Here is a 288,358-nt window from a genome sequence, read left to right as displayed (position 1 = left end):
TACATTGGGTGTCTGGGATGGGGTTTATACATGCATCAGCTCTCTAGGATGTACTGTTCTTGAGATATTGCGCAAAAATTAAAATATGGCACCATCATATGACCCATATTAGCCAATAGAAGCTTTCACTCGTATCCTCACCCCACTGATATTCCCACAGTTTTGCAAGTTTCCATAACAACTCATTTTTTTTCATTGTTAAGGGGGTGGTCATTGGATTCAGTGTTAAGTGACCGAGGTGCTGTGTAAGTCACTGTTAAGAGGTCGGGGCACTGTTAAGGGGGCTGGGCATTGTGAAGGTCATTGTTAAGGTGGGGTTCACTGTTAAAGGGGTTGTCCGGGTTCAGAGCTGAACCCGGACATACCTCCATTTTCCCCCCAGCAGCCCCCCTGCCTTGAGAATCGGAGCAGTTCATGCTCTGATGCTCTCCTTTGCCCTGCACTAAATTGCGCAGCGCAAAGGCATTTTTTGGAGATCCGGAGACGTACTGGGGCTCTCCATGGGGCTGCCAAGAAGCCCGGTGACGACACCGGCACTCATGGGCAGGATTTAGCGCTGCCCTAGCCAGTAAAACGGCCATTCATTTCAATAGGAAGGCTTGGGTGTAATTACACCTGCTCACCACTGCAGATGCAACGGCTAGAAGGTAAACAGTGAAGAGGAGGCAGCGCTGACACCACATGCCTTCTCTTCAAACAGCTGATCGGAGGGGGCGCCGGGTGTCGGACCCCCGCCGATCTGATATTGATGACCTATCCTGAGGATAGGTCATCAATAAATATAACTTGGATAACCCCTTTAACAAAGAAAGGCACCAGCTTCAGGGGAACCCTTACCTTCCTCCCACAGTCACTCACCAAAGGTAGAAGTGCATAGGAGGTCCTCAAGCAGCTACTTCCAGATGTATTGAGGGATGAAGGACTGCTGCAAACTTAGCCTTCTCCTTCCATTTCTTCATACTTGATAGCAGCAGAGGATATACTTTGGGGCTCCTGTTTGTTATCAGTGCTAGCAGGAGGCAGCATCACTCTACAATGCTGCCACCTACTATCCACAGTAATTGTCTCTCCTCTATATCAGGAGAGGTAATTACAGTGTTCAGAGCCTGACAATTGCTTATCTCTGTTGCAGCTCTCATAGAGGAGTGATCAGCTATGGATAAGCAGACTACAGGTTCAGCAGCCTGTTTGGGTTTTAGTTCAGTCTTTACTGGTATATGCATGGTCAGCCGGGACATCAGTCTGAACCTCCAGATCTGTGGAGGCCATCCTCTGTTCTGGTGGAGACACCAGGGCTCGAGTTCACATTTGCCCTTTCTGTAATCCAGCGCTGCTTAGGATAGGTTATCAATGTTAGATGTTCGACTTCCAACATTATTATTAATTAGTTGTTAGAATTGCTTTGCTCCTGCCACTCAGTAACTGAGAAGATGGGACCAGCCTGGACCCTGTAGCAGCTTAGGGTCTATCTCTGTGGTATGTGCACCCATAATTTAAAGGGATTGCCCCACTTCAGCACATGGCATTTATCATGTAGAGAAAGTTAGTATAAGGCACTTACTGATGTATTGTGATTGTCCATATCTCCTCCTTTGCTGGCTTGATTCATTTTTCCATCACATTATACACTGCTTGTATTCAGGGGTTATGATGACCACCCTGCAGTCCATCAGCGTTAGCCATGCCTGCACGCTATAGAAAAAGACGCTGGTGTCTCTGGGACCAGAACCCTGGGAGTGCACATTGGCCGATGCTTTTTCCTATAGCGTGCAAGCATAGCTACTGTTTCTGGATTGCAAGGTGGTGATAACTATTCATACGAGCAGTGTATAATGTGATGAAAAAATTTATCAAGCCAGCAAAGGAATCAATATGGATAATCACAAAACATTAGTAAGTACCTTGTATTACGTTTAGTATTGTCTACATGATAAATGCCATTGGCTGAAGCGAGACATGCCCTTTAAAAAATAAATAGATCATAGTTTATGAGTCTAGAAAGCTTTTACCAAGATACTAGAGAAGCTGACATTTTGTTTGTAATGAAACAGTGCCACAATGTGCTTGAGAACCAGATGGATTACAGTATTTAACAAGCAAAACATTTTTCTCCGTTCACTACTACAGTATGTATCTTTATTCCAATTACAAATGCTGTATATAACTATATCATTTAAACAATATGCTAAGTAAGAAAAAAAATAATCCGAAAGCCTGTGATTCTCATTATACTCTGTTCAATAAATGGCCCATCCTTCCAACTTAATCTTTCTTTTATGTTTATAACTCAGCTGCTGTTCTACAAGTACATTAAAGTGTAGGGGAGTCGCAAGGATTTATTAATCAGGGAGACCAAGCACTGTTGGAAATGTCAGGCCTAATAGACTTGTCTCTATGCAATGATCAGTGCCAGAAACAAAAGGTATTGAGATAATTTGCATATACGGTAATTGAGGAGCTAGATCAGGCATCCTCAAACTGCGGCCCTCCAGCTGTTGTAAAACTACAACTCCCACAATGCCCTGCTGTAGGCTGATACCTGTAGGCTGTTCAGGCATGCTGGGAGTTGTAGTTTTGCAACAGCTGGAGGGCCGCAGTTTGAGGATGCCTGAGCTAAATATAAGAAGGTGAAGAACAAGGAAAAATGGATAACTAGAACAGACTGTGGTCACAATAAATATCTACCTACGTTACCACCCATTAATTAGAATATTATTATTTCATATTTTAACCCCTTAAGGACTCAGCCCTATTTCACCTTAAGGACTTGGCCATTTTTTGCAAATCTGACCAGTGTCACTTTAAGTGTTGATAACTTTAAAACGCTTTGACTTATCCAGGCCATTCTGAGATTGTTTATTCATCACATATTGTACTTCATGACACTGGTAAAATCAAGTCAAAAAATATATATATATATTTTTTTAAAATACCAAATTTACCAAAAATTTGCAAAAAATTGCAAATTTCCAAGTTTCAATGTCTCTACTTTTATAATACATAGTAATACCTCCAAAAATAGTTATTACTTTACATTCCCCATATGTCTACTTCATGTTTGTATCATTTTGGGAATGATATTTAATTTTTTGGGGATGTAACAAGGCTTAGAAGTTTAGGGACCAGTTCAGGTCTGAAGTCACTTTGCGAGTATATTATTGTAAAATATTATGTAAAATGACCCCATTCTAGAAACTACACCCCTCAAGGTACTCAAAACTAATTTTACAAACGTTGTTAACCCTTTAGGTGTTCCACAAGAATTAATGGAAAATAGAGATTCAATTTTAAAATTTCACTTTTTTGGGCAGATTTTCCATTTTAACCACCTGCCATCTGGGCCATTTGCCCCCTTCCTGACCAGGCCAAATTTTGCAAAACTGACATATCTTACTTTATGTGGTAATAACTTTGGAACGCCTTTATTTATCCAAGTCATTCAGAGATTGTTTTCTCGTGACACATTGTACTTCATGATAGTCATAAATTTGAGTCAAAATATTTCACCTTTTTTTAGGAAAAAATCCCAAATTTACCCAAAAATTTGAAAAATTCGCAATTTTCTAAATTTCAATTTCTCTGCTTTTAAAACAGAAAGTGATACCTCATAAAATATTTATTATTTAACATTCCCCATATGTCTACTTTATGTTGGCATCATTTTGGAAATGTCATTTCATTTTTTTAGGACGTTAGAAGGCTTAGAAGTTTAGAAGCAATTCTTCAAATTTTTAAGAAAATTGCCAAAACCCACTTTTTAAGGACCAGTTCAGGTCTGAAGTCACTTTGTGGGGCCTACATAGTGGATACCCCCATAAATGACCCCATTGTAGAAACTACATTCCTCAAGGTATTTCAAAACCGATTTTACAAACTTTGTTAACCCTTTAGGGGTTCCACAAGAATTAAAGGAAAATGGAGATACAATTTTTAAATTTCACTTTTTTGGCAGATTTTCCATTTTAATCAATTTTTTTCTTTAACACATCGATGGTTAACAGCCAAACAAAACTCAATATTTATTACCCAGATTCTGCGGTTTACAGAAACACCCCACATGTGGTCATAAACTGCTGTATGGGCACACGGCAGGGCGCAGAAGAAAAGGAACTCCACATGGTTTTTAGATGCCATGTCCCATTTGAAGCCCCCTGATGCACCCTTACAGTAGAAACTCCCAAGAAGTGACCCCATTTTGGAAACTAGGGGATAAGGTGCCAGTTTTATTAGTACTATTTTTGGGTACATATGATTTTTTGATCATTCATTATAACACTTTATGGGGCAAGGTGACCAAAGAATTGGTTGTTTTAGCACAGTTTCTATTTATTTATTTTTACAGCGTTCACCTGAGGGGTTCAGTCAAGTGACATTTTTATAGAGCAGATTGTTACGGACGTGGCGATACCTAATATGTATACTTTTTTTTTCATTTATTAAAGTTTTACACAATAATAGCATTTTTGAAACAAAAACATTATGTTTTAATGTGTCCATGTTCTGAGAGCTATAGTTTTTTTTATTTTTTGAGAGATTTTCTTATGTAGGGGCTCATTTTTTGCGGGATGAGGTGACGGTTTTATTGGTACTATTTTGTGGGACATACGCGTTTTTGATCACTTGGTATTGCACCTTTTTTGATGCAAGGTGACAAAAATTGCTTGTTTTGACACAGTTTTTTTTTTTTTTTTTTTTTACGGTGTTCACCCGAGGGGTTAGGTCATGTGATATTTTTATAGAGCTGGTTTTTACCGACGCGGAAATACATAATATGTATACTTTTTTTTTATTTGTTTCACTTTAACACAATAAAAGCATTTTTGAAACCCAAAAAATTATGTTTTAGTGTCTCCATGTTCTAAGAGCTATAGTTTTTTTATTTTTTTAAAGATTTTCTTATGTAGGGGCTCATTTTTTGCGGGATGAGGTGACTGTTTTATTGGTACCATTTTGTGGGACATACGCGTTTTTGATCACTTGGTGTTGCACCTTTTGTGATGCAAGGTGACAAAAATTGCTTGTTTTGACACAGTTTTTTTTTTTTTTTTTTACGGTGATCACCCGAGGGGTTAGGTCATGTGATATTTTTATAGAGCTGGTTTTTACGGACGCGGCAATACCAAATATGTCTATTTTATTTTATTTTTTCTATTTTTAACTTTTTTTTTTCATTCCTTACTTGGGGACTTTTTTTTTTTACATGTGAAACTTTTTTTTATTTTTTTATTTTCAACCTTTTTATTTTTTATTTTTTTTTATTTTACACTTTTCGTCCCCCATAAGGTCATACAAGACCTCTGGGGGACATTTACTTCACTTTTTATTTTTTCACTGTTGATTTCTCCTGTAACTGGGGCTGACATAGTAGCCCCAGTTACAGGACAAATACACCCCTAGAGAGGCTGTACAGTAGCAATCCAGTGCTGTACAGCCTCAGAGCAGGGCTGATTGAGGTCTCTGAGAGACCTGACACAGCCCCTGCACTCTCCGGTCCCGGCGGTCACATGACCGCCGGGCCGGAACAGGAAGCGCATAGGGCTTCCTTCTCTGCATACACAGCGCTCGGTGAGCGCTGTGTCTGCAGCGATCCAGAAGGCAGGGGCACCTGGGAACTGTCCCTGCCTTATCTCTGGGTTGCCCTGCTGTCACTGACAGCGGGCAACCCGATCAGCAGCTGCACGATTAGCGTGCAGCTGCTATTTCTGAAAGGACGTTTTAAAACGTGCTTTCAGAAATAGAGGTCCACCCATAGGACGTTTATATCCTATGGGCGGACGTAAAGCGGTTAATAATTTTTTTCCAGTTACAAAGCAAGGGTTAACAGCCAAAGCAAACTCAATATTTATGGCCCTGATTCTTTAGTTTACAGAAACACCCCATATATGGTAGTAAACCGCTGTACGGGCACACGGCAGGGCGCAGAAGGAAAGGAATGCCATACGGTTTTTGGAAGGCAGGTTTTGCTGGACTGTTTTTTTTGACACCATGTCCCATTTGAAGCCCCCCTGATGCACCCCTAGAGTAGAAACTCCATAAAAGTGACCCCATCTAAAAAACGACACCTCTCAAGGTATTAAAAACTGATTTTACAAACGTTGTTAACCCTTTAGGTGTTCCACAAGAATTAATGGAAAATAGAGATACAATTTCAAAATTCCACTTTTTTGGCAGATTTTCCATTTTAATAATTTTTTTCCAGTTACAAAGCAAGGGTTAACAGCCAAACCAAACTCAATATTTATGGCCCTGATTCTGTAGTTTACAGAAACACCCCATATGTGGTCGTAAACTGCTGTACGGGCACACGGCAGGGCGCAGAAGGAAAGGAATGCCATACGGTTTTTGGAAGGCAGATTCTGCTGGACTGTTTTTTTGGACACCATGTTCCATTTAAAGCCCCCCTGATGCACCCCTAGAGTAGAAACTCCAAAAAATTGACCCCATTTTAGAAACTATGGGATAGGGTGGCAGTTTTGTTGGTACTAGTTTAGGGTACATATGATTTTTGGTTGCTCTATATTACACTTTTTGTGAGGCAAGGTAAGAAGAAATAGCTGTTTTGGCACCGTTTTTATTTTTTGTTATTTACAACAATCATCTGACAGGTTAGATCATGTGATATTTTTATAGATTAGCTTGTCACGGATGCGGCAATACCTAATATGTATACTTTTTTTAAATTATGTACGTTTTACACAATGATTTCTTTTTTGAAACCCAAAAAATCATGTTTTAGTGTTTCCATAGTCTGAGATCCATAATTTTTTCAGTTTTTGGGCGATTACCTTGAGTAGGGTATGATTTTTGCGGGATGAGATGACGGTTTTATTGGCACTATTTTGGAGTGCGTGTGACTTTTTGATCACTTGCTATTACACTTTTTGTGATTTTACGGTATTCACCTGAGGGGTTAGGTCATGTGATATTCTTATAGAGCCGGTCGATACGGACGCGGTGATACCTAATATGTATACTTTTTTTTTATTTATGTAAGTTTTACACAATAATATCATTTTTTAAACAAAAAAAAAAGATGTTTTAGTGTCTCCATATTCTGAGCCATAGTTTTTTTATTTTTTGGGCGATTGTCTCAGGTAGGGGTTAATTTTTTGCGTGATGAGTTGACGGTTAGATTGGTACTATTTTGGTGGGCAAACGCCTTTTTGATCGCTTGCTGTTGTACTTTTTGTGATGTAAGGTGACAAAAAAAAATGTTTATTTAGCACAGTTTTTATTTTTTACGGTGTTCATCTGATGGGTTAGGTCATGTGATATGTTTATAGAGCTGGTCGATACGGACGCGGCGATACCTAATATGTATACTTTTTTTTTTTCCTAATTTTTTACCATTTTTTTTACTTTATTTGGGGAAAATGACGTTTTTGTTTATTTTTACTTGAAACTTTTAATTTTTGGATGCCCGCTGCGGACATCCTGTTGCGATTAATCCCCGCCGTGCCGCAATCGCGATTTAAACTTAGGACGTACCGGTACGTCCTGAGTCCTTAAGGGGTTAAATGCCTTATCTACTGCAAGGAATTATGGTATAGACCCAGCTGGGCTAATATATTAGTTATTTGTTCCACCATTTGTGAGCCATGTCTCATTTGATGGAGCTTGATAAAAAAAATGAGGACCATTTAGAACATGCATTGCCTGTGATGGTATCAGAAAAGACAAAGCATCTACCAGTAGTACATCAGGTCGTTCGTACACGGTAAGGTCGTTTAGCAACAGTAAGAAGATAGGAGTTGTGTATTTGATGACCTGTGGGTTGCAATATGTTGGAAAGACCAAAAGGGAGCTAGCAAGGCAAATAGGCAAAAATCTAGGGCAGTGATGGCTAATCTCCAGCTAAGCAAGTGTGCATCTTGGGAGTTGTAGTTTTACCACAGCTGTAGTGCCAGAGGTTAGCCATCACAGATCTAGGGAATGTCAGAAAAAATGTGGAAACACCAATTACGTGCCATGCATGAGTTCATCATGATGGCAATTTAAAAGTGCTCAAGTTCCAAGGAATTGAGCACATACACGAATCCTTCCAAGGAGGTTTCATTGACATTACATTGTTACGCAAAGAGGCTCAGTGGACCTTTAGACTGGGGATGAGAGGATATCTTTTGCATGTTTCATTGAATAATGGTGACATACCCGAAATAGCCATAGTTTTCAATACTGGTTTTCATCAAGTGCCTATGTTAGTGAAGCATTAAATGATATTGCTAGTCTTCTGATTAACATGAGAAGCAATCCAAATATCATCTTTTGGTAATTGTCGTGTTGTCCTACTAACACATGATTTATAACAGTTTTCAGTGTTGTCTTTTACATACCCTTTACATATTGCTCCTTTGTGTCCACACAGGTAAATCCACTAACCACTTGTTTTTTTTTGTTGCAATTGAGGGACACCGGACTGGTGACATTTGTCCCAGGTCAGATGTTGGAGTCCATATGAAGGTGACAATTGCAGGTCACTTATCGGTCTTTATTGCTATGCGGTACTGCAGTTATCTACAATGCATATCAGAAAGAGAGATATACAGTCAGGTCCATAAATATTGGGACATCAACACAATTCTAACATTTATGGCTGTATACACAACCACAATGGATTTGAAATAAAACTAACAAGATGTGCTTTAACGGCAGACTGTCAGTTAAATTTGAGGGTATTTACATCCAAATCAGGTGAACGGTGTAGGAATTACAACAGTTTGCATATGTGCCTCCCACTTGTTAAGGAACCAAAAGTAATGGGACAGATTAATAATCATAAATCACACTTTCACTTTTTAATACTTGGTTGCAAATCCTTTGCAGTCAATTACAGCCTGAAGTCTGGAACGCATAGACATCACCAGACGCTGGGTTTCATCCCTGGTGATGCTCTGCCAGGCCTCTACTGCAACTGTCTTCAGTTCCTGCTTGTTTTTGGGGCATTTTCCCTTCAGTTTTGTCTTCAGCAAGTTAAATGCATGCTCATTTGGATTCAGGTCAGGTGATTGACTTGGCCATTGCATAACATTCCACTTCTCTCCCTTAAAAAACTCTTTGGTTGCTTTTGCAGTATGCTTTGGGTCATTGTCCATCTGCACTGTGAAGCGCGTTCAATGAGTTCTGAAGCCTTTGGTTGAATATAAGCAGATAATATTGCCCGAAACACTTTAGAATTCATCCTGCTGCTTTTATCAGCAGTCACATCATCAATAATTACAAGAGAGCCCATTCCATTGGCAGCCATACATGCCCACGCCATGACACTACCACCACCATGCTTCACTGATGAGGTGGTATGCTTAGGATCATGAGCAGTTCCTTTCCTTCTCCATACTCTTCTCTTCCCATCACTCTGGTACAAGTTGATCTTGGACTCATCTGTCTATACGATGTTGTTCCAGAACTGTGAAGGCTTTTTTAGATGTTGTTTGGCAAACTCTAATCTGGCCTTCCTGTTTTTGAGGCTCACCAGTGGTTTACATCTTGTGGTGAACCCTCTGTATTCACTCTGGTGAAGTCTTCTCTTAAATGTTGACTTTGACACACATACACCTACCTCCTGGAGAGTGTTCTTGTTCTGGCCAACTGTTGTAAATGTTGTTTTCTTCACCAGGGAAAGAATTCTTCGGTCATCCTCCACAGTTGTTTTTCGTGGTTTTCTGGGTCTTTTGGTGTTGCTGAGCTCACCGATGCGTTCCTTCTTTTTAAGAATGTTCCAAACAGTTGTTTTGGCCACGCCTAATGTTTTTGCTATCTCTCTGATGGGTTTGTTTAGTTTTTTCAGCCTAATGATGGCTTGCTTCACTGACAGTGACAGCTCTTTGGATCTCATCTTGAGAGTTGACAGCAACAGATTCCAAATGAAAATAGCAGATTTGAAATGAAGACTGGACCTTTTATCTGCTCATTGTAATTGGGATAATGAGGGAATAACACACACCTGGCCATGGAACAGATGAGAAGCCAATTGTCCCAGTACTTTTGGTTCCTTAACAAGTGGGAGGCACATATGCAAACTGTTGTAATTCCTACACCGTTCACCTGATTTGGATGTAAATGCCCTCAAATTAAAGCTGACAGTCTGCAGTTAAAGCACATCTTGTTCGTTTCATTTCAAATCCATTGTGGTGGTGTATAGAGCCCAAAATTTTAGAATTGTGTCAATGTCCCAATATTTATGGACCTGACTGTACATTACTGAGCGGTGCTGTAAAGAATCCAGAGATACAAGTGTAATAAGCCGCTTTAGATTTCCCCAGGTACCTAGTGCATTTTTAGTGCTCCTTCAAGGGGTTGACGGCCCTCTTGATGGAGAGTTATAGCGGGAGGTGGGGCGTATCTAAGGAGGCACCTAATGCTCTGATTGGCATTAGCCAGCGATTATGCCCCTTCTGTTTAATACCCAACATTTGAGCAGCCGTTCAAGGCCATCATAGTGCGGGAGACTACAGCTGACTGCACAACATCAGTGGCAGTCAGTGTGATGTATCCCTTGCTCCCATCAGATAAATACTAATAGCCAGTGCTACACTATGCTATTCCATAACCCTACTCCTGATGAGTTATAAGGATACACGTTGAGCAGGACATTCTCCTTATCAGGAAGGATTCATTTGTTATCTGGCAGTGTTCTGTGTCCTATAAAGAGCCATAGTGAATCTCTTGGAGTTTTAGGGGGACACTGTGCACATGTACTCCTACTGATGTACACATAATGATTTATTTCCCCTGGTAAACAGTAGGTACAGCATTTAAGTTGTGTCCAGGGTGGAGCCATAGCAAGTCGGCAGGCTCCGGTTGGAGCTGTGCACGTACATTGCTGCTGGGGTATTTATAATGATGCATTTCCCCAGTGAGTTAGTACTGTATGTGCAGTATTTAAATTGCTCCATTACAGATAAAAAAAATTAAGCAAGAAAGGTGGTGAATAAGATATATATAATTTTCCTTCCACTTTGAAATTAGCTCCCTCTCAGCCTGGTTTGATATAAAGAGGTAGAGGCCCCAAATGTTTTATTATGGAATTTGAACTGTGACAGGGAACCTGTCACCACAAAATGAAGTGCAAACTGCAGGCAGGATGAGCACAAGTAGATTGATAGTTTTATGGAAAATGATTCAGCAAAAAGTGTAAATCATTAGTCTAAATCTTTACTAATTTTGAGCTTAATAGTCATGTAGGTGGTCTTATCAGTGATTGACAGTAAAGATGAGCGAACCAACAGCACGTGAGGGAGGAAGAAAAAGGATGCTCAGGATGGGAGGAAGTGTGGGGGGTAGGGTGGCAGCAGGTTGGGAGATGCCTGTGCAGAGCAATAAGATTACTTCTAGGTTGAGCTGTTAATGAGGGTGACTGAGTCTATGGGCCAGATTTATCATTACTCTGACAGCTCATTCCACTTTCACATATGGCTAAAGTCAGTTTTAGCCTAGTCAGATTTATGATCGGCCCTTTAAGACTGTAATAAATGTGGTTTGACGGTAGCAGTTTATCCGTCAGTAAGCAGCTTTACAAAAGTCGCATGTCTTTACGAAAAAGTCGCATGTTCTATTAAAAAGTCTCATAAGATAAGCATGGTCCTCACTGGAGGAAAATTGCGCATTTTTTGCGACTTTTTTGCGACTTTTTAAATAGTCCCAATAGTAAATCTGTCTAGAGATTCATTTACATAAGAAAACACGCCCACTTTCAGAAAACTGGCGAGCATAGTGCAGAGCAGGAAAAAGTCGCAAATTTGTGCGCAGTTTTAGCGATTGCGCAAAATCTTGCAACTTTTTCACTCCATTATTCTGACTTGAGCTAATGATAAATCTGGCCCTATGTATGCAGTGTCTGACAGAAAATGATCTTCTACAGTATAGAGAGGCACAAGCAAGCATCTCTTCTAGTGTTACAGGGAAAGTGTATGGACAGAAAATAAAGGAATAATTGCATAGAATACTAGGGGCTGTTTAGGGGAAGCAGTTTCAGTGCTTAATAATACAGCTGCTGCAGAACCTCAACCTAGCAGCCAGATACAAGAATTTTTTTTCTTCTATTTTTATCATATGAGCAGAGACATATAATTTTTTTCCAAAACCTCAAGTTTCTAGATAATGTTATTGCCAGCACAGCGCTCCAATAGTCTTCTGTTGCTGAGTAATTGCCCCTTTTATTCCAGTGCATTGTATCTGTTGTGGGGGGTTAGCTCTTCTCCAGGGGTCATTCACACAAGTATCTTCGCCAGACACTAAGTTTCAGGTCCAAACATCGCTTTATTTGGCACCTCAGCCAAACAAACATTATTACACAAAATAAACACCTGCCCGGCTGGGCTCTAACTAAACATAACATAACCTGACTCACCTAAAGCACCGTACACACAGTCACAACATGTGGCTTTCCCAGCCCAATGTCCATCAGTCTCCTGGCTGTACAGAGCACCGTTCACACACGGTCTAAAGTCCAGTGCCTTTATGGGGGAGTCTGGCCCAGTAGTCCTTCCGACTCTGGCCTTGTGACCACTTGCGCCCAAGCATCACGGCGTCCCCCAACAATCCGGCTAGCACCTAGCCCCATGGCCCCTCAGCCAGCCCAGCTGAGACCACTCTTCTAGAGCCTCCAGCAGGACTGTGTTTCACAAAAACTCTGTCTCCTTCCCCAAACTGGGAGCCACACCCAAGTCCAGCAACAGGATTAAATACCATCCCCAGACATGGACATATTCCAAAATCCCGGACTGGAGCATGGGGAACAGGTACCCACCCAACACATTGCCTGTTCCCAGTAAAAGCCCGCCCGGACTAGCTGGAGCCAGTTAAGCTAACTGCCTTGGTGTCCACCTATATCTAGGGCCTTTACTCCACCAAGGCCAGGCCCCTTGGTGACACACTCCTGGTGCAAACAACACCCCTTTTTCATGCTTCCCCAGGACTTTACTGCACCCATCACTATTCACATTGCCACACTGTCCAATGTTAATGCCATTGTTATACAAATGAACTTAGATGAAAATTACTCTGTAGACAGAAATTTTACCACCTACACTGAATTGTTATACATTGGTGTACACATACAGTAGGAGATTAATCACATTACAAGTTTTCAGCTGCTGCAGAATATCATAGTAGTTCTGCATTACAAAACCATCCTCCTACAAAAAAAACTATTCTTTTTTCTCACTTGAACAGAGACAATTTTTTTTTTTTTATTCAAAACCTCAAGTTTCTAGTATATATCATTATTGCGAAAACAGCACCCCGATAGTATTTTTCTGTGAATTAGTGTTATTAAATGCATTGCATTATAGACAGGGACAGGGAGACAAACACAATACCAGAGACATACCAGAGTACTATGTCTCAATAAATTGTTTGAGATGAGGAAATCACCATTGCATGCTTCTACTTAAATGCCCTACTTTCATGATATAATATCACTGTATTGTGAACTTTTCACGTTTTCCATAAAATTCACCCGAAAGCTAAATATCCCTAACTTTTTGTGAGTAGGGTATTTACATGTCTCATATGTATTAAAGTGTACCCTATGTGTACATATGTATGTGTAAAAGTGTGCCTCTCTATGTATAACAGTGTTTTCTTGCCATTGTTTACTTAATGCAGTAACCATCAAGTTTAGCTCGGCTACAGTACGTCGGTATGTGCATGTAGTTAATAGTGTACATGGGTGTTTTCAAATGTGTTGTTTTGTCCTTTGAGTAGACCAGGAAAAAAGAATGCCATGGTATGTCAACTATATCATCTTTCTGGCTTAGGGCTCTATGCACACGACCGTATGGATTTGCGGTCCGCAAAACATGAATCTACAAAAAATACAGATGACATCCGTGTGACATCGGTATTGCATTGTTTTTTTTTTTTGCGGATCCAATGCCTATCCTTGTCCGCAAAATGGACAAGAATAGGACATGTTCTATCTTTTTTGAAAAATGGACTTTCAGACATATGGAAACGGAATGTACACAGAGTAATTTCCGGGGCTTTTTTTGCTGACCTATTGAGGTGAATGGTTCTGCTTACAGGCCACACAAAAAATGGAAATATGTTCATGTGCATGAGCCCTTACCAGTAAATAGCTGACACCTGTTTGATGGATCTTCCTATTCTTTTTAACACAGATTCGATATTTGTGTTCAGACAAATGAGTGTTATGCAAACATAACCCTTTATGTTAGGATATACACCTACCACTGACTTCAATTATGCAAAAAAAAAAGGATGTTTTAAAGCGATTTTCCCTTGCATTGCATTGCAGTGAATGGGAGCTGCACAAGCAGTAGGGCAATGCAAGCTGTTTCTGTAAGCCCGGCCACCTGGAGTCAGTGCTTAGTACCATCTCGACAAAGAAATGACAAGATGGGATAATCCCATTAATATTTCCCACATATGTCACTCTTTTGCACACATTATACCCACTGAAAACAACTGGATATTTTATGTATGCTTTGGGCTTTTATTTTTTAACCCCTTCCATTTTTCACCATCCTGACAGATAATTTTTGCAAATCAGACATGTGTCACTTTATGCGGTAATAACTATGGAAAACGAGGGGTGTTCTATAAATTATCTACCTCAGCATGTTCTGTCAGTATTAGAGAGCTGAGCTTGTCTGTGCAGGTTGAGACATGTCTGAACATGCAACACACACAGTAGCAGTTCAGTCTGATGAAAGCATTGGAAGTGACAGTATAGCAAGTACAGTACAGTGCAGGTCTACTAAGAAAGCGAGGGATTTGGAAATTTGTTCCATGATTAAATTCCTTTCAAAGGAAGAAAAGAAGCCTAAAGAAATCCATGAATGATGATTGCTGTATAGTATATGGTGAAGATGCATCTTTCTAATTCCAAGTAAAAGTTTGGGCCAAGCAGTTGAAATAGGTTAGGGAATTAACTGAAGATAACCCTTGTTCGGGATGACCTGTCGCAGCATCTTCAGAGAAAATTTGCCGTGACGTAGAGACCATGATATTGGAAGATCATCGGGTCAAATTCAATGTTATAGCTCATGAATTAGGCATTTCAGTTGTCACAGTTTCCAGTATATTTAATGATGTTTTGATTATGTCAAAGGTTAGTTCCCATTGGGTGCCACAAATGCTGACGCCTGAGCAAAAAACTTGAAGCTAGCAATTTAGCCAAGAGAATTTAGACATGCTTAGAGAAAATCCAGGAGATTTATTTCGCAAATTATTATGGGTGATGGAACATGAGTCTACCAAAAACTCACTGAAAAAAGTGGCCTAAACGGGTGGAAATGCTACAAACCCAGACACTGTAGCGCGTCTATAACTGGGGGAGCAATTCCTCCGCATGCGGTCCACAGACAACAGCAATCCCCAGCAAAAAATGCGTACAATGGAGGATGCCGATGCGGACCGCATGCACCACAAGGACATCTTACACAAAATTATACATTGTGCAGATGAAAAAATATACAGTCAGGTCCATAAATATTGGGACACCAACATAATTTTAACATTTTTGGCTCTATACACCACCACAATGGATTTGAAATGAAACAAACAAGATGTGCTTTAACTGCAGACTGTCAGCTTTAATTTGAGGGTATTTACATCCAAATCAGGTGAACGGTGTAGGAATTACAACAGTTTGCATATGTGCCTCCCACTTGTTAAGGAACCAAAAGTAATGGGACAATTGGCTTCTCAGCTGTTCCATGGCCAGGTGTGTGTTATTCCCTCATTATTCCAATTACAATGAGCAGATAAAAGGTCCAGAGTTCATTTGAAGTGTTCCATTTGCATTTGGAATCTGTTGCTGTCAACTCTCAAGATGAGATCCAAAGAGCTGTCACTATCAGTGAAGCAAGCCATCATTAGGCTGAAAAAACACAACAAACCCATCAGAGAGATAGCAAAAACATTAGGCGTGGCCAAAACAACTGTTTGGAACATTCTTAAAAAGAAGGAACGCACCGGTGAGCTCAGCAACACCAAAAGACCCGGAAAACCATGGAAAACAACTGTGGTGGATGACCGAAGAATTCGTTCCCTGGTGAAGAAAACACCCTTCACAACAGTTGGCCAGATCAAGAACACTCTCCAGGAGGTAGGTGTATGTGTGTCAAAGTCAACAATCAAGAGAAGACTTCACCAGAGTGAATACAGAGGGTTCACCACAAGATGTAAACCATTGGTGAGCCTCAAAAACAGGAAGGCCAGATTAGAGTTTGCCAAACGACATCTAAAAAAGCCTTCACAGTTCTGGAACAACATCCTGTGGACAGATGAGACCAAGATCAACTTGTACCAGAGTGATGGGAAGAGAAGAGTATGGAGAAGGAAAGGAACTGCTCATGATCCTAAGCATACCACCTCATCAGTGAAGCATGGTGGTGGTAGTGTCATGGCGTGGGCATGTATGGCTGCCAATGAATATAGTTCTCTTGTATTTATTGATGATGTGACTGCTGACAAAAGCAGCAGGATGAATTCTGAAGTGTTTCGGGCAATATTATCTGCTCATATTCAGCCAAATGCTTCAGAACTCATTGGACGGCGCTTCACAGTGCTGATAGACAATGACCCAAAGCATACTGCGTCTGGTGATGTCTATGCGTTCCAGAGTTCAGGCTGTAATTGACTGCAAATGATTTGCAACCAAGTATTAAAAAGTGAAAGTTTAATTTATGATAATTATTCTGTCCCATTACTTTTGGTACCTTAACAAGTGGGAGGCACATATGCAAACTGTTGTAATTCCTACACTGTTCACCTGATTTGGATGTAAATACCCTCAAATTAAAGCTGACAGTTTGCAGTTAAAGCACATCTTGTTCGTTTCATTTCAAATCCATTGTGGTGGTGTATAGAGCCAAAAATGTTAAAATTGTGTTGATGTCCCAATATTTATGGACCTGAATGTATATACACACAAATCACTGCAGAAAATGCACCAAAATGATACGCAACTGACAATACTAGCTAATTCCTCAAGCCGATGTTAAAAGTTGAGAACTTTGCCAATATCTTCCAGTCAGGAACATATCGGAGCCCCTCATGCACCGAGTCACGGTGTCTCAGCACGCATGGGGTCCTACCACTAAAACGCCTGTGGTGTGTGAACAGGGTCTGAACAGTGCTAGAAATTAACTCACAGCCAAGCTCTCACATGCCTCCATAGTGGTATCACCAATGCATTGTGAGGTAAAATAAAGCTGTGAGCGGCACCCATAACAGACCATGTGACACAGAAGCTACCAGGTGCAAAAGAATGTTACCAACAAAATGAAGTGGCACATTCCATATACCACCCTGATCCTGAGACCAAAGAGGCTATACAATGGAAGCACAAGGGGTCACCAACTCCAAAGAAATTTTGTGTGCAGCAGTCCCCTGGAAAAATCATGGTAACCATTTTTTAGGATAGAACAGGCATTATATTCCTAGATTTCATGTCACACAAGACAAATACTGGAGACACCTACGCTTCATCAATAGAGATGTCGCGAACATAAAATTTTCCGTTCGCGAACGGGCGAACCGGGCGAACCACCATAGACTTCAATAGACAGGCGAATTTTAAAACCCACATGGACTCTTTCTGGCCACAATAGTGATGGAAAAGTTGTTTCAAGGGGACTAACACCTGGACTGTGGCATGCCGGAGGGGGATCCATGGCAAAACTCCCATGGAAAATTACGTAGTTGACGCAGAGTGTGGTAAGTTGAATTCGTAATGCGATTAATATAACCTGCATTAATCGCATTGCGAATTCAACTTAGAGCTAAGTTCCTAAAGGTTGTATTGCTAGAATTGACAAATATAACACTATATTCTCAATCTTCGTTATATTCTAGCTATACAACCATTAGGAACCCAGCTCTAAGTTGAATTCACAATGCGATTAATATAACCTGTATTAATCGCATTGCAAATTCAACTTAGAGCTGGGTACCTAATGGTTGTATTGCTAGAATATAACGAAGATTGAGAATATAGTGCTATATTCGTTATATTCGTCAATTCTAGCAATACAACCATTAGGAACCCAGCTCTAAGTTGAATTCGCAATGCGATTAATATAACCTGTATTAATCGCATTGAGACTACAACTTAGATCTGAGTTCCTAATGGTTGTATTGCTAGAATTGACGAATATAACGAATATAGCACTATATTCTCAATCTTCGTTATATTCTAGCAATACAACCATTAGGAACCCAGCTCTAAGTTGAATTTGCAATGCGATTAATATAACCTGTATTAATCGCATTGCGGTTACAACTTAGTCAAATTTGTGACACTGCAGCTTCAGAATGAATCTAAGATGGATGCTGTCCTTGCTTTTTGATAGGAGGTGGGAGGGTCTGGGAGGGAGGGTATGCTGATTGGCTGGAATGTGTCTGCTGACTGTGAGGTACAGGGTGAAAGTTTGCTCAATGATGATGTATAGGGGCGGATCGAACATCGCATATGTTCGTCCGCCGCGGCGAACGCGAGCAAGCTATGTTCGCCGGGAACTGTTCGCTGGCAAATAGTTCGGGACATCTCTATTCATCAATGGAGGCATTATGTAAGGCAATCAAAGAGAAACTCAGTGGGAATTTGTTGGCAGGTGTGCTTCACAATGATGCACCAGCTCACAAGTCTCGAAAATCACAAGCTGCTGTCAGGGAATGCAGTTTCATGGATCTTAACCAACCAGTCCAGACCTGGCTCCCAGTGATTACTCTGTATTTTGGAACCTGAGGCAATTTCTGTGTGGGCAATGATTTCCTGAGAATAATTGTGTTTTTATATTAAAGGAAACCTGTCACCTGGATTTAGTGTATAGAGCTGGGGACATGGGCTGCTAGATGGCCGCTAGCACATCCGCAATACCCAGTCCCCATAGCTGTCTGTGCTTTTATTGTGTTAAAAAACCTTTTTGATCAATATGCAAATGACCTGATATGAGTCCTGTATCCGGAGATGAGTCAAGCGGAAAGGAGCCCAGCACCGCCCCGAGTCCTCCGAATCTCCTCCTTGCTGGCTGACGTCACAGAGCTGGAGCGCCGAAATCTCGTGATGCGCGAGCTAGCGCACGCGTAGTTCGTTCCCTGTGCTGATGCCAGCACAGGGAATGAACATGATGCCGACATTGCGCATGCGCTAGCTCGCGCATCGCGAGATTTCGGCGCTCCAGCTCTGTGACGTCAGCCAGCAAGGAGGAGATTCGGAGGACGCGGGGCGGTGCTGGGCTCCTTTACGCTTGACTCCTCTCCGGATACAGGACTCATATCAGGTCATTTGCATATTGATCAAAAAGGTTTTTTAACACAATAAAAGCGAAGAGAGCTGTGGGGACTGGGTATTGCAGATGTGCTAGCGGCCATCTAGCAGCCCATGTCCCCAGCTCTATACACTAAATCCTGGTGACAGGTTCCCTTTAGGGTAGATAACTTATTGAACACCCCTCATACTTTCACTTATCCAGTCGATTGAGATTGCTTTTCTCACGACACAGCATAGATCATGTTAATGTTAAATTTGGGTTAATACCTTTTACTTTTATTTATAAAATAAAATTCCAAATTTTATGAAAATTTAGAAAAATTCCCAATTTTCAAAATGTTGATTTATCTGTTTTTAAGACAAATTAGTGACACCTCCTAACTAAGGATGAGAAAACCCAGAATTTTCGGGTTCATACCGAACATTGCGTTTTCCGAGCACACCAAACACGGACATTGACGCGAAAGCCTGTTTTCTTGTTCGGTGTTTGGATTTTAAATAAAGCATGTTGAAAGGCTGCAGCGCAGTCAATCAACAAGATTTTAAGCTGTGGGCAGTTGGAAGCCATCACAGTCATGTCTAGTATTGGCATGGCTGTGATTGGCCAGTGCAGCACGTGACCCTACATGCATAAATGTCGGATCACATGTTAGGCTTTTAATGTGGCTGTTTAGTCAGTGGGTGTCCTGTAGGCAATTTTGATCGGTGCAATGCACCTCCTTTGCACCAGTGACACACAAATGTCTGTTAATTCTAGTTATGCCATAAACCCATTTTTTGGGGGGATATACTGTACACCTCATTTGCATCCGTGACTCAGAAATACTTAGTTAATCTGTTTGTTAATTCTGTCGGTGACCTAAAGCCATTTTTTGGGAGGGAGATACATCCCTGGCCTGCAGAAACAAGTGGCAGAAAAAAATCAGGTGTGCGCTTGTGCAACACCATCAGTGGCAAGGTCCACATAACCACCCATATGTGGACAAGTAAGCATGGGCAGGGAATGGATGTTTCTTGGTGCCTCCTGTTGCCTCCTGTCCTACTCTGCTTCCTCCTCTACCGCCTCCTCATCCAGTCAGCGTAACACCTGCACCACCAACTTCAGCACAGCCAAGGGTAAACAACGGCAGGCTGAAACTTATATGTTTGGGAGAAAAAAACACACACTGTACAGGAGCTATGGACGGGCATAGAAGAAGAGACCAATGAATGGTTGGTGCCACTGAGCCTCAAGTCCTGCCTGGTGGTGTGCGATAGTTGACACACATCCCTTGCCTGGCGCACGTGCTGAATTTGGTGGTGCAGTAGGTTCCTTTAAAATTACCCCGAGATGTTAATTCTATGGGTAGCACTTTTGGCGTTACTACGCTGCTGCGTGCCTGTCTACGCTGCAGCATAACTTCTGCCTTCCTGTTCGCCTCCTGATACGCGACATACCCACAAGGTGGAACTCCACCTTGCACATGTTGGAAAGACTGTGTGAGCAGCAGCAGGTGATAGTGGAGTTTCACCTGGCAGCACAATTGGGTGAGTCACTCTGCAGAACAGCACAACTTAACCACCAATGTTATAGCTCATGAATTAGGCATTTCAGTTGTCACAGTTTCCAGCATATTTAATGATGTTTTGATTATGTCAAAGGTTAGTTCCCGTTGGGTGCCACAAATGCTGACGACTGAGCAAAAAACTTGAAGCTAGCAATTTAGCCAAGAGAATTTAGACATGCTTAGAGAAAATTCAGGAGATTTATTTTCGCAAATTATTATGGGTGATGGAACATGAGTCTACCAAAAACTCACTGAAAAAAGTGGCCTAAACGGGTGGAAATGCTCCAAACCCAGACACTGTAGCGCATCTATAACCGGGTCAGCAATTCCTCCGAATGCGGTCCGCAGACAACAGCAATCCCCAGCTCATGGGCATAAATGGAGCATGGCTGGGGGGATACAGAAGACACAGACAATACACCTCCCACTAAGGACAGTTTGTCGTTGCCTCTGGGCAGCCTGGCACACATGAGCAAGTGCATGCTGCAGTGCCTGCACAATGACCGCCGAGTTGCCCTCATTGTTACCAGTGCTGATTACTGGGTGGCCACACTGCAGGATCCCCGCTGCAATCACAACATGCTGTCCTTACTTCCATCACTGCAGCATGATCGGAAGATGCCTAAATACAAGCGCACTCTGGTAGACCTGCTACTGACAGTGTTCCCACCTGACAGCGGAGGGGCTCAGTGTAAGTGTGAGGCAGAGGAGGAGGAGGAAGTCACCAATGCAGCTTGAATACTGACGCAACCACAGGAGAGTTAGCATGGCCGAAATGTGGAAAAGCATAGTCGGCACACCACATTATCCAGCACCAGCATCAGATATGGACCGTTTTAGCAGGAGGCAGCGTTTCAGCAACATGGTGGAAGAGTAGGTGTGCACACAGAACTTCTCCGTAGCTTGTGCAGAGTAGAGAAGTATACCGGCCGCATCCAACCATTGTTATACTCCAGCGTAGTTTGTGCATTCTGTGTGCCATTTCCCAATGTTTTGGGGGCCTCCTTCAACTACACTTACACGTCCAAAGACTTCTCAACTTCCTATTCCACTTGGTCATCCACCTCCTGGTTCAAGATTATAATTTTAAATGTTTATGTATTTTATGTTATTTTAAGTCATTCCCCTAACCTTATTTTTTTGCAGGGCAATTGTTATGCTCTTACTCCCATTTTGATTCCCTTTGCAGCCCTCTAGCCCTTTCTATGACTATTTTATAGCCATTTTTCAGCCACAAAGTTCGGGTCCCCATTCACTTCAATGGGGTTTGGTATTCGGGGTCAAGTTCTGGTACCCGAACCAAACTAAAACAAAGTTTGTCTCAATCCATTGAACCCGAACATCCACGGGCTCGATCATCCCTACTCATAACATAATTATTACTTCACCATTTTCCGTATTTTTTGCCCCTTTTTGCGCCTTATGGGCCGAATACTAATGAGCACCAAAAATGATGCATTCAGCAGACAGAAAAGAACAAGTAAGTATGTGGCTGAAAGTAGATTACACGGTCATTAGATATCAATTTTTCAGAAGGGCAGTGGACTACAGGGACAAAATATTATGCATTCAGCGGACAGAAAAGAACAAGTAAGTATGTGGCTGGAGATAGATTACACGTTCATTGGATATCAATTTTACAGCAGGCCAGTGGACTACAGGCCCCAAAAATTATGCATTCAGTGTACATAAAAGAACAAATAGGTATGTCGCTGGAGGTAGATTACACGGTCATTGGATATCAATTTTACAGCAGATCAGTGGACTACAGGCCCCAAAAATTATGCATTCAGCGGACAGAAAAGAACAAGTAAGTATGTGGCTGGAGGTAGATTACACGGTCATTGGATATCAATTTTACAGCAGGCCAGTGGACTACAGGCCCCAAAAATTATGCATTCAACGTACGTAAAAGAACAAGTAAGTATGTGGCTGGAGGTAGATTACATGGTCATTGGATATCAATTTTACAGCAGGCCAGTGGACTACAGGCCCCAAAAATTATGCATTTGGGGGACAGAAAAGTACAAGTATGTATGTGGATGGAGGTAGATTACACGGTCATTGGATATCAATTTTACAGCAGGCCAGTGGACTACAGGCCCCAAAAATTATGCATTCAGTGGACAGAAAAGAACAAGTAAGTATGTGCAAAATTTTAGACAACTGGGGTTTCCTGCATATTTCTCTTGGACGTGTCGGCCAATTGGGGTGTCCCTTTTGTGTCTTATATCACCTAGATGTTCCCCTATATGTCTCCTTAGCTCTCTTATGGTTTTCCCCACATATTGCATTGGACATGTGCTGTACATGTACATACATAAACTAATCCTATGCTTTTGCAATTGGCATAATCTCGGATGTCATGATTTCTTTGCGTAGACACACTCATAAAACTTTTTGTGGCATGTATATATGGGTAGGCAATCCCAAATCTATACATGCCACACATTTTTCTTAGTAACCAAGTACCTTGTTTCTTTAAGGGTTGAAAATGGTTGTGCACGAGTCGGTCTCTGAGGAATCTACCACTTCTGAAGGTGATGGCCGGATGGTCTGGTATTGTGTCTCTAATATCTGGATACATTTTTAGAAGGTCCCAATATTTAGATAAGACACCCTGTATTTTTCTATGACAATCATTAAATGTGCCTATGATACTAGTATATTGATTTTTCTTTTGTTTCCCGTATGTAGACACAACATACTTCTGTGTTTCGAGTTGTGGATCTAGGAGCATAGCCCTGTCTCTTTTTAGGGCATTTTTAAAGGCATTATGGAACACTTTTGGAGGATAACCTCTTTGTGTAAATCTGCCCTGTAATTCTCTAGCATGACGTTGGAAGTCGTCCCCTCTTGTGCAATTTCTACTTATTCTTCCTCCACCCAGCCACGTACAACACCAAGGGTCCCCAAAAGGTGAATTGAATTGATTTTTCGAACGGGCAGATGGTTAAAAAAAACGGTCACTGAGTCTGTGCCGTGCAATTTACTTTCCCACCCGATATGAGTGGTATTTTCTGTAGTACTATTCTCATCAGTTTAATCCCTGTTACGTCCAATATCAGGGTGGGATTGCCTTCTGTGAAAAAAAATTTAGGCCGTATACCTTTGACTGCCTTCACAGTGACAGACCAAACTCTGAAACACCAAAATGAATTGATTTTAGGAACCGGGAGATGGAAAAAGCAGCTTGGTCGGTCCTCTTACTCAGTCCCAAGTTGGGGCACTGCACTTGCACGGAGCAATGTGCTGTGACACCCTATATGAGTGGTGTCTTAACTAGTACTATTCCTATCAGTTTAATCCCTGTTACGTCCCCTCCGGGGACGTGTGTCGAATTGATTAACCATTGTCGAATTAACGAACCATTACGACATCCTGGAATAATTTAGTTCTGAGCTTTGTACTTGCTTTGTATTGGAATTGATGGGGATTTTTTTAATTGTCTGCATTATTTCTAATAAACTATTAAGAGACTTTATTATGATTTTTTTATTTTATGTATTAAAAACCCACCCATACAACTTTAAAAAAAAAATATAAAAAAATGTATGTTTTTTCTATGATAAATTATCCAGCCGATTGCTTTTGGTCTGATCATAATGAAGCAACGGCCTTATCATCTGGGGTGTGGCAACATTGCCAACACACTCATAGAGGTGATGATCGCTTCATTGTGATATGCAAGCCCCTTCACCACAACAAGGTAACGATCACAAAGGGGAATTGACACTTGTATGTGCCTTTTTTTTTTTTTTTTTTTTTGCAGCCACAGTGCAACACCAGAGGCCAGAAAAATTAGGCATGTACACATGCCTGAAAAATAATGTTATTGTTGCAGCCGCTGTTGTAGCAGCGGCCGGAAAAATTGATGTTTTCAAGGCAGAAAGGTGACTAAAACATTGCGGCTTGGTGGCGGAGAATTCACGAAAGTCATCCGGTATGCAGACATTAAATACAGCAGCGTGGGGACCATTTTGAGGCCAAGGCATGTCATCAGGCCCTTTGTAAGTCAAACGTATCCCCCACTGTCAGTCCCTTCGGGATCCATGCCTCATTCATCTTAATGAAGGTGAGGTAATCAACACTTTTTTGACCGAGGCGACTTCTTTTGTCAGTGACAATGCCTCCTGCTGCACTGAAGGTCCTTTCTGACAGGACACTTGAAGCGGGGCAGGCCAGAAGTTCTATCGCAAACTGGGATAGATCAGGCCACAGGTCAAGCCTGCACACCCAGTAGTCAAGGGGTTCATCGCTCCTCAGAGTGTCGATATCTGCAGTTAAGGCGAGGTAGTCTGCTACCTGTCGGTCGAGTCGTTCTCTAAGGCTGGATCCCGAAGGGCTGTGGCGATATGTAGGACTGAAAAAGCTCTGCATGTCCTCCATCAACAACACATCTGTAAAGTATCCTGTCCTTGCCGCCGTGGTTGTGGTAGGAGGAGGATTACTTTCACCTCTTCCCCTGTTAGATTCCCGTTGTGCTGTGACATCCCCCTTATGTGCTGTGTAAAGCATATTTTTTAGTTTTGTTTTGAACTGCTGCATCCTTTCTGACTTTCGGTAAGTTGGTAACATTTCCGCCACTTTCTGCTTATACCGGGGGTCTAGTAGCGTGGCCACCCAGTACAGGTCGTTCTCCTTCATCCTTTTTATACGAGGGTCCCTTAACAGACATGACAGCATGAAAGACCCCATTTGCACAAGGTTGGATGCCGAGCTACTCATTTCCCGTTCCTCGTCCTCACTGATGTCATTGACGGTCTGTTCTTCACCCCAGCCACCTACAACACCACGGGTCCCAGATAGGTGACAACAACAAGCACCCTGGGATGCCTGCTGTGGTTGGTCTTCCTCCTCCTCAAAGCCACATTCCTCCTCTGACTCCTCTTCCTCACACTCCTCTTCCAGCGTTTCCGCAGGTCCAGCAAGCGATGATGACAAGGCTGTTTCTGGTGGTGATGGTGACCACAACTCTTCCTCTTCACACTCATCTACAGCCTGATCCAGCACTCTTCGCAGGGCACGCTCCAGGAAGAAAACAAATGGGATGAGGTCGCTGATGGTGCCTTCGGTGCGACTGACTAGGTATGAGCCTACAGGCATTGCGCATGAGCGTCCAGTAACGTGGCAAAAAAATTCCCAGCTCCGCAAAGGCTGTCCTAGCACCCCGGTCATACAAATACTCGTTGACGGCTTTTTCTTGTTGGAGCAGGCGGTCGAACATTAGGAGTGTTGAATTCCAACGTGTCGAGCTGTCGCAAATCAAGCGCCTCACTGGCATGTTGTTTCGGCGCTGAATGTCTGAAAAGTGCGCCATGGCCGTGTTAGAACGCCTGAAATGGCCACACACCTTCCTGGCCTGCTTGAGGACGTCCTGTAAGCCTGGGTACTTAGACACAAAGCGTTGTACGATGAGATTCAACACGTGTGCCATGTACGGCACATGTGACAACTTGCCCAAATTCAATGCCGCCAACAAATTGCTTCCATAGTCACACACCACTTTGCCAATCTCTAGTTGGTGCGGGGTCAGCCACTGATCCACCTGTACGTTCAGGGCGGACAGGAGTGCTGGTCCGGTGTGGCTCTCTGCTTTCAGGCAAGTCAACCCCAAGACAGCGTGACACTGTCATATCCGGGATGTGGAATAGCCCCTGGGGAGCTGGGGGGATTCAGTTGATGTGCAGCCAGACGCCGCAGCAGAAGAGGACTCAGCCGAGGAGGTTATGGAAGAGGATGGAGTAGGAGGAGTAGAGGAGGTGGCAGTAGGCCTGCCTGCAAGTCATGGCGGTGTCACCAACTCCGCTGCAGAGCCACGTATTCCATGCTTGTCAGCCGTCAGCAGGTTGACCCAATGCGCAGTGTAGGTGATATACCTGCCCTGACCGTGCTTTGAAGACCAGGTATCAGTGGTCAGATGGATCCTTGCCCCAACACTGTATGCCAGAGATGCCATGACTTCCTTTTCAATCACTGAGTAGAGGTTTGGGATTGCCTTTTTTGAAAAAAAAATTTGTCCGGGTACCTTCCACTGTGGTGTTTTTTGAAGGCCTCAGACTCCACCAGCTGGTATGGTAAAAGCTGGCGGGCTAAGAGTTCCGTCAAGCCAGCTGTCAGACGCCGGGCAAGGGGGTGACTCTGGGACATTGGCTTCCTACGCTCAAACATTTCCTTTACAGACACCTGACTGTGAGCAGATGAGATGGAACTGCTGAAGGTGAGAGGCGGAGTGGCGGGTGGTTGAGAGGGGGCAAGGAGGACAGCAGTGGTTGACGTGGCTGAAGATGCTGGACCAGGAGGAGGATGGTGCCTTTGAGCTTGTGTGCTGCTTCTACTCGTCATCATGTGTTGATCCCATAGACGTTTGTGATGTGCGATCATGTGCCTTCGCAAAGCAGTTGTACCTAGGTGGGTGTTGGATTTCCCACGACTCAGTTTCTTTTGGCACAGGTTGCAAATGGCATCGCTGTTGTCAGAGGCAGACACACAAAAAAAATGCCACACTGCTGAGCTTTGCAATGACGGCATTCTGGTGGTGGCAGCAGCATGTGTTGATTGGCGTGCTGTCTGGCTGACACCGGGTGCCGATACATGCTGTCTGACTGTGCCACTAGCTCCTTGCGATGACCTCCCCCTGCTTCCAACTCGTCTCCTCCTTCTATCTGTCTCCCCTTCTGAACTTTCCCCCTCTTCTTCTTCTCTTCGAGCAGGCACCCACGTGGCATCCACGGACACATCGTCATCATCAACCGCTTCACTTGTATCTGACACCTCAGCAAAGGAAGCAGCAGCGGGTACAACATCATCATCATCATCATCACACTGTACGTCCATGTGTGTAATGCTGCCTGACTGAGACATATCCCTGTTATCTACATCCCCTGGCAATAATGGTTGCGCATCACTAATTTCATCCAACTGATGTGTAAATAACTCCTCTGAGGGATCAAGCGAAGCGGCTTTGGTGGCTGTGGTGGTATTGGTGGTGGTGGCAGCGGGTGGGAGAGTGGTGACCAAAGCTGAGCTGGAGGAGGATGGTGCGTCAAGGTTCTTAGCGGAAGCTGTTGAAGATTGGGTGTCCTGTGTAAGCCAGTCAACTATTTTCTCAGAATTTTTTGGGTTCAGGGTACGTGGGCTCTGAACACTGGGCATTATTCCAGGGCCAGTGGAAATCACAGCACCACGAACATGACGGCCCCTGCGGCGTGGCCTGCCTCTGCCTGTCATTTTTTATTAGATAAGTGTTACTATGCGTGCAAGGTACTGTGCCACTCTATATAAGTGGTGGGCAGTGGGCACAGTACAGTCTGTGTGGGCCTGGCTGACACACACAGGCTTGTAAATGTGATTAGATCACAGTTACATTTTAAATATAATTTTTTTTTCTGAAATGTATTTGGGCGAATGACACCCTGTAACGGTATGAGTGCAGGCAGAACCAGCCACTAGCCAGTGGACACAATACAGTATGTGTGGGGGCCTGACACACACAGGCTTGCTGATGTGATTAGATCACAGTTAAATTTTAAATAGAATTTTTAAATTAAGACTCTTAAAAAAAAGATTATAGCACTATATTAACTAAATTGCTCTATGTTTTTATTTAGCGAATATTCGCTATTACTATATATTCTGGTTTTAGAATATGACGAATATTCTGAAAAACAAATATATAGCAATATAGCGAATATATTCGTTATTTAGAATATTCGTCAATTGTTTTCCATATGAAAACATAATTCTTTCCTGCTTAAGTTGCTTGTGGGCCAATGACTCATTGGCCCACAAGCAAGAAGCAGTGAGGAATCAGTTTTCAGATGTTAAAAATTCATGAATATTCGATATAGCGAATATATAGCACTATATTTGAAATATTCGCAAAAAAAAATCGTTATTCGAATATTCGCGCTCAACACTAGCCCTCACCCATAATGTTTTTGAGGGTCACCAGCAATCCATCAATCATACTTTTTCCGTATACGGTGTCCGCTGCGGACAGTTAAATTATCCACGCCACATCTGCTGTGTAAAGTGTGCGGATATAAAAATAAAATCTTTTAGAGGGTCAGCTCACTATCAGGCCCTCAGCGGAAATCTTTTAGAGGGTCAGCTCAACTGCAGACCCTCAGCGGAAATCTTTTAGAGGGTCACCTGACCAGCAGGCCCTCAGTGGAAATCTTTTAGAGGGTCAGCTCACCTGCAGGCCTTCGTATATCTGTGAGATACCTTTGCAGTAGACGCTGCGAACAGTGTCATTACCTGTGGTACCTCTCCTATATAACGTTTCCTCATCCTAAATACCTATAACATTCTCTGTAATTTTTTAGTTCTCGTTCCAATGATAGGGCCTCTTAAGAGTCCTGTATTGTTATTTATGGTCATTACCTCCCTGAGTCGGGAATGGGTAATTTGCGTGCCCCGTCTGCCTTTTTCGGAAGTGGTAGCAGTAGCCATTACTCAGGCTCCCTCTCCGGAAGCGAACCCTGATTCCCAGTTACCCGTCGTCATCATGGTAGGCGCATAAAAGAACATCGAAAGTTGATAAGGCAGACATCCAAATGGATAGTTGACATCACGGGGACGTACGATCACCCAGAAGTTATCTAGAGTAAACAAAGTGGCAGCAGGCCCTTGCACATAATGTTTGAGAGGGTCATCTCCCCAGCATGCCCTCACCTACATGTCCAGTCTCACTATCCAAGAGTCTGGCAAACACAATCCTCACCACTGGGGGTCACGCAAATACTTAGAATGGAGGAGTATCGTTGATTATTGGAATGAACCACACAAATCGTCTCGATCCACCCGCTCACAACGGCCATGCACCACCACCCACAGAATCGAGAAAGAGGTATCAATCTGTCAATCCTTTCCGTGTCCGGGCCGGGTGAGGTTTACCGTGCGTAGTAAAATTAAGCTGCAGGCTCCACTCATTGTGGTGCCCTTCCGTCAATTAGTTTAAGTTTCAGCTTTGAAACCATATAAACCCCCCCGTAACCCAAAGAGTTTGTTTTCCCAGAAAATGCTCAGCGGGTTATGGGAATAACGCTGTGGGATCGTCTTCGGACCTCCGACTGTCATTGTTGATTAATGAAAACATTTTTGGCAACAAATGCTTTGGCTGTGGTTTGTCTTGTGCCGGTCCCAAGAATTTCACCTCTAGCGGTACAATACGGATGCCACTGGCCATCCCTCTTAATCATGGCCCCAGTTCCAAAAATCAACACAATTTTTGGCTGAACTTGCACTTTATATACAAGTAAATATACAGGAAAGAATGTTTCCTAACAATTTTTACTCTACAATTGATTTTATCTTTTGTTTTGTGCATATTATAGTCATTCTATAAAAGTGGCATACTACTCGGACAACATCGCTCCCAGCAGCGACATGGGAGTTCAAGATGCATGCAGACATCCTCCTCATGCTGTTCCTGAACCGTTTCGGTGGTGTTTCCATCAATTTCAAAATTTTTCATAAGAACCACCTCCCCTCTTCAGAGCAGGTGGTGCCTGGCCTAATGCTCGGGTCCTCCCATTGACTTCCAATATACTTGGGTGCTCGGTAGAGCACCCGAGCATCCTGATGTATTCGGCCAGAGCACCCGAGCACTAAGGTGCTCGATCATCACTACTTACCATCCCTTCCAGAGAGCAGTATGTTTTGGCCACCCCAAACCTGGTCACTGAATTTCCTTTATGACATCAACAGGATTAAGTTTTCCAGTCTATATCTGAGTAGTTTAAGTCACCCATAATGACTACCTGATTATGATTTTCCACCTCATCTATTTCTTTTAATATCAGATTCTCTATAGACTCTATTATATTAGGTGGCTTATAACAATCCCCAATCAGTATTTTATTATTGTTTTTGACTCCATGTATTTTTACCCACATTGACTCCACATGTTCATGTCCCTCACTTATATCTTCCCAGAGTGTGGGCTTTAGACAGGACTTAACATAAAGGCAGACCCCACCCAGTCTTCAGATTTTACAATCCTTTCTAAACAGACTGCAACCCTGTAAGTTAATCGCCCAGTCATAGCTATCATTCAGCCATGCCTCAGTTATTGCCACTATGTCATAGTCCTCCTCAGACATTACTAATTCCAGTTCACAAATTTGTCAGGCTTCTGGCATTAGTAACGTACATACAATTAGCAGGTTTTTTTGATATTTAAACTACACCTCTCCATATGGACTGTTCTAGTCCCTCCCTCCATTACTTAGACCCTCCTAGACATAATTTCCCCCAAAAAAGCTGTGCCTTCCCCATTGAGGTGCAGCCAATCCTAAGGCAAGGCTGTAGCCGACAAGAGAAGTCTGTCCAGTTCTCCAGGAACCCAAACCCTTTCTTCCTAAACCAGTACTTGAACCACTTGTTTACCTTGCTAATCTCCCGCTGCCTTTTTAGTGTGGCTCGTGGTACAGGTAGCATTTCAGAAAATACTACCTTTAAAGTCCTTACTCTGAGCTTGCCACCTAAGTTCTGGAAATACTGTAATTTTTCAGGACCTTCCACCTACATCAAACTTAGTCATTGGTGCCATCACGACTGCAAGGCTTTTTTTTCCAGCCCCTCGCAGTAATTTATCAACCCAATCCATGATATGTTAAACTTAAGCACCAGGAATACAACACACTGTTCGCTGATCCTGATCTTAGCGATCACCTTATCTGTACCCCTAATAATTAAATCTTCCACTACCGCACCTGTCTGGCCTTCCCTACAATCCTAGTCTCCTCCTTGCCGGAGTTGGCATTCTCTTACTGTCAGGGCAAGTATCTTGCTGTAGCAATACTATCCCTGAGCTTGCAACATCCTAATCTGCCAAGTTGGCAATCTTGTTAGGATGTGTCAGATCAGGGCTAGCCTCCCTGGTGATTCCCATCTCAATACCTCACTTTCCTGCTCCTCCATACTACGTCTACCACCCTTCCACTCATCAACCCTAGCAAGTGTCTTCTCACTGGGGAGCAAACTCCTTTCCATGTTTTTAAGGCAAATCAGTGTTGCAATTGGCTCATTTGGATGCAGGATATGTGGTTCTAAACGTGCAATTTGCTCACATTTTGCACAGCAATACATACCCTCAAACAGTGGCGTACCTACCATATAGGCAGACCACGCAGCTGCTATGTGGAACGTGAGGAAGGGGGGCCCTCAGTGAAGGAGAGTCCCCGCCCCTGTCTATCTTCCTAACTGTCTCCAATCTGCTAGCCCTGCCTCCTTCCTGCTAGCTCCGCCTCCCACCTGTTAGCTCCATCACGCCTGATTGCCACAACCCCACCAGTAATGAAGTAAGTGACCACTTGTAGGTGAGGACAGTGCAGAGGTGTGTGTGTGGAGGGTCACTCAGCTTTCCCAGGCTATTCCTCTGCACGTATGCCATTCAGAACAGGAGGAAAGCTTAGTGCTATTATGTAATGTGACTTAGCTTTCCTGATGTCCTGCATGTCACAAGTGCAGAGGCATGAGAAGATATGAGGGTAGGTGGGAGTTGTGTTACTCAGCTTTCTCAGACTATTCTCATGTCTCTCCACATGTGCCATGCAGGACAGCAGAAAAGCTGGGTGCTATTACATCATGTAATGTCACTCAGATTTCCTGCTATCCTGCAAGGCATAAATGCAGATAATAAGAACATGGAAAGGCAGAGGGAGGGGGTCACCCAGCTTTCCCAGAGACTCCTGTCTCTGCACATGTGTCATGCAGGATAGCAAGTAATGTCACTATCTCCCAGCTGTCCTGTATGACACAGAGGATGGGGGAAGGGTGGCACTCACTTCCTCACACTTTTCTCATGTCTTTTCTCATGTGCATGTGCCATGCTGGACAGCAGGAAAGTTGGGTGGTGATGGAGTATAAGTAACTCCATTTTGTCTTATTCAGCAACGTGTTTCCATTCTGCCTTCCTCCCTCTGTAGATGTGGAGACCAGTTTAGAAAATCCATACACACATTTTGTTTAAACAGCCTTACTTCACAAGGTCATTCTCATGTTTATACCTGAATGATTAACTGTTGCTACTATGAGCCATCTATTTCTGTAAATGCAGAGCTCATGTGTATTCAGGCCATACGATAAGGCAAATGCTAACATATGATTGGATGTAATGGGAGGTCAATCCTCCCCTATATTAAGTGTTTGCAAGCAATGAATAAACAGAATGGATCAGAAAAAGACACATGTTTTTGGTCTCTATCTAATTCATTCTCCCGATACCGGATAGGGCTTAATTCAAGCTGATCACCGAAATCTTGTGGGACACATTTAGGCAAAGGGTCTATTTTGCCTTACAGCTTTGGCAGCTCGTCCGTGATCGAGAGGGTCATCTTCAGGTGCAAGAGACATCAATTGTCTTCTTCGGACCTGGAGGCACTGACCAAAATCTCGTAAGTTGAACCATCTATTTGTTGATTTCGGTAGATTGCTGCGTCCGGAACGCTGGCAATAGCTCAGGGAGCTAAGTTGATTATAAGAGGCTCAGGGAGTCCATATCATTAGATTTAAATAAAGTGCACTAAAGGAATACTGTTCAGGGAACAGAAGGTTACAAGCTTGGATTAACTCTTATATATATATATAGTATAAGTATTTTAGAAGTAATAAGATTATCTGTTTGCGTGAGATACTGACTGGGTGGTAAGTGTACGGTCACCTCCCACTGTTATTGTCAAATTGATGTATTTTGGGTTAACTACTGTTAATGTGTAAAACTGTTTGTGTTGTGGAGGACCGCAAGACGCCCCATTTTTTCGGCTAAGAGTAATCTGTTGACCCGGAAAATTTGAACGCAAGTGGCGGTCCGAAACAACAATAGTCGATAGGGGTCCAAAGAGTATAGAGAGACATTAAGATATGAATCAGCTGATCAGTTGACAGGATTTTTGTCGGCGCCTTCACGGTGCAGTACAGCCGGTCCTGACAGCGATTGTCTCACTTATTCTTTGAACTATAAATACTAACATGGGAGGAGAAGGGTCAAAAACCAAATTCCCTAAACCAGAACCAGGAGAAACTTGCAAAATCTATGTAGCCCGTGTTAGTCCAACAAACTATTACCTGATCAACCCGTGGGTAGATAATCTAGCAGGCTGGACTGAGGTAATGGATGCTGCAGATCCATTCCCCAGGGACGGTGATAATAGCATTTATCATATGGATATGGTCAAAGGACTATGTCTAGGTGATAAAACAGCCTGGCCGCATTTCGATGCGGATCCTTCCTGGGACATGGAGTACATGTCTAGGGGAGGAGAACAGTGACTGGAAATAGCCCCCCACTGGTATGATGCAGTTAATAGCAAGAAGAATAAGAATCTAAAAAGTCCCAAAAATGATAGGTCTCTACATGAAATAGAACAGGAGGTAGGCACAAAGAAGAGAAGTCAGAAATCCCCTCCACCTTATAATAAATCCACCCCCACGGCACCTCTGTACCCAGTTCTGACTCAGATTGAGGAAGATGCTGTAACAGCGGTTATACCATTAAAACTAGAAGAAAAATACCGACCCCCCCCCCACGCCAACATTTGGAAACATAATAGAGCGCAGTCTAATTACTGGCACACCGCATACCGGTTATATTACACGCAGTACAAATAGACTGAAAGATGAAACAGAAAAGGAAGAATCAAAAGAGGGAGTCCAAGTAATCGCTCCCTTTCTGACAGTAGGACAACATTTAGTAAAAAAGCCCATAGAAATAGAAGATCTCAACAAAATTATTAAATATTGTCCCAAACCTTCCATAGCCCCACTGGGGACTATTACATACCTAAAAAAGGCCTGTAGAGGGCGCAACTATACACAGGAAGATTTAAGGCTTATCCTGGATGGTATTATAGGCACACACACAACATGGGATTGGGACAAGGTTAAATCCATATCTATTATTGCACAACGCGGTGAAGCTCTAGATTATGTATGTAATACAGAAGAGGGGCAGAAAAGGATATTGGCGGAAATTGAGGACCATATGAATGAGGTATTCAAACAAAAATCTTCATTGCCTGTAGCAGTAGCCTGCAAACAGAAATCTGTTGAATCGGTCACTGAATTCTGGAAAAGATTTATTGATTGCTGGAAGACTGAGGCCGGGCTACCTGTGCGTGACAATGACAGTTTGATTATCTCCACATTTGTAAACAATTTATCAGATAAATTGATCCTAACTGTGAAACAAAATGTGTCCTCTTGGACTTCAGATACAACTGACGAGTTTGAGAAACATCTCTTTGAAAAAGAAGCAGCTGGATGCTTTGAGATAAGGAAAGCAACATCCCCCACACACGCATATACTAGTAGAGGCAGGGGGAGGAGGGGTGGGAATAACAGCAGAACCTACAATGGAAAACATGACTCATTGCCAAATAATTGTTGTTATAACTGTGGAAAGGAAGGACATTTGGCACGTCAATGCCGCACACCAAAGAGGGGTAGGGGGAGAGGTCAAGATTACAACACACAGAAACCTGACACTCAGTCACAAAACAACCAACCAAGTCAGATAAACCACAGACAAAGTTCACAGAGTCAGCCCAGATTCCCACTAGATTGGCACCAGCAAAACTCATACTGAGGATGCCCGGAGGGACAAGCCCCAACTTTCACACAGGTCACAACACAATGGAAGGACACACCAGTAATTCTATTTAGAGTAGGAGGAAGAAATGTGGAGTTTTTAATAGATAGTGGAGCTACTTCTAGTGTGTTAAACAACTCAATGCACAAAGGGCCTTTAAGGAAGTGTGCGCCCTCTATGGGAATAAATGGGGTACTGACGAGGACATACAGAACAGATTCCTTACCAGTAGAAACCATTGATAGGGAATACATTACAGATCACGCTTTTACTATCATACCTGAATGTCCTGTGAGTCTTCTGGGAAGAGACTTATTCATTAAGTTAGAATTGCAAATCACTGTTGAGAACAATGGCATCAGTGTATACTCTGATGCTTTGCCCATAATAATCCCCACACTTCTGATCCTTACAAACTTACAAGATCTCTCAGAATTAGAGGATATAGACCCATCATTATGGGCAAAGGGGGACTATGACACAGGATTCATTGACTGCACACCATACAAAGCAACCATCAAAGAGGGCAGTACACCTGTATATCAGAAACAATACCCACTGTCAAAAGAGAAACTTGATGGACTTAGGCCAATGATAGAAGAATTCCTACAAAAGGGAATCCTGGAAGAGGTGAATCCAGTGACAAAGGCAGATGGTACTACCCGCTTTGTACAGGATTTAAGGGCAATAAATAATATCATTGTGCCTATTGCTCCTATTGTCCCAGATGTCACCTCACTTCTTTCTGCAATTCCTGCAGACGCTGTCTATTTCAGTGTGATAGATCTGAAGAATGCTTTCTTTTCTATCCCAGTTGATAAGGCAGCCAGACTACTTTTTGCTTTTTCCTTTGATGGACGACAACTGACCTGGTGCAGAATGCCTCAGGGATATGCTGATTCACCTGTAGTGCACAGCATAGTCCTCCAAGCCACGTTAAAACCATGGTACCCTTCCCCCCCAAGGTTCTGTGCTGCTGCAATATGTCGATGATTTGTTACTGTGTAGCATGTCAGTGGAGGCCAGCATTCAGGATGGTTTATCACTGTTAAAATGGTTGTCAGGATGTGGTCACAAAGTGGCACTTAAGAAAATGCAATGGTGTAAAATGCAGGTTGAATACTTGGGCTTTGTCCTCACAAAAGGTGAAAGGAGAATCAGCGCAGAAAGAGTCTAGTCTATTGCGGGTTTGGTCACCCCGCACACCAGGAAAGAAATGTTATCCTTCCTTGGTATGATAAACTACTGTAGACAATGGATTCCTGATTGCTAATATTATGACAATGTTTTGAGGCAAGCCACTCTGGATGAAAATCCAGATTTGATTAAATGGTCTTCTGAAATGTACAATGCATTTGATTATCTGAAATGTTCACTCATGTCAAGTCCAGGGCTGGGCCTCCCTGACTATAATATGCCCTTCCACATGTTTGCACGCCAAAATTGTAAAACCATGAGGGGGTACTGACACAAGAACACGGAGGCAAGTTGCGTCCTTGTGCGTTTTTCTCAAAGGTTATGCCCACCTCTGTCCAAGGGATGCGTTCCCTTGCAGCCTGTGCAATGATGGTAGAATTAGCAACTACTTTCACCCTGGGACATTTAACCTTCTTGCACACTACACATGATGTTGTAGGTTTACTCAGAGGTGTACATACACAACACATGTCAGCGCAAAGATTATCTGGATATGAGATCCTGTTGCTCAGTAACCCTTCACTCCAGATTAAATATGCATCCAACATTACAGGACTAGCACTTAATTTGAATGCATTACTAGGGCTGAAAGGAACAGAAGACGCCCTTCCTGACACACATGATTGCTTACAGGTGCTCAATCATGAGACGTCACCTAGGGCTGACTTATCAACTGTTCCCATACCTGATGCACCAGAAGTCTTTGTTGATGGATCATGTTCTCGTCCCACTGACACTATATTCTGTGCAGCATATGCTATTGTTATGCTGCCAGATATAGTCTTAGAAGCAAGCCCAATTCCCATCCAGTCTGCACAGGCAGCTGAACTCATTGCACTCACAAGGGCTTGCATACTACACACCAATAAACCTGTCACTATTTACACAGACAGCAGATATGCTCATGGTGTAGTATGGGATCATGGAATGATTTGGCAGCGGAGAGGATTCACTGCAGCAGACGGTAAGAGAATCTCACATGCACAGCTAGTCACGGACCTCTTGGCTGCAATCAGATTGCCTTTGGATTTAGCCTTAGTACATTGCAGGGCACACACAAATGGAAAAGACAGAATTTCAAGAGGTAATGCATTTGCAGATAGTGTAGCTAGAGACACAGCCAAGAGTAATCCAAATAGAATGAATCATGACATTTGGGAAATGGCAGTCTTACACCCACCCTCACCTGATTTGACACACATGCTAACAGACCTACAAAGGTATGCCACTGAAACAGAGGAGAAGGATTGGTGCTATCCAATCTTGCAGAAAAATCCAAAGTCTGGATTGGTCTGCAAGGAGGGGAAGCCTTGCATACCTCAGCATAGTGCATCCATCTTCATTGCACACTTTCTGGGTAGGACACAACAGCATGCAAACTACCCATATGTTGTTGAGCCAAAGTTTTTACATCACTGATAGCAAACAGCTAGTCACAGACTACATACACAGATGTATTACGTGCTTGAGAAACAACCCTAACAACCCACTGAAAATACCTTACCAACACCTTGACTACCCCACTACACCATTCACCCACTTGCAGGTGGATTATACGCATATACCTAAAACAAAAGGGAAACAAGAGTATGCATTAGTGATAGTGGACATGTTCTCAAGGTGGCCAGAAGTCTTTCCTACAAAGGCAGAAGATGCTAAAACTACAGCCAAAATTCTGACTCAGCAAATAATCCCAAGGTGGGGCTGTCCTCTGGTTATTGAATCAGACCAGGGGCTGGCCTTCACCTCAAAACTTAACAAGGAGGTAGCTAGACTGTTACAGGTGGAATGGAAATTTCATATTCAGTACCACCCACAAAGCTCAGGCGTTGTGGAAAGAATGAACAGGACGGTTAAAGACAAACTCAGGAAGGCCACTGCTGGTACATTTGAAAAATGGAAACAAATCCTACCCATAATACTTGCAGAAATTAGAATGACGCCTAATAAGAAGTTAGGGATGTCACCATTTGAAATTCTGATGGGTAGGCCTTTCCCCACACCATGGGCAAGACGCCCCCTGGTAGTGCAGGAAGGGGACTTGGACCTGATCAGAGAGGAGTATGTTACTAATCTGATCAAAGTCCTCAGTAAAACTGAAGAAAAAGTTGCTTGTAAGTCTCCTTCTCTTTCACAGGAACCAACCCATCCATTCCGGGTAGGCGACCAGGTGATGATCAAGATCTTAAAGAAGGGAAAGGAACCAGGAAGCTTCACCTACGGACCACCCACCGAGGTAGTTGCGATCACCAGAACAGCAGTCCTCACTGAACAGTCGCCCACATGGATCCACGCCACAAGGATTAAGTTGGTGAAGAAAAGAGAGGTACTAACGGGGGCAGACAGCCCTGACCTCCAACGAGGCCCAGAGATACTAACGGAGGCAGACAGCCTTGACCTCGAAGAAGATACAGAAGGGGTACTAACGGAGGCAGACAGCCTTGACCCCCAACTAGATGACGCAGTCAGGAAATTCCTCGAGATGGCTGAGATGCAGTGCCTTAATAATTGCAATTTTGTGTCTCCTACTTACTGTCCCATGGCTGTGGGACAGACAGACATACCTGAAAACGTAATGCAGAGGGGAAAACAATCTGTGGAAGACAAAGGAGAACTTATGGCTGTACCTGGTCAAAACTCTGAACTTAACTGACTTTTGTCTCCGAACCACTTTATCGGCATCTAACATTTTGGAGACATGTCTGGTAGCAGTCCCCACCCCAGTAGCTGTATGGACGGGGCTCCTACGTTCTCAATGGAATGACACAGATTTGGAGGATCATGATGTTAAATATTGATATGTAAATCCTTATCATGCTTGTTATGACTGTCCTACATATGAGACTCTGCAAAGTAATATAATAGAAATAATTACAGGTCTTGTCACAGCAGCAGAAATATGTTATAACTTCACCTGTGATGAGACACTATTGCCTCCCTGCATACAAGCAAAAATGCAGAATAAGACTAAGCCAAATATTTGCGATAGAGATATAGATAGTTGTAAAAAGATAGTATCAGGAAAGAATATGCAATGTAATATTACTAAAACAGTACCATCCCTAGACAAACATGTACCTCTACCAGCAGGATGGGTATTGGCCTGTGGAAATACTAGTCACACATATATACCAGCCAATATTACAGAGGAACCCTGTACAATAGCTAGGTTGACATTAGCAATGATACCACTATTCCCAGCAATGCAGACACGACACACGAGAGACACTTCCCTACAGTTACCAGAAAATTGTGATTATAATGTGAATCTCCTCTCTAGATCAGAATATATGAGTTTAGGGATGTCTTTGATAGGAGTACCAGGGTTCTCCATATATAACCACAGGACAATATCAAAACTTGCCTGTTTTATGGTAAAACAGATAAATGCTACTAGTGCAATTCTGCAAGAAATGCTGCTGGATATACAATCATATAAAAAGGCTATCTTGCAGAATAGGGCAACTATTGACTATTTATTGCTCCAACATGGTATAGGATGCTCAGCGTTCGCAGGGATGTGTTGTTTCAATTTATCAGACCACTCCCGTGGAATAAAAGATAAAATAGGCCAACTAGAAGAAATGATTAAACATATAAAACAAGATGTTGACCAAGGTTGGTGGGACTGGCTTTTTGGCTGGATACCTGACTTTGGTCAAATAAGGTATGCTGTAGGAGTGGCACTCGCCGTGATCGCTGCAATAGTGTGTCTCTGATGTTGTCTACAGTGTGTGCCCTCCCTTCTTACCATATGTAAAAATGTGGCCGAAAGAGGGGTACACTCAACATTCCTCTATACTCCGGTAGAGGTAAAAGAGGTAAACACTACCTCAACAAGGCCTGAGGATTATACTCCTGAAGGGTATATGGAATATCTAAAGGCTTACAAGCAAACCAAGGGAGAACAGAGAAAGAACCATATAGTATAAGATATATAAGGTTCTAAAGAGGGGATTGATGGAGTATAAGTAACTCCATTTTGTCTTATTCAGCAATGTGTATTACGATTGCATCAGGCCAGTGCACTATTCTAAGATTTCCATTCTGCCTTCCTCCCTCTGTAGATTTGGAGACCAGTTTAAAAAAAGGCCCATACATACATTTTGTTTAAACAGCCTTACTTCACAAGGTCATTCTCATGTTTATACCTGAATGATTAACTGTTGCTACTATGAGCCATCTATTTCTGTAAATGCAGAGCTCATGTGTATTCAGGCCATACGATAAGGCAAATGCTAACATATGATTGGATGTAATGGGAGGTCAATCCTCCCCTATATTAAGTGTTTGCAAGCAATGAATAAACAGAATGGATCAGAAAAAGACACGTGTTTTTGGTCTCCATCTAATTCATTCTCCCGGTACCGGATAGGGCTTAATTCAAGCTGATCATCGAAATCTTGTGGGACACATTTAGGCAAAGGGTCTATTTTGCCTTACAGCTTGTATTACATCATGAAATGCCCCAGATTCTTGTCAATATATGCTGAACACCGCCAGAACCTACCAGATACCATTCACTATAATGGATCTGTTGGGTTCCAGTGTGAGTACTGCCATTTTGCTGAACAAAATACTGATGCACGAGGTGGGGCAGGGGAGAAGTTAGGGAGGGAAGTGAGAGGAGCCAGGGCGCATAGTGGGAGGGACTAGGAACGGGCATGGGTGTCCAATTTAAATTCTTGCTATGGGGCCCAATGATTTCTGTGTACGCCCCTGCCCTCAAATGGCCTGAAACATGTAGCCCAAAGAAAATGATATCACAACAAATTTCACCAGAGGCTTAAACGTGAAAAATAAATATGTATAAAATGTTAAAATCATAAAGGAAATGAAAAAGCATAGTTTGTGTACTAATGGTTAAATGGGCACACAATCTATGTTATCTAGGAATATACTGTAGTTCAGAAAAATACAATATAAAAAATCTAGACTTTGAACCTGCATTTATGGTAACAACTCTCATTCTGATTTCCCTTGCTTGAAATAAATGTCTAGAAATAGCCTGCTTCACCAATTCAAGGTTTTATGCAAGAAAACAGAGAATTGCAGGGCATTGTTTCATTTTGTTTTTAGGTTAAAGTGCAATTCAATATCATAAAAATCTGAAAGTGTGCAGGAAAGCAAACAAGTCTGTACTGCATGAAAGACATTACAATCACAATAGGCCAATAAGAAGGAAATAAAAGGGAAAATGTTAAATATTTATCATGAGGTTATTTGGCCCTTTGCACTCTTCACAGTCAATTAGTGATTAAGGCCATGTTCTAGATAGTAGAATTTTGCTGCTCAAGTACTGTACACTGTCTACTAAGCAGAAAAGTCCTATTACAAGTTAGAATGATGCCAATTCTTCAAATACCAGAAACGTAGAAGAATTCTGACCAATGTTTTTGAAGCAGACTTAGTTTAAATTTTAGAAGCATGACTTAGTCTTATTACTCCTGTCAATTAGACTTAACAGTTAATAGTTTAGAAGGGCATGAGGAATGAACATCCTCTCATACATCTCATTTAGTCAGCACCAAATTTTTTAGATATTATTGCAGGCTAATTGACAGAAAATCAATATGCATAAAATAATTTAATTTTATCGTGTCATCCTTAACTTCACAATGCTGTCCTAGATGATCTAGGACAGTGATGGCTAACCTTGGCACTCCAGCTGTGGTAAAACTACAACTCCCAAGATGCCCCGCTTGCTTGGCTGCTCTCAGAACTCTATAGAAATAAATGGAGCATGCTGGGGGTCGTAGTTTCACCACAGCTGGAGTGCCAAGGTTAGCCATCACTATTCTAGGAGATGTGCAAGCAAATCTCCCATGAAGTAACCAATCTGCTCTACGCACAAAATAAGGCCAGGTCATATCATGCTTTGTCCATTCTGTTGACATGACATTTTACCCATTAAAAGGGAGTCTGTCAGCACTTCTAAAAATGTTAAACTACTGACAGCACTACATAGGGGCTGTGGAGGGCAGTTTAAACATACCTTTTGTGAGGCTTTTCTCTTTAGGAATAGTGAGAATACAAGGTTTTCCGAAAAACTGTGACAAAAGTGCAATATGCAATAATACCTAGGCATAGATGTATGTAGGAGAGGGACCTTTAAGATCATATGTATGTCACATGACCAATCATATGTCCGGTCCTTGATACTCCAAAAGACTCCGGGGAGAAGAACCTGCAGCAGAAGCTAAGTAAAAAGTCTTTTTCACATTTGTGTTAAACAGATTCAGCAGGCTCTTCCTGGTCAGAACAGTCTGCCAGATCTGTCACTGCCATGCGTTGCCGGAATTCCATCTGGCCTAATTCACTATAATAGGCCCGGCAGATATCTGTCCGGAAAATATGTGAAGTATTGGCCAGACAAATGCAACTGCATATTTGCCGGGTTACGGTCGGATCTCCGGAGGTCCCTATTATAGTGAATACGGCAGCGCATGGCAGTGACAGATCGGGTAGTCTGTTCCCAGCTAGAACAGCCTGCCACAGCTTCTTAAACGCAGATGTGAAGCAAGTCTAAGTTGATGTGTATTTCAACATCTGCTCTGAATAGATGGGGTATAGGGGGAATGTACAACATCATTCCTACTGTATATGTATGTATGTATATATATATATTATGGTCATGGCTACGGATACTATCCCTGGCGTGACGGTGCCAAGGACGACCTATCCGTGCTGCTAACTAAGTAGGCCTGGATTGTGCCCATAGCCACGAACGTGGGTAGCCTATAAGGGGCCAATAAGGGGGGCTACTGGGCTGGCACATGATAAGGGGGGACTACTGGGCTGGCACATAATAAGGGGGGGACTACTGGGCTGGCACATGATAAGGGGGGACTATTGGGCTGGCACATGATAAGGGGGACTACTGGGCTGGCACATAAGGGGGGACTACTGGGCTGGCACATGATAAGGGGCGACTACTGGGCTGGCACATGATAAGGGGGGACTACTGGGCTGGCACATGATAAGGGGGACTACTGGGCTGGCACATGATAAGGGGGGCTACTGGCACATGATAAGGGGGGCTACTGGCACATGATAAGGGGGGCTACTGGCACATGATAAGGGGGGCTACTGGCACATAAGGGGGCTATTGGCACATAAGAGGGGCTATTGGAACATAAGGGGGGCTACTGGCACATGATATGGGGGGGCTACTGGCACATGATATGGGGGGGCTACTGGCACATGATATGGGGGGGCTACTGGCACATGATATGGGGGCACCCTGGCTACTGGCACATGATATGGGGGGGCTCTGGCTACTGGCACATGATGGTGGGGGGGCTCTTATTACTGGCACATGATTGGGGGCATCTATGGGGGCACATCTTACTGCAGATTATTGGGGGGAACTATAGGGGCATCTACTGAGGCTAAAAAGAAGGGGTATTTTATATGGGGGCTCTGTATAGGGGCATTTTATACTGGGACACATTATGGTGGGTACTATGGGAAAGGGGGGGAGCACTATGGGGGTCATCTACGGGGGCACTGAGAAGGGGTATTTTATATTGGCACATTATGGGAACATTAGCTCAACTGGGGGCATTACAAAGGGGTATGTTTTGCATATTATAAGGAGAATTATTTCTACTGAGGGGGCATTATGGTGGGCTTTATTACTCCCCCATGGTATGACCCCCTAGTAGCAGCACCATCCTCTCCCTGCTCTGCTATCCCTCTGCCCCTTCTCCAAATCCTTATTATGAAATCTTTCTCATTAGGATAAAACACAACATCAGCTCCGCCGAGCCCCCCAGCCAAAGTGTTGAAGTGGCGTCCGAGATCCCCAAGGGCCAAGTCAAGTAATTGTAAGTTTTTATGGGGGTTCTACAAAAGAGCTATAGTGGGGCAAAGTTCATATTCGTGTATACACACGTGTTTTAAAATGAATGCTTTCTCCTATTATAAACAAGTAAATAATGACGCAATGCTGTGGGGCTGGTGTGCAACTTTTTCCAGGGCTGGTTTTTATCCCCAGTCCGGCCCTGCCTGGTTCTAACTTTTTTAGAAAGTGATTGTCATGTACTTTATAAAAGTCTCAATTCTACAATAGTGATTCCTTAGCCTTGATGATCTACTGTTATGAGAATTTCAAGAGATATAGCCATTGCCAATCTCTGTTTGTAATCAATTTTTCAAAATCTGTTTTGGATAATCAATCTTTTCTAACCACCTCAAAAGTAAGAAGGTTTATATGCATAACTTTAGAAACCTGATTCAAAATCATTTCTTCCAATAGTGGAAACAATTTAATAAAAAAACTAAAATTGTCTCTGAGTGTAACAGGGTCCATAAGACAAACAATAAGTCCTGTGCCATGTGACATCTTGTATTCTAGCAGTTCTATGGGCCCGAATGCTCTCTAGGCCCCAGCAGATGAAAATTCTAGTAAACTGGGACAAGAAACCTTTGTCTCTGAACAAACAGATAAAATTATTCTGATCTAAAATGTTAAGAGTTTTCTTCTGTGCAGGGAGAAAGAAGAAAACCTTAAGAAGGAAATTCAATGGATTCTGAGCAACTCTTTTGACAACAGATGCCAATGTGAGAGGTTGGGTATAGTCCCCCAACTACCAAGAACTTAGAGCTATATTGGGAGGCTCTGATGAAAGCCAATAGTACAGTAAACATCTAACAATATAATTAAACAATATAACAACTTTAGTCTTTATCCAATGTCAGAGAGGTACAAAGTTAGCATTGTTTGGCCTGTCTTTTCACTACTTAAACAGTTATGGATTTATGTATGAATAAAGCCCCAATTTTAGGAACTTCAAGATGTTGGACACTTCTTTTGGTATAGTGTGGTTTGTTTACGAGCACCAAGGAGCTGCTTGGTGAGCTGGCTGTCAACAATTCTCAACTGCTGCAAACTGTCCTCTTAGGTGGACAAAAAAAAAATACTATCTTTGCTAGTGATGCATCTTAAAGGCTCTCAGATTCTTTAGCAGACTTTTTGAGTTGCAAAATGATATCACCAGGGGAGTGGCCCTTTCAGAACAAACCTTCAGTCTCCTTGTCTGGAGGATACCAGAAGTGGATCTTTAGCAAATAAGATAAACAAGGAGGTCCCATGTTTCTGTTAACTGAACCCCTAAACCCTAATAATTAGTAATAGATGCTATGTCAATAAAATGGGAATTCAATCTTTTATTTGCCTTTCCTGTCTCTCTAATGACTGCCAAACTCATCCAAATGGTGAGGAGGACAAATGATAGGCAATTCTAAAAGAGATTAGTGTGCAGGTTCCAGTATGTATCCTTCTATTTCCAGATCTTCTAACCCAGGATCCAGTATGTCATTCAGATATACACACCGTACATCTTACAACATGGATTTTGAAAGGAAGTTACAACCTAATGGCATATCAAAAAAGGTAATAGTATAGTATAAACATAGTTGCAAACCTTCCACTAATAATATTTATTTGAAGGTTGCAGGCTAAAGCCCTTAATGCTCTTTAAAATACTGAACTTTGAGAGAATAGTCTAGTTACCAAATTCTTTAAGGCAGCAGAAATAAATGAACCTACAATAACTAATCTCATTCTTCCTTGGAGCCTTAATTGGGTGCTTAAGGCTCTATCCAGCCAGCCATTAGAGCCATTGAGCATATACAGATGTGGTAGAGTTAACACTCATGCTTTATGAGATGTGTTATCTAAACTAAATGCATTAAGCAAACACCTTAAATTGCTTTTCAATGGCTTTTGTTTCAAAATAACATGTTGAGTTAAGAAATTTTAGCTAAGAGTTTGAGTGTTAACCCTGCTACATCTGTACCTGTAAAACATCTTATGTTAAAGTCTAATGTTGAGTGAATCAAAGTGAAACAAATTGAATTCAATCTGCATTTCAGAAAAAGTTCAATTCGCAAACAATTCAAATTTCCTCTTGCTTTGTTGTAACTGGGAACAAGATGTGACCCATAATGCTGTGTAGCCAGCCAATCAGCAGATAACCATTCACTGTGATGTCACAGACCTATAAAAGCCTCATCCAGAGTGGGCGTTGCCATTTCACTGTGAACTGAGCATAAGGAGAGACATGGCAAGTGAAGTGTTAGGGGCAGTGTTTTAGCAATCTTTTGTTGTAGAATATTGGATACCACAGGTGCGTTTTTTTGATCACAAAGTAATATGGACATCCCGGGATATAGATGGATGGGATATAAAGTTGATGCATGTTGCATTAGTTTGTTATTTTGGTTTCAGCCCAGCAATTTATGTATTTGAAGAGTTTGCCATAATGTCAAATGTACCAATACCACATGAGCAAGTGAGAGATACAAATGTTCCATGTCGGGTGTTCCACTCCACTGAGTTCCCAGGATCCCTCACTGAAATAATGGAGGGTATATAAGGTTTATTGGATTTAGATGCTGTCATTACCACTGAGGAAAGGGTGTGATCCCTGAAACGTGTCTAGTTTGAGACAGCAAAGTTCTTCCTCTTCTCCCAAGTCCCCCTGTTGAGTTCCTAAGGTGCTGATACCAACAGGTAGCCCCCTGGATCTCTATCGACTGGATTTGTGGACAATCGCATGGTCCAGACTCTAGGACCTAACACAGCATTAATCGAGCTGTTCCCTAACGAGCCGTGCGTATCACATGGTGTGCCGCCAGGTCACGTGGGACGCCGCGTATCAGACCTAGAGACCACACGGGACCCCGAGGTGAGTCCGGGCGGCGAAGCAAGGACTATTCCCCATCTCTGCCAAGTAAAAGAAGAGGGGTAATGTACTTTGCCCCATGGGGCTATATTTATCGATATACAATTGCTACGCTACTTATGGCAGTGCGGTCTAATTTATAGACCAACAGCAATATACATTCCCAGAGGACAACACATTGGGATCCAGATTATCTACTCAGGACTTAGTTCACAGCTTGCAAGAGCGGCCACTATATCACTTGTGTGGTACCACTATATTGCTTGCTTGGTGCCATCCAGGCGTTTTATGCCCACGAGGGCACATTTATACGATGTTTGTACCATATTATATTGTATTTTATTTCATGTACAGTATGTACTATTTTATGCTAGTAACTTTTTAGATTAAATGTGGTAATAGACATTTGTTCCTTGGTGGTCCTGGATATTTTGAGTGCCCTCCTATTATTTATACTTTTTGCACCATTTTCTCTGGATTCGGGTGGATCCGTGGAGTGAGCACCTGGCCTTTTGGGAGTGTTTGGGGTGAGCCGCTGTTCTCTATACTCCAAGAATATTGGATAAGGTCAGTGTAGGACAAGGAGAGTTTTCAGACCCTGCAAGGAGAGCATAAGGAGACTGCAGGGACAGTGCAGGATCAGTGTAGTCGCCCTGTGCATGTTGCCCATCTGCTGCACTATTCATTCTTAATCTGTTCTGTTATACATAGACTTACTGTGCATCAGATTCACTGTCAACAGGCGGCCTAATATCGAGGTGTGTTTACATATGTATTTCATTTGCTGCACCATTAATAATTAATCTATTCTGTTACACAAAGACTTACTGTGCATCAGATTAATTGTCAACAGGTCACTGATAACAGGAAGAACATCAGGCAACATCAGGGAAGGCAGATCCATGAACTTTGCATGGTGTACATCTTCAATCTGGTTATCTTATACCTAACTACAAGATGTCTTGAAAATGTCAAGAAAACTGTGCATGCACTTCAGCCACTCATATGCTGCAAAACACACCCTTAAGCTGCAAATGCAGAATAGTGTTCCTCTACATCGCCTCACATGCAACGTTTCTCCACAATGGAACTTTATGCTCTACAGTATGAGGAAACCCGTTTTAGACGCCGGTCTTAATAAGCCCTATATCTGGTGGTGGATCTGCTGGAGTTATAAAGAGGCGCATATGGTTTCTAAGGGGGACAATGATTGCTATGTCAGTCCCGATGCCTTACACAGGCGCTGCAGCCTGCCATCTACAAATCCTACGAGATCCAACCCCCAGGCTTGGTCTCCTAGGCAACTGTCAGAGTCTTAAACGTTAATACCCTTAGAATTCAATGCAGCACAATATAGCATGTATTGTACTGCATTTAAACAGGGATCAAACCCTGAAAAGTTGAATTAAAGTTTCAAGTAAAAGAAAAAAAAAGCCCTTTCACCTCATAAAACCATGTACAATAAAAAAAATCGAATATAAAAAACAGAAATATTAAGTATTGCCGCATCCGTAACGACCGGCTCTATAAAAATGTCACATAATCTACCTAATTAGATGAACGCCGTAAAAAAAAGGGCCAAAATAGGCATTTTTTGCCACCTTGCCTAACAAAAATCCAGGCAAGGTGGCAAAATTCTGGGAGTTTCAACTGTAGGAGGTGCATCAGTGGGTCTTTAAATGCGACATGGCAACTTAAACTTATACCAGTGAAATCTGACATCCAAAATCCATATAGCGCTCGTTCCCTTCTGCGCCCTGTCACGTGCCCTTACAGCAGTTTACGACCACATATGGAGTGTCTCTGTAAACTGTAGAATCAGGGTAATAAATATTGATTTTGGCTGTTAACCCTTGTTGTGTTACATAAAACATGTGTTACATATTTTTTTAATTATTATTTCACCTCCATCTTTCTTTAATTCTTATTCAACACCTAAAGGATTAACACAATTTGTAAAATCAATTTTGCATAATTTGAGAGGAACAGCTTCTAAAATTGTGTCATTTATGGGCGATTTCTACTATTAAAATCCCACAAAATGACTTCATAATTGAATTAGTCCTTAAAAAAAGTGGGTTTGGAAATTTTCTTTAAAAAAAATGTCTAAATTGTTTCTAAAATTCAAAGCCTTTAACTTTTAACACCTTCTAATTTACAAAATGATGCCACCATAAAGTAGACATGTGGGGAATGTTAAGTAATAACTATTTTATGAGGTATGAGGTCTTAAAAGCAAATAAATAAAAATTTCAAAATAATGAATTTTTCTAAATTTTCTGTAAACTTGAGATTTTTAAAGGTAAAAGAAAGTCACAAGAAAACTATCTCAGAATCGTTTGGATAAGTAAAAGCATTCCAGAGTTATTACCACAGAAAGTGAAACATATCAGATTTGCAAAATATAGCTTGGTCATTATGGTGAAAACTGGCTTGGTTATCCCTCCACATCCAGCTAAACCAGACCGAATAACAAACTGTCCGAAGTGTGGTTTGGGATACACTGACTTATTTCAATGTATTTGGACATGCCCGTATAGCAGGCGATTGTGGGAAGAGGTGCGGGATTTGGTCCGAAGGTTCTGGGGAAGGGAGTTTATATTGACCCCCCAATTGCATTTATTTCATTATGAGAATGGTGAGGTTGGCCGAGGAGGTCTACCCCGCTTATTTCATACTATATGTATGATAGTAAAACAAAGTATCCTACAAAAATGGCTTCAAGGAGATGCACCGGGGTTGCAGTTCATAATAGAACAATTAAATTTTTTTATTTCATATGGAAAGATTGAATACCCTAGATGCGAAAGAACGTCAAGCTAAGGGGTTGTTTCAAAAATGGAAACCTTTTATTATTCACTGTATGTCTGATGAAGAAATACAACAAATTATGAAACTGTTCACACTCACTGAGTGGTACTTAGATGATCAACTGAGGGGGACGTTGGGCCGCCTGTTACTCCAGTTTTCTAGCTCATCTTAGTTACATGAAAAGATTACTTGAATATGTTAATGTACTTCGGCTGCTTGTATTGGCTGAACTTTATTCCTGTATGCCTAATGCCCCTATGTAATTTGTTGAATTGCTCTTTTTGCACTCACTGTGCTGTTCTATGTTCAGAGGTATACACTCTGGATGTGATGTCTGTCTGTTGAAAAGTAATAAATAATTATAAAAAATAAAATAAAGAAAAAACTGGCTTGTTCTTGAAGGATTTAAGGATTTTAATTAGCAAATTCTTAAAATATTATGTGGTAAATGTTGCACAAAACCAGAGAACTCAAGGCTACTTTCCTTGAAAAATACTGCCATATTTCCCACAGATTGTGTATGGTAACAGCTAAGCTCTATTCAACTAAGTGAGGCTAAGCTGCAATACCAGTCACAACTCGTGGACCGGTGTGGGGCTGTTACTTTAAAAATAAACAAGTTACATATTTCTTATTTTGTCCAACCCCTAGAAATACAAGCAGTCAGAATCAAGTTTATCAGAAGGTCAAAGTAGCATTGACATTTCCTTTAAAATCTATCTGACATCTCCAAGCCATTTACCTCCCTGGAGTTAACAGCTGCCATCAAATCTACCCCCAAAGGAAAGAGCCCTGGCCCTGATGGCCTTCCGATATCATACTATTCTGCCTTTGGAGACCTATTAATTCCCTTTATGCTCCCCATCTGTAATGGTGCTTTAGCCGGCCAACCTCTTTCCTCAGACATGACAAAAGCTACGATTACAATAATCCCTAAAGAGGGTAAAGATCTCACGTCCTGCTCCAATTACCGCCCCATATCCTTACTCAACGTTGATCTCAAGCTTATAGCTAAAATGCTAGCCACAAGACTGCAAAGCCTCCTCCCTCTCTTGATAAATCCTGATCAAGTAGGGTTTGTTAAAGGTCGAGAGGGGAGGGATAACACCACTAAAATACTGAATGCCTTATTTTATGCTTCACATAAAGCTATCCCTCTGGTCATGATCGGCACGGATGCTGAAAAAGCATTTGATAGAATTGATTGGACATACATTAAACTGATCCTCTCGAAATTCCAGTTGCCTTTACAATACATAAATGCAGTGTTCTCTATGTATACAAGTTCTTCAGCATCCGTGTCGGTCAATGGACTCTTATCCTCTCACTTTACAATAAGAAATGGTACGAGGCAAGGCTGCCCGCTATCCCCCCTCATATTTGTCCTGGTTATGGAATCTCTCCTACAGATTCTTAGACAAGACAAGGAGATCAAAGGCTTGAGGGTCGGTTGTCAAGAATTTAAATTAGCTGCCTTCGCAGATGACTTATTGATCCTAACCACTAACCCCCATATTTCTATGCCCAGAATTCTGACAAAACTCTCCCTATTCGGCTCACTATCAAACTTTAAAGTAAACCCCTCGAAATCTCAAATTCTCCACATAGGTCTTTCTCCCTTGAGTCTTTCCTCCTTACGAACAAACTCCCCCTTCAATTGGCAGACCCAATTATTAACATATTTAGGTATCAAGATTTCTCCCAAATTGTCTGAACTATTTAATTTGAATTATAAACCTCTTCTAACATCTATTCAAACCCAAATAGACTCAATTGACTACCCATACCTTTCTTGGTTTGGTAGAAAAAACATCCTAATGTCCCTAATTATACCCAGACTCACTTACTTAATGCAAGTACTCCCTATAGAAATCCCTAAATCCTTTTTTGTTTCTCTAAATAAGCTCATTCGAAAATTTATTTGGAATGGTAAAAATTCCCGCATCTCATTTCTCACACTTACAAGGCCCAAAGCTAAAGGAGGTATCGGACTCCCAGACCCGGAGGCTTATATGAAAGCCATACAACTCTCTCGAGTGGTTGATTGGATCAGAGACCCACCCCATAAATCTTGGCCCATAATAGAGAATACTTTCCTGTCCTCCCCCATCAGAGCCCTCCTATTGGCCGATAAACTACCTTCCTCACTTAGTATCATCCCAAACCCTCTCATTCGCAATACATTAAAAGTATGGAAGGGTCTCTCACTTTGCTCCAAGAGTTTAAATCTGCCCTCCCCTCTTCTTCAGATAAGAGATGTTATTAATCTGGCTCCTAAAGACTTGAGAGATAGCTGTCCCCTGACTTTAAGATCTTTTGAAACTCCCATCTCCCAACTTCTAGACCCAAATGGGTGTATACTCTCTGACCCAGAAATCTGTAAAGTGCTGAACACACAGATCCATAACCCGGTCCTCATGCGCTTTATCAGAACCGAATCTCTTCTCCTAGCAAAAAAGACCCTCCCTTCCAATACTATACACTGGTTTGAAGAATTAATAAGCTGTAAGAAATATCCCTCTAAAACCATCTCCACAATATATAAAAATTTGATATCCCCCCCTACGACACTCAAACCTGTAGTGATTGGTTTGTGGGAGAGAGATCTCCAGCGAACCTTGACTCCTCTAGAAATTACTAAAGCCTTAATTACCCCTCATAAGATCTCCAGATGCGTTCGTATCCAGGAGAATAGTTACAAGGTCCTTATGAGATGGTACAGAACCCCCGATATAACATGCCTTTATATACCTAATGCTACTGATGTATGTTGGCGCTGCTCCAAAACCAAAGGCTCGTTCTTTCACATCTGGTGGTCATGTGAGCTAATTAATCCGTGGTGGCATAACATAATCAATCTAAGCAATCAGATTTGTCAGACTTCCTTCCCCTGCGCACCAGATTTAGCATTGTTATCCTTGGGTATGAAGGGAGTTAATACACCTAAGTCCTCACTCTTCTCACTTTTGATAGCCGCTGCTAGACTCTTATTACCGACCCACTGGTTGTCTGCTGAAGTCCCTAACTTGGAACACTGGATAAATAGAGTAGATCAGATCTACAGAATGGAAGAAATCTCTCATTGGGAATCTCACACTAGATACACCTTTCTCCAGATTTGGTCCCCTTGGAGAGGCTATAGGAACTTCTCTTAGACACCTCCCCCCATTTCAATGTTTCGGGGCCAGTACCTAAATTCTACTTCAAAGTCTCTCACGCATACATCATGTCAGTCTTATGTCAGTCTTATGTCAGTCTTACCTCAGTCTTACCTCAGTCTTACTTTAGTCAGATTTTAGTGCTATCTTAGTACCCTGTCACAAAGTTATACTAACTTATTGTTAGTGTTATTGTTCTTTTTTATCTGACACTTGCCTTTATGTGGCTATACAAGCCTCTCTTTACATTTATACTTGCAAAGTGTGTATATGACTGTTAACCATGAATACTGTATATGTATATCATTACACGCTAGATAACAGTCAATGCTCTTTATTATGACTTTGAATGTAAAAATTGAAAAAACAATAAAAATTGTCAATATAAAAAAAAAAAAAATCTATCTGACATCTACCATATTAATGAAATTCTGGCATCAGAAATATTTTCTAATGAAAAACACTGCCTGAGTTTGATTCACAAATATTTACAGTGCTGCTTGACGTTTATGATTTATTAGTATGCTAGAATATACTTTATTGCAGGAAAAGATGCAGTGGATATGTCGTGTATTTGTAACTTATACCCTGAATGCTGAGAAGATGTCTGCTTTGCTTGAAAATTCTTTAATCCTATTTCCTCACTGTCTGTAATTTCGGCAGAAAGTGGTTAATCCTATTGATGATTTAAGCTTAGCCTTATCTTGCATGAGGTATTCTTTGTATGAAATGTTCTGCTGAATACCCTGTCCTCTTCTTGAATCGGACAGCTAATTCAAGTTTAATAAGAACATAGCACAAGGACAGAGAGTAACAAATAACTGTGAAGGTGTAAAGTGTAACAGTGTTATCATTTTTGCTGCTTTTTTTTTTGCTAAACCATTCTCACACTTGAAGTATTATTTCTCAGATAGACTCTGATATTAATTCACCTGTATGCGGTAAGAACGGCATTTCCCCTTTGAACAAGATGATTAACAAAATGTAAGCCATGCTCTTGCAATATCTCATTCAGTTTTTTTTTAAAGAGTCAATTCTACCAGAGTCCAGAAATCTGACCTTGAAATGAAGTTGTGGTTTTCTTTATAAATGTGCAGTAGGATCATTTATTTCCAAGACACTCTGTTCTGCTCAAGAATAAGTCTAAAGCTGCTTAGAGCTCAATTTATTTGTAAACTAAAATGTTTAATATATTGCTGCATTAATTTTCCCATCCAGGAAGAAAATATATGGCCACCTATATCATAAAATTGCATGAACAGATTCAGGTCTGTGTCAGTGTCAATGTATGGCCATAAAAAATAAAAAAATAAAAAAAATATATATATATATATATTAGAATAAAAAATAAATTCACAATGAGTAAATAATAAAATAGATGTTTGTTTAAAGAGGACCTGTCTTCTCTCCTGACATGCCTGTTTTAATAGCTTCATGCATTCCTTGTTTAATAACAATTCTGGAGCATCTATTCTTATGACTCTATGTTGTATTTTTATTTATTATTTCTAGTAGAGGTTATGAATGAATTGCTCTTTCCAGTCAGTGCTGCCATTTTCAGACTGTGCAGGGACCCCCCTCCCCCATGCAACTGATTACCACCCCTCTGTGCCCTTACTGAGGCTGCTAGTAATTAATTAAAAACTTCTAGTAGAAATAAAAAAAGGAATGACACCACATAGAGCCATAAGAATAGATTCTCCAGAATTGTTACTACATGGGGAATGCATGAAGCTATTAAAACAGACATGTCAGAAGGGGTGAAAGGTATTCTTTAACCCCTTCAAAAGTTAAGGGAAAAATTCATGTAGAATAGGACATCTGACCTGCAGGCACCATATTTTAGATGAGGTTGAACTGAACAGATTCATATATAGCTTTGTGGGAAAAGATTCAGACACAGATTTACTGATGTGTCTGCACCTAGAATCTGTCTTAAAAAAATGGCATGATTTTGGTACAGTTTGGCGCATCTAGGTTTCTCCAATTTTTCAAATTGCTCAAAAGGGGGTGAGGCTTAGCAGGAATAGGCACAGCTTAGTGTTAGATAATTGTGGTGTACAATTTTGTCTCAAAGTAAGCCACTAGCTGGTAAAATAGACAAAAGTGTTAATCTCTGCATCACATTTATCATCCAGTCTGATTTACTGCAATAAATCTGCTGTTAGTCTAGACAGCCTGTTTACGTTCACATCCTCTATAGGCTTAGTAAACCTGCCTCTTAATTTTTATGTGCACAGCTAGCATACCATATAACATAGTTATAAGGGAAAATAATAGCATTCTTAATACAGAAGGCTTAGTAAATTAGGGATGGAGGGGTTAAAAAATAAAAAATAAATAATGAAACTCACCTCATCCACTTGTTCGCACAGCCCGGCTTGTCTTCTCTCTTCTTCTTTGAGGACCTGGGAGGAAAAGGACCTTTGGTGACATCACTGTACTCATCACATCGTCCGTCACATGGTCCATCACATGGATTAATTTTTTATTTATTTTTTTAACCGCTCCATCTCTAATTTACTTAGCATTCTGTATTAAGAATGCTATTATTTTCCCTTATAACCATGTTATAAGGGAAAATAATAAAGATCGGGTCCCCATCCCGATCGTCTCCTAGCAACCATGCGTGAAAATCGCACCGCATCTGCACTTGCTTGCAGATGCTTGCGATTTTCACGCAGCCCATTCACTTCTATGGGGTCTGTGTTGCGTGAAAAACGCACAATATAGAGCTTGCTGCGATTTTCACGCAACGCACAAGTGATGCATGAAAATCACTGCTCATGTGCACAGCCCCATTGGAGTGAATGGGTCCGGATTCAGTGCGGGTGCAATGCGTTCACCTCACGCATTGGACCCGTGCTGAATTCTCGCCCATGTAAAAGAGGCCTTATTGTAGCAGACTTTCTTGAGCTAACATTGTCATTTGTTGCAAATGGTTTTTATTGTAAGAGTAGGGAACTTTTTCATATGACTTTTTTACTACAAACAATAAATTAAAAGAACACTCCAAAATCATAATTCTTTTATAATTTTCTCAACCTACAATATACATCAGTCTATTACCTAAGCAATCCTAATTCACCATATACTAATTTGGGATAGAGGAAATGCAATGTAAGAGAGTCAATAGGAGAGGGGAAAAAGAAGGGGGAAAAGGAGTCAAATTTTTCCCTAAAGGAAACGTCACCAAAAATATTGTTTACCAGTTAAAACCAGATAGCAACACATATCCTTTTTTTTATAATTTTTTTTATATTTTATTATTATATATTTATTTGTTCTCTTTCCTGAATATGATTATGGGGGCTGCCATCTTGGCCGAGCTGTTGTTAACAGCATTTAGAAAGCTTTTAGAAAATTGCCTTATGGCAGCCACAGGGGCCTTAGACACAATGGCCTGGATTGAATTCCATAGGTGAATTTTTTAGGCATGCTCTGTGACATGTGAAGCAGTTTACGACCACATATGGGGTGTTTCTGTAAACTACAGTATATGAGCAATAAATATAGAGTTTTGCTTGGCTGTTAACCCTTGCTATGTAACTGGAAAAAAAATATTAAAATGGAAAATCTGCCAAAAAAGTGAAATTTTATCTCTATTTTCCATTAATTCTTGTGGAACACCTAAAGGGTTAACAAAGTTTGTAAAATCAGTTTTGAATACCTTGAGGGGTGTAGTATCTAAAATGGGGTCGCTTTTTTGGAGTTACTCCTCTAGGGGTGCATCAGGCGGGCTTCAAATGGGACATGATGTCAAAAAAACAGTCCAGCAAAAACCAGTCCAGCAAAAACCTGTCGCCACAAAATAAAGATTGAGGGGTGCAATATACCTGCTTCCAAGAAAAAACTGATTAAGGGGTGCGATATACCAGCTTCCACAAAATACTTATTTAGGGGGTGCGATATACCTGCTTCCACAAAATACTGATTAAGGAGTTTGATATACCTGCTTTCACAAAATACAGATTGAGGGTTATGATATACCTGCTTCCACAAAATACTAATTAAGGTATTTGATATACTTGTTTCCACAAAAAACTGATTGAGGGGTGTGATATACCTGCTTCTACAAAATAATGATTAAGGGATTCTATATACCTGCTTCCACAAAATACTGATTGAGGGGTGTGAAATTCCTGCTTCTACAAAATACTGATTGAGGGGTGCAATATACCTGCTTCCACAAAATACTAATTAAGGTATTTGATATACTTGTTTCCACAAAAAACTGATTGAGGGGTGTGATATACCTGCTTCTACAAAATAATGATTAAGGGGTTCGATATACCTGCTTCCAAAAAATACAGATTGAGGGGTGCGATATACCTGCTTCCACAAAATTCTGATTAAGGGGTTTGATATACCTGCTTCCACAAAATACTGATTGAGGGGTGCAATATTCCTGCTTCCACCAAATATTGATTAAGGCTTGAGATACACCGGCTTCCACAAAATACTGATTGAGGGGTGCGATATACCTGCTTCCACCAAATATTGATTGAGGCCTATGATACACTTAGTGTTGATCACGAATATTCAAATTTCAAATTTTTATCGCGAATATAGGTACTTTGAAAATTTGTGAATATTTCGAATATAGTGATATATATTCGTAATTTTGAATATTCAAATTTTTTTTTCATCAGTACACATGATCCCTCCCTGCTTCTAGCTTGTGGGCCAATGGGAAGGCTGCAGTATATTTGACTTTAGGAGTAGTGTTGTTTGCGAATTTATGTAATGCAAATTTTTATAGCGAATTTTTAAACTTACAACTATTAGACAAAGAAGATTATAGCACTATATTAGCAAAACTGCTCTATATTCATTTTTTTGAATATTCGCTATATTGCTATATATTCTTGTTTTAGAATATTATGAATATTCAAAAAAATTAAGTTATAGCAATATTGCTAATATTCAGAAAAAAAAGAATATAGAGCAATTTAGCTAATATAGTGCTATAATCTTTTTTTTTTAATAGTTGTAATTATTTTCCAATCTGAACTTCAGATGAGAAAAAAATTACAACTATTAGACAAAAGATTATAGCACTATATTAGCTAAATTGCTCTATATTCGGGTTTTTTCGAATATTCGCTATATTGCTATATATTCTTGTTTTAGAATATTACGAATATTCGAAAAAACGAAGTTATAGCAATATAGCGAATATTCAAAAAAATACTAATATAGAGCAATTTAGCTAATATAGTGCTATAATCTTTTTTTATAGTTGTAATTTGTTTCCAATCTGAACTTCAGATGAGAAAAAAATTACAACTATTAGACAAAGAAGATTATAGCACTATATTAGCTAAATTGCTCTATATTAGTTTTTTTAGAATATTCGCTATATTGCTATATATTCTTGTTTAAGAATATTACGAATATTCGAAAAAATGAAGTTATAGCAATATAGCGAAAATTCAAAAAAAAACATGAATATAGAGCAATTTAGCTAATATAGTGCTATAATCTTCTTTGTCTAATAGTTGTAAGTTGAAAAATTCGCAATAAAAATTTGCATTACGAAAATTCGCATATTACACGATCATTACCTTGCCGATTTTTCGAAGTAAAAAATTCGTAGAATATAACGAATATTCGATTTTGCGAATATTCGACGAATATTCTACAAAATATTCGCGAAATATCGCAAATTCGAATATGACCCCTGCCGCTCATCACTAGATACACTGTCTTCCACAAAAAACTGATTGAGGGGTGCGATATACCTGCTTGAACCAAATATTGATTCAGGGGTTCTATATACCTGTTTCCACAAAATACTGATTGAGGGGTGTGAAATACCTGCTTCTACAAAATACTGATTACAGGGTTCTAAATACGTACTTCCACAAAATACTGATTGAGGGGTGTTATATACCTGCTTCTCCAAAATACTGATTAAGGGGTTTGATATACCTGCTTCCACAAAATATAGATTTAGAGGTGCGATATACCTTGTTCCACCAAATACTGATTCAGGTGTTCTATATACCTGCTTCCACAAAATACTGATTAAGGGGTGCAATATACCTGCTTCTACAAAATACTGATTAAGGGGTTTGATATACCTGTTTCCACAAAATACTGATTGAAGTGTGCAATATTCCTGCTTCCACAAAATACCAATTAAGGGGTTTGACATACCTGCTTCCACAAAATAAAGATTGAGGTGTGCGATATACCTGCTTTCACAAAATACTGATTAAGGGGTTTGATATACCTGCTTCCACAAAATACAGACTGAGGGGTGCGATATACCTACTTCCACCAAATATTTATTCAGGTGTTTCTTATACCTCTTTCCACAAAATACTGATTGAGGGGTGCAAGATACCTGCTTCTACAAAATACTGATTAAGGTGTTCTATACCTGTTTCCACAAAAGTCTGATTGAGGGGTGCGATATTCCTGCTCCCTAAAAATATTAATTATGGGGTGCGATATACCAGCTTCCACAAAATACTAATTAAGGGGTTTAATATACCTATTTCCATAAAATATAGATTGAGGGGTTTGATATACCTGCTTCAGCAAAATACTGATTGAGGGGTGCAATATTCCTGCTTCCACCAAATATTGATTGAGGCCTGCGATACACCGGCTTCCACAAAATATTGATTGAGGGGTGCGATATACCTGCTTCCACAAAATACTGATTAAGGGATTCTATATAACTGCTTCCACCAAATATTGATTCAGGGGCTCTATATACCTGTCTCCACAAAATACTGATTGAGGGGTGCGATATACCTGTTTCCACAAAATACTGATTGAGGGGTGCAAAATACCTGCTTCTACAAAATACTGATTAACCGCCTCAGGACCGCCGTACGCAGGATTGCGTCCTGGCGGCGGCCCTGCTCTTCTGGGTGGACACATATACGCGTCCTCTCGCGAGACGCGAGATTTCCTGTGAACGCGCGCACGCAGGCGCGCGCGTTCACAGGATTGGAAGGTAAGCGAGTGGATCTCCAGCCTGCCAGCGGCAATCGTTCGCTGGCAGGCTGGAGATGCGATTTTTTTAACCCCTAACAGGTATATTAGATGCTGTTTTGATAACAGCATCTAATTTACCTGCTACCTGGTCCTCTGGTGGTCCCTTTTGTTTGGATCGACCACCAGAGGACACAGGCAGCTCTGTAAAGTTGCACCAATCACTACACTACACCCCCCCTGTCACTTATTAACCCCTAATTAACCCCTGATCACCCCTGATCACCCCATATAGACTCCCTGATCACCCCCCTGTCATTGATCACCCCCCCGTCATTGATCACCCCCTTGTAAGGCTCCATTCAGACGTCCGTATGATTTTTACGGATCCACTGATACATGGATCGGATCCGCAAAACACATACAAACGTCTGAATGGAGCCTTACAGGGGAGTGATCAATGACAGGGGTTGATCACCCCATATAGACTCCCTGATCACCCCCCTGTCATTGATCACCCCCCTGTCATTGATCACCCCCCTGTAAGGCTCCATTCAGATGTCCGTATGTTTTTTACAGATCCACGGATACATGGATCGGATCCGCAAAACACATACGGACATCTAAATGGAGCCTTACAGGGGGGTGATCAATGACAGGGGGGTGATCACCCCATATAGACTCCCTGATCACCCCCCTGTCATTGATCACCCCCCTGTCATTGATCACTCCCCTGTAAGGCTGCATTCAGATGTCCGTATGTTTTTTACGGATCCACGGATACATGGATCGGATCCGCAAAACACATACGGACATCTAAATGGAGCCTTACAGGGGGGTGATCAATGACAGGGGGGTGATCACCCCATATAGACTCGCTGATCATCCCCCTGTCATTGATCACCCCCCTGTCATTGATCACCCCCCTGTAGGGCTGCATTCAGATGTCCGTATGTTTTTTACGGATCCACGGATACATGGATCGAATCGGCAAAACACATACGGACATCTGAATGGAGCCTTACAGGGGGGTGATCAATAACAGGAGGGTGATCACCCCATATAGACTCCCTGATCGCCCCCCTGTCATTGATCACCCCCCTGTCATTGATCACCCCCCTGTAAGGCTCCATTCAGATGTCCGTATGATTTTTATGGATCCACGGATACATGGATCGGATCCGCAAAACACAAATACGGACATCTGAATGGAGCCTTATAGGGGGGTGATCAATGACAGGGGGGTGATCACCCCATATAGACTCCCTGATCACCCCCCTGTCATTGATCACCCCCCTGTCATTGATCACCCCCCTGTCAGGCTCCATTCAGACATTTTTTTGGCCCAAGTTAGCGGAAATTTTTTTTTTTTTCTTACAAAGTCTCATATTCCACTAACTTGTGTCAAAAAATAAAATCTCACATGAACTCACCATACCCCTCACGGAATCCAAATGCGTAAAAATTTTTAGACATTTATATTCCAGACTTCTCACGCTTTAGGGCCCCTAGAATGCCAGGGCAGTATAAATACCCCACATGTGACCCCATTTTGGAAAGAAGACACCCCAAGGTATTCCGTGAGGGGCATATTGAGTCCATGAAAGATTGAAATTTTTGTCCCAAGTTAGCGGAAAGGGAGACTTTGTGAGAAAAAAAAAAATCCATTTCCGCTAACTTGTGCCAAAAAAAAAAAAATTCTATGAACTCGCCATGCCCCTCATTGAATACCTTGGGGTGTCTTATTTCCAAAATGGGGTCACATGTGGGGTATTTATACTGCCCTGGCATTTTAGGGCCCTAATGCGTGAGAAGAAGTCTGGGATCCAAATGTCTAAAAATGCTCTCATAAAAGGATTGTGGGCCCCTTTGCGCATCTAGGCTGCAAAAAAGTGTCACACATCTGGTATTGCCGTACTCAGGAGAAGTTGGGCAATGTGTTTTGGGGTGTCATTTTACATATACCCATGCTGGGTGAGATAAATATCTTAGTCAAATGCCAACTTTGTATAAAAAATGGGTAAAGTTGTCTTTTGCCGAGATATTTCTCTCACCCAGCATGAGTATATGTAAAAAGACACCCCAAAACACATTGCCCAACTTCTCCTGAATACGGCGATACCACATGTGTGACACTTTTTTGCAGCCTAGGTGGGCAAAGGGGCCCACATTCCAAAGAGCACCTTTAGGATTTCACAGGTCATTTACCTACTTACCACACATTAGGGCCCCTAGAATGCCAGGGCAGTATAACTACCCCACAAGTAACCCCATTTTGGAAAGAAGACACCCCAAGGTATTCCGTGAGGGGCATGGCGAGTTCCTAGAATTTTTTATTTTTTGTCACAAGTTAGCGGAAAATGATGATTTTTTTTTTATTTTTTTTTCTTACAAAGTCTCATATTCCACTAACTTGTGACAAAAAATCAAAACTACCATGAACTCACTATGCCCATCACGAAATACCTGGGGTGTCTTCTTTGCAAAATGGGGTCACTTGTGGGGTAGTTATACTGCCCTGGCATTTTAGGGGCCCGAATGCGTGAGAAGTGGTTTGAAATCAAAATCTGTAAAAATTGGCCGGTGAAATCCGAAAGGTGTTCTTTGGAATGTGGGCCCCTTTGCCCACTTAGGCTGCAAAAAGTGTCACACATCTGGTATCACCGTACTCAGGAGAAGTTGGGCAATGTGTTTTGGGGTGTCTTTTTACATATACCCATGCTGGGTGAGAGAAATATCTTGGCAAAAGACAACTTTTCCCATTTTTTTATACAAAGTTGGCATTTGACCGAGATATTTATATCACCCAGCATGGGTATATGTAAAATGACACCCCAAAACACATTGCCCAACTTCTCCTGAGTACGGCGATACCACATGTGTGACACTTTTTTGCAGACTAGGTGGGCAAAGGGGCCCACATTCCAAAGAGCACCTTTCGGATTTCAACGGCCATTTTTTACAGATTTTGATTTCAAACCACTTCTCACGCATTCGGGCCCCTAAAATGCCAGGGCAGTATAACTACCCCACAAGTGACCCCATTTTGGAAAGAAGACACCCCCAGGTATTTCGTGATGGGCATAGTGAGTTCATGGAAGTTTTGATTTTTTGTCACAAGTTAGTGGAATATGAGACTTTGTAAGAAAAATAAAAAATAAAATAAAATAATCATTTTCCGCTAACTTGTGACAAAAAAAAAAAAATTCTAGGAACTCGCCATGCCCCTCACGGAATACCTTGGGGTGTCTTCTTTCCAAAATGGGGTCACTTATGGGGTAGTTATACTGCCCTGGCATTCTAGGGGCCCTAATGTGTGGCAAGTTTGAAATCAAAATGTTTAAAAAATGACCTGTGAAATCCTAAAGGTGCTCTTTGGAATGTGGGCCCCTTTGCCCACCTAAGCTGCAAAAGAGTGTCACACATGTGGTATTGCCGTATTCAAGAGAAGTTGGGCAATGTGTTTTGGGGTGTCATTTTACATATACCCATGCTGGGTGAGATAAATATCTTGGTCAAATGCCAACTTTGTATAAAAAAAATGTGAAAAGTTGTCTTTTGCCAAGATATTTCTCTCACCCAGCATGGGTATATGTAAAATGACACCCCAAAAAACATTGCCAAACTTCTCCTGAGTACGGCAATACTACATGTGTGACACTTTTTTGCAGCCTAGGTGGGCAAAGGGGCCCACATTCCAATCCTTTCGGATTTCACCGGCCATTCTTTACAGATTTTGATTTCAAACTACTTCGCACACATTTGGGCCCCTAAAATGCCAGGGCAGTATAACTACCCCACAAGTGACCCCATTTGGAAAGAAGACACCCCAAGGTATTTCGTGATGGGCATAGTGAGTTCATGGAAGTTTTTATTTTTTGTCACAAGTTAGTGGAATATGAGACTTTGTAAGAAAAAAAAATAAAAAATCATCATTTTCCGCTAACTTGTGACAAAAAATAAAAAGTTCTATGAACTCACTATGCCCATCAGCGAATACCTTAGGGTGTCTACTTTCCGAAATGGGGTCATTTGTGGGGTTTTTCTACTGTCTGGGCATTGTAGAACCTTAGGAAACATGACAGGTGCTCAGAAAGTCAGAGCTGCTTCAAAAAGCGGAAATTCACATTTTTGTACCATAGTTTGTAAACGCTATAACTTTTACCCAAACCATTTTTTTTTTACCCAAACATTTTTTTTTATCAAAGACATGGAGAACAAAAAATTTTGAGAAAAATTTATATATGGATGTCGTTTTTTTTGCAAAATTTTACAACTGAAAGTGAAAAATGTCATTTTTTTGCAAAAAAATAGTTAAATTTCGATTAATAACAAAAAAAGTAAAAATGTCAGCAGCAATGACATACCACCAAATGAAAGCTCTATTAGTGAGAAGAAAAGGAGGTAAAATTCATTTGGGTGGTAAGTTGCATGACCGAGCAATAAACAGTGAAAGTAGTGTAGTGCAGAAGTGTAAAAAGTGGCCTGGTCATTAAGGGTGTTTAAGCTAGGGGGGCTGAGGTGGTTAAGGGGTTCTATATACCTGCTTCCACAAAATACTGATTGAGTGGTAAGATATTCCTGCTTCCACAAGATACTGATTGAGGGGTGCGATATACCTGCTTCCACAAATTACTGATTAAGGGGTTTGATATACCTGTTTCCACAAAATATAGATTGAGGGGTGCGATATACCTTCTTCCACAAAATACTGATTAAGGGGTTTGATATTACTGCTTCCACAAAAAACTGATTGAGGGGTGCGATATACTTACTTCAAGAAATTTTTTATTTAGGCCTGCGTTACACCGGCTTCCACAAAATACTGAATGAGGGGTGCGATATACCTGCTTCTACAAAATACTGATTGAGGGATGCAATATACCTGCTTCCACAAAATACTGATTAAGGGGTTTGATATACCTGTTTCCACAAAATACTGATTGAGGGGTGCGATATACCTGCTTCTACAAAATATTGATTAAAAGGTTCTATATACCTGCTTCCACAAAAAAATTCTAATTGAGGGGTGCGATATACATGCTTCCACAAAATACTGATTAACCACCTCAGCCCCCATACCTTAAACACCCTTAATGACCAGGCCACTTTTTACACTTCTGCACTACACCACCGTTTATTGCTCGGTCATGCAACTTACCACCCAAATGAATTTTACCTCCTTTTCTTCTCACTAATAGAGCTTTCATTTGGTGGTATTTCATTGCTGCTGACATTTTTACTTTTTTTGTTATTAATCGAAATTTAACGATTTTTTTGCAAAAAAATGACATTTTTCACTTTTAGTTGTAAAATTTTGCAAAAAAAACGACATCCATATATAAATTTTTCTCAAAATTTATTGTTCTACATGTCTTTGATAAAAAAAAATGTTTGGGTTAAAAAAAAATGGTTTGGGTAAAAGTTATAGCGTTTACAAACTATGGTACAAAAATGTGAATTTCCGCTTTTGGAAGCAGCTCTGACTTTCTGAGCACCTGTCATGTTTCCTGAGGTTCTACAATGGCCAGACAGTACAAACACTCCACAAATGACCCCATTTCGGAAAGTAGACACTCTAAGGTATTCGCTGATGGGCATAGTGAGTTCATAGAACTTTTTATTTTTTGTCCAAAGTTAGCGGAAAATTATGATTTTTTATTTTTTTTTCTTACAAAGTCTCATATTCCACTAACTTGTGACAAAAAATAAAAACTTCCATGAAGTCACTATGCCCATCATGAAATACCTTGGGGTGTCTTCTTTCCAAAATGGGGTCACTTGTGGGGTAGTTATACTGCCCTGGCATTTTAGGGGCCCGAATGCGTGAGAAGTGGTTTGAAATCAAAATCTGTAAAAAATGGCCGGTGAAATCCGAAAGGTGCTCTTTGGTATGTGGACCCCTTTGCCCACCTAGGCTGCAAAAGTGTCACACATCTGGTATCACCGTACTCAGGAGAAGTTGGGCAATGTGTTTTGGGGTGTCTTTTTACATATACCCATGCTGGGTGAGAGAAATATCTTGGCAAAAGACAACTTTTCCCATTTTCTTATACAAAGTTGGCATTTGACCAAGATATTTATCTCACCCAGCATGGGTATATGTAAAAAGACACCCCAAAACACATTGCCCAACTTCTCCTGAGTACGGCGATACCAGATGTGTGACACTTTTTTGCAGCCTAGGTGGGCAAAGGGGCCCACATTCCAAAGAGCACATTTCGGATTTCACCGGCCAATTTTTACAGATTTTGATTTCAAACCACTTCTCACGCATTCGGGCCCCTAAAATGCCAGGGCAGTATAACTACCCCACAAGTGACCGCATTTTGGAAAGAAGACACCCCAAGGTATTTTGTGATGGGCATAGTGAGTTCATGGAAGTTTTTATTTTTTGTCACAAGTTAGTGGAATATGAGACTTTGTAAGGAAAAAAAAAAATCATCATTTTCCGCTAACTTGTGACAAAAAATAAAAAATTCTAGGAACTCTCTATGCCCCTCACGGAATACCTTGGGGTGTCTTCTTTCCAAAATGGGGTCACTTGTGGGGTAGTTATACTACCCTGGAATTCTAGGGGCCCTAATGTGTGGTAAGTAGTTTGAAATCAAAATGTGTAAAAAATGACCTGTGAAATCGTAAAGGTGCTCTTTGGAATGTGGGCCCCTTTGCCCACCTAGGCTGCAAAAAAGTGTCACACATGTGGTATTGCCGTACTCAGAAGAAGTTGGGCAATGTGTTTTGGGGTGTCATTTTACATATACCCATGCTGGGTGAGATAAATATCTTGGTCAAATGCCAACTTTGTTTAAAAAAATGGGAAAAGTTGTCTTTTGCCAAGATATTTCTCTCACCCAGCATGGGTATATGTAAAGTGACACCCCAAAAAACATTGCCCAACTTCTCCTGAGTACGGCAATACTACATGTGTGACACTTTTTTGCAGCCTAGGTGGGCAAAGGGGCCTACATTCCAAAGAGCACCTTTCGGATTTCACCGGCCATTTTTTACACATTTTGATTTCAAACTACTTCGCACACATTTGGGCCCCTAAAATGCCAGGGCAGTATAACTACCCCACAAGTGACCCCATTTTGGAAAGAAGACACCCCAAGGTATTTCATGATGGGCATAGTGACTTCATGGAAGTTTTTATTTTTTGTCACAAGTTAGTGGAATATGAGACTTTGTAAGAAAAAAAAAAAATCATCATTTTCCGCTAACTTGTGACACAAAATAAAAAGTTCTATGAACTCACTATGCCCATCAGCGAATACCTTAGGGTGTCTACTTTCTGAAATGGGGTCATTTGTGGGGTTTTTCTACTGTCTGGGCATTGTAGAACCTCAGGAAACATGACAGGTGCTCAGAAAGTCAGAGCTGCTTCAAAAAGCGGAAATTCACATTTTTGTACCATAGTTTGTAAACGCTATAACTTTTACCCAAACCATTTTTTTTTACCCAAACATTTTTTTTTAATCAAAGACATGTAGAACAATAAATTTAGAGAAAAATTTATATATGGATGTCGTTTTTTATGCAAAATTTTACAACTGAAAGTGAAAAATGTCATTTTTTTGCAAAAATTTTTTAAATTTCGCTTAATAACAAAAAAAGTTAAAATGTCAGCAGCAATGACATACCACCAAATGAAAGCTCTATTAGTAAGAAGAAAAGGAGGTAAAATTCATTTGGGTGGTAAGTTGCATGACCGAGCAATAAACGGTGAAAGTACTGTAGGTCAGAAGTGTAAAAAGTGGATTGGTCATTAAGGGTGTTTAAGCTAGGGGGGCTGAGGTGGTTAAGGGGTTCTATATACCTGCTTCCACAAAATACTGATTGAGTGGTATGATATTCCTGCTTCCACAAAATACTGATTGAGGGGGATATACCTGCTTCCACAAATTACTTATTAATGGGTTTGATATACCTGTTTCCACAAAATATAGATTGAGGGGTGCGATATACCTTCTTCCACAAAATACTGATTAAGGGGTTTGATATACCTGCTTCCACAAAAAACTGATTGAGGGGTGCGATATACTTACTTCAAGAAAATTTTTATTTAGGCCTGCGATACACCGGCTTCCACAAAATACTGAATGAGGGGTGCGATATACCTGCTTCTACAAAATACTGATTGAGGGATGCAATATACCTGCTTCCACAAAATACTGATTAAGGGGTTTGATATACCTGCTTCCACAAAAAACTGATTGAGAGGTGCGATATACTTACTTCAAGAAAATTTTTATTTAGGCCTGCGATACACCGGCTTCCACAAAATACTGAATGAGGGGTGCGATATACCTGCTTCTACAAAATACTGATTGAGGGATGCAATATACCTGCTTCCACAAAATACTGATTAAGGGGTTTGATATACCTGTTTCCACAAAATACTGATTGAGGGGTGCGATATACCTGCTTCTACAAAATATTGATTAAAAGGTTCTATATACCTGCTTCCACAAAAAAATACTAATTGAGGGGTGCGATATACATGCTTCTACAAAATACTGATTAACCACCTCAGCCCCCATAGCTTAAACACCCTCAATGACCAGGCCACTTTTTACACTTCTGCACTACACTACTTTCACCGTTTATTGCTCGGTCATGCAACTTACCACCCAAATGAAATTTACCTCCTTTTCTTCTCACTAATAGAGCTTTCATTTGGTGGTATTTCATTGCTGCTGACATTTTTACTTTTTTTGTTATTAATCTAAATTTAACGATGTTTTTGCAAAAAAATGACATTTTTCACTTTCAGTTGTAAAATTTTTGAAAAAAAACGACATCCATATATAAATTTTTCTTAAAATTTATTGTTCTACATGTCTTTGATAAAAAAAAATGTTTGGGTAAAAAAAAATGGTTTGGGTAAAAGTTATAGCGTTTACAAACTATGGTACAAAAATGTGAATTTCCGCTTTTGGAAGCAGCTCTGACTTTCTGAGCACCTGTCATGTTTCCTGAGGTTCTACAATGGCCAGACAGTACAAACACCCCACAAATGACCCCATTTCGGAAAGTAGACACTCTAAGGTATTCGCTGATGGGAATAGTGAGTTCATAGAACTTTTTATTTTTTGTCCCAAGTTAGCGGAAAATGATGATTTTTTCCACTAACTTGTGACAAAAAATAAAAACTTCCATGAACTCACTAGGCCCATCATGAAATACCTTGGGGTGTCTTCTTTCCAAAATGGGGTCACTTGTGGGGTAGTTATACTGCCCTGGCATTTTAGGGGCCCAAATGCGTGCAAAGTAGTTTGAAATCAAAATGTGTAAAAAATGGCCGGTGAAATCCGAAAGGTGCTCTTTGGAATCTGGGCCCCTTTGCCCACCTAGGCTGCAAAAAAAGTGTCACACCTGTGGTATTGCCGTACTCAGGAGAAGTTGGGCAATGTTTTTTGGGGTGTCATTTTACATATACCCATGCTGGGTGAGAGAAATATCTTGGCAAAAGACAACTTTTCCCATTTTTTTATACAAAGTTGGCATTTGACCAAGATATTTCTCTCACCCAGCATGGGTATATGTAAAATGACACCCCAAAACACATTGCCCAACTTCTCCTGAGTGCGGCGATACCAGATGTGTGACACTTTTTTGCAGCCTAGGTGGGCAAAGGGGCCCACATTCCAAAGAGCACCTTTCGGATTTCACCGTCCATTTTTTACAGATTTTGATTTCAAACTACTTCTCACGCATTCGGGCCCCTAAAATGCCAGGGCAGTATAACTACCCCACAAGTGACCCCATTTGGGAAAGAAGACACCCCCAGGTATTTCGTGATGGGCATAGTGAGTTCATTGAAGTTTTTATTTTTGAGTCTATATGGGGTGATCACCCCCCTGTCATTGATCACCCCCCTGTAAGGCTCCATTCAGACGTCCATATGTGTTTTGCGGATCCAATCCATGTATCCGTGGATCCGTAAAAAACATACGGACGTCTGAATGGAGCCTTACAGGGGGGTGATCAATGACAGGGGAGTGATCAGGGAGTCTATATAGGGTGATCACCCCCCTGTAAGGCTCCATTCAGACGTCTGTATGTGTTTTGCGGATCCGATCCATGTATCCGTAAAAAACATACGGACGTCTGAATGGAGTCTTACAGGGGGATGATCAATGACAGGGGGGTGATCAGGGAGTCTATATGGGGTGATCACCCCCTGTCATTGATCACCCCCCTGTAAGGCTCCATTCAGACGTCCGTATGTGTTTTTCGGATCCGATCCATGTATCCGTGGATCCGTAAAAAACATACGGACGTCTGAATGGAGCCTTACAAGGGGGTGATCAATGACAGGGGGGTGATTAATGACAGAGGGGTGATCGGGGAGTCTATATGGGGTGATAAGGGGTTAATAATTGACAGGGGGGGTGTAGTGTAGTGGTGTTTGGTGCTACTTATTACTGAGCTGCCTGAGTCCTCTGGTGGTCGATCCAAACAAAAGGGACCACCAGAGGACCAGGTAGCAGGTATATTAGACGCTGTTATCAAAACAGTGTCTAATATACCTGTTAGGGGTTAAAAAAATCTCATCTCCAGCCTGCCAGCGAACGATCGCCACTGGCAGGCTGGAGATCCACTCGCTTACCTTCCGATCCTGTGAACGCGCGCGCCTGTGTGTGCGCGTTCACAGGAAATCTCGCGTCTCGCGAGATGACGCATATATGCGTGACTGTGCGCAGAGCTGCCGCCTCCGGAACGCGATCCTGCGTTAGGCGGTCCGGAGGCGGTTAAGGGGTTTTATATACCTGCTTCCTCAAAATACTGATTGAGGGGTGCAATATACCTGCTTCCACAAAATACTGATTGATGGGTGCGATATACCTGCTTCTACAAAATTCTGATTAAGGGGTTTGATATACCTCTTTCCACACAATATAGATTCAGGGGTGCAATATACCCGCTTCCACAAAATATTGATTGAGAAGTGCGATATACCTACTTCAAGCAAATGTTGATGGAGGCCTGCGATACCCTGGCTTCCACAAAATACTGATTGAGGGTTGTAATATAACTGCCAACACCAAATATTGATTGAGGCCTGCGATACAACAGCTTCCACAAAATACTGATTGAGGTGTGTGATATATTTGCTTACACCAAATATTGATTCAGGGGTTCTATATACCTGTCTCCACAAAATACTGATTGAGGGGTGCGATATACCTGCTTCCACAAAATACTGAATAAGGGGTTTGATATACCTTCTTCTACAAAATATAGATTTAGGGGTGCAATATACATGATTCCACAAAATATAGATTTAGGGGTGCAATATACCTGCTTCCACCAAATATTGATACAGATGTACTATATACCTGTTTCCACAAAATACTGATTGAATGGTGCAATATACCTGCTTCTACAAAGTATTGATTAAGGGGTTCTATATACCTGCTTTCACAAAATACTGATTAATTGGTGCGATATACCTGCTTCTACAAAATACTGATTAAGGGGTTCTATATACCTGCTTTCACAAAATACTGATTAATTGGTGCAATATACCTGCTTCCACCAAATACTGATTTAGGGGTTTGTTATGCCTGTTTCCACAAAATATCGATTGAGGGGTGAAAAATTCCTGCTTCTACAAAATACTGATTGAGAAGTGCGATATACCTGCTTCAAGCAAATGTTGATTGAGGCCTGCAATACCCTGGCTTCCACAAAATGCTGATTGAGGGTTGCAATATAACTGCTTCCACCAAATATTGATTGAGGCCTACTATACACCAGCTTCCACAAAATACTGATTGAGGGTTGCGATATACCTGCTTCCACAAAATACTGATTAAGGGGTTTGATATACCTTCTTCTACAAAATATATATTATGGGGTGCGATATACCTGTTTCCACAAATTATAGATTTAAGGGTGCAATATACCTGCTTCAACCAAATATTGATTCAGATGTACTATATACCTGTTTCCACAAAATACTGATTGAGTGGTGCAATATATCTGCTTTCACAAAATACTGATTGAGTGGTGCGATATACCTGCTTCTATAAAATACTAATTAAGGGGTTCTATATACATGCTTCCACAAAATACAGATTGAGGGGTGCAATATATCTGCTTCCACAAAATACTGATTAAGGGCGCTAGAGTTCGACACATCGCGGATCGGGTTGACAGATTACTGGGAGGGGCTGGAGAAGATCCAGCGGTCATGGTCCATATCGGAACTAATGACAAAGTTAGAGGTAGGTGGAGAGTCCTTAAAGGATAACTGTCATGTATATTTTTTTGGGAGTATTGGATTGTGGTGATTAATATCACCTTGGTGGCCCTATTTCAACTTTTCACTGTGTATTCAATTACCCCTTAATTCCACATTTTTGTTCCCTGTACTGCCTACTTTTACCTGTGCTTAAAATAGGGTTGATAGGCATGGTCCGTCTATCTGTTGAAAGACGGAGCACGCAGTGTGCAGGCTGCGTGCAAGGTCATATTACTGACAGCAAGGGACTGTAAGTAAATGATTAAAGCCAGGTCCTCCCTAGCAGCTGATAACAGTGCCTGGGCTGTGTGCACTTCTCCCTGTCCCTGCGCTTGGCAGATGCTACTTCACTCAGCAGAGCTGGAGAATGCAGAGTTGAACCTGCGCACAACAGGGAAGGGAGATCTGCCATCTGCTCAGTGTATAAATGAAAGCAACATGTGGTAAGAGGACCCCTTTGTGCTACAGGAGATTAACCCTTTAGGGAGAGGGCTCTGGTTACTGACACTTTTGGGGGGCTATTGTTACTGGCTAGTGAGGGCAGGCAGGATTAGCCTCACGGTGAGGGCAGTGGCGGCCATCTTAACTGAATTGTGAAATTGCAGTTCTATGCAGACTGGTTGCTAAGGGCTGAATCTTATTAAATATGGGGTAAGTCTGTCTAATAGTAACAGATTCTGGAATATCATGTTATTAGTAACTACATATATGAAAATTGAAATTAGGGTCTAAATGTGACAGTTATCCTTTAAAAATGATTGCAGGGATTTAGGTCAAAAGCTTAAAACAAGGACCTCAAAGGTAGTATTTTCCAAAATACTGCCTGTACCACGGGCCACACAAGAAAGGCAGCAGGAGATTAGTGATATTAACAAGTGGCTCAAGAACTGGTGTAGGAAAGAGGGGTTTGGGTTCCTGAACAACTGGACTGACTTCTCTATTGGCTACAGGCTCTATCGGAGGGACGGGCTGCACCTTAATGGGGAAGGGGCAGCTGTGTTGTGGAGAAAGATGGCTAGAAGGTTGGAGGAGTGTTTAAACTAGGGACTGGGGGGAGGGAAATTACATTATAGGAGAGGAATATAATGCAGATAGAGACCAGGGGCAAGGTAGTGGGACTGGGGGAGGAATGGAAGGAGGGACTAGAACAGTTCAGAAGGAAAGGTGTAGGGTAAAAAAATATACATAAACCTCTTAAATGTATGTATACTAATGTCAGAAGCCTGACTAATAAAACTAAGGAACTGGAATTAGTGATGTGTGAGGAGGACTATGACATAGTGAGAATAACTGAGACATGGCTGGATGATAGCTATGACTGGGCAGTTAATGTACAAGGTTACAGTCTGTTTAGAAAGGATCGTCAAAACCGGAGATGGGAGTATGCCTTTATGTAAAGTCCTGTCTAAAGCCCACACTCCGGGACATGAACATGTGGAATCACTGTGGGTAGAGATACATGGAGCTAAAAACAATAATAAATTACTAATAGGAGTTTACTATAAACCACCTAATATACCAGAGTCCACAGAAAACCTACTACTAAACGAGATAGACAAGGCGGCAAATCATAATGAGTTGGTTATTATGGGGGACTTCAACTACCCAGATATAGACTGGGAAACTGAAACTTGTATATCTCATAAAGGAAACAGGTTCTTGGCAATAACCAAAGACAATTACCTCTCCCAACTGGTTCAGGACCCGACTAGAGGGACGGCCATACTGGACTTAGTATTAATCAATAGGCCTGACAGAACAACAGACGTGCAGGTTGGGGGACACCTGGGAAATAGTGACCATAAACTAATAACCATCCAATTATCATTCCAAAGAGCGTTTCTACAGGGAGGAACAAAAATACCAAACTTCAAAAAAGCTAAATTTAGCCAACTAAGAGAGGACATAGGCCTAACTAACTACGACAAAGTCCTAAAAAAAAAAAATACAGCCACAAAATGGGATATCTTTAAAAACATCCTAAAATCTCATTGTGAGAGGTACATACCGTATGGGAATAAAAGGTTAAGGAACAAAAAGAAACCAATGTGGATAAATAGAACTGTAAAGAAAGCAAAAAATGACAAAAAGAAAGCATATACTGTAAATCACTAAAACAGGAGGGTGGCACGGAAGCACTGAAAAAATATAAGGAAAAAATAGAATGTCACCGCCAGTCCTATGAGAAGGTCTGTTAGACGTTCTTCCCTACCTCTTGCATGACGTTCTTTGTTTTGGTTTCACTTGGTCATCTCCTTTCCTTCTCCCAGCTGTCACCTATTTACACTAATTGTCTCCCTTTATATTCCCTCCCATACTGCCTCACTTTGCGGTTTATACTTCTTCCTGGATGAGTTGTTCACTGCTGCAGGCTGCTACTGCTGATTCTCAGATAAGTCTTTTTCCTTTATTTGTGTTTCTTTGCTGGCTTGATTCTAGGTGACCCTGACTCCGTCCGTATTAAGTGCAGGGAGCCGGTGGTGGTGTCCCCTCACTATTATAGGGTTTTCAGGTGTCACTCATTATTAGGTACGTGGGCATGCATTCGTCTACCATAAAGACCTTTGCATGGGCATAGCAGTCAGGGAGAGCTCTAGGGGTTTTATAGTGCTCACCCATATCCTCCTTAGTTTGGGATCAAGCCAGTCGGATGTTTATTTATAAGTTCCAGCTTTCTGCAAAACCATCCGTGACATTATAAACTGCCATAACTGTCTTAAGCATGGATCAGGTTTCAGCCTTGATTGACCGTATGCAAGGTCTTTCGCTGGAGGTAGCAGATCTCTGTAAAACTGTGTCTCAGTTTCAGGTGACCGGTTCTGCTGGCGTTCATGGAGTTTGTTCCGAGCCTAAGATCTCGCTTCCGGATACGTTCTCCGGGGGTAGTGAGAATTTTGTTTGCTTTAGAGAGGTTGCAAACTAGTGATGAGCGGCAGGGGTCATATTTCACGAATATTCGTCGAATATTCGTTATATTCTACGATTTTTTTTACTCAAAAAATCGTCAAGGTAATGATCGTGTAATATGCGAATTTTCGTATTCGAATTTTCGAATTTTTATTGCAAATTTTTCTACTTTTAGACAAAGAATATTATAGCACTATATTCGCTTTATTGCTCTATATTCGTTTTTTTTTTCGAATATTCGCTTTATTGCTTTAACTTCGTTTTTTGAATATTCATAATATTCTAAAACAAGAATATATAGCAATATAGCGAATATTCGAAAAAAACGAATATAGAGCAATTTAGCTAATATAGTGCTATATTCTTCTTTGTCTAATATTTGTAATTTTTTTCTCATCTGAAGTTCAGATTGGAAAAAAAATTCCAACTATTAAAAAAAAGATAGCACTATATTAGCTAAATTGCACTATATTCTTTTTTTTTTTTTTCGAATATTCGCTATATTGCTATAACTTCATTTTTTCGAATATTCGGAATATTCTAAAACAAGAATATATAGCAATATAGCGAATATTCGAAAAAAACGAATATAGAGCAATTTAGCTAATATAGTGCTATAATCTTCTTTGTTTAATAGTTGTAATTTTTTTCCAATCTGAACTTCAGATGAGAAAAAAATTACAACTATAAAAAAAAAAGATTATAGCACTATATTAGCTAAACTTCTTGTTGAGGAAGGGTTGAGACTAGGGATGAGCGAACCCGAACTGTATAGTTCGGGTTCGTACCGAATTTTGGGGTGTCCGTGACACGGACCCGAACCCGAACATTTTCGTAAAAGTCCGGGTTCGGTGTTCGGCGCTTTCTTGGCGCTTTTTGAAAGGCTGCAAAGCAGCCAATCAACAAGCGTCATACTACTTGCCCCAAGAGGCCATCACAGCCTTGCCTACTATTGGCATGGCTGTGATTGGTCAGTGCAGCATGTGACCCAGCCTCTATATAAGCTTGGGTCACGTAGCGCTGCACGTCACTCTGCTGATTCAAGTATAGGGAGAGGTTGCTGCTGCGACGTTAGGGCGAGATTAGGCAGATTAACTCCTCCAAAAGACTTAATTCAGTGATCGATCTCCAGCTGTGGATCATTGAAGTGCTGATATTGAATTGCTCACTTTTTTAGGCTGCCCAGAGCGTTTTTATATCACTTTTTTCTGGGGTGATCGGCGGCCATTTTGTGGCTTGTGATGCGCCAGCACAAGCTACCACCAAGTGCATTTAACCATCAATAGTGTGGTTATTTTTTGCTATATCCTACATCAGCTGCAGGCTGAGCCTGTGTCACCCAAGTGCATTTAACCATCAACAGTGTGGTTATTTTTTGGCCATATACTACATCAGGTGCAGGCTGAGCCTGTGTCACCCAAGTGCATTTAACTATCAACAGTGTGGTTATTTTTTGCTATATCCTAGATCAGCTGCAGGCTGAGCCTGTGTCACCCAAGTGCATTTAACCATCAACAGTGTGGTTATTTTTTGGCCATATACTACATCAGGTGCAGGCTGAGCCTGTGTCACCCAAGTGCATTTAACCATCAACAGTGTGGTTATTTTTTGGCCATATACTACATCAGGTGCAGGCTGAGCCTGTGTCACCCAAGTGCATTTAACCATCAATAGTGTGGTTATTTTTTGGCCATATACTACATCAGGGGCAAGTTGAGCCTGTCACCCAGCGCCTAAAAAATAGCCCTGACATTTATATTCCTCCAAATCAGTACTGTTTTAGCTGGTCAAGTTATTTGTAGTGACCGTAAAAGCACAGTTTTTGTTCTGGGTTGAAAAACTATTCCCAAATTTGCCATTTTCAAAATTAGTAGTTTCTGCTATATCAGGCCTACTTTAAATCTATCCCAAAAAGGGTATATTAAATTCAAGGTGCTGATAGGGTCATTCTGAAAAACTTAACACACACGCTACAGTGCAGATACAAGTCTAATTCTGTGATTAAAGGTATACCTGTCACACAGCGCCTAAAAAATAGCTCTGACATTTATATTCCTCTAAGGCTACTTTCACACTAGCGTTCGGAGCGGGTCCGTCTGATGTTTCATCGGATCCGCTCCTATAATGCAGACGTTTGCATCCGTTCAGAACTGATCCGTCTGCATTATAACTTAGAAAAATTTCTAAGTGTGAAAGTAGCCTGAGCGGATCCGTTCAGACTTTACATTGAAAGTCAATGGGGGACGGATCCGCTTGAAGATTGAGCCATATAGTGTCATCTTCAAGCGGATCCGTCCCCATTGACTTCCATTATAAGTTTGGACGGATCCGCTCGCCTCCGCACGGCCAGGCGGACACCCGAACGCTGCAAGCAGCGTTCAGGTGTCCGCTCACTGAGCGGAGCGGAGGCTGAACGCTGGCAGGCGGATGCATTCTCAGTGGATCCGCCTCCACTGAGAATGCATTAGGGCCGGACGGCTGCGTTCAGGGCCGCTTGTGAACCCTTCAAACGGAGCTCACGAGCGGACACCTGAACGCAGGTGTGAAAGTAGCCTAAATCAGTACTGTTTTAGCTGGTCAAATTATTTGTAGTGACCGTAAAAGCACAGTTTTTGTTCTGGGTTGAAAAAGTATTCCCAAATTTGCCATTTTCAAAATTAGAAGTTTCTGCTATATCAGGCCTACTTTAAATCTATCCCAAAAAGGGTATATTAGATTCAAGTTGCTGATAGTGTCATTCTGAAAAACTTAACACACACGCTACAGTGCAGATACAAGTCTAATTCTGTGATTAAAGGTATACCTGTCACACAGCGCCTAAAAAATAGCCCTGACATTTATATTCCTCTAAATCAGTACTGTTTTAGCTGGTCAAATTATTTGTAGTGACCGTAAAAGCACAGTTTTTGTTCTGGGTTGAAAAACTATTCCCAAATTTGCCATTTTCTAAATTAGTAGTTTCTGCTATATCAGGCCTACTTTAAATCTATCCCAAAAAGGGTATATTAGATTCAAGGTGCTGATAGTGTCATTCTGAAAAACTTAACACACACGCTACAGTGCAGATACAAGTCTAATTCTGTGATTAAAGGTATACCTGTCACACAGCGCCTAAAAAATAGCCCTGACATTTATATTCCTCTAAATCAGTACTGTTTTAGCTGGTCAAATTATTTGTAGTGACCGTAAAAGCACAGTTTTTGTTATGGGTTGAAAAAGTATTCCCAAATTTGCCATTCTTAAAATTAGTAGTTTCTGCTATATCAGGCCTACTTTAAATCTATCCCAAAAAGGGTATATTAGATTCAAGGTGCTGATAGTGTCATTCTGAAAAACTTAACACACACGCTACAGTGCAGATACAAGTCTAATTCTGTGATTAAAGGTATACCTGTCACACAGCGCCTAAAAAATAGCCCTGACATTTATATCCCTCTAAATCAGTACTGTTTTAGCTGGTCAAATTATTTGTAGTGACCGTAAAAGCACAGTTTTTGTTCTGGGTTGAAAAACTATTCCCAAATTTGCCATTTTCAAAATTGTGGTGAACGGGAACAATGAGGAAAACATCTAGTAAGGGACGCGGATGCGGACGTAAACATGGTCGTGGTGGTGTTAGTGGACCCTCTGGTGCTGGGAGAGGACGTGGCCGTTCTGCCACAGCCACACGTCCTAGTGTACCAACTACCTCAGGTCCCAGTAGCCGCCAGAATTTACAGGGTAATTTGGTGGGGCCCAATGCCGTTCTAAGGATGGTAAGGCCTGAGCAGGTACAGGCATTAGTCAATTGGGTGGCCGACAGTGCATCCAGCATGTTTACATTATCTCCCACCCACTCTTCTGCAGAAAGCGCACAGATGGCGCATGAAAACCAAGCCCATCAGTCTGTCACATCACCCCCATGCATATCAGAGAAACTGTCTGAGCCTCAAGTTATGCAGCAGTCTCTTATGCTGTTTGAAGACTCTGCTGCCAGGGTTTCCCAAGGGCATCCACCTAGCCCTTCCCCAGGGGTGGAAGAGATAGAATGCACTAACGCACAACCACTTATGTTTCCTGATGATGAGGACATGGGAATACCACCTCAGCACGTCTCTGATGATGATGAAACACAGGTGCCAACTGCTGTGTCTTGCTGCAGTGTGCAGCTGAACAGGAGGTCAGGGATCAAGACTGGGTGGAAGACGATGCAGGGGACGATGAGGTCCTAGACCCCACATGGAATGAAGGTCGTGCCACTGACTTTCAGAGTTCGGAGGAAGAGGCAGTGGTGAGACCGAGCCAACAGCGTAGCAAAAGAGGGAGCAGTGGGCAAAATCAGAACACCCGCCGCCAAGAGACTCCGCCTGCTACTGACCGCCGCCATCTGGGACCGAGCACCCCAAAGGCAGCTTCAAGGAGTTCCCTGGCATGGCACTTCTTCAAACAATGTGCTGACGACAAGACCCGAGTGGTTTGCACGCTGTGCCATCAGAGCCTGAAGCGAGGCATTAACGTTCTGAACCTTAGCACAACCTGCATGACCAGGCACCTGCATGCAAAGCATGAACTGCAGTGGAGTAAACACCTTAAAAACAAGGAAGTCACTCAGGCTCCCCCTGCTACCTCTTCTGCTGCTGCCGCCTCGGCCTCTTCTGCTGCTGCAGCCTCGGCCTCTTCCTCCGCCTCTGGAGGAACGTTGGCACCTGCCGCCCAGCAAACATGGGATGTACCACCAACACCACCACCTGCGTCATCAAGCATCTCAACCATGTCACATGGCAGCGTTCAGCTCTCCATCTCACAAACATTTGAGAGAAAGCGTAAATTCCCACCTAGCCACCCTCGATCCCTGGCCCTGAATGCCAGCATTTCTAAACTACTGGCCTATGAAATGCTGTCATTTAGGCTGGTGGACACAGACAGCTTCAAACAGTTCATGTCGCTTGCTGTCCCACAGTATGTTGTTCCCAGCCGCCACTACTTCTCCAAGAGAGCCGTGCCTTCCCTGCACAACCAAGTGTCCGATAAAATCAAGTGTGCACTGCGCAATGCCATCTGTGGCAAGGTCCACCTAACCACAGATACGTGGACCAGTAAGCACGGCCAGGGACGCTATATCTCCCTAACTGCACACTGGGTAAATGTAGTGGCGGCTGGGCCCCAGGCGGAGAGCTGTTTGGCGCACGTCCTTCCGCCGCCAAGGATCGCAGGGCAACATTCTTTGCCTCCTGTCTCCTCCTCCTCCTACTCAGCTTCCTCCTCCTCTTCTTCCACCTGCTCATCCAGTCAGCCACACACCTTCACCACCAACTTTAGCACAGCCCGGGGTAAACGTCAGCTGTCCGTTCTGAACTCATATGTTTGGGGGACAGGCCCCACACCGCACAGGAGTTGTGGCGGGGTATAGAACAACAGACCGACGAGTGGTTGCTGCCGGTGAGCCTCAAGCCCGGCCTGGTGGTGTGCGATAATGGGCGACATCTCGTTGCAGCTCTGGGACTAGCCGGTTTGATGCACATCTCTTGCCTGGCGCATGTGCTGAATTTGGTGGTGCAGAAGTTCATTCGCAACTACCCCGACATGTCAGAGCTGCTGCATAAAGTGCGGGCCGTCTGTTCGCGCTTTTGGCGTTCACACCCTGCCGCTGCTCGCCTGTCTGCGCTACAGCGTAACTTCGGCCTTCCCTGTCACCGCCTCATATGCGACGTGCCCACCAGGTGGAACTCCACCTTGCACATGCTGGACAGACTGTGCGAGCAGCAGCAGGCCATAGTGGAGTTTCAGCTGCAGCACGCACGGGTCAGTCGCACTGCGGAACAGCAGCACTTCACCACCAATGACTGGGCCTCCATGCGAGACCTGTGTGCCCTGTTGCGCTGTTTCGAGTACTCCACCAACATGGCCAGTGGCGATGACACCATTATCAACGTTACAATACCACTTCTATGTCTCCTTGAGAAAACACTTAGGGCGATGATGGAAGAGGAGGTGGCCCAGGAGGAGGAGGAGGAAGAGGGGTCATTTTTAGCACTTTCAGGCCAGTCTCTTCGAAGTGACTCAGAGGGAGGTTTTTTGCAACAGCAGAGGCCAGGTACAAATGTGGCCAGACAGGGCCCACTACTGGAGGACGAGGAGGACGAGGATGAGGAGGAGGAGGAGGAGGATGAGGATGAAGCATGTTTACAGCGGAGTGGCACCCAAAGCAGCTCGGGCCCATCACTGGTGCGTGGCTGGGGGGAAACACAGGACGATGACGATACGCCTTCCACAGAGGACAGCTTGTCTTTACCTCTGGGCAGCCTGGCACACATGAGCGACTACATGCTGCAGTGCCTGCGCAACGACAGCAGAGTTGCCCACATTTTAACGTGTGCGGACTACTGGGTTGCCACTCTGCTGGATCCCCGGTACAAAGACAATGTGCCCACCTTACTTCCTACACTGGAGCGTGATAGGAAGATGCACGAGTACAAGCGCACGTTGGTAGACGCACTACTGAGAGCATTCCCAAATGTCACAGGGGAACCAGTGGAAGCCCAAGGCGAAGGCAGAGGAGGAGCAAGAGGTCACCAACACAGCTGTGTCACGGCCAGCTCCTCTGAGGGCAGGGTTAGCATGGCAGAGATGTGGAAAAGTTTTGTCACCACGCCACAGCTAACTGCACCACCACCTGATACGGAACCTGTTAGCAGGAGGCAACATTTCACTAACATGGTGGAACAGTACCTGTGCACACCCCTCCACGTACTGACTGATGGTTCGGCCCCATTCAACTTCTGGGTCTCCAAATTGTTCACGTGGCCGCAGCTAGCCTTTTATGCCTTGGAGGTGCTGGCCTGCCCGGTGGCCAGCGTTTTGTCTGAACGTGTATTCAGCACGGCAGGGGGCGTCATTACAGACAAACGTAGCCGCCTGTCTACAGCCAATGTGGACAAGCTGACGTTCATAAAAATGAACCAGGAATGGATCCCACAGGACCTGTCCATCCCTCGTGCAGATTAGACATTAACTACCTCCCCTTAACAATATATTATTGTACTCCAGGGCACTTCCTCATTCAATCCTATTTTTATTTTCATTTTACGTTTATATTGCGGGGCAACCGAAAGTTGAAAGAACCTCTCCTCTGTCTGGGTGCCGGGGCCTAAATATGTGACAGTGGCCTGTTCCAGTGGTGGGTGACGTGAAGCCTGATTCTCTGCTATAACATGAAGACTGATTCTGTGCTGACATGAAGCCAGATTCTCTGTTACGGGACCTCTCTCCTCTGCCTAGGTGCCTGGGCCTAAATATGTGACAGTGGCCTGTTCCAGTGGTGGGTGACGTGAAGCCTGATTCTCTGCTATGACATGAAGACTGATTCTCTGCTGACATGAAGCCTGAATCTCTGTTACGGGACCTTTCTCCTCTGTCTGGGTGTTAGGGCCTAAATGTGTGACAGTGGCCTCTTCTAGTGGTGGGTGACGTGAAGCCTGATTCTCTGCTATGACATGAAGACTGATTCTGTGCTGACATGAAGCCAGATTCTCTGTTACGGGACCTCTCTCCTCTCTCTGGGTGCCAGGGCCTAAATGTGTGACAGTGGCCTCTTCCAGTGGTGGGTGACGTGAAGCCTGATTCTCTGCTATGACATGAAGACTGATTCTTTGCTGACATGAAGCCAGATTCTCTGTTACGGGACCTCTCTCCTTTGTCTGGGTGCCGGGGCCTAAATATGTGACAGTGGCCTGTTCCAGTGGTGGGTGACGTGAAGCCTGATTCTCTGCTATGACATGAAGACTGATTCTGTGCTGACATGAAGCCAGATTCTCTGTTACGGGACCTCTCTCCTCTGTCTGGGTGCCAGGGCCTAAATGTGTGACAGTGGCCTCTTCCAGTGGTGGGTGACGTGAATCTTGATTCTCTGCTATGACATGAAGACTGATTCTGTGCTGACATGAAGCCAGATTCTCTGTTACAGGACCTCTCTCCTCTGTCTGGGTGCCAGGGCCTAAATGTGTGACAGTGGCCTGTTCCAGTGGTGGGTGACGTGAAGCCTGATTCTCTGCTATAACATGAAGACTGATTCTGTGCTGACATGAAGCCTGATTCTCTGTTACGGGACCTCTGCCTGGGTGCCTGGGCCTAAATATGTGACAGTGGCCTGTTCCAGTGGTGGGTGACGTGAAGCCTGATTCTCTGCTATAACATGAAGACTGATTCTCTGCTGACATGAAGCCAGATTCTCTGTTACGGGACCTCTCTCCTCTGCCTGGGTGCCTGGGCCTAAATATGTGACAGTGGCCTGTTCCAGTGGTGGGTGACGTGAAGCCTGATTCTCTGCTATAACATGAAGACTGATTCTCTGCTGACATGAAGCCAGATTCTCTGTTACGGGACCTCTCTCCTCTGCCTGGGTGCCTGGGCCTAAATATGTGACAGTGGCCTGTTCCAGTGGTGGGTGACGTGAAGCCTGATTCTCTGCTATGACATGAAGACTGATTCTCTGCTGACATGAAGCCTGAATCTCTGTTACGGGACCTTTCTCCTCTGTCTGGGTGTTAGGGCCTAAATGTGTGACAGTGGCCTCTTCTAGTGGTGGGTGACGTGAAGCCTGATTCTCTGCTATGACATGAAGACTGATTCTGTGCTGACATGAAGCCAGATTCTCTGTTACGGGACCTCTCTCCTCTGTCTGGGTGCCAGGGCCTAAATGTGTGACAGTGGCCTCTTCTAGTGGTGGGTGACGTGAAGCCTGATTCTCTGCTATGACATGAAGACTGATTCTGTGCTGACATGAAGCCAGATTCTCTGTTACGGGACCTCTCTCCTCTCTCTGGGTGTCAGGGCCTAAATGTGTGACAGTGGCCTCTTCCAGTGGTGGGTGACGTGAAGCCTGATTCTCTGCTATGACATGAAGACTGATTCTTTGCTGACATGAAGCCAGATTCTCTGTTACGGGACCTCTCTCCTTTGTCTGGGTGCCGGGGCCTAAATATGTGACAGTGGCCTGTTCCAGTGGTGGGTGACGTGAAGCCTGATTCTCTGCTATGACATGAAGACTGATTCTGTGCTGACATGAAGCCAGATTCTCTGTTACGGGACCTCTCTCCTCTGTCTGGGTGCCAGGGCCTAAATGTGTGACAGTGGCCTCTTCCAGTGGTGGGTGACGTGAATCTTGATTCTCTGCTATGACATGAAGACTGATTCTGTGCTGACATGAAGCCAGATTCTCTGTTACAGGACCTCTCTCCTCTGTCTGGGTGCCAGGGCCTAAATGTGTGACAGTGGCCTGTTCCAGTGGTGGGTGACGTGAAGCCTGATTCTCTGCTATAACATGAAGACTGATTCTGTGCTGACATGAAGCCTGATTCTCTGTTACGGGACCTCTCTCCTCTGCCTGGGTGCCTGGGCCTAAATATGTGACAGTGGCCTGTTCCAGTGGTGGGTGACGTGAAGCCTGATTCTCTGCTATAACATGAAGACTGATTCTCTGCTGACATGAAGCCAGATTCTCTGTTACGGGACCTCTCTCCTCTGCCTGGGTGCCTGGGCCTAAATATGTGACAGTGGCCTGTTCCAGTGGTGGGTGACGTGAAGCCTGATTCTCTGCTATGACATGAAGACTGATTCTCTGCTGACATGAAGCCAGATTCTCTGCTATGGCATGAAGAGACTGATTCTCTGCTGACATGAAGCCAGATTCTCTGCTATGGCATGAAGAGACTGATTCTCTGCTGACGTGAAGCCAGATTCTCTGCTATGGGACCTCTGTCCAATTGATATTGGTTCATTTTTTTTTATTTTTTTTTTATTCATTTCCCTATCCACATTTGTTTGCAGGGGATTTACCTACATGTTGCTGCCTTTTGCAGCCCTCTAGCTCTTTCCTGGGCTGTTTTACAACCTTTTTAGTGCCGAAAAGTTCGGGTCCCCATTGACTTCAATGGGGTTCGGGTTCGGGTTCGGGACGAAGTTCGGGTCGGGTTCGGATCCCGAACCCAAACATTTCCGGGAAGTTCGGCCGAACTTCTCGAACCCGAACATCCAGGTGTTCGCTCAACTCTAGTTGAGACGTATGCATATATATCCATGCATGCCTGCAAACACGTGCGGGCATGTATGGTATATATATGCATACATTAACCACAGCATCATGGGGTGATGTGTGCAGATGTGCCCAGCATCTGCGCACATCTGCCCATGGTGATCCCCAGGGGCTCATGGTGGCCCCTGTGGGAAATATGTGCTGTGCCCCCTTATAATGTAGGGGCTTGTGCCCCCTTATAATGTAGGGGCCTGTGCCCCCTTATAATGTAGGGGCCTGTGCCCCCTTATAATGTAGGGGCCTGTGCCCCCTTATAATGTAGGGGCTTGTGCCCCCTTATATAACCCCCCTTTAGATATTTATATATCTATGTCCCTTATGTTGGTGTACAATATCCCCCCCCCTCCATACACCTGAAACCAGATGCATCGGTGTGAATGTCCCCCAAGCATTCACACAGATGCAATCTGGTTGATTGCATCAGAATGACCGGACTAAGGTCCGGTCATCCTGATAACTACAAAGGACTCGGATTCCACAGAATCTGAGCCCTTTGATATAATTGTCGCCAGCGCTGCTGGAGACAATTATACATGATAGGAGAAGGGGAGAAGCCTCCCCTCCTTCTATTATGCGCATTCCGGCAGCGAAATTAACATCTCGCTGGCCGGAATGCAGAGTGCCACAGGCGGGAGATCAAAGGCTTCTCCCGCCTGCTGGTGTGCAGCGCGTCCCCGATGTACGGGCCGGCGCAGTGACGTCATATCACTGCGTCGGCCCAGGTGGCTGATGGGGACGCACGCGCGCGCCCCCTGGTGGGCGGCGCGGCGCGGGAGTGCGGACCACCGGGGATAAATATCCGGCGGCCCCGTGTCTTGGGAGTGAGGATCGGGGCCCCCACCTTGAAGGAGAGCGCATCCTGCGCTCAGGAAAAGGCGGCCGACTGGACCTCCCCCTGAAGGCCTGAAGGAGAACACATCCCAGCAGAGCGCTGTGCTCTGCGCTCAGGAGTCTCCCCAAAGAGCGCAGGCAGCTATCCGGGCTGCTCTGCGCTGGGACACAGGAACCCCGACCTCCCCCTGAGAGAGAGAGAGCTTCCGGACATAGAGAGGAATGCAGGCAGTCCACACTAGCTGCTCTGCATTCTCAACCAGACCAGAGGAGGGGAAGACCGAGCAGTCGATCTGCTCCAGAGGAAAGAGAATCGGGCAGTGTGCTGAGTCCTGCTGGATGGCTAAGTAGCACTGCCCCATTAACCCCTTCCGTGCCCTGTTCCCCTGTCCTGCCCAAAACTCTGTTCCTTCCCTGATCCCCTGCTAGCATTAACCCCTTCCTGTTCCCTGATTTACCCTGGTGGCCCTGATTAACCCCTGGTGGTTACCCTGGTTCCCTGCCTTGGTTGTCTGTTCACTGTAGAGCATGCCTCTGCTCTGCAAACAATCCTTTTACCCTGTGTTCCTTGGCCTGCAGGCATTAACCCCTGCAGTGCCACAAATTGTACCTAGTCAGGGTCAGGGAAGGGGACGAATGGAAGACGGCCTTCAATACCCCTGAGGGTCATTTCGAGAATTTGGTTATGCCCTTTGGTTTGATGAATGCTCCGGCCGTCTTCCAACATTTTGTGAACAGCATTTTTTATCATTTAATGGGGAAATTTGTACTGGTGTATCTAGATGACATTTTGATTTTTTCTCCTGATTTCATGACTCATCGAGACCACCTATGTCAGGTCTTGCTGATTCTGCGGGATAATAAATTGTAAGCTAAACTGGAAAAATGTGTGTTTGCGGTTCCGGAGATTCAACGTCTTGGTTTTCTTCTCTCCTCTTCTGGTTTTCGCATGGACCCTGAGAAGGTCAGCGCTGTGCTTGATTGGGAGCTTCCTGAGAATCAGAAGGCACTGATGCGGTTTTTGGGTTTTGGCAATTATTAGAGAAAGTTCATTTTGAATTATTCATCTGTTGTTAAGCCACTCACTGATATGACTAAAAAGGGGGTAGATTTTTCTTCGTGATCGGTAGATGCGCTTAAAGCCTTTTCTAGTATCAAAGAGAGTTTTGCTTCCCATTTTGGTACAACCTGATGTCTCTCTACCTTTTATTGTTGAGGTGGACGCTTCTGAGGTGGGTGTGGGTGCGGTCTTATCTCAGGATCCCTCTCCTGCCAAATGGCGTCCGTGTGCCTATTTCTCAAGGAAACTCTCCTCTGCAGAGAGAAATTACGATGTGGGAGATAGGGAGTTGTTGGCCATCAAATTAGCTTTTAAGGAATGGCGCCATTGGTTAGAGGGAGCCAGACACCCTATTGCCGTGTTTACAGACCATAAGAATCTGGCCTACTTGGAATCGGCCAAGCGTCTGAACCCGAGACAGGCCAGATGGTCTTTGTTCTTTTCTAGGTTTAATTTTGTTGTTACGTTCTGCCCTGGGGTTAAAAGTGTGAAGGCGGATGCCCTGTCATGTAGTTTTCCGGGAGGGGGGAACATTGAAGACCCGGGTCCCATTTTGGCTGAAGGGGTGGTCGTCTCTGCTCTTTATCCTGATTTGGAAGCAGAGGTTCAGGCAGCCCAGGCAGAGGCTCCTGATCTTTGTCCCCCTGGGAGGTTGTTTGTGCCTCTCGCTTTACGACACAAGGTTTTTAAGGAGCACCACGATACTGTCCTTGCTGGGCACCAGGGGAGTAGAGCCACAGTGGATCTCATTGCTCTGAGATTCTGGTTGAGGGTTTTGTGGCAGCCTGCGAGACCTACGCTCGTGCCAAGGTCCCTCATTCACGGCCATCGGGTTCTCTCCTCCCGTTACCCATTCCTTCCCGTCCTTGGACGCATCTGTCCATGGACTTCATTACAGACCTGCCTCGTTCCTCGGGGAAGTCTGTGATTCTGGTAGTAGTGGACCGTTTTAGCAAAATGGCGCATTTCATTCCCCTTCCTGGGTTAACCAATGCTAAGACGCTGGGGCAAGCGTTTGTTGATCACATTGTTAAATTGCATGGAATTCCTTCAGACATTGTTTCTGATAGGGGCACGCAATTTGTTTCCAGATTCTGGAAGGCCTTCTGTTCTCGCTTGGGGGTTCGGTTGTCGTTCTCTTCTGCTTTTCACCCGCAATCGAATGGTCAGACCGAACGCGTCAATCAGAATCTGGAGACATATCTGTGCTGTTTTGTGGCGGAGAATCAGGAGGATTGGTGTTCTTATTTGTCCCTTGCTGAGTTTGCTTTAAATAACCGTCACCAGGAGTCCTCTGATAAGTCACCATTTTTTGGTGCATATGGGTTTCATCCGAAGTTTGGGACATTCTCTGGAGAGGGGTCTTCTGGTTTACCTGATGAGGAGAGATTTTCCTCGTCTTTGTCATTTATTTGGCAAAAGATTCAGGGTAATCTGAAGAGGATGAGTGAGAGATATAAGTGTGTGGCGGATAAGAGACGTGTGCCTGGTCCGGACCTGAATGTGGGTGATCTGGTGTGGTTGTCTACAAAGAATATCAAACTGAAGGTTCCCTCCTGGAAGTTGAGTCCTAAGTTTATTGGGCCTTACAAGATCTTGTCCGTCATCAATCCATAATGTTTTTCACAGGTCCCTATTAAAACCTTATGTCCAACCCACTGTACCCTCCTCTTTGCCTCCTCCTCCAATTGTTGTTGATGGTAATCTTGAATTTCAGGTCTCTAGGATTGTGGATTCTCGCATTATCCGCGGTTCTATTCAGTACCTCGTTCATTGGGAGGGTTATGGTCCTGAGGAGAGGATGTGGGTCCCAGTGGCGGACATTAAAGCCACTCATCTCATCAGGGCTTTCCATAGGTCTCATCCTGAGAAGGTGGGGTCTGAGTGTCCGGAGTCCACCCATAGAGGGAGGGGTACTGTCACCGCCAGTCCTGTGAGAAGGTCTGTTAGACGTTCTTCCCTACCTCTTGCATGACGTTCTTTGTTTTGGTTTCACTTTGTCATCTGCTTTCCTTCTCCCAGCTGTCACCTATTTACACTAATTGTCTCCCTTTATATTCCCTCCCATACTGCCTCACTTTGCGGTTTATACTTCTTCCTGGATGAGTTGTTCACTGCTGCAGGCTGCTACTGCTGATTCCTCAGATAAGTCTTTTTCCTTTATTTGTGTTTCTTTGCTGGCTTGATTCTAGGTGACCCTGACTCCGTCCGTATTAAGTGCAGGGAGCCGGTGGTCGTGTCCCCTCACTATTATAGGGTTTTCAGGTGTCACTCATATTAGGTACGTGGACATGCATTCGTCTACCATAAAGACCTTTGCATGGGCATAGCAGTCAGGGAGAGCTCTAGGGGTTTTATAGGGCTCACCCATATGCTCCTTAGTTTGGGATCAAGCCAGTTGGATGTTTATTTAGAAGTTGCAGCTTTCTGCAACACCATCCGTGACATAGAACATGTAAAAAACTAATAAAAGCGGCCAAACTAGAGACCGAGAGATTAATTGCCAAAGAGAGTAAAACTTACCCTAAAATGTTCTTCAATTATATAAATGTTAAAAAGTATAAATCTGAAGGTGTCGGCCCTTTAAAGAGTAATGAGGGGGGAGTCGCAGAAAGCGACGAGGAGAAAGCAAAGCTGTTAAATATTTTTTTCTCCAATGTATTCACTGAGGAAAATAAACTGTCAGAGGAAATTCTGAATGTAAAAATAAATTCCCCATTAAAAGTGTCCTGTCTGACCCAGGAAGAAGTACAACAGCGACTTAAAAAGATTTAAATAGACAACTCGCCAGGACTGGACTGCATACACCCACGTATACTAAGGGAATTAAGTAATGTCATAGCCAGACCCTTATTTATGATATTTGCGGACTTTATACTGAGCATAGCAAATGTGGTGCCAATATTCAAAAAGGGTCCAAAAACAGAGCCTGGAAACTATAGGCCGGTTTAACATCTGGTGTGGGTAAACTGTTTGAAGGTTTTCTGAGAGATGCTATCTTAGAGCATCTCAACGGAAATAAACAAATAACGCCATATCAGCATGGATTTATGAGGGATCGGTCATGCCAAACTAATTTAATCAGTTTCTATGAGGAGGTAAGTTCTAGACTTGACAGCGGCAAATTAATGGATGTCGTATATCTGGACTTCTCTAAAGCATTTGACACTGTACCACATAAAAGGTTAGTATATAAAATAAAAATGCTCGGACTGGGAGAAAATGTCTGTTTGTGGGTTAGTAACTGGCTCAGTGATAGGAAACAGAGGATGGTTATTAATGGTACACACTCAGATTGGGTCACTGTCATTAGTGGGGTACCTCAGGGGTCAGTATTGGGCCCTATTCTCTTCAATATATTTAATAATGATCTTGTAGAAGGCTTGTATAGTAAAATTAAAATTTTCGCAGATGACACTAAACTGTGTAAAGTGATTAACACTGAAGAGAACCGTATACTACTACAGAGGGATCTGGATAGATTGGAGGCTTGGGCAGATAAGTGGCAGATGAGGTTTAACACTGACAAATGTGAGGTTATGCACATGGGAAGGAATAATTCAAGTCACCCGTACATACTAAATGGTAAAACACTCGGTAATACTGACATGGAAAAGGATCTAGGAATTTTAATAAACAGCAAACTAAGCTGCAAAAACCCGTGTCAGGCAGCTGCTGCCAAGGCCAATAAGATAATGGGTTGCATCTAAAGGGGCATAGATGCCTTGTGATAAAAAACATAGTCCTACCACTTTACAAATTGCTAGTCAGACCACACATGGAGTACTGTGTACAGTTCTGGGCTCCTGTAAACAAGGCAGACATAGCAGAGCTGGAGAGGGTCCAGAGGAGGGCAATTAAAGTAATAACACGAATGGAGCAACTACAGTACTCTGAAAGATTATCAAAATTAGGGTTATTCATTTCTATATATAAATATATCAGGGGTTAGTACAGAGATCTATCCCATCATCTATTTAATCCCAGGACTGTGACTGTGACGGGGGGACATCCTCTGCGTCTGGAGGAAAGAAGGTTTGTACATAAACATAGAAGAGGATTCTTTACGGTTAGAGCAGAGAGATTATGGAACTCTCTGCCTGAGGTGGTGGTGATGGTGAGTACAATAAAGGAATTAAAAAGGGGCCTGGATGTATTTCTGGAGTGTAATAATATTACAGGCTATAGCTACTAGAGAGGGGTCGTTGATCCAGGGAGTTATTCTAATTGCCTGATTGGAGTCGGGAAGGAATTTATTATTCCCCTAAAGTGGAGAAAATTGGCTTCTACCTCAGTTTTTTTTTGCCTTCCTCTGGATCAACTTGCAGGATGACAGGCCGAACTGGATGGACAAATGTCTTTTTTCGGCCTTATGTACTATGTTACTATATTACTATGTTACTAAGGGGTTTGATATACCTGCTTCCACAAAATGCTGATTGAGGGGTGCAATATACCTACTTCCACAAAATACAGATTAAGGGGTTTGATATACCTGCCTCCACAAAATACTGATTGAGGCGTGCGATATACCTGCTTCCGCAAAATACTGAATAAGGGGTTTGATATACCTGCTTCCACAAAATACTGATTGAGGGGTGCGATATACCTGCTTCCACCAAATATTGATTCAGGTGTTCTATATACTTGTTTCCACAAAATACTGAAAGAGGGGATTGATATACCGGCTTCCACCAAATATTGATTGAGGCCTGTGATACACCGGCTTCCACAAAATACAGATTGAGGGGTGCGATATACCTGTTTCTACAAAATTCTGATTAACGGGTTCTATATACCTGCTTCCAAAAATTACTGATTGAGGGGTGAGATATACCGGCTTCCACCAAATACTGGTTGAGGCCTGCAAAATGCCTCCTTCCACAAATACTGCTCTTCTCTAGGGACTTTGGAACACGGTCATTTTGAAAATGACAGGCAGAGGAAGAGGCAGGCCATTACGCAGGGGTGGTAGGGGTCGGGCAGGTGCACCAGGCAGGAGCCTAAGTGGGAAGTTGGAGAAGGTGCGTGCAATTACGTCAAAGGACGCACCAGAGTTGGTTGAGTGGCTCTCTCAGCCTTCTGTTTCTGCACCCTTCTCATCTTCTGTATCTGCACCCTCCTCACTCTCTGCTATGTGCACCCACAAAGACACCACCAACACTACCACCACCACCATAAGATAGATAAGAGGCCTTTATTGTCACTGTACAATACAATGTAATACAATGTACAATACAATGAAATGTTGTTTGGAGCAATCCTAGATGCCATGGACAGAGGAACAAAAACTGACATTTAAACTAAAGCATTACACTAGAAAAAAACAAAACATTGCACTAGAAAGCATTACTATTCACAGTTCACAGCATTTATATAGCAAGAGCAAAGTAGGAAGTGCTTATATATACACACTGATTCAGACACCACTGCAGACAAGAGATCATCATGGGTTCATGAATGCAGCAGTCACTTTCAGTCTGTGGTAGTTTCTATCCTAGGAAGGGGCAATAATCTCCGTGCATTTAGGAGACTGATTGTTTTGGGGTAAAAGCTGTTCTTCAGCCTAGTGGTGCGGGCATGTAGGGCTCTAAGACGCCTAACAGAGGGTAGGGGAATAAAAAGGAATTAAATGAAATGAAAAGGCTGTGGTCGGGGTGAGTTTGATCCCCGCAGATAATTTTTGCCCTGTTGCTGCAGCGAGCAGTGAAGATGTCATCCAGTGATGGTAACTGAGTACCAGTGATTCTGCCAGCCATTCTGATGATGCGCTTGAGGGTCTTCTTGTCCTCAGAAGAGCAGCCGGAGTACCACACTGTAATGCAGTATGTGATGACAGATTCTATGGTGCACCTGTAAAAATTGACTAGCAGCTGTTTTGGGAGTTGTGCTTTCTTCAGACTCCTCAAAAAATAAAGCCTCCGAAGGCCTTTTTTGGTAAATGGTGTCCATTTTGTTTCTTCTTCCTAAAATCCAGAATTAGCTCCTTTGTTTTCTTGGTATTGAGTATGAGGTTGTTGTTCTTACTCCATCTCTCTAGGTTCTCAACCTCTTTCCTATAGGCTGTTTCATCATTGTTGGAGATTAGGCCTATCACGTTCGTGTCATCTGCAAATTTTATAATGGTATTGGTATTGTGAATTGGTTTACAGTCATTTGTGAAGAGGGAGTAAAGGAGAGGGCTCAACACACAGCCTTGTGGTGCTCCAGTGTTTAGTGTTAAGGATGAAGAAAAGTGCTTGCCCATGCGTACGATTAGTGGTCTTTTTGTAAGAAAATCCAGTATCCAGTTGCACAGGTGTGAGCTGAGACCCAAGTTGTTCAGTTTCGTTGCCAACTTGTTGGGAGGGATGGTGTTAAAGGCCGAGCTGTAATCAATGAACAGCATCCGCACATAGCTGTCTCTCCGCTCCAGGTGTGACAGCGCAGTGTGAAGGGTAAGTGAGACAGCAACCTCAGTTGGTATTGGTCCATGGAGGTGCAGATCTTGCTCTTCATGTGCCTGAGGACAAGTTGTTCAAAGCACTTCATAGCAATAGGAGTGAGAGCCACCGGGCCATAGCCCCTCCACTCGAGTCAGAGGAATTATTTTCCTATCCATTCCCAGACCTTACCCATGCGCAGCTATTCTTGCCATCGGATGAGGAAGAGGAGGTAGCAATGGCCACCACGCAGCAATCTGACGACAGTACCCAGATCAGCCCAAGGAGGGTGGGTCTCCGCTGTTTCTGCCTACTCCGAGATCTCTAATGTCAGTGGTGGTAAAGGTGATAATGATGACGTGTCGATGGACCTCCCGTGGGTGCCCACAAGAGAGGAAGAGGAAGGGAGTTCAGAGGGAGAGACTGAGCAGCAAATAGGGAGGAGAAGGAGGAGGAGCAGGCATTATTCACAGTGTACAGGAGTCAAAAAGCAGACTGAAAATGTATCTGAAGCGAGCAATCCACCATGCATGGCCAGATCTTGCGCTCCCAGGATGCTGGCACATGGCTCCGCAGTGTGGGCTTTTTTTAACGTATCTGCTTCTGACAATTGTGTTGCTATCTGCAGCCGAGCTCAGTGGGAGCAATGCCGTCAGAACCCGCAAAGCCACACTCCCGGGTCTCCATGTCCTGCCTCTACACCTTCTCCTCCCATTTGTCCTCCATTCCACCTTCCACCGTGCCGTCATCGCGTTCATCTGGCACAAGGCAGGCTTTCATGGCCCAAATGTTTTCGAGTATAAAGTTGATGATGCCGGTTAACCCTCTTACACCAATAGCTGATCACTGGCTTATAGGAACTGCTAGGCCGCCAACTAGTGCCATAAATCTGGTGGACTCAGAGGCCTTTAGAAAATTTGTGGCCATTGGCACACAGCAATGGAAGCTCCCCGGAAGGAAATATTTCTCCCAGAAGGGCATCCCAGAGCTATATGGCCACGTTCAGCGGCAATTGAATATATCTCTGGCACACAGTGTCAGTGCCAAGATACATCTGACCACAAACACGTGGTCTAGCAAACATGGACAGGGAAGGTACATAACTTTTACTGCCCACTGGGTGAACCTTCTGATGGCCGTCAAGCATATAACCCGTGGCACACCCGTGTGTGTTTGGTGTTAACGCCACGGATTGCATGCAGGCCTGCCTCTTTTTCTCCTCCTCCTACTCCATCCTCCCTCTCCTTCTCGGCTGACTCCTCCTTTTCCGCTGCTACTATCTCTTCTGCTGCGCCCCCCAAGATCCCCAGAACCTATTTGACGTGCCAGGTGAGACGTTGCCATGCTGTGCTGCGGCTCTTGTGCCTGGAAGGTAGGAGCCACAATGGTCCTGCACTGCTTTCAGCTCTGCGGTCACAGGCTGATCAGTGGCTAACCCAGTTAAATTTGAAAGTTGGTAAAGTGGTGTGCGATTTCACACTAACACTAATAAGTAGGTAGACGTTCCTTGATACTAATAGATTCACAGCCTGATGAACGTTTAAAAATAAACAAAACAAACCTTTATTATAGTCCGTTTAAAAGGGGGCAAAAAGCCTATATGTAACAGTCTGTGACCATCAGACACCAGTGTCAAAAATGCACAGAGGACGGTCATAAATAAATCCTATGTGCACTTGAGAGACTGGACTAAAAGACTGGCTTGCTAGTTAGTAGTTGCTAATATGCAAGTCCAAATTTGGAGCACGGACTCTGTGTAGATGGACGCTAGTGTGCTACTAGCCGGTGATTGTATTACGTGTGTATATATACAGGTGCGGTTGTGCCACCTTGTTCATAGGTCGCGTGATGTTACACTTAGTTGGTCGCACTGTCTCTACGTAGATAAAGTCTCAAGGGACACATCTATACTATAATGTAGTGCAGTGATCAGACCAGCCACTGTGTGTAACTGCGGCCAGTGTGTACATCACAACCCTGCACCTGAAGCCAGTATATCGCGGCTATACACAATCACTCATAGCCAGTATATTTTGGCTCAAATCACACACCTAAAGCCAGTATATTTTGGCTCCATTCATGCATCACATACACACTCTACGGCTTCAGGGTAAAATATTGCATCAAGTGCACCCTGCCTAGAGAGCCGTGCTCCAATAGATAGCAGCAGCTCAAAGTGGTGTGCGACAACAGAGCCAATCTGCTGAGAGCACTGAAAGAGGGCAAAATGACACACGTGACATGCATGGCACACGTCCTGAACTTAGTCGTGCAGCCATTCGTTGCCAAATACCCTGGGGTCCAGGACGTCTTGCGGCAGGCCAGGAAAATCTCTGGCCATTTTAGAAGATGTTACACGGCCAAAGTTCGCCTTGCTGACGTTCAGCGGCGACACCACCTGCCCATCAGACGTCTGATTTGTGACAGCTCGACGCACTGGAACTCCACCTTGTATATGCTTCATAGGCTGCTCCAGCAGCAACGTGCCGTTAACGACTACCTGTACGAACTCTGCAGCAGGAAAGGTTCTGGGGTGCTTGATTTCTTTTCACCGCGCCAGTGGCTGCTCATGCGCGACGCATGCAGACCTCTGCGGCCATTTGATGAGATCATCAAACTGATCAGTCGCAGCTAGGGCAACATCAGTGACATCATACCTTACACCTTCTTTCTGGAGTGTGCATTGCGTCGTGTCATTGATCAAGCCGTCAAGGAGCAGGAGCTAGAAGATGAGTCGTAATGCTGAATAAATTCCCAGGGGGGGTTACTCCATCTGAGACAAGTCAACAGGAGTCTGAAGAGGAGTCAGAGGAGGATGGTGGCTGGGGGGAGAATTAGCAAGAAGAGCAGGCTTTGAGAGGGACTTTAAACTTTTCGGGGATCCCTGGTGTTGTCCGTGGCTGGGGGGAGGAGACCGAGGACGATATTCTCCTGGGCGATAAGCAGGAGTCAGGGCTCTCCACCATTTCCAATTTAGTGCAAATGGGGGCCTTCATGCTCCAGTGTTTGAAGAGGGACCGCCGTATAAAAAGCATAAAGGGCAAGGACCAGTACTGGGTGGCAATGTACTTAGACCCCTGGTACAAACACAAAATGGAGGACATGTTACCAGCATCACAGAGGGCTGTGAGAATGCAGCATTTCCAGTCCTTGCTGCAAGAAATGCTGCATTCTGCTGTTGCGGCGCTGGCAGAGAAATTTCCACCCACAGCGAAACAGGTGCGGGTGCCAATCCTACCGCGCCTACAAGTAGAGGGCGGTTTGAAGATGTGTTGGTCACTTCAGATATGAGATCATTCTTGCAGCCAACCCATCAAGAGCTGCCCTCCAGATTGAGACTCAGGGAACGCCTAGACCAACAGGTGTCCGACTACATCGGGTTAACGGCCGATGTGGACGCTCTGAGAAGCGAGGAACCCCTGGACTACTGGGTGTGCAGGCTTGACCTGTGGCCAGAGCTGGCATAATTTGCCATGGAACTCTTGGCTTGCCCCTCGTCGGGTGTCCTGTCTGAAAGGTCGTTCAGCGCAGTTGGGGGGATTGTGACTGATAAGCGAACTCGCCTAGCTCACGACAGTGTAGACTACGTCACATTTCTAAAAATAAATGCGGCATGGCTCTCTGAGAAATCCAACACCTGTGACGACCACGTGCAATTTAATTTCCTCATGCCAGCCCACATATCTGCCACCACCCAGAACAAAGAATGGTCCTTGTCTTATGTATATATAGTGGCATGAAAGGCCTTTTCTGTCAGGTGAATACCTAATTTTTGGGGCCTGTACTGGCCTACAGTAAATTTTTTATTCAGTGACCGTCTAATATTCTTCCAGCCACATAATCACTTGTTCTTTTCTGTCAGGTGAATGCATAATTTTTGGGGCTCATACTCCCGTGGCCTAAAATAAATTTTTACTAGGCTCCAGCAGGGCAAAGTTTTGAGAGTTTCCCTAAAAATGGCCCCTGATTAAAATACTTTTTTTGTGGCAATTTTTGCCATTGATCCTCCTCTGGTATGTCACTGTCCATGTTGTGGGACTATTTGTGCACTTCTAGTAAGTATTTGGTGGCTGCAATTTTGACCTGAATAATTTTTTATAATTTTTCAGGTTCGCGTGCCATTAAAGTGAATGGGGCCCGCCACAAAAGCGCGGTCCGCGAACATTTGATCGCGAATACGAGTTCGCGAAATTCTCAGCTGATGTTCGTCCATCACTAGTCATCATGTCACCGTCCGAGATTTTGCATGGTGTCTTCAATCAACATGGTCACGATGGCCTCTGTATGAGCAAATGGATAAGGTGAGTATTTTTTTTAACCTGATTAACCCCTGAAAGGCCTCAATTGCAGCATCAGATGCCACAATCATCAATGAATGCGGCATCTGAGGGGTTCAATGACAGGGGGCGGCCGTTTCCCGTCATTGAGCCCGCTACATACAAATACAGATGTAGTAGGGTAAGCACTCAAGCTCTTAACTCAAATTTCTTAACTCATCGCGTTATCTTGAGAAAAAAGCCATTGAAAAGCAATTGAAGGTGTCTGCTTAACACATTTAGTTTAGATAACACGTCTCATAAAGCATGAGTGTTAAATGCACTTCATGATGAAGTAATTGTCAGAAATCAAATTTCTTTATGAAATTCGGCGAAGCTGGCGAATCAAATTTTTCATAACTTCTCTAATCACTGCTGGCATTGTTCTGGAGACTGTCCTCGCATTTCAGCCATTCTTACATGGTGAGTAATGCGCTCCTGGTTTCTGAGTGGGGGATGGAGACAGAAAGAAGTGGCTCCTTGGGCATGTAGGCCTGAATGGCAACTTGTATGTTCACCTGCTTACACACTGACAGGCGTATCATTAATATTAAAGGGAGTCTTCACCTACCTGACCGGTTTCAAACAGGTGACATTGTTCAGTGGGGCACAAAGACATGACACAGATATTACCCATGTTTAGTTCTTCTGATGCTTCAAATCACCCAAAAAGTATTTTTTATCATATGCTAATGAGCCGTCGCAAGTGCCCAGGTGCGGAGAGTTTTCTGAAAGTGCACAAGTTCCTCCGCCTCACTCGCGCCTAACTCCGCCCCTCAGTAAGCTCAGGCCAGCCCTGTGGCTCTGTGACATCATATTTCCCTATAGGCTGTTCGCGCATCACTGCCGGGCCTGGACATGCGCAGTGATCTGCCCACTGTGGGCAGAGGGACAGGGATATGGAGTGCACATGCACCAGTTTAATACTGGCGTGAAATTGGCGCATGCGCACTGCATATCTCTGTGACTCTGACCACAGTCGGCATAACAGTGCGCATGCCCGGGCCCGGCAGTGATGCGCGAACAGCCTATAGGGAAATATGATGTCACAGAGCCACAGGGCTGGCCTGAGCTTACTGAGGGGAGGAGTTAGGTGCGAGTGAGGCGGGGGAACTTGGGCACTTTCAGAAAACTCTCTGCCCCTGGGCACTCTCTGCCCCCTTGCGACGGCTCATTAGCATATGATAAAAACTACTTTTTGGGCGATTTGAAGCATCAGAAGAACTAAACATGGGTAACATCTGTGTCATGTCTTTGTGCCCCACTGAACAATGTCACCTGTTTGAAACCGGTCAGGTAGGTGACAGACTCCCTTTAATATGTCTCATGATTATTGTATAGCCATTCTTTTAGACCCTCACTATCAAAAGCTTAATGGGGGATGTTTTCCTCCCTCCGAAAGGGAGGTTAAATTATGTTATTACCAGGAAACACTGTGTACACAGCCTGCCACAGCTTCTGGCAGGAAGACGCCTGAAGCCAGCATGTCTGAAAGGGAGGCCCCTCTCTGCCCCTGCAGAGTCACTGCCACTACTACTGCTACTACTGAAAGACATTCATTCTACTCCCTTGTACAGTATGTTCCATACTATGCTGTTTCTGCTGCCACTACTATTGAAAACAAATGCCTCTAATACCCTACCCTTTCCATATCCACACTGTACTGCTGCTGCTCCCAATTAAATGGGGAAAAAAAATTATGCTCGCTCAGAATGAGCCACTTTTTCTATTGACAATTAACACTTGGGTTTGTCATATGGGTAGTCATTCTGACCTTGTCAAGGGATACATTTTGGACGCTTGGTCCTCCAAAAAGCTGCTGGTATTTATTTTTTTATGTCACCGTGTGTATTTAACCACCATCTGCCCCCGATAAGGAATAATTTTTGGAAGCTTTGGAAGATAAAAAAGCAGAACACATGTGACGCATGTTTTTAAACACGCTGTTTGTTAGCACTGTCAAACATGCATTTAACCTTAGACATGTATGTTAGAGTCACAAAAACACGATTTACTATTGCTGTCATTGCATTCAAGAGCTTGATAAGGGCAGATAGAAAAAGCCAAAATTCATAAAAATGAATGAAAAGAAATAACGTGTCCTTGGAGGAAAAAGTGTGCTATATACCAATTTCCAGTGCAATTGGAGCCAGTTTGGTTTAGGTCCAATCAATTTGGTTCCAAACCAAACTTTTTAAAAAATTTGGAGAATAGGAACATAACAAAATCTCAAAAGGTTCGCACATCTCTAGATCAGATCCTTTAGAATGCATGGTCTATATTGCTAAATTCTACCCAGAGGGTTTCACAATTATTTATTGTACATCGCTTATACTACTCTCCCAAGACGCTCACTAAATTATACACTGGCATAGAGTTGTGTTGCGGGGCTGAGCAGGATGATATTTATCTGCTATGGTCTTGCCCTTTCATGTGCAGGTTTTGGGTAATAATGGTGGATTATATATCTCAGTTATTTAGTTTGAAGACTATGTATTGTTAAACAGTGGAATAATAAACAGGCCCCTTTAATTCTAACCTTGTCATCTACTATAAATGATATGCTTTTGCCTAAAGACAAAAATTGCATTAGTTTATGTCAATGTGGAAGGTTTAGGTCAATAAACATATGCTATTTGTGTACTGAGTGGGAGAGATCTAGAGATCTATGAAGTAGAAGGAGAGAGGTTTTTTTTTCTTGGGAAGGGGCTGTTTTGTAATGGGTGTAATGAAAGCTATTGTAAAAAAAAATCTTAAATGTAATGTCATTTTTTAATGGAATTTTTGATGAGGATTTATAAAGAAAAAAAATATTTCTTACACAAGACAAAAAAGACCAGATTTCCTAAAAAGCACAGAGAACCTCATTAAAGTTAAGTAGTCTCAGTCCACTTAATTTCAAGTAGAGTTTATCCATCTTTATCCGTCTCACTCTACTGTTGTGCCAGATGAAATCTAATGATACCATTTTTATTAAGATCACAATATGGGAGGCAAAAGCTACTTCAGGAAATTAATTTTATGATCTTATGCAAGTTGATGTAACTGTACATCTGAAGTAAATCTTCATAACTGAGATTTTCCATGTCCCTTACTGATCTGATGACAGGCTATCCTTTTTGTGGATTTTTGTATACAAAACTTAAATGACTATAAAAAAAAAATAGGAAACTGATCATTTGTAAAGATGCAAGGTTATGACTCTTGAGTTTATATTTCTTATAATACACAAGTATCTGTCTGGCCTTAGCGCCATCTGACTTGCATTGCATCTTGCTATTTAGATTGCCATTTAAAAGTGTATCTCTCTTCTCTAGGAATTCTCACAGATTTTGCCCTCTGGATATATTGTGTAAGCATATTTTAGTTTCCAGATGCATAGATCCAAACTGAATCTCATTTTTCATGTGGATGTTAAAACAATTAGACACTTTATAAAACATTTATTGGACATGAGTGACATATTGGAAAGGTATACAAATGTTACAGAGACATTCAAATCTTGCAAAAGTACTGCAATTTAGGGAATATCAAAGAAATTCAGCCCAGTTTATATATTTTTGCTAAATTATAACAAATTACATATATCATGCACTAAAGCTATTGGTTATGGGAAACATTAAAAAAGATGGTCAGCATTAGCTTTACAAATGAGGCAAACGCTTGTACACTTTCCACTCAGTCTTCAGTCCAATAATAAACTGCACCTTCTAAACCAATAGATTTGTCCATAATTAGAGATGAGCGAATTTCTCAAACATTTGATTCGGCTTGTTCAAAAAAAAATCTGAAAAAATACGGTTCGATCCGAATTTATTTGTGGCAAATTGCATTAAAAAACTGCAATTTCCTGGCTGCAGAGAGTCTTTATAGTGGTGCAGAACACTGTGCCTTGTAGTAACACGCATAGGGAGTCTGCTTTGGTAGTTAAACAATACTGTGAGTCAGTATGAGATGTAGATGACAGGTGGCGCTCTTAGAATCACTGCACACTTAACTTATTTGGGCAGTTACGGGGCCAAAACTGACCAAATAACTCAAGTGTGAGCTCAGCCTTACAGGTCAATGTTAGCGCCAGGTATAAAGAACCGTGCAGAGGCCAAAGATCCTACTATAGCATGAAAGAGCACACTCCTTTTACACAAATTCACTGAGTCCACAAATATTTCTACAGAACCTGTTCTATTAAACACTTATACAAGTAGACCACCCCCCAACAGAGTGGAGTGGGTATCAGCAGTACGTTTGTGTTGACGTCACTGATTATTTTGCCCTTCCTGTTATGTCGTCCCTTCCGTCAGAACAATAACCGACAAAAAACGAATCCTGTCTGTGGAGCATCCGCCTTCACTCGGTCAGCATTCGGTCAGTAATCCATCAGTATTGCTAAAGGCAAAAAAAAATAATAGGAGTGGATCCAAAACAGAGATGACAAAATATATTTGCATGTCATCTGTGTTTTGTACCCACTCCTGCTTTTGGCTACCAAATCATAAGCCAATTATGATGCAAAATAGGGACCATGTCATGCAGACATTACAGCTGTTGCATAGACAGGATCCGTTGTGCGTCTAATTTTTTCTTCCTTCTGAATGGTTAAATAAATTATGATATCAGCCAAGCGGAAAGGCAAAATAGTGGCCTAGTCATGAAGTGTGGTGGGTGGGACCAGCATTATAAGTCTACAGAGTGACCATATGACATAGTGGTGAGTCTGGAGGTGGCAGCAGCATCAGGAGGAGGCCACAGACTGGCACAATGACAGTGTAGAGGTGGCAGCAGCATGAGAAGAAAAAAAGAAAAGTGCGACAGCATAACAGTGGGATTTTATAGTGGTGGTGCCCGCGGTGTCAGGTAACAGTCCGTACATACCCCGTCACAGGAAATAAAATGTTCAAAATATACAGCGGCACTCTCTTTTCTTCATCAATTCAGTATTTATTCACCAATTATTAACGACGTTTCAACCAGTGTGGTCTTTCTCAAGCGTGAGAAAGACCACACTGGTCGAAACATCACTAAGAATTGATGAATAAATACTGAATTGATGAAGAAAAGAGAGTGCCGCGGTATATTTTGAACATTTTATTAGCAGCATGAGAAGGCCACAAAGCGGCACAATGACAAATTCTGGAGGGGGCTGCAGCATGAGGAGGAGGCCACAGAGTGGCACAATGACAGAGTGTGGAGGTGGCGGCAGCAGCATCAGGAGGAGGTCACAATGTGGCACAATTACTTTGTGGAGGTGGCAGCAGAAGCAGCAGAATGAGGACCCCACAGAGTGGCACAATGACAGAGCGTGGAGGTGGCGGCAGCAGCATCAGGAAAAGGCCACAGGGTGGCACAATGACAGAGTGTAGAGGTGGAAACAGTAGCATCAGGAGGTCACAGTGTGGCACAATGGCAGAGTGTTGAAGTGGCGGCGGCAGCAGCAGCATCAGGAGGAGGCCACAGAGTGCACAATAAAAGTGTGGAGGTGGCAGTAGCAGCATCAGGAGGCCACAGAGTGGTACAATGACAGAGTTTGGAGTTGGCGGCAGCAGCATCAGGGGGACACAGAGTGGCACAATGAAAGAGTGCGGAGGTGGCGGCAGCAACAGCATCAGGAAAAGGCCAAATGGTGGCACAATTACAGAGTGTGGAGGGGGCAGCAGCAGCAGCTGCATGAGAAGACCACCGAGTGGCACAATGACTGAATGTGGAGGTGGCAGCAGCAGCAGAATCTGGAGGAGGCCACAGGGTGGCACAATGACAGAGTGTGGAGGTGGTAGCCGCAGCATCAGGAGGTCACAGAGTGGCACAATGACAGAGTGTGGAGGTGGTGACAGCAGCATCAGGATGAGGCCACAGGGTGGCACAATGACAGTGTGGAGGTGGCAGCAGCAGCATGAGGGCACCACATAATGGCACAGTTACAAAGTATGGAGGTGGCAGCAGCAGCATCAGGAGGTCACACATTGGCACAATGACAGAGTGTGGAGGTTGCGGCAGCAGTATCATCAGTAGGAGGCCACAGGGTGGCACAATGACAGTGTGGAGGTGGTAGCAGCATGAGGAGACCACAGATTCGCACAAAGACAGATAGTGGATGTGGCAGCAGCAGCATGAGGAGACCACAGAGTGGTACAATGACAGAGTGTAAAGGTGGAAGCAGCAGCAGCATCAGGAGGAGGCCACAGGGTTGCACAATGACAGTTTGGAGGTGGCAGAAGCAGCATCAGGAGGAGGCCACGGGGTGGCACAATGACAGTGTGGAGGTGGCAGCAGCATAACAAGGCCACAGAGTAGCACAATGACAGAGTGTGGAGGTGGTGGCAGAAACATCAAGAGGAGTCCACAGGGTGGCACAATGACAGTATGGAGGTGGCAGCAGCAGCATCAGGAGGCCACAAAGTGGCACAATAACAGAGTGTGGAGCTGACGTCATCAGCAGCACCATGAGGAGGCCACAGGGTGGCCTAATGACAGTGTGCATGTGGCAACAGTAGAATGAGTAAACCACAGAGTGGCACAATGACAGAGTGTGGAGGTGACGGCAGCAGCATCAGAAGGATGCCACAGGGACGCACAATGACAGTATGGAGGTGGCAGCAGCAGAAGAATCTGAAGGATGCCACAGGGTGGCACAATGAAAGAGTGCGTAGGTGGCAGCAGTAGCATCAGGAGGCCACACAGTGGCACAATGGCAGAGCATGAAGATGGCGGCAGCAGCATCAGGAGGAGGCCACAGGGTGGCACAATGACAGTGTGGAGGTGGCAGCAGCATCAGGAGGAAACCACAGGGTGGCACAATGACAGAGGGTGGAGGTGGCAGCAGCATCAAAATGCCACAGAGTAGCTCAATGACAGAGTGTGGAGGTGGTGGCAGAAGCATCAGGAGAAGCCCACACAGTGGCACAATGACAGTGTGGAGGTGGCAGCATTAGGAGGCCACAGAGTGGCACAATAGCAAGGCCGAAAAAAAGACATTTATCCATCCAGTTTGGCCTGTCATCCTGCAAGTTGATCCAGAGGAAGGCAAAAAAAAAAACTGAGATAGAAGCCAATGGTAGAAGCCAATTTTCTCCACTTTAGGGGAATAAAAAAATTCCTTCCCGACTCCAATCAGGCAATCAGAATAACTCCCTTGATTAACGACCCCTCTCTAGTAGCTATAGCCTTTAATATTATTACACTCCAGAAATACATCCAGGCCCCTCTTATATTCCTTTATTGTACTCACCATCACCACCTCCTCAGGCAGAGAGTTCTATAGTCTCACTGCTCTTACCGTAAAGAATTCTCTTCTATGTTTGTGTATAAACCGTCTTTCCTCCAGACGCAGAGGATGTCCCCTCGTCACAGTCACAGTCCTGGGGATACATAGATGATGGGATAGATCTCTGCACTGACCCCTGATATATTTATACATATTAATTAGATCTCCCCTCAGTCGTCTTTTTTCTAAAGTGAATAACCCTAATTTTGATAATCTTTCAGGGTACTGTAGTTGCCCCATTCCAGTTATTACTTTAGTTGGCCTCCTCTGGACCCTCTCCAGCTCTGCTATGTCTGCCTTGTTCACAGGAGCCCAGAACTGTTCACAGTACTCCATGTGTGGTCTGACTAGCGATTTGTAAAGTGGTAGGACTATGTTCTCATCACGGGCATCTATGCCCCTTTTGATGCAACCCATTATCTTATTGGCCTTGGCAGCAGCTGTCTGACACGGGTTTTTGCAGCTTAGTTTGCTGTTTATTAAAATTCCTAGATCCTTTTCCATGTCAGTGTTACCGAGTGGTAACTTCATCTGCCACTTATCTGCCCAAGCCTCCAATCTATCCAGATCCCTCTGTAGTAGTATACTGTACTCTTCAGTGTTAATTTCTTTACACAGTTTAGTGTCATCTGTGAAAATTGATATTTTACTATGCAAGCCTTCTACAAGATCATTAATAAATATATTGAAGAGAATAGGGCCCAATACTGACCCCTGAGGTACTTCACTAGTGACAGTGACCCAATCTGAGTGTGTATCGTTAATAACCACCCTCTGTTTTCTATCACTCAGCCAGTTACTTACACACATCCAGACATTTTCTCCCAGTCCGAGCTTTCTCATTTTATATACGAACCTTTTATGAGGTACAGTGTCAAATGCTTTGGAGAAGTCCAGATATATGAAATCCATTGATTCGCCGCTGTCAAGTCTAGAACTTACCTCCTCATAGAAACTGATTAAATTAGTTTGGCATGACCGATCCCTCTTGAAGCCATGCTATATGGCGTTATTTGCTTATTTCCGTTGAGATGCACTAAGATAGCATCTCTTAGAAAACCTTCAAACAGTTTACCCACAACAGATGTTAAACTTACTGGCCTATAGTTTCCAGGCTCTGTTTTTGGACCCTTTTTGAATATTGGCACCACATTTGCTATGCACCAATCCTGTGGGACATTCCCTGTCAGTATAAAGTCTGCAAATATCAGAATTAAGGGTCTGGCTATGACACTACTTAATTCCCTTAGGTTACGGGGGTGTATGCCATCCAGTCCTGGCGAGTTGTAAATTTTAATCTTTTTAAGTCGCTGTTGTACTTCTTCCTGGGTCAGACAGGACACTTTTAATGGGGAATTTATTTTTACATTCAGCATTTGATCTGAATGCTGTGATTTTTCTCATTGGAGAAAAAAATATTTAACAGCTTTGCTTTCTCCTCGTCGCTCTCTGCGACTCCCCCCTCATTACTCTTAAAAGGGCCGACACCCTCAGATTTATACTTTTTAACATTTATATAATTAAAGATCATTTTAGGGTTAGTTTTGCTCTCTTTGGCAATTAATCTCTCGGTCTCTAGTTTGGCCGCTTTTATTAGTTTTTTTACATGTTCTATTTTTTTCCTTATAGTTTTTCAATGCTTCCGTGCTACCCTCTGTCATGGTCTTACCTTCTTGCTCTTCTCCTTCGTTTGACATGTGCTGGCGGCCATCTTGGTTTCTGGGTTTCTTGTAGCCTCCCACCCTGCGGCTCCTCCTTCCCACTGGGAGGAGCTGGATGCCCAGCTCATATATATAGGAGGTCTGTGGCTTCAGTTCCTTGCTTGGTCCTCCTGTGTTCACATGCTTCTAGACTGCTGCTGCTTCTGGTTCCTGATCCTGGTTTCGTCCGACTACCCTGCTGGTTCCTGATCCTGGTTTCGTCCGACTACCCTGCTGGTTCCTGATCCTGGCTTCGTCTGACTACCCTGCTGGTTCCTGATCCTGGCTTCGTCTGACTACCCTTCTGGTTCCTGACCTCTGGCTTCGCAAAGACTCTGCTTCGGTTTCGCCATCCGTTTGGACTTTTGCTTTACAGCTTTATTTTCAATAAAGCCTTCTTATTTTCACTTATCCCTTGTTGTACGTCTGGTTCATGGTTCCGTGACATTAGGACCAAGCCATGAATTCTGACGGTACAGGGCCATCCTCGCTACCCACGCTGGTTGCCAGACTTGATCAGCAGGATCACCTGTTGGGTCGGTTCGCTGTGGCGTTGCAAACCCTGCTTGAACGCACGGCTCATTTCGCTCCCGTTGCCGATGGGTCGGTTGTCGCTCCTGGGCCCGCTCCTACTGCCGCTCCGGTTGTTGCGCCAGAGTCTACCCCGACACCTGTTGTTGCACCTGCGGTGTTTCGGGGTATGATCGGTTCTGCCCCTCTTCCACAGCGCTTTGGGGGAGAGCCAACTCAGTGCCGAGGTTTCCTTAACCAGGTGGGCATTTATTTCGAGTTGCTGCCACATGCCTTTCCCACTGAGAGATCAAAGGTGGGCTTCTTGATCTCGCTGCTCTCGGACAAGGCCTTGGCCTGGGCCAGCCCTTTATGGGAGAACAACAATCCGGTGGTTGCCGAGTTTTCCGGTTTTGTTGCTTCTCTTCGGAAGGTATTCGATGTGCCGGCTCGTGCTGCCTCTGCTGTGAAGCTCCTTATGTCCATCAGACAGGGTTCACGATCCGTAGCTGAATACGCCATTGTGTTTCGTACCCTGGCAGCAGAGGTGGGCTGGAATAATGAGGCTCTGGTCGCTGCTTTCTCTCATGGTCTCTCGGATGCCTTGAAGGATGAGGTTGCAGCTAAGGACCTACCAGTGGAGCTCGAGTCTCTTATTTCTTTCCTGATTTTGATTGACACCAGACTCAGGGAGAGACCTTCCTTTAAGGAGAGCCTGCGGAGGTTTTCTAACAGATTGGCGCCTATGTTTGCTGTCCCACCCGTGCCTCCCTCTCCTCCCACGCCTCCTGGGGATGACTTGTCTGGGGGTGAACCCATGCAGCTGGGGTTTGCTCGCCTGTCCGAGGGGGAGAGGGTACTCCGGAGACGCGAGGGCCGATGCATGTACTGTGGTCTCGGTGGGCATTTTCGGTTGGCATGTCCGAACCGTCCGGGAAACGCTCGCACCTGAGATCCTGTCGGGGGCAGATCTTGGGTGGAGTCTCCTCGTCCCGGTTTCCCGTGTTGACAAACCACTGATCACTGTTGTCCTCTCCTGGGTCGGGGGCTCGGTGACGACCCAGGCGTTGGTGGACTCTGGTGCTGGTGGTTTGTTCATTGATAATGTGTTCGCTGCCGCCAATTCCATTCCTCTGCAGGCTCGAGGTTCCCCACTGGCTCTTGAGGCGATAGACGGCAGACCCCTTCTGCCGCCACACGTGACTCATGAGACCCTTCCAGTGGGGATAGCCATTGGTGCCGTTCACAGAGAGTCGGTCTGCCTCCAGGTTATTTCGTCTCCACACTACTCGGTGGTCTTGGGGTACCCCTGGCTCCGGAAGCATAATCCGACTTTCGATTGGAGATCGGCCGAGATCCTCTCGTGGTCACCGCAGTGTGGGGCTAGTTGCATCCATGGGTCTGTCAAGTTGCTGTGTACTTCCTCGGACTCTCTGTTGCCTCCTGAATACGAGGAGTACCGGGATGTATTCGATAAGGTGCGCGCGGTTGCCCTACCTCCGCACCGCCCATACGATTGTGCCATAGAGTTACAATCTGGTGCCGTTCCTCCTCGTGGCAAAGTCTATCCACTGTCGGTAGCGGAGAATGAGGCCATGGAGGAGTACGTGAGGGAGGCGCTTTCACGCGGACACATTCGCAAATCCTCGTCCCGGGCAGGGGCTGGATTTTTCTTTGTGAAAAAGAAGGGCGGTGAGTTGAGGCCTTGCATCGATTACAGGGGTCTCAATCGCATCACGATCAAGAACGCTTACCCGATACCCTTGATTTCCGAGCTGTTCGATCGCCTTAAAGGGGCCACGGTCTTTACCAAACTCGACCTGAGGGCGGCATATAACCTGGTAAGGATCAAGGCGGGCGATGAGTGGAAGACCGCGTTTAACACCAGGACCGGTCATTATGAATCCTTGGTTATGCCCTTTGGGTTGTGCAATGCGCCCGCAGTCTTTCAGGAATTCATCAACGATGTTTTCCGTGACCTGTTGCAGCATTGTGTGGTGGTCTATTTGGATGACATCTTGGTATATTCTGAATCCATGGAGGCCCACATTCTGGATGTCAGACGAGTGTTGCAACGGTTACGAGAGAACAAGCTGTTCGGTAAGCTTGAGAAATGCGAATTTCACCGATCCCAGGTAACCTTCTTAGGTTACATCATTTCCGCTGAGGGGTTCTCCATGGATCCTGAGAAGGTTTCGGCTGTCTTACAGTGGCCCCAGCCCAGTGGTCTTCGTTCCCTGCAGCGCTTTTTGGGCTTCGCCAATTATTATCGGAAGTTCATCAGGGACTTTTCCATGCTAGCCAAGCCTCTCACGGATCTGACCAGGAAGGGCAGTAATTCCCAGGTCTGGCCGCTCGAGTTGCCGAGCTTTTGAGGCTCTAAAGTCCGCCTTTGTGTCGGCTCCGATTCTGTCGCATCCCAACCCTGGGTTGCCCTTTGTCCTCGAGGTGGACGCGTCTGAGACGGGAGTAGGCGCCCTTCTGTCTCAGCGTAGAACACCAGAGGGTCCTCTGCTTCCTTGTGGGTTTTACTCCCGGAAACTGTCTTCCGCGGAGTGCAACTATCAGATTGGTGACAGGGAGTTATTGGCCATCGTGCAGGCCCTTAAAGAATGGAGGCACTTGCTCGAGGGTTCGGTGGTTCCGGTCCTCATCCTGACGGACCACAAGAATCTGACCTACCTTTCTGAGGCCAAGAGATTGACACCACGTCAGGCCAGATGGGCTCTGTTCTTGTCACGTTTTAATTACGTGGTCTCCTACCTACCCGGTTCCAAGAACATCAGGGCGGATGCCTTATCACGGCAGTACTCCGAGCTGTCCAGGGAGGAGTCGATTCCGACTTCGGTCATACCTCCGAATCAGATCTTGGCCGCCATTCGCACCAGCCTGACCTCTCCCCTGGGTGAGCAGATTTTGGCGGCTCAATCTGGTGCTCCCTCTGGGAGACCCAACGGCAGATGTTTTGTGCCTGAGGAGTTGCGCACTCGGTTGTTGCGAACCTACCATAACTCCAAGACCGCGGGGCATCCTGGAAAGAATCAGCTGTCCTGGGCTGTTTCACGTCTGTTCTGGTGGCCTTCCCTACGTTCCGACATCGCCGCATATGTAGCGGCATGCTCCGTTTGTGCCCAGAGTAAGTCCCCTCGGCACCTTCCGTTGGGCCTTCTGCAACCCATAGCCACCGGGGAGCGCCCATGGTTACACCTGGGGATGGATTTCATTGTGGACCTCCCTGCATCCCGAGGCCATACGGTCATTCTCATGATTGTGGATCGGTTTTCCAAAATGTGCCACTGTGTTCCTCTCAAAAAGTTACCCTCTGCACAAGAGTTGGCCACGATTTTTGCCAGGGAGGTCTTCCGGTTGCACGGTTTGCCCAAGGAGATTGTGTCGGATCGGGGGAGTCAGTTTGTGTCCAGGTTCTGGCGCGCCTTTTGCTCCCAGTTGGGGATTCATCTCTCCTTCTCCTCGGCCTACCACCCTCAGTCCAATGGGGCCGCAGAACGATCCAATCAGGCCTTGGAGCAATTCCTTCGTTGCTATGTCTCCGATCACCAAGACAATTGGGTTGACCTCCTGCCTTGGGCTGAGTTTGCCAGGAACACGGCGGTGAACTCTTCCTCTGGGACGTCTCCCTTCATGGCCAATTATGGGTTCCAACCTGCCGTGTTACCGGAGGTATTCTCTCCCCAGGATATTCCGGCTGTGGAGGATCACCTTTCCGTCCTACGTGCTTCTTGGGTACTGATCCAGAAGTCCCTTGAGGTCTCTGCGCAGCGCCAGAGACTCCAGGCTGATCGCAGACGAGCGCCTGCTCCTTCTTACCAGGTCGGAGACCGTGTATGGTTGTCCACCCGCAACCTCAACCTTCGAGTGCCCACTCCCAAGCTGGCGCCTCGCTTTGTTGGTCCCTTCCGAGTGCTTCGCAGGGTAAACCCGGTAGCCTATGCCCTTGCGCTTCCTCCTGGCATGCGGATCTCCAACGTGTTTCATGTCTCCCTGTTGAAGCCACTGGTGTGTAATCGTTTCACTTCCTCGGTTCCTCGGCCTCGTCCGGTCCTAGTGGGTAATCGTGAGGAGTATGAGGTGAGCAATATCCTGGACTCACGCCTGGTCCGCGGTCGGGTGCAGTTTTTGGTCCATTGGCGTGGTTATGGTCCAGAGGAGCGTTCCTGGGTTCCCTCCGCAGATGTCCATGCTCCTGCCTTGCTCCGAGCCTTCCACGCACGCTTCCCTCAGAAACCGTTCTTTACTCCGCGGAGGAGGGGCCCTTGAGGGGGAGGTACTGTCATGGTCTTACCTTCTTGCTGTTCTCCTTCGTTTGACATGTGCTGGCGGCCATCTTGGTTTCTGGGTTTCTTGTAGCCTCCCACCCTGCGGCTCCTCCTTCCCACTGGGAGGAGCTGGATGCCCAGCTCATATATATAGGAGGTCTGTGGCTTCAGTTCCTTGCTTGGTCCTCCTGTGTTCACATGCTTCTAGACTGCTGCTGCTTCTGGTTCCTGATCCTGGTTTCGTCCGACTACCCTGCTGGTTCCTGATCCTGGTTTCGTCCGACTACCCTGCTGGTTCCTGATCCTGGCTTCGTCTGACTACCCTGCTGGTTCCTGATCCTGGCTTCGTCTGACTACCCTTCTGGTTCCTGACCTCTGGCTTCGCAAAGACTCTGCTTCGGTTTCGCCATCCGTTTGGACTTTTGCTTTACAGCTTTATTTTCAATAAAGCCTTCTTATTTTCACTTATCCCTTGTTGTACGTCTGGTTCATGGTTCCGTGACACCCTCCTGTTTTAGTGATTTATATGCTTTTTTTATTGCTTTCTTTACAGTTCTATTTATCCACATTGGTTTCTTTTTGTTCCTTAACCTTTTATTCCCGTACGGTATGTACCTCTCACAATGAGATTTTAGGATGCTTTTAAAGAAATCCCATTTTGTGGCTGTATTTTTATTTTTGAGTAATTTGCCCCAGTTAGTTAGGCCTATGGCCTCCCTTAGTTGGCTAAATTTAGCTTTTTTGAAGTTTGGTATTTTTGTTCCTCCCTGTAGAAATGCCCTTTTAAATGATAATTAGAAGGTAATTACTTTATGGTCACTATTTCCCAGGTGTCCCCCAACCTGCACGTCTGTTGTTCTGTCAGGCCTATTGGTTAATACTAAGTCTAGTATGGCCGTCCCTCTAGTCGGGTCCTGAACCAGTTGGGAGAGGTAATTGTCTTTGGTTATTGCCAAGAACCTGTTTCCTTTATGAGATATATAAGTTTCAGTTTCCCAGTCTATATCTGGGTAGTTGAAGTCCCCCATAATAACCACCTCATTATGATTTGCCACCTTGTCTATCTCATTTAGGAGTAGATTTTCTGTGGACTCTGGAATATTAGGTGGTTTATAGTAAACTCCTATTAGTAATTTATTATTGTTTGGTGGCAGTAGCAGCATCAGGAGGAGGCCAAAGGGTGGCACAATGACAGTGTGGAGGTGGCAGCAACAGCAGCAGCATGAGGAGACCACAGAGTGGCACAATACGAGAGTGTGAAGGTGGCAGAAGCAGCAGCATCAGTAAAAGCCACAGGGTGGCACAATAACACAGTATGGAGGTGGCGGCAGCAGCATTAGGAGGAGGCCACAGGGTGGAACAATGACAGAGTGTGGCGGTGGAGGTGACAGCTGCATCATCATTAGGAGGCAACAGAGTGGCACAATAGCAGAGTGTGGAGGTGGCGGCAGCATCAGAAGGATGCCACAGGGTGTCAAAATGACAGCATGGAGGTGGCAGCAGCAGCAGAATCTGGAGGAGGCCACAGAGGGGCACAATGACAAAGTGCAGAGTTGGCAGCAGCAGTATCAGGAGGTCACAGAGTTGCACAATGACACAGTTTGGAGTTGACGTCAGCAGCATCAGGAGGAGGGCACAGGGTGGCACAATGACAGTTTGGAGGTGGCAGCAGCATAATGAGCAGAAAATGAGGAAGCCGCGGCACTCAGATGGATCAAATAGCAATTTATTTTATTTCACCTCTTGTGGCAACGTTTCGACCGAGTGGTCTTTATCAAGCTTGATAAAGACCACTCGGTCGAAACGTTGCCACAAGAGGTGAAATAAAAGTAATTGCTATTTGATCCATCTGAGTGCCGCCTACTTCCTCATTTTCTGCTACTTACTACGGGAATCCCCAGACCGGGATCCAACGCTGCAGGCACCACCACGAATTGGAATACTGGGACTCCAGTGAGTAGTGCTGACCTAATATATTTTTTGTAGCAGCATATTGAGACCAAAGGGTGGCACAATGACAGAGTGTTGAGCTGGCAGCAGCAGCATCAGGAGGATACCACAGGGTGGCACAATGACAGAGTGTGGAGGTGGTTGCAGAAGCATCTGGAGTAGGTCACAGGGTGGAACAATGACAGTGTGGAGGTTGCAGCATCAGGAGGCCACAGAGTGGCACAATGACAGAGTGTGGATTTGGCAGCAGCAGAATGAGGAGACCACAGAGTGGCAAAATGACAGCGTGTGGAGGTAACAGCAGCCGCATCAGAAGGTTACAGATTGGCAAGGTGACATAGTGTGGAGATGGTAAGAGCATCAGGAGACCACAGAGTGGCAAGGTGACATAGTTTTGAGGTGGCAGCAGCATCAGGAGACCACAGAGTGGCACAATGACAGAGCATGGAGGTGGTGGCAGCAGCATCAGGAGGAGGCCAAAGGGTGACACAATGACAGTGTGGAGGTGGCAGCACTAGCATCAGGAGGTCACAGATTGGAACAATAACAGAGTGTGGAGGTTGCAGCAGCAGCATCATCAGGAGGCCACAGAGTGGCACAATGACAGAGTGTGGAAGTGGCAGCAGCATCATCTGGAGGAGGCCACAGGGTTGCACAGTCACAGTGAACAGGTGGCAGCAGCATCATGAGGTCACTGAGTGGCACACTGACAGAGTAAGGAGTTGGTAGCAGCAGCATCAGGAGGAGGCCACAGGGTAACACAGTCACCGTGTGGAGGTGGCAACAGCAGCATAAGGAGGCCACAGAGTGGAACGATGACAGAGTGTGGAGGAGGCAGCAGCAGCATCAACAGGAGACCACAGGGTGGCACAATGACAGAGTGTGGAGGTGGCAGCAGCATCACCAGAAGTCCACAGAGTAGCACAATGACAGAGTGTGGAGGTGGCAGCAGCAACAGCATCAGGAGAGGGCCACAGGGTGTCACAATAACAGTGTGGAGGTAGCAGCAGCAGCATGAGGAGTCCGCAGAGTGACACAATGACCTAGTGAGGAGGTGGCAGCATCCGCATCACAGGGCCACAGAGTGGCAAGGTGACATAGTCTGGAGGTGGTAGCAGCATTGTCAGTAAGCCACAGAGTGAAACAGTGTGAAGGTGTAGTAGCAGCTGCATCTGGAGGAGGCCAAAGGGTTGCACAGTGACAGTGTGGAGGTGGCAGCAGCAGCATCACGAGGTCACAGAGTGGCACACTGACAGAGTGTAAAGGTGGCGGCAGATGCAACAGGAGGAGGCCACAGGGTGGCACAATGACAGTGTGTAGGTGGCAGCAGCAGCATCAGGAGGTCACAGAGTGGTACAATGACAAGGCGTGGATGTTGCAGAAGCAGCAGCATCAAGAGTAGGCCACAGGGTGGCACAATGACAGTGTGGAGGTGGCAGCAGCAGCATGAGGAGACTTCAGAGTGGCACAATGACCTAGTGCAGAGTTGGCAGCAGCAGCATCACAAGGCCTCAGAGTGACAAGGTGACATAGTTTGGAGGTGGTAGCAGCATCAGGAGACAACAGAGTGGCAAGGTGACATAGTGTGGAGGTGACAGAAACATCTGAAGACCACAGACTGACAAGGTGACATAGTGTGGAGGTGGCAGCAGCAACAGGAGACCACACAGTGGCAAAGCGACATAGTGTGGAGGTGGCAGCAGCATCAGGGGAACACATAGTGGCATTGTGACATAGTGTGGCGGTGACAGCAGCATCAGGAGACCACAGAGTGGCATTGTGACATAGTGTGGAGGTGGCAGCAACATCAAGTGACCGCAGAGTGACAAGGTGACATAGTGTGGAGGTAGCAGCAGCATCAGGAATCCACTGAGTGGCAAGGTGACATAATGTGGAGGTGGCAGCAGCTTCAGGAGACAACAGAGTGACCCGGTGACAGAGTAGGGAGGTGGGTGGCAATACCAGTACCAGCTGAAGTTGGTGGGTGAAAGAAGGAGCACATGGCATCTGATGTGTGGCATCAAGCGGGTGACAGCAACAGAATATTAGCTGACGCAGGTAGCCAGAAGAAACCGGTCTCTTTTGTCAAAGTGTTAGTGTGGCACCATGGATGATCTAGTCTGATGCATCAGGCATTGGTGCGTAGAAATCCTGGGTGATCCATGCCTGATTCATCTTGACAAAGGTCAGTCTCTCCACATTTTGGGTGGACAGGCAAGTTCCTCTTGGGATAACTATGGCCCCCGCTGCACTAAACACCCACTCTGTTGCCCACTACTGGCCGGGCAGGACAGCTTTTCCAGGGCAAACTCTGCCAGTTGCTGCCACAAATCCAGTTTGGCTGCCCAGTAGTTCAGCGGATCTTCAATGTGGGGTAGAAGGGTGCTGTCCATGTATGCCACCACCTGTTGGTTCAGGTCCTGCTCCAGGTCTAGCTGCTGCTGCTGGTGAGTAGTTCCTTCACTAGGCGGGTAAAGAAAGCTGCTCTTCAATGACTCTAGACTCAAGTTGCTGCTGATGGAGCTGGAATTGCTCCTGCCCCCCACCCTGCCACAGCAGCCATGGCAGAAGAACTTGACTGCAGAGGGCACCCTCGGTCAGACCTGCGAGAGGAGAGAATGATGGTGCAGATAGGCAGCGGCCAACTGACTACATAGTATGTCTCTATAGTAGTTAAGTTTGCCCTCCCTCTCAGCGAGTATAAAAAAGGCTCTCATTTAGGACCGGTAGCGAGGGTACAACAAGGTGGAGAGCCAGAAGTCATCCATCTGTCGAATGCTGACAATTTGGCTGTCACTACGCAAGCAAGTGAGCATGCAATGGGCCAATTGTGCAAGTGACTCAGAGAGACTCCCTGCCTCCATCTCCACTGCATAGTGCCATGTTTTGTCTGGGTCCTATGCCTGTGTAGAAAAAACACCCATTTCGCTACACTTTGCTTGTGCTCCAATGTACTCCTCCTCCTCCTCCTACGCCTCCAGTTCAGCCCCCACAGGGCTCATCTGGCGATGAGATCTAGGCGCCACGTCTCCAGTCCCCTGACCAGCCAGATTTTCCAGCACCTGTTTCAGGACATGAAGAAGTGGAATGACGTTGTTCATCCCGTAGCCCTGGCGACTGACTAATAACACGGCCTCCTCAAAGGGCCTGAGCAAACGGTAGGTGTCACACATGAGCTGCCCCTGGCTGACATCAAAGTTACACAGGGGAGTACCCCTGTCTGCTTGGATCATCAAGAAGTCGTTTATGACCTTTCTCTGTTTGTATAGTCGGTCCAACATATGGAGGGTGGAATTCCAACGGGTGGAAACGTCACATATCAGCCTATGTTGGGGGATGCTGTTCTGCCGCTGCAGCTCAAGGAGGGTGTGCTTTGTGGTGTACGAGTGGCTGAAGTGCATGCAAAGTTTCCTGGCCATTTTTAGGATGTCTTGCAGATGGGTGGAAGACTTCAGGAACCGCTTGACAACCAGATTGAACACATGTGCCATGCAGGGCGCATGGCTCAGCCCTCCTCGAAGCAGTGCCACGTTTTTTCCGTTGTCGTTCACCATGGTTCCAATTTTGAATTGTCAGGGATAAAGCCAGGATTCGATTTCTTGATGAAGGACACAGATAACTTCCTCCCCTGTGTGACTCAGTTCGCCCAGGAAAATGAGGTGCAGAATAGCTTGACACTGCCATGCCCTGCATATGTGGTATGCTGGAGAGGCACTGTGAATTTTCCCTACAATGGACGCTGAGGTCACAGGGGAGGATGAGGAGGCAGGGGCGGACATTTTTGCAGAACCAACAGCGTGAGAACGTAGAGGCTTACGCGGAGTCATCTGGCAAAGTTGCTGGTGTGGCTGTGTAGGAACCACATTCACCCAGCGGGCCGTAAAGGACATGTATTGTCCCTGACCTTAATTAAAGCGCCACACGTCGACGCTGCCGTGCACTTTGGCAGACACTGACAGGCTCAAGGACTGGATTAACTTCTGTTCTACATATGTGTGCAGGACTGGTACTTCCTTTTTGGCAAAGAAATGATGGCTTGGGACTCTCCACCTCGGCTCAGCACAAGCCATCGGTTCTCTGAAAGGTGCAGAGTCTACCACTTGGAAAGTGAGGGACTGCAGCACCAGCAACTTGGACAGGTGCACATTAAGCTTCTGTACCGTTGGATGAGTGCACGCATACTGTTGTCTCTCAGCAATCGCTTCGGTGATCAATTGCTGACGGAATGACTGATGAGGAGTAGTTGCTGGAGCAGAAGCATCAGGACCAGCAGATGATAAGGACAGAAGGCTTCCTTTGGCTGATGTGGTGGAGCCTTGACTGCCTGAAATTGGGTGCATGCCACTGGGTGATGCAGCGTTTGCTGCAGATGGCTGGACCACCACATCGGAGCCACGGTTCTCCCAGGCCACTTTATGGTGACGCTGCATATTATGAGAGGGTACCTGGAATCATCGTGGATGGAAGGTATGTGTCACCAAGGTTCCTGGCCTCGGTGAAGTAAGAGCCGGAATTTTTTGTGTCAGCAGCAGCTATTGCTAATTGACACCTTGAGAGTTAGCATGGCTGTCATAGCTGATCCGGGACGGCTCTTACTGGGAGTAGTCAAAGTGCTGGGTGGGTGACTACTCCCCATGTTCCAGGCCAGGTTTTCCAGGCATAAAAAAAAACTGCCAGCACTGCCAGCTGTGGTGGATTTGCCTCCCTCTAACAGTGGAGCTCAGGAGTCTGGGTGCTGTGAACTGAGGGCTGTGCTGGGATTTGGGGTTTGAGCCGGGCTGGAGGACTCAGGACTCAGCCTGTGGACTTGATGAGGCTGAACTGCTAACAGGATGTGAATTAACACCCAGGAGAAAAGGTGACTTTCTATTGTTTATGGACTTTCTTTGTGTATGAACAAACACCAAGCCACCTGCGTTTTGTGATACACCTTATCTGCATTTTCTTATACACCAATTTGTGCATAAACACCACTGTTTGATTCAAGAACTGTGTACTTTGCCTCTATACTGCATCCGCTAGTCCTAACTACCAGAGCGAATCTCCACAATTGGTGGAGGATACGGGCAAGTGCAGTGAGGCTGGCGTGAATGCAGATATATTTTTGGGCACAGCTGTATGTTGTACATTAAACCAGCTGTATTTCAACCCGTGCCCCACACCAAAATGGAGGCTGTTGTGAAGGCCCACATGGAGGCTAATTTGCAGCAGCGAGAGACCAACCTGCACCAACGGGAGGCTAATAAGCAGCTGCAAGAGACCAACCAGTTGCTGCAACAACACGTGATGGCTTTGCAGATAACAGGAGCCACCCCAAGCGTCCACGATGCCCGTAAATCAGTCCGTGCAACGATCCCTAAGATATCACCCGCGGATGACATTGAAACCTACCTGGTGATGTACGAGAAAGTAATCCACCAGAATATGCTATATCGGGTAAACCAGCTGCGGTGTGAACCTGTTGAACAGTTCGTGGTCCCCTGGTCCTATCGAAAAACTTGTGTTAGAGTTAGTCCACCCACTTGTTCTCGGGGGTCATCTGGGACTGCAGAAGACACAGGACCGGATACTACATTGGTTTTACTGGCCCAGTGTCTTTAGAGAGGTAGATGACTTTTGTTAGTTTTGCTCGACCTGCCAAACCACTAGCCCCCAACAACTGTTCCACAGTCCCTTGGTGACCCTCCCAATTATCGAGGTACCATTTAAGATAATCGCTATATATTTTGTAGTCCGCTAGAGGACACCAACACATCTTGGTCATCCTGGACTATGCCATTCAGTACCCGGAGCCGGTACCACTGCGACATACATCGGCCAAACTCATAGAAAAAGAGTTCATGGAGATTTTTTCCTGAGTGGGGATACCCAAAGAGGTTCTAACTGACCAGGGGACTCCTTTTATGTCCAAGGTCATGCGGGAACTCTGTAAGTTGCTGAATATCAAACAGATAAGGACATCCGTCTATCACCCGCAAACTGATGGCCTATCGAGGTACCATTTGAGAGAATTGCTTTGGATCTCGAAGGCCCAGTACTGAAATCCACTAGGGGGCACCAACCCATCTTGGTCATCCTGGACTACACCATTTGGTACCCGGAAGCGGTACCACTGTGACATACATCGGCCAAACTCATAGCAAAAGAGTTAATTGAGATGTTTTCCCGAGTAGGGAACCCAAAGAGGTTCTGACTGACCAGGGGACTCCTTTTATGTCCAAGGTCATGCCGGAGCTCTGTAAGTTGCTGAATATCAAACAGATATGGACATCAGTCTATCACCCGCAAACTAACAGCCTAGTAAAAAAGTTTAATCAAACGTTAAAAACTATGTTCAAATGATTAGTAGCTAAGGATGGAAAGGACTGGGACCTTCTTCTGCCCTATCTTATGTTTGCAGCGCGAGAAGTGCCCCAGGCCTCTACTAGGTTCTCGCCCTTCAAACTACTATATGGCAGACATCCACGTGGTCTGTTGGACATAGCCAAAGAGGCGTGGAAGCAACAACCCACTCCATATAAAAGTGTTGTTGAATACGTCACCCAGATGCAGGAATGTATGGAAACCGTGTTGCCGCTGGTAAAGGAACATATAGAGGCAGCTCAGCGAGCTCAAAGTCGGGTGTATAATCGGCAGGCTCGGGTCTGGATCTTTAACCCGGGAGATCGGGTTTTGGTTCTGGTACCGACAGTGGACAGTAAGTTACTGGCTATGTGGCAGGGACCCTACGAGGTACTCAAAAAGGTTGGAGAAGTAAACTACAAGCTACACCAGCCAGAGCGGCAGAAGCAGGAGCAGGTGTACCATGTGAATTTACTCAAACCGTGGAAGGATAGGGAGACCAGTACTGATGATAGCCCGTGGCCGAGTTTTCTAGGGGGAGAGGTTCCGGCCCCTCAGTCTTGTAAGGGAAGCGGTTGCCACAGTGAAGATTGCTGACAGCCTCTCCTCTAAACAGACTCAGGAGGCCAGGGAGTTCGTCAGCAGGAACACGGATGTGTTCTCAGACCTCCCTAGATGCACTTCCATAATCCAGCATGACATTGTCACTGAGCCTCAGGCCAAAATCTGGTTGAAACCATACTGGTTACCCGAGGCTCGACGACAGGCCATCTCAGAGGAAGTAGAATTAATGCTGCAACTAAACCTCATTGATTTGTCTAGAAGTGAGTGGGCCAGCCCTATAGTACTGATACCCAAACCGGATGGGAAGCGGCGGTTTTGTAAGATTTTCGAAAATTAAACAAGGTATCTAAGTTTGACACGTATCCCATGCCCCGGGTAGACGAGCTGATTGAGAGGTTAGGACAAGCCCCGTATTATTCTGTTTTGGACCTCACCAAAGGCTACTGGCAGGTAGCCAATAAACCTTGGACCCAACTTCCAAAAAGGTATTTTCAACTTAATGTTTCTTGTGGACAGCCACACAGAATCACCCACTCTCAGGTCCGGACCACTCATACGTCTCTTGTCAGCCATACGTTTATACTTCTTACTCATCTTTTTCAGATTATTTAGAATTTTCCACCAGATAGATGACAAAGAAGAGGAAAATCTTTCCTCTTCCGGTACACCAGAAGTCTCAGTACCAGAAAAAGTGCCAAATTGCGGGTGGGACCAATATGCCCCAAAGAATGGCGACTTATCAGTGGACTCTGGTCTATGGTTATTTATAGCAAACTTGGCCAAAGCCAAGAACGAAGACCACTCCTCCTGGTTCTCAGAGACAAAACATCTCAAATAAGTCTCCAGATTCGTGCGTTCTGTCTGTCCGTTCGACTGAGGATTAAAGGCCGAAGAGAAGGACAATTGTACCCCCAGATGAGTACAGAACGCCTTCCAGAATTTGGAAACAAACTGAGTCCCTCTATCAGACACCACATCAGAGGGAAAACCATGTAATTTCACGATGTTGTCGACAAACATCTGTGCAAGAGTTTTAGCATTGGGAAGACCTGGTAATGCTATAAAGTGCTTACTAAATCAATCAACAGCAAACAGAATCACAGTTTTCCCTGAAGAATTAGGTAAATTTGTGATAAAATCCATGGATAAATGAGTCCATGGTCTGGACGGGATGGGCAGTTGAAGCAAAGACCTGGAAGGCTGAGTATGTGTCACCTTAACACGTGCACAAGTACCACAGGCTCACATATAGTCCTCAACACACTTACGCAACCCCGGCCACCAGAATCTATGAGATATGAGATCAACAGTGGATCTGCTCCCCGGGTGTCCTGCGAGAACAGTACAGTGATGTTCCTCGAACACCTTCTGACGTAATTCAGATGGAACAAACAACTTCCCGGAGGAAAAGAATCCGGTACATCTCCTTGAGCCTCCAACACCTCTGCCTCCAGGTCGGGATATAGGGCGGATATAACTACCCCTTTGGACAATATCAGACCAGGATCTTCCGAATCACCTCCCCCAGGAAAGCTACGCAACAAAGAATCAGCCTAGACATTCTTAACCCCAGGGCGATAGTTGATAGTGAAATTAAATCTGGTAAAAAACAACGACCATCTGGCCTGTCTTGAGTTCAGTCGTTTAGCCGACTCCAAGTAAGCCAGATTTTTGTGATCAGTAATTACCGTACAGTAATAGGATGAATTGCTCCTTCCAACCAATGACACCATTCTTCAAAAGCCAACTTAATAGCCAGCAATTCCCTATTACCCACGTCATAATTTCTTTCAGCAGTCGAGAGTTTTTTAGAGAAAAATGCACATGGGCGCCATTTACTGGGTGAAGGACCCTGCGACAAGACCTTGGATGCGTCAACTTCCATAATGAACGGCTGTGACACATCCAGTTGCACTAGAATAGTTGCAGAAGCAAAACACTCCTTCACAGCTGAAAAGACTTGTAATGCTGCATCAGACCAAACTGAGAAATCAGCACCCTTCCTCGCCATGCATCAAATAGTTCAGGATGAATTTACGATAGTAGTGGGTGAACCCCAAAAACCGCATAAGCGCTTTCATATTTTCGGATCGATCCCAATCCAGCATAGCAGGGACTTTCTCGGGATCCATACGAAAACCTGAGGATGAGAGCAGGTAACCCAGGAATTGCACTTCCTGAACTGCAAATACACACTTTTCCATCTTAGCATATAACTTATTCTCTCTTAGGATCTGTAACACCTGTCGCACATGATCCTGAAGAGTCTCCATATCGGGAGAATTAATTAACATGTCTTCCAGATATACAACAACAAACCTCCCCACCAGATGATGAAAGATGTCATTGATAAAGTGTTGAAAACCCGCTGGAGCATTGGTTAACCCAAAAGGTATGACCTGATTCTCAAAATGGCCCTCAGGGGTATTAAATGCAGTCTTTCACTCATCCCCCTCCTTGATCCTTACCAGATTATAAGCCCCCTCAGATTCAATTTAGAGAACACCTTGGCACCGATAATCTGATTAAAGAAATCCAGGATTAAAGGAAGAGGGTAAGGCTCACAGACGGTAATGCAGTTGAGCTCACAAAAGTCCAGACATGGCCTCAGGGTACCATTCTTCTTTTTTACTAAGAAAAAGTCAGCAGCTACAGAGAATTTGGATGGTCTGATATGTCCATTCTCGGATATATATCCTCGCATAACCTTTCTTTCGGGTTCCGAAAGATTATACAACCGAGATTTGGGCAGTTTAGCTCCGAGAATAAGATTGACGAAACAATCACATTCCTGATGCGGAGGTAACTCCTGGTCCCCCATCTCAGAAAATACATCAGAAAATTTGGAAATGAACGAGGGTACAGCTTTAGTGGTGACCACAGAGAATGATGTATTAAGTCAGTTGTCTATGCAAAATTCACTCCAATCGAGAATCTGTTTCGCTTTCCAATCGATGGTAGGGTTATGTTTGCTTAACCACAGTAGACCTAACACCAACGGAGCAGGCAGACCCTCCAACACATAACATGAGATAGATTCCTGATGAAAATCACCCATTCTTAAATGGATGTCATTTACTACCTGTGACAGGCATTTTTGGGTCAGAGGTGATGAATCAATTGCAAAGACAGAAATACCGTATTTTTCGCCCTATAAGACGCACAGTTTTTCCCCCAAAAGTGGGAGGAAAATGGCAGTGCGTCTTATGGGGCGACGGCTGACATTTTTACACTGATAAACTGCCGACCACAAGCTGCACAGCGCGGCCGGCGTGTGTATCAGCGAGGAGGGAGGAGGGGCTGGGAGCCGACCTTTAGTTTTGGAATGGCAGCGGGGCCCAATGCAGTCACTGTATTCTTTTGCACCGGGCCCCGCTCACTGTACTAATGGTATCTACTGTAACTGCAGGCAGGCAATGGTTAACAATAGATATGTTGGATCCAGCAGCCTGTACTTACGATCATAGCAGGCAGGAGGCTGGGCGGGTGGGCAGGCACTGGCAGCGTAACTTCCTACGTCACGTGCCTGCTCCGCCCACTTTATGAATGAAGCCCGCCCAGCCCCCTCCTCCTGCCTCCAGCCTGCTATAATCGTAAGTACAGGCTGCTGGATCCAACATATCTATAGTTAACCATTGCCTGCCTGCAGTTACAGTAGATACCATTAGTACAGTGACCGGGGCCTGGTGCAGAATACAATGACTGCACTGGGCCCCCGCTGCCATTTAAAAACTAGTGTAGATGCCAGCCCCCACCCCCTGTATTGGGGGTCATTCACAGTGGCTGACACTGTTATGGGGTGATCTGTGGATGTCAAATAGCATAAGATGCTATTTAACTGTCATCCACAGATCCCCCCATAGCAGTGTCATGCCATCCACAGATGCCCCATAACAGTGCCACCCACAGACGCCCCATAACAGTGTCAGCCACAGACGCCCCATAACAGTGCCATCCACAGACCCCCATAACAGTGCCATCCACATACCCCCATAACAGTGCCATCCACAGACCCCCATAACAGTGCCATCCACAGACCCCCATAACAGTGTCATTCACAGGCTACCATTAGTTCAAAGCCCACCAAAAGAACACCTTTTGGTTCAAAATATATTTTTTCTTATTTTCCTCCTCAAAAACCTAGGTGCGTCTTATAGGGCGAAAAATATGGTACTTTTCTCTAGTGCACTAGTAGTCAAACCATGCATACGAACAAACTGTCCATCAATCAGGTTAACCCCTGCCCCACTGTCGATAAATACTTTGATTACCACAGTTTTGGAGTCTAACGCCACCTCAGCAGACAGGAGAAATCTGGTACTACCATTAAAAGACAAAAGTACGTTTTCTTGCTCCCCACCCACACCACCAATAGTAACATGGGGATTAAATGTATTTTTCTTGTTTTTACCTTGACGCTGCAAGAATGGACAACTATTCACAAAATGTATTTTCTTTCGACAACAAAACCAGATCCACTTCATATGACTAAAGCTCTTACCAGCAGTTCCAGGAGTAACTCCCCCTAGCTGCATAGGCTCATCACAAGGCGTAAACTCGAGAGTCTCTCCACCCAAAGTATCAGAGGGAGCCGCCATCTCATACGATAGTACCTCCTGAGAATGAGGGACCTTAGATCTCTCTCAGACGTCTATCTATACGTACAGCAAGTGACATGGCTGCCTCCAAAGACTCAGGATTCTCGTAAAAGGCCAATGGGTCTTTCAGCCTCTCAGATAATCCCTGACAGAATTGACTACGCAGAGCTGGATCATTCCACTCCGTATCCGTAACCCATCTCCTAAATTCAGAGCAGTAGATCTCCGCAGACCGCTTTTCCTGCTGCAAGCCACGCAACTTAGTCTCGGCCAAGGTAATCCGATCCGGGTCATCGTAAATCAAACCCAGAGCTCTGAAAAACTCTCCACCGACCGGAGGGACTGTGATCCAGTCGGCAAACAAAAAGCCCAAGCCTGGGAGTCTCCTTTAACCACCTCCGGACCGCCTAACGCAGGATCGCGTTCCGGAGGTGGCAGCGCTGCGCACAGTCACGCATATACGCGTCATCTCGCGAGACGCGAGACTTCCTGTGAACGCGCGCACACAGGCGCGCGCGCTCACAGGAACGGAAGGTAAGAGAGTTGATCTCCAGCCTGCCAGCGGCGATCGTTCGCTGGCAGGCTGGAGATGTGTTTTTTTTAACCCCTAACAGGTATATTAGACGCTGTTTTGATAACAGCGTCTAATATACCTGCTACCTGGTCCTCTGGTGGTCCCCTTTGTTTGGATCGACCACCAGAGGACACAGGTAGCTCAGTAAAGTAGCACCAAGCACCACTACACTACACTACACCCCCCCCCCCCCGTCACTTATTAACCCCTTATTAGCCCCTGATCACCCCATATAGACTCCCTGATCACCCCCCTGTCATTGATTACCCCCCTGTCATTGATCAACCCCCTGTAAAGCTCCATTCAGACGTCCGCATGATTTTTACGGATCCACTGATAGATGGATCGGATCCGCAAAACGCATCCGGACGTCTGAATGAAGCCTTACAGGGGCGTGATCAATGACTGTGGTGATCACCCCATATAGACTCCCTGATCACCCCCCTGTCATTGATCACCCCCCTGTCATTGATCACCCCTCTGTAAGGCTCCATTCAGATATTTTTTTGGCCCAAGTTAGCGGAATTTATTTTTTTTTTTCTTACAAAGTCTCATATTCCACTAACTTGTGTCAAAAAATAAAATCTCACATGAACTCACCATACCCCTCACGGAATCCAAATGCGTAAAATTTTTTAGACATTTATATTCCAGACTTCTTCTCACGCTTTAGGGCCCCTAGAATGCCAGGGCAGTATAAATACCCCACATGTGACCCCATTTCGGAAAGAAGAAACCCCCAGGTATTCCGTGAGGGGCATATTGAGTCCATGAAAGATTGAAATTTTTGTCCCAAGTTAGCGGAACGGGAGACTTTGTGAGAAAAAAATTAAAAATATCAATTTCCGCTAACTTGTGCCAAAAAAAAAAAATTTCTATGAACTCGCCATGCCCCTCATTGAATACCTTGGGGTGTCTTCTTTCCAAAATGGGGTCACATGTGGGGTATTTATACTGCCCTGGCATTCTAGGGGCCCCAAAGCGTGAGAAGAAGTCTGGTATCCAAATGTCTAAAAATGCCCTCCTAAAAGGAATTTGGGCACCTTTGCGCATCTAGGCTGCAAAAAAGTGTCACACATCTGGTATCGCCGTACTCAGGAGAAGTTGGGGAATGTGTTTTGGGGTGTCATTTTACATATACCCATGCTGGGTGAGAGAAATATCTTGGTCAAATGCCAACTTTGTATAAAAAAATGGGAAAAGTTGTCTTTTGCCAAGATATTTCTCTCACCCAGCATGGGTATATGTAAAATGACACCCCAAAACACATTCCCCAACTTCTCCTGAATACGGCGATACCACATGTGTGACACTTTTTTGCAGCCTAGGTGGGCAAAGGGGCCCATATTCCAAAGAGCACCTTTAGGATTTCACAGGTCATTTACCTACTTACCACACATTAGGGCCCCTGGAAAATGCCAGGGCAGTATAACTACCCCACAAGTGACCCCATTTTGGAAAGAAGACACCCCAAGGTATTCCGTGAGGGGCATGGCGAGTTCCTACAATTTTTTATTTTTTGTCACAAGTTAGTGGAAAATGCTTATTTTTTTTTTTTTTTTTCATACAAAGTCTCATATTCCACTAACTTGTGACAAAAAATAAAAACTTCCATGAACTCACTATGCCCATCAGCGAATACCTTGGGGTCTCTTCTTTCCAAAATGGGGTCACTTGTGGGGTAGTTATACTGCCCTGGCATTCTAGGGGCCCAAATGTGTGGTAAGGAGTTTGAAATCAAATTCTGTAAAAAATGACCTGTGAAATCCGAAAGGTGCACTTTTGAATATGGGCCCCTTTGCCCACCTCGGCTGCAAAAAAGTGTCACACATCTGGTATCTCCGTAATCGGGAGAAGTTGGGGAATGTGTTTTGGGGTGTCATTTTACATATACCCATGCTGGGTGAGAGAAATATCTTGGCAAAAGACAACTTTTCCCATTTTTTTATACAAAGTTGGCATTTGACCAAGATATTTATCTCACCCAGCATGGGTATATGTAAAAAGACACCCCAAAACACATTCCTCAACTTCTCCTGAATACAGAGATACCAGATGTGTGACACTTTTTTGCAGCCTAGGTGGGCAAAGGGGCCCACATTCCAAAGAGCACCTTTCGGATTTCACAGGTCATTTACCTACTTACCACACATTTGGGCCCCTAGAATGCCAGGGCAGTATAACTACCCCACAAGTGACCCCATTTTGGAAATAAGAGACCCCAAGGTATTCGCTGATGGGCATAGTGAGTTCATGGAAGTTTTTATTTTTTGTCACAAGTTTGTGGAATATGAGACTTTGTATGAAAAAAAAAAAAAAAAAAAAAAATCATCATTTTCCACTAACTTGTGACAAAAAATAAAAAATTCTAGGAACTCGCCATGCCCCTCACGGAATACCTTGGGGTGTCTTCTTTCCAAAATGGGGTCACTTGTTGGGTAGTTATACTGCCCTGGTATTCTAGGGGCCCAAATGTGTGTTAAGGAGTTTGAAATCAAATTCAGGAAAAAATGAGGAGTGAAATCCGAAAGGTGCTCTTTGGAATATGGGCCCCTTTGCCCACCTAGGCTGCAAAAAAGTGTCACACATCTGGTATCCCCGTACTCAGGAGAAGTTGAGGAATGTGTTTTGGGGTGTCTTTTTACATATACCCATGCTGGGTGAGATAAATATCTTGGTCAAATGACAACTTTGTATAAAAAAATGGGAAAAGTTGTCTTTTGCCAAGATATTTCTCTCACCCAGCATGGGTATATATAAAATGACACCACAAAACACATTCCCCACCTTCTCCTGAGTACGGAGATACCAGATGTGTGACACTTTTTTGCAGCCTAGGTGGGCAAAGGGGCCCATATTCCAAAGAGCACCTTTCGGATTTCACAGGTCATTTTTTACAGAATTTGATTTCAAACTCCTTACCACACATTTGGGCCCCTAGAATGCCAGGGCAGTATAACTACCCCACAAGTGACCCCATTTTGGAAAGAAGAGACCCCAAGGTATTCGCTGATGGGCATAGTGAGTTCATAGAACTTTTTATTTTTTGTCACAAGTTAGTGGAATATGAGACTTTGTAAGAAAAAAAAAAAAAAAAAATCATCATTTTCCGCTAACTTGTGACAAAAAATAAAAAGTTCTATGAACTCAGTATGCCCATCAGCGAATACCTTAGGGTGTGTACTTTCAGAAATGGGGTCATTTGTGGGGTGTTTGTACTGTCTGGGCATTGTAGAACCTCAGGAAACATGACAGGTGCTCAGAAAGTCAGAGCTGCTTCAAAAAGCGGAAATTCACATTTTTGTACCATAGTTTGTAAACGCTATAACTTTTACCCAAACCATTTTTTTTTTACCCAAACATTTTTTTTTTATCAAAGACATGTAGAACTATAAATTTAGAGCAAAATTTCTATATGGATGTCGTTTTTTTTTGCAAAATTTTACAACTGAAAGTGAAAAATGTCATTTTTTTGCAAAAAAATCGTTAAATTTCGATTAATAACAAAAAAAGTAAAAATGTCAGCAGCAATGAAATACCACCAAATGAAAGCTCTATTAGTGAGAAGAAAAGGAGGTAAAATTTATTTGGGTGGTAAGTTGCATGACCGAGCAATAAACGGTGAAAGTAGTGTAGGTCAGAAGTGTAAAAAGTGGCCTGGTCTTTCAGGGTGTTTAAGCACTGGGGGCTGAGGTGGTTAAGCAGCGACATGATGATACCCACTCTTTGACTCTCATCGCCAGAAGAGCGAGGACGCAGCTTAAAATATAATTTACATGAAACCCTAAACAGGGTGAAATTATCGCTGCTCCCGGAAAACCTGTCTGGGAGAGCAACCTTAGGTTCAGGGAAGGCCTGATTCCCACAATCGGAACCAGCTGCCAGAGGTCTCTGGATCTGTGCGGCGATGGTATTGCAGAGGTCAGCTACCTCCAAAGACAACCCCTGTAGTTGTCCGACCAGTGCAGGGATTGGATCTATTGCTGCACTGGAACAAACAAAATGGCGGTTTTGGTGGTGTATAATGTCACAACGAGGTGTGAGAGGGAACACCACACCAAACACAAGAGGTGGGGGGGAGGGAGGTATCTGGCCTAGAAGCTAGGGAGAGGAAAAGGTCACCACCTAATAAATCCTAACCCCAGTGGTAGGACCGTTCATTCACTGGAACCTAAACCCTGACTACCCTGTAATGCCCTGAGGTAGTGATAGGGCCCAAAGACTACCTGTTCCTTAAGCTGAAGGAACAGGGGTCTTGACTCAGACCAGATACCAGTAGGCAGGGGAAACAACACAAAACAAATACAAAGGAATGAGACACTTAACTCCTGAAGTAGAAGAAAGAGCAGGAACACCAGAGGAGACAACACACACCAGCTCTTCTACTAGCAAATTAAGCTATACACCGCAAGGAGTGAAGGGCATAGCCAGACTTAAATAGTAATGACCACTATGCTGCACCTGACTAGAGGTGTGGTCATTACCATCAACAACAAAGTGAAATTAAAAGTGACTGTCAGATGACATCACTTGCAGACAGCCTCTCCCACCTTCTAACACCTAGCCTGGGAGTAACCGTGACAGTACTAGTATAAGGTGTTACCATTTGGTCTGCATGGCGCCCCCGCCACTTTGCAAAGGCTAATGGACATTTTGGTGCAACCACATCGTCGGTACGCTTCAGCTTACCTGGACGCTATTGTCATCCACAGTGCCGACTGGGAAAGTCACCTGCCCAAAGTGCAGGCTGTAGTAGACTCCCTGAAAGCTGAACTAACCGCTAACGAGGAGACAAAATACCTGGGGTATGTCATTGGGCGCGGAGTGATCAAACCCCAAATAAACAAATTAGAGGCGATAAGAAATTGTCCCCAACCTGTCACCACTAAACAAGTAAAGTCATTCCTAGGAATGATAGGCTATTACATGAGATTTGTTCCCCACTTTGCCAAGATAGCCCCGCCATTGACAGAGCTCTTGAAGGGACGTAAATCAGTGTTAGTTCGCTGGGATGAGCTGGCAAAAGAGGCTTTTTCCCGTTTGAAGTCGGCCCTGTGTGGATCACCGGTTTTGGTGACGCCCAAATTCAATAGGGAGTTTGTAGTACAGACAGATGCCTCCGAAGTAGGCCTCGGTGCTGTACTCTCTCAGGAAGTCAATGGGTAGGAGCATCCCATTGTCTTTTTAAGCCGCAAGCTCACCCTAGCCAAAACCAGGTATAGTATAGTGAAGAGAGAGTGCCTGGATATCACGTGGGCACTCGAGTCTCTCCACTAATATTTTTGGGGGATAAAGTTCCGCCTGGTGACTGACCACTCCCCTCTCAAGTGGATGAGCCAGGCCAAGAGAGAAATGCCCGAGTCACCAGGTGGTTCCTGTCCTTACAGAACTTTAAGTTCTCCGTGGAACACAGGGCAGGCTGGTTGCTGTATGGCAGGTGTTCACCCCCTCAGGGTTGAACAAGGGGGTACAGTATGTTAGAAGGTACCTGGAATCATCGTGGATGGAAGGTATGTGTCAACGAGGTTCCTGGCCTCGGTGAAGTAAGAGCCAGTATTTAATGTGTCATCCGCAGCTATTGCTAATTGACACCTTGAGAGTTAGCATGGCTGTCATAGCTGATTCAGGACGGCTTTTACTGGAAGTAGTCAAAGTGCTGGGTGGGTGACTACTCCCCATGTTCCAGGCCGGGTTTTGCCAGGCATAAACAAAACAGCCAGCACTGCCAGGTGTGGTGGATTTGCCTCCTTTCGACAGTGGAGCTCAGGAGTCTGTGTCCTGTGAACTGAGGGCTGTGCTGGGATTTGCGGTTTGAGCCGGGCTGGATGACTCGGTCTGAGTCATCCAGCCCGGCTCAAACCGCAAATCCCAGTGGAGCGGTCTGCCTGTGGACTTGATGAGGCTGAACTGTTAACAGGATGTGAATTAACACCCAGGAGAAAAGGTGACTTTCTATTGTTTATGGACTTTCCTTTTGTGTGAACAAACACCAAGCCACCTGTGTTTTGTGATACACCTTATCTGCATTTTCTTATACACGAATTTGTGAATAAACATCGCTGTTTGATTCAAGAACTGTGTACCGTACTTTGCCTCTATACTGCATCCGCTAGTCCTAACTACCAGAGCGAATCCCCACAATATGTTGACGCAGGGCCATGGTGCCAACATTGGCACCCTGGCCGCGCTTCACCTTCTGCCCACAGAATCTACAAATGGCCATGTTCACCTCCCGCGGCTTAACAAAAAACTGCCTTATAGGGGATTTTACCCCCAACGCTGACTGACTGCTACCGCCATTGCTTCCGTGAACCCCTGCACCACTACTTTCTGGGCAGGTAGGCTACTGCAAAGCGGGTGGTCTACCCCGGGCACGTTTGGCTCCCAACCTACCACAGCTGCCACCCTGCTGACTCCTGGCCATACTAGCGACTTGCTGGCTCCAACGCTGCCTCACGGGCAAGCTGCCACCCTCTTCTCCCAATGATGATGAAGCCCCTTGTTCACCCGGCTCCCAAGTGCGATCAGCTACATAATCATCATCGAGTACTGTCTGCACGTCACTGATGTCCTCCACAATGGTCTCTGGGTCAGGAGCCTGACCGCTCCCAACACCAGCTCCCATGCAACTCTCCCCATCACTACTTGTCCGTGTACCGGAAGAAGCGGTGGATGTCTCCACATCTTGGCTGGCCAGTAGCTGCTGATTGTCCTCTAGTAGCTCGTCCTCACTGTATAGTGGAGCTGAGCCCACAGCATATCATACTTGTCTGGCCGAGGGAACAGAAAAGGACAGAGGCAGGTTGAGGACAGGTGAGGGCACAGGGTCTGCTCCCGGGCCATGCCAATTAAAGGTTGTTTATGACGAACCCACCGACTCTTGGCTGGGGGTGTCTGATGTCACTTGTGACAAATTGGATAACCGAGTCAACCATTCAAGAACCGCTGGGTTGCTAGTCAAGACAGGACTGCTAGATGACACCGGGAGTTCCCTTATTCTGCTGCGACCTGTGCCTGCGCCAGAAATATTTAGGCCTCTGCCACTCCCCTGTGCAGTGCATGGCACTTCTCTGTCTGACATACTGTTAGATCAGATAAATGAATAGAAAGGAAATTAAAATACCCCAAAAGAGTCTGTCATTTTCTCACTTCACCACACAATGGCTAATCAGCCTTTTTTCCCCTAGTAATACACACCAAAGAAGGTTTTAGAACATATAACTGCACCTCAGAATGGCAAATAACATATTTTTTTTGCCACTAATACATGCCAAAAAGGGCTTTAGAACATATAACTGCACCACTGAAGGGAAAGTAGGCCCTTACTTTTTTCCACTTATGCACGCCACAGAAAGCTTTAGAACATATAACTGCACCGCTGGACGGCGAATAGGCCCTTACTTTTTTCCACGTATACACCACAAAAGGCTTTAGAACATATAACTGCACCACTGAACGGCAAATAATATATATTTTTTTCCACTAATATACAAAGAGGGTTGTAATTTTCTCACTTCACCACACAACGGCAAATACTTTTTTTGGTGCAATTAATACACGCCAAAAAGGGCTGTAGAACATATAACTGCACCGCTGAATAGCAAATAATATATATTTGCACCCCAATAACAAGAACGGTCTGCTGGATTTACAGAGCTGTATAATGGCAATTTGGAGCCTCAATTAGCGCAGCAAGGTGTAATAGGATTGTTCCTATTACCCAGGCTGTAAACTCCTCTACTGGACCCTGTTCTACTTCAATACTGTGGAATGATTCCTCCCTATCCTTTCCCTGAACTTCTATACAGCAAAAAAAAAGTTTTAAAGTCTTTTCTACCACTGTCCCTAGTGCCTACTGACGTCTCTCCCTGCACTAAGTAATGTACATGGGAAAATGGCTATATCCAAGATGGCTGAGGCTATTTATAGGGCTGTGACATCACAGGACTGGCTGGATGCTGATTGGCTGCATGCATGGCATTGTGGGTGATATATTGTTCCCAGAGTTCCTTACTCCATGTCTTAACACGTGCAGCAGAAATTTTGGGAAAAAATGTTATTCGTTACCACGAAGCTTGAGGAAATTCGGATACGGTGTGAATCAAATTTTTCCTGAAATTCGGATAGAATTTCACTTCGGCAACTTCGATTCACTCATCTCTATCCATGATTATCAATACATGGTTGCTTGTTTACAAAATCACGCGCATCCAGGGGTTTGTGACCAGTGTTTTCTTTTTTTTTTCTCAAAGAAAACAGACATTTGTTCTTAATCCTGGAGAACCCTATGGGCTTCCAGAAATTATTTTGTTAAACACGTTTGCAAAGTCCAAAAGTAGTATACTCATGGATATCCCTCTATCCAAGATCCCTCTTTATTACTATTGTATATGTCGTTACAGTTTGAGAATGGAAATAGACAACTTGAAAAAGAACTTTTGGGCCAAATGTATAATTGTTTGATGCAAGACTGAAAAAATTAAAACGACACAAGACATAATATCTAAGAGATACGCCTTCTAAAATACGCAGAAAAATCAATGACCTTTTCTTCCATTTGAAAACTATGAGAACTGAGATGATTTGCAGTCTACAGTAAAGTCTACAAGGTTCAATGTACAAAATACATTACGAGATGAACTATATGGTTGTGGATTTGGACTATATTTAAATTGTAACATTACCTGCGACTGTTCTATAATACTTACAATCATGAAAAACTGCAATCTATAAAAAGTCTTTGATTGCCATCGTAAAATAGCACTCTCTAAAGTTACAGGTTGGTTTCTGGACTTGCCTTGACCTTCTCTAATCCAACATCACTTGATTCTTTAGTGTTACTTAACTTTGGGAACTTCACTGCTAAACCTGATTTATGCTGGAGGAATTGAAGTTAACATCATCTGTTTGCAGACTTTGAGTAAAATGAAATTCATCGGGAAAGCATGTGGCATCAAATGAAAAAGCAGATGTTACTGCTGAAACATACACAAGATTAATTTTCCTTGAGGACATTTAAACTTTTCTAGTGGACTGGGTAACTTAGAGGCAAATAAGCATTTGTTTGTTTCTTCGGTAACGTCAGTGAAGGTTGAATTAAAGTTCAAGTCTGATCTCGGAAACATCCATCTCTCTGCCCTTAAGAACTCTTATTTTCAACTACAGAGACTTTTTTTTTTATTGAGAGACATATTTCTTAGATTACATTCAGTGAAGAAAATATGCATCAACAGACTTAATCTGATGAAAATGTATCTATTTTGAACTCTTCTATCAATAGAATGTTCTTCCTCATTAAGGTACTTTTAAAGATACAGGCTAACTGCCAAAAGCAGAACCATATCCAAGCGAATTTTTTTTTTTTTCATAACATATTTTACTTTATGTTAGTGGCAAATTTGGGTTGCTATGTTTTGCGTTCTTGTATAAAAAAAATCAGAAATTGAAGAAAAATTTGGGAAAATTTGCAATTTTCAAGATTTGAAAATGTATCCTTTAAAGGGGAGGAAAGGTCATCAATATCTGATTGGCCGACACCCGCCAATCAGCTGTTTGAAGAGAAGGCGGCACTCCATGCAAACACTGCGTTGTCTCCTCTGGAGAGGTGGCATAGTGTATTTACAAGTATTCGCTCCAGTAAAGCAAATGGAGTACTTGTCATTACACTGCGCTGCCAAAACTTCTGAGACATCGGGCAGTGTGGAGCCAGCTCGCATGAAGTGCTGCCTCCTCTTCAAACAGCTGATTGACGGGGTGCTGGGTGTTGGATTCCCACCGATCAGATATTGATGACCTATCCTGATGATAAGTCATCAATATATATGGCCAGCACAACTCCTTTAAGACAAATCGTCATATGACACAAAAATTTCATCTTTTTCATATACTTAATGTTGGCATAATTTTTTAAACACACTATTATTATTATTTTTTTTGGGGGGGGCGAAGGGCTGGAGTTAGAGGGCTTATAAATTGAGCAGCAATTTTTCAATTTTTAAAAAAAAAAGTCAAATCCTAGGGACTGATTTAGTTTAGAAGTGGCTCTGACAGGTCTATATATTAGACCCCCGACACACAACATAAATCCTAGCATTTATGCAAATCAGCTAACAAACGAGTTAGTTGTCCTGAATATTGTGATGTTCAATAGGAGCTTAAAGGGATTTCCCGATAAAAATTATTTTTTAACAAGTTCCTGCAGCATTGCCCCTGAAAACGAAGAGTTATACTTACCTATTCCCTGCCACTCCTGTCCTCTACACTGCCTCCGCAATCCCATCTTCTGATCCTTGTGCTGTTTTCACCTGGCAGTGCTTGGGCATAGTCACATGCACCTCTCCAGCCGATGACTGGTTTCAGCAGTGATGTGGCCACAAGCAGCATGTCAATGCTGAAACTAATCATTGACTGGAGCGGTGTTTGTGACTATGCTCAGGCACTGCCAGGAGTGAACAGTGCAGAGACCAGAAGATGGAGGCAGTGGAGGAAGTGCGGAGGACCGGGGCGGTGTGAAACAGATAAGTATGGGGGCACTCTGCAGGAACTTGTTAAAAAAATCACTTTTATAAAGAAACTGGAAAAGTGGCAGCATTTCCTTTCATCCTGCCTCCTATTCATAAATCATCTCTTTGCTTCACTGTAGAGGATGGTACTCACTGGTTATTACTGCCTCCTGCCCCTCCAGTTACAGCCGCCATGCACTTTACCTTACTAGAGGGGAAATCACTCATTGGTTAACCCTTTAATGACCAGGCCTGAAAAGGCCTTAATGACCAGACACTTTTTTTGTGATTTAGCGCACATAGTGGTTTAAACGGTTGTAACTTTTTTATTTGTTGGACTACCAAAATATTTTTACATAACACATAGGGCTTTAAAATGTATTTATTTTTTGGTCTTATTTGGGGAAAACTGTACAAATCATTTCACTTCATACAAAGTCATTTTTTTCAAACTACAGCTCCTTATTCTGTAAATATGCAAACTGACACCAAAATAAATTATTATAATCAGTTTCACAATTTGTGTCAGTTGTTTTGTTATATAATATGTATAGTTTCACATGAATGGGAAAATAATGGAAATAGCTTTGGTTGGTGTGGGTGTTTAATCTTTTATGTATTTAATTTTTTATCTTTTTTTAACTTAATTTTTAATATAATCCTGCTACATAATATGTCCACCTGGAGGGAATAAAAAGACCTTTAAAAGACACATTTTTTGAAAAGAAAATTCTCTTTTCCCTTTTTCTTGTTTCTTTTATTTGTATCTTATTAATATTTAATTTATTTTTTTAGAATTGATTACTTATTTTTTTAAATATATTTTTGACACATAATATGCCCCCCAAGAGATCATAAAAAGAATGTTGGTGGAGAGTGAACACTCATTTATTTAGCGCATTTTCCATTTTTATTATTTTTTAACTTATCTGTATTCTACTATATGTCTTTTTATAATTTTCTATTGTTTCTATTGTTTGTTTCAAGTCCCAAGAGGACTTTTTCATATTTTTTTTCTTTAATTTGTATTTTTTTTAAATATAATTTTAAACTTATTTTTTATACAATTTTTATTCCCAAATAATTTTCCCCAAGAGGACACTGAAAGACTTTTGAGACACAATAAGCCTTTTATTGCACTATTTGCACTGTACAGTAACTGGGGCATCCAAAGGAGCCCCAGTTACAGGGGAGACAAGCCTATGGACCCTGCAACTCTCACCTCCTCTGCTTCCAAGACTGCATAGCGCTCATTGAGAGCTATGCACCTATCTGATGAGAATACAGAACTAGTAATAAAATGCTTCTGTCTTCACTCCCCAATGTCACTGACAGCCGTAATCCATTGTAATGCAACTCTCCGGGCAGAAACACAGCTGATCGCAGGATGGGGGCTACAAACCTTGGGTCTGGGGGCCGCATGCTGCCCGTGGCCTGTGGTTTGTACACCCATGGTTCAACTCCTTAAGGACACAGCATTATTTCACTTTAAGGACCAGGCCATTTTTTGCAAATCTGACCAGTGTCACTTTAAGTGGTGATAACTTTAAAATGCTTTGACTTATCCAGGCCATTCTGAGATAGTTTTTTCGTCACACATTTTACTTAATGACATTGCTAAAATGAAGTAAAAAAAAATAATTTTTATTTATATAAAATACAAAATTTACCAAAAATTTGTAAAAAATTGCAAATTTCCAAGTTTCAATTTATCTACTTCTATAATACACAGTAATACCTCCAAAAATAGTTATTAATTTACATTCCCCATATGTCTACTTCATGTTTGGATCATTTTGGGAATGGTATTTTATTTTTTAGGGATGTTACAAGGCTTAGAAGTTTAGAAGCAAAAATTTTCAAAATCCAATTTTTAGGGACCAGTTCAGGTCTGAAGTCACTTTGTGATGTTTATATAATAGAAACCACCCCAAAATGACCCTATTCTAGAAGCTACACCCCTCAAGGTATTCAAAACGGTTTTCACAAACATCGTTAACCCTTTAGGTGTTCCATAAGAGTTAATGGCAAATGGAGATAAAATTTCAGAATTTAGATTTTTTCGCTAATTTTCCATTTTAATCAATTTTTTCCAGTAACAAAGTAAGGGTTAACAGCCAAACAAAATGCTATATTTATTGCCCCGATTCTGTAGTTTGCAGAAACACCCCATATGTGGCCGTAAACTACTGTACGGGCACACAGTAGGGCGTAGAGGGAAAGGTGCGCCGTATGGTTTTTGGAAGGCAGATTTTGTTGGACTGGTTTATTTACACCATGTCCCATTTGAAGCCCCCCTGATGCACCCCTAGAGTAGAAACTCCATAAAAGTGACCCCATCTAAGAAACTACACCCCTCAAGGTATTCAAAACTGATTTTACAAACTTTTTTAACCCTTTAGGTGTTGCACAAGAGTTATTGGCAAATGGGGATGAAATTAGCAAATTTAAATTTTTGGGCAAATTTTTCATTTTAATCCATTTTTTCCAGTAACAAAGCAAGGGTTAACAGCCAAACAAAATGCTATATTTATTGCCCCGATTCTGTAGTTTGCAGAAACACCCCATATTTGGCCGTAAACTACTGTACGGGCACACAGTAGGGCGTAGAGGGAAAGGTGCGCCGTGTGGTTTTAGGAAGGCAAATTTTGCTGGACTGGTTTATTTACACCATGTCCCATTTGAAGCCCCCTGAAGCACCCCTAGAGTAAAAACTTTATAAAAGTGACCCCATTTTGGAAACTACAGGATAAGATGGCAGTTTTGTTGGGACTATTTTTAGGGTACATTTGATTTTTGGTTTATCTTTATTACATTTTTGTGAGGCAAGGTTACCAGAAATAGAAATTTTGAAATTTCATCTCCATTTGCCAATAACTCTTGTGGAACACCTGAAGGGTTAACGATGTTTGTAAAATCAGTTTTTGATACCTTGAGGGGTGTAGTTTCTTAGATGGGGTTGCTTTTATGGAGTTTTTACTCTAGGGGTGCATCAGGGAGGCTTAAAATGGGACATGGTGCCAAAAAAAAAGGCCATCAAAATCTGCCTTCTAGAAACCATACAGCGTACCTTTCCTTCTGCGCCCTGCCGTTTGGACATACAGCAGTTTATGACCACATATGGGGTGTTTCTGTAAACTGCAGTATGAGGGTAATAAATATTACGTTTTGGTTGCTTGTTAACCCTTACTTTGTTATTGGTAAAAAACGGATTAAAATGGAAAATTTGCCCAAAAATAGCTTTTTTGGCACCGTTTTTTTTTTTTTTTTTTACCGTGTTCATCTGAGGGTTGGGGGGGTATTTTTATAGAGCAGATTCTTACTGACGCGGCGATACCTAACATGTCTATTTTTTTTTTTTTTTATGTTTTACACTATATTATCTTTTTATAAACCAAAAAAAAACAAAAACATTTTAGTATCTCCATAGTCTAAGAGTCATTTTTTTTTTTAGCTGATTATCTTAAGTAGGGACTCATTTTTTGCAGGATGAGAGGATGGTTTTATTGGCACTATTTTGGTGCGCATATGACTTTTTGATCGCTTGTTATTACAATTTTTGTGATGTAAGGTGACAAAAAAAGATTTTTTTGCACCGTTTTTATTTTATTTTTTTGACCATGTTCATCTGAGTGGTTAGGTCATGGGGTATTTTTATAGAGCAGATTATTACGGACGCGGCAATACCTAATATGTCTACTTTTTTATTTATTTTAGTTTTACTAAATAATATTTTTGAAACTTTCTGTTTTTGTTTTAGTGTCTCAAGTCTGAGAACCAGTTTTTTATCTGATTGTCAGTGGCTAAATTGGGATATAAATTTAGTACTCCATGGAAGTGTGGTACTCCCTGAAGCAACCAATAATGCAGAGGCCCGGATGATCGGGGAACGTGTCACATTGAGTAGTGGTGTCCTTCCGTATCCCACTCCTGTGACACACTCTGCACTTTTTGGGGGTCCGTCCCTTCTTTCCAGTATGGGGGACCACACCTGGAAAGTGTTGGCCAGGGACGATCCGGGAGCCTACAGTTCCAGAGGTACTCCGGCCTGTTCTTTCCCAGTCAGAAAAGATCAGGGCCTTGAGGACTGCCTCATAGAACTGAAGGAATGTCCCTGTGTTGCCAGCGCTCCGGGACAGCACAAAAGAGTTGTACAAGGCGACCTGTACAAAGTAGACCGCAACTTTTTTGTAGCATGCCCGGGTTTTGCGTATGGCGTTATAGGGCTTGAGGACTTGATCAGAGAGATCAACTCCTCCCATATACCCATTGTAGTCGACGATACAATCGGGCTTGAGGACCGTTGCCGCGGTACCTCGCACAAGGACAGGGGTGATGCCGTTACCATGAATTGTGGACAGTACAAGGACATCGCTCTTGTCCTTATATCTGACCAGCAACAGGTTTCCAGTGGTAAGGGCACGGATCTCACCCGTGGGGATAGGTACCTGGAGGGGGTAGGTAAGGAGGCCGCGTTGATTTTTCCGCACGGTGCCACAAGCGGACGTGGATCTGGCGGCGAGGGACTGGAACAAGGGGATACTAGTATAAAAGTTATCCACGTACAGGTGGTAATCCTTATCTAGCAGTGTGTGCATAAGGTCCCACACAAGTTTCCTGCTAACACCATAGTGGGGGAACATTCTGGGGGTTGAATGCGGGAATCTCGCCCCTCGTACACACAAAACTTGTAAGTGTACCCTGAGGTACTCTCACAAAGTTTGTACAGCTTTACGCCATACCTCGCCCGCTTAGAAGGAACATACTGGCAGAAAAGGAGTCTCCCCTTGAACGCAATGATAGACTCATCAACCGCGACCTCCCTTCCAGGTACATTAGCTCGTACAAATTTGGCCCCAAAGTGATCCATGACCGGCCTGATTTTGTACAGGCGGTCATAGGCAGGATCACCTTGGGGGGGGACATGCTGCATTATCTGAATAATGCAGGCATTTCCGGATGGCCTTAAACCGGGAGCGTGTCATGGCCGTACTGTAAAGTGGGGCCTAGGAGAGGACGTCCCCACTCCAGTAATGCCTGATACTAGGTTTCTTGACTAGGCCCATATGCAGCACGAGGCCCCAAAATGTCCTCATCTCGGCTGCACTGACCGGAGTCCAGCCACCGGGCCTAGCCAAAAAGGAGCCCGGGTGTTGAGCAACAAACTGTTGGGCGTACAGGTTTGTTTGCTCCACCATTAGATTTACAAAGTGGTCACTAAAAAAAAGACTAAAGAAGTCGTATTCAGTGAAGTTCACTGTGGAAATCTGGATTCCTGATTGGCCTTCAAAATCAGGATTCACGGGCTCATAACGCTCTGGGGTGCACCAGACAAGTTCACCGGCAGGGGGCTCCAGTGGATTTAAGTGGTGGGCCGGAAAACTAGTACGAGCACAAGAGCTGCTCGTACTAGGGTGGGCCACAGGGTCCCTAGCATGGCGGTCCCCTTGCTCCGCCTGGCGACGTCTCCGCCGCCTTGGGGGCTCATCATAATCTCTAGATGATGAGGATGACGCGGATTACAAAAGGAAAGTAGGGTCATCCTCACTGGGACCCTCGGACTCAGAGGCAAGCTGGGCGTATGCCTCCTCGGCCGAGAACATCCGGCGGGCCATAGGGGAGTGTGTGTCTGCGTGTGTGTGTGTGCGTGTAAATCTTTATTTGGTGTGCGTGTGTGTGGGGACACGGGTGTTCGCGAACTCACCCTAAACCTAACAGACAAAAAACTAAAGACTAACTAAAAGAAGGGGTAAAAATGTGAAAAAATAAAATAATAAAATTAATTCGCTCATCAACCATCCGAAGTTGATCAGCGGTGGGGTGTGCGATGCGCTAACAGTGGCCGGTCACTAATAGTGCTGGCCAAAGTCAGCGTACGCACAAAAAAAAAAATGCCTGCACCCCAAAAAGTTGTGGGGGGGGCAGGGGGGGCAAGTTGCAGAACCCCTGGGGGGACTAGAGTCACACTGTGCTGTGGACCCCAGACACCCAATTTAGGGTTATGCAACCAAAACAGTTTTTTTTTTTTTCTTCAATTAACTTTCCCTAAATATCCCTGCCTAATCTAACTTGTCCCTAGCCTTTCCCTAAATACCTAGTGGTGCTGGGGCACAGATGGGGTGCTGGCTGGCTCCTGGGCTCTGAACAGATGGGGGGTGCTGGCTCTGAGACACATGCAGCGCTCCTCTGTCCTCGGGCTCCGGACTGAAAAGGAGGAAGAGAGGAGCGCTGCGATGATTTGAACCTCCCGTCCGCCCACCGACCAATAAGAGCGATCCTGAGAGGTAAAAAGTCACCATCACCTCTCAGGATCTAAGGATGGTGATTGGTGGTGTATTATCACACCACAGATCACCATCCTGTTCCGGGTTATCGGGTCCCCAGAGACCCGAATAACCTGGAAACGCAGCAAACTGCAGGTCTGAATTGACCTGCGGTTTGCTGCGATTGACTACACGGGGAGGGGGGGAGTGTGACCCCCCCTTGCATTTAGCCAAGGTACCGGTACGTCCTGTGTCCTTAAGGATCGGGAAATCACGGCGTACCGGTACGCCCTATGTCCGGAACAGGTTAAAGGAGAAAAGGCGAGTTTATTACACAATTTCTCCTAATTATGGAAAAACCCCATAAACTGCTGTTTGGGAAAGGAGAGAGAAGGATCATCATCTGGATTTTGTGGAACATGGAATATGCTGAAATGGTTTTTAAAGAGCTATAACTGTTTTCTGTTGACTGAGCTGTGTGAGGGTCCTTTTTTTGTGGAAGAAGCAGTAGTTTCTATTGCTACTATTTTTGGGTACATTTGGCTTTTTGATCATTTTTTGTTTCAATTTGGCAAGTTTTCTATTTTTTTTTAATTTGGTTCACCATGCAAAATATATACAGGGAGTGCAGAATTATTAGGCAAGTTGTATTTTTGAGGATTAATTTTATTATTGAACAACAACCATGTTCTCAATGAACCCAAAAAACTCATTAATATCAAAGCTGAATATTTTTGGAAGTAATTTTTAGTTTGTTTTTAGTTTTAGCTATTTTAGGGGGATATCTGTGTGTGCAGGTGACTATTACTGTGCATAATTATTAGGCAACTTAACAAAAAACAAATATATACCCATTTCAATTATTTATTTTTACCAGTGAAACCAATATAACATCTCAACATTCACAAATATACATTTCTGACATTCAAAAACAAAACAAAAACAAATCAGTGACCAATATAGCCACCTTTCTTTGCAAGGACACTCAAAAGCCTGCCATCCATGGATTCTGTCAGTGTTTTGATCTGTTCACCATCAACATTGCGTGCAGCAGCAACCACAGCCTCCCAGACACTGTTCAGAGAGGTGTACTGTTTTCCCTCCTTGTAAATCTCACATTTGATGATGGACCACAGGTTCTCAATGGGGTTCAGATCAGGTGAACAAGGAGGCCATGTCATTAGATTTTCTTCTTTTATACCCTTTCTTGCCAGCCACGCTGTGGAGTACTTGGACGCGTGTGATGGAGCATTGTCCTGCATGAAAATCATCTTTTTCTTGAAGGATACAGACTTCTTCCTGTACCACTGCTTGAAGAAGGTGTCTTCCAGAAACTGGCAGTAGGACTGGGAGTTGAGCTTGACTCCATCCTCAACCCGAAAAGGCCCCACAAGCTCATCTTTGATGATACCAGCCCAAACCAGTACTCCACCTCCACCTTGCTGGCGTCTGAGTCGGACTGGAGCTCTCTGCCCTTTACCAATCCAGCCACGGGCCCATCCATCTGGCCCATCAAGACTCACTCTCATTTCATCAGTCCATAAAACCTTAGAAAAATCAGTCTTGAGATATTTCTTGGCCCAGTCTTGATGTTTCAGCTTGTGTGTCTTGTTCAGTGGTGGTCGTCTTTCAGCCTTTCTTACCTTGGCCATGTCTTTGAGTATTGCACACCTTGTGCTTTTGGGCACTCCAGTGATGTTGCAGCTCTGAAATATGGCCAAACTGGTGGCAAGTGGCATCTTGGCAGCTGCACGCTTGACTTTTCTCAGTTCATGGGCAGTTATTTTGCGCCTTGGTTTTTCCACACGCTTCTTGCGACCCTGTTGACTATTTTGAATGAAACGCTTGATTGTTCGATGATCACGCTTCAGAAGCTTTGCAATTTTAAGAGTGCTGCATCCCTCTGCAAGATATCTCACTATTTTTGACTTTTCTGAGCCTGTCAAGTCCTTCTTTTGACCCATTTTGCCAAAGGAAAGGAAGTTGCCTAATAATTATGCACACCTAATATAGGGTGTTGATGTCATTAGACCACACCCCTTCTCATTACAGAGATGCACATCACCTAATATGCTTAATTGGTAGTAGGCTTTCGAGCCTATACAGCTTGGAGTAAGACAACATGCATAAAGAGGATGATGTGGTCAAAATACTCATTTGCCTAATAATTCTGCACGCAGTGTAATATGATAACTTTGTTCTGCAGGCAAATACCATTATGGTGATACCAAATCTGTATAATTTTACTACTGTTATATTATAAAATCACTTTGCATCACCATGTAATGTATTAACATCCATATTCCATTTTTATTTTTCCATCAACGTAGTTGTGTGAGGGCTAACTTTTTGCGAGATGAGCTTATAGTTTTTATTGGTACCATTTATAGGGTAGATATTAGTGATGAGCGAGCATGCTCGGCCGAGTACCGATTCTGCTCGAGCATCGCTATGCTCGGCAGATCCGAGCGCTCTACCGAGTACCACATGTGCTCGAGCGCCATGCTCGAGTCTCCTCCCCGCACATTTGGCACCTTCTAAGCAGCCAATAAACATGCTGGTAAGTATTTCCATCACTGTAATGCCATTAGCCATGTTTTCTACTGGCATTACAGCGATTGGCTGTCCGGAACACGTCATTGGGTGCTATATAGCACCCGGTCACGCGAGTTCAGCTCATTGCAAGTCAGGCAGAGCTGCTGTTATGAAGGGACATACAGCATAGGGAGATTGTGATCGCAAATTACTCTTTCTCAAGACGTTTCAAAGACCCAAAAGTCCTTTTAACCCCTTAAGGACTCAGCCCTATTTCACCTTAAGGACTTGGCCATTTTTTGCAAATCTGACCAGTGTCACTTTAAGTGCTGATAACTTTAAAACGCTTTGACTTACCCAGGCCGTTCTGAGATTATTTTTTCGTCACATATTGTACTTCATGACACTGCTAAAATTGGGTAAAGAAAGTAAATTATTTTGCATAAAAAAATACCAGATTTACCAAAAATTTTGAAAAATTTGCAAATTTCAAAGTTTCAGTTTCTCTACTTCTGTAATACATAGTAAAACCCCCAAAAATTGTGATGACTTTACATTGCCCATATGTCTACTTCATGTTTGTAGCATTTTGGGAATGATATTTAATTTTTTGGGGATGTTACAAGGCTTAGAAGTTTAGAAGCAAATCTTGAAATTTTTCTGAAATTTACAAAAACCCAATTTCTAGGGACCACTACAGGTCTGAAGTCACTTTGTGAGGCTTACATAATAGAAACCGCCCAAAAATAACCCCATTATATAAACTACACCCCTCAAGGTATTCAAAACTGATTTTACAAACTTCGTTAACCCTTTAGGTGTTGCACAAGAGTTATTGGCAAATGGGGATGAAATTTGAGAATCTCATTTATTTGCCTAATTTTCCATTTTAACCCATTTTTTACACTAAAAAAGCAAGGGTTAACAGCCAAACAAGACTGTATCTTTATTGCCCTGACTCTGCCGTTTACAGAAACACCCCATATGTGGCCGTAAACTACTGTACGGGCACACAGTAGGGCGTAGAGGGAAAGGTGCGCCGTATAGTTTTTGGAAGCCAGATTTTGCTGGACTGGTTTTTTGACACCATGTCCCATTTGAAGCCCCCCTGATGCACACCTAGAGTAGAAACTCCATAAAAGTGACCCCATCTAAGAAACTACACCCCTCAAGGTATTCAAAACTGATTTTACAAACTTTGTTAACCCTTTAGGTGTTGCACAAGATTTTATGGAAAATAGAGATACAATTTCAAAATTTCACTTTTTTGGCAGATTTTCCATTTTAATTTTTTTTTTTTCCAGTTACAAAGCAAGGGTTAACAGCCAAACAAAACTCATTATTTATGGTCCTGATTCTGTAGTTTACAGAAACACCCCATATGTGGCCGTAAACTGCTGTACGGCCACACAGCAGGGCGTAGAGTGAAAGGTGCGCCGTATGGTTTTTGGAAGCCAGATTTTGCTGGACTGGTTTTTTGACACCATGTCCCATTTGAAGCCGCCCTGATGCACCCCTAGAGAAGAAACTCCATAAAAGTGACCCCATCTAAGAAACTACACCCCTCAAGGTATTCAAAACTGATTTTACAAACTTTGTTAACCCTTTAGGTGTTGCACAAGATTTTATGGAAAATAGAGATACAATTTCAAAATTTCACTTTTTTGGCATATTTTCCATTTTAATATTTTTTTTCCAGTTACAAAGCAAGGGTTAACAGCCAACAAAACTAAATTTTTATGGCCCTGATTCTGTAGTTTACAGAAACACCCAATATGTGGCCGTAAACTGCTGTACGGCCACACAGCAGGGCATAGAGTGAAAGGTGCGCGGTATGGTTTTTGGAAGCCAGATTTTGCTGGACTGTTTTTTTGACACCATGTCCCATTTGAAGCCCCCCTGATGCACCCCTAGAGTAGAAACTCTATAAAAGTGACCCCATCTAAGAAACTACACCCCTCAAGGTATTCAAAACAGATTTTTAGAACTTTGTTAACCCTTTAGGTGTTGCACAAGATTTAATGGAAAATAGAGATACAATTTCAAAATTTCACTTTTTTGGCAGATTTTCCATTTTAATATTTTTTTACAGTTACAAAACAAGGGTTAACAGCCAAACAAAACTCATTTTTTATGGCCCTGATTCTGTAGTTTACAGAAACACCCCATATGTGGTCATAAACCTCTGTAGGGCGCAGAAGGAAAGGAATGCCATACGGTTTTTGGAAGGCAGATTTTGCTGGACTGTTTTTTTTGACACCATGTCCCATTTGAAGCCCCCCTGATGCACCCCCTGAGTAGAAACTCCAAAAAAGTGACCCCATTTTAGAAACTACGGAATAGGGTGGCAGTTCTGTTGGTACTAGTTTAGGGTACATATGATTTTTGGTTGCTCTATATTACACTTTTTTGTGCGGCAAGGTAACAAGAAATAGATTTTTTGGCACTTTTTTTTTTGTTACTTACAACATTCATCTGACAGGTTAGATCATGTGGTAATTTTATAGAGCAGGTTGTCACGGACGCGGCGATACCTAATATGTATACAATTGTTTTATTTATGTAAGTTTTACACAATGATTTCATTTTTAAAACAAAAAAAAAGTTTTAGTGTCTCCATAGTCTAAGAGCCATAGTTTTTTCAGTTTTTGGGCGATTATCTTAAGTAGGGTTTAATTTTTTGCGGGATGAGATGACGGTTTGATTGGCACTATTTTGGGGTACATATGACTTTTTGATCGCTTGCTATTACACTTTTTGTGACGTAAGATGACAAAAAATGGCTTTTTTTACATTGTTTTTTTATTTTTTATTTTTACGGTGGTCACCTGAGGGGTTAGGTCATGTGATATTTTTATATAGGCGATCGATACAGATGCAGCAATACCTAATATGTATACTTTTTTTTATTTATTTAAGTTTTACACAATGATTTCATTTTTGAAACAAAAAAAATCATGTTTTAGTGTTTCCATAGTCTGAGAGCCATAGTTTTTTCAGTTTTTGGGCAATTATCTTGGGTAGGGTATGATTTTTGCGGGATGAGATGACGGTTTGATTGGTATTATTTTGGTGTACATGCAACTTTTTTGATCACTTTTATTACCTTTTTTGGGAAGTAAGGTGGGCAAAATTTCAATTTCCTAATAGTTTTTATTTTTTTATTTTTATGGCGTTCACCTTGCGGGGAAAGTAACATGACTGTTTTATAGATCAGGTCGTTACGGACGCGGCGATACCAAACATGTGTAGGGAATTTTTTTTTTTTTATTTTTAATCAGTGATAAATGTGTTTTTTGATTTTTACTTTTTTTTCACATTTTTTTTCTTTTTTTTTGACCCAGACCCACTTGGTTCTTGAAGATCCAGTGGGTCTGATGTCTGTATAATACAGTACAGTACACTATATAGTGTTTTGTACTGTATTTTACTTATACTTTGTCTGAACAGATCTCTGCCTTTAGCACAGATCTGTTCAGCACCATGGACAGCAGGATGCCTGAGACGGCGTCCTGTTGCCATGGGAACCTTCCCCGTCTGCTCAGTAGTGGTCAGAACTTCGCAGACGGGGAAGGGTAAGGACGGGGCTGTCGGGGGGCTGTCTGGGTGCTCTCTCCCTCTCCATCGGGGGGCTGCAAAGGCACTGCAGCCCCCCGATGGGAGAGGGAGGGAGCTCCCTCTTACTGTTAATTTTTTCCATACAGCGGTCCGTATGGACCGCGGTATGGAAAGGGTTAAACGGCTGACATCTGCACAGATGTCAGCCGTTTATACCAGGGTGTCAGCAATGTGCTGACCCCCTGGTATACCCACTGGCCACCAACGAATTTTCAAGAGGAGGCGGGCGGGGGATCGCGATCCCGCCTGCTGCACCGCCCACCTCCCACACCGCCCCCACCGCCCACACCTTCCCCCCCCCTGCACCACCCGCCGGCAAAAAATCATGCAGGGGTGCAGGGGGGGTGCAAAATCTTTATTTTAGGGACACTAAAGTTTCTGATCCCCGCGGTCAGGGACCGCGGGGATCAGAAACTGCAGAAAGCGCAGCAAACCGCAGGTCTGAATTGACCTGCGGTTTGCGGCGATCACCGATGGGGGGGTCACACTAAGTGGGCCGAACGCCTGGGTCCACAATCTGAGATGAGAAGTTTTCTTTGTAGCGGGGGTCGAGAAGGGTGAACACCCAGTAATCTGTGTTATCTAAAATGCGTATAACGTGAGGGTCGCGTGTAAGACAGCCTAACATGAATTCAGCCATGTGTGCCAGAGTACCAACAAGCAAGATGTCAACATCAAGATGACTCTCCATCTCCTAATCCTCCTCCTCCTTCTCCTCCTCTTCCTCCTCCTCTTCAGCCCATCCACGCTGAACAGATGGAATTAAAGTTCCATGGGTACTAGCCTCAGTAGCAGAGGCAACAGTCTCCATCTCCTCCCCCTCCTTCTCCTTCTCTTCACGGTCCAATTCATGCTGAGAAGACAAACTGTGGGTGGTCTGGGCATCACCCTGTGAGATGTCCTGCCCCAGTTCCTCATCTGCCACATTCAGAGCGTTGTCCTTAATTGTGAGCAGCGATCATTTGAGTAGACACAACAGTGGGATGGTTACGCTGATAATAGCGTTATCGCCACTAACCATCTGTGTGGATTCTTCAAAGTTTTTTAAAACCTCACACAGGTCTGACATCAATGTCCACTCCTCGCTTGCGAATAGTGGCAGTTGACTTAAATGGCAACGACCATGTTGCAGCTGGTATTCAACAACTGCCCTCTGCTGCTCACAAAGCCTGGCCAACATATAGAACGGTGTAGGAATTACAAAAGTTTGCATATGTGCCTCCCACTTGTTAAGGAACCAAAAGTAATGGGACAATTGGCTTCTCAGCTGTTCCATGGCCTGGTGTGTTATATTATTCCCTCATTATCCCAATTACAATGAGCAGATAAAAAGGTCCAGATTTAATTTCAAGTGTGCTATTTGCATTTGGAATCTGTTGCTGTCAACTCTCAAGATGAGATCCAAAGAGCTGTCACTATCAGTGAAGCAAGCCATCATTAGGCTGAAAAAAACAAAACAAACCCATCAGAGAGATAGCAAAAACATTAGGCGTGGCCAAAACAACTGTTTGGAACATTCTTAAAAAGAAGGAACGCACCGCTGAGCTCAGCAACACCAAAAGACCCGGAAGACCACAGAAAACAACTGTGGTTGGCTAGGTCAAGAACACTCTCCAGGAGGTAGGTGTATATGTGTCAAAGTCAACAATCAAGAGAAGACTTCACCAGAGCGAATACAGAGGGTTCACCACAAGATGTAAACCATTGGTGAGCCTCAAAAACAGGAAGGCCAGATTAGAGTTTGTCAAACCACATCTAAAAAAGCCTTCACAGTTTTGGACAGATGAGACCAAGATCAACTTGTAGCAGAGTGATGGGAAGAGAAGAGTATGGAGAAGGAAAGGAACTGCTCATGATCCTAAGAATGCCACCTCATCAGTGAAGCATGGTGGTGGTAGTGTCATGGCGTGGGCATGTATGGCTGCCAATGGAACTGGTTCTCTTGTATTCTTTGATGATGTGTGTGCTGACAAAAGCAGCAGGATGAATTCTGAAGTGTTTCTGGCAATATTATCTGCTCATATTCAGCCAAATGCTTCAGAACTCATTAGACGGCGCTTCACAGTGCAGATGGACAATGACCCAAAGGATACTGTAAAAGCAACCAAAGAGTTTTTTAAGAGAAAGAAGTGGATTGTTATGCAATGGCCAAGTCAATCTCCTGACCTGAATCCGATTGAGCATGCATTTCACTTGCTAAAGACAAAACTGAAGGGAAAATGCCCCAAGAACAAGCAGAAACTGAAGACAGTTGCAGTAGAGGCCTGGCAGAGCATCACCAGGGATGAAACCCAGTGTGTGGTGATGTCTATGCATTCCAGACTTCAGGCTGTAATTGACTGCAAAGGATTTGCAACCAAGTGTTAAAAAGTGAAAGTTTGATTTATGATTATTATTCTGTCCCATTACTTTTGGTTCCTTAACAAGTGGGAGGCACATATTTAAATTGTTGTAATTCCTACACTGTTCACCTGATTTGGATGTAAAAGCACATCTTGTTCGTTTCGTTTTATATCCATTGTGGTTGTGTATAGAGCCAAAAATGTTAGAATTGTGTCAATGTCCCAATATTTATGAACCTGACTGTACATATCCTCACAAGAGAGTAAAGAGAGAAAATACACAACAAGGAGACATTCTCGTACCTTAAAATCTACATTAAGACCCCTTGGTTTCAAAGTCTGTAGCGTAAAAATCCAATTTAGTTCCCTCTTTTTTAGTAACGTCACCCTATTTTCACCCCTTCTTGATAAGGCTACCTGTTCAAGTATCCTAAATCTCAAATCGTTCTCAGTATGACCTGCCTCCTTAAAATGCTCGTCATATATTCGCGAATATTCGTATTCGAGATATTCGTTTTATTGCGAAAAATCTGTAATAAATAAAAAAAATCACATAATGCAAATTTTTATGCGATAAAAAGTGTTGGTCAAAAACGAGTATATAGCACTACATAATATACTGCTATATATTTGTTTTTAGAATATTCGTCATTTTTTCCATCTGAACAAATGATTCCTCCCTGCTTAAAATGCTTGTGGGTCAATGAGTTATTGGCCCACAAGCAAGAAGCAGGGAGGAATCATGACATTAGATGTTGAAAAAAGACGAATATTCTAAAAAACTAATATATAGCACTATAGCGAATATATTCGTTTTGACATTTTTTTGAATATTCGTCTTATTTTTTTTCTCCAAACAGTACAGTTAAACCCCTTTGGCATACTCCTCCAAACAAGCGTCCCCGTCACCATGGGAACGCCTGGTGGTTAGAATATACCATCGGATCCGAGTTAGATTGTGAAAACTCAAATCCGATGGTATATTCTAACACAAAGGCGTTCCCATGGTGATGGGGACGCTTGAAGTTAGATTATACCAACAGGTGCATACATACTGGCCCCCTGCTGCCTGGCGGCACCTGACCTCTGACAGGGCACTGTGATCCACACAATTAACCCTTCAGGTGCCGCACCTGAGGGGTTAATTGTGCGGCTCACAGCACCCTGTCAGAGGTCGGGTGCCGCCGGGCAGCAGTGCACCCCCCCACCCCCCCACTCTTAAAATCATTCATGGGCAGTGCGCCCTAACCCCCCCTCACCAGTATTACAATCTCTGCTTTAATTGATACCGGATCTCAAGTGACTACCATCCGCCAAGCAGCATTTGACACATGCCAAAATGGAACCCAACTGATACAACCTCCTGAATCTTGGCTCCAGATCATAGCTACCAATGGCAAACCAGTGCCTATACTAGGTTATTGGGAACCTACTAGAGATGTCCCGAACTATTCGCCGGCGAACATAGCTTGTTCGCGTTCCCAACGGCGAGCGAACATATGCGATGTTCGGTCCGCCCCCTATACATCATCATTGAGCAAACTTTGACCCTGTACCTCACAGTCAGCAGACACATTCCAGCCAATCAGCATACCCTCCCAGACCCTCCCACCTCCTATCAAAAAGCAAGGACAGCATCCATCTTAGATTCATTCTGAAGCTGCAGTGTCACAAATTTGACTAAGTTGTAATCACAATGCAATTAATACAGGTTATATTAATCGCATTGCAAATTCAACTTAGAGCTGGGTTCCTAATGGTTGTATTGCTAGAATATAACGAAGATTGAGAATATAGTGCTATATTCGTTATATTCGTCAATTCTAGCAATACAACCATTAGGAACTCAGATCTAAGTTGAATTCGCAATGCGATTAATGCAGGTTATATTAATCGCATTGCGAATTCAACTTAACACACTCTGCGTGAACTACGTAATTTTCCATGGGAGTTTTGCCATGGATCCCCCTCCGGCATGCCACAGTCCAGGTGTTAGTCCCCTTGAAACAACTTTTCCATCACTATTGTGGCCAGAAAATTTTATGTTCGCGACATCTCTAGAACCTACCTTACAGATTGAAGATACTGAACTCTCATGCCAAGGAGTAGTCGTGATTCAGGTCCCAGATGATGATAATTGCCCTGTGGTCCTGGGGATGAATGTATTCGGCAACTGTTATCCTGAAGTGCTGAAAACCTTAAAGAAAACCCTGCTGTCACGGCGGACGTGCACTCAGACCCACCAACCAGGCTCTGGGCGAGAGACAGGGGAAGGGTCACCTCCTAGCTAATCCCTGACCTCTTTCCCTGCACTGCTCAGCCCACATGCAGACCTTGGTGGTAGGTATGATGTGTCCCCGTGCCTGGGATGAAACTCCCTAAATTCCCTGAGATGGTGAAGAGGGGAAATAGGAGCAGCCTGCTCGCACAGAACCTGGATGGGAGAGATGACACAAAACAACCAAACTAAAACCACACTTATCTTTCTGAGCTGGAACAGACAACCTTCCTTCCTAGCTTCCAAGACCACAGTGATTCCTATAATCCGCTCAGAGCACTGGGATGGTGTGCTATTTAAACTAATGACCCCACTAAACTCGTGCTGCTATCCTGGCCGACCTCCGCACATCGTCAGAGCGGGGCATGACAGTACCGGACCAACCTTATCTGGACGGGACCTATGAAAAGCCCTCACCAGTCGGCTGGCGTTGACATCCAGCGCCGGAACCCACATCCTCTCCTCAGGGCCATATCCCCTCCAGTGCACCAGGTACTGAAGGGAACCCAGAAGAACTCTAGAGTCGAGAATCCTGGAGATCTCAAACTCCAAGTTTCCCTCGACTAGAACAGGAAGAGGAGGCAATGGCGATGGTTCCACCGGTCTCATGTATTTTTTTAGTAAAGACCTGTGGAACACATCATGGATCCTCCAAGTCTACGGAAGATCCAGCCGAAACGCTACAGGGTTAATCACTGCAGAAATTTTATACGAACCAATAAATCTTGGACCCAGTTTCCAAGATGGCACTCTCAATTTGATATTCTTAGTGGACAACCACACCAGATCACCCACACACAGGTCCGGACCAGTCACACGTCTCTTGTCAGCCATTCGTTTATACCTCTCACCCATCTTCTCCAAATTCCCTTGAATCCTCCGCCAGATGGAGGATAAGGCAGAAGAGAATCTCTCCTCCTCTGGCATCCCAGAGGAACTAGTCCCAGAAAAGGTACTAAACTGAGGATGGAAACCGTATGCGCCAAAAAATGGTTATTCAATGCAAATTCTGCTAAGGACAAGAATGAGGACCAGTCCTCCTGATTCTCAGCCACAAAACACCTCAAGTAGGTCTCCAGGTTTTGATTAGTACGCTCCGTCTGACCATTCGACTGCGGATGAAAAGCCGAAGAGAATGAAAGTTGAATGCCAAGCCGAGAGCAGAACGCCCTCCAAAACCTGGAGACAAACTGCGTGCCCCTATCAGAGACCACATCCGAAGGAATACCATGCAATTTCACAATATTATCCACAAAAATCTGTGCAAGAGTCTTAGCGTTAGGCAGACTACACTGCGTGCAGAATTATTAGGCAAATGAGTATTTTGACCACATCATCCTCTTTATGCATGTTGTCTTACTCCAAGCTGTATAGGCTCGAAAGCCTACTACCAATTAAGCATATTAGGTGATGTGCATCTCTGTAATGAGAAGGGGTGTGGTCTAATGACATCAACACCCTATATTAGGTGTGCATAATTATTAGGCAAAATGGGTCAAAAGAAGGACTTGACAGGCTCAGAAAAGTCAAAAATAGTGAGATATCTTGCAGAGGGATGCAGCACTCTTAAAATTGCAAAGCTTCTGAAGCGTGATCATCAAACAATCAAGCGTTTCATTCAAAATAGTCAACAGGGTCGCAAGAAGCGTGTGGAAAAACCAAGGCGCAAAATAACTGCCCATGAACTGAGAAAAGTCAAGCGTGCAGCTGCCAAGATGCCACTTGCCACCAGTTTGGCCATATTTCAGAGCTGCAACATCACTGGAGTGCCCAAAAGCACAAGGTGTGCAATACTCAAAGACATGGCCAAGGTAAGAAAGGCTGAAAGACGACCACCACTGAACAAGACACACAAGCTGAAACGTCAAGACTGGGCCAAGAAATATCTCAAGACTGATTTTTCTAAGGTTTTATGGACTGATGAAATGAGAGTGAGTCTTGATGGGCCAGATGGATGGGCCCGTGGCTGGATTGGTAAAGGGCAGAGAGCTCAAGTCCGACTCAGACGCCAGCAAGGTGGAGGTGGAGTACTGGTTTGGGCTGGTATCTTCAAAGTTGAGCTTGTGGGGCCTTTTCGGGTTGAGGATGGAGTCAAGCTCAACTCCCAGTCCTACTGCCAGTTTCTGGAAGACACCTTCTTCAAGCAGTGGTACAGGAAGAAGTCTGTATCCTTCAAGAAAAAGATGATTTTCATGCAGGACAATGCTCCATCACACGCGTCCAAGTACTCCACAGCGTGGCTGGCAAGAAAGGGTATAAAAGAAGAAAATCTAATGACATGGCCTCCTTGTTCACCTGATCTGAACCCCATTGAGAACCTGTGGTCCATCATCAAATGTGAGATTTACAAGGAGGGAAAACAGTACACCTCTCTGAACAGTGTCTGGGAGGCTGTGGTTGCTGCTGCACGCAATGTTGATGGTGAACAGATCAAAACACTGACAGAATCCATGGATGGCAGGCTTTTGAGTGTCCTTGCAAAGAAAGGTGGCTATATTGGTCACTGATTTGTTTTTGTTTTGTTTTTGAATGTCAGAAATGTATATTTGTGAATGTTGAGATGTTATATTGGTTTCACTGGTAAAAAAAAATAATTGAAATGGGTATATATTTGTTTTTTGTTAAGTTGCCTAATAATTATGCACAGTAATAGTCACCTGCACACACAGATATCCCCTAAAATAGCTAAAACTAAAAACAAACTAAAAACTACTTCCAAAAATATTCAGCTTTGATATTAATGAGTTTTTTTGGGTTCATTGAGAACATGGTTGTTGTTCAATAATAAAATTAATCCTCAAAAATACAACTTGCCTAATAATTCTGCACTCCCTGTAGTTAGTGGTATAAAGTGAGCCATTTTACTGAAATGGTCAATTATCACCAAAATCACTGTTCTCCCGGAGGAACTCGGCAGATCCGTAATAAAGTCCATAGACAAATGCATCCAAGGACGCGACGGAATAGACAATGAAAGAAGTGAACCAGCCGGTCAAGTATGAGCAACCTTTGACCGAGCGCAGGTTTCACAAGCTGTCACATAATTCTCAATGCTCTTACGTAACCCTGGCCACCAGAACCTCCGGGATACTAGATCACAGGACCACCAGGATGTCCAGCGAGGACAGTATCGTGATGTTGCTTGAACACCTTGTATCGCAGGCCCTCAGGAACAAACAACCTCCCTGGGGGACAAGAACCAGGAGCCCCCTCCTGGGCTCCCAACACCTCCATCTCCAATTCAGGGTACAGAGCGGAGACCACCACCCCATCCACTAAAATCGGCGCAGGATCCTCTGAATCACCTCCCCCAGGAAAGCTGCGAGACAAGGCATCTGCCTTGACGTTCTTGACCCCTGGGCGAAAGGTAACCACAAAATTGAACCTGGTAAAAAACAGTGACCATCTGGCCTGCCTAAAGTTCAGACGCTTGGCAGATTGCAGGTAAGCCAAATTCTTATGGTCTGTATATACCGTAACGGGGTGAGACGCCCCCTCCAACCAGTGACGCCGTTCCTCAAAGGCCAACTTGATAGCCAACAACTCTCTATCTCCAACATCATAATTCCTCTTGGCGACCGAGAGCTTCTTGGAGAAAAAGGCACACGGGACCCACTTGCCAGGATATGAACCCTGTGACAGAACCGCTCCAACCCCCACCTCTGATGCATCGACCTCCACTACGAATGGCTGAGACACATCGGGCTGCACCAGAATGGGAGCAGACGCAAAACGCTCCTTAATAGCCGAAAAGGCCTGCAATGCCTCATCCGACCAGACAGAGACGTCGGCGCCCTTCTTGGTCATATCAGTGAGAGGTTTTACTATAATAGAATAATTCGAAATACATTTTCTATAATAATTTGTAAACGCCAAGAACCGCATCAAAGCTTTCTGATTCTCTGGTCGGTCCCACTCCAGAACCGCCCGGACCTTTTTGGGGTCCATACGAAAACCAGAATCAGAAAGCAGGTATCTCAAGAACGGAAGCTCTTGCACAGCAAACAAACATTTCTCCAATTTAGCATATAATTTATTCTAAAGATCACTGCCTGAAGAACGTATTAAAAGAAAATAATAAAGTATTTATTAAACTCTAAGTTATAAAAACGGGAAAGACTGTATATCACTTTCCGTGACTATCAGGCTTCCAGACTCAGCCTGATAGTCACGGAATTGCTTGCAACCAGTGTCAATCTCACTCGCAAGCTGCCTTACATCTTTAAGCTAGGTAGGACTGCTTATCACGCTCCTGTGCCTGGTTCAAACACATGAACCGTGTCCTTTTCCCCTTACCAGTATATATTGGCACCACTGTGCTAGCTGTATAGGGATCTAGTCCAGATTTTAGGCTGTGCTGTGGATTTAATCAAACTCCTACATCACATTTCCTGAGTCTGGAAGCCTGATAGTCACGGAAAGTGATATACAGTCTTTCCCGTTTTTATAACTTAGAGTTTAATAAATACTTCATTATTTTCTTTTAATACGTTCTTCAGGCAGTGATCTTTATATATTTAGTGGACGTATTAATCCTTCCTTTGTTTGTATGAGTTAATATAATTTATTCTCCCGAAGGATCGTCAAAAGCTCTCTCACATGATCCTGATGGGTCTTCAGATCAGGAGAATAAATTAAAATGTCATCCAGGTAAACTACTACGAACCTCCCCACCAAATGATGAAAAATGTCATTGACGAATCGCTGAAATACTGCTGGCGCGTTCGTCAACCCAAAAGGCATAACCAGGTTCTCAAAATGACCCTCGTGCGTATTGAAGGCCGTTTTCCACTTATCCCCCTCCTTGATTCTGATCAGATTGTAGGCCCCTCTCAAATCCAACTTGGAGAACACCTTGGCTCTAGTGATGAGCGGCAGGGGTCATATTCGAATTTGCGATATTTCGTGAATATTTTGTAGAATATTCGTCAAAAATTCGCAAATTCGCAAAATTTTTTTACTCAAAAAATCGGAAAGGTAATGATTGTGTACTATGCGAATTTTTGGAATTCGAATTTTCGGATTCGAATATTTTTATTGCGAATTTTTCAACTTACAACTATTAGACAAAGAAGATTATAGCACTATATTAGCTAAATTGCTCTATATTCGATTTTTTTCGAATATTCTCTATAATGCTATAACTTAGTTTTTTCGAATATTCGTAATATTCTAAAACAAGAATATTTAGCAATATAGCGAATATTCAAAAAAAAAAAGAATATAGAGCAAAATTCGCAAACACTACTACTCCTAAAGTCAAGTATATTGCAGCCTTCTTATTGGCCCACAAGCTAGAAACAGTGAGGGATCATGTGTACTGATAAAAAAATATAAAAAAATATTGAATATTCGAAATTACGAATATATATAACTATATTCGAAAAATTCGCGAATTTTTGAAGTACCTATATTCGCAATAAAAATTCTAAATTCGAATATTCGTGATCAACACTAATCCCCAGGAGCACCATCAAATCTATCATAACCAAATGGAAAGAACATGGCACAGCAGCAAACCTGCCAAGAGACGGCCGTCTACCAAAACTCACGAACCGGGCAAGGAGGATATTAATCAGAGAGGACAGAGACCTAAGGTAACCCTGGAGAAGCTTCAGAGTTCCACAGCGGAGACTGGAGTATCTGTACATAGGAGGACAAAAAGCAGTACTCTCCATATAGTTGGTCTTTATGGCAGAGTGGCCAAAAGAAAGCCATTACTTTCAGCTAAAAACAATAAGGCATGTTGTGAGTTTGCGAAAAGGCATGTGGGAGACTCCCAAAATGTATGGAGAAAGGTGCTCTGGTCTGATAAAAACTAAAATTTTACTTTTCAGCCATCTAAAAAAAAGCTATATCTGGCGCAAACCCAACACATCACATCACCCAAAGAACACCATGTTTTTCAGCAGCCGGGACTGGGAAACTGGTCAGAGTTGAGGGAAAGATGGATGGTGCTAAATACAGGGTTATTCTTGAGCAAAACCTGTACCACTCGTGCGTGATTTGTGGCTAGGACGGAGGTTGACCTTCCAGCAGTACAATGACACCAAACACACTGCTAAAGAAACACCTGAGTGGTTTAAGGGGAAACATGTAAATGTGTTAGAATGGCCTAGTCAAAGACCAGATCTCAATCCAATAGAAAATCTGTGGTCAGACTTAAAGATTGCTGTTCACAAGCGCAAACCATCCAACTTGAAGGAGCTGGAGCAGTTTTGCAAGGAGGAATGGGCAAAATCCCAGTGGTCAGATGTGGCAAGCTCATAGAGACTTATCCAAAGCGACTTGGAGCTTTGATTGCCGCAAAAGGTGCCTCTACAAAGTATTGACTTTAGGGGGTTGAATAGTTATGCACATTGACTTTTTCTGTTATTTTGTCATATCTGTTTTGTCACAATCCATGTTAATTTCAGGTTGTGAGGCACCAAAATACGAAAAAAGTCAAGGGGGGGTGAATGCTTTTGCAAGGCACTGTATGTATAAATCTGCTCAGCTCCTCCTGTTCTACAGGGTGGGCCATTTATATGGATGCACCTTAATAAAATGGGAATGGTTGGTGATATTAACTTCCTGTTTGTGGCACATTAGTATATGTGAGGGGGGAAACTTTTCAAGATGGGTGGTGACCATGGTGGCCATTTTGAAGTCGGCCATTTTGAATCCAACTTTTGTTTTTTCAATAGGAAGAGGGTCATGTGACACATCAAACTTAGGCTACTTTCACACTAGCGTTCAGAGCGGGTCCGTCTGATGTCTGCTCAGACGGATCCGCTCCTATAATGCAGACGTTTGTATCCGTTCAGAATGGATCCGTCTGCATTATAGTTTGAAAAAAATTCTTGTAAAAAGTAGCCTGAACGGATCCGTCCAGACTTTACATTGAAAGTCAATGTGGGACGGATCCGTTTGAAGATTGAGCCATATTGTGTCATCTTCAAACGGATCCGTCCCCATTGACTTACATTGTAAGTCTGGACGGATCCGCTTGCCTCCGCACGGCCAGGTGTTCGCTTGCTGAGCGGAGGCTGAACGCCGCCAGACTGATGCATTCTGAGCGGATCCGCGTCCACTCAGAATGCATTAAGGCTGGACGGATGCTTTCGGGCCGCTTGTGAGCCCCTTCAAACGGAGCTCACGAGCGGACACCCGAACGCAGGTGTGAAAGTAGCCTTATTGGGAATTTCACAAGAAAAACAATGGTGTGCTTAGTTTTAACGTAACTTTATTCTTTCATGAGTTATTTACAAGTTTCTGACCACTTATAAAATGTGTTCAATGTGCTGCCCATTGTGTTGGATTGTCAATGCAACCCTCTTCTCCCACTCTTCACACACTGATAGCAACACCGCAGGAGAAATGCTAGCACAGGCTTCTAGTATCCGTAGTTTCAGGTGCTGCACATCTCATATCTTCACAGCATAGACAATTGCCTTCAGATGACCCCAAAGATAAAAGTCTAAGGGGGTCAGATCGGGAGACCTTGGGGGCCATTCAACTGGCCCACGACGACCAATCCACTTTCCAGGAAACTGTTTATCTAGCTGGCACGTTCCCTGAGTTTTTCCAGCAAGATGGTGCACCACCACATTATGGGTGTCAGGTCCGAGCATTCCTAGATGAACAGTTTCCTGGAAAGTGGATTGGTCATCGTGGGCCAGTTGAATGGCCCCCAAGGTCTCCCGATCTGACCCCCTTAGACTTTTATCTTTGGGGTCATCTGAAGGCAATTGTCTATGCTGTGAAGATACGAGATGTGCAGCACCTGAAACTACGGATACTGGAAGCCTGTGCTAGCATTTCTCCTGCGGTGTTGCTATCAGTGTGTGAAGAGTGGGAGAAGAGGGTTGCATTGACAATCCAACACAATGGGCAGCACATTGAACACATTTTATAAGTGGTCAGAAACTTGTAAATAACTCATGAAAGAATAAAGTTACTTGCTATTGGAATGCTTGCGCACAACACACACACACACACACACACACACACCTGGCAGTATACTGGAATATTCTGTGCCCATCTTACCGCGGACACTAAGAATATAAATACTCCCTGTTTATCACAGATGGTAAGCTCTAAACAAGATGTCTTTTGAACACACTACTCTTATCTACCATCTTGGGCGTTACTGCAATGAGAGTTTACCAAGATATGGCAGAGCTAAGTGACATTTTTTTTTTTACCTTATATCCTTTTTTATCATGTAACTTCTGCATCTATATCACTGCTATTATTAAAGGGGTTGTCTCAGTTCAGCAAGTGGCATTTATCAAGTTAATACAAGCCACATATTAATGTATTGTCATTATCCATATTGCTTTCTTTGCTGGCTTGATTCATTTTTCCATCCATATTATACACTGCTTGTTTCCATGGTTACAACCACCCTGCAATGCATCAGTGGTGGTCGTGCTTGCACACTATATGAAAAAGCACCGGACTCTCTGGTGGCTGGGACGCGGGAGCGCATATAGGCTCGTGCTTTTTCATATAGTGTCCCAGCCCGACCACAGCTGATGGATTGCAGGGTGGTCATAACCATGTGAACAAGCAGTATATAATGTGATGGAAAAATGAATCCTTCCAGCAGAGGAAGCAATATGGATAATTACAATAAATTAGTAAGTGGCTTGTGTTGACTTTCTGTACATGATAAATGCCATTTGCTGAAGTGAGACAACCCCATTATTAATAGCAGAGGAAGCAATATGGATAATAACAAAACATTAGAAAGAGCCTTGTAATAACTTTCTCTACATAGTAAATGTTACTTGCTGAAGTGACACAACCCCTTTAAATCATTTATTATTTTAGTCATTTTGTAAGCCAATTTATTCCCATATCCCAGAATCCACAGCAAAACAAGAGGGAATAAGAACCCAATAAAAACTTTAGCTGTTTTGCATGGGAACTGGACCTTTAACCCTGTCGCTACCAGCACCGTACAGGCAAATATGTTTCAAACAGTAGAGACCTGCAGCTAATTACCGTGATTGGCAATAATGCCGATCTCGGTAATTAAAGGCTTTAGATGCTGTGATCAAGTGAGATCAAGGCATCTAAATGCACAAGCGTTACGGCGTCCCCTGCAGCCCATGGGGATGCCGATGATTGATTTGAATGGGATCAGCCTCGCTGAAGAGGCAAAGAATATTTAAAGTGCAATTCTTATTTTGGCCACTAGATGGCAGGCCAACATAAGAACTGAGCAATTCTCAATAATAAATTCAGTTTAAATATACATGATTGTTCGAAATTAAATATAAAAATATATATTTTTTAGACTCATATATGAGCTTCAAAATCATAAAAAAATAAAAAAAAACTGTAAAAAATATATAAAAAAATAAATATAAACCTTTTAATCACTCCCCTTTCCGTATAATAAAAATACCTAAATAACAAAAAATATAAACATCATAGGTATCACTGTGACCAAAAATACCTGTACTATTAAAATATCTAAAAATATTTTTCCAATACGGCAAATGGCGTATAAAAATAGCCAATTTGGCATTTTTTCATTGCTTCTCTTATCCCAAAAAAGTAATAAAATAAGATCAAAAAGTCATACACACTCCAAAATGGTATCAATAAAAACTACAGATTGTCCTGCAACAATGAGCCCAGACACAGCTCATTAGATATAACTATAAAAAAAAAGTTATGGGGATCAGAATATGGTGATGTAAAAAAAAAATCGTTTTTTCAAAGATTACATTTATTTTTTACACTAAGACATAAAAAACCTATTCATATGGGGTATCGTTGTAATCGTATTGACACAGAGAATAAAGGACCGGAACTCGCTGTTAGTATATAATCTTGCTGTGATATATTGCCACAGTGACTCGTTTCGGCATACAATCTGCCTTTCTCAAACTGTTTGAGAAAGGCAGATTGTATGCCGAAACGAGTCACTGTAATGTGGCAATAAATCACAGCAAAATTATATACTAACAGCGTGTGCCGGTCCTTTTTTTCTGTTATATACATGGGAAGCCTGCCCTGGGACACGTGCTCCGCCACTCTGTTTCCCGCAGTGCCGATCGATACATTGTGTCCAGAGAATGAAGGGCATGGAACACCGTGTGAACAAAACCCGTAAAACGGTGGAGGAATTGCGTTTATTTTCCAATTCCACTTTGCAATTTCCAATTTTCCAAATTCCATTTGGATATTTTTTTTACCTCTTACCACTATATTGTATGCCATAATTAATCATGGCATTAGAAAGTACAACTTGTCCTGCAAAAAATTAGCCCTCATCCAGCTATGTGAATGGAAATATAAAAAAGTTATGGCTCAAGGAAGATAGGAAAGAAAAATGAAAACACAAAAACAACAAAAAAAAAAAAAATCCATATCCTAAGGGTTAAATAATGGCTAAAACACTGTCCCTGTGTTGGTCACTTTTGGGCCGACTGCAGTTCCCCTGACCAAAACTGACTGCATCATAGTAATATATAATACAATCAATTTGTATCTGAATGTGGGGTTATTGCATGGTATTCACATCATTATGTGAGTACATTGCAATAGGCCAATGATCAGATAGACAAATCACATAGATGAATATGACAATGTCAGTTCACTTTTACCCTGCCCAGTATGGTCGTGTGAATCAGCCTTTGGGCTCATAGTGGCTAACATAAATGGGTTGTATGTGATGCAAAAACATGCTTAATACTTTGTATATTTTATTGTGTTAGATTGCATTTACATGTATAACTTTACAGTTTGATAATTAATATAGGAATATAGGAGGAACTTTTTTATTTTCTGTGCTTTTTGTGTTAGTTAGGCCTCTTTTACACGGGCATCCCGGATTTGCTCCGGATGGGTCGTGTGTGCATTGCGGGAAACCCGCACGAGTAGGCACGCAATTGCAGTCAGTTTTGACTGCGATTGCGTTCCCATGTTCAGTTTTGCAAGTTTTTTTTCTTTCAAGACCTGCAAAAGGACCCTTGATAACGTAATCGTGCTCACCTCACGTGGTGTGCGTGGTGACGTGAGCGCAGGTCCTGCTGTATGAAGATATCACTGCGCTCACCACATTACGTCATCAAAGGTCCTTTTGCAGGTCATGAAAGAAGAAGAAAGAAGACGATGCCGGCTGAGCGAACAAGAGGATGAGGTGAGTTCATTTATTTATTTATTTTTAACCCCTCATTCTGTATTAAAAATGCTATTATAACCATGTTATAAGGGAAAATAATACAGTAATTAGACTTTTATGGGGTTGCTCATCCCTATCATCTCCTAGCAACATGCGTGAAAATCGCACCGCATCCGCACTTGGTTGCGTATGCTTGCGATTTTCACGCAGACCCATTCATTTCTATGGGGCCTGCGTTGGTGAAAACGCAGAATATAGAACATGCTGCGATTTTCACGCAACACACAAGTGATGCGTGAAAATCACCGCTCATCTGCACAGCCCCCTTGAAGTGAATGGGACCGGATTCAGTACGGGTGCAATGCGTTCACCTCACGCATTGCACCCGCCTGGAATTCTCGCCCATGTGAAAGGGTCCTTAGTCTTTTGTTTGTGGGGGTGCACCTAATTTATGAAATGTTGCACAATAATTAATTTGGTGCAAGTATGATGTGGTTTACGTGAACTTAGTGAAAGTTCTTCAAGAGGCTGCCTAATTTGAAGATACATATTTTTTGCACATTTTTAAAAAGTCGCTAGCAGTAAGGTAAACCGGACTGCAAAGTTCGGGTTCGTACCGAACTTTGCAAATTCAGGTGCCTGGACCCGAACCCGAACCCAGACTTTTTCACTGTAGTCCAGGTTCAGGTGATTTTTTAATTTTCCGTCATAACATTGTTATATCGGAAAATAATAGCATTAAGACAGAATGCAAAACAATATGGCCATTTAGGGGTTAAAAAAAATTCACACCTTATCTTTCTGATTATGCTGCAGCAGCTTCTTCTATCTTAACTGAACAGGACCTGCGATGTGCGCGTTAACGTCACCACTCTCTCCCATGTGGTGACTAGTGTTGAGCGCGAATATTTGAATAGCGAATTTTAAGAGCGAACATCGGCACTTCGAGAATTCGCAAATATTTAGAATATAGTGATATATATTTGTAAAATCGAATATTCATTTTTTTAATTATTCTTTTTTAAACAGTACACATCAGGTGATCATCCCTCCCTTCTTTTAGCTTGTGGGCCAATGAGAAGGCTTTGTCACAGCTTAGCAACATCCCTAGCAACCAATAGAAAAGTTGCCTACCCCTTTCTATATAAGAACCTACCCAGCAGCTATTTTCTAAAGTTTATTGTAGTTATGAAAGAGACAGCAGTGTCATTGCTGTGCTCTGTGCTTTGTTGTATTACATTAGACAATTAACTTATATATATAATTCAGATAGTTAGGGGGAGATAGTCAGTGTAGGTTAGATTGATCTATAGTGTAGCTGATAGGTTCTGCTGTCCAAAAGATAGCATTTAGTAATTATAAAAATAATTTTAAAAAAAGAGGATGACAGGCAAATTTATAAAATTAGGCAGAGAGAGGCCAAACAAGTTATAGGAGCTTCTAAAGCGATAAGACATTATTCAGATACATAAATGAAAAAAGGAAACTAAAACAATGAATTACCAAATTAAAAACAAAAGAAGGAAGGTATATGGAAGAAGATAAAGAACTAGCTGACTGCCTCAATGAATGCTTCTGTTCAGTTTTTACTAAGGAAAATGAAGGAAAAGGACCTCAGTTAGGAAGGAAGACTAATGAATCTGTTGATGCATGTGTCTTTACAGAGGAAGAGGTTCTAAGTCAGCAGTCTAAAATTATTACAAATAAGTCACAGGGGCCTGATGGGATACACCCAAATCTATTAAAAAAAACTCAGCGGTGAACTAGCAAAACCATTAACAGATTTATTTAATCAATCACTGGTAACAGGAGTCGTCCCAGAAGATTGGAAATTAGCAAATGTTGAGCACTTTCACAAGAAAGGTAGTAGGGAAGTATCGGGCAACTATAGGCCAGTAAGCCTGACATCAATAGTGGGGCAATTAATTGAAACCATACTCAAGGAGAGGATTGTGGAACATCTAAAATCCCCTGGATTGAAAAATGAAAAACAGCATGGGTTTACTTCAGGGAGATCATGTCAAACTAATATTATAGATTTTTTTGACTGGGTGACTATAATAATAGATGGAGGAGGTGCAGTAGACATCGCTTATCTAGACTTTAGTAAGGCTTTTGATACTGTCCCACATAGAAGGCTTATCAATAAATTAGAGTCTTTGGGCTTGGTCTCCCATATTGTTGAATGGATTAAGCAGTGGCTGAGGGACAGACAACAGAGGGTTGTAGTCAATGGAGTATATTCAGACCATGGTCTTGTTACCAGTGGAGTACCTCAGGGATATGTTCTGGGACCCATATTGTTTAATATCTTTATCAGCAAAATTGCAGAAGGCCTCGATGGTAAGGTGTGTCTTTTTGCTGATAACCTCAAAGATCTGTAACAGGGATGATGTTCCTGGAGGGATACACCAAATGGAAAAGGATTTAGGAAAATTAGAGGAATGATCAAAAATCTGGCAACTAAAATGTAATGTTGATAAGTGCAAGATAATGCACCTGGGGCGTAAAAACCCAAGAGCAGAATATAAAATCAGTGATACATTCCTAACCTCAGTATCTGAGGAAAGGGATTTAGGGGTCATTATTTCAGAAGACTTAAAGGTAGGCAGACAATGTCATAGAGCAGCAGGAAATGCTAGCAGAATGCTTGGGTGTATAGGGAGAGGAATTACCAGTAGAAAGAGGGAGTTGCTCATGCCGCTCTACAGAGCACTAGTGAGACCTCAATTGGAGTATTGTGCGCAGTACTGGAGACCATATCTCCAGAAGGATATTGATACTTTGGAGAGAGTTCAGAGAAGAGCTACTAAACTAGTACATGGATTGCAGGATAAAACTTACCAGGAAAGATTAAAGGACCTTAACATGTATAGCTTGGAAGAAAGACGAGACAGAGGGGATATGATAGAAACATTTAAATACATAAAGGGAATCAACAAAGTAAAAGAGGAGAGAATATTTAAAAGAAGAAAAACTGCTACAAGAGGACATCGTTTTAAATTAGAGGGGCAAAGGTTTAAAAGTAATATCAGGAAGTATTACTTTACTGAGAGAGTAGTAGATGCATGGAATAGCCTTCCTGCAGAAGTGGTAGCTGCAAATACAGTGAAGGAGTTTAAACATGCATGGGATAGGCATAAGGCCATCCTTCATATAAGATAGGGCCAAGGGCTATTCATAGTATTCAGTATATTGGCAGACTAGGTGGGCCAAATGGTTCTTATCTGCCGACACATTCTATGTTTTTTTGTTTCTATACATACAAGCTACAGACATAGTGCTGTGATGTCACAAGTTGAACGTATTGCGAAAAAATATATGCATCATTAATTGACAAAAATTCGCAAGCACAAATATATTGGAGCACTCTATCTGCATATGAAGCTATTATAATGTTCTTCTGTGCCAACCATTTTCTCCAGTCTCAGGAAACCTATACCAGCTTGAAAAATTTTGCATAAGTGACCCACGCCTGTATTTCACGCGCATTACGCAAATATTACATTGCCGATTTTCGCAATCAAGAATATAATCTTGAATTCTCGAATTTGCGAATATATGACGAATATTCTACATAATATTCGTGAAATATCGCAAATTCGAATATTGCCCCTGCCGCTCATCACTAGTGGTGACGTCATCACGCATATTGCAGTTCCTTTGGCAGGTCCAGTTTAGTGAAGATAGAAGAAGCTGTTGCAGTGCGATCAAGTGGATGAGGTGAGTTTTTTCTATGCATTCATAGAATTACATATACCTTAGAGAAAAAAGTTTATTAAACTGCAAAAGCCTGTTTTCTTACTTTTGCTTTTATATGAATGAGCACTGCTTATATGCTGATTAGATAGTCTTAAATTCTGATTGCATTGCATGGATTTAAGAATTCACAAATAATGCCATTAGTTTTTATTTTGCATAGATCTATACAAAGTTATAAATACATCCTAAGCCTGGAATCTATTCTCCTCAATCTGATTCAATGTTTCATGAATTCTTTATTGAAATTTAGATGACATGCAGTCTGTAACCGTCTATCTATTATAATCAGATGTACTGAAATTGTATGGTAAGTACAGTCATTTCTGACTTACATTCCCTTATCAGGTATATGTGAATGCACAAAAGCAATGTTCCAACTAAAAGAGGCAACACATTCTTCTATTTTCTTTCTTTTTTAACTGTATAATATGAATATAAGCCAATAAACTGTTTTTAGAAATGGGAAGCCAGATTTACGAATTTATAATATTTTATCTGCTAATGGTAGCTGCAATGCTGTCAGTGGTTCAATCAATGGGGAAAATTTATTGTGAGAATAATCTGTGTTGCCATAGTTTATTCCAAATTTATCAAATGTTGAACAATATTTGGGTCTTTAATAGTGTTGGTCGAGCACCAAAGTGCTCGTGTGCTCTGGTACTCGAGTAGAACACTGCCCGATGCTAGCACGCGAGCACAATGGAAGTCAATGGGAGAACCCGAGCATTAAACCAAGCACCCCCTGCTCTGAAGATGAGAGGGTGTTGGGACTCTAGTTCGGCCCTCCTCTGACTCCATATATAGATGTCCACATATGGAGTCACTGCTTGGGGACACCCAGTGTATTTAAATCTAATATAGCCTCTATTTCTGAAAAGTTTTGAACTTACAACCTTCTACATTACAGTCCAGAATGTTAACGACTACACTACAGAGCTGCATGGCCAGTTACTTAAAAAACTTTTTTAGAAATAGAGGCTTTTGTAACTGGCTATGCAGCTCTTTAGTGTAGTCGTTAAGATTCTTGGCTGTAATGTAGAAGGTTGTGAGTTCGAATCCTGCCAGAAACTTTTCAGAAATAGAGGCTAAGTGATAAGCAAATTCATTTGTGGGAGGGGAGGCTGATTGACGGCCCTATTTATACTCACCTGTGTCCTCAGGCTGACGTCGGCTCAGCGATTTTCTGCTTCCAGGTCGGCGGCTGGGCGCGTTCAGGCAACATCTTGTGGCGTTTTTCTTCTATGGAGAGTGCAGCGGAGGAAGTGGTAGTTGTATCGGGAGCCACGGCTGGTGAGGTAGGATCGGGGTGGAGCGAAGGGAGGGGGGTTCATGTGGCAATACGTGCCCAGCGACAATTAGGGCGGGGGGGTTGGACTTAATGGTCACGACCAGGCCAGGTACTGGTCGGTTGGAGTGCCGGGTTTGGTTGTTGGCCGGGTTTGGTTGGAGTGCCGGGGCAGGTGCACTGGGTCAGGCTGCGGGGCCAGATTTCTAGTGTACACGCAGCTGGGGACCGCGCAGCACATGCGCACTGGGGGGCTGGTGTTCAGGGCAGGCGCACAGAATTTTCATCCGTACCGGTTCCAAGTGTTCGCTCTGCATGGCATCACGCAGCGCATGCGTACAGGGGGTGATGGTGCAAAAAATATATATTATAAATATAAATATATATGCACGAAGAAAGGAGGCAGGTAAATATAGCAGATATCAAGCAGTGTAAATTAAATTTCGGTCATGTCATAAGCGGTGTCCCACGGCTCTATACACATTCCTGATGAATTGTCTCAACTCACACAGGGCAAGTCGGTGGTTGGTCTGACTGCTGATCCTTAGGCAGGGGGACAGTTTGCATTTTTTCGGCTCCTGACGAATTGGGAGTAGGAGTTAGTCGGTCTGCCAGGACAAGGCAGCGGCACTTAGAGTCACATCAAAGCGCGTGTGTATTGCTGGCCCTACGCACTTGACGCGTGTAAAAAAAAAGGGGAAAATAAAGGAATATAAAAAAAAAAAAATTCTCTCTTTCTCCGCCCGTTAAGGCAAGTAATGCCTTTTTTGTCCATAGTTCGGTTAGGTCAGTGAGTGCCGGGCTCGGGCAGTCTAGTGTCGTGCCTAGCATACGGCTGGTCAGAGGGTAGGTATGATCTGGATGGGTCAATTGAGGGGCAGTAGGTGGCACCTAGATTCGCCAGGATAACTCAAATCTGTCACGGCCATAGGCACGGTATTAAGGCATCTGTCATGACTACAAGTGCAAGATTACGAAGTCTGTCACGACTACAGGCACATTACTACAAAGTCTGTCATGACTACAGGCATGATGTTTAAGTCCTGTCACGACTACTGGCATGTTACTACAAAGTCTGTCACGACTACAGACCCGATGTTTAAGTCCTGTCACGACTACAGGCACGAGATTACGAAGTCAGTCACGACTACAGGCACGAGATTACGAATTTGGCCACGACTACAGGCACGAGGTTTAAGTCCTGTCACGACTACAGGGACGAGATAACGCAGTCGGTCACGACTACAGGCACGGTCATAGGCACGATATTACAAGGTTAATCACGACTAACAGGCACCGGATTATGATAGTTCAGTCACGTCTACCACTAGCAATTGGTGGAGCATATAGGCATGATATTGAACAGTCACATCACTTCTACAGGCACGGTTCAGAAGCTTGTCACGTCATAAGTACTAGGTGGCTTGGGTCAGTTACAGGGTCAATACTGGAGGGCTGTTTAGGTTGGTTATATTGTCATTTGTCTTGTTTTAGTTGCACAATGTCTCATAACTCGGACATTGAGGGCACGTCTTCATTGCATGGAAGCATGGATCAACAGTCTGTACGGACCACCGTTCCTTCGATAAGATCTTGGACTATCCCCAAGCTGACAACGGAATTACTGAAGAGAGGAATTCCTTTCCCAGCAACAGCTAGGAAAGCGGAACTTTACCGCCTACTCTCTTCAGAGTCAGCAGGTCCTGGTCAGGACGTAGTGTCCATGGACACAGTACAGACTTCCTTGACTCAGCTGCATGCAGTCATCAATTGTATGGCCATGTCCATTGCAGACGTCCAGGCTAGGCTGGAGACAGTGGAAAGTAGGGGGGTGGCAGCTATTTTAGCAGTGCAGAGACCTTCAGGAGCCTCAACATCGCAAACCAGTGTTGGCTGCTGGTTTAGTTTATCTTCCATTTATAGCACCATCACATTTCATCCCATCCAACATTCGCCAGGACATCCTCGAGGGTAAGGACATTAATTTAGCGTCATTACTTATAGCAACGCATGAGGTGCCTGATAATAAGACGATAGCCTGTGGGGAAGTGTCCATTGTTCTAAAGTCCCAAGATGTCCGACTCAACAGAAAGCTAAGTGTGGCAGAATTTGTCCTTGCGTTTAGTTTATTTCGGGATGTGGTCTCTTCAGTTAGGCCACATAAGAGGGAGAAGTTGGAGCTTTATTTATACAAGTTGGTGGATTTAAGGTATAAATACGGTGGTACAGTGTTTTATGACTACCACCATTCATTTTCAGCCAAGGCAGCGGCCGCCCTGTCGCAGTGCCAACATGTCATTGACTGGTCGATTGTCGATACGGAGCTGTTTTGCCGCCACTATGCGGGTCTTAGAGCCCCGGCATGTGCCATGTGTAGTTCCTACTCACATATAACAGAATGGTGTTCCAGTCTTAGTATACCGACAGAGACCTCACAGACTATTAACATTCCAGGTCCATCGACCAGCAATAGCAGGGTTGTGTCAGGGGTGAATAAATTGGGCCAACCAATTAAGTATCTGGGCAGGTCACAAGTGTGTAATAATTTAGATTTTTCGGTGTGTCACTACAGCCACTGTATGTTGTTACACTTAAGTTCTATTTCTTTTAGGGCTCATCCCCGTGTAGCTTGTCCTCAGAGGAATAACCACACGGCATGACTAGGCGTGGTAGACGCGGAACTGCCTAATTCTTATTTAAGAGACCATTCGGAGCCCGACTGGGTCAAATATGTGGTGAACGGCTTGATTAATGGTTTTCATACGGGTCTAGTGGAGCTACCTCAGTTCTCCTATGAGAGTAGGAACCTGCTCTCGGCCCTCAAAGACCCAGTGTCAGTCTCGGAGCTGATACAGACCGAATTGGAGAAGAGTTATTTGACACTTATACTAGCTGCTCACTTTCTGTTTGAAAAAGGCACCTGTGAGTGCCGAAACGCGCGTCACCCTAATATGAGTGACGCATAAATTCCTTATAAGCAAAGAACACTGGAGTGCCGGTTCTTTTCTATTTTGCTGATTCGGGGATTACATCCGCATAAACCGAGCACCCATCGACCAAAACGCAGTGCCGCCTGACCTCATCATACGATTATTTGATAGGTCCGTTTAGTCAGCCCCCCTTTGACTGTTGGAGGGTAAACCCTGTGGGGGTGGTAACCGGGAAATTCTCCAATAAAAAAAGATTAATTTTTGATTTGTCAGTACCATATTCCTTACCCGTCTCTAGTCTGAACTCCTTGATACCATCGGAGGAGTTCTCTATGAAGTACTCTTTCATTGACGAGGCTATCCAGGTGATACTTCTCTTAGGTAAAGGCACATGGTTGTCGAAAGCAGACATTACAGACGCCTTTAAATTACTTCCTTTACAGCCTGAGTTATGGTAGTGGCACATTATCAGGTTGGAAGGTCGGTATTATTTTCTAATAAGTTGACCTTCATGTCAAAATCCAGTCCGTGGTTGTTTGACCAATTTGCTAATGCTCTACGCTGGATTTTGACTAATAGATTCCATGCTAACCACGTCATTCATTATTTGGACGATTTTTGTTAATCGAACCTCCGTCACGAGCCCCCCGGGATCCGCACATATTACGTACTGTATTCAAAGATCTCAAAGTACCAGTGGCACTGCATAAGGTGGAAAGCCCTAGTACTTCAATTACTTTCTTGGGGCTACAACTGGATACAGTAAACATGCAGGCAAGTCTGCCGCAAGATAAATTATCCAGAATCAGAGAGGTGGTGCACAGGTTGGAACATGTCAGGGTCACCAAGAGGGCAAACCTCCAGTCCCTTCTGGGCATGTTAAATTTTGCTATGCGGATTATTCCTCAAGGGAGGACGTTTATTTCTAGGCTGCTGAAACTGCTTCCATCAGCCCCAGATCAAGACAGTTCAATCCATTTAGATCAACAAGCGACGGCCGATTTACTGATGTGGGACACCTTTTTGACACAGTGGAATGGAATTTCTCTGTTTGTCAAATCAGTCCCCCTTAGTATATACGGATGCAGCTTCGTCGGTAGGGTTCATAGAAACATAGAATGTGTCGGCAGATAAGAACCATTTGGCCCATCTAGTCTGCCCAATATACTAAATACTATGGATAGCCCCTGGCTTTATCTTATATGAAGGATGGCCTTATGCCTATCCCATGCATGCTTAAACTCCTCCACTGTATTTGAAGCTGCCACTTCTGCAGGAAGGCTATTCCATGCATCCACTTTTCTCTCAGTAAAGTAATACTTCCTGATATTACTTTTAAACCTTTGCCCCTCTAATTTAAAACTATGTCCTCTTGTAGCAGTTTTTCTTCTTTTAAATATTCTCTCCTCTTTTACCTTGTTGATTCCCTTTATGTATTTGAAAGTTTCTATCATATCCCCTCTGTCTCTTCTTTCTTCCAAGCTATACATGTTAAGGTCCTTTAATCTTTCCTGGTAAGTTTTATCCTGCAATCCATGTACCAGTTTAGTAGCTCTTCTCTGAACGCTCTCCAAAGTATCAATATCCTTCTGGAGATATGGTCTCCAGTACTGAGCACAATACTCCAAATGAGGTCTCACTAGTGCTCTGTAGAGCGGCATGAGCACCTCCCTCTTTCTACTGGTAATTCCTCTTGCTATACACCCAAGCATTCTGCTAGCATTTCCTGCTGCTCTGTGACATTGTCTGCGTACCTTTAAGTCTTCTGAAATAATGATCCCTAAATCCCTTTCCTCAAATACTGAGGTTAGGACTGGTACTGAGGTTAGGACTGCCATATGGGGAAGACACTGGTTGGCCAGTCCTTGGCCACCTGAGGTAGTGAACATTCCGGGGTTCGATCAGTCATCCCCTTTGTTTGAGATCTACCCCATAGTGGGGGCAGCACAGGTCTGGGGTAGGCAATGGAGGAATCATACAGTCTTGTTTGTGACGGATAATGCTGTTACTGTAGACATTTTTATGAAGGGCAGGTCAGGTTCCATAGAGATAATGTCATTTATTAGAAGGTTTATTTGGCTGGCACTACAGCATGGATTTCATTTTATTTGTACATACATTAGTGGGGAAAAGAATGTAGCAGCAGACGCTCTGTCCCGGCTTAACTTTCGGCACTTCTTCCAGGTATACCCAGGGGCAGACTCCTTGCCGACGCCAAGCCCTCATCACAGTCAACTGGTGATGGACTAGCATTACACCTTGCTACAGCTAGGAGTCTTGTGGCTAAGTCATTGTCCAGCAACATGCTTAAAGTATATGAGACTGCTTGGGTGTTGTTCAACAAGTTTAAGGAAACTTACCCACCTGGGGACATGGGGTACATAGCCTACATGATGGTGTTTATTGCTTTTTGCCACTCTCACCTCAAGTTGGCACATAGCACCATCAAATTATACCTTGCTGGAATACAGAATCAATAAAAAAAAATTAGCAGCTCTGACCTGTTGCACCTGCTGTGAGCAGGGTTACCAGCCTGGACACGGCTGTTGTAGTAAATCAATAAAAAAGGTGAGAAAAATCTGTCTCTTAAACAACAGGAGACACTTTTATTGATGCGGTAAAAACTTTCCAATCCTCATAGGCAAGAGTACAGTCTACGCGTTTCTGAAACTTCATATTTAAGTCCTTAATCATGACATGGATAACACATACTATGCATTTACTGATATACTCCTCCCACGACAATCCGTGGGGGTTAAGGTGTCACATGGTTATTAACTCCTTAGTAGGATTAGAACAAACATGATACTAAAAAAGCTTATTCACATACTAATAAAATCAAAACACAGCATACAGAAGCTTGTACATTGCAATGTGGTAAGAAGAATACCTAATTATACTGTAAGATTAAATCTTGTCTTTTATTTAGACCTGCTGGAATGCGGGTATTAAGCTGGAACATCCAGAAAGTCTCTATGTTGAGAAGCTTTCTCCGATGGTCCCCACCCCGTAAGGGAGCTGTAACCCTTTCAATACCTAGCACCTTCAAGGCTGAGGAATCGCCTCCATGTTCTAAAGCAAAATGCAGACTGACAGCAGCAGTGGCGTAGCGTGGGTTGCCAGCACCCGGGGCAAGCCAAAAATTGCGCTTCCCCCCCCAGCCCGTGGGCACACCCCTTTTAACAGATAATGTAGTAGATCACTTGCAGTCCTATGTAACACCACAGATAACAGTGATAACTCTCAGTGTACAGATAATGTAGTAGATTCAACTGCAGTCCTATGTAACACCTCAGATAACACTGTAATAACTCTCTGAGTACAGATAATGTAGTAGATGGGTGTGAGGCCCCAGAATTCAGACCACGCACAGTGTGACCTCAAGTCTGGGTTCAGAATGTGGCAGGGTGGACCATATTCTCAATCTGCTTCCCCAACCCTACTGTGAAACAGATATGTGGATGGACATTATTATTACAGTAGAATACCGCCCCATACCTGTTACATCCAGTGACCTCTCCTGTGATGTAGACTTTCCTCAACGTCTTCATTCAGAGATAAGACCTCCATGATACCTTCTTTCAGCCGCTTCTCGTCTCTGCAGAGTTTCACAGAATTGTTTTAGGTTCCTCACTTTACTATCATCCTCTCCTTCCTGGTGTCTCAACAACTCCTCCTGCTGCCCCCCAATACTGGGCTAGAGCCATACAGATAGTCCCCCATTCCCCATAATATTATTCCCCCTGTATATAATGGCCCTCTCTGTATTATTTAAATAATGGCCCCCTCTTTATTATTAATGTATTATTAATGTATTTGCCCCCTCTTTATTATGAATGTATTATTAATGTATTTGCCCCCTCTTTGTTGTTAATGTATTATTAAAGTAAATTGCCCTCTGAGATTCTCAGTGAGGCCTGGCTGGGGCATGGGGCCTAATGAGGACTAACAATGGATTAATACAAAGGATTATTACTGTGGAATCTGCTGCACAATAGGCCTATGGGAAAGAATATTACTAGTACTACTCACTGTGCATATTCCACCTAGGCCCCCACAATAATAATCCTCCATTATTAATACTGTCCAGTATGACTCCTCCTGAGCCTGGGCTGAGACACATTTTCCCCACAAAAATGACCCCTCTGGGCAGCAAGCAATCGTTAAACTGAAGAAATACAACTACTGCTGCCCTCTACTGACTGGTCTGAGTGGTGCAGCAGGCCAGGCACTGTTTACTTTATAAAATTGTGCCTCAGCTCAGTGTCTAAGGCTACTTTCACACTAGCGGCAGGACGGATCCGACAGGCTGTTCACCCTGTCGGATCCATCCTGCCGCTATTTCGCAGTGCCGCCGCTCCGTCTCCATTGACTATAATAGGGACGGGGCGGAGCGCCGGCGCAGCACTAAAAGTTCAGACAAGCAGTACTTTCAGTCCGGCGGCCTTTTGCCGTGCTGTGCCGGAGCTCAATGGGGACGGAGCGGCGGCACTGCGAAATAGCAGCAGGACGGATCCGACAGGGTGAACAGCCTGTCGGATCCGTCCTGCCGCTAGTGTGAATGTAGCCTTAGGGTCCATTCACACGTCCGCAATTTCGTTCCGCATTTTGCGGGAACGGAATTGCGGACCCATTAATTTCTATGGGGCAGCACAATGTGCTGCCCAGATACGGAATTGCGGACCCATACTTCCGGGTCCGCAATTCCGTTAAGAACATGTCCTATTCTTGTCCGCAATTGCGGACAAGAACAGGCATATTCTATTAGTGCTGGCAATGTGCGGTCCGCAAAATGCGGAACGCATATTGCCGCTGTCCATGTTTTGCGGATCCGTGGATCCGCAAAACACGTTGCGGACATGTGAATGGACCCTTAGCCTCAGAGGGACTTAAACTTGGTCAGTGACTGTCTGGACTCTGCAGAGATACTTGTCTGGACCTGAGACTGAGGAGGAGGGCAGACCTGGCTGCAGCCCTGAAGCTTACAGGGACCCAGATCAAAACCTGATTCCAAAGCAGGATATAAAAGACCAAGAGGAAGCTGAAGTGCCATGAGAGCCAGTCCAAGCAGGACCATGGCAGTCAGGCGGTGCTCGTGAAGGATGACCAGAGACAGTACTGCCTCTGGGATGCCATCTGCCCATCTCTGCTGTCCACTCCATATACCAGGGTAGGCCTGGTATATGGGCAGCAGAGATGGGCAGAAACTGCAGATGGCATCCCAGAGAGGCATACTGTCTCTCTGTCAGTGTCCCTGGGCTGGTCATCCTTCACCAGCACCCTGACTGCCATGATGCCATCTACTTGGCAGCCTTGGCCTGGCTCTCATGGCACTGGCACAGTGGCACTTCACTAGTTCACTTATATATTACCCCTAACGCCTATCCTCAGCCCATGCCAACATACACACTGTGACTGACTGACCTAATTCACTCAGGGTGGGACTGGGAATGACACTGACTGCAGTGTCACGTACTCTGTCAGGGTCGCTTTCAGGCTGCCTGTCTGGACTCTGGATAGACTCTCTGACCTGTGAAGCAGGGACAGTGCGGCAGCCATCTTCTGCTTCTATCTTCTTGCCCTGGCTCCTGGCTCCGCACTGTCTTTCCTGCCTGGAAGGTGGGCGGAGCCTATCAGTGTGATCCTACTGCGCCCCGCCTCCTCACTCTGCTCTGCTGTGCTGTGTGAAGAAAAAAACACAGCATCAGCCATTTAAGATTTTGTTGTTGCAGCAGACAGCGCCCCCCTGCAGTGTGGCGCCCGGGGCCCCGGCTCCCCCCACGCTACGCCCCTGGACAGCAGAGACGTTTCTTGTTTTATAATGCTGTATGTCAGAAATATGTTTTCTAATCCTAGTTTTTATTGTATTCGTTGTACAGCCCACATATTGGAGTAAACAGACTTGACATGTTATTAAATAAATGGCATATTTGGTATTGCAATTCAAGTAGGTCCTGATTGCAAATTGTCTCCCATTAGCCGTGGATGTAAAAGTACTGTTTCTCTCCATGTGGCCACAACAAATACATCTGGCATGCCCGCTTTTAAAACTGCCTTTGTTGGATAACCAAGTTGATCGTAACCTGGGCCCCTCCCCCGGGGCCATTAGATATACTAATAATACAAAGGGGCAATTATATATTATAATAATACAGAGAGGCAATTATATATTATAATACAAAGGGGGCTATTATATATACTAATAATAATGAGGGGGCTATTATCTACTAATAATACTGCGGGACATTATATATACTAATAATACAGATCTCTGCTGTCCATATACCAGGCCTACCACCAGTTTTACCCCTTCATATACCGCCTGCCCACCTGGTCACCCTGACCAGGCGGGCAGGCGGTATATGAAGGGGTAATACTGGTAGGCCTGGTATATGGACAGCAGACATGGCATCCTCTGGGCAGTACTGTCTCTGGTCATCCTTCACCAGCACCTTGACTGCCACCTGCGTAGCCTGTAACACTGGCTGTCACTCACTGATTGCCAAGCAGCAGGCAGTGAAGTGCCATGAGAGCCAGGCTACGCAGGTGGCAGTCAGGGTGCTGATGAAGGATGACCAGAGACAGTACTGCCCAGAGGATGCCATCTCTGCTGTCCAGTCCATATACCAGGCCTACCACCAGTATTACCCTTAATATACCTCCTGCCCACCCCACACCTAACACTCAGGATGCTGTCACACTGACTGTGACACTAACAGTATGACTGACTCATTCAGGCTGCCTGCTGTGGAGTCCTGAAGCGGCACACTGCTATATTCTTCTTCTTGCTTCAGCTCCACAGTGTCTTTCCCACCTGGAAGGTGGGCGGAGCTTTGTACTGCCGTGCACGCCCTGGTGATTCATCAGGGCGCGCGCTCGTTCTGTTGATACTGCTCCTCACTCTGCGTCGCTGCGCAGTGCAGCAAAGCGAAACTCAGTAAGTTCATAGATTTTTTTGCGCAAGCGGCGGCCAGCGCCCCCTGCAGTCTGGCGCCCGGGGCAACGGCCCCGCTGGCACTCCCACGCTACACCACTGCCCCTGACCACCCTTGTCACGCCCCCTTTAGAAAAGACCAGGGGCGTAAAAACCGAGAGATGTGACTATATTTTGCCACTTTTCAGGAACAAGAGACATGGTCTAAGAGGCAGGAAATAACTTCTCAGAGAGGGGAGGATGGGAGTCCTACCATAAAGTGCTGACAGTGTTACCAGCTGGGAGGACAACTACCCCCAGCATGTCCAGCCTGTTATTATGTGATATCAGAGGACATTACAGGAGGAGGTAGAAGAGGAGAGGACTACAACTCCCAGCATCTCCTTCACTCAATAAATCCATCCGTTCTCTCTTTTCTTCTACTTCATACAACACTCTGCCCCCTGCACTAATCATATGACAGTAACATCATCACAGGTTCTTTCCTACCACTTCTCTCCACTGCTGAGCTCCGCCCCTCCTGATCACATGACAGTGACATCATTCCAGGTCCTGCAGCAGATACAGAGCAGGTCCTGGTCCGTAGTCACTGGCAGTGCTAGCAGACAAATCGCTTACCGGGGTGGGGGGTGCTATTGGTGTTGGGTCTGGCGGGTGACGTCACTCACCCCATCAGACTGGTGTCCCCCGGTGCGGCCCACACTGCGCTCGAACACACGCAATATTTGGCCGAGCATAGCGATGCTCAAGCCGAACTGGTGTTTGGCTGAGCATGCTCGCCCCTCACTAGTCTTTAAGTGTAACACTTCTTTTATAAGATGTTATGCCACTTTCTGCACCACCTCTTTACCAGAGTAGGATTGCAACTCGTGTTGCATTTTTTTTTAAGTTGCAGGTGATAAAATCGGGCTTAAATCAGCTTGTCAGGTTAACCAAGCCCACTTTTCCTCCCACTTTTCAAAACTGCAGTGGTTTAAAAATGCTAAATATTGCAAAATTCTTGAGAAAATAATATTCCAGGACTTTTTGAAGCCATAATTCTGGAGTGCAGGCTTGATAAAATTTTGCCACTGTCCTTTAAAGTCATTGTACAAATGCAAATATGTATGTTTATTCATGTGGACACCAATGCTTCCCTTGAAGCGCCAGCTCTTGTAGGAGACAAAGGTGGAATGACCTCCATCCTTGGTTGTTAATGCAGATTTGGGTCTTTGAACATGGTACCCACTCAGGAACTGAGTTGGCACCACAGCCAGCTAGTAGTGACTGCTGAATTACACAGCATAAATATGCTGGCAGTGTACATGTTTAGAGGCAACTCAGATGATGGTCAGTTTCAACCACAGTAAGGTCATTTGGAGGCCAGAAGCTCCCTCTGGTGAACCCCCTTCCCCCCAATGAGATTATGGGAGCCATTCATCTGTTATGGCAGCAATTATCCTGTATGGTAAACTCTGTAAAAAATAAATAAATAAAATAAAAAATGGGGGGGGGGGGGGAATCTAAATACCTGAATAGCTTTTTTTAAGTTGCCTCATCTCCCTCTAAAAATGAATGAAAAGTGATCAAAAGGTTGCATATATCCTAAAACGGAATCAATAAAACAAATAAGAGCTCCCACAAATCTCCATAGACAGATACATAAATAAAAAATATGGGTGTCAGAATATCACAATGCTATTTTTATTATAAAGTTATGTATTTTTAAAAAAAAATATTAGTAATATATTAGTACATAATGCAAACAATATAAATTTTGCATTTCTGTAATTTTACTGACTTGCAGAATAAAGGTAACCTGTTATTTATAATACTCAGTAAACACCATAAATAGAAAACCTGTAATAGAATGGTGGAATTCCACCCCATTAGCACTTTTTCCAGCTTTACAATACTTTGTATGGTAGATAAAATTGTGTCATTACAAAGTACAGTACTACTTGTCCCACAGACCCCAATACTCCTATATGAATAGAAAAATAAACAAGGTATGGCTCTTGGCAGGGAGAATGAAAGCAAAAAAATTACAATTGCTGTTGTGCAACTATCTACAACTGTGTAATTAACTCCACTGTATTGGTAGAGGGTTTGCGCCCATCTGTAACTAAACAGTTTTACTTATAGGAAGATAGCGCTAAAAAACAAAAACAAAAACAAAAAAAAACTTTATTCACATATAAAGGGTTAAAAGGCTATCTGCCCACTAAATGTAGTATAACACTTCGTATAAAGGGTAGGGATAACTTGCGCGTAAAGACCCCTCAGTTTGCTTGACTGTCAACACCTGCACAACTCGCTGCCCTGAGATTAGTGGATACATCCATTTATCCACCTTGCTCACTTAAATCAGCAGCAATGTGGCACACCATCAAGAATTCAGATGGTAGAGGAGGATTGCGCATACAGGAACACCTATAGCACACTGTTCACACTAGCACCTCCTGATGCCCTATATTTAATAAGCATCTATCTCAATATGTATCGCTCACTTGAATCAGCGGAAATACAGATGGCTAACCTGCCTGTAACCCTATTAGTCTCCCTCAAAACCTATAGGCTGAGTTCACACGGGCGAGTATTCCGCGCGGGTGCAATGCGGGAGGTGAACGCATTGCACCCGCACTGAATCTGGACCCATTCATTTCTATGGGGCTGTGTACATGAGCGGTGATTTTCACGCATCACTTATGCGTTGCGTGAAAATCGCGGCATGCTCTATATTGTGCGTTTTCCACGCAACGCAGGCCCCATAGAAGTGAATGGGGCTGCGTGAAAATCGCAAGTATCCACAAGCAAGTGCACGCACGGTTGCTAGGAGACGATCGGGATGGAGACCCGATAATCATTATTATCATTATTATTTTCCCTTATAACCATGTTATAAGGGAAAATAATACAATCTACAGAACACCGATCCCAAGCCCGAACTTCTGTGAAGAAGTTCGGGTTTGGGTACCAAACATGCCGATTTTTATCATGCGCGTGCAAATTGCATTACAATGTTTTGCACTCGCGCTGAAAAATCGCTAATTTTCCCGCAACGCACCCGGACCTTTTCCCGCAACGCCCGTGTGAACTCAGCCATAGACGTATAGAGGGTAGGATAAAACCCCCTCAGTTTGCTTCACTGCCAGTACCTGCACAACTCGCTGCCCTGAGATTAGCGGACATGTCCATTCATTGCTCACTTGAATCAGCGGCAAAGTGGCACACCATCAAGCATTCAGATGGTAGGGGAGGATTGCACATACAAGCACCACTATAGCACACTGTTCACACTCGCACCTGCTGATGCCCTATGTTAAATAAGCATCTATCTCAGTGCATATCGCTCACTTGAATCAGCGGCAATACAGATGGTAGAGGAAGATTGCGCATACAGGCACACCGTTCACACGCGCACCTACTGATGCCATATATTGTATCGCTCACTTGAATCTGCGGAAATACAGATGGCTAACCTGCCTGTTACCCTGTTACTTTCCCTCAACACTACGTGTAGAGGGTAGGGATAACTTGTGCGTAACAACCCCTCAGTCTGCTTGACTGCCAACATCTGCACAACTCACTGCCCTGAGATTAGTGGAAACAACCATTCATCCACCTTGCTCACTTGAATCAGCGACAATTTGGCACACCATCAAAATTTTTGACCTATTGATGCCCTATATGTATTAAATAAGCATCTATCTCAGTGCATATCACTCACTTGAATTAGTGGAAATACAGATGACTAACCTGCCTGTTACCCTATTAGTCTCCCTCAGTCTAATACATGGCTACATATGTTCCTATTATCTCCTTTCCCTTGACACGTTTCTGTGCTGGACCCTGCCAGCAATTCATAAGGAGCAGTATTGAGAAGAAACACTATGTTTAAATGAGGCAAGTGAGCCGCACGCCTCTGATGTGGTGCATGCCGCAATACATAGCCACCGGCACTATGATGGCCGTAGCGCGGCCGCCGGGCGTTACTTCCTATATCTAGGAAGTATATATAGGAAGTAACATCCGGCGGCCGTGGCAAAAAAAAGACCTATATAAAGCAAATTGATTGATGTAGTAGATGTTGAATACTTCTCGTGGATTAGATATTTAAAAACTTAAAAACTGTGTACTAGAGATGAGCGAAGTTATCAAAAATTTGATTCACCTGCTTTGCTGAAGTTCGCAAAGAAATTGAATTAGTTACAAATTACTTCATCATGAATCGTATTCTATTGTATGTAGCCGGCGAGCACGCCGTCCCCAGTCATTAAACCCTCTCACAGTCACTTTGAGGCCATTCAGGGGTTAAAAAAAATTAACATACTCACCTCATCATTTGCTCGCAGAGAGGCCGTCACAGAGATATTAATTGGAGAAAACACAGCAAATTTTGTGCACACTGACATCATGTTATGATGCTGGGCATACACGTTGACGTCATCAATAACGTCACTGTGCCAGGCCAGCGTGATGACGTGGTGATGTCACACATGAGGGCTCAAGATTTGGCATGTTTTCCTCAATCAAGATGGCTGTGGCAGCCTCTCCGCGAACAAATGATGAGGTGAGTATGTTTTTTTTCCCCCTGTTATTTTAGAAAAATTGGTTAGTTACCACAAACCACCAGGAAATTCAGATTTGTGGTGAATCTAATTTTTCCTAAAATTCTGATCGAAGTCAATACATTTAACTTCGATTCGCGCAACACTAATGTGTACTGTAAAAGTGTGTTTTTTGTCAGTTACTGCTACAAGCACCAGATCGATTGCTTTTATTGTTACCTTCAACATCTTAAAAAATCCACTATTTACACTAAGTGCATCTAAAATCAGAAAAGGCCACCTGCATAGACAATCAATATATGGCTTCCATAGCTTGAAACACAGTCTGTCACTCTGTCTGTTTTCTAGATTTGCCATTAGGTATGCAAATTGTTAAAAACTTAAACCTATTTTGCAAGCGTATTGGTATTTCTCAATTAAGACAGTGGTTAATGTATAGCTTCAAAGTTTTTCAGTGTTGGAATATGCTTGAAGACAGAATGGTCGTTTTGTTTACTCATATTTTGAATTGTATCTACTTAGGAATCAAAATTATACTTTAAAGGGGTTCTGCACTTTGTTTAAACTGATGATCTATCCTGATCGACCCCCGCCGATCAGCTGTTTGAGAAGGCAGTGGCGCTCCAGCAGTGCCGCAGCCTTCTCACTGTTTACCGAAGGCCCAGTGACGTCATGACTAGTATTACTGGCCTGGGCACGGCTAAGCTCCGTTCACTTGAATGGAGCTTAGCCCCGCCCAGGCCAGTTGATACAAGTCGTGACGTCACTCGGCCAGCGGTAAACAGTGAGAAGGCTGCGGCGCTGCTGGAGCGCCGCTACCTTCTCAAACAGCTGATCGGCGGGGGTCCCGGGTGTTCCAGAGGATAGATCATCAGTTTAAACAAAGTGCAGAACCCCCTTAAGAAGGTTTACCAATGGTAGTGTAAATGTACACATTATTCACAACAGATATAGTATTTGCTGGATATGCTGCTATGGGATAGATCGGAGGATATCTTTTTCACATTTATATCAAAACAAAAATGTTTCTTGAAAAAAAGGTAAAAACTAGAAGTTTTGGCTCTTCAAAAAGTGAGGAGGAAGGAATTATAGGGGGTATTAAGGAGCAAATACAGTATATTAAACAAGTTTTTCTCTGTGAGATTGTGGAACAGCTCTTCCTGTCTGATGTTTGTGCCTAATTGAATTGAAACTGTCATTTGGCATTTTGGGCACTAGAGGCCACTGTTTTGCAGCTGCAGTTCTCCCGTTATAGCCTCCGGTATCTTCATAGTTAGGCTCCACCCAGGGGAACCTGCGGGCGTCTCATTCTCCCAGGCTGTACCGCTGGCCAATCGCAGCGCTCAGCTCATAGCCTGAGAGAAAAATGAGCTGAGCGCTGTGATTGGCCAGCTCTACAGCATGGGAGAATGAGACTCCTGGAGGTTCCCCTGGGTGGAGCCTAACTATGAAGATACCGGAGGCTATAACGGGAGAACGGAGCGGCGCCCAGGTATAACAGTAAGTGCAGGGAGATCCCTGGGCGCCGCTCTCCATGCCTGTATAGTTAGTTTAGATGTTTTATTCTAGTGAAAGGTCCTCTTTAAATATGCAAAGCAGATTATGACTCATGCAGTTTCCTTCTAAAGAGAACGAGGACGTGGGAGCAAATCTGACATGGTGGGAGGATTGTTCTGGGAGTGACTGAATCCAATTCCATCCTGGCTTGTGGCTGTCTGGGCGTGAATGGACACGCAGAGGAAGGAGATTAGCTGATGTCCCCTTTCTGGATCTGGCTCTTTGAAAGAGAGATTGTTCCAGGAAGAAGATTTAGAGCATGTGGGCAGAAGTCTGATTTTCAAGCAAGGCCGCACGGTTGCTGAGAGGTTGGTGGCCATCCCGGGTAAGCGGCATCCTCGGGCCCAGAACGGACGCAGGTCAGTACACCTGGTTACTGATTGTCTTATACTGTGTGGTGCCTGAAGTAACAGAGACTAGCCTAGGCCTTAAATTAGTTAGATAGTTAGGGTTATATGTTTTGCTAGGCCTTACTGTACTGAACTTCGGCGCAGTATTTGACTTGCAGGCCCTGCTTTGTCTGCCACCGGCTAGGTGTGTCCTCTTTAGCGGTACAGCACGACTTGCAGGCTCTGCTGTGTGAGCCATCGAGCTAGGCCTGTCCCTCAGACAGGGACGGTGACTGTGGGTCTGGGGTATAACTTAGTCTGTGTATACTTATATTGTTGTGTTATTACTATTGTTAAAGTAAAGTTTCTGTTCTTGCATATAAATCTGGTGTCAGTGTCGCTTTTCTTGTCTGTGACTTCGCTGTATCCTGGGGAGCCCACCCCGCTACACGGCTTACAACTCCATTGTGTTCACAGAAAAAATGTCAAGTGAAAGGCAGAGAGACAAAGTAAGCTGATGATTAGAGTTGAGCGAAGCAAGCTTCGGATGCTTTATCCTAAGTCGCTTCATTCAAAACTTCTGAATAATACTGTATGGAGATTCGTCTCCATTCAGTATCAGAATGTATGGGCTCCGATGAGCCAAATTAAGTTATTCAAGAAGTCGCGCTTGACTTTTTTGAATAACTTCGGTAGTCGATTTTTAAAGTGTAAAACCACTTTAAAACTTGAAACCGAACTCAGCTTCGGTTCCGAGGCACTAGTCGGAACCAAAGCAGAGTTTGATTTCAAGTTTTAAAGTGGTTTTAAAAATCAACTACCGAAGTTGTTCAACGAAGTCATGCGCGACTTCGTGAATAACTAACTTAGGCTCATCAAAGCCCATACATTCTAATACTGTACAGAGATGAATCTCCGTACAGTATTATTCAGATGTTTTGAACGAAGCGACTTTGGATTAAACATCTGCAGCTCGCTTTGCTCAACACTGATGATTTAAGGACACTTTTCTGTCCCAGGAAGAAGTGCAGCACTGCCCTAAATAGAGTGAAATAAATATAGCATGTGATCAAGATGACATACACCCATGTGTCCTAAAGGAATTAAGTAGTGCGGTAGAGAGATCATTTGGGTCACGGACACACAGTGTAGTATAGCAGTGATCCCATAGAAATTAATAGGATTAGGCTACTTTCACACTTGCGCCAGAGTGATCCGGCAAGCAGTTCCATCGCTGGAGCTGCCTGCCGGATCCGGCAAACCGTATGCCAGCTGATGGCATTTGTAAGACTGATCAGGATCCTGATCAGTCTTAAAAATGCCTTATCAGTCAGAAAAATGCATTGAAATGCCGGATTCGTCTTTCTGGTGTCATCCGGCAAAAAAAAAATTTCACCTTTATTTCGGTATGCGCAGAACGGAAGGACGGATCCGGCATTCCGATATTTTGAATGCCGGATCTGGCACTAATACATTCCTATGGAAAAAAATGCCGGCATTCAGGCAAGTCTTCAGTTTTTTTTGCTGGAGATAAGACCGTAGCATGCTACGGTTTTATCTTTTACCTGATCAGTCAAAATGACTGAACTGAAGCCATCCTTATGTATCCTGAACGGATTGCTCTCCATTCAGAATGCATGGGGATATACCTGATCAGTTCTTTTCCGGTATTGAGCCCTTTTGACGGAACTCTATGCCGGAAAATAAAAACGCTAGTGTGAAAGTACCCTATAGCGCAAGTCGCACATGTGCCACAACTGCAATCCAGCAGAGATTTGCAACTATGGGATCAACACTGCACTGCAATATAACTGCGATCCTGTCCGTGAACAATAGCGTCAGTTAACCGTACTCTTTTGCCATGATTAATGCAAAAAATAAAAACCAGTCATACTGTAATATAGTACAAGGCAATCTCAGTGACACTGTGGCACTGACTGTCACTTAGTGCTAATAGCCAAGCACCAGACGGTGAAGTGCCATAAGAGCCAGGCCAAACAGGTGGCAGTCAGGGTGCTGGTGAAGGATGACCATAGAGACATTACTGCCCAGAGGATGCCATCTGCCCATCTCTGCTGTCCATATACCAGGCCTACCGGTATTACCCCTTCATATACCGCCTGGTCACCTCACACCTAACACTCAGGGAGACAAGTGACTCAATCTGAGTCACTTGTCTCACTGAGTGTTAGGTGTGGGGTGACCAGGCGGGCAGGCGGTAAATGTAGGGGTAATACTGGTTGGCCTGGTATATGGACAGCAGAGATGGGCAGATGGCATGCTCTGGGGGTTGTATCTTACATGGGACTAGATGCTGGAGGGGCTGAAGGCAGGAGAGTGATGTATCTTACATGGGACTGTATGCTGGAGGAGCTGAAGGGGGAGTGATGTATTTTACATGGGACTGTATGCTGGAGGGGCTGAAGGCATGGGAGTGATTTCTTATAAGGGACTGTATGCTAGAAGGGCTGAAGGCAGGGGGAGTGATGTATTTTACATGGGACTGTATGCTGGAGGGGCTGAAAGCAGGCAGCGAAGAGAGGGAGAGGGATATTATTTACATGGGACTGTATGCTGGAGGGGCTAAAGGCGACGGGGGTTGTATCTTGCATAGGACTATATGCTGGAGGGGCTGAAGGCAGGAGAGTGATGTATCTTACATGGGACTGTATGCTGGAGGAGCGGAAGGCAGGGGGCGTGATGTATTTCACATGGGACTGTATGCTGGAGGGGTTGAAGGCAGGGGGAAGTTTGTATTTTACATGGGACTGTATGCTGAAGGGGGCCATAATTATTACAATAATACTACAGAGGTGGCCATTATAATATTAATAATACAGAGGGGGCAATAATAATAATACAGAGAGGCCATTATATATTATAATTATACAGAGGGCATTATACTTATGGGCATTATAGGGGGAGGGGAGGTCTATTTTCTGAGGATGAGAGTAAAGTGAGGAATCTAAAAAAAAAATCAGTGAAACTCTGCAGAGAAGAGACGCAGCTGAAAGCAGGGGCGGACTTGGAACTTAAAGTGGCCCTGGAAAAAATAATAAAAGTTTTGTAGCTGGTCTAAATTGATGGAAGGCAGGGCCAGCAATACCATATTGTGGCACATTATACCACCCCAACAGAGCCAAATACCACAGTCCATCACAAAATACATCCACTTAAACTTTCACTGGCCGGCTATGAGGAGGGCTCAGGCGGCCCCTGGGCATCAGCCCACCAGGAAGTTTCCCTGTAAGATCTATGGCAAATCCACCCCTGGCTGAAAGAAGGTATCCTGACGGTCCTATCTCCGAATGAAGACGCTGAGAAAAGTGTGCATCACAAGAGATGTCACTGAATGTAAGAGGTATGGTGCTGTATTCTCCTGTATATTTCATAGCAATGTATGTTATGTCCATCCAAATATCTGTTTTGGGGGGATGAATATAGAATTTGGCCCACACTGCCAAAGCCTGGCCCCAGACTGTAGGTCACACTGTGTGTTCTGAATTCTGGGGCCTCACATCCATCTGCTAGATTATCTATACACAGAGAGTTATCACTGTGTTATTTGTGGTGTTACATAGGACTGCAAGTGACATCTAATGCATTATTTGTAAAAAGGGGCGAGGTCACAGGTTGGGGGGGGGGGGCGCAATACTTGCCTTGCCCCAGGTGCTGGCAACCCACGCTATGCCACTGGGCTATTAACAGTACATTGTTTAGGCTGGTAAAGCAATAAGTATGCTGCCACAACACAGCCAAATAAACAGATTTTACCTTCACCGTATCCTTCCCCTTTCCCTTATGGATTGTAAGCTCTGGCAGGCAGGATCCTCTCCCCCTCTGTACCAGCCTGTTAATAAATTGATGCACATGTACTGGTGGTGTTTTATATTATGTATGTATACCCCTCTTTACATGTAGAGCACTATGGAGTTAATGGTGCTTTAAAATAAATAATAACAGTAGTGGGGTACCTCATGGGTCAGTGTTGGGTACAGTACTCTTTAATCCCTTCAACCACCATGATTTCCCCGCATGTTGCAGTGGTTGAAGGAATGTATGAAGCGGGCTGCTGCGGTGAGCCCACTCCATACACGGCGGGTGCCAGCTGTATCATACGGCCATCACCCGGGTGCAATGACAGGGAATGGCGATCCTGCTGAACCCTGTCATTTAACTACTTAAGGGCTCATGCACACGGAGGTTGCCCAGCCGTGGCCATATTGCAGCCCACAATCAGCGGGTCCGCAAAACAAGGGCACCAGCAGTGTGCACCTCGCATCATGGATGCAGACCCATTCACTTAAATGGGTCCGCAAACTGGGAGATGTGGTGTGGTGCGGAACGGAGGCATGGATCAGAAGCCCATGGAAGAACTACGGAGTGCTTCCATGGGTTTTCTCTCCGTGCCTCCGCATCTCAAAAAAGTAGTGCATGCACTACTTTTTTGTGGTGCGGACAGTCGGATGCAAATAGCAGACCCCATTCAAGTGAATGGGTCCGCAATCCGCATGAGGCGGCCCCACAGTCAGTGCCCGTGCATTGCAGACTGCAATTTGCAGTCCGCAGCATGGGCCCGACCGGCACACGGTCGTGTGCATGAGCCCTAACACTGAATAGATCTCTATTAGGGTAAATAGGAGAAGGGATAAAAAGATCCCAGGTTCTAAGACCCTAAGGGGGCTAATAGTTATTAAATAAAAAGTGAAAAAATGTTTAAAAAAAAACAAACATTAAAATATAAAAATTTTAAATCAACCCCCTTTCTCAATTTTACATATAAAAATATATTGACAATAAAAAAACATATCAGGTATTGCCGCATTCAAAAATGTCTAAAATATTAGAATATAAAAAAAAATCCTGTGAGGTAATAGAAAGAAAATTAAAAACACGCAATTTACAATTTCTTTGTCACCTTTCCCGCCCAAAAAATTTGAATAACAGTGATCAAAAAGTCATACGTACCACAAAAATATTACCAATATAGACTATAATTTGTTCCGCAAAAAACAAGCCCTCAGACAGGCATGTGGATGGAAAAAAAAGGAAAAAAAAAAAAAGTTATGGCTGTCCAAAAATGGTGATGCAAAAAATAATTTGATATTATTTTTTTATGAATTTATTTAATTTTTTATGTTTTTGTATCACTATATTAGTATTAAGCTGCAGAATAAGGACTCCATGTTAACTTTAGTACACAGTGTTGTCAAAACCCCAAAAACTGTCGGAATTGTGTGTTGTTTTTTTGGTTTTTTGGTTTTAATTTAACCCAACAAATAATTTTTTCCCATTTTCCAATAACAGACATGGTAAATTAAATGGTGCAAAAAAAAAAAAAAGTTAATCTTGCCCTGCAAAAAATAAGCTCTGATAACGCTATCTCAATGGAAAATTTTAAAATAAGTTATGGCTATTGGAAGGTGAGGAGGAAAAAATAAAAATACAAAAAATGGGCCCAGTACTTAAGGAGTTAAAATGTTTATTAAAGATCTTGTAGAGGGACTGCACAGAAAAATATCAATTTGTGCAGATGACACTAAACTGTGTAAAATAATTAGAACATAACAGATCAATGTAATAATATACTGTTAAAGTTGAATCTGAATTAGAAATGATTGAATCAATTCTAAACTAATTAGATCAGTTATGGATTTCACAAAAATTCTGCTGCCAAAGAAATCTGAAGTTTTGGCAATTTGTTTTGGATGAATTGTGCAAAAAAGGTGCTAGCGCTATTATATTGTGAATAGGGTTGAGCGAACCCGAACTGTAAAGTTCGGGTTCGTACCGAACTTTAGGATTTTTGGAACCCGGACCCGAACATTTCAGTAAAAGTTTGGGTTCGGTGATTTCTCTGCGCTTTTTGAAAGGCTGCAGAGCAGCCAATCAACAAGCGTTTAACTCTGTGCCCTTAGAACCGATCACAGCCATGCCTACTAATGGCATGGCTGTGATTGGCCAGTGCAGCATGTGACCCAGCCTCTATATAAGCTGGAGTCAAGTAGCGCTGCACGTCACTCTGCTGTGCTTAGAGTAGGGAGAGGATGCTGCTGGTGATTTCAGGGAGAGAATAGGAGAGAATCTTTGCTCAAAACGTGAATCTAACTCAGCGATCTACATACATTGTGTTGTGTGGGTGCAGGGCACAATTTTTTTATCCTGCCCTGAGCCCAGTGATGGAAAAAAAAATACTTTTATAAGTCAGTTAGGTGGGCAGCGGCCATTTTATGCAAGCTCAGTGCACCAGCACTGCATCTGAGCTTTTGGGACATAGAAACCAAGCTTTAAAGACAGCACAAATAATCAGTTTAAAAAAATAAATAAATCAAATTATGTTTGGCAATTTACAACATCTAGTGCATTTGCAGGCTTAGTCAGTGTGCAGTTTAAAGAGGACCTTTCACCTTGAAAAACATTGTGAACTAAGTATGCTGCCATGGAGAGCGGCGCCCGGGGATCTCACTGCACTTACTATTACCCCTGGGCGCCGCTCCGTTCTCCCGTTATCCCCTCCGGTATCTTTACTCACTAAGTTATAGTAGGCGGTGTCTGCCCTTGTCCTGTGGGCGTCTCCTTCTCCTAGGCTGTAGCGCTGGCCAATCGCAGTGCACAGCTCACAGCCTGGGAGAAAAAAAACTCCCAGGCTGTGAGCTGTGCGCTGCGATTGGCCAGCGCTGCAGCCTAGGAGGGGGAGACGCCCACAGGACAAGGGCAGACACCGCCTACTATAACTTAGTGTGTAAAGATACCGGAGGGGATAACGGGAGAACGGAAGCGGCGCCCAGGGGTAATAGTAAGTGCAGTGAGATCCCCGGGCGCCGCTCTCCATGGCAGCATACTTAGTTCACAATGTTTTTCAAGGTGAAAGGTCCTCTTTAAGCTAGAAATACAGCCATAATTTTCTCGGTTTTTTAAAACATGAAATTTTTGCCAAAAAACACTATTTTCCAGATCTGTTTAATATATAGTTTAATATATACAGCTTTTATATTCTGTTACCAAAAAAAACACTTTTTTGGCAATATACAACATCTGGATTTTTTGGGCAATTTACAACAACTGGTGCATTTGCAGGCTTAGTCAGTGTGCAGTCTAAGCTAGAAATAAAGCCATCATTTTCTGGGTTTTTAAAGACACTATTTTTTGCCAGATTCCACTATTTTTCTGGCCTTGCAGCATCAGCATGTGTGAAATTCCAGGGTTATATACTGCTGTCTATTTCAGTTATTAAACAAACACCCGTTTGGGTAAAAAAAAATTAGTTGGCAGCCTTTGCTGCAGATGTCATTGTGAGATACCACCTTTACATACTGTCTTTCTATTCAGTTATTTGAAATAAAGCCATTTTGGGCACAATTCTTTGATAGCGTCCTAGTGTGGAACAGGGCGTGTGAAATACACCCTTTAAATAAAGGGCTTCTATTCAGGTATTTGAAATACAGCCATTTTGGGCAAACAAATTTAATTTCGGCCTAGTGTGGATCAGGGCGTGTGAGATACACCCTGTATATACAGAGTTTCTATTCAGGTATTTGAAATACAGCAATTTTGGGCAAACAAAATTAAAAGAAGGCCTAGTCTGGTTCGTGGCGTGTGAGATACACCCTTTAAATACAGGGGTTTGATTCTTTTATTAATAAAACACCTTTTTTTTGTGCAAAATACTAAATTTTTCAGGCTTTGCAGCATCTTGGCATTTGAAATTCCAGGGTTATATACTGCTGCCATATTCAGTTATTAAACAAACACCTGTTTGGGCAAAAAAAGTATATTTGGTAGCCTTTGCTGCATATGTCATTGTGAGATACACCCTTTACATATTTGGGTTATATTCAGATATTTGAAATACCCCCATTTGGTGCGCAAATCTTTAATTGAGGCCTAGTCTGGTTCAGGGCGTGTGAGATACACCCTTTAAATACAGGGCTTCTATTCAGGTATTTGAAATGCAGCCATTTTGGGCAAACAAATTTAATTGAGCCCTAGTGTGGGTTAGGCCGTGTGAGATGCACCCTGTATATACAGGGCTTATATTCTTCTATTAATAAAACACCCTTTTTGGGGCAAAATACACAATTTTTCAGGCCTTGCAGCATAAGCATGTTTGAAATTCCAGGGTTATATACTGCTGTCATATTCAGTTATTAAACTAACATCCGTTTGGGCAAAAAAAAGTTTAGTTGGCAGCCTTTGCTGCATATGTCATTGTGAGATACAGCCATTACATAGTGTGGTTCTATTCAGATATTTGAAATACCACCATTTGGTGCAAATCTTTTATTGAGGCCAAGTCTGGTTCAGGGCATGTGAGATACACCCTTTAAATACAGGGGTTTGATTCAGGTATTTGAAATACAGCCATTTTGGGCAAACAAATTTAATTGAGGCCTAGTCTGGTTCTGGCCGTGTGAGATACACCCTGTACATACTGTCGTTCTATTCTACTATTAATTAAACACCCATTTAGGGCAAGATCCTAAATTTGAGAAATATGAGGAGAGTGTCAAATAAGGGCCGTAGCCCAGGTCGTGGTGCTGCTGGGGGAGAGGACGTGGTCGATCTGTGCCAGCTACACGCACAAGTGAAACCCCTTCCTCAGGTAAGATTAGCTGACAGAACCTGCAGCGGTATTTGGTCGGGCCTAATGCGGCTCTACGAATGGTGAGGCCTGAACAAGTACAGGCGATAGTAGATTGGGTTGCTGACAGTGGATCCTGTTCCTTCACATTGTTCACATGCAGTCTCCTGCTGAAAGACCACAGTTGGCACCTGCAGCCGATGTCCATCAGTCTTTCACCTCACCCCCTTGAAAATCAGCCAAGCAGTCTGAGCCCCAAGTCATGCAGCAGTCTCTTCTGCTTTTTGATGACTCTGTTAGCAGGGTTTCCCAGGGCCATCCACCTAGCCCTGCCCCAGAAGTGGAAGAGATTGAGTGCACCGATGCCAACCACTTATCTTTCAAGATGAGTACATGAGTTCTCGGATGATGACGAAACACAGGTGCCAACTGCTGGGGCTTTCGGAAGTGTGCAGACCGACAAGGAAGGCAGGGGTGAAGACTGGGTGGAAGATGATGTGGAGGACGATGAGGTCCTCGACCCCACATGGAATCAAGGTCATGCGAGTGACCTATGTAGTTTGGAGGAAGAGGCGGTGGTCGCACAGAGCCACCAGCACAGCAGAAGAGGGAGCAGGGTGCAAAAGTGGAGCGGTCGTCCTCTAGACAGTACGCCTGCTACTGAGCACACCAAATCCAGCTCCAAGGAGTTCCCTGGCGTGGTAGTTCTTCAGACAATGTGCGGACGACAACACATGAGTGGTTTGCACGCTGTGCAATCAGAGCCTGAAGCGAGGCATAAACGTTCTCAACCTGAGCACAACCTGCATGACCAGGCATTCAAGTGCTAAGCACGAGCTGCAGTGGAGTAGACACCTTAAAAACCAAGAAAGGTCTCTGGCTCCTGCTGCTTCCTCTTCTGCTGCAATCTCAGCCTCTTTATCCACCTCTGAAGTGACAGTGCCACCTGCCACCCCGCAAACAGAGGATCTTCCAGCAACACCACCACCTGGGTCATCAAGCATCTCCACAATGTCCCACGGAAGCGTTCAGCTCTTCATCTCCCAAACGCTGGAGAGGAAGAGGAAGTACCCCCCTACCCAACCACGATCACTAGCCCTGAATGCCAGCATTTCAAAATTACTGGCCTTTGAAATGCTGTCATTCCGTCTGGTGGAGACGGATAGTTTTAAAGGCCTTATGGCGGTAGCTGTCCCACAGTACGTTGTGCCCAGCCGCCACTACTTTTCCAGGTGAGCCATCCCTTCCCTGCACAACCAAGTGGGGGACAAAATCAGGTGTGCACTGTGCAACGCCATCTGTGGCAAGGTGCACCTCAATACGGATACGTGGACCAGTAAGCACGGTCAGGGACGTTATATCTCCCTAGCAGCACACTGGGTAAATGCGGTGGCGGCTGGGCATGAGGCAGATAGCAGTTTGGTACGTGTCCATCCACCATCGAGGATTGCAGGGCGTTTCTCTTTGCCTCCTGCTGCTTCCTCCTCCTTCTCCGCTTCCTCATCCTCTACCGCCTCCCCATCCGGTCAGCGTAACACCTTCACCACCAACTTCAACACAGCCAGATGTAAACGACAGCAGGCAGTTTTAAAACTTATCTGTTTGGCGGACAAACCTCACACCACGCTTTCAGCGTTCTCACCCTGCTGCTGCTCGCCTGTCAGTGCTGCAGCGTAACTTCAGCCTTCCCGCTCACCGCCTCATATGTGACTTTCCCACAAGGTCGAACTCCACCTTGCACATGCTGGCCAGACTGCAAGCAGCAGCAGGCGATAGTGGAGTTTCCGCTCTGCAAAACAGCACCACTTTACCACCAATGAGTAGGCCTCCATGCAGGACCTGTGTGCCTTGTTGCGCTGTTTCGAGTACTCCACCAACATGGCCAGTGCCGATGACACCGTTCTCAGCGTTGCTATCCCACTTATATGCCTCCTTGAAAAAACGCTTCGGACGATGATGGAAGAGGATGTGGCACAGAAGGAGGAGGAAGAGGGATCATTTACAAGGGTTTCAGGCCAGTCATTGACAAGTGGCTCCGAGGGTGGGTTCCTGCACCAACATACGCCAGGTACACAATTGTCCAGCCAGGGCACAGATCTGGAGGATGATGAGGAGGAGGAGATGGAGGAGGAGGAACCATGTTCTCAGCAGGGTGGCAGCCAGACCAGCTCATGGCCATCACTGGTGCGTGGCTGGGGGGATACAGAGGACACAGACGATACACCTCCCACAGAGGACAGCTTGTTGTTGCCTCTGGGCAGCCTGGCACACATGAGCAATTACATGTTGCAGTGTCTCCGCAATGACTGCCGAGTTGGCCACATTCTAACTTGTGCTGATTACTGGGTGGCCATGCTGCTGGATCCCCGTTACAAGGACAACGTACTGTCCTTAATTCCGTCACTGGAGCATGATCGTAAGATGCGCGAGTACAAGCGCAGGCTGGTAGACGCGCTGCTGATGGCATTCCCACCTGACAGCGGGGACACAGTGGAAGCACAAGTCAAAGGCAGAGGAGGAGGAAGAGGTCGGCAACGCAGCTGGGGCACCGCCAGCACCTCAGAAGGCAGGGTTAGCATGGCCAAAATGTGGAAAAGCTTTGTCAGCACGCCACAACAACGTCTTAGCAGGAGGCAGCATTTTAGCAACATGGTGGAGCAGTTAGTGTGCACATGCCAACACGTACTGACTGATTGGTCTGCCCCCTTCAACTTCTGGGTCTCCAAATTGGGCACATGGCCTGATCTTGCCCTTTATGCCTTGGAGGTGCTGGCCTGCCCTGCTGCCAGTGTATTGTCTGAACTTGTGTTTAGCATGGCAAGGGGCGTTATCACAGACAAGCACAGCCGCCTGTCCACAGCCAATGTGGACCATCTCACGTTTATTAAAATGAAACAGGCAGGGATCCCACAGGACTTGTCAGTACCTCGTGCAGAATAGACATGTATACTGGCCTCACCCAGCCATTGTTTTACTCCAGCACACTTTCTCATTGTTTTATTTTTTATATTTCCCAATGTTTTGGGGTCTACCCAAATTTAAACAAAAAAATTATGATAATAAAATAAAACAAAAACAAAAAACAGTGTTGGCTACCTCCTCCTCCTCAACCGCCGCTTCCACCTACACCACCACATCCCCGGCCTCCATAACCTCCTACTCCATATGGACCTCCTACTCCATATGGACCTCAAGTTTGGTACCCCATTGACTTCAATGGGGTTTGGGGTCAAGTTCGGGTCCCGAACTGAAAACTTTTTTGTGACGTTCGGCCAAACCCGTCGAACCCGAACATCCAGGTGTCTGCTCTACTCTAGAGATGAGCAAAGTTTTAAAAAAATTTGATTTGGTAGTTTTGCTGAATTTCTAAAAAAAAATAGCTTTGTTATTAATTTGTAACGAAGAACATTAAATCAGGTTTATTCCAGGCTGCAGTTAAACTTTAGGGAGAATGTATCTTGGTGTACATCACTGTGCATTGAAGCAACTTGAATAGCAAGTCTTTTCACACGGGCGAGTATTCCGCGCGGGTGCAATGCGTGAGTTGAACGCATTGCACCCGCACTGAATCCTGACCCATTCATTTCTATGGGGCTGTGAACATAAGCGGTGATTTTCACGCATCACTTGCTAGGCGATTTTCACGCATGGTTGCTAGGTGACGATCGGGATAGGGACCCGATCTGTATTATTTTCCCTTATAACATGGTTATAAGGAAAAATAATAGCATTCTGAATACAGAATGCAAAGTAAAATAGTGATGGAGGGGTTAAAAATAAAAATAAATTAACTCACCGAGTCCGCTTGATCGCGTAGTTGCGGATCTCTGTCTTCTTCTGTAATGTTTAGCTGCCGGCTAAGGACCTGTGGTGACGTCACATCACATGATCCAATCACATGGTCCCTCACCATGGTGATGAACCATGTGATTGGACCGTGTAATGAGCACAGTGACGTCATCAAAGGTCCTATTCCTGTGCACAGCAAAGAAGAAGACAGAAGAGATGCCGGTTGCGCGATCAAGTGGATTAAGGTGAGTTAAATTATTATTATTTTTTTTTTTCCCCTCCAGACCTATTGTACTATGCATTCTGTATTAAGAATGCTATTATTTTCCCTTATAACCATGTTATAAGGGAAAATAATACAATCTACAGAACACCTAAAACAAACCCGAACTTCTGTGAAGAAGTTCGGGTTTGGGTACCAAACATGCCGATTTTTCTCACGCGCGTGCAAAACGCATTACAATGTTTTGCACTCGCGTGGAAAAATCGCGCATGTTCCCGCAGTTCCCGCAACACACCCGCACCTTTTCCTGCAACGGCCGTGTGAACCCAGCCTTACTGTGAGTCTGAATAACAGGCAGTTCACATCATATTGCAGGCCACCAACATTCCTAGCTAACTCCTAGCTAAGCCAAAAGCACACAACATAAAAAAAAAAAAAATGTTGCGCACCCCTATAGGTGTCCCAACAACTCTTTGGTGGAACAAAATACGGACATAGAAGCAGCACCAATAAAGTAGTGGAGATAAAAAGGTTCTTATAATCCATGTTGTGGCAGTGCAAACAAGTGCGCTTGAATTCCTTCTGTTATCTGTAGAATGACTGTGTGTCACTTTTAAGCCTCATGCACACTCATTATTGGCCTGTGTGCGGACTGTGTCCACGCTGTAGACCGCAATTAGTAATGATCGAACATGCTCGGCCGAACACCTGTTCAGCTCGAGCATCTCGATGCTCGGCACAAAGCGGAATTCGGCCGAATACCGCATGTGCTAGAGCGCAATGCTCGAGTCTCCGCCCCGCATGTTTTGTGGCTGCTACTCAGCCAATAAAACGTGCAGCTAAGTACTGCCCTTACTGTAATGCCGTAACCATGTTGGCTGATGGCATTACAGTGAGTGGCTGGCTGGAACGCGTCACCGGGTGCTATATAGCACCTGATGACGCATGTTCGGATCATTCTTAGTCAGGGAGATGTGTTAAGGAAGGGACAGAAAGTGTAGGGAGTGATTTAAGAATATTATGACCACCAAAACTTTTCAGAGACCCAAAAGTCCTTTTAACCCCTTAGTGACCAAGCCTGTTTGGGCCTTTATGACCAAGCGTTTTTCTTCCTTTTTTTATGGTCTCGTTCCAAGAGCTATAACTTTTATATTTTTTTTATCTATATAGCTTTATGAGGGCTTGTTTTTTACGGGACAAGTTTTAGTTTTTAATGGCGCCATTTTAGGGTACACATAACTTTCTGATTAACTTTTATTAACTCTTTCTGGGAGGGAGATAGGGAAAAATAGCAATACTGCCACTGCGTTTTTACATTATACATTTTTTGGCGTTCATTTTTCGGTACAAATAACATAATATCTTTATTCTCTGGGTCAGTACGATTACAGTGATACTAAATACTTATAATTTTGCTTACGTTTTACTACTTTTTTTGCAATAAAACACCTTTTATTAACCAAAAAAATAATTTTGCATTGCCACTTCACAAGACCCATAACTTTTTTAAATTTTTTTATATGGAATTGTGTGAGGGCTTGATTTTTGAAAGACGACTTGTATTTTTCATTGGTATGATTTTGGAGTAAATGCCGCTTTTTGATCGCTTGTTATTACGTTTTTTTTTCGGTGGAAACTAAGAATAAATTCAAAATTCTGTCTTTTTTTATTTTTTATTTTTTACGGCGTTCACCATAGGGGATAATTTATGTAATATTTACGTAGTCCCGGTCGTTACGGACGCGGCAATACCAAACATATGGGGGATATTTTCTTTTTGCAATTTTTTTTCATTGAAAAGCGTATTTTCAATGGAAAAAAAAAATATATTTTTATTTTATGGAATTTTTTTTATTTAATAAATGTGTATTTTTTTTCTATTTTTTTTACTACTTAATAGTCCCACAAGGGGACTATAATATACAGTATTTTGATTGCTTTTAAAATGTAATGCATTATCTCTATAATGCATTGCATTTCAATAGCAATGCTATTCGAACATTGACCAGCAGGCTGCGCCAGAGAGGCACAGCCTGCTGGAGGTAACGGAAGACAGGCTCGGGGCCCTGATCCGAAGCAAGGTAAGCTTCCCAGCACATCAGCACCCCGCGATCGCATTTTCGGGGTGCTGATGGGAGACAGAGGGAGTCCGCTCCCTCTGTCACCACTTTACATGCAGCGGGCGCCATTGCGCCCGGCATGTAAAGGGTTAAACAGCCCGGATCGGCACTCCTGCCGTTCCGGGCTGTTAGAGCAGGGACCCGGCTCTCATGTGAGAGCCAGGTCCGCGCTCCCCGCTGCACGGGGGAGCCGTGCAGCGCTTAAACTGGGCCGCCGTAAAAACGCGGTGGCCCAGCCTAAGGCCCCTTAGTGACCGCCGTAAAAACACGTATGGGTGGTCACTAAGGGGTTAAGGACTATTGTGTATGGCAGCTGCAATCTATATTTTTAACGCAACCTGCACTAAATAGCTAAAACTTTACAGACCCAAAAGTCCTTCTAAGTACTATTGTGTGTGGCAGCAATATTTATTTTTAGAGCATCCTGTGCTAAATTGCGTACAATAGTTAATCCGCTGCAGAGAGCGACATTAGCTGCGGCACATCTCCAGTGTAAAGGGAAAACATAAAAAAAAATATGATATCCAGCGTACTTTTTCTGTATACAGTGTCCGCTGCGGACAGTGACATTAGCTGTGCCACATCTCCTATGTAAAGTGTGCGCATCCAAAAAGTATCTGTGACATAGTGTCCTTTTCCGTAGACGGTGTCCGCTGCGGACAGTAACATTAGCTGTGGCACATCTGCACTCTAACGTGTGTGCTTCTAAAATTTATCTGTGACATACAGTGTACATTTTCCGTAGACGGCGTCTGCTGCAGACAGTGACATCAGCTGCGCAACATCGTAGTGTAACGTGTGCGCTTAAAATTTTTATCTGTGACATACAATATACTTTTTCCGTAGACGGTGTCTGCTGTGGACAGAGACATTACCAGCACCACATCTGCAGTGTAACGTGTGCGCATCCCAAAAATAGCTGTGACATGGGCCTCATGCACACGGCCTTTGCTTTGGTCCGCATCCGAGCCGCAGTTTTGGCAGCTCGGTTGCGGACCCATTCACTTCAATGGAGCCGAAAAAGATGCGGACAGCACTCCTTGTGCTGTCCGCATCCGTTGCTCCGTTCCGTGGCTCCGCCCAAAAAATATAACATGTACTATTCTTGTCCGCACTTTGAAGGCTGTCCGTGCCGTTCCACAAATTGACATCTGTGTTTTACGGATCCGCGGTTTGCGTACCGCAAAAAACACAACGGTTGTGTGCATGTAGCCATACAGTGTACTTTTTCAATAGACGGTGTCTGCTGCGGACAGTGACATTAGCTGCGGGGGAGAGAAGCACGGGTCACAGTGGCAGAGCGGCGGAGTCAAGAAGGCGGCCCTGAGTCCATTACCCGGGCAGCGCGGTGCTGGCTCTGTGTCGGCGCAAGTTGGAAGACCGGCGACAGCTGGTGACAAGGCTGCGGAACTGTAGGCCTTGATATCTTCAATCAGGACAAGGGTGACTTCTGGTGGCGAGGCTGCTGAATTGCAGGCCTTGGTGTCTCCAATTGGGACCAGTGCAACATCTGGTGGTAAGGCTGTAGGGGTGCAGGCTTTGGGGTTGCCGGAAGCAAGACAGGTCTCCAGAGGTGCTGAAGATTGCAGGACGGTCATTAGGTATTTCATCGCCAGTCAAGTCCACATTCATCATGTTCCAGCTGGTGGAATCACAGCATCTACGCAGCAAGGTGAGATATGCGGGGATCCCTTATTAGCGGTTGCTTGTTGTGGGGGAACTCCATGGTTAAGGGGGCTCAGGGGTGTCCGTTACAGGAGGGCTGGGGGAGTTATTACAGGGTTGCATACTTTGGTGGATAGGGATGTGGGTACAGGTGCTGGGGGGGCGCTTGGGGCAGCGCAGATGGGGATAAGGATGGGGATAAGGAGAGGGCAGGGACTGGTGATAAGGATGGGGAATAGCTGCGAGTTGATGATGCTGCTAAAAGGGAGGTTTGTGTGTTTTGAAGGGCCCCTGGGGGCCCACTTGAAACATGAGGTTAAGGAAAGAATTTGGAAAGGGGAGTACGTGGACATATTTTTGCTACTCCCGCTTGAACGTTTTAATTTGGACTGGGATAGGCGGGAGGATAGGAAGAAGGAGGAGGACAAGCGGCGATACCGTTTGATTCCCCGGACCTTCTCTAACTGGTTGCAGGCGTTTGTGATCTTGGCTAGTGTAATTGGGGAAAAAACGCCGGACAATTATTTGTCTCTTTTCTGTTACCTGGACACAATAGGGAAGGCGTACTGAGTGTATGGGGGTTGAGGTACGATGAGCAGTTTCGGCAGCGTAAGGCGGTCTGGCCTAGTATGCCCTGGGACCATAAGGACATTGGTCTTTGGATGCAGGTGATGACTCCGGTTAGGGCAGGGCAGCCATTTCCAGGTGGTGCCGGGGTTTCTGGGCAATTTGAGCGCTTGGCAGCCTCGCTTAAAGGGTTATGTTTTCTGTTCAACGAGGGAGGTTGCAAGTATGGTTGTAAGAGGCAGCCCTGAATCAACCAGCAGCATTTCCAGCACTTATATCTATGCAGACTGTCATGTTTCCCTCCAGCCACCAGAGGCCACTGAACAGGAACCTGAGTTTTCCCGGGCTGTTCTAGAAGTTGCTGGGGCCTTGCTGAGATAACAGGGAGAGATGGACTGCTGAGAGATAACAGAAAAAGAATGTAGCAGCAGGAGGATATAATAGCTGAGTTTTCCCTGACAGCTGTGGAGCAGCACACAGAGGACTGCACCGTGTGTTCCAGAGGAGTGGGACCATGTGTCAGAGACCAGTACAAGCCGAATCCTTCCTGCCAGAGCTGAAACTAGGTGAAGATCTGCATCTGCAGTAACCATAGAGAGAAAGACAGACAAGCAAGCGACCGGACCTGGAGCCAGACTGCATCTTATTGGATCAAGGAGAATCTGCAGAACTGTGAGTGGCACCGGTGCTTTTCTGTGATAGCTTATAGAGAAAGGGACTTTAGAAGCTGTAGAAGTGGACCCTGAGCAGCAGGGGTAGATAGGAGTATATTAGCTGAGTGTTGCCTGGACTCTGATGTGTTTGCTGCGGAACACATTTATTCTTACTCTTGTTCAAGTATTCTGTGTAAATCTGTTTATACTGTTAATCCGATTTTCCGGCAGTTACATCTGGTTCTTTAATAAAGCCGGTTTATCTTCAGTCTCCTTGTCCACTGTACTGTACTTGAATCCTGCTTTGCGGTCTCTACCTCCTCTGATCGGTACATGGTGACAAGTGGAATTTTAAGCACGAGTGTTCCTCATGCGGTGGGAATCACGGGGCACAGAGGTGCTTCAGAGGGCGAAGAGGAAAAAGTTTGGGCGATGTGGCGGGAAAAGGGGCGGACGCCAATCCGGGTAACCAAAATGGAGCAGTTTCTAAATGTGTACCCTAACGCGGAGGTGGCAAAATTCCTGTTAACAGGTTTTAAGGAAGGTTTTCGTATACCGTTTGTGGAGGGGGCATGGAAAAATAGGGGAAGAATTTGCGGTCAGCGACGGAGCTTCCTGGAGTGGTGACGGAGAAGTTGTGGAAGGAGGTGAGGTTAGGTTGCATGGCAAAGCCCTTTAAGGAATTGCCAATGCAGGATTTGCGGGTGTCACCGTTGGGGGTGGTGCCGAAAAAGGAGCCTAATAAATTTTGCCTTATAGACCATCTTTCGTTCACAAAAGGGGGTTCGGTTAATGGCGGGATTGCGCCGGAATTGTGTTCGGTCGTGTATACGTCAATCGATGAGGCGGTTCGGTGGGTACTGTTTTATGGGCAGGGAGCTTTGTTGGTCAAGGTAGATATTAGCTGAGTGTTTGTTGGGACGTTTTTTTCTTTTCTTTTGTAGATCAGTGTTTGCCCATGTGTTGTTTGGTTTTGTGCGCCTATTTTTAACAGTTCAGCTCTTTCTTGGAGTGGGTAGTACGAGAGTGGTCAGGTCGGGGTTCCATCATCCATTTGCTGGATGATTTTTTGTTCCTAGGGCCGCCAAGTTTAAATGGCTGTTCCATAATTTTACATTCGTTTGAAGCCATGTCTCGCCTTTTTGGGGTTCCTTTGCCATCTGAGAAGACGGAGGGCCCTACAACACAGTGACACAGTAACAATAGTCATTGATACTGTGGCTATGGAGTGCCGATTGCAGGAGGATAAAGTCATGTATCTACGGCGGGCGGTGTCGGCGGTGTGCGGTAGGCAAAAAAGTCATGTTGCTTTGGGTGTGGCACTGTAGGGAAGAGGGTTGGTCAGTTTCCAGATTGAGCAAGTTTATGGCAGAGATGGCTTTTGGCTGTAGGTTCCGGGGGGCAGCGAATGTGACAAAATCGTTATGGGTTACGCAGGCCCTGAGGGGTTGGAGGAAGCATTCAGTGGGGGTGGATCAACGTCAACTGTTTTCGTTTGCTTTGTTGGTAGATATGATGGAACAGTTAGAGCGGATTTGTTTGTTGGTGGGGAAGGTCGGGCTGTTTAAGCTAGCTTTTTTGCTCGCCTTTTTTGGGGCATTGAGGATTGGGGAGTTGGTTAGTCCGAGCAAGAATCGGGCCGGCGGCCTATTCGTTAGGGATTTGTAGTTATTTGATGATAGGTTGAAGTTTTGCATCAGGAGGTCAAAAACTGACCAATTGGGATGGGGTCGTCGGGTAGTGTTGTATCAGGTGGCAGGGTCGGATACACGCCCAGTCCGCTACCTTCAGGTTTTTTGGGAGGGAAAGAGTTTGGGGGGGTTGGACTGTTGTTAGTTTATGGGGATGGATCGTTTCTTTCTCGGTTCCAGTTTATAGCTGTTATGAGAGCCGGCTTGAAGGGGTTTGGGTGGGACCCCTCGTTGTATGGAGATCATTATTTTAGGATAGGCGTGGCCATGAAAGCAGCTAGGAGGTGGTTGGGGGATGAAGCGATTTGGCGTATTGGCCGTTGGGAGTCTATTTGGTTCCGGTCATATGTTAGACCCGCATGGGTCTAATGGGGGGGGGGGGGAGTTTTTGTTTGAGCGGGAGGTGGATCTTAGATGTGTGTTATTTTGTGTTTCTATAGGTGTTTCAGTGTCTGGTGTGGATTATGGGGCACTCTTAAGTGTTCTGGGGAGCGTTGCGTGTGGCAGTCAGGCCCGATGGACGGCAGTTGGGTTTTTCAAGAGATGCTGCCGTTGATCCGATGGTTGGGGTTGAGAGGCATGTTGTGGAGTCGGGTTCTTCCTGAGTTTCACAGGTTTGTGCGATTGGATATGCCCCCTGGAGTGTTGGTGTTGCATGTAGGGTGGAATGATTTGGGGACATGCCTCTTCCGGGAGCTTGTGTAGGATATCAAGTTTGACTTGCTGCTGTTGTGGGCGCAGTACCTGCAACTGGTGACGGTTTGGTCGGACACGGTCCCGCGTAAGCACTGGAGGGATGCAAGGTCTGTGGAACGGCTAAACAAAGAGAGGATAAAGGTGAACAGGGCTGTGGGTAGGTATGTAGTGAGGAACGGTGGGTTTGTTGTTCGGCATAGGGAGCTGGAGTCGGGTGAGGGGGGATTTTGGAGGAGTGATGGGGTGCACCTAAATGCGGTAGGGATTGATCTCTGGTGTTCAGGTTTGCAGGATGGGATCGAGTTGGCGTTGCTGGTGTGGTGGGACGCAAGGAGGTGAGGTGTTCACCTTCTTGTGTCGTGGGCGGTGGTGGTTCCTTGGAGTTGGTGGTTATGGTGGCTGTGGCGTGGTGGGGAGGGAGCCAAAGGGGGCTCTGGACTCTCCAGGTATTTGTTTTGTGGTTTGATTTGGCGGGTAACGTTCCACGTTTGTTGCCCTTGATTGGCGGTTTTCTGCCTCCTAGCTGTCGTTTAATGGCTAGAGGTAAGTTAACTAAGGGCGGGGAAGTTACACGTCATTTTTATGGGGCTCCAAGGACCCTCCCCGTGCTGTAGTTTTCCTAGGTTCTTGTTAAGGTTCTTGGGGCGGGGCATTCGGGTGAGAAGGCCTTGAGTTATTTATTATTTATGGTATTTATTGTCTTTATGTTATTAATAAAAAGGCTGCTGTGGCCAATAAATCCACTTGCTGAGTCTGTCATTATTGGGTTTGGAATGGGGAGGTAAAGGGGGAACGACTCGACAATACGCTGGTCAAGTACAGGCCGGAATTAGGGATGCAGGCCGGGAGGAAGGTCTGCATGACAGGGGCTTGAAGGGAGTGGAATCCAGGATGTAAGGGGTTAAAGAGAAGGATTAGTGAGGGGAGGGTGCTAGGGGAGGGGTTTAGGGCTTAAATGGGGTAGCAGGGGCAGATAAAGGGGCCATTTTGTAGGGACAGCAGTGTGGCAGCAGCCTCCACCCACCTTCCCTTTTTTGAGCTGTGGTTTGCTTGGGTTTATGCGAGGTTCATGAAGTGTTGACAGTTTGGGTGTTAGGGCCGGGGTGGTTGCGAGTGGATTGCTGTTTGGTCAAGTAGGGGCTGGTGGTTGGGCCTCGTTGTAGAGGCCTAGGCGGTGGTGGCTCAATGGAGTTGGTGGTTATGGTGGCTCTGGCATGGTGGGAAGGGAGTCAAAGGGGGCTCTGGACTCCCCAGGTATTGGTTTTGTGGTGTGATTTGGCAGGTAGCGGCCCACGTTTGTTGCCCTTGGTTACCATTTTTTCTGCCTCTGAGCTAGTGTTTAACGGCTAGAGGTAAGTTAACTAAGGTCGGGCAGTTGCACCTCATTTTTACGGGGCTTAAAGGACCCTCCACGTGCTGTTATTTTCCTAGGTTCTTGGTAAGGTTCTTGGGGCAGGGCCTTCGGGTGGGAAGGCCTTGGGTTATTTATTATTTATGGTATTGATTGTATTTATGTTATTAATAAAAAGGCTAAGGTTGTTGCGGGTATCAAAATTTCGATACCCAATCGATACTTTTGTCCCGGTATCGATAAAATACCGGGATTTCCATTTTTTCAATACTGGGCTGCGCTTCTGCGCAGTCTAGTATCTCTGAACATGAGCGCGCTGCTGTCAGCACGCTCATGTTCCCTCAGCAGCACAGGGGAGAAGGAAGCAGTCCTCCCTCCCCCTGTGCTGCCGCTGCCACTGCCACCAATGAGAAGAGAGGGGCGGAGGAGGGGCGTGCGCACTGCGCCACCAATGATAGTACTTTTCCTACACAGAGCGGCGCCCAGCGATGTCCCAGCACTTACTATTAGTCCTGGGCGCCGCTCCATTCGCCCGCAGTGCCCCATTACTGTCTCCTTTCCTGCTCGATATGCTAATTACTATCGGAGCAATGGGGAGGAGACATCAGCTTCTCTAGTGGGCGTTCCTTCTCCCTGGCTGTAGCGCTGTCCAATTGCAGCACAGGGAGAAGGAACGCCCACTAGAGAAGTCTTCTCCCCATTGCTCCGATAATAATTAGCATATAGAGCAGGAGAGGAGACAGTAATGGGGCACTGCGGGCGAACGGAGCGGCGCCCAGGACTAATAGTAAGTGCTGGGACATCGCTGGGCGCCGCTCTGTGTAGCCTAATGCTTAAAGTCTGGACCCAGGAAAAGTAGACTTTAACACATAATACAGGAGGCGGGTGCCAGCAGCAGAATCACATTGCCGGCACCCTGCCCCTGACAGGGAGCTGCGATCAGCGGCAGTTAACTCCTCAGGTGCGGCACCTGAGGGGTTAACTGCCGCTGATCTGCCAGTACCCGCCTCCTGTATTAAGGGGTAATTATCATTGGTGGTGCCCCCCCTCAACCCCCCACCCCATTAAAATCATTGGTGGCACAGTGCGCCGGCCCCTCTCAACCCCCCCAGTATTAAAATCATTGGTGGCAGTGGCCACAGGGTCCCCTCCCCTCCCCCTCATTGGTGGTGCAGTTGCAGCTTCTGATCGGAGCCCCAGCTGTGTAATCCTGGGGCTCCGATCGGTTACCATAGCAGCCAGGACGCTACTGAAGCCTCGGCTGCCATGGTAACATCCTTGATGCTGTGTGCACAGGGCAGCAGGGAGAGTGTGAGGTCCTATTCACCCTGATAGAGCTCTATCAGGGTGAATAGGACAAGGGATGAAAAAAAATCCCAGGTTCTGGCCCCTAAGGGGGGAAATAGTTATTAAATAAAAAGTGTAAAAAAAAAAATATATATATATATATATATTAAGTATGAATCACCCCCTTTCCCAATTTCACATATAAAATGTATAAATAATAAACATATTACATATCGCCACGTCAGAAAAGTCCAAACTTTTAAAATATTTAAAAAAATCTATGCGGTGAACGCCGGAACAGAAAAAAATAATAAAAACTGCGTGATTTCAGCATTTTTTAAAATGCGGATTGCACGTGGCTTTATTTGTTTATTTTTTTCACGTGGTATCGAGTATCGCAATACTTTTTCATGGTATCGAAACCGAATAAAAAAGGCTGCTGTGGCCAATAAATCCACTTGCTGAGTCTTTCATTATTGTGTTTGGAATGGGGAGGTAGAGGGTGAACGACTCGACAATACGCTGGTCATGTGTAGTGTGCGCATCCAAAAAATATCTGACATCCAGTGTACTTTTTCTGTAGACTGTGTCCGCTGTGGACAGTTACATTAGCTGGGCCACAACTCCTATGTAAAGTGTGTGCATCCAAAAAATATCTGTCATACAGTGTACTTTTTCAATAGACGGTTTCTGCTTCAGACGATGACATTACTAGCACCACATCTGCAGTGTAACGTGTGCGCTTTTAAAATTTATCTGTGGCATACAATGTACTTTTTCCGTAGACGGTGTATGCTGCGACCAGTGACATTACTAGCTCCACATCTGAAATGTAACGTGTGCGCTTCTAAAATGTATCTGTGACATACAGTGTACTTTTTCCGGAGACTGTGTCCGCTGGGGACAGTGAAATTAGCTGCGCTACATCTCTTGTGTAAGGCTGAGTTCACACGGGCGAGTATTCCGCACGGGTGCAATGCGGGAGGTGAACGCATTGCACCCGCACTGAATCCGGACCCATTCATTTCTATGGGGCTGTGCACATGAGCTGTGATTTTCACGCATCACTTATGCGTTGCGTGAAAATCACAGCATGCTCTATATTGTGCGTTTTCCACGCAACCCAGGCCCCATATTAGTGAATGGGGCTGCGTGAAAATCGCAAGCATCCGCAAACAAGTGCACGGTTGCTAGGAGACGATCGGGATGGAGATCCGATCATTATTATTTTCCCTTATAACATGGTTATAAGGGAAAATAATAGCATTCTGAATACAGAATGCATAGTAAAATAGCGCTGGAGGGGTTAAAAAAAAAAATAAAATTTTTTAACTCACCTTAATCCACTTGCTTGCACAGCCCGGCATCTCTTCTGTCTTCATCTTAGCTGTGTGCAGGAAAAGGACCTGTGGTGACGTCACTCCAGTCATCACATGATCCATCAGCATGGTAAAAGATCATGTGACGGACCATGTGATGACTGGAGTGACGTCACCACAGGTCATTTTCCTGCACACAGCTAAGATGAAGACAGAAGAGATGCCGGGCTGCGCGAGCAAGTGGATTAAGGTGAGTTAATTATTTTTTATTTTTTTTTAACCCCTCCAGCACTATTGTACTATGCATTCTGTATTCAGAATGCTATTATTTTCCCTTATAACCATGTTATAATGGAAAATAATACAATCTACAGAACACCGATCCCAACTCTGTGAAGAAGTTCGGGTTTGGGTACCAAACATGCCGATTTTTCTCACGCGCGTGCAAAACGCATTACAATGTTTTGCACTCGCGCGGAAAAATCACGCATGTTCCCGCAACGCACCCGCACCTTTTCCTGCAACGTCCGTGTGAACTCAGCCTAAAGTGTGCGCATCCAAAAAATATCTGGGACATACAGTGTACTTTTTCAATAGAAGGTGTCTGCTTCTGACAGTAACATTACCAGGGGAACATCTCCAGTGTAACGTGTGCGGTTAAAAAATGTATTTATGACATACAGTGTACTTTGTCAATAGACGGTGTCCACTGCGGACAGTGACATTACCAGGGCCACATCTACAGTGTAACGTGTGCGATTCAAAAATTTGTCTGTGACATACAGATTACTTTTTCTGTAGCTGGTGTGCGCTGCGGACAGTGACATTAGCTCAACCACATCTCCTGTGTAAAGTGTGTGCATTTAAAAAATATCTGTGACACACAGTGTACATTTTCAATAGACGGTGTCCACTTCTGACAGTGACATTAGCTGCGCCACATCTCCTGTGTGAAGTGTGTGCATCCAAAAAATATCTGTGACATACAGTGTACTTTTTCATTATACGGTGTCCGCTGCGGACCGTGACATAAGCTGAGCCACATCTGCAGTGTCAATTAAAGGAAACAGGGGGCACACCAAATAATACAAGGAGTGCAAAGGGTGGTGAAAAAAAGGGATATAACAAATCACCTGACCCAAGAAAGAGTCACAAGAACCACCCCATGAATGCACATCCAACAATAAGTCAATGTTAAAAAATATGTATATAAAGTTTATTAGACACACCAACAACAAACACACGTTAAAAATTGTATACAAATAGAACAAAGTGCGGTAATCAATAAAATATATGTAACCGACACACACAGGTCCACTGAATTTCCACTAGATCGGGACATGCACTATAAACCAGCGTATATAGAATCCAATAAATAACATGCTAATCCGGAAACCGGATTATGCGTTCCACTGAGGCATTCCACTTCCGGTCATGTGCTATCCGCACATCCGGTTCACGATCATTGCCTCCACTTGTTCATCAGCTTAGCTGATGTCCTTGCTGCTGATTCATGTGCCCCTGTTGCCTAATATCTTCAAAACATATACATGTTCATCCCATTTTGTCAGACTTCACCGTCCATTCGCCCATTTGTGATATGCGGCAGTGATTGGGCCGGTGGAACGCATATGCGTTCCACCTGCCGATCATGTGACTCCTTCACTTCCGGTTTCCGGATTAGCATTGTTTGACATGCTGCTACACCGCCTACATCATTCCTGCTGCACAGGGGAATATTATTGGACCTTATTGATCACCCTATATTATGTGATACTCCAACACACAGCTCTTTACCCCTGAGGAAGCTGGACTGCTCCGGCGATACGCGTTGGGCGTTTCTCATGTTTCCAGGTCCACTGCAGCAGCTGTTGATGTAGGTTTGGCTCCTGATATTTGACCTTATTACGGTGTGTCTCCATCTATTCAGTGGTCTTACCTTACCTTACATTTGCTTCATGTTACTTATTGGATTCTATATATGCTGGTTTATAGTGCATGTCCCTATCTAGTGGAAATTCAGTGGACCTGTGTGTATCGGTTACATATATTTTATTGCATATTGCACTTTGTTCTATTTGTATACAATTTTTAACGTGTTTGTTGTTAGTGTGTATAATAAACTTTATATACATATTTTTTAACATTGACTTATTGTTGGATGTGCATTCATGGGGTGGTTCTTGCTACTCTTTCTTGGGTCAGGTGATTTGTTACATCTGCAGTGTAACTGGTGCCCTTAAAAATTGTATCTGCGATATACAATATACTTTTACTGTAGACATTGTCTGCTGCGGACAGTGACATTACCAGCGCCACATCTGCAGTGTAACGTGTGCGCTTCAAAAATATATCTGTGACATACACTGTACTTTTTCAATAGACGGTGTCTGCTGTGGATAGTGGCATTACCAGCGCCACATCTGCAGTGTAACGTCTGCTTTTTAAAAATTTACTACAGTGTATTTTTTTCCGTAGGCGGTGTCTGCTTCTGACAGTGACATTACCAGGAGAACATCTCCAGTGTATTGTGTGCGGTAAAATTTTTTATTTATGACATACAGTGTACTTTGTCAATAGACGGTGCCCACTGCGGACAGTGACATTACCAGGGCCACATCTACAGTGTAACGTGTGCGCTTTAAAAATTTATCTGTGACATACAGTGTACTTTTTCCGTAGGCGGTGTCTGCTTCTGACAGTGACATTACTAGCGCAACATCTGCAGTGTAACATGTGCGCTTCAAAAATGTATCTGTGACATACAGTGTACTTTTTCTATAGACAGTGTCTGCTGCAGATAATGACATTAGTTGTGCCACATTTGCAGTGTAATGTGTGCACTTAAAAAATTTATTTGTGACATACAGTGTACTTTTTGAAGTGACATTACCAGCATCGTGTGCGCTTAGAAAAATGTATCTGTGACATACAGTGTACTTTTTTCCGTAGATGGTGTATGCTGCAGACAGTGACATTACCAGCGCAACATCTGCAGTATAACATGTGCACTTCAAAAATGTATCTGTGACTTACAGTGTACTTTTTCATTAGACGATGTCTGCTGCGGACAGTGACATTACCAGTGCCACATCTGCAGTGTGTGCGCTTCTAAAATTTATCCTTGACATACAGTATACTTTTTCAATAGACAGTGTCCGCTTCTGACAGTGACATTACCAGTGCCACATCTGTAGTGTAACGTGTGCGATTCAAAAATTTACCTGGGACATACAGTGTACTTTTTCAATAGACTGTGTCTGCATCTGACAGTGACATTACCAGGGCCACATCTGCAGTATAAGGTGTGCACTTCAAAAATGTATCTGTGACATACAGTGTACTTTTTCAATAGATAGTGTCCGGTACGGCTTTTTCAATAGATAGTGTCCGCTACGGACAGTGACATTAGCTGTGACACATCTGCAGTTTAACGTGTGCGGTTAAAAAAATGTATCTGTGACATACAGTGTGCTTTTTCTGTAGACGGTGTCTGCTGCGGACAGTGACATTACCTGCGCCACATCTGCAGTGTAACCTGTGCGCTTCAAAAGTTTACCTGTGACAGAAAGTGTACTTTTTCAATAGACGGTGTCCGCTTCTGACATTGACATTTTCTGTGCCACATCTCCTGTGTAAAGTGTGCGCATCCAAAAAATATCTGACATCCAGTGTACTTTTTCCGTAGACAGTGTCCACTGCGAACAATGACATTTGCTGCGCCACATCTCCTGTGTAAAGTGTGCGCATCCAAAAAATATCTCTGAATAAGGCTACGTTCACATTAGCCGCATGGACCTCTGGCAGGCTGTTCCATCAGGTGAGCAGCCTGTCAGATCTGTCCTGCCGCTAGTGACCATGTGCCCCCGGACTGCCGCTCCGTCCCCATTGACTATAATGGGGGCGGAACGGAGTTCCGGCTGAGGCACAGCAGCGAACGGCAAGAAGCTGCCGGAATAAATGTCGGACGTGTTGTATTTTTATTCCGACAGCCTCTCGCCGTGCGCTGCCATGCCTCCGCCCCCGCCCCCATTATAGTCAATGGGGACGGAGCGGCAGTCCAGGGGCACACGGTCAGGACGATTTATACTCTATCCACAATGTGTTCTATATGAGGACCTCTGTATCTTTTGGCATTGTTGCCATCTGCGGGTCCACTTCTGTCCTTTTCATGTAATTTGTGCTGAGGGCTCACCTTAGAATTTATCAAGATGTTATGCACTTGATTGATGAACTTTGGATTATATGCACTTTACTTGTGTTCAGTGTTCTGTAATATGCTGGGATGGTGTTTTTCTCTGTTCCCTACCCTCCTTTTAATGGCAATATATACAATATTTATTATGTAACAATAAAGTATTTTTTCATAATTGGCTGTCTATGAGCTCAAGTTTTTCCAATTTTTTGTTTTATATGCAGTGAGCATTTCCAAGTTATATGTGCAGTGGTTAGTCCCTATATGTAACCGCAATATTGTATTGGTCATGCCTGTTTTCTAGTGTAACGTGTGTGCTTAAATTTTTTTTCTGTTATATATAGTGTAATTTTTCAATAGACGGTGTCCGCTTTTGACAGTAATATTACCAGCGCCACATCTGCAGTGTAAAGTGCGCAATTTAAAAACTTTATCTGTGACATCCAGTGTACTTTTTCAATAGACGGTGTCTGCTGCAGACAGTGACTTTATCAGCACCACATCAGCAGTGTAACGTGTGAGCTTCTAAAATTTATCTGTGACATGCAGTGCACTTTTTACGTAGACTGTGTCTGCTGCGGATAGTGACATTATCAGCACCACATCTGCAGTGTAACGTGTCTGCGGACAGTGAAATTAGCTGCGCCACATCTCGTGTATAAAGTGTGCGCATCCAAAAAATATCTGTGACATATAGTGTACTTTCTTCAATAGACTGTGTCCGCTTCTGACAGTGACAGTACCAGGGGCAGATCTCCAGTGTAACGTGTGTGGTTAAAAAAATTGTGGCATTCAGTGTACTTTTTTAATAGACGGTTTCCGCTTATGGCAGTGACATTACCAGCGCCACATCTCCAGTGTAACGTGTGCGCTTCATAAATGTATCTGTGACATACAGTGTACTTTTTCAATAGATGGTGTCTGCTGCAGACAGTGACATTACCAACACCACATCTTCACTGTAACATGTGCGCTTCTAAAAATTTATCTGTAACATAATACTGAAATTATAAATATTGGGAAGGACACTTTCTAGATTTAATTAACTATCACTGAAGGCAATATCCTAAGACGTAACTTTTATTATAATATAAAAAAAAAGGCAGAATAAAGAGCCTAAATAAAACATCCATATTTATGTGAAGAACCTATCAACGGTTATTACTAAGCGCTGGGGAGCTGAGACATTGGGATACCGGGTTAAGCCTCGTGCAGACGTCCGTGGAACACTGTCCGTGAGATACCAGACTTGCAATGCAGGAGCGCACTGCGTCATTAGTTGCTATGACGCCGTGCACTCCTGCAATGCCAGTCCGGTATCTCACGGACCGAGTTCCACGGACGACTGCACGAGGCTTTAGGGTGAAATCTATCACTACTCTGCTGAGACCAGAGATGCACCTTGATGGTAGATGCACTCTGTCCGCGTACCTAGGACTAGTCTGTCCTTACAAAGACCCTATTGCGTAACGTAGATCCCAAATGTCACACATCCCAATGCGTTTACCCCTCCCAGTAAATGGAGGGTTCATCAGGGGACACTTCTTAAAGGGGTCAGAAACGGTGTACAATAACACTAGTAAAAAAAACACAATTGCCAGGACAATGATGAATGGGCTGCAGGAACTTTAGGTGCACACAACCACTCTTAAAATGCAGAGTATAACAATAGAAGGTGACACAGCAGACGTGGTCTGTTAAGGCGTCCTCATAGAAACATAGAAACATAGAATGTGTCGGCAGATAAGAACCATTTGGCCCATCTAGTCTGCCCAATATACTGAATAATATGGATAGCCCCTGGCCCTATCTTATATGAAGGATGGCCTTATGCCTATCCCATGCATGCTTAAACCCCTTCACTGTATTTGCAGCTACCACTTCTGCAGGAAGGCTATTCCATGCATCCACTACTCTCTCAGTAAAGTAATACTTCCTGATATTACTTTTAAACCTTTGCCCCTCTAATTTAAAACTATGTCCTCTTGTAGCAGTTTTTCTTCTTTTAAATATTCTCTCCTCTTTTACCTTGTTGATTCCCTTTATGTATTTAAAAGTTTCTATCATATCCCCTCTGTCTCATCTTTCTTCCAAGCTATACATGTTAAGGTCCTTTAATCTTTTCTGGTAAGTTTTATCCTGCAATCCATGTACCAGTTTAGTAGCTCTTCTCATCACAAACATAGTGCCAGGTATCATAAAGCTCCGGGTAATAAACCATTGCTGGTAGACACTTAGAATATAAGAACACCAAAAAATATCTGTGATTTACAGTGTACTTTCACCATAGAAAGTGTCTGCTGCGGACAGTGAAATTAGCTGAAAATAGTCTTTCAGTGCTTCCGGGTAGCACGGAAGCACTGAAAAACTATAAGGAAAATAATAGAACATGTAAAAAACAAATAAAAGCGGCCAAACTACAGACCGAGAGATTAATTGCCAAAGAGAGTAAAACTAACTCTAAAATGTTCTTCAATTATATAAATGTTAAAAAGTATAAATCTGAAGGTGTCGGCCCTTTAAAGAGTAATGAGAGGGGAGTCGCAGAGAGCGACCAATAGAAAGCAAAGCTGTTAAATATTTTTTTCTCCAATGTATTCACTGAGGAAAATAAACTGTCAGATGAAATGCTGAATGTTGAAATAAATTCCCCATGAAAAGTGTCCTGTCTGACCCAGGAAGAAGTACAACAGCGACCTAAAAAGATTAAAATAGACAAATCGCCAGGACCGGATGGCATACACCCCCGTATCCTAAGGGAATTAAGTAATGTCATAGCCAGACCCTTATTTCTGATATTTGCAGATTCTATACTGACAGGGAATGTCCCACAGGATTGGCTCATGGCAAATGTGGTGCCAATATTCAAAAAGGGTCCAAAAACAGAGCCTGGAAACTATAGGCCGGTAAGTTTAACATCTGTTGTGGGTAAACTGTTTGAAGGTTTTCTGAGAGATGCTATGTTAGAGCATCTTAACGGAAATAAGCAAATAACGCCATATCAGCATGGCTTCATGAGGGATCGGTCATGCCAAACTAATTTAATCAGTTTCTATGAGGAGGTAAGTTCTAGACTTGACAGCGGGGAATCAATGGATGTTGTATATCTGGACTTCTCCAAAGCATTTGACACTATACCACATAAAAGGTTAGTATATAAAATGAGAATGCTTGGACTGGGAGAAAATGTCTGTATGTGGGTAAGTAACTGGCTCAATGATAGAAAACAGAGGGTGGTTATTAATGGTACACACTCAGATTGGGTCACTGTCACTAGTGGGGTACCTCAGGGGTCAGTATTGGGCCCTATTCTCTTCAATATATTTATTAATGATCTTGTAGAAGGCTTATATAGTAAAATATCAATGTTCGCAGATGACACTAAACTGTGCAAAGTAATTAACACTGAAGAGGACAGTATACTACTACAGAGGGATCTGGATAGATTGGAGGCTTGGGCAGATAAGTGGCAGATGAGATTTAACACTGACAAATGTGAGGTTATGCACATGGGAAGGAATAATGCAAGTCATCCGTACATACTAAATGGTAAAACACTCGGTAAAACTGACATGGAAAAGGATCTAGGAATTTTAATAAACAGCAAACTAAGCTGCAAAAAACAGTGTCAGGCAGCTGCTGCCAAGGCCAATAAGATAATGGGTTGCATCAAAAGGGGCATAGATGCACGTGATGAGAACATATTCCTACTACTTTACAAAACATTAGTCAGACCACACATGGAGTACTGTGTACAGTTCTGGGCTCCAGTGAACAAGGCAGACATAGCAGAGCTGGAGAGGGTCCAGAGGAGGGCAACTAAAGTAATAACTGGAATGGGGCAACTACAGTACCGTGAAAGATTATCAAAATTAGGGTTATTCACGTTAGAAAAAAGACGACTGAGGGGAGATCTAATTACTATGTATAAATATATCAGGGGTCAGTACAGAGATCTATCAAAAACACAGAAATATAGTGGCAATACTGGAGGAGCTGCTCAACCCCTAACACTGTAGCGCGTTTTTCATTGGGGGAGCAGCCCCACCGCATGTGGACCGCAGCAAACGACTATCCCCAGCAAAAAATGCATACGGTGGAGGATGTCGGCGCGGTCCACATGCACCACAAAGGCATCCTACACAAAACGGAGCATTGTGCGGATGAAAATATAATCATATAAATCACAGAAAAAATGCACCAAACGGATATGCCACTGACTATACTGGCTAGTCATAAATGCAGATATTAAAAGCTGAGACTTTCGCCAATATATTCCTGTCAGGAAAATATCGGAGCCCATCATGCACCACGTCACGGTCACTCAGCATGGCAAAGGGTCCTACCACTACGCTAACTATGGTGTGAACTATGGTGTTAGGGGTTGAGCAACTCCTCCAGTATTGCCACTATATTTCTGTGTTTTTGTCTTGTCTTATATGTAGTGTATGTGCCTTTACCTGGCATTCAAACACTCTTTTGCACCTGGTAACCTCCATCACATGGTCTGATATGGGTGTGGCTTACAGTCTGGCTTTGTTCACATTGCACTAGTTGTCCTGCTAGGCGGTTGTGTGGAAGCTTGGCTGTGAGATGGATTACATCACCTTCAGACCTTGTTCACACCATAGTTAGCGTAGTGGTAGGACCCTTTGCCATGCTGAGTGACCGTGACGTGGTGCATGATGGGCTCCGATATTTTCCTGACAGGAATATATTGGCGAAAGTCTCAGCTTTTAATATCTGCATTTATGACTAGCCAGTATAGTCAGTGGCATATCCGTTTGGTGCATTTTTTCTGTGATTTATGTCAGTACAGAGATCTATCCCATCATCTATTTATCCCCAGGACTGTGACTGTGACGAGGGGACATCCTTTGCGTTTGAAGGAAAGAAGGTTTGTACACAAACATAGAAAAGGATTCTTTACGGTAAGAGCAGTGAGACTATGGAACTCTCTGCCTGAGGAGATGGTGATGGTGAGTACAATAAAGGAATTCAAGAGGGGCCTGGATGTATTTCTAGAGCGTAATAATATTACAGGCTATAGCTACTAGAGAGGGGTCGTTGATCCAGGGAGTTATTCTGATTGCCTGATTGGAGTCGAGAAGGAATTTTTTATTCTCCTAAAGTGAGGAAAATTGGCTTCTACCTCAGTTTTTTTTGCCTTCCTCTGGATCAACTTGCAGGATAACAGGCCAAACTGGATGGACAAATGTCTTTTTTCGGCCTTATGTACTATGTTACTACTATGTTACTATGTTACATCTTCTGTGTAAAGTGTGCGCATCCAAAAAATACAGTATCTGTGACATAGAGTGTACTTTTTCAATAGTGTCCGCTGAGGACAGTGACATTAGCTGTGACACATCTGCAGTGTAACGTGTGCACTTCTAAAATTTATCTGTGACATACAGTGTACTTTTTCCATAGACTGTGTCCGCTTCCCACAGTGACATTAGCTGCGCCACATCTCCAGTGTAAAGTGTGCGCATCCAAAAAATATCTGTGATTTACAGTGTACTTTTTCAATAAACGGTGTCCGCTGCGGACAGTGACAATAGCTGTGCCACATCTGCAGTGTAACGTGTTTGCTTCTAAAATGCATCTGTGACATACAGTGTACTTTTTCCGTAGACGGTGTCCGCTACTGACAGTGACATTAGCTGCGCCACATCTCCTGTGTAAAGTGTGCGCATCCAAAAAATATCTGAATTACAGTGTACTTTTTCCATAGACGGTGTCCACTTCTGACAGTGACAAAACCAGGGGCACATCTCCAGTGTAAAGTGTCCGGTTAAAAAATGTATTTGTGACATACAGTGTACTTTGTCAATAGACGATGTTCGCTGCGGACAGTGACATTTCCAGGGCCACATCTGCAGTTACGTTACGCGTGCGCTTCAAAAATTTCTCCTGTGTGACGTTTCCACATCCCAAATACCTTTTTACATTTGTTTGCGTATACACTTCCAAATCCTACACTACTGTACGTGTAACAGACTTTCAATCATATATAACATTTAATATGAAGATGGCGAGCAGTAAGGGATTGGGCAGTTGCTGTGATGCTGATGGTGCACACAGAGGCCGTGGTCCTGGGCACAGTGAAACTGTGCCTGTTGCCAGAGCACAAGAAAAACAATCATCCATGATACCTAGCTTCATGTCCCAGTTTGCAGGGCAGCGCAGAACACCACTCTTGAAGTCAGACCAGTGCGACCAGGTGGTTGGTTGAATTGCAGCAGATAATTCTTCGAGTCAGTTAAGCACCACCCTGTCTTCCATCAAATCAAACACTCAGTAGCCAATAGTCTGCTCAACCTTATCCTCAGCCTGATCCTCCTTTCTACCATAATGGAGAGTCTGGGCAAACAAGTGATCCCACACTCGGATTTTCTGATGAGCTCTTTTCAGCGCCATTCATTGATTTGGGCCTCTCGCCAAGCCCATTTGAAGAAAGACAGATCTTGTGCCCTGATTCCCAAACCCTTGAGTATCCACATTCACAAGATGATGACAGTGGGAAACAGCAATTACTGTTTAATGAGGTGGATGATGATGAGTCACAGTTGTCAATCACTGAGGTAGTGGTTAGGTCAACAAGTCAGGAGGATGAGCAGAGTGAGGAAGTGGAAGAGGAGGTGGTGGACAATTAAGTAAGAGACCCAACCTGGGAAGGTGGACCTTAGCAGGCAAAATCAACAACCACATCCACTTCTGTGTCCCAGCGTAGCAAACAAATGTCCGTACCCCAGGCATTTGAACGCAAGTGCAAATACCCAGCCAGCCACCCACCCACAGGCCATAGCACTAAATGCGCAGCTTTCCAAATTACTGACCCTGGAAATGTTGCCATTTAGGCTTGTGGACACTGAGGCCTTCCGCAGAATCATGTCAGTGCCTGTCCCGTGTTACGCAGTTCTCAGCCGCCACTATTTTTAAAGGTGTACCGTGCCCGCCTTACACTAACATGTGTCCTGTAATATCACATGTGCCCTGACCAACACAGTTATTGGGAAGTTTCACTTAACCATGGACACGTGGACAAGTGCATTCAGCCAGGGATGCTACAGTTCCCAGACGGCACACTGGGTGAATGTTGTGGAGGCCAGGAGCGAGTCGTACCCTGGGATGGCACAGGTGCTACCGACGCCAAGAATTGCGGAACATACGTCGATCAGGGTTTCCGCCACCACCTACGATAGTGGCTCCAACCCCCACTTCTCCTCCTCTGCTTCCTCCTCCACTACCACCTCCGAATTATCCACGTGCAGCACTAGTCAGTCTTCAGTCGGTAGCTGGAAGAAGTGTAGCACTGCAGTGGGGAAGCGGCAACAGGCCAAGCTGAAGCTGATTTGCTTAGGGGACAAGCAGAAAACCGCCGCAGAGCTGTGCAGGGGATGAGACCAGACTGATCTGTGACTTTCGCCACTCAACCTACAACCAGGCATGGTTGTGTCTGATAATGGCCGTAACTTGGTGGTGGCTTTGGAGCTCGGCAAGCTTACACGCATCCCATGCCTAGCCCACGTGTTCAACCTTGTGGTTCAGCGGTTTCTCAAAACCTACCCCAATTTGCCTGAGCTACTGGTGAAGTTGCGCCGCGTGTCTGCACATTTACGCAAGTCATCGGCAGTTCCAGCCGGTCTGGCAACGCTGCAGCAGCGCTTAAAATTGCCAGCTCACCGGCTGTTGTGCAACATGAGCACGCGTTGGAACTCGACGTTTCACATGTTGGCCAGGCTTTGTGAGCAGCAGAGGGCAGTAGTGGAATACCAGCTGCAACATGGTCGTCGCCTTTCCAGTCAGCTTCCGCTATTCACAAGTGAGGAGTGGGCATGGATGTCTGACCTCTGTGAGGTTTTAAGAAACTTTGAGGAATCAACACAGATGGTGAGCGGTAATAAAGCTATTATCAGCGTAACTATCCCACTTCTGTGTCTACTCAAACACTCGCTGCTCACAATTAAGGACGACCATGTGGAAGAGGTGGAAATGGGGGAAAACATTACACAGGGCGATAGCCAGACCACCCTCAGTTCGTCTTCTCAGCGCAAATTGGACGATGAAGAGGAGGAGGAGACGGTTGCCTCCGCTACAGAGGGTAGTACCCATGAAAGTTTTTAATTCCATCTGTTCAGCTTGGGTGGGCAGAAGAAGAGGAAGAGGATGAGGCGATTGAGAGTGATTCTTCTGATGATGACATCGAAGTCTTGCCTGTTGGTACTCTGGCACACATGGCTGACTTCATGTTAGGCTGCCTTTTCCGCGACCCACGCGTTATACGCATTTTAGACCACGTGGATTACTGGTTGTTTACCCTTCTCGACCCCCACTACGAAGAACTTCTCATCTCTCATTCCTCTGGTGGAGAGGACGAGCAAAACCATGCAATACCAGAAGATCCTTGTTGAAAAATTGCTCCAAAAATTTTCATCTGACAACTCTAGCGGCAGCGTCCGTAGTTCCTTGGCCAACTGAGGAGTGGAGACAAGGGGAACAGACAACAGTTCCAACAGAGGCAGGGCAAGCCCGGGACAGTTTCATAACACCCTGCCAGCACCCTCACCCTGATTCGCGACCTAGTGTCACAAGGAGTCAAAAATTTTGGAAAATGGTGAAGGAGTACATAGCAGACCGTGTCAGTGTCCTCAATGATCCCTCAGTGTCTTACAACTACAAAGAGCTTCCATTTTTTCATTTATAGTAGGTATAATACTACTTTAATTTAGAATGATCCCTATTTCTCAGATTTATTGTTTGTAAGTGTAAAGTTGTGCAGCCATTATTTTTTTTTCTACCTGAACAATTGTACCACAATGTGAATGAGGCCCTTCTTTATGTGATATACAGGTTGTATCAGAGTCCCTCTTCCTTGTAATTTTTGGAAGCACTTGCACTTTATATACAAGTAAATATACAGGAAAGAATTTTAACTAACAATGTTTCCTCTAAAATCGATTTTATCTTCGGTTTGGTGCATATTATTGTCAGTCTGTAAAAGTGTCATAGAACATACAAAAGTAGCAGCGCTCACCTAAAATCGACTGTAAAAGTAAAGGTGGCGTACTACTCGGACAATATCATTCCCAGCAGCAACCTGGGAGTCTAAGATGCATCCAGACATCCTCTCCATGCTGTTCCGGAACCATTTCAGTGGTATTTCCATAAATTTCTGACCTTTTCCTATGAACCAAGCACCCTTCCCTCTTCAATGCATGGGGTGTCTGGTTTAATTCTCAGGTTCTCCCATTGACTTCCATTGTGCTCGGTAGAGCACCCGAGCATCCCGATGTGTTCGGAGCGAGCCCCCGAGCACTATGGTGCTCGATCAACACTAACCGCAATGCCTGGGTACCGACCATTTGCCTGCCGTATGCGGGTACAGACCTATTCACTTGAATGGGGTCTGCGATCCACATCCGAAGGTCCACACCGCAAAAAAATGGTGCATGCACTACTTTTTTGCGATGCTGAGGCACGGACAGAAAACCCACAAACGCATTCCGTAGTGCTTCCGTAAGGGTTCCATGCCTCCACTCTGCACTGCACCTTCTGGATTGCAGACCCATTCAAGTGAATAGGTCCGCATCTGTGATGCAGTGCACAAACGTCCGGTTCCCGTATATTGTGAAACCGATGTTTGAGGGCTGCAATACAGGTATTGGCCAACAATGGCTATGTGCATGAGGTCTTAGGCTTAGTTCATAATTCACTTATTTCGTCAGTTATTCTCATCAGTTTTTTTGTCAACCCAAAGCAGGTGTGGGTCAAAACCACAGGTGCAAATCTATTTATGATATCTAATCCGAGAGTACGCTTGGCTCTTGAATTTGGATTAGAATAAGTGAAGGAAATAACTGACCAAATAACAGAACTGTGAAATCATCCTTACAGGTAAATGTTAGCGTCAGCTCTCAATTATTGACATGGACCTAACCGTGCAGTGGCTCAAGATTCAAGTAGTGGCCCCATGACAGTGGGGAGGGTGTCAGTAGTAAGGCTGCGTTCACATCACTGTTTATTTTTTTGTTCTTCTGATCCGTCAGAAGAACAGCCCAAAAAAAGCAGATCCTGTAGTTTGAGAATCCATCTTCTAACTGTCAGTATTTGGTTAGCATTTGATCAAAAAACAGGAGTGGGTCAGAAACAGAGATAACATGTGATGGAAATATTTACATCTGTTCTGTGTTTTGAACCAACTCCTACTTTTGGCTTACAAATCATGATCATATCCTGAAACAAAATACTGACCATGTGATGGAGGCCTCATGCACAATTTTCATGAGTTTTGACTATTTGTGTCTGAAATCAGTTTTATTCAGATGGAAAAGAAGCCCTGCATGGAGGACTTTAATGGCCTCTATCACATGGTCAGTATTTGTTCAGATTTTAGCATCAGTATTTGATCAGTATTGGTAAGGCAGAAACAGGAGTATGTCCAAAACAGAGATAACATTTGATGGAAATATTTGCATGTCTTCTGTCTTTTGGACCCACTTGACTTTTGGCTTCCAAATCATGATCAAACTCTAATGCGAAATACTGACCTTGTGATAGAGGCCTAATGGACGCTCAAACTACAGGACTCTTTTTATTTTTCTGTTCTTCTGACGGATCAGAAGAACAGAAAAATAAACTCTGATGTCAACATGGCAAAACACGGACAGTAGTGACCCTATAACAGAATGGTGAGGGTGGCAACAGCATGAAGAGTCACAATAGTGGCCAAGGAACAGAGCGAGGAGGGTGGCAACAGCGTGAAAAGACACAATAGTGGCCCCAGAACAGAGTGGGAGGGGGGGGGGGCAACACCAGTGGCAGTAACAGCACAAGATGGAGGCAGATCACAGCCAGTTGCGGCCACAGTTAAAGATTGGCTGTCCAGTAGTTCAGAGGATCTTGGATCTGGGGTGACAGGGTACAGTCCAAGTATGCCACCACCTGCTGGTTCAGGTTCTGCTCTATGTCCTGCTACTGCTTACTGGTTTCTTCTTTAGGCAGCTGAAGAAAACTTCTCATCAGAGACTCAAGAAGTTGCTGCTGATAGAGCTGATGCTGCTCCTACTCCCCACCCCCTCCAGCAGTCATGGAGTGTGAGTTCAGAGGGTCCCCCTGCTTAAACCTTTGTGTGGATGGGCGATGGCGCATATAGGCAGCAACTAGGGATGAGCAAATCGACTTCGGATGAAACATCTAAAGTCGATTCACATAATTCTACGTTTGAATACTGTACTGACCTCCAGAAATGCTATTTTTTGATTGTGGATTTAAGATATGATTCTTAGACCCAGATCATTCCAATTTATTTCCACCAGGAATTGATAGAATCCCTGTTTCAAGCCAGACCATAGGATAAATATGTAATCAATATACCCGAGCAAGAGGTGCACTTTGTTGCACCAGTGGCTCATCTCACCAGCCCCAAAACAGATTGGCATACACGGGGACACAACAGCTATATATCATCACACCCGTGAGCTGGTGGAAGTACTGACAATTAAACAAAAAAAAATGTGGTCAAATCGAACTGTAGGAGTTCAACAACAAAATCATTGTGAGCTTTTGGTCTTTTGTGGTTAAAAAAGTCACTAGTCACTACTGCTCTTATACTATCATGATGGATAGGCATAGTGGGCTTCCACATCTGTGAACTAGTGTTGATCGAGCACCAAAGTCTTCGGGTGCTCTGGTGCTCGAGTAGAACACTTTGGGATGCTCGGGTGCTCTATAGAGCACAAGAGCACAATGGAAGTCAATGGGAGAACCAGAGCATTAAACCAGGCACCCCCTGAACTGAAGAGGGGAGGGTGTCTGGTTCACAGGGAAAGGTCATAAATTGATGGAAACACCACTGAAATGGTTAGGGAACAGCATGGGGAGGATGTCTGGATGCATCTTGGACTCCCAGGTTGCTGCTGGGAACGATGTTGTCCGAGTAGGGAACGCCACTTTTACAGGCTGACAATAATACGCACAAAACCGAAGATAAAATCGATTTTAGAGGAAAAATTGTTAGGAAACATTCATTCCTGTATATTTACTTGTATATAAAGTGCAAGTGCTGCTAAAAATTACAAGGAAGAGGCACTCCGATACAACCTGTATATCACATAAAGGAGGGCATCATACACACCCTTGAAAAATTATGATTGATGGCCTGCTGGTGACCCTCAAAAACATTAGGAGCAAGGGCCTGCTGGTGACCCTCTAAAATATTAGGGGCGAGGGCCTGCTGCTGATCTGACCATCTAAAACATTAGTGGTGAGGGTCTGCTGCTGAGCTGACCCTCTAAAACATTAGGGGCGAGTGTCTGCTGCTGATCAGACCATCTAAAACATTATGGGCGAGGGCCTGCTGGTGACCCTCTAAAACATTAGGGGTGAGGGTGTGCTGCTGAGCTGACCCTCAAAACATTAGGAGCGAGGGCAGCCTAATAAGCATGTTGATATGATGGAGGAGGAGGACAAGAAAAGAAAGATTGAACCATATTCCCTTTGTTGTGGTGGAAGGGGTGCATGGGAATACAGTGTATTCAGTACATTATAAAAAACACATTTAAAGTGCCTTTATGTTCAGCCGCTTTCCTCTGGTGGAGTAGAGAAGTCAGGGGCATTCCAGGCCTTGTTCATTTTGATAAGAGTTAACCGGTCAGCATTGTCAGGTGACAGGCTGATGCGCTTATCAGTTATTTTGCCCCCAGCAGCACTTAATACCCGCTCTGACAAAACGTTGGTAGCACAGCAGGCCAGAACCTCCAAGGCGTATAGCGGTTGTTTGTGCCATGTGTCCAGCTTGGACATTCAATAGTTGTAAGGCACAGAGGGATCACTGAGGACGTTGACACGGTCTGCTATGTACTCCTTTGCCATCTTCCAAAACGTTTCCCTCCTTGTGACACTAGGCCGCGCATCAGGGTGAGGGTGCTGGCGGGGTGTCATGAAACTGTCCCAGGCCTTGGAGAGTGTTTTCCTGCCTCTGTTGGAACTGCTGTGTGTTCCCCTCGTCTCATCTCCTTTGTTGGCCAAGGAACTACGTACTCTGCCGCCAGCGTTGTCAGCTGGAAATTTTAGGAGCAATTTTTCCACAAGGACCTTCTGGTATTGCACCATTTTGTAAGTCCTCTCCACTACAGGAATGAGAGATGAGAAGTTCTCTTTGTAGTGGGGATCGAGAAGGGTGAATAACCAGTAATCGGTGTTGGCCAAAATGCGTAAAACGCGAGGGTCATGGGAAAGTCAGCATAACATAAAGTCAGCCATATGTGCCAGAGTCACAACAGACAAGACTTTGCTGTCCTCATCAGGAGGATGACTCTCAATCTCTTCATCCTATTCCTCCTCTTCGGCTGAACAGATGGAATAAACCTGCTATGGGTACTACCCTCTGTAGTGGAGGCAACCGTCTCGTGCTCCTCCAATTTGCGCTAAGAAGACAAACTGAGGGTGGTCTGGCTATCACCCTGTGTACTGTCTTCCCCCATTTCCACCTCTTCCACATGCAAAGCGTCCACCTTCATTGTGAGTAGCGAGCGTTTCAGTAGACACAGAAGTATCACCACTCACCATCTGTGTTGAATCCTCAAAGTTGCGTAAAACCTCACAGAGGTCAGACATCCATGCCCACTTGTCGCTTGTGAAGAGCAGAAGCTGACTGGAAAGGTGACGACCATGTTGCAGCTGGTTTTCAACTACTGCCCTCTGCTGCTCACAAAGCCTGGCCAACATGTGGAACATGGAGTTCCAATGCGTGCTCACGTTGCACAACAGTCGGTGAGCTGGCAATTGCAAGCGCTGCTGCAGTGTTGCTAGACCGGCGGCAGCTGTAGATGACTTTCGGAAATGGGCACACATGCAGCACACCTTCACCAGTAGCTCAGGCAAATTGGGGTAGGATTTGAGAAACCGCTGAACCACTAAGTTGAACACATGGGCTAGGCATGGTATGTGTGTGAGCTTGATGAGCTCCAAAGCCGCCACCAAGTTACGGCCATTATCAGACACAACCATGCCTGGTTGTAGGTTGAGTGGCGAGAGCCACAGCTCAGTCTGGTCCCTTATACCCTGCCACAGCTCTGCAGCCGTTTACTGTTTGTCATCTAAGCAAATTAGTTTCAGCACGAGCTGTTGCGCTTCCCCACTGCAGTGCTACACTGCTTCCAGCTACTGACTGATGGCCAACTGGTGCTGCAAGATGAGAATTCAGAGGTGGAAGTGGAGGAGGAGAAGGGGGGGGGGGGGGTTGCAGCCACTAATGTAGGTGGTGGCGGAAATCCTGATGAAAGTAGAGCCTGCAATCCTTGCCGTCGGTAGCACCTGTGCCATCCCAGGATACGATGTGCTTTGATGCCATTTGGCGGATCATGCTGGTGGTGGTGAGACTCCTAGTGTTCAAGCCCCTGCTCATTTTGGTACAGCACAGGTTGCAAATGACAATTCTTTTATTGTCCGCACTTTCCTTAAAAAAGCGCCAGACTGCGGAACACCTATCCCATGGCAAGGGAGATTGCCACAATGGGGTGCTCCGTGGAACAATTGCGGGCCTGTTTGGTGTGGCCCGCCTTCTCCCTCTTGCCACCCCACTGCCTCTTCCAGCCTGTTGCGGTGCTCTGGATCCCTCCCCCTCTTTACTGCTGTCCTCGCTCGGCTTGCCACCTTCCCAGGTTGGGTCAGTAATTTCATCTTCCACCACCTCCTCTTCCACTTCCTCACTCTGGTCATCCTCCTGACTTGTTGACCTAACAAGAACCTCACTTATTGACAACTGTGTCTCATCCTCTTCATCAACCTCTTGAGACACTAATTGCCGTTGACTAATTGGCAACTGTGTCTCATCATTATCCTCCACCTTGTGAAACACTAATTGCCATTCCCCACCGCCATCTTCTTCTGACTGTCGATGTTCAATAGTTTGGGAATCAGTGCACAAGATCTCCTCATGTCCCTCTTCAAGCGGGCTTGGCGAGAGGCCCAAATAAAGGAATGGCACTGAAAAGAGCTCTTTGGAATATCCGAGTGTGGGAACACTTGTTTGCCAAGACTCTCCATGGTAGGATGAAGGAGGATCAGCGTGCGGATTCTGTTGACCAGACTCTTGGTTACTTAGACTGGACTTTGTGGAAAACAGTGTGGTGCTTAACCGACTGGAAGCATTATCTGCTGCAATCCAACCGACCACCTGGTCGCACTGGTGTGACTTCGAGAGTGGTGTCCTGCGCCACCCTACAAACTGCGACATCAAGCTAGGTATCGTGGATGAGTGTTTTTCTTGTGCTCTGGCAGCAGGCACAGTTTCACAGCACCCAGAGCCACGGCCTCTGCGTGCACCATCAGCAGCCTGGCCACTTCCTCGTCCATTACTGCTCGCCTTGAGCATATTAAATGGTATATATGCTTGCAAGTATGTCACACATACAGTAGCACAGGTTTTCTAAGTGTATGCGCAAATAAATGACACTGAATGTCACTAATATTTAGGATGCGCAAATGTTATACGGGAGATGTAGCGCAGGTAATGTCGCTGTCAGCAGCGGCAAAGAAAAAATTACACTGAATGTCACAGATATTTAGGATGTGCAAACATTATACAAGAGATGTAGCGCATGTAATCTCGCTGTCACCAGCGGTTAAGAAAAAATTACACTCAATGTCACAGATATTTAGGATGCGCAAACGCTATACAGGAGAGGTAGCACAGGTTGTGTTACTGTGTTACTGTGTTACTGTCAGCAGCAGGTTGCGCTAATAATATATATTGCAGCCAGATAAAATAGTAGTCCTTAAAAATAACTTTTGGGTCTCTAACACCTTTCAACAACAAACCCTGCCTGAAAACAAAAAACTATTTCTGTCCCTACACTATCTGTCCCTTCTGCTGCAGCTGACTAAGACTGAGCTGAACCACGTGTCATCGGGTGCTATAGAACACCCGATGACGCATTCCAGACAACCAATTACTGTAATGCCAATAACCGACATGGCTACAGCATTACAGTGAGTGCCAGTACTCCCCTACATGTTTATTGGCTGCGTAGCAGCCAAGAAATGTGCTGGGAGGAGACTCGAGCATAGCGCTCGAGCTCACGCGGGGTTCAGCAGCGGCAAAGAAAAAATTACACTGAATGTCACAGATATTTAGGATGTGCAAACATTATACAAGAGATGTAGCGCATGTAATCTCGCTGTCACCAGCGGTTAAGAAAAAATTACACTCAATGTCACAGATATTTAGGATGCGCAAACGCTATACAGGAGAGGTAGCACAGGTTGTGTTACTGTGTTACTGTGTTACTGTCAGCAGCAGGTTGCGCTAATAATATATATTGCAGCCAGATAAAATAGTAGTCCTTAAAAATAACTTTTGGGTCTCTAACACCTTTCAACAACAAACCCTGCCTGAAAACAAAAAACTATTTCTGTCCCTACACTATCTGTCCCTTCTGCTGCAGCTGACTAAGACTGAGCTGAACCACGTGTCATCGGGTGCTATAGAACACCCGATGACGCATTCCAGACAACCAATTACTGTAATGCCAATAACCGACATGGCTACAGCATTACAGTGAGTGCCAGTACTCCCCTACATGTTTATTGGCTGCGTAGCAGCCAACAAATGTGCTGGGAGGAGACTCGAGCATAGCGCTCGAGCTCACGCGGGGTTCAGCCGAAGCATGCTCGCCCAACACTACTGTGAACACTAAAAAGTTTTGATCACAGATAAAGACACTTTAGCTTTAGCAGGAGGATAGCAGTGTCTCTGATATATGAAGGTAAGCTAGTCACAAAGGGTCTCAAAAGATCTATCCAAACTATGGATTATGCTTCTTATATGTGACACTTTTATTCTTCCTTTAAGGAGATTAAGACCTTTATGTATCTTTGGGAGTGCGTAAAATGGATGCTTTGGTAGCAGATATTCTGCCTCTTCATTGCTTATCAGTCAATCAACCAGTAATTTCTCAAACATTTAGTTTAATTGTAGTGTGTAGCAACCAATGTGATTAGTAGGTCAGTCAGACAGTAGTGACAGGCAGAATTTTATAAACTGTTTAGGGTCTACAATAAAAATATTTTATCCCTTATATGAAGGTTTGAGTGTTATTTTTTTTTATAAATTACACAGTGCAATCATTTGCTGTCTCATGAGCTTATGTCTTGTGGGGTTCTGGCTTTCAAATGTATCCAGTTCCTCTAGTACCAGCTGTTCGAAGATTTCAATTTTAGAATAGTCTGCCAGAAGTGGTGATCTATTTTTTTTTTTTTTTTTTTTTTTGATGTAAAATGACCACCCCTTCTCTCTGGTTCCATCCCAGAGTAGTTCCAGTAGTGTTTTTACTGCATTAAGATCAGTCATGAACTTATAGTACAGTCTGGACCAAAGAAGATAGGACTTAGAAAGAGGTAATGTTATGTCAGCATTCCATGCCTGCTGCGCATTGGGACCTTTTGAGCAGATTCGCGACTGCACAGGTGAAAATACAGGTGATACTACTTTATTAGTTCCGTGTGTGGGTGTGTGTGTATATATATATATATATATATATATATATATATACAGTGCTGCCCATAATTATTCATACCCCTGGCAAATTTTGACTTAAAGTTACTTTTATTCAACCAGCAAGTAATTTTTTGACGGGAAATGACATAGGTGTCTCCTAAAAGATAATAAGACGATGTACAAGAGGCATTATTGTGGAAAAAAACCAAACATTTCTCAGCTTTTACATTTAAGCAAAATATACAAGATGTTCCGCACTGGAATATATATATATCTCCTGCTAATTTTTTTTGTGACACCTCCTGACAAAGCCATGAAACGCTTGTCAAGGGGCTCTGCGTTTGGGGTACTGCAGCTTTTTACACCTAGGATGTCACAGGGTATGCCCAATTGACATGTATATTTTCATTTACTATTTCTTCAATGTACGCTGCCCTGTAGAAGCTTCTGCAAAGTAGGATTTAGTACCAGTGAATTTAATTGAACTTTACCTTACGTAGCATGGCAAATTGACCATGTGTGTAGAATACTTTACAAGCAATTCTTTACTTTTTCTAGTTGTATAGGTATGAATTATTGGACTGATTATGGTATACAGACAGTTTAGCATTACCCTATCAGATATATTATGCATATGTAATTTCTGGTAGCAATAAATGATGAGGGGCACTCCAAATTCGGGAAATGACAGACAGCGCTATATACATATACCAAATATTTAATAAGGTGAGCCAGTTAATGCAATGACACCAATAAAATCATACATACAGTAAAACGATGTCTCAGATAAATCTGGACTATGAATAAATGCAGTCCCAATACACCTATGATCCCAGACAGTTGCGAGGGATGACGGCAATCTGTAGATATCAGTCCTTGTCTGTAGCCCAACAGTGGGCTTCAATAGAGCCAGATGGAAGGACAGGCTCTTACAGCCTCTTGCAGGCAATACTGTATCAGCACTACACAATATCCCAAATATTCAGGATATGTCCCGCTTCCCTGGCAGGATAGCCAGATAGTAATAGTAGTGGAGGATATACCTTACCACACTCCGTCACACGCTGGATCCTCAGCTCCATTTTCCTGCCGTTCTTACCCAACGCGACATCCCACGTGGTATGGAGTCTTTAACGTGACGTGACGTCTGTGACTCCTCGGCTTCACAGTGGTATGATGTCAGACTCTCCCTGCGGTCCTGCCTCCTCTTAGAGGAACGAACACAGTTCAAGATGACTTAGATAGTCCATAAGGGAGTGATCATCACAAACATAGGTAAATCCTGTGGATAAATCCTGGCAAATGGGAAAAGGCTCACTGTCCCAACAGAACCAGACGTGTTTCAGGGTCTACACCCCTTCCTCATACTAGATGCCCTAAAGAAACAGTTCCAGATAAATAACATACTGAGAAATGAACAACTGCTGTTTCTTTTGGAGGGAGTGGATTACATCCTCTCACATAATTATTTTGCATACGAGCAGGATTTTTATGTGCAGCTGACCGGCACAGCCATGGGCACCAGATTCGTCCCCAGTTATGCCAATTTATTTTTGGCACAGTGGGAATCTGAGATCATACGGCCTAGGCTGGGGGCGGATCTGGTGTTGTGGCGCAGGTATATAGATGACATCCTGTTCGTGTGGAAAAATACAAGGGAGACCCTAGATTAATTTCTGGTAGAAATTAATAACAACCAGAGAAATCTGGTGTTCACCCCCAATATCAGTGATAGGGGAGTGGAGTTCCTGGATATTAATATAGAGATAGAGGGATGCAGGATTAAGTGTAGCACTTATGTTAAGGAGGTAGCTAAAAATAGCTTCATAAGTTTTTCAAGTTGCCATTTGCCAAGATGGTTATTGAACATACCGGTTAGCCAATTCAGGTAGCTGAAACGTAACTGTACCGATAACGACAATTCGAGAAAGAGCCTACATCTTTGAGTCAACAGTTTGTGGACAGAGAATATCCAGTACAGACCATAGAAAGAGCCCTAGGAAAAGTAAGAGATATGAGGAGGGAAGATTTCTTTACCCCAAAATGTGTATCTCAACAGGAGGATGTCATAAGGATGATTCTACCCTACCACTCGCAACATCGACAGGTAGAGAGAATCATCAGAAAATACTGGCATCTCCTTCTTGACGATAAGACCATAGGGTCCTCTCTCACCAAAGACCCTAAGATCACTTATACTAGAGCGGGCAATTTGTCAGCAAAAGTAGCACCCACATTGAAGGTGGATAGGAAGGGCCTACACAGAGGTCAGAATTGGTTAACAACTGGGGGTTTTCATAGATGTGGTAGGTGTGGCAACTGTAGAGCCACAAATTTTGCAAGGAAAACAACGAGTGTCACCTCTACCCAGAACACATTTAGGCTAGACATTAAAGAGTGCCTGACCTGCGACTCAACGGATGTCATCTATCTGTTGCAGTGTGATTGTCGAAAACAATACATAGGGAGGACAAAGAGAACGCTAAAAAAGAGGGTGGCGGAGCATATGGCGAATATTAGGAAGGGCTATATGCTACACTCTCTCTCTAAACATTTCAAAGAGGTGCATAATTGTGATCCTTCCTCCCTCACATTTATCGCATTGGAAAGGGTTAAGAGACCTTGGAGAGGTGGGAACCATAATGCCTCTATGTCGAGACAGGAGTCTCGTCGTATTTTTGAGTTTCAGTCCCTGATTCCAAAGGGCCTCAATGCCGAATTAGAGTTATTTGGATTTCTCTGAGGGGTGGGGGGCGAGCCGGGTGGTGATGCAGGATCAGAGTCTGGCTGTTTATCAGCACTCTGTTCCTTCCTCCCTGCCCGTCTCTCCTCCCCTAACATTCTGAGTATATTTCTGGTATGGCAGATGACTTTTGGTGGGTGCCTACTCTGGACTCGATATTCATACTTCCCAGGTGCTGTCTGGATTATTGCAATGGAAAACGCATTGAAAACGCAGTGAAAACGCACCCATACCGCATATGCGTTTTCTGTGCATTTCTTATATTTAAGATATTTTTATGCTTTTTTTATATAGAGCTTTATGTTTTATATTTTTTATATGTTTTTTATTCATATTGTGATGGATAGTCATATATTGATATTGATTTTATTTGGATGACTATTTGATCCAAATATGAAGGATTAATAGGAATGTAGAAGGTACAATTTAAGCTGTTTCTTATGTGGATTAGAATAAGAACAAGATTCCGGATCGTACTTTCCAGGGTTTCAAGTAGCCCAGTCCCACCCACATTTGGCCTCTGGAGAGGTATAAATGGTTGCCAAGTGCTCACTGTTACCACCACTGAGGAAGGGGTGTAGACCCTGAAACGCCTCTGATTCTGTTGGGACAGTGAGCCTTTTCCCATTTGCCAGAATTTATCCACAGGATTTACCTATGTTTGTGATGATCACTCCCTTATGGACTATGTAAGTCATCTTGAACTGTGTTCGTTCCTCTAAGAGGAGGCAGGACCGCAGGGAGCGTCTGACATCATACCGCTGTGAAGCCGAGGAGTCACGTGAGACGTCATGTTAAAGACTCCATACCACGTGGGACGCCGCGTTGGGTAAGAACGGCAGGAAAATGGAGCTGAGGATCCAGCGTGTGACGGAGTGTGGTAAGGTATATCCTCCACTACTATTACTATCTGGCTATCCTGCCAGGGAAGCGGGACATATCCTGGATATTTGAGATATTGTGTAGTGCTGATACAGTATTGCCTGCAAGAGGATGTAAGAGCCTGTCCTTCCATCTGGCTCTATTGAAGCCCACTGTTGGGCTACAGACAAGGACTGATATCTACAGATTGCCGTCATCCCTCGCAACTGTCTGGGATCATAGGTGTATTGGGACTGCATTTATTCATAGTCCAGATTTATCTGAGACATCGTTTTACTGTATGTATGATTTTATTGGTGTCATTGCATTAACTGGCTCACTTTATTAAATATTTGGTATATGTATATAGCGTTATCTGTCATTTCCCGAATTTGGAGTGCCCCTCATCATTTATTGCTACTTCCAATTTTCTTCCAGACGGTCTGGGTGGACCGGGAGGTGAGCAGCCTGATGCATTCGGCCTGTAGATGGAGTCGCTGTTTTCTATATTTTTTTGCATATGTCATTTCTGCACCACACCCAGCTGATTTCTCTGTATCCCATTTTACATTGTGCCACTCTCTCCTCCATTTATGTACTTAGTGATCATGTTGAATTTTAGTATGTATCAATAAAAATATATATATTTTCTACTTCCCTGGGAAAGCACAGGCACTCCACTACTTAATCTGCTGCTGCCGTAGGTTCTATTCTGGTGGTCTGGCTGTTGGAATCCCTTGCACTCTGCCCTGCTGCAGTCTGCAGCCTGTACATGCCAGCTAGGCCTCTTCAGTCTCTCCATAGGGTGCACAGGCTCTCCATCACTTACAGGGCCAGCGCTCGCACTCTAATTTTCACCAGGAAATATCTGGCAGCCTATGGGATACTTAAGATAACGTCTCCCGTGTGTACATGCCTGAACAATAGATTTATCTAGCTTGCTAGTCCCTGCAAAAGTGTACTGTTTCGTTTGTCAGTGTACGGACCCCTGACTGATTCCTAACTTTAATTTTCTGCTGCCTGATCCAACCTGGGACTGATTGTCTTAATGACCCTTTCTGCCTGACCTGACCTTGTGTAGTGTCCCACTTATGTGTGTATGGCCCATTCCAAGTTGCTATATGCCCTTTCTTGTCATCTTGCACTAATCACTGTATTTTCCTTTGTCACAGAAATTCCTATTACAGGCTGGTAAATGCATTACACACTACCAACACTAGAGGTCAATATAACACCATTCATATAGGTCATCCACAGGAAGTTACATTAGATGAGGAGCTAGGAGTAGGAGAGGAGACAGACTTGTCTCTGTTCTCCTGGGCCTTGCCCAGGAGGTAAGCTACTTGAACTTTTGGAATCCAGAAGCAGGATTTAGTAATCCTACATTGTAGAGACAAGGCCAGGCACTACTTGGACTATAGTTCAGACAACCCTTTCAAAGAATGGAGAAGAGAGTTTGCCTGCCATGAGGGAGACCGCCCTTGGGTTGTATACTATTAGTACCAGAGGATCCATGTTATTGCAAGACTGCATAGCCAGAGCAAGATCAGGAGCCAAGTAAAGTATCATCAACACTCCTGCATAATTTGACCTGGAACCTACATACATCTCACTTCACAAAGCCTGCTAATTGGGATTTGCAGCTTTGTCATCTTTACCAACTTCATGTAAGATGAAGTACTGCTTTTAAATGTTATACTTATTGCAAGACAAGAAAAGTTCCTGTTTTGGTTCAACTACTGCCTCTCTCATCATTCTACTTCCTCTCCTAATTTGCACCTCACGGTGCTGGTGTCTCGAACACAGGGGCCCAGCCACCAAAGCACCCTAAGCGTTACCCAATTACCATCAAGTGCACCTCGACTTCCATCCTGCTGGTGTTTCCTGCAATAGAGAGTGCCTCAGAGTATAATGCCCTTAGGTTTAGCTCTAAGTCAAATCCATTGGTTGGCAATTGGTTGACAATAATTATGCTTCTTATTTTATACAGAAGCATACAGAACATAAATAGTATATCATATGGAGTGTAGAATACCATACGTAAGGAGCTATTATTCCCTAGAAATGTAATACCTGACATAGTCTGAGCTGTACAACCTCCATGCATGCAAAATGCTCTGCTGTGTATATGGAACTTTATGTTATCTCTGTTTGTAAACACTCATTGAATATAGTGACATTTTGACTAATTAGTCTAGAGCAATTCATTTTAAAATTTGCACATAATTGTCTATTGTTAGAGAGTAAAATTTTTTGGCATCTGGTTATTGTGACATAAGAGTACAATGTGCTAAATGTGTTTAAGTCACACATTTTGCAGCCAGTGAATAGACTGGGGAAAAGTAATAAGCAGCATTTTCTCATTATGTCACAATAGCAATTCAATTCTGAAATAAGCTTAATCACTAATGAGCAGCTTCAGACTTGTGCACATTTAAATAGGGCCATGAAGTATTATACATAGCTTATTTTCTGCTGGCACAATCGTAATATATATGCTATGTAATTTTGTACTTCTGCATGGAGAATTAATTTAGTAGCCATATATAAGAAAAGTATATTGATAGTATGTACGCTAGAATAGTGAAGTGAACTCATTTTATTTAATAACAACTAATTAAGATATCCTCTAAAGCATCAGCCCTGAAGTAATAGACAGGAGGAAGCTTAGCAAAATCACATTACCATCTAATTTCAGTAATGACCCTATGTTATCAGACTGATGCATGAGTAATAGTAAGGCAACAGTTCTGAAAATTCTAAATAAAATAACATCTGCATACTACACATTATCAAAATGTAATGTGTTTTCTGGGAATTGACTCAAATAATTATTAGACTAGGACTTTTTTTTTTAATACATATGAAATATTTGTCTGTGTAACGGGCAGTGGGTGTGAACCCCTTTGCCAAGTAAACAGTTTTACTTTGGGCTTACTCTAAGGCAGGAGTGCACAACCTGCGGCCCGTGGGCCGCATGCGGCCCCCAGAGCCATGGTTTGCGGCCCCCGCCCTGCTGGGCAGAAACACAGCTGATCCTGCAATCAGCTGTGTTTCTGCACAGAGCGCCGCACAGCAGATAGATCACAGGTTTTGCTCCTGCACTGTAGCAGGAGCAGAAAGGGTCCCCGGCTATTAGTGAGAACGGGGAAGCCGAGGAGAAGACAGAAGCGCTTTATTAGCGCTTCTGCCTTCTCCTCTATGAGCGCTCTGCAGTGTAGACCCAACGATCACGTGATCTCTGGGTGTCTCGGGAGCAGAAACAAAGCCTCCGCAGCAGGCTGGTTTCCCTGTAACTGGGGCTCCTTTGGATGCTCCAGTTACAGCGGAAATAGTACAAAAAAAAAGTCACTTATTGTCTCCCAAAGGTCTTTCAGTGACCTCTTGGGGACAAATTATGTGGTAAAAATATATTTTTAAAAAAGTTAAAAAATGATTTTTAAAAATTTGAAAACTAAATAAATTTAAAAATAAAATAAAAAGGAAAAAGTGCTTAATAAAAGAGAGTGTTCACTGTCCCACCACAGTCTTTTTATGAAAAAGTGCAAAATTTAAAAAAAGTGACAGTGTCCCCCAAGGTCTTTTTATGACCTCTTGGGGGACATATGTAGCAGAAATATATTAAGTTAAAACAAATATATATATACATAAAAAAAAAGACACCCACACCAATCAAAACCGTCAGCATTACCGCCCCATTCACGTGAAACTTTTCATATTATATAGCAAAATACACAAAATAGCGAACTAATTATAATAATTTATTTGGTGTCAGTTTGCATATTTAAAGAATAAGGATCTATAGTTTGAAAAAATATATACTTTTTAAAAACGTTTTGTACAGTTTCCCCGAAATAAAAATTGTTGCAAAAATTATCTTGGTAGTCCAACAAATAAGATAGTTACAACCATTTGAACCACCACGCGCGCTAAATCACAAAAAAGTGTCTGGTCATTAAGGCCTTTTCGGGCCTGGTCATTCAAGCATTAACCAATAGGCGCCTTCCCCACTAGCAAGGTAATGTGCTTACTAGTTACTGCAGGACGCCTATAACTGGATTGGCAGGAGATGGTGATAACCAGTGAGCTCCGTCCTCTGCAGTGAAGGAAACCGCTGATTTATAAATAGGAGGCAGGATGGAAGGAAATGTCGCCACTTTTCTGGTAAAAATGAGGCCATGGAGCATGGCCTCTGAAATAGAAAATTCATAATTACCTGCTCCACTCAGCTCTGGTCCTCTGATCTGCCTCCGCTGCCTCCATCTTCCGATTCCTGCTCTGTTTACACCTGACAGTGCATAACCATGGTCACTTGCATGGCTCCAGTCAATGACTGGCTTCAGCAGTGACACGCTGCTTGTGGCCACATCACCGCCTAAGCCAGTCATTGTCTGGAGTGGTGTATGACCATGTCCATGCACTGCCAGGTGTAAACAGCGGAGGCAGTTCGAAGAACCGGAGAGGCGGGGAGCAGGTAAGTATAACTCTTCGGTTTCAGGGGCTTTGCTGCAGCACAATATTTGGGACAATTACTGGGAACAAGTGTTCATAGGAGCGCTCATATCTTATATCTGGCCAGTATAATCGTGCAGCTGATCAGTCGATAAACAAGGAATTGCTCACTTGTCGGCTGATTTGCATATTTTATCAGGATGAAAGATATCCGATTATCTGCAGCGCGACAGTGGCAGTGATCACTCCTCCCCAGTCACTTTGCACTGGCTTGTGTAATAGGCAGATGAGCGCCGATCAACATTTTTTTATTTGCGGCCCCTTGAAATAGAGCGATGTGACAATGCGGCCACCAGACCAAAAAAGGTTGTGCACCCCTGCCATAAGGGTATTATCCTGGTGGTCCCATGGTTTTCACCCTTTAAACCCTATACAGGGATCTAATCTGGCTATCACCCTGTGTAAGGTCTTACCCCATTTCCACCTCTTCCACATGCAAAGCGTCGTCCTTAATTGTGAATAGTGATGGACGAACATCAAATGTTTGTGAACCGCGCCTACGAGGCGGGTCCCATCCACTTTAATGGCAGGAGAACCTGAAAAACCTTCAGGTCATATTTGCAGCCAGCAAACACTTACTAGAAGTACACAAATTGTCCCACAACATGGACAGTGATATATTAGAGGGGGATCATTGGCAAAAATTCCCACAAAAAATATGTATTTTCATCAGGGGCCATTTTTATGCATCTTAAAGGGAAACTCTCAAAAATGTGCCCTGCTGGAGCCTAGAATTTTTTTATTTCCTATCGGTTTGATGTATACAAATGTGCAGCACTTTACGTTTTTGTATCCTGCAGAGTCCATAAAAAAATGCATACGTTAACGTAAATTTTTTTTCTACCATGGAGCTGTATGGTGAATGGATGCCACTGTACGGCATCAGTCTGAGGCATCTGTTAATGCATACTGTACATTTTTGGTATGCATTAATTGGATAGCAAAAATAGGATGTGAACCCAGCCCTGGTGTCAGAATAAGCGCCAGTACACAGCGGAGCTCATGCCACGTCTACAAAAGAATGGCGTGGGCAGGGAAAGGGATACAGTTATGGCCATCCAGTTATTGGATACCACCGCCATACATTGACCGGATAACACCTGTGTACAGTGACCGGATAACACCGCCATACCGTGACCGGATAAAAGGGTATAAGAGAGCACAGTACAGGGAATGACTAGGGGCACTGCACAGGGTGAGGTTAGAAGGCACAGTACGGGGTGAGGGGCACAGTCACATGACCCTGTGACATTAGAAGGTCCTTATGGTGAATGCGGTTCATACGCCACCATAATGAGAGGCAGAGGAATGATACAAGGGTGTGATTATGTGGCTAGAAATGTAACTGTCGGCCAGTACAGGCCCCAAAAATTAGCTAATAGGCATTCACCTGACAGCACAGAACTATGGATTCTGTGGCTGGAGGTACATTAGGCGGTCACAGGTTAAAAATTTAAGTGTCGGCCAGTACAGGCCCCAAAAATTAGGCAATAGGGATTCACCTGACAGCAACGAACTTTGGATTCTGTGGCTGGAGGTACATTAGGCGGTTACAGAATAAATATGTAACTGTCGGTCAGTACAGGCCCTAAAAATTAGGCAATAGGCATTCACCTAACAGCAAAGAAAACTTTGGGTCCTGTGGTTGGAGGTACATTAGGTGGTCACAGGATAAATATGTAACTGTCAGCCAGTACAGGCCCCAGAAATTAGGCATTCATCTGACATAAAAAACCTTTTATGCCGCTGTATATACATAAGGCAAGAACCATTCTTTGTTCTGTGTGGTGGCGGATATGTGTGGGCTGGCATGAGGAAATTCAATTACACGTGGTTTTCAATGGTTTTCAATTCCTCTGAGATCCATGCCTCATTCATTTTAAAAAATGCGAGGTAGTTCACACTGTCGTGAGCTAGGCGAGTGCACGTATCTGTTACGTTCCCCCCTGCTGCGCTGAACGTCCTTTCGGTCAGGACACTCGATGAGTGGCAAGCCAAGAGTTTCATGGCAAATTGTGCCAGCTCTGGCCACAGGTCAAGCCTGCACACCCAGTAGTCAAGGGGTTCCTTTCTTCTCAGAGCTTCCACATTGGCCGTTAACTGGATGTAGTCGGACACCTGATGGTCTAGGCGTTCCCTGAGGCTGGATCCGGAGGGTGGCTGTCGATGGGTTGGCTGCATGATAGTACATGGATTGCTGGATAAAACTTTCCAGGAAAGGTTAAAGGACCTTAACATGTATAGCTTGGAAGAAAGACGAGACAGAGGGGATATGATAGAAACTTTTAAATACATAAAGGGAATCAAAATTCAAATATTTAGAGAGGGCTCACCTACTGATCAAGAACGGTATGGGTGCTCCTATCAAAAAGGATTCACCCAATCCTCTAAAAGTAATTAAAAAGGTATAAAAAAAAGTAGGGCACACCACCACTAGGTTCCACAAGGAGAATTAATATAGCAATATTTTATTTGTTGTGACATATAATATTTATTCAAACATACTAAAATACATGGCTAAAAATATCACTTTAAAATTTATAACACATAAAACATCCAAAATACAATAGTATAATTTAATATAATTTACTGGAATTTACTGGAATTTAGTGTTTTTCTGTATTAAAACAGATTTTATGCAAGCATGCAGTCTCTCCAAAGGGTTAATTAACCCAATTGATATCCCAATAGATAGTATTTGGGTGCTGGTGGTCGATCTAATAGTCAGATACAATTTTTTAAGCAATCACTTGTATCCTTTATAAGTTCGTCTCCACTTCACATAATCGATTTAATACCTCTAAAACTCACTGTTTTGAATGGTACCGGTTTTGTTATAACACTATAACAAAACCGGTACCATTCAAAACAGTGAGTAAAATCATCCCGGTTCATTTCTGAAAATAGGCAGCGACATTATAGAGGAACTAAATCGATTATGTGAAGCAGATAAAAGGTCCAGAGTTAATTTCAAGTGTGCTATTTGCATTTAGAATCTGTTGCTGTCAACTATCAAGATAAAATCCAAAGAGTTGTCACTATCAGTGAATCAAGCCATCATTAGGCTGAAAAAACAAAACAAACCCATCAGAGAGATAGCAAAAATATTAGGCGTGGCCAAAACAACTGTTTGGAACATTCTTAAAAAGAAGGAACACACTGGTGAGCTCAGCAACACCAAAAGACCTGGAAGACCACAGAAAACAACTGTGGTGGATGACCGAAAAATTCTTTCCCTGGTGAAGAAAACACCCTTCACAACAGTTGGCCAGATCAAGAACACTCTCCAGGAGGTAGGTGTATGTGTGTCAAAGTCAAATATCAGAAGAAGACTTCACCAGAGTGAATACAGAGTGTTCACCATAAGATGTAAACCATTGGTGAGCCTCAAAAACAGGAAGGCCAAATTAGACTTTGCCAAACAACATCTAAAAAAGCCTTCACAGTTCTGGAACAACATCCTATGGGCAGATGAGACCAAGGTCAACTTGTACCAGAGTGGAGCAGTGGAAGAGAAGAGTATGGAGAAGGAAAGGAACTGCTCATGATCCTAAGCATACCACCTCATCAGTGAAGCATGGTGGTGGTAGTGTCATGGCGTGGGCATGTATGGCTGCCAATGGAACTGGTTCTCTTGTTTTTATTGATGATGTGACTGCTGACAAAAGCAGCAGGATGAATTCTGAAGTGTTTCGGGCAATATTATCTGCTCATATTCAGCCAAATGCTTCAGAACTCATTGGACGGCGCTTCACAGTTTAGATGGACAATGACCCAAAGCATACTGCAAAAGCGACCAAAGAGTTTTTTAAGGGAAAGAAGTGGAATGTTATGCAATGGCCAAGTCAATCACCTGACCTGAATCCGATTGAGCATGCATTTCACTTGCTGAAGACAAAACTGAAGGGGAAATGCCCCAAGAACAAGAAGGAACCGAAGACAGTTGCAGTAGAGGCCTGGCAGAGCATCACCAGGGATGAAACCCAGCGTCTGGTGATGTCTATGCGTTCCAGACTACAGGCTGTAATTGACTGCAAAGGATTTGCAACCAAGTATTAAAAAGTGAAAGTTTGAATTATGATTATTATTATGGCCCATTACTTTTGATCCCTTAACAAGTGGGAGGCACATATGTAAACTGTTGTAATTCCTATACCGTTCACCTGATTTGGATGAAGATACCTTCAAATTAAAGCTGACATTCTGCAGTTAAAGCACATCTTGTTTGTTTCATTTCCAATCCATTGTGGTGGTGTATAGAGCCAAAAATGTTAAAATTGTGCCGATGTCCCAATATTTATGGACCTGACTGTATATAGCAAGAAGCAGGGTGGAATCAATCTTTATATTCGAAATCTCGATCTTTAGCCGAAAATCGTGAACGTTATGAATGATCACGTGAGGACGCGATCTTATGAATTAATCGTGTCACGTGTCATGTGCCCTGGTTTCGGTTTCAGTTTGGCTACTAGTGGAGTTTGGCAGTCTGCCTGAAATAAAATCGTAGATAGAAAATGGTGTGAAACTGCTTTCAAAAAGAAGTTATTCTCACTGTAAGTAATATTGTATTACAGCACTGTATTTTATTACATATTGCATGCATGGCAGAACAATATTTTGCAACACTCGATCTACGTATAAATAATTTATATGTAGATCGAGTGTTGCTAAATATTTGTGTATGTGAATAAAAACTACATTGATACTATTTTTATTTATTTTTTTCTCCGCCGACCGCCCCCCGCCCCAATAGTAAATACTACTGATTGGTGCACTGAGTATTTTTGTTACTTCGCAGCACTATTTCAGTAGCATGTATGTATGGACAACAGATAAATATCTATTACATTCACATAGCCATTCACATAGTCTATTTTCCTGCCATGCAATATATACCACACTCTATATACCATGCACACAATATATATATACAGTAGATGACATTTTATGTTCATGAGTTTTTTTTTGTCGGACCAAAAGTATTTGCTGGTTCATTTAGCATTACCCAGGGTGCACCATGGGGAGACGAACCAGCAGTACACCCAATACAGTACCATCACTTAACTAGACAGTACATCGCAGCTTAGCTGGCCAATATCTGATTGCTCAGACCTCACACACATACAATCGCAATACAATCCGATCTTATAATGGTAACATTAAATCTAATATTTCCCCTTCAAAGACATAACTACCTTTTGCTTTTTTGAAGAGGATTTTTTGTGAAAATATTTGTATATTGGGATTATATGCTTGCATCTTTATCCTTCAGCGCTTTCTGGAGCGGGGGTATGCAAGGACCCGGAAAAGAGCTGAGAAAAATGCCATCATATGGTCTGTCCGGGCCGAATTATACTTAAAACGTGGGATCTGGCACGATATCAAAGCAATACAAAAAAAGTGGTGCGACCTTAAGTGCCTACGACCAGATCGGGTCGAAGAGTATAGTCAGCGATTATGCCCAGGTATAATGCTTACATGAATTTTGTATCTCTCTACAACACTCAGTAATGTATATATTCAGTTATGCTGCTAATCCGTACAGATTTAGTACACACAACCTCTTAACTTAAATTTCTTAACTCATCACGTAATCTTGAAACAAAAGCCATTAAAAAAACATAACTTAACGCATTTAGTTGCATTTAGTTTACATAACACGTCTCATAAAGCATGAGTGTTAACTTTACTACATCCGTATTTTTTCTTTTTTCAAATGATTACTTAATACCTGGTGTGACATGTACAAAATATTCTAGTTACATCATACATCTCTACCTCGCTGAGATTGGGTGTGTGTGTGTGTGTGTGTGTGTGTGTGTATATATATATATATATATATATAATTATACATATATACACCGATGATTTCATACGTTTCTCACACACACACAAATATATATAAGTATTTCTGTTTATATATACATAAACTGCAAACATCATTCAGTATTCCGGTCAAAGTCCCCAACTATTACACACATCCCCCACACAATTTGAATGGGATTCAAGATTTTATATATATCTATACATACAGTTGCAAGAAATAGTATGTGAACCCTTTGGAATGATATGGATTTCTGCACAAATTGGTCATAAAATGTGATCTGATCTTCAGCAATAGACAATCACAGTCTTCTTAAACTAATAACACACACAGAATTAAATGTTACCATGTTTTTATTGAACACACCATGTGAACATTCACAGTGCAGGTGGAAAAAGTATGTGAACCCCTAGACTAATGACATCTCCAAGAGCTAATTGGAGTGAGGTGTCAGCCAACTGGAGTCCAATCAATGAGATGAGATTGGAGGTGTTGGTTACAGCTGCCCTGCCCTATAAAAAACACACACCAGTTCTGGGTTTGCTTTTCACAACAAGCATTGCCTGATGTGAATGATGCCTCTAAAAAAGAGCTCTCAGAAGACCTACGATTAAGAATTGTTGACTTGCATAAAGCTGCATAAAGCTGGAAAGGGTTATAAAAGTATCTCCAAAAGCCTTGCTGTTCATCAGTCCACGGTAAGACAAATTGTCTATAAATGGAGAAAGTTCAGCACTGCTGCTACTCTCCCTAGGAGTGTCCGTCCTGTAAAGATGACTGCAAGAGCACAGAGCAGACTGCTCAATAAGGTGAAGAAGAATGCTAGAGTGTCAGCTAAAGACTTACAAAAGTCTCTGGCATATGCTAACATCCCTGTTAGCGAATCTACGATACGTAAAACTGTCACGGCTGTATGTGGGCAACAATAGTAATACACAGTACAGAGCTACTGACTGGACCCAGAACTAGGGAGGATAACGGGTGACCCCTGTCCGACCCTCAACGCTCTCCCTATTCTGCTAAAGCACATGCCCGGATCCAAATGGCGGAAAGAGGCATGCCCACGTGCCTAAGACTAATGACCACTGTAACCCCTACAATAGTGGAAGTGGCACGGCCACCAGTGCCCTACTCAGTATATGGAGGGAACCGTGGCCACCTCAGATCCAGTCAGAAAATAAACAGGAACACAACAATGTCTGCACACTTAGCTGGAGGTGTTGCAGCCGCAGAGAAGACGGATCCAAGGACAGGCTGGCAATATCCAGAGTGCTAGCTGCAGCAGAACACAGGTCCAATGAACTGATAGCTACAAGTGAAGAAACTAAAGCCAGAGCTACAACTGAAGTGAGAACTATAATCCACATCCTATCATAGGAGGAGGGGTGATATAAAGAGAGGAAAATCAAACATATGAAGGACAGCTGTGGTGAAAGAAACCAAAAGTAAACAGAGTAGTGAGAACTCCTCCCAGCTCTAGTAGTGACATCATCACAGGGGTGGAGAAACAGAGCTGTGAGAACGTCCCAAAGCTCTGGTAGTGACAGTACCCCCCCCTCTACGGGTGGACTCCGGACACCCAGGACCCACCTTCTCAGGATGAGCCCTATGAAATGCCCTGATGAGGCGAGTGGCTTTAATGTCCGACACCGGAACCCACATCCTCTCCTCAGGACCATAACCCTTCCAATGAACGAGGTACTGAAGAGAACCGCGGACCATGCGAGAGTCCACAATTCTGGAAACCTCAAACTCCAGATTGCCATCAACCAAAATCGGAGGAGGAGGCAAAGAGGAGGGTACCGTGGGCTGGACATATGGTTTTAAGAGAGATCTGTGAAATACATTATGTATCTTCCAAACCCGTGGAAGATCAAGACGGAAGGCAACAGGATTGATGACTGACAAGATTTTATAAGGCCCAATAAACTTGGGACCCAATTTCCAGGAGGGAACCTTCAACTTAATGTTTCTAGTAGACAACCACACCAGATCACCCACATTCAGGTCCGGACCAGGCACACGTCTCTTATCAGCCACACGCTTATACCTCTCACTCATCTTTTTAAGATTACCCTGAATCTTTTGCCAAATGGTAGACAAAGACGAGGAAAATCTCTCCTCCTCAGGTAAACCAGAAAGAGCCCCTCCCGAGAATGTCCCAAACTGTGGATGGAACCCATATGCACCAAAGAATGGTGACTTATCAGAAGATTCCTGACGACGGTTGTTCAGAGCAAACTCAGCAAGAGGGAGAAATGAACACCAATCCTCCTGGTTCTCTGAAACAAAACAGCGCAAATATGTCTCCAGATTCTGATTGAGGCGCTCAGTCTGACCATTCGACTGCGGATGAAAAGCAGAAGAGAAGGACAGCCGAACCCCCAGGCGAGAACAGAAAGCCTTCCAGAACCTGGACACAAACTGCGTGCCTCTATCGGAAACAATATCAGAGGGAATGCCGTGCAATTTAACAATATGGTCGACAAAAGCTTGCGCCAACGTTTTAGCATTGGGTAAACCAGGGAAAGGTACGAAATGAGCCATCTTGCTAAAACGGTCCACCACCACCAGGATCACCGACTTCCCTGAGGAACGAGGAAGATCCGTGATAAAGTCCATGGACAGGTGTGTCCAAGGACGGGAAGGAATGGGTAACGGGAGAAGGGAACCTGAAGGCCGTGAACGAGGGACCTTAGCGCGAGCGCACGTCTCACAAGCAGCCACAAAACCCTCCACCGACTTACGAAGAGCCGGCCACCAAAATCTCCGAGCAATAAGATCCTCCGTGGCTCTACTCCCGGGGTGACCAGCAAGAACCGTATCATGATGCTCCTTAAAGAGTTTGTGACGTAGCTCAGGAGGCACGAACAACTTCCCAGAAGGACAACGGGCAGGTGTCTCTGTCTGGGCAGCCTGGACCTCGGCCTCCAAATCGGAATATAGAGCAGAAACAACTACCCCCTCCGCCAAAATGGGACCCGGGTCCTCGGAGTTTCCTCCTCCCGGAAAACAGCGAGAGAGAGCATCAGCCTTCACATTTTTTATCCCAGGTCGGAATGTAACAACAAAATTGAATCTGGAGAAGAACAGAGACCATCTGGCCTGTCTCGGATTCATACGCCTGGCCGACTCCAAGTATGCCAGATTCTTATGGTCGGTAAAAACGGTGATAGGGTGCCTGGCCCCCTCCAACCAATGGCGCCATTCCTCGAAAGCCAACTTGATGGCCAACAACTCCCTATCGCCCACATCATAGTTTCTCTCTGCCGGGGAGAGTTTTTTAGAGAAAAAGGCACAGGGTCGCCACTTGGCAGGGGAAGGGCCCTGGGACAAAACCGCACCCACACCCACCTCGGAAGCATCCACCTCAACAATAAAAGGTAAGGAAACATCGGGATGCACCAAGACGGGAGCAGACGCAAAATTCTCTTTAATCTTAGAAAAGGCTGCAAGCGCCTCCTCCGACCAAGAGGAAAAATCCGCCCCCTTTTTTGTCATGTCAGTGAGGGGTTTGACAACAGAGGAATAATTCAAAATGAACTTTCTGTAACAGTTCGCAAAACCCAGAAAGCGCATCAATGCCTTCTGATTCTCAGGAAGCTCCCACTCAAGTACAGCACGGACCTTCTCGGGATCCATGCGAAAACCAGAAGCAGAGAGGAGAAAACCCAGAAATTGAATCTCCGATACCATAAAAAGACATTTCTCCAGCTTGGCGTACAATTTATTTTCCCGCAGAATCTGCAGAACCTGAAAAAGATGATCCTGATGGGTCTGAACATCAGGGGAAAAAATCAAAATATCATCAAGATACACCAATACAAATTTCCCCATTAAATGATAGAAAATACTATTAACAAAATGCTGAAAGACGGCCGGAGCATTCATCAGGCCGAAAGGCATAACGAGATTCTCGAAATGCCCGTCAGGGGTATTAAAGGCCGTTTTCCATTCATCCCCCTCTCTGACCCTGACCAGGTTGTACGCGCCTCTCAAATCCAATTTGGAAAACACCTTGGCCCCAACAATTTGATTGAAGAGGTCCGGGATCAGAGGAAGGGGATAGGGATCGCGAATCGTGATACGGTTCAGCTCCCTAAAATCTAGGCAAGGTCTCAGAGAGCCATCTTTCTTTTTAACAAAAAAAAAACCCGCGGCCACAGGTGACTTTGAGGGACGAATATGCCCCTTTTCGAGACTCTCGGAGATGTAAGTTCGCATAGCGATTCTTTCCGGTTGTGAGAGATTGTAGAGGCGTGCTTTTGGCAGCTTGGCGCCGGGAATGAGGTTAATGGGACAGTCAAACTCCCGGTGAGGAGGTAGCTCCTGAACACCGCTCTCGGAAAACACGTCAGAGAAATCAGAGAGAAATGATGGCACCGTTTTAGTAGACACCTCTGCAAAAGTCGCTGTGAGACAATTCTCTCTACAAAAGTCACTCCACTCATTTATTTGCCTTCCTTGCCAATCAATAGTGGGGTTATGTCTAGTGAGCCAGGGTAACCCCAAAACTAGAGGAGACGGCAATCCGTTAAGGACAAAACAAGATATATCCTCCACATGAGTGTCACCTACAGCTAGCCGGATATTGTGAACAATGCCTTTCAGAGATCTCTGTGAGAGCGGAGCAGAGTCAATAGCAAAAACAGGTATATCTTTATCTAATGTGCAAACCTGAAAACCATGCATGGCTACAAATTGAGTGTCAATAAGATTGACGGCCGCTCCACTATCGACAAAAATCTCACAAGAAATGACTTTGCTCTCTAGCGCCACCCTGGCAGACAGGATAAAACGGGAACTGCAGGTCAGAGGAAAAGCATCACATCCTACATCAACTTTGCCCAAAGTAGCAGATGAAGCAGAACTTGATGATTTACCTTTTGAGATTTTTCTCTTATTATCGCTCTTAGTACGGTTCAAGAATCTCCTAGATGGACAAACATTTGCCAAATGACCTATGCCCCCACAACAAAAACAGACCATACTCTGAGGACTAAATCCTCTTTTATCAGGGGCAAGTCGAGCTAGCTGCATGGGCTCCTCCTCAGAGGGGAGCGAGACAGGATGAGGCCCCTGCACACTGAATGAGTCCGCACCACTTCCCCTAGACTGACAATGGCTGGACAGAGAGGTCTCGTTTCTTTCTCTTAGACGCCTGTCAAGGCGTACCGCCAATGACATGGCAGACTCTAAGGACGTTGGTCTCTCATGGAAAGCAAACGCATCTTTTAATCTCTCCGAGAGACCATGACAGAACTGACTCCGGAGTGCAGCATCATTCCAACCCGAATCAGCTGCCCATCTCCGAAATTCAGAACAATAAAGCTCCGCAGACCGTTTGTTCTGGCATAAAACACGTAGGTTAGATTCGGCCAGAGCAACACGATCCGGGTCATCATAAATCTGCCCCAGGGCCACAAAAAATCCCTCCACGGATCGAAGGGAGGGATCCCCTGATGGCAGCGAAAAAGCCCAAGTCTGAGCATTACCCCTGAGCAGGGAGATGACAATCCTCACCCTCTGCTCTTGATTACCAGAAGAGTGAGGACACAAGCAAAAATGGAGTTTGCATGCCTCTCTGAAACGAACAAAATTCTCACTGCCCCCGGAGAACGTCTCCGGAAGTGAGACCTTTGGCTCGCAACAGACTCCATGAGCCGGAGCAGGGCCCAATGCTTGAAGCTGAGTCATAGATTGACGGAGATCCGCTACTTCCAAAGAAAGACCCTGCATGCGGTCAACCAGGCCAGAAAGCGGATCCATGTCAAAAAAGGACGGTTTTGGTGGATTATAATGTCACGGCTGTATGTGGGCAACAATAGTAATACACAGTACAGAGCTACTGACTGGACCCAGAACTAGGGAGGATAACGGGTGACCCCTGTCCGACCCTCAACGCTCTCCCTATTCTGCTAAAGCACATGCCCGGATCCAAATGGCAGAAAGAGGCATGCCCACGTGCCTAAGACTAATGACCACTGTAACCCCTACAATAGTGGAAGGGGCACGGCCACCAGTGCCCTACTCAGTATATGGAGGGAACCGTGGCCACCTCAGATCCAGTCAGAAAATAAACAGGAACACAACAATGTCTGCACACTTAGCTGGAGGTGTTGCAGCCGCAGAGAAGACGGATCCAAGGACAGGCTGGCAATATCCAGAGTGCTAGCTGCAGCAGAACACAGGTCCAGTGAACTGATAGCTACAAGTGAAGAAACTAAAGCCAGAGCTACAACTGAAGTGAGAACTATAATCCACATCCTATCATAGGAGGAGGGGTGATATAAAGAGAGGAAAATCAAACATATGAAGGACAGCTGTGGTGAAAGAAACCAAAAGTAAACAGAGTAGTGAGAACTCCTCCCAGCTCTAGTAGTGACATCATCACAGGGGTGGAGAAACAGAGCTGTGAGAACGTCCCAAAGCTCTGGTAGTGACAAAAACACTAAACAAGAATGGATTTCATGGGAGGAAGCCACTGCTGTCCAAAAAAGACATTGCTGCACGTTTACAGTTTGCACAAGAGCACCTGGATGTTCCAAAGCAGTACTGCCAAAATTTTCTGTGGACAGATGAAACCAAAGTTGAGTTGTTTGGAAGAATGACACAACATCAAAACCTCATCCCAACTGTAAAGTATGGTGGTGGGGGCATCATGGTTTAGGGCTGCTTTGCTGCGTCAGGGCCTGGACGGATTATTATCATCGAAGGAAAAAAGAATTCGCAAGTTTATCAGTACATTTTGCAGGAGAACTTAAGGCCATCTGTCCACCAGCTGAAGCTCAACAGAAGATGGGTGTTGCAACAGGACAATGACCCAAAGCATAGAATTAAATCAACAACAGAATGGCTTAAACAAAAGAAATACGCCTTCTGGAGTGGCCCAGTCAGAGTCCTGACCTCAACCCGATTGAGATGCTGTGGCATGACCTAAAGAAAGCGAATCACACCAGACATCCCAAGAATATTGCTGAACTGAAACAGTTCTGTAATGAGGAATGGTCAAGAATTACTCCTGACCGTTGTGCACGTCTGATCTGCAACTACAGGAAACGTTTGGTTGAAGTTATTGCTGCCAAAGGAAGTTCAACCAGTTATTAAATCCAAGGGTTCACATACTTTTTCCACCTGCACTGCGAATGTTTACATGGTGTGCTCAATAAAAACATGGTAACATTTAATTCTGTGTGTGTTATTAGTTTAAGCAGACTGTGATTGTCTATTGTTGTGACTTAGATGAAGATCAGATCACATTTTATGACCAATTTGTGCAGAAATCCATATCATTCCAAAGGGTTCACATACAGTACAGACCAAAAGTTTGGACACACCTTCTCATTCAAAGAGTTTTCTTTATTTTTATGACTATGAATGCATCAAAACTATGAATTAACATATGTGGAATTATATACATAACAAACAAGTGTGAAACAACTGAAAAATGGCATAATCTAGGTTCTTCAAAGTAGCCCCTTTTGCTTTGATTACTGCTTTGCACACCCTTGGCATTCTCTTCATGAGCTTCAAGAGGCAGTCACCTGAAATGGTCTTCCAACAGTCTTGAAGGAGTTCCCAGAGATGCTTAGCACTTGTTGGCCCTTTTGCCTTCACTCTGCGGTCCAGCTCACCCCAAACCATCTCGATTGGGTTCAGGTCCGGTGACTGTGGAGGCCAGGTCATCTGGCGCAGCACCCCATCACTCTCCTTCATGGCTGATTGACTGACCTTCATTTCTTAAACTAATGATGGCCACTAGTTTTTCTTTACTTAGCTGCTTTTTTCTTGCCATAATACAAATTCTAACAGTCTATTCAGTAGGACTATCAGCTGTGTATCCACCTGACTTCTCCTCGCAACTGATGGTCCCAACCCCATTTATAAGGCAAGAAATCTCACTTATTAAACCTGTCAGGGCACACCTGTGAAGTGAAAACCATTTCAGGGGACTACCTCTTGAAGCTCATCAAGAGAATGCCAAGAGTGTGCAAAGCAGTAATCAAAGCAAAAGGTGGCTACTTTGAAGAACCTAGAATATGACATACTTTCAGTTGTTTCACACTTGTTTGTTATGTATATAATTTCACTTGTGTTAATTCATAGCTTTGATGCCTTCATAGTCATGAAAATAAACAAAACTCTTTGAATGAGAAGGTGTGCTGCACATGGGCCTAGTCAAAAAAGTCAAAAAACCCAGTGTCAGGCAGTACTGGAGTGGGGACGTCCTCTACCAGACCCCACTCTACAGTATGGCAATGACATGTACCCGGATTGAGTCCATCCGGAAATGCCTGCATTATGCAGATAATGCAGCATGTCCCCCCCAAGGTGATCCTACCTATGACCGCCTGTACAAAATCAGGCTGGTCATCGATCACTTTGGGGCCAAATTTGTGGAGGCCTATGTACCTGGAAGGGAGGTCGCGGTTGATGAGTCTCTCATTGCTTTCAAGGGGAGACTCATTTTCCTCCAGTATGTTCCCTCTAAGTGGGCGAGGTATGGCGTGAAGCTGTACAAACTTTGTGAGAGTACCTCAGGGTACACTTACAAGTTTTGTGTGTATGAGGGCCGAGATTCCCGTATTCAACCCCCAGAATGTCCCCCCACTCTGGGTGTTAGCGGGAAACTTGTGTGGGACCTTATGCACCAACTGCTAGTTAAGGGTTACCACCTGTACGTTGATAACTTTTATACTAGTATCCCCTTGTTCCAGTCCCTCACCACCAGATCCACGTCGGCTTGTGGGACCGTGCGGAAAAATACTCCCTCCAGGTACCTGTCCCCAGGGGTGAGACCCATGCCCTTACCACTGGAAACCTGTTGCTTGTCAGATGTAAGAACAAGAGGGATGTCCTTGTACTGTCCACAATTCATGGTAACAGCATCACCCCTGCCCTGTGCGAGGTACCACGGCAACGGTCCTCAAGCCCGATTGTATCGTCGACTACAATCGGTATATGGGAGGAGTTGATCTCTCTGATCAAGTCCTCCAGCCATATAACGCCATGCGTAAAACCCGGGCATGGTACAAAAAAGTTGTGGCCTACTTGGTGCAGGTTGCCTTGTACCACTCTTTTGTACTGTCCCAGAGCGCTGGCAACACAGGGAAATTCCTTCAGTTCTATGAGGCAGTCCTCAAGGCCCTGATATTTTCTGACTGGGAAAGAGCAGGCGGGAGTACCTCGGGAACTGGAGGCGCCCGGATCGTCCCTGGCCAACACTTTCCAGGTGTGGTCCCCCATACTGGAAGAAGGGACGGACCCAAAAAAGGTGCAGCGTGTGTCACAGAAGGGGGATACGAAAGGACAACACGTGACACGTGCCCCGATCATCCGGGCCTCTGCATTATTGGTTGCTTCAGGGAGTACCACACTCCAATGGAGTACTAAATTTATAATCCCTTTCCCCAATTTAGCCACTGACTATCGAAAAAAAACTATGGTTCGCAGACTTGAGACACCAAAAAAATGATATTTTGTAAAACTAAAATAAATAAAAAGAGTAGACATATTAGGTTTTGCCGCATCCATAAGAATCTCCTCTATAAAAATACCCCATGACCTAATCCCCCCAGATTAACACAGTAAAAAAAAAAGTGCAAAAAAAAAAGTATTTTTTGGTCACTTTACATAACATAAAGTGCAATAGCAAGCGATCAAAAAGTCATATAGCTTCCCCTACCTAAGATAATTGGCTAAAAAAAAAAAAAAAAGCTGACAGACTATGGTGATACAAAAATGTTTTTTATTGTTGTTTATAAAAGGATAATATACAGTAAAACATAAATAAATGTAAAAAAGTAGACATATTAGGTATCGCCACGTCTGTAAGAATCTCCTCTATAAAAATGACCTAACCCCCAGATTAACACAGTCCAAAAATCAATTTAAAACTGTGACAAAACAGCTATTTTTTCCGGTAACAAAGCAAGGGTTAACAGCCAAACAAAACTTAATATTTATTACCCTGATTCTGCAGTTTACAGAAACGCCCCATATGTGATCGTAAACTGCTGTATGACCAAACGGCAATGCGCAAAAGGAAAGGAATGACATATGGTTTCTGGAAGGCAGATTTTGATGACTTATTTTTTTTACCCCATGTCCCATTTGAAGCCCCCCTGATGCACCCCTAGAGTAGAAACTCCATAAAAGTGACCCCATCTATGAAACTACACCCCTCAAGGTATGCAAAACTGATTTTACAAACTTTATTAACCCTTTGGGTGTTCCTCAACAGTTTATGGTAAATGGAGATGAAATTTCAGAATTTCTATTTTTTGTAACCTTACCTCACAAAAATTTTATATAGAGCAACTAAAAATCATATGTACCCTTAAAATAGTCCCAACAAAACCGCCAATTTATGCTGTAGTTTCCAAAATTGGGTCATTTTAGGGGGTTTCTACTGTAGGGGTGCATCAGGGGGGCTTCAAATGGGACATGGTGTAAATAAACCAGTCCATCAAAATCTGCCTTCCAAAAACCACACTGCGCTCCTTTCCCTCTATGCACTGCCGTGTGGCCGTACAGTAGTATACGACCACATATGGGGTGTTTCTGTAAACCCCAGAGTCAGGGCAATAAATATAGAGTTTAGTTTGGCTGTTAACCCTTGCTTTGTTAGTGGAAAAAAATGGATTAAAATGAAAAATTTGGCAAAAAATTTAAATTCAGAAATGTTATCTCTATTTGCCAATAACTCTTGTGGAGTACCTAAAGGGTTAACATAGTTTGTAAGATCAGTTTTGAATACCTTGAGGGGGTGTAGTTTCCAAAATGGGGTCACTTTTAGGGAGTTGCTACTGTAGGGGTGCATCAGGGGGACTTCAAATGGGACATGGTGTAAATAAACCAGTCCATCAAAATCTGCCTTCCAAAAACCACGCTGCGCTCCTTTCCCTCTACGCCCTGCCGTGTGGCCGTACAGTAGTGTACGACCACATATGGGGTGTTTCTGTAAACCCCAGAGTCAGGGAAATAAATATAGAGTTTAGTTTGGCTGTTAACCCTTGCTTTGTTAGTGGAAAAAATTTATTAAAATTAATAATTTGGCAAAAAATTGAAATTCTAAAATTTCATCTTCATTTGCCAATAACTCTTGTGGAGCACCTAAAGTGTTAATTATGTTTGTAAAATCAGTTTTGAATACTTTGAGGGGTGTAGTTTCTAGAATGGGGTCATTTTTGGGTGGTTTTCTATTATGTAAGTCACTTCAGACCTGAACTGTTCCCTAAAAATTGGGTTTTTGAAAATTTCTGAAAAATTTCAAGATTTGCTTCTAAACTTCTAAGCCTTGTAACGTCTCCAAAAAGTAAAATGGCACTCCCAAAATGATCCAAACATGAAGTAGACATATGGGGAATGTAAAGTAATAACTATTTTTGTAGGTATTACTATGCATTATAGAAGTAGAGAATTTGAAACTTGGAAATTTTCAAATGTTTCCAAAATGTTGGTAAATTTGGTATTTTTTTATAAATAAAAATTCATTTTTTTTTACTTCATTTTACCAGTGTCAAGAAGTGTGTCTTAGATGGCCTGGATAAGTCAAAGCGTTCTAAAGTTATCACCACATAAAGTGACACTGGTCAGATTTGCAAAAAATGGCCTGGTCCTTAAGGTGAAATATGGCCGTGTCCTTAAGGGGTTAAAGGGGTGGTCACCGTCAAAGTCACAGTTAAAGGGGAGACTTTACCCCTCCTTCTAAAGTGACCGTGACAACTAAATCAACAGGGAGGGAGGACGGTCTGGCAGCAGATCTTCAAAATGCGGCTTGGCGGACAGTATAACGCTGACAGCCACAATAAATTATATACCCAACATAACACCATCCAATAACCCCTTATCTAATTTCCGAACTGTTGTTTGCTTTCCCTGAACGTCAATAACCTAGTCACAATACCCTATAGGACACCTTCCTAACAAATTCCCTCTTACCTCATCCTACCTTGTAACTCAGACTAGTTCTACCCATCTATTACACTGGTTTTGGCATGTTATTTACCAACAAAATGAGGCAAATCCACCATTGGGTTAATTCATAATCCCATGCAGATTCCTCCATATAGGAATTTCTTGATCTTTACCTTTGTTATGATTTCTGAGTTGTTTGTCTAAATTCTTAACATTGTGTGATTATTACACGTCAAACCGTTCCCTCCATCCGCCACCACAAAAAAACCTAAAACGTTTAGAGGAGGTTTCCATGGAGGAGGAGGAGTGTGAGGAGCACTGTGCGCTACTGAGGAAGTCGAGGCGGAGGAGGCCGGAACTTCCCAGGCACCAGATTCCGCGCCCCAGCTCCAGAAGAGGAGGAGGAAGAGGTGGTCTACACCCCCCACCAGGAGGGTCAATATGTGCACACATTACTATAATTCGGTATACATAGCATATTCACAAACATCCCATGATCCCCCCACCACCCTGCATCTCCGGAGCTGCAAAGAACATGTGTAATGAATCTGAAAAATAGCAGCCTTTAGTTAACATGGCTGCCTGTTTAGCTGAGCAGCATTTGCACCCCGGTTCACAAACGTTTATGCCTGGGGCAGGGTGTCTGTTGGTCCATAATAAACTGTCCCTCTGCGTCAAGTCACGTCCCGCTGAGGCCTACTCTTAATGGCCGGACGTGAAGTGGTTAAAAGTGGCAACAATGAGGGGACAACAGAAACTAGTGTAATATAAAACTTTAAAAAATGTGACATACTCTGTAAACTACCGAAAAACTATTAACTAACCAAATAAATAACATTATACTCTATTCGAACTATCACTAAGCAAACCAAAATATAATTAACGTAAAGATCTATAGTTATTGTATTTAGATGTACTGTAAATCGGCAGTGTTTATACACATACTATGCAATGCACTAATTGTCTTGTAAGTAACCGTAATTGAAATAAATTTTTTGTTAGTTTTTTTTTCAGTAGTGAATAGGGTTGAGCGAACCCGAACTGTAAAGTTTGGGTTCGTACCGACCTTTAGGATTTTTGGACCCCGGACCCAAACCCGAACATTTCAGTAAAAGTTCGGGTTCGGTGTTCGGCGATTTCTTGGCGCTTTTTGAAAGGCTGCAGAGCAGCCAATCAACAAGCGGTTAACTGCGGCTCTATATAAGCTTGAGTCACATAGCGCTGCATGTCACTCTGCTGTTACAAGTGTAGGGAGAGAATGCTGCTGGACTTGTGATTTCAGAGCGAGAATAGGAGAGAATAGTTGTGTGGGCGCAGGGCACAATCGTTTTACCCTGCCCTAAGCCCATTGACTAAAAAAACAAAAAACTTTTATGATTCTGTTAGTTAGGTGGGTGGCGGCGGCGACCATTTTATGCAAGCTCAGTGCACCAGCACTGCATCTGAGCTTTTGAGACATTGCCAAAAAAATGGTGATTTGCAATCTATAACATCTGGATTAGTCAGTGTGTAATTTAAGCTAGAAATACACCCATCATTTTCTTGGGTTTTAAAAACACACTTTTTTGCCAAAAAAACACTATTTTCAGGCCTTGAAGCATCAGCACGTGTGAAATTACAGGCTTATATACTGCTGTCAAATTCAGTTGTTAAACAAACACTCGTTTGGGCCAAAAAAAATTAGTTGGTAGCCTTTGATGCAGATATCATTGTGAGATACACCCTTAATACATTCGGGTTAGATTCAGAGATTTTAAATACCACCATTTGGTGCACCAATATTGAATTCAGGCCTACACTGGTTCAGGCCGTGTGAGATACACCCTCTACATACAGGGGTTTGATTCAGGCATTTGAAATACAGCCCTTTTGGCCAAATAAATATTTAATTCAGGCCTACACTGGTTCAGACCGTGTGAGATACACCCTCTACATACAGGGGTTTGAATCAGGCATTTGAAATACAGCCTTTTGAAATACAGCCATTTTGGCCAAAGAAATCTTCAATTCAGAGCTACACTGATTCAAGCCGTGTGAGATACATCCTCTACATACAAGGGTTTGATTCAGGGATTTGAAATACCGCCATTTGGTGCACCAATATTGAATTCAGGCCTACACTGGTTCAGGCTGTGTGAGATACACCCTCTATATACAGGGGTTTGATTCAGGCATTTGAAATACAGCCATTTTGTGCAAAGAAATCTTTAATTCAGGCCTACACTGGTTTAGGCCGTGTGAAATACACCCTCTACTCACAGGGGTTTAATTCAGGCATTTGAAATACAGCCATTTTTGGCAAAGAAATCTTTAATTCAGGCCTACACTGATTCAAGCCGTGTGAGATACACCCTCTACATACAGGGGTTTGATTCAGGCATTTGAAATACCGCCATTTGGTGCACCAATATTGAATTCAGGCCTACACTGGTTCAGGCCGTGTGAGATACACCCTCTACATACAGGGGTTTGATTCAGGCATTTGAAATACAGCCCTTTTGGCCAAATAAATATTTAATTCAGGCCTACACTGGTTCAGACCGTGTGAGATACACCCTCTACATACAGGGGTTTGAATCAGGCATTTGAAATACAGCCTTTTGAAATACAGCCATTTTGGGCAAAGAAATCTTTAATTCAGGCCTACACTGATTCAAGCCGTGTGAGATACACCCTCTACATACAGGGGTTTGATTCAGGCATTTGAAATACCGCCATTTGGTGCACCAATATTGAATTCAGGCCTACACTGGTTCAGGCCGTGTGAGATACACCCTCTACATACAGGGGTTTGATTCAGGCATTTAAAATACAGCCATTTTGGGCAAAGAAAATCTTTAATTTAGGCCTACAGTGGGTCAGGCCGTATGAGATACACCCTTTACATACTGTCATTCCATTCTACTATTAAACACCCAAAAAATATGAGGAGAGCGTCAAATAAGGGATGTGGCCCAGGTTGTGGTGCTGCTGGTGGAGCTCCTGTTGCAGGGAGAGGACGTGATCGATCTGTGCCAGCTACAAGCACAAGTGATACCCCTTCCTTAGGTGTGAGTAGGCGACAAAACCTGAAAATGTAGAAAAAGGGGTAGTGACGTATTAAAACCTAACTTTTAATAGGATAATTATGAATCCCAACTGGGAAATGGACCCCTACCTGACAAACAAAACACAGACACAGAAAAACAGGGGACCTGGTGTGGCCGGTCACCCAATGGTCAAATAGACAGAAGCGTCCCGGGAGGAACGGGGCGCAAGTGTTATGACCAGTGAACGTGAACAAAATAACAATAGTAATGGAGACCGTGGCATGTGCCGTGGTCTACAAACATGCCATAGAGGCAAAATTAAGGGTAGGTCTTACCGGAAGTTGGGCAAGAGGACCAGCCGGTCCAATGCCCTTAAGGGAGGTGTCCTTGCGTATGAATGCGTCCCCCAGTAGTGGTCACTTTGTCAGGAGGGCCGCAGGGAAGGAACTGTCCCTGGTGTTGCCCTACTTGGCCTAAAACTGCCCTAAAGTGCCTACTAATACGGGGTCCAATCCCCGCAAGGGGTGGCCCCGTCCGGAACCTAGCCCTAAAAACAATGACCCTAAATAGCCCTGTGAGGACAGGGGAGAGGGCCCTGTGGGGCTCAAATGGCCTGGTTCAGCAAATGAATGAAGAGGGAGGGGGATTAAACGCTAGTGTGGATAGATGTGCAATGTATCATACACTAGTATAGATAAATACTCTATGTCCCTACGCGTTTCGTTGAAGAGTAAAAAATGCTATATGTATCCTATGGTGTAGGAACTATAGGTGATTGCCTATGGCAAACCCCACAACTCGTCAGGGGACAGGGGTAGAGGGTACAGTATGCCTCCCCACTCGCTACCTATCTGTATGGTCAAAACAGAAATGGGGGAGGGGAGGGAGGAAGTACAAGAGTACCAGGATGGCGCAGACTTAGCTGGACTAAGTAGTCCTAGATAACCCAGAAACTGTTAGGTGTGAGGGTCATGGGAATTCTCATAACTCAAATTTTTTTCTCAAGTTCGGCCAAACCCGAACATCCAGGTGTTCGCTCAACTCTAGTAGTGAACAAGTGCATAAAGCACATGGAACAATTGAAAGCCAAATACAAGAAGGACATGAGTGAAATTAAAAACCTGCATCATCGACTAAATAAGAAGGTGCGTGGCATGGACAAAAAGCACTTTCTCTGTCTTCAAAAAAGGAGGAGCTCTTGTCGCAGCTCTAAAAGTTGCCCTAGAGGCGCGTTATATTACTATGTAGGTAATAGAGTTGAGCGAACACCTGGATGTTCGGGTTCGAGAAGTTCGGCCGAACTTCCCGGAAATGTTCGGGTTCGGGATCCGAACCCGATCCGAACTTCGTCCCGAACCCCATTGAAGTCAAAGGGGACCCGAAATTTTGGGCACTAAAAAGGCTGTAAAACAGCCCAGGATAGAGCTAGAGGGCTGCAAAAGGCAGCAACATGTAGGTAAATCCCCTGCAAACAAATGTGGATAGGCAAATGAATTAAAATTAAAAAAAATAAAAATGAACCAATATCAATTGGACAGAGGTCCCATAGCAGAGAATCTGGCTTCACGTCAGCAGAGAATCAGTCTATTCATGCCATAGCAAAGAATCTGGCTTCATGTCAGCAGAGAATCAGTCTCTTCATGCCATAGCAGAGAATCTGGCTTCATGTCAGCGCAGAATCAGTCTTCATGTCATAGCAGAGAATCAGGCTTCACGTCACCCACCACTGGAACAGGCCACTGTCACATATTTAGGCCCCGGCACCCAGACAGAGGAGAGAGGTCCCGTAACAGAGAATCTGGCCTTATGTCAGCGCAGAATCAGTCTTCATTTCATAGCAGAGAATCAGGCTTCACGTCACCCACCACTGGAACAGGCCACTGTCACACATTTAGGCCCCGGCACCCAGACAGAGGAGAGCGGTCCCGTAACAGAGAATCTGGCCTTATGTCAGCGCAGAATCTGTCTTCATGTCATAGCAGAGAATCAGGCTTCACGTCAGCCCACCACTGGAACAGGCCACTGTCACACATTTAGGCCCAGGCACCCAGGCAGAGGAGAGCGGTCCCGTAACAGAGAATCTGGCCTTATGTCAGCGCAGAATCTGTATTCATGTCATAGCAGAGAATCAGGCATCACGTCACCCACCACTGGAACAGGCCACTGTCACACATTTAGGCCTCGGCACCCAGACAGAGGAGAGGTTCGTTTAACTTTGGGTTGCCCCGCAATATAATGGTAAAATGAAATTAAAAATAGTATTGAATGAGGAAGTGCCCTGGAGTAGAATAATATATTGTTAAGGGGAGGTAGTTAATATCTAATCTGCACAAGGGATGGACAGGTCCTGTGGGATCCATGCCTGGTTCATTTTTATGAACGTCAGCTTGTCCACATTGGCTGTAGACAGGCGGCTGCGTTTGTCTGTAATGACGCCCCCTGCCGTGCTGAATACACGTTCAGACAAAACGCTGGCCGCCGGGCAGGCCAGCACCTCCAAGGCATAAAAGGCTAGTTTTGGCCACGTGGACAATTTGGAGACCCAGAAGTTGAATGGGGCCGAACCATCAGTCAGTACGTGGAGGGGTGTGCACAGGTACTGTTCCACCATGTTAGTGAAATGTTGCCTCCTGCTAACACGTCGTATCAGGTGGTGGTGCACTTAGCTGTGGCGTGTTGACAAAACTTTTCCACATCTCTGCCATGCTAACCCTGCCCTCAGAGGAGCTGGGCGTGACACAGCTGCGTTGGCGACCTCTTGCTCCTCCTCTGCCTTCGCCTTGGGCTTCCACTGGTTCCCCTGTGACATTTGGGAATGCTCTCAGTAGCGCGTCTACCAACGTGCGCTTGTACTCGCGCATCTTCCTATCACGCTCCAGTGTAGGAAGTAAGGTGGGCACATTGTCTTTGTACCGGGGATCCAGCAGGGTGGCAACCCAGTAGTCCGCACGCGTTAAAATGTGGGCAACTCTGCTGTCGTTGCGCAGGCACTGCAGCATGTAGTCGCTCATGTGTGCCAGGCTGCCCAGAGGTAAGGACAAGCTGTCCTCTGTGGGAGGCGTATCGTCATCGTCCTGTGTTTCCCCCCAGCCACGCACCAGTGATGGGCCCGAGCTGCTTTGGGTGCCACCCCGCTGTGAACATGCTTCATCCTCATCCTCCTCCACCTCCTCCTCATCCTCGTCCTCCTCGTCCTCCAGTAGTGGGCCATGTCTGGCCACATTTGTACCTGGCCTCTGGTGTTGCAAAAAACCTCCCTCTGAGTCACTTCGAAGCGACTGGCGTGAAAGTGCTAAAAATGACCCCTCTTCCTCCTTTTCCTCTTGGGCCACCTCCTCTTCCATCATCGCCCTAAGTGTTTTCCCAAGGAGACATAGAAGTGGTATTGTAACGCTGATAACGGCGTCATCGCCACTGGCCATGTTGGTGGAGTACTCGAAACAGCGCAACAGGGCACACAGGTCTCGCATGGAGGCCCAGTCATTGGTGGTGAAGTGGGTCTGATCCGCAGTGCGACTGACCCGTGCGTGCTGCAGCTGAAACTCCACTATGGCCTGCTGCTGCTCGCACAGTCTGTCCAGCATATGCAAGGTGGAGTTCCACCTGGTGGGCACGCCGCATATGAGGCGGTGAGCGGGAAGGCCGAAGTTACGCTGTAGCGCAGATAGGCGAGCAGCGGCAGGGTGTGAACGCCGGAAGCGCGAACAGACGGCCCGCACTTTATGCAGCAGCTCTGACATGTCGGGGTAGTTGCGAATGAACTTCTGCACCACCAAATTCAGCACATGCGCCAGGCAAGGGATGTGCGTCAAACCGGCTAGTCCCAGAGCTGCAACGAGATTTCGCCCATTATCGCACACCACCTGGCCGGGCTTGAGGCTCACCGGCAGCAACCACTCGTCGGTCTGTTGTTCTATACTGTCTGAGCCTCAACTCCTGTGCGGTGTGGGGCCTGTCCCCCAAACATATGAGTTTCAGAATGGCCTGCTGACGTTTACCCCGTGCTGTGCTGAAGTTGGTGGTGAAGGTGTGTGGCTGACTGGATGAGCAGGTGGAAGAAGAGGAGGAGGAAGCTGAGTAGGAGGAGGAGGAGACAGGAGGCAAAGAATGTTGCCCTGCGATCCTTGGCGGCGGAAGGACGTGCGCCAAATAGCTCTCCGCCTGGGGCCCAGCCGCCACTACATTTACCCAGTGTGCAGTTAGGGAGATATAGCGTCCATGGCCGTGCTTACTGGTCCACGTATCTGTGGTTAGGTGGACCTTGCCACAGATGGCGTTGCGCAGTGCACACTTGATTTTATCGGACACTTGTTTGTGCAGGGAAGGCACGGCTCTCTTGGAGAAGTAGTGGCGGCTGGGAACAACATACTGTGGGACAGCAAGTGACATGAGCTGTTTGAAGCTGTGTGTGTCCACCAGCCTAAATGACAGCATTTCATAGGCCAGTAGTTTAGAAATGCTGGCATTCAGGGCCAGGGATCGAGGGTGGCTAGGTGAGAATTTACGCTTTCTCTCAAATGTTTGTGAGATGGAGAGCTGAACGCTGCCGTGTGACATGGTTGAGATGCTTGGTGACGCAGGTGGTGGTGTTGGTGGTACATCCCATGTTTGCTGGGCGGCAGGTGCCAACGTTCCTCCAGAGGCGGAGGAAGAGGCCGAGGCGGCGGCAGCAGCAGCAGAAAAGGCCGAGGCGGCGGCAGCAGCAGAAGAGGCCGAGGCGGCAGCAGCAGAAGAGGTAGCGAGGGAGCCTGAGTGACTTCCTTGTTTTTAAGGTGTTTACTCCACTGCAGTTCATGCTTTGCATGCAGGTGCCTGGTCATGCAGGTTGTGCTAAGGTTCAGAACGTTAATGCCTCGCTTCAGGCTCTGATGGCACAGCGTGCAAACCACTCGGGTCTTGTCGTCAGCACATTGTTTGAAGAAGTGCCATGCCAGGGAACTCCTTGAAGCTGCCTTTGGGGTGCTCGGTCCCAGATGGCGGCGGTCAGTAGCAGGCGGAGTCTCTTGGCGGCGGGTGTTCTGATTTTGCCCACTGCTCCCTCTTTTGCTACGCTGTTGGCTCGGTCTCACCACTGCCTCTTCCTCCGAACTGTGAAAGTCAGTGGCACGACCTTCATTCCATGTGGGGTCTAGGACCTCATCGTCCCCTGCATCGTCTTCCACCCAGTCTTGATCCCTGACCTCCTGTTCAGTCTGCACACTGCAGAAAGACGCAGCAGTTGGCACCTGTGTTTCGTCATCATCAGAGACGTGCTGAGGTGGTATTCCCATGTCCTCATCATCAGGAAAAATAAGTGGTTGTGCGTTAGTGCATTCTATCTCTTCCACCCCTGTGGAAGGGCTAGGTGGATGCCCTTGGGAAACCCTGGCAGCAGATTCTTCAAACAGCATAAGAGACTGCTGCATAACTTGAGGCTCAGACAGTTTCCCTGATATGCATGGGGGTGATGTGACAGACCTATGGGCTTGGTTTGCATGCGCCATCTGTGCGCTTTCTGCAGAAGACTGGGTGGGAGATAATGTGAACGTGCTGGATCCACTGTCGGCCACCCAATTGACTAATGCCTGTACCTGCTCAGGCCTTACCATCCTTAGAACGGCATTGGGCCCCACCAAATATCGCTGTAAATTCTGCTGGCTACTGGGACCTGAGGTAGTTGGTTCACTAGGACGTGTGGCTGTGGCAGAACGGCCACGTCCTCTCCCAGCACCAGAGGGTCCACTAACACCACCACGACCATGTCCACGTCCGCGTCCGCGTCCCTTATTAGATGTTTTCCTCATTGTTCCCGTTCACCACAATTTTGAGAATGGCAAATTTGGGAATGCTTTTTCAACCCAGAATAAAAAGTCTGCTTTTACAGTCACTACAAATAACTTGACCAGCTAAAACACTGCAGATTTGGTTGAATAGAGATGTGAGACCTGTTTTTTTTTGCGCTGTGTGACAGGTATAGGTTTAATCACAGAATCACACTTCTATCAGCACGCTAGCGTGTGTCTTAGGTTTTTCTGAATGACACTATCAATAACATCAATGTAAGATTTTCTTTTTGGGATAGATTTCAAGTAGGCCTGAAATACCACAAACTAGTTATTTTCAGAATGGCAAATTTGGGAATGCTTTTTCAACCCAGAACAAAAAGTCTGCTTTGACGGTCACTACAAATAACTTGACCAGCTAAAACTGTGCAGATTTGGTTGAATAGAGATGTGAGACCTGTTTTTTTTTGCGCTGTGTGACAGTTATAGGTTTAATCACAGAATGACACTTCTATCAGCACGCTAGCGTGTGTCTTAGGTTTTTCTGAATGACACTATCAATAACTTCAATGTAAGATTTTCTTTTTGGGATAGATTTCAAGTAGGCCTGAAATATCACAAACTAGTTATTTTCAGAATGGCAAATTTGGGAATGCTTTTTCAACCCAGAACAAAAAGTCTGCTTTGACGGTCACAACAAATAACTTGACCAGCTAAAACTGTGCAGATTTGGTTGAATAGAGATGTGAGACCTGGTTTTTTTTTGCGCTGTGTGACAGTTATAGGTTTAATCACAGAATGACACTTCTATCAGCACGCTAGCGTGTGTCTTAGGTTTTTCTGAATGACACTATCAATAACTTCAATGTAAGATTTTCTTTTTGGGATAGATTTCAAGTAGGCCTCAAATACCACAAACTAGTTATTTTCAGAATGGCAAATTTGGGAATGCTTTTTCAACCCAGAACAAAAAGTCTGCTTTGACGGTCACTACAAATAACTTGACCAGCTAAAACTGTGCAGATTTGGTTGAATAGAGATGTGAGACCTGTTTTTTTTTGCGCTGTGTGACAGTTATAGGTTTAATCACAGAATGACACTTCTATCAGCACGCTAGCGTGTGTCTTAGGTTTTTCTGAATGACACTATCAATAACTTCAATGTAAGATTTTCTTTTTGGGATAGATTTCAAGTAGGCCTGAAATACCACAAACTAGTTATTTTCAGAATGGCAAATTTGGGAATGCTTTTTCAACCCAGAACAAAAAGTCTGCTTTGACGGTCACTACAAATAACTTGACCAGCTAAAACTGTGCAGATTTGGTTGAATAGAGATGTGAGACCTGTTTTTTTTTGCGCTGTGTGACAGTTATAGGTTTAATCACAGAATGACACTTCTATCAGCACGCTAGCGTGTGTCTTAGGTTTTTCTGAATGACACTATCAATAACTTCAATGTAAGATTTTCTTTTTGGGATAGATTTCAAGTAGGCCTCAAATACCACAAACTAGTTATTTTCAGAATGGCAAATTTGGGAATGCTTTTTCAACCCAGAACAAAAAGTCTGCTTTGACGGTCACTACAAATAACTTGACCAGCTAAAACTGTGCAGATTTGGTTGAATAGAGATGTGAGACGTGTTTTTTTTTGCGCTGTGTGACATTAATAGGTTTAATCACAGAATGACACTTCTATCAGCACGCTAGCGTGTGTCTTAGGTTTTTCTGAATGACACTATCAATAACTTCAATGTAAGATTTTCTTTTTGGGATAGATTTCAAGTAGGCCTGAAATACCACAAACTAGTTATTTTCAGAATGGCAAATTTGGGAATGCTTTTTCAACCCAGAACAAAAAGTCTGCTTTGACGGTCACAACAAATAACTTGACCAGCTAAAACTGTGCAGATTTGGTTGAATAGAGATGTGAGACCTGTTTTTTTTTTGCGCTGTGTGACAGATATAGGTTTAATCACAGAATCACACTTCTATCAGCACGCTAGCGTGTGTCTTAGGTTTTTCTGAATGACACTATCAATAACTTCAATGTAAGATTTTCTTTTTGGGATAGATTTCAAGTAGGCCTGAAATACCACAAACTAGTTATTTTCAGAATGGCAAATTTGGGAATGCTTTTTCAACCCAGAACAAAAAGTCTGCTTTGATGGTCACTACAAATAACTTGACCAGCTAAAACTGTGCAGATTTAGTTGAATAGAGATGTGAGACCTGTTTTTTTTTGCGCTGTGTGACAGTTATAGGTTTAATCACAGAATGACACTTCTATCAGCACGCTAGCGTGTGTCTTAGGTTTTTCTGAATGACACTATCAATAACTTCAATGTAAGATTTTCTTTTTGGGATAGATTTCAAGTAGGCCTGAAATACCACAAACTAGTTATTTTCAGAATGGCAAATTTGGGAATGCTTTTTCAACCCAGAACAAAAAGTCTGCTTTGACGGTCACTACAAATAACTTGACCAGCTAAAACTGTGCAGATTTGGTTGAATAGAGATGTGAGACCTGTTTTTTTTTGCGCTGTGTGACAGTTATAGCTTAATTACAGAATGACACTTCTATCAGCACGCTAGCGTGTGTCTTAGGTTTTTCTGAATGACACTATCAATAACTTCAATGTAAGATTTTCTTTTTGGGATAGATTTCAAGTAGGCCTCAAATACCACAAACTAGTTATTTTCAGAATGGCAAATTTGGGAATGCTTTTTCAACCCAGAACAAAAAGTCTGCTTTGACGGTCACTACAAATAACTTGACCAGCTAAAACTGTGCAGATTTGGTTGAATAGAGATGTGAGACGTGTTTTTTTTTGCGCTGTGTGACATTAATAGGTTTAATCACAGAATGACACTTCTATCAGCACGCTAGCGTGTGTCTTAGGTTTTTCTGAATGACACTATCAATAACTTCAATGTAAGATTTTCTTTTTGGGATAGATTTCAAGTAGGCCTGAAATACCACAAACTAGTTATTTTCAGAATGGCAAATTTTGGAATGCTTTTTCAACCCAGAACAAAAAGTCTGCTTTGACGGTCACAACAAATAACTTGACCAGCTAAAACTGTGCAGATTTGGTTGAATAGAAATGTCAGGTCTATTTTTCAGGCGCTGGGTGACAGGCTCAACTTGCCCCTGATGTAATATATGGCCCAAAAATAACCACACTGTTGATGGTTAAATGCACTTGGGTGACACAGGCTCAGCCTGCAGCTGATGTAGTATATGGCCAAAAAATAATCAGACTGTTGATGGTTAAATGCACTTGGGTGAAACAGGCTCAGCCTGCAGCTGATGTACTATATGGCCAAAAAATAACCAGACTGTTGATGGTTAAATGCACTTCGGTGACACAGGCTCAGCCTGCAGCTGATGTAGGATATAGCACAAAATAACCACACTATCGATGGTTAAATACACTTGGTGATAGCTCGTGCTGGCGCACCACAAGTCACAAAATGGCCGCCGATCACCCCAGAAAAAAAGTGATCTAAAAACGCTCTGGGCAGCCTCGAAAAAGTGAGCAAGTCAATAATAGCACTTCAATGATCCACAGCTGCAGATCGATCACAGAATGAAGTCTTTTGGAGGAGTTAATCTGCCTAATCTCGCCCTAACGTCGCAGCTGCAACCTCTCCCTATGCTTGAATCAGCAGAGTGACGTGCAGCGCTACGTGATCCAAGCTTATATAGAGGCAATAGTAGGCAAGGCTGTGATGGCCTCTTGGGGCAAGTAGTATGACGCTTGTTGATTGGCTGCTTTGCAGCCTTTCAAAAAGCGCCAAGAAAGCGCCGAACACCGAACCCGAACCCGGACTTTTACGAAAATGTTCGGGTTCGGGTCCGTGTCACGGACACCCCAAAATTCGGTACGAACCCGAACTATACAGTTCGAGTTCGCTCATCCCTAGTAGGTAATAAATACCTTTTTTTAGTTTGATAACGCATGCTTTTGTTTTTTATAATGTTATGTTACGGTGTAATTTTATAAGTTAGTTCTAAGGCCCCTTTTTTCCAGGGTCAAACTCATCTGGATCAGGACAGACAGCAGAACAGACAGCAGTAGGTACATGGTAACACTTTAGTATACAGCCCACACATAACTCAGCAGTGTCAGGACCTACAACAGCAAGTATTGGTAACGGTGGAGTACAAGGCCCACACATAACTCATATGTAATGGACGGGGCCTTTCACGGGAATACTGAATGATGTTTTCAGTTTATATATATATATATATATATATATATAAACAACGAGACCTATATATATGTATGTGTGTGTGAAACTTATGAAATCATCCGGTGACATCATACATCTGTACCGTGCTGTGTGTATAACTCTATAGGTATACAATCACAGCGAGGGAGAGATGTATGACGTATGACGTAACCAGATAATTTTGTACATGTCAATACCGGTATTAGGTAATCATTTTTTAAATGATAAAATACAGATGTAGTAAAGTTAAGCTTTATGAGACATGTTATGTAAAAAAATAAAATTTAATGCGTAAAACAAATTTCTTTAAATGGCTTTTGTTTCAAGAAAACGTGATGAGTTTATAAATTTAAGTTAAGAAGTAGTGTGTTACCCCTACTACATCTGTATGGATTAGCAGCATTACTGTATATATACATTACAGAGTGTTGTAGAGAGAGAGACCAAAATCATGTAAGCATTGTACCTTGGCATAATCTTGCACTAAACTCTTTGACCCGATCAGAGTGTAGGCGCTTCAGGTCACACCATTTTTTTTTTATCGCTTTTTCGTACTAGATCCCATATTTTTTATATAAAATCTGACCGAAGAGACTGTATTATGGCCAGTTTCTCCTCTCTTTTACTGGTCCTATCGTATCCCCGCACAAGAAATCGCTGATGGATAAAGATGAAAGCATAAAATTTTAACATTTTTAATATACCAGTTTTTAAAAATATATCCCAAAAATAATAATAATAAACCTCTTTGAAAGACAAATTTAACGTTTCATGTTAATGTTAAGAATCCTGATTATATTGCGATTGGTCAGAGCCCACACACATACAATCAGATATTGGTCAAGTAAGCTGAGATGTACCTGTCTTGTTAAGTGACGATACCGTATGGGGTGTATATCTGGTTCTCCTCGCCGGGGTGCACCATGTGAAACAAAAAATGAACCTTCAAAAACTTACAATCAGACTAAGAAAGCTCATGGACATAAAATAGAATCTATATATATTGTGTGTGTGTGTGTTATATAGTGTGTGGTATATATTTAGTGGCAGGAAAATTGATGTGCTATGTGCATGTGCTATGTTTTTTCAGTGGACCATACATACATGCTACTAACATCATGCGCCGAAGAAACAAGAATGCTAATTGCACCAATCAGTAATATATACTCTTACCAGTTTAAATGTGTTTAATTGAATTTACAAAAGAAAAATAAATAAAATCGTATCAATATGGATAATATTCGCATCTACGAATATTTGCAAATTCAAGATTAATATTAGTTTTTCAAAATACTCAAGATCGCCTGAATATTGTATTAAACTAATATATAGCAATACAACGGCTTTTCGAATTAACAAATATATAGCAATACTGGCATACTCCTCACCAACAAGCGTCCCCGTCACCATGGGAATGACTGTGGGTCAGAATATACCATCGGATCTGAGTTTTCACGATCGCAGGGAAAACTCAGATCCAATAGTATATTCTAACCACAGGGATTCCCATGGTGACGGGGACCCTTGTCAGGGAGGAGTATTGGGGGAAAAAAAGGCAAATATTCAAAATAACTAATATATTTGCTATATTGCTATATATTCATTTTTTTGAGTATTTGTCATATTCTAAAACAAGAATATATAGCAATATAGCGAATATTCAATAAATACAAATATAGAGCAATTTAGCAAAAAAAAATATTATAGCACTATATTAGCTTTGCTTAATTGCTCTTTTTGTATTTTCTCGAATATTCGCTATATTTTTATACACTCACCTAAAGAATTATTAGGAACACCTGTTGTATTTCTCATTAATGCAATTATCTAGTCAACCAATCACATGGCAGTTGCTTCAATGCATTTAGTGGGGTGGTCCTGGTCAAGACAATCTCCTGAACTCCAAACTGAATATCAGAATGGGAAAGAAAGTGATTTAAGCAATTTTGAGCGTGGCATGGTTGTTGGTGCCAGACGGGCCGGTCTGAGTATTTCACAATCTGCTCAGTTACTGGGATTTTCACGCACAACCATTTCTAGGGTTTACAAAGAATGGTGTGAAAAGGGAAAAACATCCAGTATGCGGCAGTCCTGTGGGCGAAAATGCCTTGTGGAGGCTAGAGGTTAGAGAAGAATGGGCCGACTGATTCAAGCTGATAGAAGAGCAACGTTGACTGAAATAACCACTCGTTACAACCGAGGTATGCAGCAAAGCATTTGTGAAGCCACAAAACGCACAGCCTTTAGGCGGATAGGCTACAACAGCAGAAGACCCCACCGGGTTCCACTCATCTCCACTACAAATAGGAAAAAGAGGCTACAATTTGCACAAGCTCACCAAAATTGGACTGTTGAAGACTGGAAAAATGTTGCCTGGTCTGATGAGTCTCGATTTCTGTTGAGACATTCAAATGGTAGAGTCCGAATTTGGCGTAAACAGAATGAGAACATGTATCCATCATGCCTTGTTACCACTGTGCAGGCTGGTGGTGGTGGTGTAATGGTGTGGGGGATGTTTTCTGGGCACACTTTAGGCCCCTTAGTGCCAATTGGGCATCGTTTAAATGCCACGGGCTACCTGAGCATTGTTTCTGACCATGTCCATCCCTTCATGACCACCATGTACCCATCCTCTGATGGCTACTTCCAGCAGTAATGCACCATGTCACAAAGCTTGAATCATTTCAAATTGGTTTCTTGAACATGACAATGAGTTCACTGTTCTAAAATGGCCCCCACAGTCACCAGATCTCAACCCAATAGAGCATCTTTGGGATGTGGTGGAATGGGAGCTTCGTGCCCTGGATGTGCATCCCTCAAATCTCCATCAACTGCAAGATGCTATCCTATCAATATGGGCCAACATTTCTAAAGAATGCTATCAGCACCTTGTTGAATAAATGCCACGTAGAGTTAAGGCAGTTCTGAAGGCAAAAGGGGGTCCAACACCGTATTAGTATGGTGTTCCTAATAATTCTTTAGGTGTGTATATTCTTGTTTTAGACTATGACGAATATTCTTAAAACGAATATATAGCACTATATTTACTGCTATATATTCTTTTTTGATCAACTTCGCATTACGCGATTTTTACATTTTAGATTGATCGACAATTGCGAAATAATCTCAAATACAAATATTTGCGAATATGAAACAAATATTCTAGTGAATTTTCATGAAATATCGCAAATTCGAATATGGGACCTGCCGCTCATCACTACTGCTCATCGCACAGGAGAAGGTCGTCCTCAGTCTCCTCCCCCCAGCCACAGACAACACCAGGGATCCCCAAAAGGTTTAAAGCCTGCTCTTCTTGTTCCTCCTCCTCCTTCCCCTAGTCACCATCTTCCTCTGACTCTTCTTCAGACTCCTGCTGGCTTGTCTCAGTTGGAGTAGGCCCCCTGGGAATTCATTCAGCATTGTGACTTCCTCATCTTCCAGCTCCTGCTCCTCGATGGCTTGATCAATGACACGACGCAATGCACGCTCCAGAAAGAAAGAGTAAGGTACGATGTCACTGATGGCACCCTGGCTGCGACTGACCAGTTTGGTGATCTCATCAAATGGCCGCAGAAGTCTGCATGCATCGTGGATGAGCAGCCACTGCTCCCCAGAACCAAGCTCCCCAGAACCTGTCCTGCCGCAGAGTTCATACAGGTAGTCGTTAATGGCACATTTCTGCTTAAGCAGCCTATGAAGCATATACAAGGTGGAGTTCCAGCGCGTCGGGCAATCACAAATCAGACGTCTGACGGGCAAGTGGTGTCGCCGCTGAACGTCAATAAGGCGAGCCATGGCCGTGTAAGATCTTCTAAAATTGCCTGGCCTGCCGCAAGATGTCCTGAACCTCGGGGCATTTGAAAATGAATCGCTGCACGACTAAGTTCAAAAAGTGGGCCATGCAAGGCACGTGTGTCATTTTGCCCTGTTTCAGCGCATGGCCTGTGACCATTGAGCTGAAAGGAGTGTAGGACCTGTGGTTTCCAGGCACAACAGCCGCAGCACAGCATGGCAACGTCTCACCTGGCATGTCAAATATGTTCTGGGGAGCTTGGGGGTGCAGCGGAAGAGGCGGTAGCAGTGGAAAAAGATGAGTCATCCGAGGAGGAGACAGAGGATGGAGTAGGAGGAGGAGAAGAGGCCGGCCTGCATGCAATCCGTGGCGGTAACACCAAATTCACACGGGTGCCACGGGTTACATACTTGATGGCCATCAGAAGGTTCACCCAGTGGGCAGTAAAAGTTATGTACCTTCCCTGCCCGTGTTTTCTAGACCACGTGTCTGTGGTCAGATGTACACTGCGTGCAGAATTATTAGGCAAATGAGTATTTTGACCACATCATCCTCTTTATGCATGTTGTCTTACTCCAAGCTGTATAGGCTCGAAAGCCTACTACCAATTAAGCATATTAGGTGATGTGCATCTCTGTAATGAGAAGGGGTGTGGTCTAATGACATCAACACCCTATATTAGGTGTGCATAATTATTAGGCAACTTCCTTTCCTTTGGCAAAATGGGTCAAAAGAAGGACTTGACAGGCTCAGAAAAGTCAAAAATAGTGAGATATCTTGCAGAGGGATGCAGCACTCTTAAAATTGCAAAGCTTCTGAAGCGTGATCATCGAACAATCAAGCGTTTCATTCAAAATAGTCAACAGGGTCGCAAGAAGCGTGTGGAAAAACCAAGGCGCAAAATAACTGCCCATGAACTGAGAAAAGTCAAGCGTGCAGCTGCCAAGATGCCACTTGCCACCAGTTTGGCCATATTTCAGAGCTGCAACATCACTGGAGTGCCCAAAAGCACAAGGTGTGCAATACTCAGAGACATGGCCAAGGTAAGAAAGGCTGAAAGACGACCACCACTGAACAAGACACACAAGCTGAAACGTCAAGACTGGGCCAAGAAATATCTCAAGACTGATTTTTCTAAGGTTTTATGGACTGATGAAATGAGAGTGAGTCTTGATGGGCCAGATGGATGGGCCCGTGGCTGGATTGGTAAAGGGCAGAGAGCTCCAGTCCGACTCAGACGCCAGCAAGGTGGAGGTGGAGTACTGGTTTGGGCTGGTATTATCAAAGATGAGCTTGTGGGGCCTTTTCGGGTTGAGGATGGAGTCAAGCTCAACTCCCAGTCCTACTGCCAGTTTCTGGAAGACACCTTCTTCAAGCAGTGGTACAGGAAGAAGTCTGGATACTTCAAGAAAAACATGATTTTCATGCAGGACAATGCTCCATCACACGCTTCCAAGTACTCCACAGCGTGGCTGGCAAGAGAGGGTATAAAAGAAGAAAATCTAATGACATGGCCTCCTTGTTCACCTGATCTGAACCCCATTGAGAACCTGTGGTCCATCATCAAATGTGAGATTTATAAGGAGGGAAAACAGTATACCTCTCTGAACAGTGTCTGGGAGGCTGTGGTTGCTGCTGCACGCAATGTTGATGGTGAACAGATCAAAACACTGACAGAATCCATGGACGGCAGGCTTTTGAGTGTCCTTGCAAAGAAAGGTGGCTATATTGGTCACTGATTTGTTTTTGAATGTCAGAAGTGTATATTTGTGAATGTTGAGATGTTATATTGGTTTCACTGGTAAAAATAAATAATTGAAATGGGTATATATTTGTTTTTTGTTAAGTTGCCTAATAATTATGCACAGTAATAGTCACCTGCACACACAGATATCCCCCTAAAATAGCTAAAACTAAAAACAAACTAAAAACTACTTCCAAAAATATTCAGCTTTGATATTAATGAGTTTTTTGGGTTCATTGAGAACATGGTTGTTGTTCAATAATAAAATTAATCCTCAAAAATACAACTTGCCTAATAATTCTGCACTCCCTGTACTGTGGGGTACTGTATAGTGTGGGGTGCTATACTGCTCTACTATATACTGTGGGGTACTGTATAGTGTGGGGTGCTATACTGCTCTACTATATACTGTGGGGTACTGTATAGTGTGGGGTGCTAAACTGCATACTGTGTGGTGCTGTATACTATAGGGTGCTATACTGCATATTGTGGGTTGCTGTATACTATAGGGTGCTATACTGCATACTGTGGGTTGCTGTATACTATAGGGTGCTATACTGCATACTGTGGGTTGCTTTATACTATAGGGTGCTATACTGCATACTGTGGGGTGCTGGCGTGCACTGTAACACTAGGGTAAGCCGAGCCCCGGTCTCCTTCCTGCAGAGCGGTGCCCACTTCCAGCCTGAGCCCAGCTGCCCAGAGCACTGATCCGCTGGAGTCTTCAGAACTGTGAGTATTTACAGTCATTCACTGTACTCTACCAGATGTGTGGATTTTTTTTGTGTGTGTTGTGGTGGAGGGCGTGATTGCCTAAGGTGTGGGAAGGCGGGATCCAGGGGGCCCAAGTAAATTTTTGCCCAGGGTCCAATCAATATTAAAGACGGCCCTGGTTGCCAGCAGTTATTGTTTTTGGTGTTAAGACGGAGACTATTTCTTTCTTTCTAGACAGTGGAGCAGGGGTAAATTTGATAGATGCCCATTTTGCCCGCACTATGGGTTTGTCTCTCTGTACGCTACAGAGACCTATTCCCATATTCGCTATTGATTCTGCTCCTCTGTCTCAGAGAAACCTCACCCACATTGTTCATAATTTACACCTTCGGGTAGGGGACCACCATAACGAGATGCTTTCATGTTATGTTCTGGAGGGGCTTCCCACTCCGGTAGTGCTGGGCCTTCCCTGGTTGGTAGCGCACAATCGAGTGTTGGATTGGCGGGCCAGGGAGATATCGGAGTGGAGTGAGCATTGCAGAAAAAATTGCGTAAAATAGCAATTGCTTAGTTGCCTCCATAACTACCCTACCTACATTTATTTCGGACTTTGAGGACGTTTTTTCTGAAAAGGTTGTCAGAAGTTACTACCTCACCGTCCTTATGATTGCCCGGTTAACCTTATTCCCGGCGCAAAATTACCCAAGACCAGGTTATATAATCTTTCGGGTCCAGAGAGACAAGCCATGAAGGATTATATCTCTGAGAGCTTGGCTAAAGGACACATCAGACCCTCTTCTTCACCCGTGGCTGCAGGGTTTTTCTTCGTTAAAAAGAAAGATGGGGGCCTGCGTCCTTGCCTAGATTTTCGCGAATTAAATCGGATAACCATCCGAGTCCCATACCCTCTTCCTCTCATTCCTGACCTGTTTAACCAGATTGCGGGTGCTAGATGGTTCTCCAAACTTGATCTTAGGGGGGCCTACAATCTGATTCGTATCAAGGAGGGGGATGAGTGGAAGACAGCTTTTAACACCCCTGAGGGGCATTATGAAAATCTAGTTATGCCTTTCGGTCTGACCAATGCTCCTGCCATCTTTCAACATTTCGTTAATGAAATTTTTAGTCATCTAATCGGCAGGTTTGTGGTAATATACCTAGATGATATTTTAATTTATTCGTCTGATCTGAGAACACATGAGGTGCATGTCAGACAAGTACTGCAGGTCCTACAGACGAATGAATTATATGCTAAAATTTAAAAATGTGTCTTCGCCGTTCAGGAGATACAATTCCTAGGTTATTTTTTATCTGCGTCAGGTTTCCGTATGGATCCTAGGAAGGTCCAGGCAATTTTAGATTGGGATCTTCCTGAGAACCTCAAAGCTCTGCAACGGTTCTTGGGCTTCGCGAATTTCTATAGGAAATTCATTAAAAATTATTCAGTTATTGTAAAACCCCTTACTGACATGACTAGGAAGGGGACTGATTTTTCTAAATGGTCTGATGCCGCTAAAGTTGCTTTTTCCTCTCTAAAAGAGAGGTTTACCTCGGCACCTGTACTAGTCCAACCTGATGTCTCTCAGCCTTTTATTGTTGAAGTCGATGCGTCAGAGGTGGGAGTGGAGGCGGTGCTGTCTCAGGGTCCGTCTCCTGGTAAATGGTGTCCTTGTGCTTTCTTTTCTAAAAAACTATCTACAGCAGAAAAGAACTACGATATTGGCAATAGGGAACTATTAGCTATTAAACTAGCGTTTGAAGAATGGCGTCACTTTTTAGAGGGGGCAGTCCACCCCGTCACTGTGATTACGGACCACAAAAATCTTCTGTACCTCGAATCAGCTAAGCGTCTCACCCCTAGACAGGCTAGGTGGTCGCTATTTTTTACCAGGTTTAACTTTGTTATTACCTATTGTCCTGGGGCAAAGAATACCAAGGCTGATGCACTATCTCGTTGTTTCCCTGGAGGGGGTAATGTGAGTGATCCGGTACCCATTCTTCAAAGAGGAGTGGTTGTTTCTGCGGTACACTCTGTTCTGGAGGGGAAGGTGTTAGAGGCCCAGGGGGACACCCCGGTCTCTTGCCCCTCAGAGAAATTGTTTGTACCGTTTAACCTACGTTTCGAACTATTAAAGGAACATCATAATCTCGTCGTTTTTGGTGGCCAAGGTTGCGTCAGGATGTATTGGATTTTGTGTCTTCTTGTTCTACCTGTGCGCGCGCAAAAGTTTCACATACACGTCCTGCAGGGTCTCTATTACCACTCGTCATTCCCAATAGACCATGGACACATCTGTCAATGGATTTTATCACTGACTTACCTTTGTCTGCGGGTAAAACAGTTATTTTGGTAGTAGTGGACAGGTTTAGCAAAATGGTACACTTCATTGCGTTACCCGCACTACCTAATGCTAAGACTCTTGCTCAGGTATTCGTCAGTGAAATCGTGAAGCTTCACGGGGTCCCTTCCGATGTTGTTTCGGATCGGGGTACCCAGTTTATTTCTAAATTTTGGAAAGCTTTTTGTTCCCGTTTGGGGGTACACTTGTCCTTTTCCTCAGCTTTCCATCCTCAGTCGAATGGACAGACTGAGCGTACCAACCAAAACCTGGAGACATATCTGAGATGTTTTGTGTCTGAAAACCAAGAGTTGTGGTCATCATATTTACCGTTAGCTGAGTTTGCCATAAATAATCGTCGTCAGGAATCCACTGGCAAGTCACCATTTCTTGGTGCATATGGTTTTCATCCCCAATTCTGTACTTTCAAAGAGGGGGGCTCTCCTGGGGTTCCCAAAGAGGAACGGTTTTCGTCATCTCTTTCATCGGTATGGCAGAAGGTGCAAGCTAACTTGAAAAATATGGGAGGTAAATACAAATGCATGGCTGATAAGAGACGGTCGTCAGGTCCGGACCTAGGAGTGAATGACTATGTGTGGTTGTCTACTTGGAATATTAAATTAAAGGTTCCCTCTTGGAAACTGGGTCCTAGGTTCATCGGCCCTTACAAAATTGTAGCCATCATCAACCCCGTGGCTTTTCGCCTGGAGCTACCTCAGACTTTTAAAATCCATAACGTCTTTCATAGGTCGTTACTCAAAAAATATGTTCCACCTCTAGAACCGTCACCGCTGCCACCCCCTCCTGTTGTTGTGGATGGTAATCTAGAATTTCAGATATCCAAAATTGTTAATTCTCGTCGGGTCCGCCGCTCTCTTCAATATCTGGTGCATTGGAGAGGTTACGGTCCCGAGGAAAGAATGTGGGTTCCTGCGTCTGAGGTAAACGCCGACAGGCTAGTTCAGGCTTTTCATGCCTCTCATCCTGAGAGACCTAGTCCTGAGTGTCCGGAGGCCCCTCGTAGAGAGGGGGGTACTGTCACGAGGGTGTCAAGACCCACGCCTGACTCCTATGTAAGATAGGGCTGTTTCCTTATGGTAGCTTTCTGGGTTTGCTTTGCAACCCTTTTTGGCTCACTCAGGGATCCGTAGCTCCTTCTCTTCAGCTGTTCCTTGTCCAGCACTCCCAACCTCCTTATTTTCCCCTCTCACACTTCTCTGGTTGCCAGATATAGAGCTTCCTGCCTGGACTTCTATACTGACCCTCTGGAGCTGTGTTGCTGTGTTCTCTGGTAGTTGGTCTAGAACGTTACCCTCCGGATCCCTGTTGGACCTTGGTGTTCTGCTGTGGTCACCCACCTGGGTGTATGTGTTTGTCTGTATTGTCTGTCCTCTACCTGGTGTTTCCCTCTTAGTGTCAGTGGTGCGGACTAGCGATCCCACCGGCCCGTTCACTATCTAGGGCTCATTCTAGGGAAAACCAGGGTTTAGGCACGTGATCGCCGCACGGGTGAGGATCCCGTCTAGGGACGCCAGGGCAGTCAGGTGCCAGCCGCAAGGTGAGTCAGGGGTCACCACCTTTCCCTCTCCCTTGGGCAGGGCTTTCCCTTTTCCCTCCCTGTGCGTGACGCCGGTCATTACATTTCTCCTGTAACTGGGGCTGACATAGTAGCCCCAGTTACAGGAGAAATACACCCCCCTAGAGAGGCTGTACAGCCTCAGTGCAGGACTGATAGAGGTCTCTGAAAGACTTCACAGCTCCTGCACTCTCTCGACTCCAGCGGTCACATGACCGCCGGGCCGGAACAGGAAGTGCATAGTGTATCCTGCACTGTATACACAACTCTCGGTGAGTGCTGTGTATGCAGCGATCTAGAAGGCAGGGACACCAGGGCACTGTCCCTGCCTTCTCTAAGGATTGCCCTGCTGTCACTGACAGCAGGCAACCCGATCTGCAGCTGCACGATTAGCGTGCAGCTGCAGTTTCTGAATGGACGTTCAGGAACGTCCATTCAGAAATAGAGAACCACCTCCCGGATGTTTATAGTCTATGGCCGGACGGGAGGTGGTTAAATTAGGGTACACCCCAAAACATTGGGAAATATAACCTTTGATAACCCCCTCCAGTCGTGCTAAACACACGTTCAGACAATACACTGGCTGCAGGGCAGGCCAGCACCTCCAAGGCATAAAGTGCAAGCTCAAGCCATGTGCCCAATTTGGAGACCCAGAAGTTGCAGGAGGCAGACCCATCAGTCAGTTTGTGTAGGCATGTGCACACATACTGCCCCACCATGTTGCACGTCCCCGTGATGTTCATGATCCAATTGGATATCTGCTCTATCAACTTTCGATGTTCTTTTATGCGCCTACCATGTTGATCACGGTTAGCAGCGAATCAGGGTTCGACACCGGAGAGGGAGCGTGAGAAAGGGATAGCACATCCAAGGGAGATCAATGTATGAAATTTAATTGTGATCGAGCGGAAATGTGGGAGAAGCTATTAAAACGGAAGAATCAAAGAAAAGGAGAGGGCGCGAGGCAATTACCCACTCCCGACTCGGGGAGGTAGTGACAATAAATAATACAGGACTCTTAAGATGCCCTGTTATTGGAATGATTAATAAAAAATTATAGGGAATGTCACTGGGGTATTTAGGATTTCGAAACGTTAGACAGGAAAAGCCCTGCTGCCGCTTTGTTGACTCTAGATAACTTCTGCCTGATCGCACGTCCCCGTGACATCCACGATCCATTTGGATATCTTCTCTATCAACTTTAGATGTTCTTTTCTGAGCCTACCATGTTTATCATGGTTATCGGCGAATCAGGGTTCCACGCCGGAGAGGGAGCGTGAGAATAAGAGACCACATCCAAGGGAGGTTAATTGTTTGAAATTAAATATGATCGAGCGGAAAAGTGGGACAAATTATTAAAGCGCAAATGTGGGACAAGTTGTTAAAGTTTAAGCATTGAATGAAAGGAGGGGGCTCGCATCAATTAAAAAGAATTTTTGAAATTTAATTCCCTGTCACCTATGCAGAGCAGGTGGCACTGTCACTCCAGAGGTGGATGAAAAGGCCAAGACTGCAGCAGAAGAGCAAGCAGGAGGAGTCAGAGACCTTTCTTGGTTTTTGAGGTGTCTACTCCACTGCAGCTCATGCTTTGGTACTTAGATGCCTGGTCATGCAGGTTGTGCTCAGGTTGAGAACGGTTATGCCTCGCTTCAGGCTCTGTTTGCACAGTGTGCAAACCACTCGTGTCTTGTCGTCAGCACATTGTCTGAAGAATTGCCACGCCAGGGAACTCCTTGGAGCTGGATTTGGTGTGCTCGGTCCCTTGCTGCGTTGGGTAGTAGCAGGTTTAATGTCTAGGGGACGGCCGCTCCGCTTTTGCTCCCTGCTCCCTCTTCTGCTGTGCTGGTGGCTCTGTGCGACCACCGCCTCTTCCTCCGAACTACACAGCTCACTTGCATAACCTTGATTCTATGTGGAGTCGAGGACCTCATCGTCCTCCACATCATCTTCCACCCAGTCTTCACTCCTGCCCTCCTTGTTGGTCTGCACACTGCAGAAAGCCACAGCAGTTGGCACCTGTGTTTCGTCATCATCCGAGACATGCTGTGGTGGTCCTCCCATGTACTCATCTTGAAACATAAGTGGTTGGGCATCGGTGCACTCAATCTCTTCCACTTCTGGGGCAGGGCTATGTGGATGGCCCTGGGAAACCCTGCTAGCAGAGTCATCAAAAAGCAGAAGAGACTGCTGCATTACTTGGGGCTCAGACTGCTTGGCTGATTTGCAAGGTGAGGTGAAAGACTGATGGACATCGGCTGCAGGTGCCAACTCGGATCTATCAGCAGGAGACTGGGTGGGAGACAATGTGAAGGAACTGGAGGCACTGTCAGCAACTCAATCTACTATCGCCTGTACTTGCTCTGGCCTCACCATTTGTAGAGCAGCATTAGGCCTGACCAAATAATGCTGAAGGTTCTGTCGCCTACTCGCACCTGAGGAAGGTGTTTCACTTGTGCGTGTAGCTGGCACAGATTGACCACGTCCTCTCCCTGCAACAGGAGCTCCACCAGCAGCACCATGACCAGGGCCATGTCCCTTATTTGACGCTCTCCTCATTCTCCGAAAATTTAGGATAGTTTTTGTTACTAACAGAATATAAGAGTGGTACATAAAGCTTCTATTTCACCCTAAAAAAGGCTACAAAATGCCAAAATTTAGTGTTTTGGCAAAAAAAGCTGTAATTTTACTCAGACAATGTAACCGAAGTATCTACGGCCTTTCTGTCACATTGTAATATGCTTAAAAATGCCAAAATTTGAGTGTTTTGGCAAAAAAAGCTGTAATTTTACTAAGAAAATAGAACTGGTGTATCTACGGCTTTTCTGTCACACTGTAATATGCTGAAAAAGGACAATATTTAGTGGATTAGCAAAAATAAAATGGCTGCAGACGCCAGTGAATGGATTTTTGTCACTGGGCTCAGGGCAGGGTAAATAAAATGGTGCACTGCACCCTAAAAAGTTAATCGCTGGAGATCGCTGATTTCAACAAGCACTGTTCTGAATTCAGAATAGAGAATCTTTCCAACTCTGTCCCTAACAGCACCAGCAGCATCCTTTCCCTGCGCTAATAAATGCTGGTGTGACGTGCGGCGCTACGTGACAGCCTTATATAGAGGCTGGGTCACATGCTGCACTGGCCAATTACAGCCATGCCATTAGTAGGCATGGCTGTGATGGCTTTTAAGGGCACAGAGTTAAACGTTTGTTAATTGGCTACTCTGCAGCCTTTCAAAACGTGCCATTAAATCGCCGAACACCGAACCCAAACTTTTACTGAAATGTTTGGGTTCGGGTCCGTGGTCCAAAACCCGTAATGTTCGGTACGAACTCAAACTTTACAGTTTGGGTTCGCTCAACTTTACCTATAAAACCCCAAAGTCACAATTTTTAGGTACCCTTTGCTCAGGGGATATGGATTTTTTGGCTGACTAGAGTGTGACACTTTGAGCCTAGAATATTTAAACTTTTCACAAAATTCGAATTTTAAGCTGCATTAATGCAATTCCTTTTAATTTGCATTACTGAAATAAATGGACTTTTGCACGAAATTCTAATTTTTTGAGTTTCACCTGTATGTGTGTGTATATATATATATATATATATATATATATTGTGGTAAGGTGCAGTTTACCGTAATGGATGGCAGATACGTGTCACCGAGTTTCCTGGCCTCGGTGAGGTAAGAGCCGGGTTTTGTGTGTTAACAGCAGAAGCGGTTGACACATTTAATACTTAATATGGCTGCAAAGCCAATCCGGGCCAACTTTTATTGGGAGTAGGTAAAGAGTTCGGCGGGTGCCTGCTCTCCACGTTCCAGAACCAGGTTTTGGAGCTGGGGTTTAAATTCCCAGGCAGCAACCTCAGCTGGGAGGAGAAGGAAGGGAAATCACTGTGACTCTGAGTGGTTTTTGCAGTGTGTGGAGCTGAGGCCTGGACCCCGACACAGGCGTACAGAGCGTCCAGCATCTTGTGAGAATACTTTATGTGGCTGTGCGATCGGCCAGGACAGGACTCATTCAGGTAAAGGAGCCAGGTGAAGCTCTCTGTTATTTTGTGTGTGAACAAACACCAAGTGACTGTTTTGCTTTTTCTGTTTGAGCAAGTGTGAAATAAATGTTCTTTTGCTTCGTTACCTGGACTCCATTTGCCTCTATACTGCACCCGCTGGAGAGATATCTATCCATCATCATTTACTGTATCCATTTACATCTCTATATCTATCTATATCTACTGCGGTGGAAGGTGTGCATATCTCACCTAGATACCTCAGCTGGATGGGATAACTGAAATCCAGAAAGCTGAAGTGGTTGCCACAAAGTGTAGTTTGCTGAGACAGGTTTGTTTAGATTCTGTTCTGGGTTTCTGCTGTTTTAAAGAGACCCAGGACTAATGTCTGTAATATACCATAATGCCGATCGCAGACAGATGCCATGGTCTTTCGTAACCACAGCATCTGAGGTGGCTTTCCCCAAGAGTGCTGCACCACATATAGTGATCCGCAATGCACAGGTACCAGCCGAGTGCAGGCAGTTTGCAGATATGGACCCACAAGATCCGCAAGATACGTTCCACACCACAAAAAGATAGAACACGTTCTATTTTTTATTTATTTTTTGCGGTGCAGAAGCACGGAGAGAAATCCTTTCGAAGCACTTTGTACTGCTTCCGTAGGCTTCTGATCTGTGCCTCCGCTCCATACCACTCTATATCTTGTAGATTGCATACCCATTCAAGTCAATGGGCTGTTTGCTGTCCGCAATACAGGAACGGGGCACACACACTAGCGTGCATGAGCCTTTAGACTGCGAATGCTAATTCACAGAAGTCTAATAGGAGAAGCAATCTAAAGATTGCATGTTCAGATCCCCTAGGAGGGATTTTAAATAAGGAGGGCTTTTTAAAATATTAAAATTAAAATCATTCCTCTTTCTCCAAAATAAAGATAAAAATGAATATAAAGTAAAAATATAAATTATCTTTGGCACCGCCACTTTCAAAAAAAGCTATCACTATTAAAATATGTATCCCATAGGGTGGACGGTATAACTGAAAAAAATAAAAATAAATCAAAATGGCCAATTTGACTTTTTTCATTGCTTCATAAAAAAAAAAAAAGAATAAAAAGTGATCAAAAACACAGTGGCCCACACACTCCAAAGTGGTATAAATAATAAAACTACAGATCACAACGCAAAAAATGAGACCTCATTCATCAACGTAGACAGAATTCTAAAACAGAAATAGGGATCAGAATATAGAGATGCAAAGAAAATATATATTTTTTTTAATTATCTTTTTCAGTATTAAAAGAAAACAATTGCAAATGGGGTTTCACTGTAATTACACTGTGGCAGATTTATTTATGTATTTTTTACATTACACCCCATCTGGATTTTACAGCTTTACACCACAGCAAATTCAAAAGCAGATGGTGACAATAAAAAATACTACTTGTTCCGCCAAAAAAATAACAAGCCTGCATACAGCTATTTGAATGGGAAATTATAAAAGTTATGGCTCTGGAAAGGCCAAAAGTAAAAATTGGAAAATGGCCTGGTCCTGAAGGGGTTAAAGGGGTTGTCCTTCCATATACAGTATATTCATGACCTATCATCAAGATAGGTCATCAATATCTGATCGGCAGGGGTCCAACCATTTTTGGTTGCTCTATATTACACTTTTTGTGAGGCAAGGTAATGTTTTGGCACCTTTTTTTATTTTTTGTTATTTACAATGTTCATCTGACAGGTTAGATCATGTGGTATTTTCATAGAGCAGGTTGTTACGGATGCGACAATACCAAATATGACAACTTTTTGGGGTTGTTTGTTTCAATTTTACATAATAAAGCATTTAAATAAAAAAAAGATTCGGCTGCAGTGCAGAGCGGGCTCAGGGGGCATGGCTTCAGATAATAAAAAAAAAAACAGGCAGATCTGCTTAATGACATATATTAGGAAATTATCTTTTTCCCTGCCTCCCACACAGTAGTAGCAATTACTTGAAGAGTGGCCATCCCCCTTTAACATACATAGGTATGAATGCATGGGTTTAGAATGCCCCGTAAAAAAATATCTTTGCAGAAAGTAAGCAATCTAGGAACTTTATTTCTTAGACATCTTTGCATAGGGGAAGGTAGCATATACTGTATGTACCCTAGGTAAAGCTACCATTAGCTGGGGACAGATTATCTCTTGTTAAGGGAGCCAGGGAGTGGGAGTGCCCTATGGGAGTGCACAAACAAAAGCAGAAGAAAGTAAGCAGGAGTGGATGAAAGGGCCATGGACCACAGTGTAGCGAGAATACTTAGTACTCTGGCAGCCATGACCACCAGGAGAGGAGAAATGTTGGTAGACATGGAACACAGGGACCACCAGCACTACACCAATCTTTCAAATCTCAGGGAGGTAGATAATGCACTGTGAGAGAGGCCTGGCAGTGCCCCTCCCCTTTCCTGTTGAGAACATATGAGTACTCATTTGAGCAGAGCATGCATGTATATGAGGGGATCGGGAGTGATAACTGTAACCAAATTACCACTCAAACAATATGCACATGTCAAATATTCAGCAAGGATTACAGTATGTGATTGGAATGGGCAGCAACAGCTGGTGATGTAGCTCATGCTTTATTCTGCCCTTGCCATTCTGATACTGGGATCCAGAGAAGGAATCGTGAGAGTATGGTGGATAGTTTTTATTTGTTTCTTTTTTTTTTTTTTCAGTTCATGGAGGGGCCATAATAACTGTCCTTAGGGAGATCTGTCAATGCTTTTATGTATTATTGATATAAAAATCACACTCCAGTGGTAGAGCTATGCAAGCAATGTAGAACAAATCATTTTATTAAAAATAATTTCTTGGAACATGCACTAAATATTACATATAGGCATTTCTTACAATTATTTAGGAATGAAAATGGTTTCTCCTTGATCTTTGTCTAGTTTATGAAAGGAAAGAAAAGCTGATCTCTTATGATCGGATCAGAAAACCTTTTGTCATCTATCATAGGCATTTAGCTGAACAGAAGTTGTATTAATCATTATTCTTTATTAGACATGATTATAATCACAATTCAAGTAAATGTCTCTAAGGGCAATATCTATGGATACATGTGGCTTCATTTTTTTTCCACCATCTATCTAATGCTTCAATTGAACCCAGATGAAAAGGAGAGAACTGGAGCATATCTGGTATTGTAGAACACAATGGAAAAAAGACAAAGCACGTAAAAGGCAATTATAGTTCAAGAGGTGCTAACAACTTTGAAAGACTTTGAAAGATTAAGCAGTTTGCTCTTAATGATCAATTATTAATCTCTATTATCTTGCTATGACTAGGAAGAATGCCAGTATTGATACTGTATCATAATTCTTCTTCTTATTATTATTATTGTACTTTTTCTGTGAAAAATACGCTTTTTCAAAACTACACAAATATTTCTCAGTGCAGGGATATTTTTAATATTAGAAATGATATAAATAACAAATGAAAGGGGCTATATTGACAAATATCTTCCAGAAAAAGCACTGCTCTTCAAGGGACTATGTCTGGTACTGCAGTTCAGTGCCACTCCAATGTATTATTTCATTTCATATTTTCAAAGAAAGAAGTTTAAAATTTTATTCTGTAGTCATGTTGTTCCTTCATATTTGACCAATGTTTCTTATTAAAAGAGAGGGAAGATATATTTTATTATTTCTTTAGATGCAATGAATAAATAATAAAAAAAAGACACAAAAATGAACATGAAAATTAGAGATGAGCAAAATTTGCTATGAAGCGCATTAAATCAGCTATATCCCAGCCTAAAGGCAGAGTGTATCTCAGTGTATA

Source organism: Bufo bufo, chromosome 6, assembly GCF_905171765.1.
Source record: "Bufo bufo chromosome 6, aBufBuf1.1, whole genome shotgun sequence".
Lineage (NCBI taxonomy): Eukaryota > Metazoa > Chordata > Amphibia > Anura > Bufonidae > Bufo > Bufo bufo.
The sequence above is the reverse complement of the archived record's forward strand: the minus strand, read 5'-3'. Positions refer to the sequence as shown.